This window comes from Drosophila busckii, chromosome 3L (genome assembly GCF_011750605.1).
Source record: "Drosophila busckii strain San Diego stock center, stock number 13000-0081.31 chromosome 3L, ASM1175060v1, whole genome shotgun sequence".
In the NCBI taxonomy this organism is placed as follows: domain Eukaryota; kingdom Metazoa; phylum Arthropoda; class Insecta; order Diptera; family Drosophilidae; genus Drosophila; species Drosophila busckii.
Genome location: NC_046606.1, coordinates 12742130 through 12974402, shown reverse-complemented (window position 1 = coordinate 12974402; position 232273 = coordinate 12742130). Strand labels below are relative to the sequence as shown.

The following is a 232273-nucleotide window of genomic DNA, read 5'->3' as shown; positions in this document are numbered from 1 at the left end:
ACTTGTTGTTGTTGTTGTTGTTGTTGTTGTTGCTACAGACGAAACAATGAAATTGAAAATAAAAATTGCACACAAAACGAGCGAATCGACTGTGGGGGTGGCGCGTGAGGCGGTGGCAACGGATTTCAGGGATTATGGCATTTATTATTATTACGGCACTCGCTTTTGTTGTAGTTGTTGCTGTTGCTGCTGTTGTTAACGGACTTTACATTGTTGTATGTACAGCAATAACAACAATTGCACATACGCAATGCAGCGCTTGCCATTTATAGCTATAACTGCTTGTCTTTGTTGTTGTTGCTGCTGCTGCTGCTGCTGCTGGGATTTTCGGTTTGCAAAGTTCATTTGACTGCTATGCGTGCGTATGTGTGACCATTGCTACATTTATTATTAATAGCACTGTATTCCGGTCAGTTGTGTATACAAATAACGCACTGCATGATGTGTGCATTTATGACCACTCGTTCGAGCTCATCGTGCGTATATAACGAATCACAAGCAGTTATTGTTGCTGCTGGTCTTGGCGCTTGCTGTTGTTGTCGTTGTCATAACATGGCCACATTTTCATTGCTCATGAATTGTTACATAGCCAATGCGCTAGCATCTACAATAGGCATGGGACATAGTTATAACTTGTAAATTCTAGGGCAGCACTAATTTTATGGAATTTTATTTTTTACTTTAAACGCAGAGCATCTCAAAATTTCTGTCGCTTTGTTTCTATTTTCCATGTACTGCATTTTAATTGCCTTATAACCCCCTTTTTGCACCCCACTGTGCACACTGTGTCATTCAAATGCACTCGCTACTGACCGATTTATTTGGACTTGCGGACTCTGTGGCGACGATTCACTGTGAGTGGTAGCAGCTCAATTGTACCAACTGATTTATGAATGCACATGACATATCAGCTTCCTATGCTTCGCACCACCACCACCACCAACAACAAACCGCCCTACCACCCACCCACTCTACTGACAAAGCCTGCTGTGCCGAATCATTTCAGTTGTCGCATCAAGACATTAATATTTAACAGTCTTTTCTCTAGTTATTTTTGTGCGCTCGGCTTAAATATTTATGCACATTGCATTGAATATTTTAAATGCATAAAAAATGCATAATCGAACATATATAATATATGTAGCTTGCCTGACTGCCTGACTGGCTGTAAAGTATTTAAAACTCTGCATTTGCATGTAAACAAGGTTGACGTCGTATCAGTTTTCATTTCACATTTTTTTATAAATTATGCAGCAAAATCGCGCAAATTTAATTTAATTGACAATGCCATGTTTTTTGTTTGTTTGTAAAATATAAAGCTTAAAAATATTTATGGCTAAGCTGCGTAAGTATGCTGTAAACAATTTAAATAATTTAATTGCTTGTATGCAACAATTATTGAAATTTTAATTGCACAACAATTACTTAAATTCAGTGCGGTGCGGTTTCAAGCCATTGCTTTTATTCGAAACTTAAAGTTTGAGAAACAAAATATGCGAATGTTGTTGAATTTATTGTATGATGCCAATCGAGTGAATCGGTTGATGGCCGTTGATGATAACTCACATGTTAATTTCCACCATACTAGTAAAGTTACTAATGAGTTCTTTGTTGTGTTTATATAAGAATTAAAATTACCAGTAAAAGTAAATCAACCGTTTTGTGTTTTAGATTTATTACAACAAAAGTGTTTCAAAATTATAAGAAGTCAACTTTCCAACCCTAATGTCCTGCACTTTGTTTTCTAAGGAACACATGAGCATACAAAATATTTTAATTAAGCACATAATGTGTTTGTTATGTTATTTTTAGTTACATTTAAATATAACTTGCTTAATTAATTACAAACAACTAAAACTCAATTTGAATGACCTCCAAAGAGTTGTCACAAATTTACATATGCCCCACAAAAACAAATCCTGAGTACAGTTGGCCAAGTGGGCGTGTCCACACACACAACCGCAACAGCACATGACATGCTCTTGCGTATGTTGCAGAAAACCGAGTTAGTGAAGGAACGAAAACTGGGCGTTTTTGTGTGTGTGCTGGTAAGTCTAGCTGACATTTATAGGCTGGAGCAGAACAATGTTTTGTGTCCTTGGACAACGCCCTAGGCCCAGAGTTCAGCGTCGAGGCATATTTAGTATAACTATAGCTTATGAAATAACAGGAACATCTTTTTGAGCGTGGCTCTCAATGACGGATTTTTCAAAACGAACTGACAAAATCCTCAGAGCTCTAACACTAATGAACTAAGTGAAAATCTACATATAAAGCATTTTAATATGTTTAGCTAATACCCGCTGCACAACACATTTACTAAATAGCAAAATAGCTGGTGATGGTCGCAACATCAGGGACTATACAGTCTAGGCTTCGGTTTAGTCGGTGTAGTCGAGTTGAATGCGCAAAGACTGTGGTTAGAGTGAGCTCGTGGTGGTGCTAGTTCGTGGGGATATGTGTGGAGTCGGCGTGTGATATGTACATGATCAAAAACCAAATGAACGATGAGGGACGAATCGAGAAATCAACAATGCTCTATAGGGAATAAGTGCATCGAGGTACATATCACCACCAGTAAACTAATTGGCAGGCTACTTCATTTCCTACAAGTAACGCCGTTGGAGGAGCAACCATTGACCACAATATTGGAAATATTACATGACCATGAGGTATGCATTAAATTGCACTCGCGGCGGTCAAGTAACCAAGAATATCATTCGCTCTTTGAGTGGCTGGGCGGCAGAACACAGCGCGCTCACGCCTGAGCACCCTGCGACAACTGACAACTGACCAGCAGAGCGTCTATGTCGTCTCAAACACTCGGACAATCCAGGCCTAGTCTAGCCTATGGGCAATCGATTCCTGGCGAAGTGCATAATATTAGAGGGGTGGGAGTGGCACCCAGCGCAGCACTCTACATAAGGTAGACAGACAGTGCCAATACAACATGAATCGGCAGCAGAAAATGCATTGGGCAGCGCTGCTGCGCTCATAAATTTTTGAATAGCTACAACAATTTTAATTTCTTGCTATTAATTATTATGTGCCGATTTCTGTTGTTAACTGTGTGTTGTTGTCTCTCTCTCTCTCTCTGCCTTGCAGCGCTAATTAGTAGCAACATTTTTGTGCTTTGCCTTTTGTTTGAATGGGCCACATGCGAAACAATACAAGTTTGCCCTTTGGCTGTTTGCTTTTTGGCCAAAATTGTGTAGGTCCTTGTTTTAGGCAATCGCATAATGAGCTTAAGAGCAAAGTTAAAAGCACTGCCTTGTGGTTGAGAGTTGAGAGCGCTTGTTGTAGTTTTTATTACTGTTGCCAATGCTAGACGAAAATAATTTGAAATTTTGCCAGAAAGTCTCTAATAGGCCACAAGCGGCTTTACGCTATAAATAAATGCAGACAGACAGCCAGACAGACGTTCAAGTTAAGTCGTTAAATTTGCGCTTTATTGTCTTACACATGCTTCAAGGCAGACTAGTGGAATTTCAAGAAGTCGCATTGACAACGCAAACTATTGGAATTTACTGCGAATTGTTGCAATAATGCGCGGCTATCAATGACAGCAAATTGCAACTTGATGCCCAGACAGCGAACCTGTCGTGAAGTGCAATAACGAGGCAAATGATAGCAAAGCAGCGCAAGAGATTTGCGTTTGCAAGCAGCTCTGAGCTCGGAGTCTCCGCCGCCGTGGCATGAAGCAGCCAGCATAATTCCTTTACAAGCTCAAGCATATTAAAAACAAGTGCGCCAAAGTGCAGCAGCAGCAGCAGCAGCAACGGTAGAAAATGTTGCATAAACTTAACATAAATAATGGAAGCAATATTTCAAGTTGCAGCCAGCTGAGTTAAGTGCGGAGCAGCAGCAGGCAACGAAATAAGCAGCACACAGCAGTGCAACAAATGAAGTTTGGATAACTTGCAGCAACGTTGGCGCTGCCGCTGCCGCTGCCGCCTCGCTGGCTGCCTGGCTGATTGCCGTGAAATTTATGTGACCGGCAAACGAGAGTAGAAGCTACAACAACAACAACCACGCGCACTTCTTGTTATATATTTAATGAATTTCACAAAAAGCGAGCAACAAGAACATTTTTAATGAATACCCGTCAAAGACGTTGCCACAACACTTTTGGCAGCTTGCGAACTTTTTGTTTTAACCGCACGTTTTTCTATTTATTTTTGGCAACTTTTTTGAAAAAACAATAGTTAAACACATGGAACACACATTTTGTTTTTAGTTAAAAGCACTTTGCTTGGCAATAAACACAACGCGACGTTTGGCGTCCACTTCCGGCGCAGTTTCGAGTCAAACTGATGGCTCAACTGCTTCGCTTCATTGGCAGCAGTCGCTGTTAGCGACCGCCTTCGTTTCCAACAGCCGAGTGCCAAGCTTCGTATTTTCGACACTCGGCCTCGTGCGCCTTTCGTTCAGTTTCGAATTTCATACGCCACGTTGCGCTTGCGTTGCGGCTTTCGAACGAAACACGTGCGTTGGCAGCAGCAACAAAAGCAACACGCACACAACAAAAAGCGACAATATTTTTGTTTGGCTTCGCGCCTTTTTCGAAGCTCTTTACTCAGGCTCTCGTGTCGCCGTTTCAAGTTCGCTTCAGTGACAATGTGGGTGGGCCGAACGACTGTCGCCCCCACAAGCACAAGCAAAGCAAAGCAAAGCACAACAACAACAGCAAATAAAAATACAAAAAAAAAAAAGAAAAGCAGAAGCCAACAACAACAAAATACGCAGCGCATAAATCTCATTGGCCAAGAATGTGTGCACAAATTAATACAAAGAGCGTCGTTGGGTGCTCGTCCTGGCTGGCTGGCTGGATTTCTATATGAGAGTGTTAGGCCTAAGCGTAGAGTCACCCCCTTGAACTTGAATTGGATTTGCTTGGTTTTGTCAGCTTTGATTTATATTTTAGACAAACTAACTTTAAACACAAACATTCAGTCATAACTCATAGCTCAACTGCACTGCTCCACTTAAGTATTCTGCATTCGTAATTATGCCGCTGACAGTTTTTGTGGTCCTCGTTGCATTTTCATATTTTGCGACAGTACAAATTGCATATTTGTACGGAATTTGCAATCATTACGCACAAGTGCACACAACGAACGAAATGAAACCCCCCCAAAATATCTGTTAGGAACTGTTTGTATATATGCAAAGTTTACTTTTGATATTTGCTGCATGTCTAGTTATTGTTTTTGTGCGCTGCTCGGAAATAAAACTTGCTGTTGTTTGGCTTGCCAAGTTTTCTCAAAATAAACAAGCGACGCACTTCCTTTGAGACATTGAGAGCCAAGCGATGTGGGCAGCAGCAACAACAACAACAACCGGAAGTGCGCGCTTATGCTACGAAATTTGTTTTTATTTTGTCTTTGGCGTACACATCATAAGAAACTTGTTTGCTTTGTGGCTGACAGATTGAAAAAATACAAGAGCTAAGCTAAGCTCGACTCCGCTCCAGCTTTAATGTTCAACCTACAGTTGAGTTTTTCATTTATGAGCTGCTGCTCATATCTTTATATCAGTCGACAGTCAGCCAAACAGACAGACAGAACAGTCTTGACAAACACATCATAAAGTCGAACAGGCAGCTCCATTGGATTTATAACTGGAACATATGCTCATCAGCTTCATGGCTCTCAGTCTGTGTCTGTGTCTGTTTGAGTGTGTGAGTTTCCCTTTTTTATATTTATTGCATCATTCGTTGCTGGTAAACTCGCATATTAAGTGGATTGATGTATTAATATTTAAACGGCGATTTGTGGCTGCAGCATAAGTGTATAAGTTGCTCAGGGAATGCCAGGCAAACGACTCGAGGGCCAACCTTTGACCCTTTGCTGTATATTTATGAGTGCTGGACTGACTGCTGATAATGCTTAATCTGCATATAACAAAATCGATTACGCACTCGCACTCCCAATCGCAATCGCACTCGCCCTAGTAATTACCTCTATAAATGTAAGCAGCTTTGTATGTTAGACTCTCGTCCTGCTGGCAGTTCAGGATGTCAGACGCGTTGCCATTAAAAAGCGCAACGCATTGTGAACTTTTCCGTGTAAAGTTTTTGTGGGTGAGCTTGCTTGGCTCATAAATAAAACATAAAGGCGCCGGCGCGTAGAATTTCTTTTTTATGTTGTCGGCAAGCAGTTGCAGCCTCCGACTTCCTCCGCCCTTCCCTTCCCTTCCCTTTCACCCTTAGGTGCGCCTAGTTGATGCGAAGCATATTTTGAAAAATGTTTATAAAATAACACGTAAAACGTACAAGTCATAAATAATGCGTTCGAGCAGTGAGCGGAGTGTCGCAGTAATATAAAATTACCACGCGTTTGACATGCAAATGTGGGGGAAAACAAGTTGAAGCTGCTTCTAACTGGCAATTATAGCTGACTGGGACAACGTGGCGTATGAATTGAAAAGCGTTGCTATAGGTGAGAAATATTTTGATGACGAATTAAACTTTGGGCTTTGGGCCTTCGGGGGTCATTCACTTTGACCAGAGCGCATAAATAAACTGCAAGTGACATTTGCACAATTATTTACAATTAATTACGCATATGACAATCTAACCACCCCCCGCCCACCACATTACAGCCCACTTGAGCATAGATAATGTCTGAAAAGCCAAAGCCACCAGAAAAGGTGTTTGGCAAACTCATCAACCTCATCGTCATCTGCAGTTGATTATGCAACACACACACATGCATATTGTATGTGTGTGTGTGTGTGCACTTGATTGTGGGCGTGTCGATTGCAAAGCCCAAACTACAAACACACAATCGATTAACATTTAATTGCACCTGCGGCTACACAAATTTTGGCCTCTCGAATTTACTAATCGAAATTATTGTTTGGTCCTCTTCGGGCAAAGCTCAACTCCTTGTACTCGAGCAACACCAAATTGGAAATATTTGTTCGGCTGTTCAGCTGTTGGCAGTTGCAACACACTCTGCCACATGTGCCACAACTCAATGTTGTTGCATTCATTATAAGTTGCAACCGAACTGACTCCACCTAGTCACTCTCTCCTTTTCGCTGTGGCAACCGCAATCAAGGAAGCAGCCACTCAACAGCTAAGCAGCCAAAAGGCTTGTTTTAACCCTTTGGCGACCCTCGGGTTAAGTTCTCTTCCGGTTTGGAAACGGCAATAAAAACCAAACAATTTAGCAAAAAGTTTGAAGGCGTTTTCTCACTGCGGTCGCTCAAAGCGTTTCCCAAGCATTCGGTGTCAACAACAACAACAAGAACAATAACAATAGCAACTCAAATACTTCCGCTTTCACACATTTTCCCTCGGTGGCGTCTCGGGGCTACAGAAAAATTCCACAAACGCTGCGCCAAAAATAACATTTGAATACCAAAAAAGGTTTTTGTGCCGCGTCAGACTAACGAGGATGAGGCCGAGGCTGTTGCTATTGCTGCAAACATGGATGTGTCTCTATTTGGAGGCTCACTCTGCAGCTATTTTGGGCATTTTTATGGTGACATGGCAGACAAGTAGAAAGAGAAGCTGGAAACACGAGTTCATCTTCATTTGCAAGTGACTAAATTCGCTTTTTTTCTTTTTCCGTTGTTTTCCTCAGCTTTATAGGCAAATATTCGCGCAGTGCATTGATTTCTCTAAATGGCGCTGTTTACTCTAACAGCATCAGAGCTCCATGGATGGGATGAGCTGGGGGGAAGCACCCTTGGTATCAATTGAATGACTCGCGTCACAGAACATTAATATTTGAGTTTGTTGTTTGTTTTTAATTTACTCGAAAGCAAATTTATTTAGATTTTCTCCCCCACATGAGCCACGACACACGTCAGACAATCTCGTTCCTCCTCCATTTGCATCCTGTGTGCACCACTCATGGCAATCGATACTCAACTACTTGTCATTGACACTGCATTTGACGTGCGACTCAATGGAAACGTCCATAAGTGTAAGCGTTAGCTTCGCTTCTCTTCCCTTCTGGGGAATAATCTTTAAGGTATCAACTGCATTTTTATCAAGTAAATGTAAATTGAATACATGAACGACTCTTAAGCACTAAACAGCACTTAAGCCAGTAGACCTTGTTTGCTCCAACAGACTTATGGACAAAAGCTGGACTGGCCTGATACTCAACAGACGCACACAAGTCCAACTTAAAAAGGATTTGTTGTGACCGCCTTGACCCACATTCGCTACATTCCCAAAATGTATTTGAAAATAGTTAAATTTCTATTTTTCATCATCAGGCTTGGCTTAAGTGCTCACATGAGCTTAAAGCTCAGTGAGTGTGCCAGCTGTTAATATTTTGACAATGATGCATAAGTTCTGTGTGCAGGACAAAGGACATGCGAGCAGATGAACAGCCAGGCCTGCTCCTAATGCCAGCCAGTTCAACAGACAGTTGCCAAGATGAATGTCGACAGTTGGATGAAAATCCAAATTTCATATTCAGGCCGGCCGGCCGGCCACTGTGGCAGCCTCAACACAACACAGAAACACAAATATAAACTGAAACAGTATTTTGTGTATCCCTATTATGACTCATGACCTGATGTTGTTGCTCTCTTATTGTTTTAGCTGAAGCTCTTGTTGTTGTTTTTCTGGCACCTTCATTAGTTATTCAAAAATTGTGGAGGTCCAGATAGCAGTGCGGGCTGAAGAGCTGAAGCTCTCAGGCACAACTGGAATCGTGTCAGAAGTGCTCGGGTTGCCTTAGCTCGAGGCCTCAACACACATGTGAACGCCAAGGGGTGGGGGGCAGCTTGGTTTGAATGATGGCAGTTAAAGTGGCTGCCACATGTAGCTGTGTCCAAGTGCCAAAAGTCCTTTAAGTGAAATATCTATTCGCAGTTGGCATAATTCGTGTCCGATTGCTATCACTAAGGTGTTTAGTATATGCTGACAGTTTAAAAGCTTGTTTAGTATTAATCTAAAGTTCAGTCAACACACAACTCAAGTTGTCCAAGTGCAAATTTAATTGTTATTCAATTGATAATCCCTCTTAAGCGAATCTTTGTTTCTTAGGTCTGGCATTCGGCTGCGATTCAATTAGTTTGACAAGGGTAATCCGCCGAACGGGTTAATGACTGAATAATTGTGAGATACAAGCGCATTACAGCACTTAAAACGCTTCAGCTTCAATTGGAGGGAGAACAGTAATTGTGGCTTGTTCCGCTCTGCGCTTCTGCTGCTGTTGTTGTCATTTGGCCAGAGCGTGTTAATGAGTTGTTAAGTTGCGTCAGAGTTTCGGGGGCGCCAGTCGCATTGTCCAGTGAGCGCCCAACGGCGATAAATGTCAAACGCAGAACTGTCCATAGACTTCGATTCGCTGGCCAGGATCCAAAGTTGAAGACCAGTGCTCATTACTTGCCCCAAAAGCACTTCAAACTGGACATATGCATTTGGGGTGGGTGGGACTGAAGGGGCGTACGAGCTTAATTTCCAGACAAAGCAGCAGTTGGTTCGAGGGTGCGACATGGGTGAATGGGAAATGCAAACAATTGCACGATTATTAGCAGGAAGTGGACACCGCTGTGCTCAGCTCGCTCCATATGGCCATAAATCGGCGCTGGCTAATGCCAAAGTGCGCACTTCAATTCACTGCCACTGCCACTGACAAACTGACTGCCCTGTCTGGGTTCAGATGTCGCCTGTTGTTGGCAGTCATTGGCCAGTTATCAATGAAGTGGCAGTGCAAGTGCTCGTCCAATAAATGCAAATTGCAATTCAATGTAGGCTGATGGCTTTCAATACCGTTTTCAGACGCTCTCTGAATATTTGAAGAGTGTAGACTCCGCTTCAAACGAACCTTTTTTGGCATTAAAGCAAACTGAACGATTATTTGATATGCTCTGATTAAGGACAAAGTTCAAGTTCAATGTGCTGCCGTTCAACGGAAGGTGAGAATTTAATTCAATTTGTTTTGTTTTTTGAGTGCAATGTTAGCTGAGCACTTGAAAAGGATTTTCAACAAAAAAGTTTAAGCATTTCAGCAGCTTAATTGTCTGCGATGAGTTCATTGCCATATCGATTTGCTTTATATATTCAATGTTTCACTTTATATTCATTTCAATTATGGCAATATAGAAATTCATTGCTATTCATCTATTCAATAAAAACCATCACAGGTTTGCTCACTTGAAAAAGTGGCCAGCACAGTGCTGAGCTGCCCCTCTGAGATTTGGAACAGCGTCAAGATGTCAAGCAATTGATTTATTGCATGGCAAAAGCCACAGGTGTCCATCGCTCCATTTCCAGGAGTTGTCAGTTGTCCCCTGTTGACAGAAGTTGCGGTTGCCTACTTCGAGCTCAGGCTCGAGCTCGAGCTCGTGCATTTCGAAATTTTACTTTGCTGTCATTCGAACTTCGCGTGGCCTTTGCGGTCTCTCGCCAAACTTTCGTTAGAAGGCCATGAAAAATGATAGCATCAATAGCGATAAATCTTGAGCGCGCTTAAAATCGAATATTTTGTCTCAGTGTTTAGCATAATCAGTGGGTGGCAAGCTGCTCCCATGCTGTTCATTTGTTGTTGTTTTGGCTGCCTGCTAATTCGACTTTAATGCTCGACATGACAAATATTGCAGGTGTCGTGTGTGGCAGGTGAGGTGAGGAGGCCGAGAGGACGACTGCTGGTTTGTCTGTCCCGCTGACAGTTTAATTGAATCTAAATCCTGCTGTGTCGGACACAAAGAAGGAGAAAAATGTTTTTAATTTCATTGTTTGGCTGCCGCTCGGTGCGTTTAAACTTTGAGATTTATAGTCGCATCAATTCGTAGCTGCAAGATAAAAATGTTGAACAAATGCGAACGAGTGCAAGCTGCAACATTTCTCAAATATAAAAATGCAAACAAACTGTGTGCATATTTTTAACAAACAAACTATGAAGCTGTAGAGTTTGTGGCTTAAGCTTTTTGTTTATTAAATTGTTGGCCAACATGCTTTGCTAAGCTGTGCGGCTTACGGCAACTCAAAAATGCAAATGGATGATTTATGGCACTTTCAACATAAATTGATAAAAACAAATATTTTATGTGTGGCCATATGACAAATATGTTGTATGCATTGTTGCTGCTGCTGCTGTAACAACAATTGCAAGCGAATTAATTCTTAAAATTTATTGACATTAAAAACACATTTGTCTTGCGCCTGTCTGAAACATGTCAGAAAGTTGCTGTGTTGCAACTCAAATAAATCTAAATTGGGCCGAAAGGTTTGACGCATATGCGAAATCAGAGCGTAAAAGATTTATCGGCGGGCAAGTTAAACAAAACAGCTGCACAGCTAAACACAAACTGCGATATCATGTGCAGATTGGCAATAAAAAAAAAACAAAAAGAAAGGCCTATGTTTGAAAATTGCTTAACATGGCGTATGCGTAATATGTAAGTTCATCAATCATCAAGTGCGAGACAATCAATTCAAGATTTGCTTGATTTAAGTGCAGCCAAGTGCAATAATAACCAGTCAGACTACTTGCAGCAAAATGTTGCAACTATCCATGATTTATAATGCATGCAAAATAATGAGCCTTCATTCCGTTGTCAAAACTATCGATTTTCTGACACAAACTTCAGCCCAGCGAGAGAGCTGCCAGAACTCGGTTACAGCAGCAGCAGCCGCCAGAACCAAAATGACAGCAAATTCCAAAACAGTTTATGACACACACACACACACACACACACACACACACACACAAGTCGCTGCCAGTTGCAAAGAGCGGCAGCCACTTAACTTTGACTAGCAGTTGACGCAGCGCAAATCAAACTTTTGCTTATACTGCTAAACTATATTAATAAAAATCGCTGACATTTTATTGTAAACTTAAGAATTTATTAACAGACATAGTTTAATCGCTTGAGCTATAGGCAGCGATTATTAAAAATTTATTGATTGGCCCCGTTAGTGAAGCTTAAGGCAAAAATGCTTTTAATCGAATTGCAAAGGCGGCCATAAAGTTGCCCAGCAGCAACAAAATGCAGCCATTGAATAAAAAATATTTATGCACTTGAATGGCCATAGATAGACCTTAGAGACAGAGAGAAAGAGAGAGTGAAGCAAACTTTTGCAGATAATAAATCAAAACTTTCAATTTTCTCGCTAGTTTGTCGTACAATCTTTTTTGCGCTATTTTTGTTGTAAGCTGACGGCAAAGTTGTGTCCAGACATTGAGTAAATTTCAATGGTTTTTCACATTATCTTTTTTTTTTATTTGCTGCTGCTGCTGCGGCAACTTTCGTTGCAAAAGTCTCGTGTAGAAAGCAGAAAGAACAATCAAATTGATTGACTGACAAGTTGTCGGTTGTATTGAATGTCATTGAAAATGCAAAAGTGCAGCAACAAATGCAATTAATGTTTACACGAAAATAGCTTTGAACTAATTTCAATTAAATGCAAAATGAGTTGACAATGCAACAGAAGTGAAAAATAGAAAGTACGTGAGCTTATAATTTCAAATAATTGCAGTTGGCGTCGCTTATTTGTTGCGTAGGGCGTTGTCTGTTTTGGTGTTGCCTTTTTGCAACGTTGCATGCCACAAGGCCTTGCGGCTCACTTAAACATTGCCTGGCAAACACACACACAGACACACACGCATGCACTGAAGACAATGAATACGCTGCTTGGAATTTATTGTGCGTCTTTGTTTGTTACTGCTTTGCTCGTCTGCTGCTGCTGTTGTTGTTGTTGTGCCTTGAACCTTTGTTGCAAGCAGCAGAGAGAATGTAATCAAGAAAACATTTAAATGAATGGCAAATTCAAAATTGCATGCATATTTCATATGTGTGTATGTGCAACCACAAAATGCTCATGTAATTGTGCACAAGTTGGGAGCATGCTGCATAAATTTATGCTTGCCACACACACACACACACAAACAAAGTCAAACTTTAGCACAAAGCCTCCCACTCCCACTCAGTCTCTCCCTCTCTCTTTCTGTCTGTCTGTGGCACAAAGCTTTTGGGCGTTGCTGTGGCATTAGCATGCCAGGCGAGTGCTGTCAAATTTGCACATTGATTACTTGCCGGAAGTCATAATTAAACAACATCAAAGGACAAAGAGGACACAAACTTTTCCATAAGTCAGAATTAACACATAATTTGTTTACCAAACACGTCGCAGCAGCAGCAGCAGCAGCAGACCAGACACCAAGCCACGCCACAAAACTTGACCAATTCTAACACCTACTAATTGAAAATTCCAAGTGCGAGCTGTTAATGTGCAAAGCCAACTAATTTGGTTAGTTTTTGGGGTACCAAGAGCGCAACAGCTGTTGAGAGCTCTATGCAGGCGACAGACGAGAGCCCAAGGCCAAGCCATTAGCTCGCCCAAAGTCGCTACAGCTCGTTAAAAAGTAAAAATCAATTTATGAGTAAACGTTAAGTGAAAAAGTTTTGCCATTAAATGCCACACACACACACATACACAGCAAGGTGCTGAAAGCGAAAGCCAAAAAGGCTTCAAGCTACAACACACACACACACACACACTGAGATACTTGCAGCAGCAAGCGTCGAGTCAAGAGTCGCCGCTTAACAGCAGCACGCTGGCAATTGAGGTGTTGAAAAGATAAATCAATTTGCTGGCTGTGCACAGTTGGCAACAAAAAGGTTTAATTAACGAACAAATGTCAACTTGAGCAGCAGCAACTTTAGTCTGCAATTAAGGCTTGAATGAATGACAGCTTGAATGGGCTACGCAAGTGACTAACTGAATAAAGTGCAAAAGCACTTGATATATTTTTAAGTATTTAACTAACTTTAAAAAGAGCAAATACTTTAACAACAATAAGCGTATAAATTGTCACTTGCCCTTACAATTGCAAGTGCAAATATTAACATTCAAAACAAGCGCGCACACACACACACACACACACACACACACAGACAAAAAGCTAGTGCTAGTGAGTGCGACACTTGTGAGTGGAAGCTGCTGCAGCAACAATACCCAAGTGACAATGTAAGTGACAGACGACAGTCTATAGGGAAAGAGAGAGAGAGAGAGCGCATGAGAGAGCGCATGAGAGTGAGTGAGAGCGAGCGACAAAGGCATTTTCCTTTTGCTTGACACTCAGAAATCAAAAGTAGCAAACCAGCAGCAAAGGCAAACAATGAAATGTCGTCAGTGCTACCGCAGGATATCAAATAATATTTGAACTAAATTTCGCTTGGGGAATAAACACACTAACATTTACTCAATGATTTGTTTAAAATCTGTTGGCTGCATGCAGATGAGCATTGCCCATTGTCTCGCAATGTGTTGACACAAGGCGTGATGTGTGAGTTGCCCCAATGTTGCAGTGGGCTTAATCAAATTACAAGTTGATAAACAGTTCAATGTAAATAGCAATTGCATGTGAGCAAAGTTCAAATCATTGTCAAATGCTTGGCAACTGACACAGCAAATAGATAAGTGTCTGTGTGTGTGTGTGTGTGTGTGTGTTAAGTAGAGATTTGTTTGCTGCACCCAAAACTATTAGATTTCATTTCATGTTGCTTGCTCTCTTGTATATTAAGTATACGTCAAGCAGTCATTAGGTTGCCACAAAAGTCAGCTTAAGTGCTTGTGGCAACATCATACGTTGCATGTATGTGTGTGTTTGCTTTTAATGAGCAATTTGCCTGCCCCTCTGTTGCAAACATTATGAAAAATTAATGCGTGCTTAAAAGTTGGGCGACAAACCTTTTAACGCACTTAAATTTAGTTTAGCAAATCAGTTTAAGTGCCTGTGCTTAAGCTCAAGCACTAACTATTAATGGCAGTGCATAAAATGCTGTGTTTATTTTTTCGATTTACAGTTCAACATAATTATAATTGCACTCAAAGCCAAACATCAGCAAAATGTGTATAGCTAATTAGGCAAATTGCCACATTTGGTGGCACAGGCTCAGTCTAAGTAAAATGTCTTTTGTGTGAAAATTAATTCCATTAATGAGCGCACATGTCAAACAAAATTTCAATGCAATTTATGCATTTTTATTTGCACAAATTTGCAGCAGAATTTACAAATTCACTGGAATTATTTATTTTAGCAGGTGCCGCTTGCATTCCAATTAACAAAAGCTGCACACATTGGCATAAATTCAAATTGGCATGCATATAAACACACACACACACACACATACACACATATATATATGTATATATATTTATATTTATAGGCCTTGGCTGTAAGCCGCTTAATAACGCGCTGCTAGTGAAATTGAAATTGAAAACGAAACGGAAACCGTTGATAGCTGCATTTTGTATGCGACCTATTAAAATCAATTAAAATAGCAATACAGCTGTAAAATTTAATGCATTAATGCCAAATGTGCTATCAAATGTGCTTAATTGATATTGATAATTCTCGTACCAAAAACTGCGTGTGTAGCTTGTGCTTGAAAGTTACGCCGTAACTTGCAGCTTCAAATTACTTTGCGCCGTGCATCGTAAAATACACAATAATAAAAACGCTGCAAATTTAATTTAATGACAGCAGCAAAACTTTAATTGCCGCATTCTCAATTAATCCACACACACAGCTCGTGGTAAACAAAAATACGCCAAATGGAATACGCCTGATTAAAATTCAATGCACACCAAATACATATTTAATTAAAAACACAAAAAATTGTCCGTTCTCATTGTAAATTGTTGGCAACACATGTAGCGTGGCCAACAAAAAGTGCATCAAGTGCATGCCGTATGGCTTACAAGGGCTCTTGTTGTTGTTGTTGTTGTTATTATTATTGATATGCAGTTGTTTACACGAGTGTGTGACGACACTTTATTGACTTAACAAATAAGAAATAAAAGTTTATTTTAATAAAGGCTGTAAATTAAACAGTAAAAATATCACGCATACGTCTAGTTGTTTGTAAATAAATGCAATATTCAATTACAGCACAACAATAATTTAAGATAAACAAGCGCACAGTCATTTCAGATAGCAGTTTGCAGTGTTAATTTTCCAGTGAAAAGTTTATTTAATAAATGCATTTAGCTAAAATTCGAAAATATATTTTGTTATTATTTTACAACAGAAATTTCTTGGAAATCAAGCTAAATGCATTTCAATATTTTTATAATTGAAACTAATTTTTAATACATGTTTTTGGAATCAATTCATGCTGAAATAATTGTTGAAATAAAAATATTAAGTTGCAGCAATAATTAAATTGTGAATATTCGATGAAGACTAACAAATTTTGTTGTGTTTTGGCTTTATTATTTATTATTTGAGTCGATGGCCTTAGTAGCTAGCACTCATCACTTTTAGTTATTATATTAACTTGTATAATAATTAAATTTGTAAATAAATAAATAAATATTTATTTATTGGACAAGCTTATGGCATGTTAAATTAAATACAATTAAAATTGTATTCAAAGTTCTTATTTTCATATTTCTGCTCTCAACGAACTTCACACTCTGCCTTCCCACTAGCGACTCCCTTTATATTAAGTTGCTGCAGTTTATTCACTAATTTACACCTAACAGAGTAAGCCTAATTATAAGTCTGGCTGTAGAATGTTATCTAATCTGTGTTATTTTGAAATTTAATGGAACGATTTGGCAAACTCAATATGAATTTGAATTAAAATGCAACTACCCCTAAGACTCTCTGCTCTATAACTAGCAAATAAAAGAGTTTATTATATTATTAATTTTCATAAAATGCCCATAAATATAAATCAAAATATGCTAGCCTGCAAATGTTATGCGATCTATTGTTGCTACGGCCCATTTACTTTTTTTTTTTTGGCTGGGGTGCTGGCTGCAAACTGAGCAGCAATAAAAGTTTAAACAGAAGTGCCAACAAACCACAACAGCACTCATCATGCTTGAACGCCCCGCCAGGCGCAGCGACGTTGGCTGTGAAATTTTTGAGTGCTTCCCGAGTTGGGTGTGTGCAAAATGCGAAGGAGCGTAGCTGGCTGGTCATTTTTGGTGGCTGACAAACGCCAATATGTTTTGGGGTGCAACCGCAAATGTGGCAGACACACACACAAAAGTGAGCAAGTGTAATTTGTTAATGCTGCTTGAAATAATTTACTATTAGTTAATAAAAATCAATTTATCAATGTGACAGCAGCAATTGATAAACATTTAATCGTCAGCAGCTTGAAGCGCTTTATTTATTTATTTTTTGCACTTGCCAAGCTTCGCAACTAAAGACTCTACGTAATAATAATCAAATAAAACATTTACAGGCCGCACGAATGGAGAAAAACTGCAAATGACATTCGCGTTTGTGGTCGCGTTGTCGAGTCGAGTCGAGTCGCGTTGAGTTGAATGGAGTCAAGTGGCAAGTGAAGTGCGGAGTGCACTTCATTTCGTTTTTTTCGGAGCGCGCCTGCCCCTCATAAATTCAAACGTAGAGAAGAAAAGGAGTATCAAGTGCACTTTGGCAACAAGCAGCTGCCTATAGCCCAGGCTAAGCTTGCGGCATGGGCTGAACGCAGGTGTGTGTGTGTGTGTGCGTCTGTTAGGAAATTTAGTTGCCTCAACAAAACCGCAAATGCGACAAAAGCAGAATGCAATTCGCACTTGAAACTAGCGGCAGCAGCAGCAGCAGCAACAACAAAACGTTTTGTGGTAAAAACAAAAACTTTAACAGCCAAAAACTCCAAACAGCTTCAGCTGCTTTTTTTTTTTGCAATTTGCTGCAGAAAATGAAAATTTAAATTTTTAACCAACGCAGACGACGCTGACGACGACGAGCAGAATGTCTGCTACGTTGGCTGCCCCGAAAAGTTGTTGCCACTGTTTTTGCTGCAGCTGGAAAATTTCGCACATTTCCCACAGCGCATTTGCCGTGCGCCTTTTTGCCAAATGCTTCATTTGGCTGCAGCGCCGTTTCCTTTTTTTTTTATAGCTGTTTGCTTAACCAACACGACGACAACGCGACTGCCATTCTCGCAATTTTGTCAACGTGGCAACGCAAGAAAACTTTCGGTTTTTGTTGTTGTCACGGGGCGTATGAGTGATGAATGAGCCAGCTGATAGTTAGACTTGAGCTGACAGCAGCTAGCAGCTAGCAGCTCTCGCTTCAATTTAACATAATGAAGGACAGGAGTATGCAAGCTGCACTCGTTTTGTTTTTAGCCTGACCCCCAGACCCAACCACACAGCACGTGCCACGGCGTTGCATGCAACAAATGCCTCAAGTGCATAACGACTGCCAGGCACGGGCAACGACGACGAAGCCTGCAAAGCTGTCAGCCCGGCATAAATCACTGCATTTGCATGTTAGCCCCACCACCCTCCCAACCCAACTACTGTTGCTGCTGCTGCTGCTGTCGCTGCTGCCTGCGTGTGAATATTGCCTTTGTGCCCTGCCTGCTCAGCCATAACCATCCTTTCTCTTTTATTTTTTTTTAGGTTTCGGCTAATCTGCAGCTACACAGCTGGCCTGGCCCACAGCGCTTTTGTTTGCATTGCATGCACTTTGCTTTGCTTTCACTTCGTTTGCCTCTCACACTTGGCTCAATTAAAAAATAGCATTCAAGTTCTTTATGCTTTGGGTAGAGCGGGAACTGTTTCCTTTGCCAATTAATTTGTTCTCGCTCAAAGGCATTTTTTTTTTAATTGCATTTACACACGAAATGCCGCAATTTTCATTGTATGTGTATATGTGTGTGTCTTTGTGTGTTGTTTTTAACACCTGTTCAGACATATGCAAAGTTATTCGCCTTATTTTTAAATGCATATTTTAGGTCAGTCAGACAACAATCAATGCAGACAATGTTGTTAGCTACGCTCGCGGCTTCCGCTACGCCAATATTAATTGCAACTGCAACCGCCTCGTGTGCCACAAAATTTACGTCAAAAGTTAAGCTGCCAACTTTGGCAGCCAAGTTGTTCAAGTCCGCTCCACTAGCAATTGCTGTAAGCGCCCAACAGCAACTGTTCGACTCAATTCGAATTTTGCCAACGCTTCGTATACTTGACATTCGAAGTCTCTCATCGAATTACAGCGCATGCGTCAAATCCACCGAAGAGTTTAGCTTAGAGTTTTAGCAGAGTTTTTATAAGATGCATTTGCTGCATATAAATTATTAAAACCAGCCTGGTGCTAGTTTCAGTTATTTATAAAATGTTTTTTAACATAAAAAACGTTGCCGTGAGACTTTTTCAGTGTAAATTCAAAGTGCTAGCAATGAAAATATTTTCATTGCAATATTGCAAATATGCACAATTTTTTACAGAAAAAAATCTCGTTTTATTAAAACAATCTATGCGCAAATTTAAAAAAAATTAAACAAAGTTGTGCATAGCCGACATAAGAACAGCATTTATATAGACTACATAAATTCAGCAGTTTATGCAACGAACTACGCAGTTTTTATGAAATTTGTTAACAAATTTAGGCTTTATATAAATTCTCAAATTAAGTAAATTTGCTTAACACATACGCGTAGCTATGTAGAAAGTTTGGTATGCCTAGCGCTTTTAGTTGCTGAGATCTTGGCGCTCATACAGACAGACAGACAGACATTACAGACTTAAATATAAATTTCTAAAATTAAAGTAAATTAGCTTAGCGCATAGGCGCAGCTATGTAGCAGTTTTAGTGTGCTTAGCTCTTTTAGTGACTGAGAGATATGTGGCCGCTCATACAGACGGCAAAACAGACATTATGGCTAAGCTAAATCACGTCTGCTCAAAATTATGTAGTTTAAGGGCGTTATCACGCCGTTTGCTGTGTGTACGTTTTGCACTTAATTTCAGTTGACTTAATGTAGAAAGACCTTTTTGTGTTTTTTATATACCGGGTCTAACTAGCAAAGAGCGCATATAAAAATGCATGCTGTACAGTGCTGAAATTCCAAACTGTATATTAATTTGGGCAAATCAAAAGAAGGCAGCCAAATGATTCGATTTTAATTAACAGCAACTGGCAAAAGGCAAACCAAACAGCAGCTAATAAAGCAAAGCATACAATTATATTATACGGCTAGCAATACGGTTTGGTTTTTGGTTGCCTGGCTGTGAGCTTTGATTTTGTAGTTAAATGCATTAAAAATTTGCTATGTTTGCTTGGCTTGGCTTTGGCTATTGTGAGAAAAAAATTGAAGCAAGCTTAAGTCGCAGTCAGGCTGCGTTCACGTATGTGCATAGCTTAGGGATTGAGAATACACGCACGAGCATGAGGTCAATTTCATGCAGCAAACAACAACAACAACAACAATAACAATAACAAACAATACATGCATACATAGCTCAGTTGCATGGGGAACACGTACACGACTAACTTGGGGGCTGTGGGGCTAGTTTTTGATGCGAGCAGAGCTGTAACTAAACGTACGTTACAGCTTTGCCACCTGTACAGTTGTAAGTGTTGTGTGTCTGTACTATCAGCTTTTGCCAGACAGGCAGGCAGCCCAGGCAGCAGCTCTTAGACGGTCACGTCTGCTCGAGCATAATTGATAGTTCAATCTGTTGCAGATCAAACGCTTGACAGCAGCCAACAGATCAAGCTGAAAAATTGCTCTAACCCAAGCTAATACATCAGAGCCACTCAATTAAGGAATATACTTCAAACACTTGTAAGCGCTTTAAGTATTTTAAAATTCTTCCCGGTTTACTGCACATGTTTTGTCGCTTAATTTTAATGCCGCGCCAGCTTAAACTTTTGTTGGCAGTGCACATTTATGTTTATATATTTTTTATTTGTGTAATTTACGCGTCGAGTGCCGCACGCTCATAAATTGTGTTTGTTGAGAGGTCACGTTGTCTCATTAAAGCAACAACAGCAATAAGTGTAATTATATTGTCAACAACGTTAGACGTGCCAAGGGGGCCGAAGTCTTTAAGCTGCAGATATCAGCAAAGATATATGCTCTAGATAGTGCTTTCATTCAAAATATACAATTGACTCAAATGCTATTTTCATTTATCAATTTATCAATTGTTTAGCGTGTGCGCAGCATTTGAAACTTGGTCAAATCAAATTTCTTGGCAACAAGACATTGATAAGAGTTTTTTGCTGCATGCGCCGCACATCTTCATTGATTAGTCAATGTCCAAACTAAGCAGCTATTAGTTATATCTTATCTATTATTATTAAAAATAAGACAGCTCGACGCTTCGATTGTTTTGACGGATCAAAAGCACTTATAACTATTGTTCGCTAGCTCAACTGAGTTTAGTCTGCCGTGGTACGCGAAACAGTAAACACTAAAAATTATAGACAAAATGACAGGTAATCAGATTTGAAAGTTTCTAGCCAATGCTTAGCGCTTAATTATTTGCAGCTTTTTGGCCATTGCTGTTGCTATTGATTGCCGTCCCGTTGACCTTGGCTGCGCGGCAGTCACGTCATGCCGCTTGCAACAATGAAAAGCGCTACGAGAATCAGGCAATGTGCGTTGGCAAACAGTTTGGCACTCATGTGCCGTATCCGGATGATTGTACCAAGTACTTGGTCTGCGACTGTGAATATCCCACGGTGTTCACATGTCCCGCCCCCCAAAACCCCTTTGGGGTAATTTTTTTTGCAAAGCAACAGGCAACTGCAACTGGCCTTGGGCAGTCGACTGCATTCACTATACGTTCACATCGCCGCAGCCAATTGACACCACAACAGCAGCAGCAGCAGCAACAACAACAAGCGCAGCAACAACACAAACAACTCGCAGCATGGATGGCGCGCCAAGCACTTCAAGCTATGATCCACCACCAGCACCACCTGGAATTGATGATAGCTACTGTAGCAAATACGCTGATGGCAGCACGCATCCTTATCCCTACGATTGCAATGCCTACATCAATTGCACCTATAACTGGCCTGTCTTGAACTATTGCGAACCAGATAAGGTGTTCAATCCGTTGCTCTGCATTTGCGATACGCCGGATACGGCGCATTGCGAAGAGCTGCCGCTGCCCAAACCAACAACTGAAGCAACAACAACAACTGAGTCAACCACAACTGAGGCAAGCAGCACAACCGAACTGAGCAGCACTACTGAGAATGATCAGTGTCTTGCTCCGCCTGAGGGCATTCAAGAGGATTACTGCGAGTCCTTGGGCAATGGTCACTACGCTTATCCCTATGACTGTCAGGCGTATCTAACTTGTCGCAATGGCTGCACCGATATGGCCTATTGCATACCCGAGAAATTATTTAATCCAATGCTGCACATTTGCGATACACCCAACTCTGTTAATTGCAAACCTGAACCGTTTCCCACCACTAGCGTTGCAACTACGCCTGGCGACACCACCAGCAGCAGCAGCAGCAGCAGCAGCAGCTCGAGCAGCACCACAACTATGCCCACCACATTGGCTACAACCACCAAAGTTCCCTTGCCTGCAGATATAGATCCCGACTTTTGCAAGGACAAACCCTTCGTAGCTGCTTATCCCTACGCTGGCGATTGCTCGCAGTATATCGAATGCATGCATGGAGAACTGATGCTACGTCAATGCGCCAGCGGACTGTTGTTCAATCCACAGCTGCTTATCTGCGATGAACCCAACATGGTCGACTGCTATACAACAACAGCAGCACCAACAACCACTGAGCTAACAACAACAACAACCACAGTAGCTACTACGCTCAGCCCAGCGGAGCTTTGCGCTGGACAAGATCAGGGCGCATCTTTTCCCTACGTTGATAACTGCGCCAAGTACATTCTATGCTTTGGCAACGATGTTTACTTTATTGTAGACTGCCCCTTCCAGAACTACTTTGAGCCCTTGACAGGCAACTGCGGTCCCGAAGTTTCACCCACAGCCTGCAAGCAGCAACAAATTCCAACAACAACCACAACGCCAGCAACACCAACACCAACAACAACTACAGCAGTTGTGCCTACAACGCCAGCTGAGCCTCAAAAGCCAGATGGCATTTGTGGTGACTTTAGCAAAGGTGAACTCATTGCTTATCCTCAGGTCTGCAGCAAATATATTGTCTGCGTCATGCCCATTCCCGTTGCGTTCTATTGCACTGACGGCTTCTACTTTAGCTACGAGCAGCAGCAATGCGTTAGCTGGGAGCAAAGTGATTGCGGCAAAGCTGCCAGCACCACGCCGGGCTACACGCCAGCGCCGCACCCAGAGCCCAACGTCTGCACCAACAGTGGGCGTGACACTTTGCCCTATCCGGACAATTGTCAGTGGTACATTAGCTGCGTGGATGAGGTGCCCATGATATTGGTCTGCAACTATGGCGACTACTACGATCCCATTAGTCAAGAGTGCGGCGCGCAGGTTCCGCCCGATGCCTGCCACTGGGATTACAATTCCACCACAACTCAAACAACTGCAGCGCCAGTGACGAGTCCAGTGACCAGACCACCACCACAGGAGGGTCCTTGCGATAATGCTGCCGATGGCGAGCTGGTGCCCTATCCCGATGACTGCAACAAGTTTATAAAATGCGATCGTCCGATTCCAGCTGCTTTTGAATGTACGTCCGGCGAAGAATTCAATCCATGGGCCAAACAATGCATGCAGACTGCTCTGGCCAACTGCAGCATAATTTTGACTACCACCACGTCAATTACAACGGAGACAACCACCACGCCCATTACAACAATAGAGACAACTACGCCCATTACATCAACAACAACTGAGGAACCTTGCACCAGTACGCCCACGCCCACTAGCACCACAACTGAATCGCCCATTACAACAACTGCTACACCAACAACGCCCATGTCAACAACAACAACAACAACGGAGGAACCTTGCACAAGTACACCCACTCCCACTAGCACTACAACTGAATTCACTACAACTGAAACGCCATCTGGCGGCATTTGTGAGGGTCAAGCTGATGGCAGTTTAGTGCCCTATCCATACAATTGCAGCAAGTATATTCTATGTGAAGAACCTATTGCCATAGGTTATGATTGTCCCGATGGTTTAGAGTTCAGTCCCAAGGAATTGGAATGCATGTCGCCCGATTTGGCCAATTGCAATGTGGGACCAACAACACCAACAATTACAACAGAATCAACAACACCAACAATTGCAACAGAATCAACAACGGAATCAACAACACCAACAATTACAACAGAATCAACAACACCAACAACTACAACAGAATCAACAACACCAACAACAGAACCAACCATAGAATCAACTACACCAACACCAACAACCACTACAGAATCAACAACTACAACAACAGAGGCTACAACCTTAGATCCGTATACACCAAACATTTGCTGCGGTCAGATGCTAGGCACCATATTGCCCTATCCCGGTGATTGCTACAGATTTGTAGTTTGCGATTATCCCATTCCATATGCTGGAGACTGTCCAACAGGCACTTCTTTTGATGCCAAGTATCAGACCTGTGCAGCTGATGTGCTGCAGTATTGTGAATATATATAATTGAACTTGAAAGTAATAACATTATGCGTGCAGATAATTATTTACAACACTGTTAACTGTGCACTGTAATACTCAAAAGAATAAATGAAAGTGAAACTTTTAAGCAATTGCCTAAATCGTTGAGGCCACACTCACTTTGTAGGTTTCAATGAGCTTTGCTAGCCTTAAGCAAGTGCCACTTAGTTGATATCAATTACAGGTAAACCCTTTTGGAAAGCCGCACACTCACACACACACACACACACAAGACAAGAAGATAATTTGCCACTTAGCAGCCCCAAAAATCCCACTAGGAAACACGCACACACACACACGTCTGGGGGAAAGTCCAGAGACAGAATGTGTGTGTGAGTGGGAAGCCCCACAACAACAGAAAGCGTCAAACTCTGACTGGCAGGACACATTGAGACTAAGCAACAGGCCAATACAACAAATTGTTGCAAGTTGTACTTTGGCAATATCGCTTACAAGTTTCAGCAAATTTATCGTGCTTTGATTTTGCCAATGTGTGTGCGCACACAGCAAATCAGATTTCGGTTACGGCAATGCTCAACTTGCTATAAGAATTATGCTTGGGGGTGTAAGTGAGAAATACACACACACACACACACATATCGTTTGAGTCTACGGGGAGCAGCAGGCATAAAAAGCAACGAGTGTTAGCTTGTGTGTGTGTGTGTTTGGTTGTGGCAAAGTGACAACAACAATGTTGGAAATAAACACATTTGAAGCAAATTGTTTGGCAATAATGTTAACTTAATGCGTTCCATTTGTCGCAAGCAACTTGTTGACTCTCCAGAGAGCACGCAATAGCATTAGCTGCTCTAATAGATTGAAAGCAAATCATTAAACTTACAACATTAATAAACGACAAGTGAAGCTGCCAAATTGAACTGCTGCCAAAAATTGTTTGCCAAAATTCATGCGGACGTATGCTTAATATAGCAACAGGCTAGGCCTAGCTGCTATCCAAATATAATTTGAACAGCTTAAATGTTTAAGCTCGCCGGACAGTCAATCAAGTTGCACACACATAACTAACAATTAGCAAATTCTAATTAAAACATTTCACAAAACTCTCGCTGCTATAAAAGCATTTTCCATATTATGTGTGTAACTCACGCCTGCCACGCCCACTCGCAATGCTGAAAGTTTCACAGCGCTTATTAATGTGCAGCAATTCCATCCATTTATGTAAAATGTAGTTTATGCTTCCCACGAGAATTTTCGCATGTTCGCGCAAACAGATAGACAGAAATGGAGTTGAAAAAAAACTAAAACTTGAATGTAGAAAAGCGTGGAATAAACTGTTACATGCTTGTAAATGAAATCAAATAGCTTTTGGCGAAATAGGAATTTTATATTTGCAAAAAATTAAAGCGCATGGCTTTAATTAAATTTAGTTATGCTCTGAGATTTGAATTCAATTTAATTGAGTTTAAAATTAAACTAAAACGTTGTTTTTCTATGTTGCTTGTTGCTGTTACGAATGAGTTTAGATATCTTCAGTATCAACCTTAGCGATATCAACAGCGCTCTCTTCAACGTAGAAGGGCTCACCAGCAGTGTCGTCGATAGCTTGATAATCGATATCATCAAGTTCGTTCTCCAGATCATCAGCACCGCGCCAGTGACCGCCATGGTTGCCCCAGCCGTTGTTACCCCAGCCATTGCCCCAGCCATTATTCCAGCCGGCAGCGTGGTTACCATGATGATTGTTGTGACCATGATGACCGTTATCAGCATTGCCCCAAACTTTGGTGTCCCAGCCCCAAACAAAGCCTGGCTTGCCATGCTTGTGGTCATGGCCATGTCCATGTTTATGGTCATGATCGTAGGCATTGGAAATGGCACTAGCCATGCCTGAAACAATCTTGGAGTTGTCGCCAACTGTTGTCGTTGAGTTCTTCTGCTTGGCCAGCTCATTAGCCAAGTTAGCCAGCGCCGCTGTCATGATCTGGTAGCCTTCATTTGTCATTGGAGCTGCGTGAGATCCATGATGTCCATGATGTCCATGGGGTGGAGCTGCAGCAGCGTAAGCAAAAAGGCTGCAAACAACCAAAGTGGCTACCGATAAAACTTGCATGGCTAACTGATGCTACAGTGAACTGTAAATTTTATGTCTTGCACTTGGCTTTTTATACATTGCAATCAAGGCTTAACAGTTGTTTAAACAAGTTTTAAAACAGTAACGAAATTCGAACATCTGTTGTAATTATTAAATATTTACGCATGTAAGGCCAAAGCCTACAGCTGTGGTTAAGTAAACGAAAGCAAACATGCTTATGCTAGTTTCTAAATAGAGCAACAAATTTGGGTTACAGCTTTTATTTTTTGTTGTACAATTGGCAAGCACTTAGCTTAGCGCAGCATCAGTAATAACACGATCTGCTCATATATTAAAAATATAAGAAAAGTCACAAATTTTTATGTTGTTGTGCAGACATTTTGGTTTTATGGAACACCCACGCAGCTTTTGCTATATAAAACAACTTTGGCAACAACATTCATATTCATAAAAGCAGCACATCATTATTATATGCGACGGGTGTGGGCGGGAGGCGGGGGGCGTGTGGGGTGGTCATGTCAACAAGTCAACAACAAATTATGAGTCACGCAAAAGAAAATTTTATGTACTACACGTTGATTGAAGATTGTTAAACATGCTGTATGCATGTATGTGTGTGTGTGTGTGTGTGTTTGTCTGTCTGTGTGTGTGCATGTGGGTGTGTTTGCTATTAGAACTCTCTACTCTTTGTGTGTAGCTTAATTAAAAAGCGCATTGCAAATATTGAACTGACATTTTTAATTAAATGAAAAATGCAAATGTGATATAGCTGCGGGTGCTTTTGCACTTCTTTCACTCCTTACCTGCCGTATTTACTTTTCGCACAGCAGCAGCAGCAGCAGCAGTTCCCTTTGTTTTAATTTGCCTTGTAATGTGAATTTAATTAACCACAGAGGCAGACAGATTTCTTTTGAAATTAATCGCTCGAATGAGGCAAAGGAAAATGTTTTGCAAGTTCTGCGCATTGATTTAATTAAACTTTTGGCATTTCATTGATTTCTCGCAGACACAAACACACATGCATTCGTTTTAGAAACTTTTAAAGCTATTAAAAATCAAATGACTTGCACACAATTCGTCTAGGCATAAGCATATAATTGCCAATTACTTATCATTACGCTTGCAATTGAAATCTGACAAATTAAGAATTACCATAACAATTAAATTGTCATCAATTATTTTTAAACAAAAAATAGTGAATATTACTAAAATATTATAATATGAATATAATTGAAAACGAATGCGAAATTAAAAATGAGCATAGTTGAATATAATCCTAAGATTATGTTTTAAATTAGTTAGTAATTTTCAGCTTTGGTAAATTATGCTTTAATATCATAACATACTTAATTTGGAAGCAAATAGTGTGCCAAAGCGCTTAAAATATAAATACATATATAATATATGTAATAAAAATTTATTTGAATTTGACTAGAGCAGCTGACTAAGAAAAAAGTCGGTAGTCAGCGATCTCGTTTATGTGAACAGCTTCAGCACTGATTTTCAACTGAATTCATCCTCGGTGATCTGTCGCCTAGCTAAAGCCGAAGCTATACTGCCTTAGGAATTAAGCTGCTGAGCTAAGCGCTCATTTCTAATCGGCTGGGTCGCAGCCCTAACGCCTTAGTAGAAAGAGAGGGTGGGTGAGATAGAGAGAGAGAGAGAGTATGATTAAAAGAGAGAGAGAGAGTATGATTAAAAGAGAGAGAGAGAAAGAGAGAGAGAGAGAGAGAGAGAGAGAGTAAAAGAGCGAGAGAGAGAGAGAGAGTGAAAGAGCGAGAGAGAGAGAGGGCGAAAGAGTGTATGTGAGAGTGAGAGAGCGAATGAGTGAGTGTTTGAGAGTGAGAAAGCGAAAGATTGTGTGTTTGAGAGAGCGAAAGAGTGTGTGTTTGAGAGTGAGAGAGCGAAAGAGTGTGTGTCTGAGAGAGAGGGAGAGTAAGAGTAAAAGAGAGAGAGTGAGAGTAAAAGTAAAAAAGAGAGAGCGTAAAAGAGAGAGAGAGTGAGAGACAGAGGGAGGGAAAGAGTGTGAGAGAGAGAGAGAGAGAGTGAGAGTCAGAGAGAGAGAGAGAGAAAGACTGAGAGAGAATGTGAGAGAGAGAAAGAGAGAGAAGCCGAGTGAGAAAGAGAAAGCATGCAGGCCATAGGTTAGGCAGATCTTTGATCCATAGGTTAGGCAGATCGCTTTGATTAAATAGCAAAGGTGGAGTGATCGACTGGACTAAGAACTAATCAGCAAGCAATTACAATACTTTGCTTCTTAAATTATTGCACTTTAATTACAAGTCACACATAATAAATTATTATTAATTTATAATTAGAAAATCAATGATAATAATAATTAAAATACATAATTGTAAAATAATGCTGCAATATTTCAAATTATTCAAATAATGTTAAAATAATGCGGCATATTTGAATTAAATCAAATAATTCAAACTAACTGAAGTTATTTAATTAAGTAAGCGGTACAAAATGTCTATTCAATTTTGTATAAAACAATCAATTAAATAATTGAAACTATTTAAAATAGTTAAGTAAGCTGTAAGAGTTGTAAAGTTTGAATTCTAAATCGATGTATGCGAACGAAAATTATTCCATATATTTTGAATCTTCATTAATCTTAATTAAAATGACTTTTCTAATACAAGTTCTTCATCATTGCCTTGCTATTTTGTAGGCAGTTCACTTTGGATGCGGCATACGCAGATTTAAAAACTTTTTAGCGGCATGTCGAAAGTTGCAGCAGACTTGAATGTGTGTGTGTGTTTATTTAATATCTATGCTCGTAAAATAAATTAAACATTCATATTCCGTTTATTTACTTAGGCAAATTGAGTTGCCACACAGTTGACATGCTGAATGAGCAAAAAAACATTTCAACCGGCTCAACCAGCCAACACGACAGAGACTTTGCCTAAGATGACGGCAAAGTTTTCGATTCGTTTTCGTTTCAGTTTTTTTTGGAGTAGTGTGTGGCACGTTGTGAGCAGCAGGAAACGAATGTCTGTTGCATGTAAAGTGACAAATGTCATGAAATATTCAATTGGCCAACAGCAGCAGCAGCAGCAGTGAGTCGACAACTTGAACGCATTTTAGATAAACTTGTGGGCTCAGTCGTAAATATGGAGTGATGCAGCAACTAAATTTAAGGCAATTAAATATGAAACTAAGGCCAGGCTTAAGTCTAAAAGCAGCTGCTTGTTGTGCTCAATTGATTGCCCGCTTAAGGCGAACAATAGCGCAAAGCATTTGGCCCTTAACAGGTCATAATTGGCAATCGTGTATATAAAATATCATGTCATATGCTATATTATAGCTGGGGGTCAATAACAACGCCAAGCATAACGAGCATTCATAAATCAAGCACACTAAGCTCCCAGAAAAGAAAACAATATACACACACCCACACACATACACACGCTAACTCATGCCACAAACTGAGGCAGGTATACATATGCATGTGTGTGTGTGCTTCGTTTTCATTGTGTAAATATTTAAGCATACAATAAAATGGAAACAATGGCAGGCATGGCAGCCAGCGGGGGCTGTAAACAAATACAAAAGCGTAGCAGGTGTCAAATGCTGCGGCCAAAGAAAAGGCAAAGTCAGTTTTCGGTTACTTGCAACCAACCAACAGCAGCGCCCCTTGTGGCATTCTGCAAATTTATTTATGTATGTGAGACACACACACACATTTGTACTTTAGTGTTAGCGTTTGATTTGCACATATGTTTAAACATTTTACTTTGCTTAGAGCTCAAAAATTGCGTTGCGGAACTTTTTTGTATTTTGTGTGTTTTTCGGCGCGCTACGTGACACTCTGGACAGTCACGAAGCTTTACTGTAGTCTCGCTAGCTGCCAGCTGACATTAGTTGTAAGCACATAAAAAACAAATAAATTTTCCTATGCGCCCCATTGGTTTTTATGACTGCAGCAAAAATGATTTACAATTGTCCTCTATGCATCTGTGTGTGTGTGTGTGTGAGTCATCATTTTCTCATTCACATTCAATCAGTTGATCAGTGAATTTTAATTGCAAGTGACTGCAACATCGAAAGTCATTTGAATTTAACGCTTTTTTTTGTTTATTTTTTAATGCTTTGTACTTAAAGTGAGTGTAAATTTCAATTTGAAACAGCGCGTTAAAGTTTACTCAATCTCAGCGCTATCAACTGGAAGATCATTACTGCCTTTGATGAGGCTGGTCTCATAATCCATCTCATCCAAATCTTTGTCCAGATCATCAGCATCGCGCCAGTGGCCGCCATGGTGACCCCAGCCATTGTTACCCCAGCCATTGCCCCAGCCCCAGCCGTTGTTGTTCCAGCCGTTGTTGTTCCAGCCGTTACCCCAGCCATTGCCCCAGCCCCAGTAGTTGTTCAGTGGGTAGTGTGGATGATTGTGGGGACTGTTGATATTGGACACAGCACTAGCAATGCCCGAAATGATCTTGGAGTTATCACCAACTTCAACAGTTGAGTTCTTCTGCTTGGCCAGCTCATTAGCCAAGTTAGCCAGCGCTGCGGTGAAGATTTGGTAACCCTCATCTGTCATTGGTTGCCCTGAAGAGCCTGGAGCCTTGGCATGTACTGGCGGAGCCGCCGCAGTGTAGGCTACAAGGCAGCCTACGAACACTATCGAAAGGATTTGCATGACTCTTGCTAGTTGATGCTACTGTTTGGAGTAAACCTTAACTGTGCTTGCTTGTGCTCAATCTAAGGCTTATATATTTTGTAATCAAGGTTAGAGCAGTCGCTATGCAGCAGTTGTTTAAACAAACTCAAACTTTGTGCTAGATTGATAAACATTATCGTCATTTTCCCATTCATGTTTAATCAGTTGATCAAACGATTTTAATTAGGCATTCGGCTAAAGGTAAAATACCTGCCAACGTCTAAGTTGCGTAAAAAGTTTGCATTTTGTGTAATATTTTTATTTTTTAGTTTGGCGCACAAGTTTATAATCGCATTGCAGCAACGCTCGTTGACTCAATCAGTTTGCTTGGCAGCTTTGGAAGAAATATTTTTTTTCTCTTTTTTGGGGGGGAAACGAATTATTGACAATTGCAATTCAATTTCACACACAATTTGGCCCAAAAATGTTGTCATGCTTACTGTTGCCAACGCCGAGAAATGGCGAGAAAACTTTAGCCAGAGTGCAGCAGCCGGCAAAAAAGGGAAAACTTTTGCACTTCGTGACGTCAAAATGCGTTCCATGGAAAATGTAACTCAATGCCTGTCGAAACTGGCGCACAGTTCAAAGCAAAGCAAAGTAAATAAATATCAGCACAATAACTCTATACAAATACAGTATGTGCGTGTGTGTGTATATTTACACACTAAAATGTGCTGCGCCCGTAACATTTTGAATTGATTGAATGTGCTGCTGATTGAGATGCGGAATTTTAAAAGCTTGAATCAAGTTTGTCATTGCCATTGTGTCAACTGCAGCTCGCTCTCAATAAATTTATTGTTATCTCTCACTATCATAGAGTGCTGTGTAGGATTATTTTTATAGCACTTACAAATATACACACTCGTACATATGTAAAGTTGTTGAAAAACTTTTAAATTTCTATAGTTGGTACAGTGGTTACCACTTTACAGTTATATGCCAAATAAAATAAACAGCTTAAGTATTTTTAGCAAAGGAGTAAACCAAATGAAATATTTAAAGCTTTGCTTGCTTTGTCTAAGTAATTTAAATAAATTAAAATGTTTCAGATTTGTTATATATGCAGTAGAATAAATTTATAAATAGTGGTAAATATCAATTGCTAAAGATAAATATAAAATATTTTAAGCTTTGTTTGTTTGTCAAGCTAAAATTATTTAGATTTGTTTTGTATTGAGTACAATAAATTTATTATGTATTAAAATTGTAAATATATCTTGTTTTACCACTTACCTTATTTAGTGTTCAGTCTCGCCGACTGTTGGGGAATCTGTAATAAACAAATGCTTATTAGATTAAACTTTGCTCGAAACTCATTTAAAAATACATTTTTGGCAAGCTTAGGTCTTGGGGCAGTTAAGTGAACCCGCATCGTTAGCTATGTGAGAAGCTTTTAAAGCCAACACCTTTAGCTGGTTTACACCGCCATCTTGGCCATTTGTTAAGAGAATTTGAGAAATTTTCAGCATGCATAATGGGAGAAGCTAATTGCCAATCGTATTACTCTGATTATGAGTCAAAGCAGTATCTTGCCAGATCATCAATTTGGCTTTCGAAGAGGACATGGCACTGTCGAACAAGTCCACAGATTGGTAAAACATATTTTGCATGCCTTTGACGACCAGGAGTACTCCAATGCAGTTTTTATTGATATGCAACAAGCCTTCGATAAGGTATGGCATGATGGTCTACTATGCAAAATTAAAAACATGCTACCTGCTCCGTTCTATGGACTTTTGAAATCATATTTGGAAGAGCGAGAGTTTAAGGTTAAAGTTAGGAATACACAGTCGAGTAGCTACCTAATGAGAGCAGGAGTCCCGCAGGGCAGCGTACTCGGACCATTGCTATATTCGCTGTATACTGCTGATATACCCAGCCCCAACAATCAACATATGGTAGCTCCCTCCAAAGCTCTAATTGCCACCTATGCAGATGACATTGCAGTTATTTACAACTCTGGCTGTTGCAGAGAAGCAGCTAATGGCCTGCAAGAGTATCTTGCAACTCTCGCAGCTTGGTGCAAACAGTGGAACCTGAAGATCAATCCGTTGAAAACAACGAACACCTGTTTCACACTGAAGAAGTACATACCTAATACGCCTGAAATACAGCTAGAGGGAGTCACTCTGGAGCAGCCTTTGCAAGCAACATACCTTGGCATTACCCTGGATAAGCGCCTTACCTTTGGGCCACATCTCAAAGCCACGGCTAGAAAATGCTACATGAGGATCCAGCAAATGCGTTGGCTTCTAAATAGGAAGAGCACCTTGCCGCTTAGATGCAAAAGGGCGGCATATGCGCATTGCATCCTGCCAATCTGGCTGTACGGAATACAGATTTGGGGGATCGCAGCCAAATCCAATTATAAAAGGATCCAGGTGTTGCAGAACCGGACACTGAGGAGCATAACAGACTGTCCCTGGTATGTGCGCGGGACCACTCTCCATAAAGACCTAAAACTACATACTGTAGAAGAGCAAATTGGTAGGCACACAAGCCGATACAGTGAGAGACTCCTGAGACACCGCAACCTACTTGCTAGAAACTTACTTCCAGCTAGACCTCTGAGACGACTCAAACGGCAAGGCTTTGCCAAAACCATTAGGGGCCAATAAAGATGACATATCCATAATGTAATCCTCATATTGTATTGAGGTTTGGTTCATTTCTCTATTTCTATCCATGTGTTGTTAAGGTACATTTTATGCTGTACGGTTTCCTCACTTAATAAATAATAGAAAAAAAAAAAAAAAAAAAAAAAAAAAAGCACTTACAAATATACACACTCGTACATATGTAAAGTTCCTTAAAAACTTTTTAAAATTTCTATGATACCTTGGTTACCACTTTACAGTTATATGCCAAATAAAATAAACAGCTTAAGTATTTTTAGCAAAGGAGTAAACCAAATGAAATATTTAAAGCTTTGCTTGCTTGTCTAAGTAATTTAAATAAATTAAAATGTTTCAGATTTGTTATATATGCAGTAGAATAAATTTATAAATAGTGGTAAATATCAATTGCTAAAGATAAATATAAAATATTTTAAGCTTTGTTTGTTTGTCAAGCTAAAATTATTTAGATTTGTTTTGTATTGAGTACAATAAATTTATTATGTATTAAAATTGTAAATATATCTTGTTTTACCACTTACCTTATTTAGTGTTCAGTCTCGCCGACTGTTGGGGAATCTGTAATAAACAAATGCTTATTAGATTAAACTTTGCTCGAAACTCATTTAAAATACATTTAAATTGACAAGCTTAGGTCTTGGGGCAGTTAAGTGAACCCGCATCGTTAGCTATGTGAGAAGCTTTTAAAGCCAACACCTTTAGCTGGTTTACACCGCCATCTTGGCCATTTGTTAAGAGAATTTGAGAAATTTTCAGCATGCATAACAAAAGTCAAATATGAAAACTGTCAGCAGTGCTGAAAATTTATGACTCTGTTAACACAACGCACTCACGCCTACCTATGCACAAATGTATGTGTGTGTGTGTGTGTGTGTGGTTGTGTGTGCTAAAAGTATGCTACAAATTTCAAATTAATATGCAGGCAGAGAGGCATAAATAGAAGCAGCAAAAGCAACAGCAGCAAAAAATTGAAATGGGTACAAAAAAAAAGTTTGCCGTACATGTTTCATTTCGCGACGAATTATCGGAACCGGCAGCTTTTTCAAGTTTACGCAAAATTTACTACGTGATTTTCATGGCATTGAGCGCTGAGCTGAGATGGGCTACAATTTTTATACAACTCATATATCAACGTAAAATGACATTTTTATTGTTTGGCAGAAAATAAAAAGCAAGAGAAATTTAATGAATTTATTTCGGCATTAAAATGGGTAGCTCTGAACCTTTATCACAAGCACTAAAGATATATTGAAAGTCTTAACAAATTTATGAGTGTAAACGCTCGTAGCTAAATCCGCTTGCAGCAATTTCAGTTATACTACAAAAGCAGTTGCTGTTTTCATTTGATGGCAGAGAAATTATGCGCACATGTGTGTGATTGATTAAAAGATGAAGAAAATAATACACTCTACCCTGAAGGGGGTGACAGCAGAGAATGCAGCGCTTTGCAACGTGCAACTTGCCACAGCGCTTGCAGTTAATTTTAAGACTTTTCACACAATTTTGGCTGGCGGCGGCATTACGCGTCTTTTTTTTTTATTTCTGCATTGCGTGTTGAGCAATCGCCTTAAGAACTAGCAGTACTTTTAACAAATGTGCAAAACGTGACTTTAGCTTGAATACAACAGTCTAAAGTGCATAGCTGCAAGTAGCTAAAGGGTTTGCATTAGAACCACACACTTGGGAATTGGCAGTGGAGCCAAACTAGCGATATGCAAACAAGCAGTGGGTTGGGCTGGGGCTGGGGCTGGGGCTGAGAGCTGAGAGCTGAGCTGTGTAGTAAGTGTAATCCCTGCTTGCAAATATATTTGCAGCAATTTATAATTTATTAAAAATGTGTAGCGAATGCCACGGGCCAGTAACAGGAGCAGCAGCAGCGTCGAACAAAAGCAGCAAACACACACACACACACACACATGCACACACATCTTATACAAAAGCATGCGCTCTCTGTCTTATACACACGCTGAGCCTCGAGCGTACACACGTACGTATGAGTAATATGTAAGCAGTGCGCTCAAGCAGCGCAAACAACCGCGCTGCGTCCCGCTCTCTCGCTTGCTCTGCCCACTCCCACACACACACACACGTTCGGTTGATACAGTCGGAAGCGTTGCATCTTCATTGCATCTGCTTTTGTTTTCTTTGTGCAAACGAAACGCAAACCACAGAGTAATGCAGCTCTCTAGCATCAGTTGCTCCGTTTGCCTTGTTTGCCATTCTCTTTGCGGCCAACAACGGCCTAACAGGCATCGCCTCTCTGTTCACTCTCTGGCTTGGCGCTCTGCTCCCGCTGGTCAGGTATTAGCTGGTCTGTGCTCCATTCATATTAAGCTCTTCATGACGAGCATGGGGGCCCCAAATGCATTTTGATGCAATAACGAAATTTCGTTTCAGCCCCATTGTTATTGCACTTAAATTGCGTTCTCTTGCTATCTCACTCACTCACTCTGGCTCTGGCAGTGATTTCAAGCAAACTTGAAGAAATTACATGCACTGCAGTAAGTTGTAGCAACGGCGACATGGGCTTGGGGCTGAAGGACGTTGCTTTATTTCTGGCATTGATGAAGCAAACGCTGTGGCAAGTTGATGTTGCCGTTGCAAGTTGCACCCACTACTGCTGTTGCTCATCATGATGAGCAGAATGCTGCTTGCCATGTTTTTTTCTTTTAACCATTCTCAATTTTCTTATTCCTTGTTTGTTGTTATTATTGTTTTTTTTTTTTTTACATTTCGTATTTCGTTGCTAGCCGGCGGCATTTTGTTACTGAAACTTCAAAGCAACTCAATCTTTTTTTGCTCCGTTGCTGCTGCTTCTTCTTCTTCTTCTACATCTGCAGCAGCTACTGCTCCTTGGCATTTTTTGCATTGCATAAAGCAGAATATTAATTTTGATGTCTGTTGTCTGCACTGACTTGGCATAATCGATGCATTTGTGCTTTAACCACCCCATGCCCCCTCACTGCCGTTGCAGCTGCTGTTGTTTAATTTCTTTGAAAATCCACTGCAAACGCCGTTGGGCAAGTTAATAAGTCAAGGGTAAAGCAACAATAACAGCAACTCTCAGTTTGCTTTGATCGCCCTGGCATGCACTTAATATCAAAAGCGGCGCCTTTAATTGCACATCGCATAGATAAGTGCAAAGTAAATACGTTTAAGCACGAAACTAACAAGCTTGGCAAAGAAAAAAAAGCGCGAATTATGGCAGAAAAAAGCGCGAATATTTTACTCACCGAACACTAAGCAATTTCTTTTCGGCTTGGAGATCTACATATTTCTATAGCCTCAGCCAATTGGTAAGCACTCATTAACACTCAAATTTATTTTATACACTACACACAATAATAATCAAAAAATTTAGCAGCACACAATAATGAAGCAGGTTGTATTCTTGTCATGTCATATACTAGTGTGACCAGATATTACAAAGATCGCAGGATCCTTGACCTGACGGGCCGCCACAAGCTGATCCTACAGCAATCATTTGCTGTACGGCCACACTTAAAAGTTGATAGCATTTACAAGTAGTTTCATGAAAGGATAAGTAGTAAGTTTTGACGTGTACATGATCGATGCATTTGTTCCTTTCAAATACTCCTGCCGCCGTGTAACCAAACATCGATATGTACGATGTTCGCAGGTGTTTCTGCAAATTTAAATTAATTGAACCGACATGCCGCCGCCAAAACGATCGCACACAAACTGGTCACTGTTAAGAGATTAGAAAGCTTTTGCGCATACGAAATAAAATAAATGAACAAGTTTAGTGGGAGCGGTATTCATTTTAATATCTATTGTGTGTACTGACTTTGTATAATGGAATGCAGTTCTGCTTGGACCAATTTTGTTTGCATTATTGTCCTGTCAATAGCAGATATCGATATTGGCAAAAGTTCGAAGGTGCTGCTCCCATTTAATTTCGAGATACCGACTTGCCGCCACAATAAGGATCGTACAGCTTTCGCGTGAGCTGGTCACACTTCCAAGTTTCAGCAAACGTTTGCGCACGCGAAATAGAACGAATAATTAAATCGCTAAAGAAAGTGTAAATAAATCAAAATACTGCAATCGTTTGCATGCGCAAAACAAAACTAGTAGCTGAAAATATAAAAGTGTTTCTAAATCAAAATAGTGAAATGTGCTCAAAGGATGGTGCTCTTGATTTTTTTCATTTTTCCTCAAGTGCTATTGTGCAGAGCTTTATTTTTTTTCCGCTTAAAGTGTTGGCTTAATAATAAAATTTGTTTCTATATGAAAATAGTGCCGTGTGCTTTATTTGTTTTTTCTTTTGTATGTGTTTCAATTGTTCATATTTGCGCCACATACGGGCAAGAATGTTTATTTTGGCGCTCAAACTGGTCACACTTAACCAAACGCTAGCGAACTGCCAAAGAAAGTTTTTAAATTTAAAAAAATAGTAGCATAAAATTAAAAAGTGTTACTAAATCCAAATGTGCAATGTGCTCAAAATGTGCTTCTGTGTTTTTTGTTTTGTTTTTTTTTTATGTGCAACTGTGTTACAATTTCGCATATGTGCGCCAAAATGTGCGGTCCATATAAATTGTGTACGTGCGTATTGAGAAGCAATCCGGGTGCAGTCTATGGAAGTCCATTATCATGGCGATAACAAAATGTTTAGTTTTCGGTGAGTAAAAAGTTGTTGCTACTATTTCGGGTGTAAACTTTTGCAAGTGCATATAAATTAAATGTAACTTTGCACTCATCTATGCAAACATGCCGCCTTCAGCACACACACACACACACATGCAAAACAGGCAGACATGTGTGTGTGTGTGTGTGAGTGTGCGTATTGGCAGCCAAATGCAATTTCGAGAATTTTTGTCCTTCGGAAAACTTTGCATATATTTCACTTTAACAGACACACACACTCACACAATTTGAACCTTCCTTAGCAGATTCTGTTGCCGACTCCTTGCTCATCCAGTTTCTTGTCCTTGTCGTCGTCGATACTTTTGATATGCAAAAGATATGAAGGGACAGCTGTTTCCTGCTCCATTTGCTTTTGCCGACAAAACTTTTTACAAGAAATGCATTTTGAAGTTGGCCAAATTGAAGTAACAGCCAGAGTCCTTGTTCACTCTATATACACGACAGTACGCTTTAAATATTTGCAGCAAAAACATTTAAAACTGCATATACTTGGCTACACTTTTTATGCAAGGCCAAAGTTTTGCTAGCCAACGCCCCCCCACAGTCCCCCCACTCAACACTTTTAAATGCATTTGGCACGAGATTTTATGATATTAGCGTTTAGTTGGCTTAACTTTCACTATTTACGACATCTAAAGGTGACCAGGTGCACATTTTAAGTGCACAGCATGAAAATTGAAAACTTCATTGGAATCTTTATGCTGCAATTTCAACTTTTGATATCGTAACAGTGGAATGTTATATACGCTGATCAGCAGCGCATATGGAGGTGTAAACACAAGTAGAGCTCAATAAAAATCCGGCAAGCTGTTACTTAAACTAGCTCGAACTGCTATAAACAAATATGTGTGTACTACTAGTTTGTTTAAATAATGGCGCAAATTGATTGAATAATTAAACGCTGTACGCTTTGACTTTCGCTTAATTAATGAACAGCTGCAGCAGCAGCAGCAGTTCCGTTTTAGCTTTTCGACATATCATTAATATACTAATAAGTGGGAGTCGCTGTCACGCAAAGTAAGGCAGCTTACCAGCCACCCCCCCCCCGGGGCACTTGTTCGTTGTGTGTGGTGTTGTGTGTGTGTGCGTAACACCTTTTTGCGCTTAAATGTAATTTATTTAGTCTACTTCACGCATATAATGCCGCACAGCTTCTCATGCCACTTGCTGCTGCAGCCAGCATAGAGCAGAGACTTATGTATACGTGTGTGCACATCATTCACACACACGTCGGGGCAGTGGGAGTGGGGAAGGCTGCAGTGTTCATGTTACGCGTTTCGTCGGCAAGTCGCACGGAAAAATTATGTTGCACGTGAGATGCCTCAGCAAATGCGCAGCGCGTAGTAAAACGGGGAAGAGCAGCTTTGGTGTCTGGCTTGGCTAGAAGGATGGTTGGATGGATGGATGGATGGATGGATGGACGCTTGGTGTCTCTACGTGTGGCACAACTGAAGATGAGTTCCACTTGGAAATATAAATTGAAATCATCAACGCGGGCTTTGTGAGTTTTATCAACATTTTTACGTGTGTGTGACGCCAGCTTAACATTTACAAACATTACAAACGCTGCAATGCTCACTCTGTGTGTAAGCCACGTTAACGTTAAAGCATGCACACGTTACCATTCGCTTTGTCAGGCTCTGATTTTACGCGAAATCTCTCCAACGCCACCCCCAACCCTCCAGCACACTCTCATGCTCTCTCTCGCTTTTTGTCACGCTGGCATTTCAGGCAAACTGCAAATTAAGTAATTTTGCAGAAGGGACTACCGTTTAATATCTGACTGAGTGCGCGCGGTTTATTAAGATAAACGATGATGAACGTCAAGTTAAGCAAAGATGCCTGTAATTGACTAGCCCAGCTACACTGCAATCAAAGCAAAGAGTTAGCTAATAACCACAAATCGCGCTAAAGTTGCTGCATAAATAATATTTATTTAATAAATAAGTAAGCAGCAGCGCTATTTATTTCATACTTTGAATATTACATTTGTTTATTTAGTTTTTGCCTCACTTTGCTATTGAAAAAACATAAAAAAGACTACATATCAAATTTCAAGATTTCTGATGATGTAGTACTCCTTCAGTTTTGTAGTGAGCTCCCTTGATTATATTTTGATCTGCAGTCAAGACAAAACAACAGCCAAGCCCACCCACTCAATAAAGAAACGAGGCTCTGCTTCAGTCTCAGCAGCGTAGAGCGAAGAGCGATCGACCGCAAGCAAACGAAAGCGAACAGCGCTGCTCTCTTGCTAGCAAGCACGTAAGTAGTATAAGTATGAGTATAAGTATAAGTCTTTGGTATAAGCATTAGCCCAATCATTAGCTGTCACTCACGCTCTCTGAGTGGCTTGCGCTCTCAGTTTCGATTCTTGCACTGAGATGAAAGTGTGAGTGAGCTGCTCTCTCGCTTCCAAGCGCGTAGGCTAATTGGTATAAGTATGAGTATAAGTATAAGTCTTTGGTATAAGCATTAGCATTGGCTGTCGCTCACGCTCTCTGAGTGGCTTACACTCTCAGCTTCGATTCTTTCGCTGAGATCAAAGTGTGGGTGGGTGGCAGGTAAGCCAGCAAGCAAGGCCACCTCTTAGTTCAGTCGTGTTTGAACTGCTGCTGAATCAACAAGCAGTGAACGAGCTGCCAGCATAATAATAATTAATTAATTGTTATATACTTACTTACATTCGATTTATTTAGGCAGCCTACCTAAGTAATGTGACAACAGATTGGCGACAGTGAGCTGGAGAACAATAAACACACTCTCTTAACTCTTTAATTAGCAACTAACATATGTATTTACTAATAATTGCTAAGTTTAACACGTAATTGCTGACAAATGCTTTATGAATTTCAATGAGTTGATAATTGTTTCTAAGATGTTCGCTGCTTTAAACAATAATTAATCAATTTGCATTATGCAGATGTCGAGAGCTTAGTTATAATTTGAAGTCTTAATAGTAAATGCAGTGCCAAATATTATTTAAATGTTTAGATTAATGTGTTACTAAGATTTCAATTATTTCAATTACACAAACTACAGACTATCGCAGTTTTAATTAATTATATTATAAGTATAACATTATTAAGCTTGTTTAATGCTTTATCATGCATTTTCAGATGTACTATACCTAGCGTGTGCCTTCTCGATTCTATTTAGCGCATTTGCTTATGCTGATATCTCATTACAGTGCGCAGGTTCATTTATTTCCACTCAGACTTACATATTGCATGTACATAAAATGTGCGTTTGGGTTGCCACACGGGTATTGCCTGAAAATTGAATACAAAATGCGGGTCAAATTTATGGTTTATTACACGCAGTGCTAAATCATAAATAAATGTGTATTGATTTATAAGCGCGGTGAGTTGCATTTTAGGTCATGCCAACTATTTACTTAATAAGCTTAAATTTAACAAACACACACACACACACACACTAAAGTTTATATACTTAGAGTGATCAATCTGCAAGCTCAATAGTTTTCACCTCCGTAGCCTTTTTACCACTCATTAGTGACAATTTTCTTGTAGTTGACATTGCAGCCGCCCACGCTGCCACGCCCCGGCTAACGGACAAACTGTGGCTGCCAGCCCAGGCATAGGATAAAGTTTTATTTTGTTTTGTGCAGTTGACTTTTTGGTTTATATTAAAATTTGTTTTCGCTTTGGCGGCCATTTAAAGTGTTCAAATTGCTTGTAAATGTGGCGCTGCTGCTGTGGCAGGTGCAAGCGCAGGAGTTTGTTAAATTTTGATGGAAAAGCAATTAATTGGAAAAATTAAAATCAAATATTTGCCAAGCAACTCAAAGCTTTAAACTTCGCCACCTACACACATAGAGCTAAGCAACGTCCTTCATTTATCCTATCGCCATGTGGCAAGAGTAGAACTCAATCAGCACACGTTTGGTGGTGCCACATACACAACACAAACTCACGTGCAAAAACACTTACAGCAGCTACCCCACACACCCCCTAGAGCAGCCACTTCATCCACCTGTGTATCTCCCCCATGGCTGCTTTTTCTTCTGCTGCTGCTTTTTGAAGTGCAATTTAGCGCTGCCACAGATTTTTTGCTCAGCTGTTTTTCAAGTGTGTCTGTGCATGTGCTCGTGTGTTCGTGTGCGTGTCGGTAATTAAAGCAACAAGAGAGAGAAAAATTGAGCATGACACAGCGTGCGGATTTGAGTGTGTTGTAGGGTCGCTCGTCGGTCCAGCTGTGTGTGTTTGAACTAATGCATTTAAACGCAATCAATGCAAGCTTAAATTATGAAAATAAAGCATAGCTTGATTGCTGGCAGGTAAGAGCTTGGGCCAAAGCTAATTGCATGCATGCACTCGACAGACTTTGATTGAGTTTACACACTTGGCCAGTTAAATAAAGTAAAGCTAAGTTCAGTTGCAAGTTAATTATAAAACAAATGTGCTTAGTTTCGAATGCTAGACAATGCAATTATTGTCAGTTAACATAACAAACTGATGCTACATCTTTTATCTTCAACTTCAGCATAAACATATTCCCATTAACCACACTGCCTGATCCCTGAGACACACACACACACACCTTTTGCTTACAGCGATGAGTTCAAGTGCCATTAACAACAGCGCGCGGTTCAACGCGCTCCATAAACTGCACATGCTTCACTGCCCCTTAGAGCCGCCACAAAAAATAAAAACAAACGCATTTTAAAGAAGCGCTCGCATTGGCTGGGTGGTGGGTGGGTGGTTGGGCGCGTCTTTAAGCAAGAAACATAAACAAAAGTAAACAAAAATTACTTTAAGACCGTGCGTCCACAAAATGATATAAACAAACACACAATTTGCGCCACTTAGCAGCAAATGGAGGAGGCTATTAATAATTCCATTTTTTTCACAATCTTTTTTCTGTGTGTGTGTGTGTGGCCAGCCGCAAAAAACGCACCCCCCAACAGCACCCAACCATAGTCAGATAATAAGAAAATATGACTTTGTGCTGAGCTTGAGGCTAGTGCTTGGACGCGACCACAAAATGCCAAGAAACATGAGTAAAACACGCCGAGACGCGCTTGTACTACAAGCCAAGAACAACAACAGCAACAACAACAACAAAAGCAGCAGCCAAGGCAGTACAATAAATTGAGAACGGCACTGGCAGCAGAACTCATAAACAATGTAATAATAAGGCCAACTGTGTGTGTGTGCGTTGGACTTGGACGCTACTTAAGACGCATGCCACTTACACTGCTTGCTGCCACTTGCCACAACAGCAAAGCCAAAGACGCGGCTTTCTTGCTTGCGTGAGTTTGTGCGTGTGCCTGCGGCTATTAATAATGTTTATTAATTGTAATCATTACTAATTTAATTTATGACTTTAAAAGGTGAATTTATTATAAAAGTTCTGCTTTAATTGCAATCTATTAAAAACTGTTAATTGACATTAGTGAGTGCAAGTAAAGCATAAGAAGGAGAATAGAAATAGTATAGAATTCAATCTATACTAGCTCCAATGCTCAATGCTATATATAGTCGATATATATTACTTTAATTAAAATCTATTAAAAACTGTTAATTGACATTGAGTAGTAGTAAAGCACTAGAAGAGAATAGAAAAGATAAATTCAAGTCTAGCTCAATGCTCAATGCTAAGCAATATATCGAAGCAACTGAAATGAAGAACTTGAAAAAGCGGGGTAATGTAATATTACGTACTAGGCTTAAGTTTTAAGCAATGCCTATTAAATAATAATTTATTAATTTAATTATTTCTTTGAAAGGTCATTTCTTTAATGGGTGAACTTATTATTAAAGCTATGCTTTAATTGTAAGTCTATTAAAAACTGTTACATTGACATTAGTGAGAGCAAGTAAAGCAACAAGAAGAGAATAGATAAATGCAATAAAGCTGCAATCTATGTTCAATGCTAAGCAATAGTATATATCGAAAGCAACCTAATTATGTAGAGCTTGAAAAAGCGGTGATGATATTTCTAACTATTCTTGAGGTTTAAAGCAATGCTTAAATATACATATATATAAATACTAAATAATGCTTATTAATTGTAATCATTACTAATTTAGTTTATTTGCTTTAAAAGCTTGAACTTAATTCATAACTTCATTCCACGCTGCTCATTTTCAATTACTTATCATAACGTTAACGCATAATTGATAAATAATGCGGGATTATTTGAGATTATTGTTATAAATAATTGAACATAATGCATATACATATTTTATATATATTAAATAATGTGCAATTAGCCACAATATATACACAAAATATTTTGACAACAGTTTTTGTTGTATCTGTTGCTAAGTGTTATGCCACAAATACTTTAAAATTTTGCCATAAACTTGAAATAGTAAAATGCCTGAGCTTAGCCCTGTTCCCACCCTCAGCTGCGCTGCTTAGGCGATAAATCTGCGATACAACCCACACGATTAGCACTGCTACATGTGTTAACTATTATTCTAGTTAAGCGACAAGCTTAGCGCGCATGAGTTCAGTTGACTAATCAGAGCTGAAGCGCTTCTTATCTTATCAAACGAAATCGCTGACTGACTTTTTACTTAGTCAGCTGCTCTATGCAAATGTTTATCATTTTAAAAATATTTAATTAAATGCTTAAAGTTAAGCATGATTATAAATAGTTATTAACAATTTTTAATTGATATATGTAGGTACTAAAGTAATGCAACTAGCTTTGATATGAATTAAAATATAATTATTGTGTGTGCTTAGTGGTTTAATTAGCTATAATTAAATTTAAGCTTATGCAATAGCTCGATTTTCAATGCGATTGGCCGCTTAGTTGTTCAATAGATAATTTTTATTAACTAGTAATAACTACAACCTTTTGTTTATTATGCTTTGACCAACATGCTGTCTATTTTATGCTGCTCTTCTACGAACTACTTATCAACTACATGCCCCCCGCCCAGCTTCTGTTTGCGCTATAATTCCAATTCGATTTATGAATTGAATTAACTCTGAATTTTAATTGCATTTGCTCGCTTTGTGGACTAGAAAGCGGACCAAAGGGATATAACAGAGCGTTATGCTTATAATTAAATTGAAATTCATATCTTTTGCAATTTTCTTATGTTTATCTTCGCCAGAGAGAGCGAGCGAACGTCAAATGGAAATCGAGGCAAATAATTGTCACGACATTGATGATAATGCGATTTGTGCAATGTGCTGCGACAGCCGAATGGAAATTAATTAATTGTGCCAAGTAGCAGCAAAAGCACATTGAAGTTTAAATTTCATGCAGCACAACATTGAAAACTCTCAAGCGCTGCATGTGGCGCGCTGTATTATAAAAAATTCTATTGCCATAATTGCTAAACGTCTATAAAGTTGCAAGTTACGGCACTCCAGTGTAAACTATAACTGTTGTTGTTGTTGCTGTTGCTGCTGTCAGATGCGGCCTGGTCGACCGCAAAAAAAACAAACGCTGAAAATGTTTGAGAGGCGTGCCACAAAATTCAACTAAAACAGCAGCGTTAAAATATTGCCGCACACACAAGTTCAAAAGCTAAAAGTTGCCCACACACATTAGCCACGCCCCCTTAACACAGCGCCCATGCCTTGGATATGCAACTTTTCAACTGGCACTAATTGGTACAAAAGCCCATTTTATGTTTGGCATAAGTCTACTATAAGCTAGGGCCTTGAAATTTTGGCATGAACTTTATTTAGAATATTTTAGATTTTTGTTTTATTTTTTTTTGTATTACAAATTTTTATAATTTTATAAAATTTTACTAATTTTACAACAATTATTCGGATTAAAAATCACCTGCACATGTGAGTTTTTTTCTTTGAAAAGGAGAAAACGGGGAAAAAAGTCAAATAGGATACTTGTAGAAACAAACTACATTTAGTTTTTCTCAGAAAGCTCAGATTGTTAGTTAAACTCTATCGAAAAGTAGAGAAAATTTAATTTGTTTAAAACAAATCCACATAAGATACCGCAATACACATAAGAAAACAAATTACACATAAAAATATTATATAGTAGATTATTCAGTTAAATCATAAAATATTAAGATTTATTCATTAAAATCATAAAGTAATGTTGTAAACACTGCGCTTATTTAGTAAAATCATAAAAGAATAATGTGTACGTTAAATTAACAACTTTTAGCAACTTTCAAATAAACAACTTAACGACTTTTTGGGCAACTTTAAAACAATCTTCATTTTACATTGTTAAATTATTTAAATTGACGCGAAAATATTTAATTGTAACAAAAATTAAAATCATGTCAAAAAAAAATTTTTTTTTTGTTTTAAACAGCTGATTGATTGCTGAATTTTAATAGGTAACAAAAAAACTTAAAATAATAATAATAATAATTTTTTAAAAATTATATTGTAACTTAACATAATATCATAAATTTTTTAAAAATTATATTGAATGTGTGCCATGTATTTACTTTAAGATTGCAGCAGCAAAAAGTCAAAATTCTTACATTGAAATGTCGACTTTATGCCAAAGAAAATCGGCTTTGGTACCATAGTGCACTGCATGAATGTTGCTTCAGGTTCTCCAGGTTGCTGCTGTTCCTGTTGCTGTTGCTGCTGCTGCTGCTGCTTTTGGTGCAGATGAAGCGTGGCATTACATCAGTGACGTGGACCGGAAATTATGTAAATTTAAGTGTTTCGCCTTGTTGCTGTCCCAATGCTTTTGTTGTTGTTGTGCCCACGCGTTTGTTTTGCTTTTTTCGCCACTCTTAACATGGCAATGAAAACATAAAAGCAAAAACGACAGCAATAACCAATAGAGAGCAGCAAAAAAAAAAATGTGAAAGAAGAAAACAGCAACAAGCTAGAATGCTCGAAAAAGAAAGTTGCGCTTCGAAAATTTTTCACATTTGGTTTGACTTTTCGCTTGCCTTGTTTGTTAGTGTGTGTGTGTGTGTTTTTTTTTATTTTTTGGGGGTGGCACGCTGCCTGCCAACAACAAAGTTTTCGTAATTGTTTTTGCATTTGCGGCACACACACAAACACACACGCGCAGCTTGGTCCCCACTCGGACAAGGCCCAAATGTGTCCTTTGGTGTATTAAAAAGTTTTTAGAGCGCATGCCGCTTGCCAAACCATTTTCCATTACGTGGAGCTCTCTCTCTTTTACTTGCCTGGGCGGCTCGCAGTTCGTGGCGCTGGTCCATTGCCCATTAACATTTTATATGCAATTATGATTATTTTACCATTGTGCATTTGCGGTAATCTTTGGGGAGCAACCGTTTGGAAGTTGAGCCACCAAATTTAATGGCCATGCGGCCAGCCAGTCAGCCAGTCAGCCAAAGCTTCACTTGGCATTGAAAGCAACGCAAGCGTTTTTCAATGTGAGCCTGCTACATGCTGTGGCGCAATCAATAAGAAAGCGACAGCAAATAGTGCCACAAACTGTGTGTGCTGCAGCCACATGTGGAAAAATGAAATTAATAATTTAATTGACGCTTTTAAATTAGTTGAAAGCAGCAAGTGCAGCAGCCTTTAAATTAAGCTGGCAACAGCTTAAACTTGAGACTCTAAACAGAAAAGTCGAAGTGCGTATAAATAAAGTAAATGCAGGATTAAGTTTCAGGCTTAAAATGTTGTACCTTAACTAGTTCGAGTCCTTGCTTGAGCTTTAGTATGTAGTTTTAATTAGCATAAAATATTTCATTTACTTGAATGCAGCATCTATTACTTTTATTTAAATTAATGCATTAATACATTCTATGCATTTATTTTGTTAAGCATGGCTTAACTTTAAAGTTGCTTTGTTAATTGTGCTTAATTTGTATTCATTCATATATATATTCATATTGTGTATGTTAAATCGTAAAATAATAAGTAAAGGGCTGTCCATATATTACGTAATCGCCTAGGGTGGGGAGGGGGTCAAGGAAATGATTATGTTTGATTACATGAGGAGGGAGGGGGTCTTGCACAATGATTACGTAATCATTTTATACAAATATTTTTGTTTGCTTTTTCAAAAATTTTCGCGCCGATTACTCCGCCAATAAGTACCGAATGAAACTCCGTGGAATCTCCGTTTGAAAATATAGATTAAAAGAACAAATTTGCTTATTTTTTTTCTTTCTTGTGATTACGTAATCATTGTGGGAGGGGGGAGGTTTTTCATTGAATGATTAGTTTTGATTACTAGGGGGGGAGGTCAAAAATCGGCGAAAACGTGATTACGTAATATATAGACAGCCCCTAATGAGTATTTAATAATGAAAATATGGGGTGATATTGAATATGTTATATTAAACAACTTTGGTTCAGTCTAAATTAACAACTTAATAACTTTTAGTGCAACTTTAAACAACTTCTCGGCTTCCACTTTCAGTTAAAAGTGATAATGCGCTTTCTTTCTTAGGGGTGGTCAGTTACTTGATTATTGTAGGGCTGTCACCCTTCATTAGTGATCCAGTGTTGCTCTATTACATTTATATTTAGTGCTTATGTTTGTAGCTAAAGATTTGCTTAAGTTTAGCTGCTAAATTGTTTGCTTATTAACAAAACTCTAGCAATAAGTAAACATTTATTTATTTGTTTTAGTTGTTTGTTGCTATGTCCTTCAAGTATCCTTTGCTTGCTATCAAAAGCCTGTCGGCAGTCATTCATTTATGAGTTTTTCAGTGTCATTTCTTTTGTTGATTATGCGTAGCAATCATTCATTTCATTTTATTCTAGCCAAGCCAAGCCAAAGAGCCTTGTCAGCAGCACTAAAGCTGACATTGTCTCTCTCTTTCTATCTCGCTCATGTAGCTGCTGCTGCTGCTGCAACAGTCTGCAGTAGTGTAGGCCTGGCTAAAAACATGCTCAAGAGCTTGGCGTGTTTAGGCATGGCAGCACATTGATTTTGACCCAAGCACACACTCACAACCACACACATACATGCCAATGTGAGTATGAGTGTTGCAGTAGCTTATGGCTTAGCAGCAGCCATTCTGTGGTCATTAGCCTAAACCAAAGCAGACTTGCCATACTGGTTGGCTCAGATTTTCTGCCGAATTGGCAGAAAACAAAAAAAATGAAAAGAGCAGAAAAAAAGAGAATAGAATGTTTAGCAGGTATGGCGACACAAATCTTCTTTATTGCTGTTACGTTTTTGCATGCACAGACAGGTGTAGCACACTCGTGTCTGTGTGTGTGTGGGCTTTGACAAGAGCACATTAGGCGGCCCTAGACAAACAACTAATGGCCTTTTAAGGCATTCTGCTCGCTCGTCCAGCTTTGCTCTCTCTCTCTCGCTCGCTCTCACTCGCTCTGCGTCCATTTAATGGCAGCGGACTTAGTCCGAGCAGGTGCTCTAGCTTCGATTCGCCCCAGCATGTTGTTTTAAATTAAAAATCCACATAGTTACCAACACACACACACACAGAGCAACGTATATGTAGTGAAGTTTGCATGTTTGCAGTTTTTGGTCTTGGGAAAAATTTGATTTATGCCATTTGGACCGTAGGCCAGAGGCTCTCCAGCATTCTTATGTATTTTTATTGGATTTTGTTCAGCTGCCTGCTGTTGCTGCTGCTGCTGCTGCTGCAGGGACATACTGGCTTTCTACACAAATATTGCTCATACGTGCCATTGCACGTGCCTAGTGCATTTGCTAGCACAAATCGAATTTATTCTCGTTTTTTTTCGTCTCTCTCTCTCTAGAAACATCTCAAATATGGCAAATGCAAAAAATGCCAACTTCACTTACCACTTACTTGTGCGCGACCAGTTCGCTGCACATGAGCGGCCAATTACACGCACGTTCCAGCAGCTGAGATCAGAGAGCGGCGGCTGGCGGCGGCATTGAGTCAGTCAGCAAGGCAGTCAGTTCATGACTTGATTATCATCGTTGGCTGCACTTGCACAGCTGCTGGGCTGCTGGTTGCTGCTGCTGCTTGTTTGGCGACTGCATTTGCATCTGACAGCATCTGATGTGGGCATGATGCATATGCGCATGTGGCAACTTGTGCGGAATTTTTAGCGCATGTAATGCTGCGTTGATGTGGCATTAATGAAAGTCTTTGACTCGGCAACTGTTGCATTATAGGATTTTGATTGCTATGCAAATGTCAAGCAGTCACAGACATCAGCAGCCCAGAGCGAATGCAGAGGGCAAAGCATTTACTTAAATTTGAAATTTAGAATATAATAATAATGACTTACAATTCTTCTATTTGCTTGGGCATTAAACTAATGTAGGGTTTGTCTCTACAAATTTGTATTTTTATTTAACGTATATTGATTATGGTTAGCTTATATTATATTATGTTTGCTTGTTCTTGCAAGACCAATAAATGGAGCTCCTCGGCTACGATCAGCTGATCTAGGCCTAATATCATATTTTGGCTTTGCACAGCGGTGAAGAAAACTCACGCGCTATCTACTTTGCCCTTTTGTTTTAGCACTTGCCTTCTGCACAGCTGCACTCTCCTTTTCGTTTGATCTTTGTTTTATCATTTTCGCATTCTCAACTCTTATTAGATTTAATGCCTGTTGCTAAGGGCATTTTATTGTAGTCGTAACAAGTTCGTCGCATAGCAAAAGACTACTCGAGTCTTATTGCACTTAGCTACATTGTCTAATTCGAGACAATAGTTAATAGTCCAAGTCGGGGCTGTTAGTTTAATTATAATTACAATAAATTCGGCCATAAACTAAAAAAGTGAAACCGTTTCAATTCGTAAAATCAAATAGCTACTGAAAAAGCTCAGTGGCTAAACAATGTTTTATTAAAGTAACTTTGGTGCTAGTGTGCGATTTGACGCAGGGTCCTCCACTTCTACACGCGCTTCACTCTATGCTTCAACTCCCTCGACTGACTCCTTTGCACTTCCCTCGTCTCTTTCCCCTCTGCTCACAGCTGTGAGTGTCTAAACATAATGTCAACTCTATCCTACACTAATAATGCATTAAAACGGAAAGATTCGATCAATTAGTTGCTTTAATACAAAAATGTGTGTGGGCTATTTCAACTTTCATTCGTCTACTGCCTTTTCGGGTTCTTCAAAGCAGCAATATGATAATACATAAGATAATATATAAAAAATGCTCTAGTACAGAGATGGGAACGAATTTTGAAATTGGCAGCATTACAAAATAAAATATACAGCAAATACTGAGAGTAGTCGAGAGTAGAGCAAATGCTAGACTTGCAAAAAAGTTGGGGCTTGGCCCACTACTGATCTAGTACAATGCTGACTATATAGAAGCAATTTTGATTAATAAATTATTTAATATGATGCGACACTAAGATAAAAGATAATAAGCAAATTATGTGGGGTCTAGATATTTGCATAGTAATTTACTTGAGTTTGTATGTTTAAGGGATCAAGGAGGTCATGGCAATAGACATGCTGGCCCGTCAAGCCGATTGATGAAGAGCTGATTGCATTTATTGTTGAGTTTGTTCATACAGTTATTTCTATATTAGCTATTTTCTGATTTTCAGATATTTATTTATTTAAAAAAAAGGAAAATTAAATTAAAAAATTATTTAAAATGTTGTGTGTTTTTCAATTTGATAAACTTATAGATTGGTGACACACTTTTCTGAATATTATCTGCCCATAAATTGTAGACTTAGTTCGATTACATATTAACTCTATTTTAAAAGAGTCCCAAGAGCGTTCTAAACTTACTTCTTCCTTTTCTGCTTGCCACACCAACTGCAAACAGCGTTCAACATTAATATCACTTTCTGGCATAATTTGTTGTTTATTTAATTTACTTTAAGAACGCGCCATTTTAGTTGTTGCTATTTGTTAATTGTGTTAGTGTATTCGCTAGCATAAAATAGTTTCTACCTTGCACCCTGCTGCACTTATGATAATTTTCAAAAGCATTTTTATGCCAACGTCGACGCAATTTTTGGCCACTTTGCTTATCGCACACTCACACATACATATATATATATATATACAAAGCGTAGGAAAAGTGGGCGTATGGGCGTGGCGTAGTGAGCTATCAGGTAGCAGGCCAAACAGTGCAGTCAAGTGCAAAAAGTATGCACATTAATTCAAGTAAAAATAAATTATAAAAGCAAAGGGGTCGACTGTGCGGGTGCTTTATTGTTGTGGAGTGAGTGCGTGGAGAGGGGGGAGTCGGAGTCGACTTTTCGCTGCTTGTGCATTTTATGACGTTTAATGTGTTTCTGCTGTCAGCGGCAGCAGGCGTCGACGCCGACGGCGTTGACGGGGCAGCGCTTTTGCAGTTGTTGCAACTTTTTCAGCAGCGTTGAGTGCATTTTGTTGATTTATAATAAAATAATGTAAAAATATTACACAATAATGAATGCGCAGGGGGAGGGGGCGGTGCGCGGAAGAGGTCACAACACTCGGCGCTCGTCGCTCGGCGGCGTCTCTTTTATCTTGCGCTCTCGCTCTATATCTCTGTCTCTTGCGTCTGTCGGCGCTGCCATAAAATATGAAAGAAGCGCCAGGTTCAGCGCACAAAGTTGCGAAAAGAAAATAAAACTACAACAAGAGCACAAGAATATGAAATATGCGGAAAATAAAACTTTTAACTAAAATTATATATGTAATGGTATGTAACAGTGGAGCGTATGTGTAAATATATGCCTCTGTGTGTGTGTGTGTGCTTGTCATGTTGTTTACGTATGCTGCATGGCCATTTTTCTTCAATACGGCGGCTATTAAGCTTGTGGGTAGTTTGGCACTGTTGTTACCCTAGAATTTAATGCGGAGTATAGAGTTTTAATTTTAATTATTTAGCACAGCTTTTTGCTCAAATAAATATTTTTTAAAATTATGTCAAGCTAAACAATCAACACCTAATGTCAGCTTAAGCTTCAGTTCCAACCTAAGCTAGAGCGCACAATTCCAAATGCAGCACACATATGTTCAAAGCCAAGGCTCAAGCTGCTTTGAGTGTTGTAGCTTTGTATCTGTCTGTCTGTGTGTGTGTGTGATGTTGTCACGACATTTGAGTCCTTGCAACTTTTGACCTAATGATCTCATATCCGCTTATATCCTAGGCACTAATATCCTCAATTTATATTCAGTTTATATCTATTATGTTTGTTCATAACTATTCCTTTGTTATTATTATTATTATTCTGATTTGTTTAAGTTGCCCAATTAGGTAACAGTGCACATATCCTTGATATAATTTCTTAAATAAAAAAAAAAAAAAAAAAAAAAAAAAAAAAAAATCATATTTCAAAACAACGCTACAAAATATAAGCAACAAAACTTTAGCGTCAGCAAACTTTTCATTTTTGATACCTGCTTCAAGCACTTTAGCCGCTACTTCAATATTAACACTTTTGTCAGCGACCACAGTGCGTATGAGCAATGCTTTAAAAGAAAAAAGTCAACACATATAAGTGCACTGTAGTTTATTTAAGGTAAAGCATAATACGCTGCGCTCCGATTATAATTTATAATGCAGCCAAAGTCTTACAGCATTATCTTTGGCATAATTTGAAAAATTCTGAGATAAAGTCGCACAATGCACATAATTAATGAAAGGCCAAACGTCGTCTTTAACAGCGTGTGCAGCACCAGCATTCTGTCAAAGAAAGAGATGGAGAGTGAGAGAGTAAAAGAGAGAGAGATGAGAGAGAGAGAAACTGTGAGCAAACAAAGTGTAATTAAAAAGTACTTAGAGCAAGCGCTTCATGCTCTCTCTCTCTCTAACTCTCTCTCTCTCTGTCTTGCTTATGATGCGTTCGCTCTCGCTCGCTCTTGACTCACCTGCGATAAATAGTTTTGCGCTGCTGTAATTTATTATCGTTAGCGTTATCCTTAAAGAAGTAGCGCCTGATGCCGCTCAGATACGAACGAAAATATTCGCTCCAATTAATTGTTGCTATGTTGAACTGCAGCTTGGCGCGCTCGCCCACCGGCAAACGTTCGCTTAATTCGTCAATGTTGCGATGCGCAAACTTCCACTCCTTGAGGCCGAACCAAGCCATCATATCGATTATGCGCGAGATTTTCTGATATGCCTTAACATAGCTGCAGCCAGAGAGAGAGAGAGAGAGAGAGAGAGAGAGAGACAGAGAGACAGACATTGAGTATTAACTTTGCTAATTGCTGCCGGGCGGCTATAAATAATGCGCGCTCTAATTGCAATTTGTTAAACATAACGTATACGCCAGGTGTAGCATTGAAATGTCAAACAGCTGTTATAATTACCGTTATCTAGTGCATACTCTAAAAACAAATGACTTTCGTCTTGCTTTGCATCAATCTTAAATATTATTCTTTAATAGATTGTAATTTGTTAAATATTAAGTATACGCCATGTGGCATCAAGAGTAGTATTGGAACGTAGTTTATGCTAACGACAAATCACAGTTGCTTTGCTTTGAATTTATACTAAATATTAAACTTTTATATTGCAATTTTTTAATTTATAACGTATACGCCGCGTGGCATGAATAGTTGCATTGACCTGAACGAATGTTGGATCTGTTTAAAACTGCCAATCTATAAGCTTATTAAATTTAAAAACAAAAACATAGTTTTAAATACTTTTAAATTAAATTCTAAATATTTTTTGTAATCTTTTTCATTTTTCATAGTTGATATTAAATAAAAAAATAAATAAAAAAAATAAATAAATTGAAATGTCACAGCTAATTGTCTAGTGCAAATGACTGTCAATTTGCCTTGAACTAATCTTAAATATTATTCTTTAATATTGCAATTTGTAAATATTACGTATACGGTACACTGCGTTTTAATATGCTGGAAATACTGCGTACATGGCGTTAGCTAGTGACAGTCGCTTTGCTTTGAATCAATCTTAAATAATCTTCTTTAATATATTGCAATATATTAAATGTTACGTATACGCCATGTAGCTGCATTGAAATGTCATAACTATTTATCTAGTGCATACTCTAGCGACAAATAACTGTCAATTTGCTTTGAACTAATCTTAAATATTATTGCAATTTGTAAATATTACGTATACGCCACACTGTGAATTGAATGCCTGAAATACTGCGTAGCTAGCGTTGCGCTAGTGACAGTCGCTTTGCTTTGCGTCAATCTTAAATATTATTCTTTCGCTCTGCTACAATTTCTGTCTTGTTGGTTTTAATTCTAATTACCACACACTGTTGCCTGTTTGCTTTGTTTTAGATTTAGCTAGCGCACCAACTATTTTCAAAAGTAATTATACAGCTGAACTTCAATTTGGCAGCTCAAAAAGATTCAATTGCGCTGGCTATGTCGCATTTTGAAATCCCCGTTCAATGTACGTGCAACACGTAAAAAAAAAAATTACTCTGCCCCATACACAGTAAACTTCTAGCAGCAGCTCAATGGCTCGCCTATGTGTGTGTGTGAGAAACTGTATCAATGTGTGTGTGTGTGTGTGTGTACTTACATGCGCTTTTGTCCGGTAGCCATGGCAATTAAATCTAAAATATAAGCTGGGATATTGTGCAAGAAAAATGCAATTGCACAATGCAGAGGCTTCGATGGTATTATAACGTACGAGAAGCACCTGTGACAATAATGCGGTCCAATGGGTTTTCGTTGCTCCAATTGTCCGCAAACGCACACACACACACACACACACATATAGACGCGTTATAGCCAATCGATTTGGTTTAGTTTGTGCGTTTTTTTTTTTGTTCGTTTGGTAGGTTTTGAGGTTTTGTTATCCCGTTTTCGTTGCCGACGCGTCGCATGTTTTTGGTTTGGTTTCGTTGCAGTTGTTGTTGTTGTTTTTTTTATTTGGTTTAAACCATATGTTGTGCCATTGTTTTAAGGTATTAGCAGCATGTAGATAAATTTTGCGAAAAACGTTAGAAATACAGCAGTGTTTAAGCATTGGATTAGACATGCATGCAATATGGTTCGTGTGCACAAGAGCGGATGCGGATAAGGTGCCGCAAAATTGAAATGCAGCAATGTTTATTTATGTGCACAATGAAAATACAGTGCCAAGCATTTGAATAGGGACAAGCAGACAGAAACTTTACATTCGTCTTTGAAGAGGCAAACTTAAAAGCTTAATGAAAATAAATAAAATGCATAGCTTAAGCGTATGGAACTCAATTCGAAGACATTAACATATGTTGTCGATAGATTCTGGATTGAAGCAACATTGAATTGTATAGAAGAAAACGCCTTGACTGCTTTATAAAGCGTTTAAATTAATTAAACTTCGTACTTAAAATATAGCTAAATTTAGTTGCTAAATTATTTTAGAGACAATTTGGAAAAGATTTACTTATAAGATTCGACAAGAAGTTGAAGAATAATCCCAGACCCACTATTAAGGTCAAACCAAAACAAATTTAATAATAAGCTTAAGCTTATTTTAGTTTTTTATACACTATTTAATGTTTAAAAAAGGAAAACAATTAAAAGTTATTTTAATTTTGTACACTATTTAATGTTTATAATATTGTTGGTCTATTGAATTTTATTGTGAATTTAAAGTCTCAATATGCTTGTGTCTATTCAAGTGCTTAACTGTGTATATATATGACTGTGTGTGTGTGTGTCTTTAAGCTTACCAAAGCGCCTTGTCGAAAGGCTCATGAAAACCTTGACGTGCTAGTCGCATGTACTGGCCCCAAGTAATATTATTGACATCGGATACATAGTTATAGACAGGCAGCTCAGACTTGCCATCCAGTTGATTCTCATGCTGCTCATATCTGTGTGTGTGTGTAAACTTTGAAACTAAATACTGTTGGCCAATTAACTTGCTTGCTGTACTCACCTTCTGGCTATATCCCAGGCGCTGGCTATCATTGCATTTACTACATAATCGGCGGGCACCATATTCGCCTTACAGTTGGCGGTGCCGTAAATGCAACGTACGAGTCCCCGTGCGGACCAAGTGCATAAACCTGATGGCCCGTACAAATTATCAGTCCAGCCGGGAAATGGATCCTTGTACGTTGACATTACTGCAAATAAATAAGAATTAATGGCTGCTTTGTTGGTCTGTTGGACTCTCTAGTCTACACACACACACATACACACGCGAGAACACAGAGCATTGTTGATTTTAGACAGCGCCAAAGCGATAATAGCAAACAGAGCAAACCACCCACCGAACATCCACACAACTGTTACTTCTAACTGATATGCGCCTGACTCCCAATTGCAAGTTTTGCACTTGAATTTTTTTTTATACACTTTGATATTTATATAAAAGAGGTGAGGGGAGTATAAAGTTGAGTAAAGCTATGTAACAGTCAGCAGCAAGCGTGGCAGACTTCATTATGCATATATATTCTTGAACAGCAAGACCAGCTGAGTCGATATAGTCAGGTACGTCTGTATGAGCTACGAGATCTCAGAGATTATAATAGCTACAGCAAGCAAATTTGGTATGCTAGTTCACCTATTATATTATTATATTTTTGTATAAATTCTGCCTCCCTACTCAACACAAAAACATAAAAACGATTGTTGCCCACATAAAAAATCAGAAAAAATCTAAAACAAATCACAATAAGCTTTGTCCATCTTTTTGATTGATACAAAACTATCGTATAAATAACTTTCGGCATATAAAAGTGTATCTAAATGTTGCTTACGCCCAATTTGAATGCGCCCACTTGTTATTCCTACTCTTTGCTGCCGCTGCTGGTAGCTTTGGTATTTTTTGTGTTAAAATAAATGAAAATTTGTTTGCGCATTGTTACCAAGCTTGATGCCGATGCAGTAACCCACGCTTATGCCCAGACTTGGCTTTGCTTGGGCTGGGCTTGGGCTATTGGTTTGCGTTCTTTTCGACTTTTTGCCTGGGCTTTGTTTTCCACGTTACGTTACGTTGCGTTTAGAGCTTCGTTTTGTGTCGTTTGCTGGGCAAAAAAAACTTTTTCCACATGCATTTATCTGCTAAAAACCAACCTCAGACCGTTGCCGCCCCCATAGCCCTACCGAGTCAGCCAGCAAACGTTGTTGGCTATTTTGCACAAAATTTTAAATATTCCTTTTTCTAACTGCGAGCTAATCCTTTGGGGCGCTGTCTAAGTTCCAGGCAGCTGCCGTTTTTCGAATTTACAGTTTCTCTTTTTTTCTTTCTCATGAGTTTTTGTGCTCTCATGCTCTAGGGCATGCTGGCTAATTATCTGACAATTAGTTTGTGAAGTCAAGTTTAAAACCACAACTGGTTGCCGACTGCGTTGCAAGATAAATTTAGCAGTGCTTATGCTGCTTAGTTACCAATGGGCGGTCGAAAGATGCCGGCGGGCATATGAAAGGCACGATGATTGACTAAATTTTCAGCACATTTCTTGGTCATCGTATAGGTGTTGGGCATCTGACCGATTAGACAATGACGCAGCTTCTCTAGAGTGTCATCATCAAAGGTGCGAGAGATCTGCAAAGTAAATAGGCAACAATCACAACTATAATTTATAACAATTGTTGAGCTAAATCAGCGCAACAGTCATAAATAATAACTATAATATTTATTTAGTTACCTGCATAATTTTTTCGTAACCAATTTCGTTCTCATACACTTGCTCCTTGATGAATTTGCGATTGCAGTTGCAGTACAGCGTTGAAATGTGCACGAACGACTGTCAAAATGGACGCGTGGGCGTTGACGTTGGTGGGCGTGGCAGCATGTCGAATGTTGATTGAATTGTATTGAAATTTAAGTAAAAAATACGCTCAGCATAAGATAAAAAACAAACAACAAGCAGAAATGCAAACGCCTCTGCCATATATTAAAATTCATATACAAATATTTTCACCATACAGACATGGGAATTATGCATTTTGGATAGTTAAATGCGTTATGCAAAAAATTCAACAACAACAAAAATAAGTAACAAAAGCACATTTTACAACCGAATGTGCGTGGTGGGCCGCAAGCTACTTTAAGCTGCGAGTGAATTAAGAGATTGCAAATTTGAGCATTATGCAAGCTTAAATATTTAATTTCAGTTTGCGCTTTTAACTCAATACGCAAACAAGTTTATTTAATGCACATTTGCTGATTGAGCTGTATGTACAGCAAATGGCTGTCGGAAATAAGAGAGAGACTATTAATGAAATAAGTAAAGATGAAAATTTACGCTGCTAAAATTAAAACATCATTTTAATAAAAGCCACTTATCACTAAGGATCCGGTTAGGCCAAAGTTGATAAATGATTTTAGCAACTATAAGTTTTGCTACTTTGTTTCATTATTAAATACATAAGATTACAATTTTTATTATAAATAAGGCCCCAAAAATGAAAATAATACTCTGATTGAAGAATTGTTGTAGTTTTTTATAATAATATTATAATAATAATAATAATATTACAATAATATAATAATTTTCTAGGACCCTTTTTCATTTGTTTATATGACCCTATTTACTTGGGTTTTTATATCCTAACGCCGAAGCAAAGAATATTTATAGAATTTATTATTTAAACTGTAACTTACCTTCAATTGTTGCATTTCCATAGCCAAATCGAGTATCTTTTTGGTGCCCAGGACATTAATGTCAATTGCATCGCTTAGTTTCTCATTGAATTTCACCGAGGCAACAACATTGAAGACAATCTAGAGTAAAAAAAAAAAGGGATGCATTTGTAAATAGAAAATACGAGCTGCGGCAGCAACAATTTAACAACAAAAGGACATGCATATTGCACGAGTGCTGCATGCAAAACAGAAGCGATTTCCAGGATGCATTTGGTGTCGCCTCATGCTGGTTGCGTTGTGATAACCTCAAAGCCAGGACGCGCGGCAGCACATGCTGAACATTGTGCAAGCTAAGGTAACCTCTGCATGCAAGCATGATACACGACAACAAAGCAATTAGTTTTAAAACAGTCAGAGGAAACTAACTGCAAGCCACCCCCAGCCCAAGCGTCAACATGCAACTGATGACATGTATGCAAAAACCAAAAAACTAAAATAAATAAGCACAACAACAACAACATAGCAGCAGGACTAAAAAATAGCATAAAAAACTAAACTCAAAACGGATGCCTGCAGGACCAAGGCTTCGCGCACAACCAAAACTTGAAGCATTGCACAGTTTTCATATTTATATATTTTTTTTATAACCAGCACCAACACAACAGCACAGCACAGCAGAACTACCATGCTTCACAGCTCTACGGTTGGTTACAATTTGTTGAAAAGTAAAAAAAATTTTCTCTTTGTTATTTTGTTGCGCCTTTTTATACGCTTTGCAAATTAAAATTATTGCAATGGGGTAGCATAGAATTAGCACAAAGTATGTGACGAAGTTCTATAAAAATAAACTTGAATACATTTTTATATGCATACAAAAATTTTATAGCTTTAAAGTTAGTAAAGGATATATTTAAATATTTTGAGATAAAATTTGTAAATAATAATCTGTTTATAAACAATATTTTGAGTTAAAAATATAAAAATTATCGTTTAAACTATCTAAATCAAATTGATAATACAAATAAATTCTTATACAAATTTAATGCTGTTTTTTAATTTAATTCCAATTGAATGTCAATTTTTGACTTTCAAGCAGTTAAATCATATGTAAGAATTAACTTTGCATTAAAATAAATCGTTATGATTTAAATTTAAGCAAATTCTAGTTCAAAATGGAAAAATATTAAATTAATTCAAAAATGTAAAGATTTCGAATGCATTAAATTCCAAAATAATTAAATCTTTTATAACTCTGAACTTATCTGTCTGTTAAGTTACTCGGTTTTGAGATCGAGTCTATTTTTTTTTAGTATGTGTCTGCATTTGTGTCAAAGTGTATATTAAGCTCGGTTGCGTTGCTCTTTAGTCACACGCCTTTTTATATTATTTTGTGTGTGTGAGTGGAGAAAAAATCATAAAAAGGAAATAAACTGACTGCATGGTGTTGTCGTAAACACGGCGCCTGCCTTTGGCAGCCAACACGGCGTATACGTAATATGCAAACAAACAGATAGACTGAGAGAGTGCGGCCGGCAAACGGATAGGCAAACACAAAAGTTGCATACAAAAGTCCATTGATTGAATTGCCGACATGCAGACAACAAGCTCAGAGCAAACTGCCAACATTTCAATTGCGATAGAGCGAGAGCGAAAGAGATAGAGAGAGAGAGAGAGAGAGAGAGAAGCGCACGCTTACCTGAACCTCAGACGAGAGCATTGCACGGTCGCCGGCATCAATGTCCAGGTCGATGGCACTGTAATCAGCGCGTATCGGATGCACCTTCTCGAACAACTCTGGGCACTCCACGCGCATTGTATTGAATATCTGGCAGAAAGGCAACAATATCAACAACAACAACAACAACAACAACAACAGCAACAATAGCAACATCAGTTACTCTGCTGCTCATGTCAATGAGTTTGTATTTCTCGCATTGTGCATAAAACTTCCATTGCCAGATTGACAGCAACCTCCGGGGCGCTGAACAGAATTCATTTTCCAGCTGTGTAAACTTCTCTCTCGCTACTACTCACCGACTCATTGAAGAAGCTACGTAGGCGCTCCTGCACGCTCATATTGTCCTTGCTGCGTATCAACATGTAAATTTTACGCAAACCAAAGGCGCGCAACAATTTCTCGGTTAGCACTTTGCCCACAAAGCCCGTGCCGCCCGTAATCAGCACCGTTGCATCTCTATAGAAATCCGTAACGGGCATGCCACTGCCACAATCAAGCCCAACAGCTGCCGTTGCTGCCAGGCTATTTGTTCTAATCCCATTGCTCATTGTGCATGTCTCAAATAGCTCGGCGGCATTACTGACGACGCTGGCGCTGCTGCTGCGACCCGATGAGCTGGTCGATGAGAATGCCTTGCGTGGCGCTGCATTATTGAAAGAGTTTAGACGCAAATCAAATGCAATTCACAATTCACAATCATCACCTGAAGAGTTCTGCATGCTTTAAAAACGAACCGCTGCGTGCAACGTGTGCTGACGAATTGAAAATAATCTTGGACTTGCAAGTAATAATAAAGTCAATCAATAACTAGCAGCCCATATATGACAAAGATTTTCCCACCAAACTGTCAATTATTTAGCATTATAGTCTAACCCAATTATATGTAGTACAAGTGAAGTTATATAAACTGCTGTGTTATTGGTTAACTCTTGGCTGACATTGTGCTTGCAGTTGGCCTGCTGACCTGCAAACGCACACACACACACATACGCATATATAGCGCTGGATAGTTATAAATAGCGACAAGGCAATGACAACGCTTGTTTAGTGCCATTGCACTGTCTCTTGTTCGTACGCGCAACGTGTTCGTTTTAACGTTAACGTAACTCAGAGACACCCGTGCTGGGTTGTTATTGGTAGCATTTTAAACATTGTTAATTATTCAATTATCAACAGCCAATGCAGGCAGGCAGCTCCTCGACACACACAAACACACACACACACAACTGTTCATCATGCGTGTGTGATCGTGTTAGTGAGCTTAACCGCTGCCATGGCCAGCAAGTTCTCATGTTGCTTCATAATGTTGCATGTGCATGTCCAGTCAGTTAGCTCATTGCGTGTTTTGCAGCATGTACACTTGTGTGTGTGTGTGTCTCCGAGTGCAGCATATGTTGTTTGATTGCATGTGGCGCAACAACAACAACAACAACTTCCTATCACACATATGTCGACTATAGCGTGCCACAGTTTTTGTACTTCTTACCCCATGCTACTTGTTCTTGCTGTCATATTTTGTTAGTGTTTGTCATCCCAGCATGTCTAGCGTTGTTTGTATTGCTATTAGGGTAGTTTAACCATTTCACATGCGACCTTTGAAAATTGATGGCCCCTATTAGAAAATATAGTCAAAAATTCAGTAGCAATTAGGCTGAACTTAGCATACAACTAATTATAGTAAAGCAATTCAAACTTTTGCTCAACTTCTCGTTACAATTTCAATATTTTTATATTTAAAATTTAATATTTAGCGCACCCTGTATGCTGCAAGCTTAATGACCACATCAATTTGGCCGCCTCTTAACCATAAAGCTTTCAGCTGCTTCTTAAGCTTTTCCGCTGCTCAGTCTAGAGACGACTTCCGGTTTGCGTATGCACTAAATTATTATACAAAAGCTTGTGACTTTATTTAGCAAGCAAGCTTTAAGTACAAGTTCATTTACTTCTAAAGCTTAAGTAAATTATCTTGCCACAAAAAGATTTAAGTGCTTTTTGCAAGTTATGGCAACTTGCCATAAATTTATGTGTTGAAGCTTTTAATGTCCTTTGAAATAAGTTAACCCTTATGTTTGCTGTATAATTATGTTAGACTATGTTGAGCTAACGACTTGTCGCTAGCTGTAATGTTGCGAATCACGCCCGAATTTATATTATAAAACGAAGAGAATTTCTTTATAATATGTACGTTTATTACTGCCTTCTGCAGTTATGTGTGTTTTAGTTTAGTTGAATTTTTCAAGTTTCGAAGTATATAGACAATTAAATTATATATAGCCAGAAGACTATGTGTGTCTGTTTCAGCATCAAAAGTTAAAGTAAATCAAGTTCTTACTAATGAATAATTAAAGGCACTGCCGTATTAATTATTATTAGTAACTAAAGTGATTAAGACTTGAGAGAGCGAATAAAGTTCAACTTGTCAGTTGCGACGATCGAATGTAAGTCTAGATGAAGAGAATTATAGGCTCGGCTTCATAATTCTTAGCGATAGATAAAGTCATAGAGATAAGTGATAGCGAGCAGAACTTAATGAGAACGCACAAAGAGAGCGCGAACTTTTATTAGGCAGTGCCAAATGCAAGGCACAAAGAAGAAGGGGAGAGGCGCGTAAGGACAAAGCGAAAGAGGAGAGCTCGTGAATACAAGCGCGGATGAAGAGAGCGCTTGAGCTTCTTCAGCGCTGTGTGAACCAAAGTGAGAGCTTATACTAGATCAGCTGTTCGTAGCTGAGGAGTCAAATTGGACTTGCATGACCAAACAGACTATATTAATATATATTTTTATACACTTTGACATTTTTGTAAAAAATGGAAAAAGAGGTATCATGAAGCTGTGCAAATGTATTGTAACAGACGAAGGAGGACGTAGCAGACCCATACAGTATAATATATCTTGTATCAGCTCGACGAGATGAGTCGGATTATAGCCATGTCCGTCTGTCTTGTTATCCGTCCGCCGTCCGTCCGGTCCTGTATGAGTCGTGTCTCAGCAAACTAAATAAAGAGCTGAGAGCAAACCAAAGTTGGTATTGTAAGGTGCTTCTATATCCCAGGAACACTACGCGTTATTTTTATTCCCTCCCCCGCAAATCGAAAAAACGATATATAAGGCAGTACAAAAATCTTTAAATCTGAAATAAATCACAAAATTGTTTTCGACCGATTGTGAAAATTTCAGAACGATCGGATAAATAACTTATGAATTATTTACATTTCAATTTTCAATTTCAACAATGCAGAGCTCTAATTTCTAAGCCAGTGATTTCAACGATTTTCTTAAAATTAGTTTAAAGTGATACACAATACAAGCAATAGAAGTTTAGCCATGGTCAGAAGTAGGAGTTAAAGTCGTCAAAGCTCTCACTATAGCTTCTCAAGCAATGCTGCGATTTCCATTAAATTACTGCTAAAAGTCGCTCAAGACATTAATTGAGATATAGCAGCAATCCTTATAATTTCTCCCTCAGGCATCACATGCAAAGATTAACATTGTACACTTTCTTTTTTTTATAAACAAATGAATGCACTAAATACTTAATTAATATTGCACGCTCTCATTGTTTAATGACTTGAAATGTTTATTCATTCATCTGGTAGTTTAATACAATCATTACATTAATTAGCCTTTTTATGCTGCAAAACATACACATAGAGTTACAAACATATATTCATATATATATATAGGACACAAGTTTTTGTTTCATTGAAACTCTACATACATAGTAGGTACATATAGTATATGAATAATTTATATTTATCGCTGGTTAATTGATGCTGTGTGCTTACTAATTAAACTAAACTGCTTAATGCACATTAAAGAGCGGCGAACGAAAATGTTGTTTAGTATTGTAATTAGTTGAGTGTGTGTGTGTGTGTGTGCATTAAAATCGCTGTAAATATATACGGAATTAAATTGGCATTCTTGGAATACATATCGTATAGAATAATACTGTAAAATGACATAAGCCAAACAACTGACTGACTGACTGACTGAGTCTTAATTAACGTAACAGCAGCATTACCATCAATCATAATCACAATATATTATTACAAAATCACAGATTTGATTGCACGCGCTCTCAGCCTTTACACGGTGGCCACAGCGCCTTCTTCCTGGCGCTTCATCCTGGCTGCTGCACTCGCGAAACTTCGCTGAGGATGCAAGTGCCGTTGCAGTCGGTGCGACTGCCAAACTCCTGACCACAAATGCAGCTTGAGCTTTCGCGCGAATTGCTCTTGAGCAGCGTCAGCTGCACGCCCGCGCCTGCGGTAGCCAAACTCACTGGCAAATCCTCGCTCGTCGATGCCAACTCCATTAGCGCCAAGTCGTCATCCTCACACTCGACCACATCCGGATGCAGTGGCTTGAAGTTGTTGCGTCGCCAAGGCGGCAAACTGCCAGCACCGCCGCTGCCGCTGCCCGCAAATGTTACAACAGTTTGATGGCCATTGTTGTTGCCGCCCACGCCATAGTCATGGCCATTGCCAGTCTGGTAACCATTGCGACTGATGTGAAACCCTTGCTTGCCATTGCCCGCCGCCGCATTGTGGCGTGTGCCAAACAAATTGCTGCGTATGCGCATTGATGAGTTCGCATAGGTTGAGCGTATCGAGCTGGCACGCGTGTGCATCGAGAAGGTTCGCTCGTGCGCCTCCAGACTGGTTTGAAATTTGCAAAAGCAGGCGGCGAAGCGTTTATTGAATTCACGCTTGAACTTCTCCTGTAAATATACGAGCAAACAAAATTGCAAATTGCGTAGAAATTTGAGTGCCTTCGTGTGTGTAAGGATTCGTTCAAAAAGGCGAATACTTATAAATGCAACATTAAAGCTTTTGGAAAATTTACAACAAATAAATATTGGATAAGGTCAAAGCTACACTCAAGATTATTATAATTAAATATGCATGCTGCAAGTTCAGAGCTCAATTTCAGTCAAAGCTAACCCAATATTTAAATATTCAATTATGATTGCAATCTGCACACAATTCAATTTCAGATTGGCAAACAAAAAAATCTAGCATTGAATACCAGTTGATTCATTTATCACTGACTGCTTTCTTAACTACAAATTACACTAGCAAATAAATATTAAATATATTCATACAATAGTCAATAGTTACATATTCAATAAACTGAACGCATTTCAAATTCAGTTTGTTAAAGAAAAAAATCTGTAAATTGATTGCAGAAAAGAATCTCAGTCGATGCATTCAGCATTGTATAAAATATGTTACATCTCTGCTACAAATAAATATAAAAAATTAACAAATAACTTACACTAAATCTCGTATTTTTTTTTTTTTTTCATATTTCATAATATTGCAGCAGATTCTTATAAAAAGTTGTATCTAAACGTTTTAACGTTCGTATCTAATAAATTAAATTCATATTAAAAATATAAAAAATTCTTAAATAACTTACACTAAATCTCGTATTTTCATAAATTATTGCCAGCCAGATTCTTATTTAAACGTTTAACGTTTCGATCTACAATTAAATTCATATTAAAAATATGCAAATTATATGCCAACAATATATGAAAAATATGCAATATTAATGCAAAATTCATTTGTCTAACATAAGAAAATGTTCGCAAATTTCCATAGTTTGCTTATAGAAACATAATTTGCATATTTTTGGCATATAAATAAGCAAAAAATACGCACTTAGTTTTCAACTCTGTTTTGAATGAAACTAACTTTTAGTGTCATCAATGCTACAAAAATATGCAACTCAACACTACACTCAGCATTAATTATAAATTCAAGCTGATACAAGTTGCATGTTCAATTTCACTCACTTTCATTTATTCTCACTCCATCACTTTCTCTTACATCGTTGCTACTCTAACGCAATCAGACATAATATATGCTTGACCTTTCTCCGACTAAATTGTTGGCAAATTTATTTATATAAAAATCTGCTATACTTGAGCCAAAGAGCAAACTTGCTAATGAAAGCTCAACTCTGATTTTTAGTGCTCATTGTGTGTGTGTGTGGCATCTGTTACTTCGGGTCTATCAAGAAATAGAGACGACGCCCCCACTAACACTCCTTTGCTCAATTTTTGGGGCTTCTGTCAAGCTGTGGCAATAAACTGGCGCATTTCTTAGCATGAAAAGTTTTCTATTTTTTTTTTGCTTGTTTTTCTTTGATGCGCGCTGAAAATAACTTTCAGCAAGACGTAGACAACACGCACGTAGCGAATTTTTGGATGTCTGGCTGGAATGAGTTAGGGGCGCTCTTAAAAGCAGAACTACCAAGTTTACGATTGTGGCTTGTCGTACTTTGTATCGATTTTGGCACTTGAGTCCAACCCAAGCCACAATACATAGACAATTTGTGGATTTAAGCATGCAGAGCCTGACAAATTGTCTGCCAGCTGTTGGGAGTAGCAGGTGCTTGTATTGACAAACAGTATGGATGAGTTTTAATTAACTAGAGTGAGCTGCAAAGTTCGCATTTCAAATAATTAATGCTGACAACAAAGCAACATAAACAGCTTAGGCGACTAAGTTTGGCTTTTAATTACTTTGAGCTAATGACGAGCTAATGGTGCCGAACATTCCGAATTAAATGACAGCAATGCCAGATCAGTTGTCTACTTACATTATAGATACCATAGTGGCGGATTTTTTTTTTTTTTTTTTTTTTTTTTTATGCAGCTGTTGCTCATGGCCAGCCAATCGCAGCAGAACCACACAATGCTGATGAAATGATAATCATTGATTTCCGGTATGGTAACATATAAAATGTTGTAGGCCTGCAGCGGCAGCCAGCAGAGTCCAAAGATAACGACAACAATTATCAGCATTTTAATGACCTGCAATATTGATTTGTAATTAAAGCAAGTTGCAAGTTTTTAAGTTATCAGTTGGCGACCTTCTTTTTATTTTTAAGCAGCGTTATGTCGCGCGAGTCCTGCGCGTTGCCGGGCGCGCGTGTGCCCCACAAACGCACGGCCATCTGTATGTAGACAAAGCTAATGACGCAGAACGGCACCAGATACTGCACAAATACCAGGGCATAGCGATAGGCCTTCAACTGCTCATCCGACAGGTTTTTGTTCATACAAAATGGTCGCGTTAAATTGAAGTACTTGTCGTTCTCTGTGGATTATGTGGATTTGTTTAATGTACATTAGCTTAAGCTTACATTACACATACCACGAAAGCGGTCGGTTATCTCCTCGACGCGAAAAGCAATTGGAAATGGCGCGGCAAAGAGGAAAGCCAATAGCCAAATGCCCGCAATTATGAACTTTGATATGAACTTTGTGGGACGTGCTCTGCAATTATAAGCGCACGTTTTTAACAATAGTCGACAGTCAAATCAAGCGCACACAATGTGCAGAGCGAGACTCACCTGAGCGGATTAATTATTGCACGATGTCGATCGATGGCAATTGCGGTAAGCGTGAATACGGAGACATTAACGCTTAAAGCTTGCACAAAAGGACAAAAACCGCACATGAAATACGGTAAATTCCAGCGTTGCAACAATGCAGCCTGAAACTGCAAGCCCCAAAAAGAGAGAGAGAGAGAAGCAGCAGCTTATTAATGAAATGCTATTGAAATCAATGTGCGGAAATTGGTTAAATTAGACTCAGCCTCAGATTGTCACTTGGCTACGCAAATATGTGCAAATGTCGGCTTGTATATATTAATTACATGTGTGTGTGCGTTCGTGTGTGTGTGTGGCTTTGAAGCACGCATTTATTTGCGGTGCTGCTATAAATCAAGTGCTGCGGCCTAAGCAACAATTGCAAACAATTTAACAACAACTTCATTATGCTCTGACAGCCAAGCAAACAGCACAGCATATAATGAACATTTATATGCCTACGCAGACTCAACAACAATATTAGCATTAACCTTAATCTTCACTTAAGCTGCTTATTTGAAAATAAATTTACTAAAGATAGTACAAAATAAATTCAATCAATGCTTTGCTGCTGCCCAACTCAAAGCCGATTCAATTTATCAATTATGCATGCCCAGTACATTGGAAAGTCTCTAATTCTATTTTGTTTTGTTATGTTACCTTGACAATTTGCGCAGGGCTTCGTTTAATGCTCATGCAAATGTAATTTGCTTGCGCCTAAGCAGGCAACATTTTTTTTATGCAGCTTGCCACACATGTGCATAGTTGGTTGGTTGTGAATTTTTATGCTCATGCCATAAACTGCATGCCTGTCAATTTTCTAATCTCCGTTAATATTGTTGCGTGTGTTGTGTTTAAGCGCCGGAAATTAAACTGACGCGCGATTATAGTGTGATCAATGTTTATAGCGCGTGTTTTGGTGGTCAGTTGTGTCATAAAGGGAATTACCTATCAACGTGTATCAAAAATGCCATTAAACTGATTTATGTGCACAAAAGTTTTGGCCCAAAAATCAGCAAAACTCAATTTATTCCAACATGTGCTGCGCCATTGGCCAGTACATTACGCATACGCCATGTTTACAAGCCAAACAACAATTATTGCTGCAAATTGTATAATGAAAATGTTTTTAAAGCCACGCCTAATTAGCGCAAACAGACATTTGCATAAATTGCGCTCACACACGCGAGCTGAAAAATGCTGTGACTGTTTAAATTAAATTGGAGTCGCTTTTGTTTTCATTTGCTGCAACGCCTACACTCACCTGAAATGGTATGCTAAAGAGCCCAATTATAACATCGGCAAATGCCAAATTCGCAATGTACATATTGGTAACAGTGCGCATCTGACGCGTTGTAGCCACAACCCAAATCACCAGCGTGTTGCCAATGACAGCCATGATGCTGATGCTGCCATAGAAAATCGAAAGCAGCGCCACAATCTCCACAGGCGCAGTATAAAGTCGCTCTGCAATTAAATTTTGACATTGTTTTAAGCAAAATAGTTAAAGGTGTAGTTAACTTAAGGCAGCTTAAGTTATTGCTCAATGACGTCTGAAGCCCTCAACTGTAATTAAAATAGAAAAACTAGTTTCATGTGTTTTTCTTTTTGACAACTGTATAAAATATGTGTATTAGGGTGGGTCGATTTGATGTCTTCAAAATAAATACTTCAAATTGTATAGCAAATTCTTAAATGGCTCACGCTTGACTTTTTCCTGCAGTGCACAGTGGGTCAAAATTCAATTGAAATGTGTAAAACTTAAAGTGAGTACGATGAGTACGCTTGCGTATACGCAAACAAAATAAAAGTAGTCAAGATAATCATAAAATTAAACAAAATGCGTTTAATTTAAAGTGTGTCGCCTTCCATTGTCAAATTGCGTATACGTAAGTAAAATAAAAGTAGCCGCTAAATTACGTATATGTAATTAAAAGTAGCTGCCACATTGCGTATACGTAATTAAATAAAATGTAAGTAGTTAGCAGCATGGCGTAAACATCATTGACTTAAATTAGTTGTCCAAATTGCGTATACGTAATTAAAATAGAAGTACTGGCCAAATTTCATATAAGTAATTAAATTAAAAGTAGTTGCCAATTTGCGTATAATTAATTTAATTAAAATTAAAGTATTTGTTAAATTGCGTTTACTTAATCAAAATAAAAGTGGTCAAGTCAATCATTAAATCAAATAAAATGCGTTAAATTTAAAGTGTGTCGCCTTCCATTGTGTATACGTAATTCAAATAAAAGTAGCCAACAAATTGCGTATACGTTATCAAAATAAAAGTACACTCCAATTAGGGTATACGTATATAATTAAATAAAGTAGTTGCGTATACGTTATTCAAATAAAAGTAGTAACCCAATTACGTATACGTAATTGAAGTACAAGTAGTTGCCAATTCATTTCCACTGTGCATTGATGTATCACTTCGTTGTTTTTTCTAGAATATGCTGAAATTTTAATCTAATAAATTGCACTCACCAAACTCAGCTTCCTCCATTGCACCAGGCAGCATTTCCTCATGCAGATGCTGCTCATACAATATATTATCCTCATCCATGATGCTGCTGCTGCGAAACTTAACGAAACTCTGATGACGTTTTGTGTAAATGTTTTGCTTTTATTTCCGGCTTAACAAAGTAACTTGGAATCAACGTAATGCATTTTAATATCCTAGCGCTTGACTGCAATAAAGATAAACGTGATTTCAGAAAGGGAGTCAAATTAAAAACAAGTAATTTATGTTAAATTGTTGACTAGCAAGCAATTTATCCATTAGCAAAGCCTTGAGTTACAGGCAACTGTTTGTAATTAAAGCGTTAGCAACGGACAGCAGTTTGGCCAGAGTTTGCTTTGCATAATTGAAACGAACCACAATTTTACAGTTTCCATGCACTACAGCCATGTGTAGAGCAGAAGAAGAAGAGTTGTTGAAGCTGTGTGATATTGACAAGTGCACACATTGCTTGCTGCCCTAAGGTGTGTTGACATTCACTGCCATACACCATTTGTTATTATTGACATGTGCGTATAACTTAATATTGATTCTCTGTGTATAGTATGATTATAGTTTTCGGAGAAAAGCGTGCAATTTACTTGAGGCAGCTAAAAATAATTTCATTGAGCTTTGCTTTTGTGCATGCTACATTTCACCTTTAGTATCATTAGCCTTGGCACTTCGAATTTACTCGGAATCGAGAGACGTAATTTAGCTGCCAGGACATGTACACACAAGAGAGAACTTAATCCCCCCAAAGAAAGAAAGAATGTGTTGGGCCTTAGATGGAGTAAAAACCTCTTTATTATCGCCCAGCATTGTATTCAATTTCATTTGCGCTCTTGGCAACACCTTAGCTCAGTGCAAATTACTCATACGCACAGCTGTACTGCCTGACAACGGAACTCATTAAATCGGCAGCTTACAGAGTGAGTTAAAGCCGTGACTTTGTGCTACTTGCCGTAGCTGTAATCATAACGCAGTTAAAAAGTCTCGAGTGCAAACTTTTCCGGCTAAATAAAATATTTACATATTGCTAAGCAAACTCATGCGCAAAGTAAAAGTTATCTGCATGCGAGGTAGAGTATTTAAGCCGCAGCACCCACCACCTACAACAATTTCCATGCTACTACTGCACAATAGACATTTAATCCCTTTATGCAACTCGTTAGTGCCCGTTGCCACAGCTTGAAAAGTACAACTCTTTTGTTAATTGCGTAGCAGCCACTCGGCTTTTCCAAGAAATAATAGTAATAATATAAAGCATCTTTTTTTTTTTGTTGCTCGCAATAAAATGCAATTTCAGTATAAGTGCTTCAGGCTGTTTATATTTATTAGCAGAAATTTATTTGATATTTCATATTGATTGCATTTATTGGACATCAAAGAGATTCTAAGCACACCTCACACCTCTAGCGCAAGGCAATTGATATTTTTACATTCATATCCCTCAACAGACACAAACCGAAGAGTCTTCTGCATAATCGCAATACAAAAGAACATTAAAAAGTTGAAAAGCTCTCGAGTCTTTGCCAATATGTATTAAAAAATAACCTTTGTCAAACATTTTTACGCCAAAGCGACAGACAAAAGGCAATAAGGATTGCTTGCCATTTTATGGTACTTAAATGCAAACAAAAGTTTATACGTTTTGTACAAAAAGCTGATGTTATTATTATTTGTGTGAAGGCTACTTTTAAGTTAGTCTGTCGGCTTAATTTAGTTTACGTTTCAGTTGCGCAAAGCAATTAAAGCTTAACTCAACTAACTGCAGCAGTGGGAAAATTTGTTTTGGCATGTACCTGTGACTCTACAGACTGGCAGCTTAAGTGAAAATAATATTGAATTACTTAAATGAAAGCTACGCAACTAATTAGCACATTTTTGTGCTCATAAAACTTGCATAATTTTGACTTACGCATTTTATTGAAGTCTGGCTAGAAATACGAATACTGCCCTCATATAAAATTCTGTGTATGTCAAAGCCAAAAAAAAAACTTTTTTTTGCACGCTTTGCTCTGCTATAGCCGCGAGCAACAACGTTGTACATATTAAATATTTAGCAGATAATTAAGTTTTTCGACTTATGTGTGTGTGTGCTGGGGTCTGTCAACCCTTTTTGGCAAATCCTGTGCTTAGTTTAAATCCACAGCTCTCTGGGCCACACGTGGCCACGTTAACCGCAATCGCATAGAAATAAAAAGCCGAAACACCGTTGTGCTTTGGGTCTAATTACAAAGAAAAAAATGTAACCACAGCCGAAACATGTAACACGAATTCCAAGTCGATTGTGTGTGTGTGTGTGTGCGTGTGTATGGGCGTGAGTTTATGGTATTAAATGTAATTGTAATAAATGCGCGTATTACCCGCAGGTGCTGTAGCGAACGTCTGCTTGACACAGTTAACACCCCGACTTAAGCCAATTGGTTCTTGGAACTAATCAAAGCAAAAAAAACTTTTTACACTGCGTGTCAAAATCTAATTAAAACTAAGTCAATTGCTTATTGACCACTGCGCGTTTTGAATGTGCCGCCACTTTCATTTGAGACTTTTATAGCCTCAAGTTGTTTGCTGCCAGCGTTTCGGAAGCAGCAGTCAACCCAACCGACCGAGCGTACGTTATCAACTGTAGCGTTGGCTTGACTTTTGCTTTTATCAAGCACCTCGCACAGTTCGCTTGCCGACAGGATACGAGCGGCTCGAGGAAAAAAAAGATGTTGACGACTGAACTTGAAGTTGAAGTCATGGCCCCAACATGTTGCAGCGCAACTTGTTGCCAATGCAACATTTTAGTTTCACTTCAAAGTGCTTGGGCGGCTGCTTATCATCAAAGCAGCTCAGCTGAGCAAAGTAAAAAGAGCTTAACTTGCATTTAAATGTTTGTGCTCCAAATTGGTTATCAGATGTCAGTCACCCGAGCAATCAGTAGAGAGTAGACCCCTGCAATCATTTTGGGTGATTTAATGTAAGCCACACTTAGACATTAACCCGCCGAAAATGTTTTCGAGAAAACAATGGCAATTCAGTGAAGTGTGTGCTCTGCACTTGAACTAAGTGTTTTGAGCTTAGGATATTTCGCCTGATATGTCGTTTAGGAGACATTTTCTAAAAGGTACAGTGGCACTTGAAAGTTGTTAACCCCACAAACGTATTGTATACGCCCAACATAAATATTGGCACAAAAACTTAATTATCATAATAATACAAGCGAAGCAATTGACATACTAAGTGTCTGGAGTTGCAGCTTAATTCTTTCCTGGAACATGTACTTATTTTTTTTCATAACAAAGACAAAACGAACACATGGAATTTAATTAAAATTATACGCGCTACATGAGCAGGTGTGTCAAATGTTTAGCTACAGTCTGCACTCGCAAAATTTAATAAGCTTAAACTGAAATTTATATTAAAGCAAATAATTAAAATTCTACACTTGTGTGCCGCGCAGCTTTAAACTTGGCTATCTACTCGCAACATTTTTTACATCAATGGACACTTGTCGAGCCACTGAAGTGCAACAAATTCATATTACGCTGTCAACCGTTAGCAAGCACGCAGACAAAGCATTTAACGTATACACAATAAGCAAATCAAGTTAATCAGCACATTTAAATGCACGTCATGATATTAACACAACATCAGGTTAAGCAGCAGTTGGCATAGAAAAGAGCTAGGCGAGAGCAGTCTAGACTGCTTAAGCAGCTACAAGGTAGGGCCAGACTAAATATGGCATGCATATTATTTATTAAATTTGACGACTTGTATAATTAATTTATATACTGGACACTGTAAGGATAATCTGCGTATAATTTACTGTTACTCCCAGCTAATGTTCAACAATTGCAGCAAACGAACTTTGTCTTAAGTAGCTACCAACTTTGTCACTTCAAAGGAAAACATATTGCAATGAAATTATTGAACAGTAGCAACAAAAATGAAATCTGTGCTACGTGCTTTGAGTGTAGTTGTTATGTTTACCATTTGATAAACAAATATTTGTTATCTTATTTTTGCTTTGATACACAAGTTTTCCTTGGAAATTGTTTTGACATATCTGCTGGCTAGCAGCAGCGTATTTTAATAAATTATGAATCTACGCTTGTTGCCACAGCAATAAAAAAAAAGCAACTGAAGCTGTACTATGTTAAAAGCATAGTTGTAAAAATCCATTGAAGCAAGTTTAAAAATTCAAGCCATAGCTATGCATTGTGTTGTTATTTTTTAGCTTTAGTCAAGCATGTTGAGTGCACTACAAAAATGTTGAAATAATTATCTTACAATTTATGCAGATTTAAAGCAGTCTGCAGTACATTTCTCTGTCTATTTTGAGCTTCAACAGCGCGCTGTCCAAATGTTGTTTTCATTCATAAAATGCCAGCAGTCAGCTTAGTATTTGTCTGTGTATTTTCAATAGCTGTCAGCATGTTTGTAATTCAAGCCATCACACCAGCCTTAAATTTCAGCTGTCTTGGTATTTTAATTAAAAAATTAATAAAATTAGTTTTGCTTTTCAACAACTTTGCTGCATAGCCCTTCAACAGTTGCTATATATAGTTTTTATGACAGGCATTGACTTCAGCTGCAGTACACTAAGCTTAGTGCCATTCAAAAATCAAGTATACGCTACAGCAAATTTTCAAAGCAAAGGCATGCAGTATAAAATAGCTTTGAAAAATAAAACATTGTTGCAAATTTAAACGGAAATGCGTATAAAATTAGCATTGTTAAATTTAGTGAAAACACAGAAGGGCGCGGCGCTTCAAAAGAATTCATTTGTTGCCCCACTAAGTAGACTATGTTATGTACCCGAACGAATTCCATTCGCCATGCAGCTTAAAATAGGCCGAAATAAAAAATATATTAAAAAGAAAAATATTTGGCTAAGTCGTCGACAGCAAAACAAATTTATAAAAATAAGTTGGACTATTTTTAGAGCAAAGAAAGCTGTAAGAGGATAAAAAGCTGCGTTTTCAAAGCAACTAACAAAACGCCAAGAGCACTTATTATTAAGCTTGTGGCTTAACAAGTTCATAATTAATTTACTTGCATATTTTGCGTTTAATTGTTATTCAATTATGCTCAATTAACGAAATCACTCGTTTGTGGTATAATAATTTATGTATTATAACCAACAACTCACACTTAAACGCAAATAAAATTGCTTATTAATCTGCTAAACTGCCGAAAAACCGCATGTAACAATGTCTGTGCCAAAGTTTGTATGTATGTGTGTGCTAAATTTACATAAATGGGCAACCTTGGAATAGTTAAAATTAAAAATCAACAAACTAAGCCTGCCAAACGTTTATTTAAGCTAAATTGCTCTTAGAGTTTAGCTTTAGTTATGCACGCCCCAAGTAACAAAATAATTAGCGAGCCGGCGCCTACAGCTCACTGACTTGTTCTATTGCTGATTAAATATAAAATAAACTTAATGCCCAGACCCAGGCCATGGCAAATGCGCTTTCGGTGAAAACATGTTCAACAGCTTTAACAAGAAAAGCGCATTTAAAATCATGTTGTACCCAACGCTGTTTACAAGCTGCTTTTGTTAGACCTAATTTACGCTTATACTTTTTTTTCAGCACTAAGAAGCAGCGCTGGGCAGACTTTCATTTAAATTTTCATGAATTGCACGAGCTCGTGCATGAATTGAATTGTGAACTTACAGCTAGGGACATTCAATCAGGTCAATTCGCCAGAGGCCGCTGAGTCTGTCCTGTCTACTACTTCAAACGAGCGACTAAAGTTGTTAGCCATACCTGGCAACTGTCTTGCGCACAACAAGGTCTAATTGTTGACGTAAGGCTCACAAGAAGAAAAAAAAAAGGTAAGAATGTTAACTCAATACAATACAAAGTTGCTGGAACCTTTTTTAATATTTTCTTTTTCATGTATTGATTTTAAGCAAACATGACAAGCGCGCATTGAAAACAATTTCCAATTTTTTTATGCACTCACATGCGCCAAACTTTAAACACAACATGTTTATTAAAATAATGCCAAAATATAATAATAAAAATTGTGCTTGCAATTAAGTGCCCAGCATATGGGTTCACTCAAGTATTTGGCTAAGGTAAACATTAAATACTTTGCACTCGAGTTTGTTTGGGGCTTTGCCACCCACATGACAAGCAAATGCTAAAAATTCATTGATTAATTTTTGCTCAGACTTCGACAGACAGACAGATAACCATAAATTGTTGAATTTCCAAACAAATAATCTACTTTATTTGTTGACATGTTTAAATCAATTTGTTGAAATTTTAGTTCCGTTTATTTAATGTTCAAAAAAGTAATTTTGATGAGATTTATTTCAATGCGAATTTTGGTGTTGGTAGTTTTACCTATTTTATGTTCATTTTGAATGCAATTTATGTCACTTGAGCCATATTTTTTACATGCATACTTACATTCTTGAGTTTAATAGTTCGCATTGCACTCTCAGTTACAATTGTAAAATAATTATTAGTATGCCGTTTGTGTTGTGCGCTATGCAAATGAACGAGCACACAAATGGCTTTAATGCTCTTAAATGTAATACAAATTGATTTTATGTGCATGCGAAATTGAAACTCATTCAAATGTCAAAAACGGATATAATGGCGCCCACTTAATGGTTAAAAATGCATTTTCAACTTACGTTAAAATTAATTACGCACAGTCTTCGCAAATATTTAAACGCATTACACACAATTATTAGAATAATAATTAATTATATGCACATGTCCAGTGCAATTAGTTTTTCGGTTTATTTTTGGTTAATATTATTGATTTTGCGGTCGGTCGGTCATTTATTTATTATTGATAATGAGTAACACGCTGTGTTTACTTTTTGTTTTTTCGCTTTTAATTAAACTTTCGCACTATGTTGTTTTCAACGCTGATTTAAACAGAATTGCAATAATAACTCACTTAAACACACAAAAAGGCGTAACATTGAAAATTAATTTCGATTTCACTATATAAATGCTACACAACACACTCGACTCTGTCGATCACAGCCGCTAGCCGAGCAACCGCACAATGAAAGCGCACAGCAGCAACTGATGGCACCGTAGGCAGCGCCAGGCTGTTTTTTCTTTGTGCTTTCATTTTGTTGATTCGCCGCTTGTTGCTGTTTGAAAATGAAAATGTTGTTTTTCGGGGTGGGCGCTTACGTTACGAGCAAAGGCAAAAAAGCAGGCGTGCGTGCAAATAGCAGGCAGTTTTATCTCTCTTAAAAAAAATACGCATACGTCATGTGTGGTACGAGCAGCAAGCAGGTGCAGCAATATCTTAATCAATTTTCGCCACAAGCACCAATAAAAATCACATAATGTGGTAAACAAAGAAACGAGTCAAAAAGCTGGGAAGCTGGGCGTGTCGCTGCTTGTTTATCACACACACACACACAGACAGACACGACAGGCACATAATTGTATAGTGTTGCAGAGTCGTATTTACCCACCCACTTTTATATGATTGTTGTCAATTTGATGACTGATTACGAACTCTGCCAAATGTTTATCATTATCATCATATACTGTCTGCGATTGTGTAGCACTTTATTTTCGATTATGGATTAATTGATGATAAACCCAGCGTAGTAAAAGCTTGATCCATTATGTGTTGTTGTGCATAAAGTTTTTAATTTAATTCGCATGTTTCTCTGTGTGTGGCCAAAGTCAAAGCTCAGTGTTATCTATACAAATATCAGCATGTTTATGTGCGCGTAATTAAATGTGCAAACTACTTATAAGCGTTGATAAAAGTGCTTGATAAAATAAATAATATTTTTATTCATGCGCCCGCCGCACAGCTAAAATAAATTGTTTCAATTGATTGTGAATGATATAGCGACAGTTTCAATGTGAAATTGATATAGCTCACACTTTCAATTGAACTTATAGTTGTGACGAAGCATTATGCTAAATGCTGTAGGCAGCTTGATGAAGCTTAATGGCGCTATGCCCAATTGAATTTTAAGACTCTAAATGCTTGCACAAATATATTCGTGGACTTACATAAACAGCAGTCGACCGTATGTGCAAAATGTTTTTAGTATTTACTTGTGAATTGTATTAAATACAAAACTAATTTGTGTGTGTCTAGTAAACTTTTCAGAGCTAATACCAGTTTAAACGCTAATTAAATTAAAGACAATGTGCATTAGATGCGCGCAAATAAGTATTTTAATTTATTTAAATAAATTACAATCGATTTCAGCTTAACTTAATAATTTGTGCGCAACATTTTTATCTTTTTTATAATTGCCAAAAGTTTCTTTTGTTGCCTTTTCACTAATTTCTTTTTCTCTTTTATGAAATGTCTTTTTAGATTGTGGCTAGCAGCTGTTGGCTTAAAGGTAAGTGTGTAATAAATTCAACTGTTTACAATGTTAACGCATATTCATACTTGATGAGATTGCTTGTAATATTTATGCATAAAATTAAATGCAATTATCCAGAAATTTCGCTTGAGTACAGCTGGCAAATTGTTAACAAGGACTTCATGTATACAAATTCGAGTAATTGTGTGTGACTCTATGTGCCATTTGTGTTGATTTATTATGCTTGTAAATTATATATGCAGGTTGGCAACATAAAATAAATATAGACACCCTTAGAGAGTGAATACAATTTTGTATGGCTTAGTCACGTGCTCACTCATTTTCCTTTAATTGTTATCAAATTTAGCTAGTCCAAAGCTTTTTATTATATGCTGCAGACTGCATAGAGCGATAACTGATTTTATTGTAATAACAGGAAGTTCAAAGTCAATGGCTAAAGTTTTTGCTTTGTTTGCTGCTGTATTAAGTGATGAAATTTGAGGCACGTGGCAACTTGACTGCTCGCTGAAGCTGAATGCATGTGCTAATTAGCTAAGCATGCCATTGGCCTAACTAACTGAAGTTTGAGTGTGTAGGGAAAACATACACGGCCATATGTATACGTAATTAAGCATACGCATTGTTGTCTGCTGCTGACTTAATCATATTTCAAACGTTTTGATAGCAGCGAGAGTACGAGAGCAACTGAAATTCAACACAATTAATTGTTTTTCCAACCTATATATGTATGAATTTTATGCGCCAGAGCTTTAGCTTAACTTATAATTCGATTGAAACGCAGCAGAAAAACTGAGCGAAGCATTAATCTTTGTTATAAACTTAAACCAACCGCAAACAGTTTGAGTCTTGTCACCTACTCAGGTAGCTCTGCTGCTGACATAATGAAATGCCAAGCAAAGTTCTTGGCTGAAAGCCAAAAAGTTTTTGCAAACAAGACAAAGCCATTTTGACTTTCGTCAACTTAGAGCGTTTCCAACATAAACAAATACACATTGTAAGCCACAATTGTGGCATAGTGGGTATTTGTGAGGGCTTTGCCTCAGATTACAAACTGTATAATAATTTTTCAACTTCGTCTTCACTAGGGTTGACAGTCTGAATTGCCGCACTTCACAAGTTTTTAAAGCAAAACTTGAGCGGCAACAAGTGTTGCAATTTTATTGCGAATAAAAACAAAAAAGGGGCCAGGCAAATATTTGCCACAGCTACTAAATAAACGGTATGGCAAATCGTTAAGCTAACAATAAAATTGTTAAATTGTAATTCCGGCATTGCTGTTAATTAAATTGTTGTTAACATTAGATTTGAATGCAAGACGCTGCCTAAAGCTGAACGGCAAATAAATAATTTCATTACTTTATCACTTTATTTATTGTGCGCGTTCTTTTGTGTGCCTTTTTTAATTATTTTTATTTGCCCTGCAAGCGAAGCGAACTTTACCAGCCAAAACCAGCGGTTCGATAAACAAAATTTTTGCAACATAAAGTTGCCCATGAATTCCCCGCAGTACAAGCTAAATAATATTTATGTAAAATTTTAATTGTTGTTTATAAAAAACTTATGCCAATCGCTAGAAATAGAAATAGTTTATTGTTTAGACTACAGCAATGGGAAAAGTTTTGAATTTAAACGCAACTCATAATTTTAGTGCATTTAACGAAAGAAAAAAAAAACAAGAACATGCGATTTAGTGTACAGTTTTTTTATGGCCCACACAATGATGGGTGCGTGTTTGTTTGTGTGTGTGCGTATATGTTTTAAGCAATCTAAGAGATAAATAAATTTTTATATTTGCTTTTGTTGGTTTCGTTGTTTTGAACATGCATACATATCGCTTTTTATGGCCGCCACGGAAGGAAGCAACGCATTCATTCAGTGGAACCATCGAAGCCCAAAGAGCAGAGCGGCGAGCAAGACAAATGAATGTGGTTCAGATGCGCATTGATAGATTAAAGAATTGATAGAATTGTGTGTGTGGAATATTTTATATGCTGCTCTTTTAATTGTTGTCATATGATGGCTAAATTCTTGGCGTTGGCATTGGCCAAATTTTTTGGAGAGTGGAAAATTTCGCATACAAATTTGTATACTGAATGAATTTCAATTGATTGGAAAGTTTTGGGGCTTGAAGCAAAACATCAATGCTAGACAAATAAACAATTGCTTGTTAATATTTAACTCAATGCATTTATTTACTTATGAGCGGCATGAGTTTTTGTAGCTGCTGCTGCTTGAAGAGTTGCCAAGCGGAATTTTTCAATTTTTGGGCAACACGCTTGGCTGCATTTTCTGTTTACTATTTACGATAACGAAACGAAACAATGGCATATAAACATAAACATAAACATAAACATGACTCGACTTGACTTGACGCTAAGCATAAAATGCAAAGACAATGTTGGCCCTCACATGCGTTGACTGTTGACTGTGCTAAGATCTGTGTCGAATGCATGCAAAAAAGAAAAGAATTTAAAGTAGCTACACCAGCTCTGGAAATAAGTGTAATGCGGGCGCTTTGGGTTTGGTGTTGCAATAAAGTGCATTTAATGTACATAAGATATAAGAGCTTTAGTTGTTAACCAAGCTGCTCGAGGTTGTTGTTGTTGTTGCTCCAGCAGCTGCTGCTGCTGCTGTTGTTGTGGGTGCTGAAGCATAACACGAGCGAACTTGGCGATTGTCTCTGTTAGCTTTAGCCGTAAGTTGTGCGCACTGCAAAAAGAACAATAGATATAGAATAATGTTTAAATTTCAAGTAGTTGGCAATGCATGTTTGCGTGTTATTAATTTAAAAATCTCCACACACTGCTTACTGTTTAAGCTGTTGGCAGCAAGACGCTTGTTTGCTTTTTCTTTTAAAAATATGCTACAAAATCATGCGCAACGTTGTACGGCAGCAAAAACTGTTGCTTGCTTTTAGGGCTAGCGCAAGAAGCAACAAAATTTAAATAAACAATTTGTTTGCGAGCTGTTAAATTTAAAGCGCTGCTGTTAAGTTAACCTTAGCAGCACTTAGACAGTTAAATTAAAGCAATTACCGCACTCATTACTCATATGACACTCGTATTAAATTTCAGCGTTCAATTGGGCGTAGCCGTTTAAAGTTCAGTCATATGCATTTAACTTGACAAACTGCAACAGTTGATTAATAAAATGCTTAGTTTAAATTAGTAAGTTTTATTGCCAGAGAACAAGCGCAATAATACTGCTGGGGTTAATTAGCATAAAGCAAGCGTTATATACAAAGCAGAGCAATAACAATAACAATAACTTTATGATAAAGGCTTTTGCCTAGTCATAGCCACGATAGCCACTATAGCTGCCGCGATCGCGATAGTTATCACGATCTCTGGACGCGGGCAGGCCAAAGCGATCGGTTTGCGCAAAGTAGCCATAACCTCGATTGCGTTGGCCGCTATAGTCGGGCTGCCAGTAGCCAGAATATTGACGCAAGCCACCATTACCTCCATAACCGCCATAGCCGCCGTAACCAGAGTTGCCTAGAATATTCGTAGTGGGATAATAACTGCCCGTATTGGGGTAATAGCCGCCTGTGCTGGGATAATAACCGCCGCTGCCAGTGTTGGGGTAATATCCTGTGCTGGGATAATACCCACTGCTTGGATAGTACGGCCTATTGTTGTAGCCTCCATACTGCCCGCCATAGTTGGGATATTGTTGGCCATAGCCGCCGTAGTTGGGATAACCTGAGCTCTGGCCGAATAAGCCGCCCAAGTTCAGCACTTGGATTACCAAAAGAAAAAACCATTAGTTCGTTGCTTTTAAGCTCGAGTGCGTTTCTACTTACGTTTCGCGGAGGTTTCAGCTGGCAATAAATCGCTCGTCTGCGCATCCTGCGTCGTTGGCGCTGCTGCGCTCCATGCCGCACACACGCTCAACTACATTGCATATATTACATATATATATATTTGTTTGGGGGCGTTTTAACTTATTGATGCACACTCTACTCACCGACAACAACAACAAGCACTTGGCATACATTGCGACTAGTGTCTTATGTCTGTTTATTGTTCTTTCGTATAATTAAATAAAATTGCGAATGCGAAATATTTTGTCGAGTGACAGTTTGGACTGACAGACAGACAGAGAGACGGACAGATTTAAGAACTGCGTAGGCACGACTGCTTTTCACGACGTTTGTACGTTAAATAATTCTGTTTCTCAGGCGTTGCGGCCAATTTATATTTTTTATTTTCCGGCTGAGTTGTTGCGCTCAAGTCGACGTCGACGTCAGCGTCGCTGACACAAACAAACCGAAACAAAACAAAGCAAGACGTATGGGTATAGGCCTGGCTCAAATCGCACTTAGACGCTGAAGTTAAAACTGCGGCTACATTGTTTTTATTACTCATACGCCGCGTACAATACTCAAAACATTGAGTTTTTGTTACATGCACAGGGCTGGCATGCTAATTTTCAAATATACTGTCAAGCATACGCAGCGAAGTCAGAAGTCAACATTTTGGGGAAAATTATTTATTGCTTTAAATTTGACAAGCTGAGTTGCTAAAAATAATTTTAAAAATTTAAAATTGTTTGGTTTTTTTTTATCCGTTTAAGCACTTGCAGCCCTGTCTAAATCAATTTAATCATAATTTGAATACTCATTCTTTAGTTACATACTTAAATTGAAGTTAAATGTGAGCGACAACCTTAGTGCTAGCTGATTATGTATGATTATAGCATTAATATTTGTATGGGACAGGTGACAAAATAAATGCCTCAATTTCAAATTGCTGCGTGTGTTTCATTTTTAGATATTTGCACGCACAAAAAAAACAAAAAAAAAAACTTGGCAAACACAAATAACAAACGTTGGCAATCGGTTTGTTTACCTCCTGTTCACAGATCGCTTTCTTTCATCTGTTGCGACGCCACAATGAGAACCTCAGCCCAAACAAAACTACTCAACTTGTTTGCATACTATATCTTTAATTCCAATTATCCACGCACTCGCAAACTCACACACAAAACAATAACAAATCTTCATAGCGGAGGCACAAAACATGCGCCGCTTCTGCAAATATTTACTCGCTTCGAGAGTATCGTGTTATTTCTATATATATATTTGTATTTATTTTTGTGGTCTCGACTAAGGCAAAGGGAAATGCCACCAAACTCAAAGCAAATGCGAAGCTTCGCTCATTTGTCTTTGCACAACGTGGCCCGCAAGATAATCACTAAAAAGCAGACAGAACAACACGCACACACACACACACACAAGCGTTGAAGGCTCTTAAGCCTCACACACACACACTATAAGCATTCATTCATAAAATTTGTAGGTGTGGCAGTTGATTGGGCAATTTGCGTCAGAAGGAAAAACTCAAGCTGAAAGCATTACACTTGCCACTTGTGCGCTCAACAGGCAGCGCAACAAGTTGCAAAGGATTACAGTTCAAGCAACGCAAATTAGCAACGATTAGGCACTGGGTGCAGCTCACAACAAAACTAATTAGAGTTCTTACCAATTGCTTAACTTTTGGCAAGTTACTTAAGCGTACGCGTCATGCATTAAACGTGTGAAAAAAAAACTGTTTTTAAAGAGATGCGGGAATAACAGCCTTTAAATATTGACTTGTCACAGTCGTAAACTAAACAAAACTGGGTTACGTTGCCGTTTCAAGGTGAAACTATAAGAAACATAAGCATATTTACGTAAGCATTGCTAAACTTTTTAAGGTGGTACCTCGTATCAACTTTTGTAATTATTAATTGCAGTTAATTGTGTTGAGTAATTGTGTAAATTTCGTCAAATACAAATTAAACATTTGTTTGTAATTTCTTTGCTTTGAACTTGAACTGATTCTAGAATACGCACACATTACGTCGAGTATTTTGTTGCCAACAATTTCACGCACAGCGAGCCGCATTTTAAACAAGTCGCTGTTGGAGGTCAAAGTGTTTTTTGTACAAAGAACCTTATTACCATAATTTCATTTCAATTTTAATAAAGATTTAATTTGCTGTCGCTTTTTTTCACGTTCAGAGATTCTTGGAAAAAGGTCTGCGTGATTCACTCAACATCACATACTTTTAGGCTGGGCTTGCTCACATTTATTTGCGGCTAAAATGCTGCAAACGGAATTGGAGGAGGCAGCTGTGCGCTTGATTAACATTGAAACGACATGTTCGATTTTTCATGTTTCTTACATTTTATTTATTTTTTACAAGTTCTCTTTAGACATAACAATTCATTTTTCCGTCTCAAGTATTATTAGCGTAGCGATTAAATATAAACTATAAACTAAATGCTAAAGAAATTGAACAAAATAAAAAATAATACATAGAATTACAAAAATGCATAATAAACAACATGTCACAAAACAATTTCTTCCATTGTTTCCTATTTTTTTTCTGCCACAAAATTTAACGTTTGAAGTTAGAAAGCAAAGTTAACAGAGACTAAGTGCAATATTTGAGAATTAAATGAACACATACTTTCAGGCACTTTTAACATTTTTCTTAACATTTTTTCATGTGCCCTTTTGCCTGGTCTAAGAGAAAGTGATAGAGTATTCTTAGCTTAAGCTCTTTAAGCTGGGATTAGTTGCAGGAGCGGCGGACTGTAAGGAATTGTGCTGAGGTTGTTGGTGGTGCAGGGATCGGGAACTGGGATTAGGAAGTTTCGTAGTCAAAGTTCATTCGTCTAGTTCGTGGTCGCAGGAGCAGCTTCAGCGGTCACAGCGGAGAGCACTAAGGGAGCTTCCACTTTAACTTCAGCTGGTGTGGCGGCGTCAGCAACGGGTACTACGTCAACCTTAACTTCAGGAGCTGCTACTTTAACTTCAACTGGAGTAGATGCAGCAGCTTCTGGTACTTCTAATGGAGTTGCTGGTGTATCCACTCCCTCCTCAAAAGAAGATGTGGCTTCAGCTTTGATTTCCTCTGAAGCTGCGACTGGTGCTGCCACCTTAACTTCAACAACGGTATCAGCTTCCGCTACCAGATCTTCCTCTACCTTAACAGGCTTAGCTTCTACAGCATCATCGGGGTTTGTCTCACGTTTGTGCAATTTGTTTTGGGTGCAGGAGCAAGGGCACATGCATTGATCCTTGGGTGCGCCGCCCGTGAAGACTGAGTGCAAACTGAAAGATGGTTGCACACCCTGAAATTTCTCAGCGATATTCTCATTGCAATTGGCATAGAACTCTTCTGGCAATAGGACCACCGGCATAAAGGCGACGATAGCGCCCTTTGGAATCTTGTCTGGTGGATAGAAGGCCGGTTGGCCAGGCCGTTGTGGTATGGCGGGCAGTTGGGTTAGGGACATGGCGCTCATTATGCTGCCGAAATTCGTGTTTCCATTGAAGCCGGTGAATTGTTTGTTAAAGTCGATTGAGGCCGGATTGGGATAGGTATTTGTGGTGGAGGAGGTAAAGGTTGTTTTTGATGAGTGCGCATTGTCGCAAACGCAAGTGTCTCTGGGGGGAGATGTATGGGTTATAACTTTTTTGGGAGTCTCTACAATGGTCGGTGGTCTGTATGTCGTAGTTGGTGGAAGTGGTGGTCTGTATGTCGTAGTGCTAATAATGAGTGGTGGCGGTTGTGTTGTCTTAGGGATATGTATATTACCCGTTGGTACTGGAGTGGTAATGCGACGTACGGTTGGCCTAGTAGTGATAACCGGGACCTTTGTGGTGGGAACAGGAGCGGGAGTGGGGAAAGAAGGAGGAATATAGGTTAGTGGTGGCTTAGTAGTAACTTTCTTCGGCACGTAATTATCATGAGTTTCATAATTTGGCTTGAAAGTTGGTGGCTCGAATTCAATGACTTGAGATGGTGGTGGCTTATTGTTACCCTTCTTGACTGGTGGCAGGTAGCCAGGTGTCTCCTTGTCCGAATGGCGAGGATCAGTTGGGAATGGTCCAGGTGGGCCGGGGGGTCCTTAAATAATTTGTATAGTTAATAATTGTTTTTGGTTTGAAAGATGCTTGCTATTGTTACCGGGACGATCGGGTCCGGGTGGGCCGGGAGGTCCAGGTGGGCCTAATTGGTCGTTTCCGCGGTCAATTTCGGGTCCCTTTGGTCCGGGTGGGCCTGGAGGTCCAGGGCGAGTGGGTCCATCAGGTCCAGGTGGTCCTAAGTTAATTAAATTAACAATATGTGTAAGCATCATTGAGGTTTTTCAGTGGAATTTATTAATTAAAATTTACCGGGTGGGCCAGGTGGTCCGGGTGGGCCGGGGGGTCCGTTTGGTCCTAAGCAAACAAATTGACGCATTTATATTTTGTTTTAAAATTGAAGAGAGTTAAAGAGGACAATTAGTTACCATTGGGTCCATTTGGTCCGCCAGGGCCATTGGGGCCGCCTGGTCCGACACCGCCGCCGTCTCCTTCACCGCCATAGCCGCCCTCAGGACCAACAATATGGACATATGGTGGCGCTGGTGGTCCAGTGGGGCCTTCAATGTGCACATATTTGCCAGAATTATCATGATAGTATTTACCATTGGTAGACTCAGCTGTTGCACGAAATAAACAAAATATATAAGTAACACCGTTGGGCAATGTTTAATAATTAGCAAACTCACCAGTATAACGTCCATTATATTGATTCTTACCGCGGCCTAGAGGAAACAGAAAGTTAAGCATGATGCAAAGCATACGATTATTAAAAATGCAATGACAAACATTTCAGTTGTTTTGCAATCGAATTACAAAAAGTTATCAGTAACTAGCAACTACGCTACAAAATTACAAAGAATACTACTTAGTACTACAGGGAGCTTAACTACGAACAACTTAGAACTAGAGGGCTCAGGGAGTACCAGTAACCGAACATGCTTTTAGTATTAATTTAGTAATTTTGCTAATCAAGTAATTGCCAAAACCAATTTTAGTTTCAAATGTTAGTAAAGATTTAGTAATTTTGCTCAAGCAGTTTGTATGTGGATGTATGTGCAGTGTAAATATTGTACAGATGTATAGTATAAACATGTAAACCAAAACATATCAAAAGTTGTCGTGTGCAGTACAGTGTAGATGTATGTATGAGTGATGCGTGTGCGTGTGTATGTGAATGTGTAGACATCTCGTGCATGAAAGCATGAGTGAGTGAGAGAAGTAACTAATGAAACATCAGTGAACTGTGCATAGTTCTCAGCTTAAGTGCTGTGCTGAGTAACCGTAACAGTGACTTAAAGAAATAGAATTTTGTTTGTTTGGAAACTCGTGCAGATATAGAAAATATAGTAAGGATAGAATAGGGAAGACAGATATATAGATTGTATTGTATTGTGCGCTCATAGCTAAAGTGCTCTATAAATTGTGACTAAATAATACTGAGATGTGCCCTAAAACTGTATCCTACATTGTGCATTGAGATTTTGCATTTGTGCAACAACAAAATTATGTTAATAATTTTGATATTTTTTTGAATATTTTTAGTTTATGTGCTGTTGTTGGTCAGAAAACAAGTTTCTTTGCTGAACAACATTTAAAGAACGGCGAGCCCTTAAAATAAATCATAAATTAATGTACATACATAAGCATAATTTATACATAAAATAGATTATAGAAAAACTTATGGCTAGGCAGACAACGCAGCATACAAAATTTGAATGAACTCACTAAGCGGAGATTCACACTTATATTAATTTTCATTTATGGACAATATCAATCGCTGCCGAGCATCGTTCAAATTTTCATCTGTGCGCCCACCAAATTTACGAATCGCAAGTGATCTAACCTGATTCGTATTTGCTGGCCCCAGGAAAACCGGTATTTGTGTGCGTATAAACTTCTGTATAAGCGCCATTATTACCAGACGGAGCACCGGAGTGATCACCCCCACCGACATGGCCGCCATGTCCCGGAGCATTATTGTTACCATGACCTGAACCGGTAGGGCCATTACCCTTGCCCTTTCCAGGACGATAGGCACCACCATCGTTGGCTCCGGCTCCGGCTCCAGTGCCATATGCATTGGGGCCAGAACCTGAACCAGTGGAATAGGCACCTGGACCGCTACCAGTGCCAGTTTGATAACGACCGCCAGCTCCGGGTGCGCCACCCGTGCCAGTTTGATAACGATCACCAGCTCCGGGTGCGCCACCCGCGCCAGTTTGATAACGATCGCCAGCTCCGGGAGCGCCACCTGTGCCGGTCTGATAACGATTACCGGCTCCAGGGCCGCCACCCGTGCCGGTTTGGTAACGATCACCTCCGCCGGCTCCGCCTCCGGCGCCGGGACGGTATCTACCACCATCAGCAGCACCGCCACCGGCGCCTGTACTATACCGATCGCCATTGCTATAATTGTTGCCAGCACCGTTTCCAGTGCGATCACCATCCCTATATACCGGTTTTCCTGAGGCTCCATGTCCCGCGCCGTCTGGTCCTACAGGTCCTGGGGGTCCAGGAGGTCCCTTAGGTCCAGGAGGCCCGTTAGGACCATTTGGTCCAGCTGGGCCGTTGGGGCCATTTGGTCCCGGTCGGCCGTTAGGGCCATTTGGTCCTGCAGGACCGTTTGGTCCAAATCCTCCGTTTAGTCCAAAACCACCATTTGGACCATTTGGTCCGCCGTTAGGACCAAATCCACCATTTGGACCGTTTGGACCACCATTGGGGCCAAAGCCACCATTAGGACCATTTGGTCCGCCATTGGGGCCGAAATTGCCCTGAGCACCCGTAACATGCTTGTACGGATTCGGATCTGACACGTACTGTCCGTTATCTAGAAAACACAAATATTTCAATCCAGCTCAAGTCTGCTTGCTGCAGATGGTTAGCTCACTGCCGGCGGCTCCGCTTGGTGGTAGGGCGGCCACTGAATGGAAGGATGGCGCCTGAACGCCGGGTCCTTGATCCTTGTGTCCCTCGCCTGTGTTAAACAGACCCTTCTGTGCTATGGGCAAACTCTTCTGGTCCTCACCCTTGAGCACTGTGTTTGTGAAATGAGAGGAGCCCGAAGTGCCTACCCCTTTCTTGTGCTAGAAAAACGATCGTTTATCAGAGACTCTGCTCACTCTCGCAGTGCTTGCAGTGTCGCTTACATCATCCACTATAAAATAGGGAATATCGTGTATGGCGCCACCCTCGAACTTGCCACACCCAATAGGGAAATAGAGTTCGCTCCACTGCAGCAGTATGCCCGGTTTAGATGGGCCGCCATTTGTTTCGGTGTAGAGACCCGGTGGGAAAGTCTCTACTGGCTTCTCGGGCTCAACTGTGCGATAACCATGCACATCGGCGACGTAATGTGTTGCACGGAGCAGATGATAAGGATCGATGAGACCGTAACAGCCATAGGTAACTCCATCAGGACCACGCGTCTCGTGATGGAAGTTGCCAGTCTTACCGACATCGTAGCCATAGCGATAGGCGTCTGAGTTGTGTTTTGTTTTGAAAATTAGTTGGGTTCATTTGGTTGGGGATTTATTGTAGCACAAAGTATTTTGGATTTATCGTTGGAGGGGATTTTTGAAAAATCTTTGATTTTTGAGTAAATCATTTGGTTTGGATTTTAAAATTTTGCTGTAATTTGTGCTGTAAAATTTATAAAAAAAATACCTCGAACCTGCACTAAACTGCCTAAGATTCAATTCAAAGTCTGCTTGTGGGCGCTGCAACTGCAAGAATTCAGAATTTACCTGACGCATGAGGGTTGAGAGTTGTAGTTAAGTTGAAGTTATTGTTGAGATAGAAAATGTTGGTGAAATTTGTTGTTGTGTGTTGTTGTAGGTTGATTGTTTGTTTCTTTTTTTGCTGTGGTAATTTTCCGGACTTTTGCTTTGTTTTAATTTAGTTGGTTCAATTTTGTTGTTTGAGGAAAAGGGGCAAGTAATGGTGAGGAGAGTATATGAGTATGCAAAGCCTTTTATTTTTTTAAATTTTATGTATAACTTTTTTCCACTAAGAACAAAATAGATACATAAAATGTATATATAGGAAAATATAATATATATGTTTATATAAGAAGGTGACAGTGTGAGAGAAAAGAGCGAGTAGAGTAAAGAAGGAAATAGTGGGAAAGAGCGATTGTTGTTGTTGTTGTTGATTTTGAGCGTATATACAATTTGAGTTTAGCTACGACTACGGTTTCTACAGTGAGTTTAGTAAAGCTGAGCTACGGGGGGTCAACAAATAAATGTATAAAAATTAAAAAATATCACTACAAAAAATACAAGGTATTGTTGTTGTGTTTGATTATGTTGTTGTTGTTGTTTTTATGTTGCAAATTGTATTGTCTACGTTGCTTTTGATTAATGTGTAAGTTTGTTCAGACCGCGTTACATTGGGTAAAGGGCTGGCTTGGATTCAACGTATGTAAGATTGTTTACTTATAGCTACAAACAATACTTAAACAAGCTAAATCTACATAAAAAACAAAAACGCATGACAAATACAAATCAAACTACTTAGCCAATAAATTTACAGGGCGAAGGATGTACACAAAATAAACTAATTATAAAAAAATAACTGCGTGTATGGGAGCGCATAGATTAGGATCATTTGATGGGAGTGGAAGGAGTACTAGATCAAATACAATGATGATACAAATTTTCAACTAATATATTACAAATTCAATGCGTGGGAAAGATTTTCATAAATGGATTATTATTAAATTGTTCTATTTTGCATGTTTATATGTATAAAAAGCGTTGGGTTAAACAAATTGCTAAACGTCATTACTTACTTGTGTCAAAGTTTGAGGAATAATATTGTTGGTTCGTTGTCTTTTGATCATTGATATCGACGATCAAGCGACGATTCTCTGCATCATATTTGGCAGAGTAAGCGCATTGCATTAAAATGCAAGCGACGACCTGTAAGAAAACAAATTTAAGAACAATGAAACAGTTTATTCAAATTAAGCAATTGGCCAATAGCCGTACAGTTTCAAATGTCAACATATTGTCACAAATATACAAAAAGACACGCCCACAACTTTTGCTTTTGTTCGAAAAGTATTTTCTCATTTACATAGCCGAGATGAGTCAAAAGCGATGTCTCAGACTCGCGACTCTCAAGGCAGTTAGTACAAGCTCACTGCCTGGCACTCGTTATTGTTGTCTCGCTTCTTTTATTTTTTTATTTATGTATTCAAATCGTCAGAAACCATTTTAGATCCGGTTCGATTCATTTAGTCTTGCAAAAAACAAAAGAAACCAAAAAGGCAAAAAAAAAAAAATTTACGTGCATGGGCAAGTAAAATGTCAAAGGCGTTATACTATATGTATTTATGGTTATTTAAATCGCTAGCGAATTCTTCCGACGCGCGTCAAGCCGTCAATATGTAGATGACAGCATTTGATGTCAAACTGGATTTGAGTGCAAATATTTATGCAGAGCTAGAGATGCAGACACTTGCAACACGCATTGGAATACTAATGCAACAGAATGCATAGAAAACTGTTTCAACACTTGAGAAACAAGCGAAAGCAATTGCTGAATAAATGTTACCCCTTGGCAGACTTGGCAGACATGACAAGTTATATTCAAAAATCCAATAGAAGATGATGCGCTGCTGGAAAACCAGTTAATTTTAGTGTCTCAGCTGACAGGTATGGTCAATTAGCTTAGTTCTTAATGCACTTGGCGACAAACTGAATGACAGGCTTAAATATGCTGTAAATTGAATGAGCGTTGAGTTTTATGCGATTACACAACTTCAACTGGGGCAGCAGATTGCCACTCACTTTTAGCACAATTATCAAACAAATCTAAATTGTATGTTTTAACAATATTTTATGCTTTTATATCTTACGCCATCTATGTTAATTTGACTACAACAAACAAAAATATATTCTCAACAATGCAGACAGACTTCAGCTATTTTTTGTCAATTTGCATAATATGATATCGTACATATATTAGTGGATAATACGGCATAACTCATGTTAAGTTCCGGCAATGCTTAAGCTTCCTTATAATGAAACCAGTTGGCTTATCCTAAGCAAAAGCAAATTAACCTTCACACTTGAGCCAAATAATAAATGAGCTGTAAAATGAAATTGTTTGGTACTTTTAACGCTGCTCATTGTCTATACTATTTATTAAAGACAGGCGTGGCGCCTGTTGCTGGGAGTGTTTGCCTTAAGGTTATAATTTATATTCATTTACAACTGAACTGTTATTGCACTTGCATTAATTAAACAATAAACAATAGCCTGCTAATTGGCAGAAGTTTTATGCCCACAACCAAAAGAAAATCTGCATAAAATGCGAGATAAGGTCAATAATTTTATGATGCTTATGAATATGAGTTTGGCACCTATCGATGCTTGATCAAAACAAACAAAATACATACACTTGAGGCTTGAAGCGGCGGCGGCGAGCTTATAACAAAATGAACTTGATATCACATTGTGTTTGTTTAGTTTTGTTTTCGGTAGCCGCAGCGACTATTAATGCTATGCAGAGAGCCCATGGCGCCTCATCATTAATGCAAATTGCTTTTAATGAGGCTAAAAACCAGCAAATTGCGAAAAATGCTACGTGCAGAAATAAATATAATTTATTATATACGCCGCTTGCAGCTGCAGTCTATATACAATCAATATTAAATTTTTGATGAGCTATATTTATTATCACTGATTGATGCCGCTGACAAAAGTGTGTAGGTTGTCTCTGCAGCGCCAACATGGCCAACATACATATATTTTGAGTGTGTGTTAGGTCTGGCAGAAAGTCCATATATCATTTGATTGTTGCGTGCTGGTTGCACGCATGAATCATTGACAGCATTGACCTTTTTAGTTCGTGTAGCTGTTATTAATGTTTGTTGCTGCAAAAGTTTTGCCAGCTCGCTACAAAAGTTTGCGTGGCTCAATAAAACAATGAAAGCAGCCGAAAAAAAACGAGCAGTCTCAATTGCTTTTGTTTGCTGTCTTCTTGTTGCAACAATTGAATTCTTGTGCTTAATTTAATATTTACAAGTTGATTTATATGTAGTCATTTTAAAGTTTCAATGCAGACCCACATAACACACACCCACATGGCAATATGTCAAAATAAGCAACAAGGTCACAACGCATTGGTTAATTAAAAATGCAAAACAATAACAGTTATGTTGTTCAATAATGGCAAGTGCCAAAATTGTATGTGGACTCAAAATCAAATCAATTATAAAGACAGCAGCAGCATTTTAAAGTTCATACCATTGAGATGCGTGCAACATTGATGCAACTTGATGCTCGTATATCATGCCAAGTTGCAGCTCAGAATTATTTTTGCTTTGACCCAAAACTCTGCAAGCCTTGTCACGGTCTTTAAAAAACATTACAAAGAGCTATGAATCTTGCATAGTTTTGCATAAGTTGTCAGCCAGCCAGACAGACAGACGGACAGCTGGGCGGTCTAGCAGTGGCTAACGTTGTATACTATATGTTTATGCATAGTAACATTAATCGAGTTGTTCGCACGCATAGCCACAGTTTGTTTACATGGCAAGCTACACATCAGCAGCAGCAGCAGCAGCAGCAGCAGCGTCAACCTCAGCATCATAATCAATATATGGCCTGCCACATTATGTGGCTGTTAAACAGGTTTGCGGCTAAAAATTGCTTTACGCACTCTCCGTTGCAGCAGCAGCAGCAGCTGTGGTGCCCTTTGGCGTTACGGCTTCGTTTTATTTTTTTTGGTTTCTTCGAACGAACTTACACTTCAAGGTCAGCTGACAGACATAAAAGGCTTGAAATATGTTTATCATAAAATGCAACTGCTTTGGGCTGTGTCTGACCTTAATCGATGACAAGAGACCAAAAACACGAGCTGCAGTTTATTGAAATTGCAGTCGCTTGTGAAATTTAATAAATGTGCGCGACTTGCGAAATAAGCGCTGCGCCATATTAAGTATACGTTTAATATATAACAGTAAAACGGCTAAATAAAAAGTTAACAAACACGGCAACAAGTTACTAGAGCTTGCCTAACTTCTAACTGTTTGATTATAATATTTAAATATGTTTAGAAACAAGTATTACCAGCTCTGGTCGCTGGCCTTTAGCTTAAACTTTCTGGGACTTTCCAGTTAATCCAGACTTGTTGTTAAATTAGCGCAGAATATTTTTTTGTCTTGGCAGCTGCTAATGAGTTCATTGATTTTTGATGTGGTTTGATCAAACAATCAAGTGCGTCAAATAAAAATTAATAAATAGCTTGCTTTGGCATTAACAACAGCGACTTTAATTAAAACAAAAGACCAAATGCTGACATCACGCTCTGCACATATTAAACTTTTACTTTCATTCAACGACTTTTGGCATTTCAACTCAACCATCATATAGCTTAAAGCCCATATCATGTTGGCACAGCACTTTTCGTTTTTAAATCTATGACAATCATAACAAAAGCTTCTTTTTTTTTGGAGGCAAAAACTAATTTGCATATCTAGTTTTGGCGCTGTAGATATATTTTTAGCTTGCCAATAAAAATATATGCGCAAAAAAAATGAAAAGACCTTTAAAAGTAAAACTGCACGCCTGAATTGAAAGTGAAGAAGAAATTATTTAAGTTTAATAAAAAGTGAATGTTGTGCAGCAAGAACTGAGCACAGCAGCTTTTTTGGCTAATAGCTGAAAGCAATTATGGCATGACTAAGCGAAGTCATAACGGTACCCAACGCTCTTTTAAACTGTTGCAGACCTCAATAAAAACTCATTAAATTGTAACGCGTTCACAGACTATTTTGCATGCTAAGCAGCCCAGCAGTGTGCGCACTTTTTTATGCGTCAGTGTGTGCAGAATTTTTGTGAGCTATCTAAAGCAGCTAATCTCCAAGTGCAGCCAGCAATTTTAAAGCAGTTTGGTGTCGTCTTTAAAGTGCTGCCTTTGCTATAATTTGGGTATGTGACTGTTGCTGGAATTTCATCTTTGATATTTAACACGGGCAATTTCTGTGTTTCCTCTGCGGCAAATTCCATTTGTAGTTGGGCTTAAAGTGATGACAAACCAACCACTGTACGTGTCTGCTGCTGTTGAATTTGCGTCCAGACAGGCGTACAGAGAGCAAATCTAGATAATAAAATAAATAGCGCACATACCAAGGCGCGAATACAACACGTTTAACCCCACTGTATGTGTAACGAGGGTCAAAAACCTGAGCGGGCACGTGCAGATAAACAGAAAAAAAAAGACTAAGCAGACAGCCACTTTACAGGCAAGCCTCGAGTGAAGCCCAGCAGTTGACACTTGTCGCCAGCAGCAGAAGGTGTTTGCCAGATGATATCGCTTTGCTTTTGGGATGTCATTATGACACCTAATTTTTGTTTATTTCTCTGCTGCTAGTGACAAATTAAATTTATTTTCGGTAGCTGCTGCGGCACGTCAGTTTACCAGTCACAAGACTTTGGTTTGCAATTATAACAATTAGCATTGTTTAGCGAAAAAATGTTGCAATGGCTGCTGCTAAATTTAGGCGCAGACGTGTGCTTACCAAATTTAAACTAATTCGGAAATTAAAGACGTCAAGTCGTCTTCAACTTTTGTCAACAACGCAAAATCAAACTTTATAAAAGTCGCAACAATTTGATGCAAATTTGCATGTGATTTTGCTTTGATAAACAAATAAATCAAGTGTAATTTTGTTTTCGCAGCGCTGCGCATTCTTGTCAGCTGACGAAATTGAAGAAGAATAATAATATATATACTAAATATACCTGCTTAAATACATTTGCTTGCAACGCATATAAAAAGCTTCGAGCTTTGCCTAACAAAAAAAGTAAACAACAGTTTAAAGTCAGTGGCGATACGCTAATGAAATTATGAAAAAAACGTTACTTATTAAGTTATTATTACAACATTGTGCAGCTTAATAGATTTGCAAACATATTCTCATACTAATTGCCGGCATTTGTTGTTGTTTTTTGCAATGCCGGCTCATGTTGCACTTTGCTAAGTGCATTTTTATTGCTAAAAGTTTAACCTGCATTTGCCCTGTTGCATGACTTTTGTCTGTTTGCAGATATTATGCCATAACCTCAGCCTTGCTTGCACGCCAGCATTTGCTTTGACTCATATGCTTATTATTATTTTATTTGCATTTGTCATTTGACTATATAGTATAGAGATTTGTTAGCTAAGCGCTAAGTGTTAGCTGGGGCTTTTTTTCTCTTTTGGGCCTGGCAGTAGTTAAACCAAATTTTTGTATATTGATAGTAAATTTTTGAGCACTCACCATGCATAAAGCTGCACGCGTCATTTTGCAACGAACGTTTTTAAATTGACACAAGCAACGCCAGTAAATATTTAAATCTTTTATTATTTGATGCTAGTTCTCCAAATTCCAAAGCTTGAAAGTAAAGAGAAATAGATTTTATTTATTTTTGTGTGCAACACTTTTATTTCACTGTTATTTTATTGTCCTTATAGAGTTCATTTGATTGGAAGCGCAAATCACTTGATTGTAAATTTAGAATAAGGTTTAAGTTTAAGTGGAGCTTAACTAGAGCTCATACCGTGCTGACCGATGTGGACGAACTGAAGATGAACGCAGCGCCACTTTGCCATATAAACAACGCAGCTGCAAAAAAAAAAATAAAAAACAAAATCAGAAAACCAAAAAACCAAACTGAGAGCAACTCTGCCCACCAATACAAATCAGTTTGGGAGCAAATTGCGTTGACAGTTGATTGTCTCTGCATAACTGAGAGTGTCTGTGTGTGTAACTTAGTTAAGCGCGGCTTAAGATGCGTGCGTGTGTGTGTGTGTGTGAGTTTTGCGTAGCTCGAAACAAGTTTTTTTTGTTAATTTATATGGCCAAGAGTGGAGATGAGCTTGAACAAATTGCAGTACCAGTAGTCGTATACTCAATAAATTGTGCTGCGCTCTTGCTTGAGCTTTAGCTAGAGACATCCCCTACTGGTAGCTACGCTCTGCGTGTTTCAAGAATGTGAACTTCACTTTCAGGTTCTTTGTAGTTCATTAAAAATTTAAGATTTATTGTGGTATTTTTTGTTTTTTTTTTTTTATATTTTAGCCTCTCCTTTTTTGCGGGGTTTTAATTGAAAATTCGGGTTTTTCGTGTTTCTAAAATTTTTTGTGACTTAATTTTTGGGCATTAATCGAAAACTGATCTATTAGCAATAGATAGTCGTCTCAGATACATGCATATGCCAGTTCATTATTCGCAACAGCAGCCGGTTAGAAACTTCTATTTAAATAACAAATAAAGAAATATGTTTATAAATGTTTAAAAGTATTGATTTAATTAGTGCTTACATAATAACACTTATAACTATTTTTGTTTTTGCGAATTTTTTTGATTTCCGCATTTATTAATTAGTGCTGCTTGCTGCTTTATTAATTAAACAAATTACGAAAAGCAAAGCTTAGTTGGATCTGCTTATTCTATGAGCTCAAAAAGTTGAGCTCATTGGGCAAACATATAGGAAATTGCAAATGTTCTAGACACAAACTGAGCTGGTGTCGACACGCTTCCGTTTGATGATCCGCTTAAGAATCTGATAACTTGCTGGCATTTAAGCTCAGCTTAAGCAGCGACATTGCGCATACGCAACGTTGACAGCAAGGAAACAAATCTTAACATGCTTACAATTGCTGCTTGCTGCTCTTGAAAACTGCAATTGACACAGTTCGAGAGCTAAGCTTCAATCGTAAACAGGATGAGGTAAATGACAATGCTTAAGTCAAGGCAAAGCAATAAAAACAACCTTAAGCCAATGTAGCGCCTATAGCTCAGTTGCTTTTTGAATTGGGTTGAACAATGCCTTGCGGGCTTGGCTCACAATCATTTCATTCAAATATCAGCCAGAGCGACAGCTTCACTCAGCTACAGCTTAAGACCTTACTGCAGTCTTCCTTTAGTATAGTATATTTCATTGAACTAATTGCCGCTCACGCTGTGCGGCGAAAAATTTTGAAAATAATATTTATTAATGGCATTTAAATGCATTTTTTTTATATTTTGTCGCATATGCAAATGCAATTTTGACAGTGTTTCATTGAAAACTAAAATATGGCTTGCAACAAAAAAAAAAAATGCAAAACAAAAATATGTTAATATACTTAAACTTAAAATGAAATAAATAACACATTAAACAAAACATTAACAAGTTAAGTATGAGCTTTAGCGCCTGTCTGTCTGTAATGAATTTTACATATAAAGTATTTGTTATATACTTAGCTCAACTTAATTACTGCTTAAGAAACTTAATTTATAGTCGACCATATAAATATTTGAATACTTTTGTTGAGTTTATAAATTAATACAAATTTGGAAGTTAATGTAAATCTTATTTATATTTCATGCTGCCCACACAATTTATATTTAACATTTTTTTGTTTGTGCTTGCCTTTTGTCAAAAAAGTTTTAAAATATTTTGGAAACGACCTTTGCTGAGAACAAATACCACAAGAGCTAAGTCGAAAAACAAGTTGAATATCTTTTAATATATGCATAAACAAGCCATTTAAGTTATCTATACAGTCAAGATCGATAGAGAAATCTTTATATGTGTATACACAAAACTAAAGACGCGTTTAAATTCATTTCTTATGCGAATTGCGTGCGTTGATCAAAAAATAAAACTAAACAATTTATCGCTGGCGATCGGAATTGTGCACGAGCCAAATTTAGTTGTGTGTGTGCATTGCAATTCCCTTGATGAGAGCCAGACGAGTCATAAATACCAAAAGTCAATCGCTAACTGAGTGTGAGAGACGCAGATTAAAGCTGAGTCAAGCTGCTGGCTGCTTGCTGCTGGGTAGGGCTAGCAATTAATTTAATATAGCAGTTGCCACAGTTGAACAGACTTTACATTGTGCCTCGTCAGGCAATTAAGTTGCATGAATCACTCGCGTTGCATGTGCGACTTCCTGCTGGCAACATGCACTGACCTTGCAGCTGCATCCTTCGGTTGCATGCTACAGTTGCGTAAGCACATGCAAAAAAAAAAAAAAGAAGAAGTTGAATGACTTTACAGCTGAACTTGCTGGGGTCGTCGCTTGGTGTGACCTTGAGCTTGCAATTTCGGGGCTGTATGTGCGGATATAAATCAGCGAGCAGCTAGCTTAAGGTTCTCGACATGACATGAGCTTGGGCCTGGGCATTTCCCAGGCGTGGCATTTACTTTCACGAAATCGTTTTTAAACGAAATGCGCAACGCGCATGGAAAGCCTTTAATGCAAGCTGAATGGCTGTCTAAAGGAATTTCTTAAAATTTAAATCAACTCAGCACATCAAATGATGTCAGACGCACGTTATTTTATCATTATAAAAGCATTAGTCAAATATTATTAGGCGCGAATTAAACTCCAACTAAGCCTATGACGTATGCGCGCCGCCAACAATGCGTGAGAATTTCCAAGAATCTGTGCGTGGCCAATTAAATTGTAGCTAGACAAATGACAGAGCTGTCAAGCTGACAAACTAAACTGACCGTTGAAGTTTTGATAGCTTATCAGTGAGGTTTCGAGCCCAGAGAACTTGTTTGACACACCAAGCGAACAGCTGGAGGTCTCTTGGCCAATAACATCAATAATAATAAAAACAAATAGTTTGCATATAAATTGTTATTTAAAATCCAACATACATTTATTATGTGTTGCGTTGCGCTGTGTCTGCAGCGTCTCTGATTGCATAAACATTTACAATAATCTAAGCTTAAGCTGTTTATAGCTTTGTATTATTTTTAGTTAGAATTGGCGCCATGAAGGCTGTTTGGGCGTCATAAAACATGAAAATCTGTTGTCTTAGTCAATTTTCACCGAAAATCAGCTGCTGCAATCAATCAATACTCAATAGGCAAAAAGACTCTTCAAGACTTGTATTTAGTTGTTTATCTTTTCAGCTAAAGGTCATGACTAAAAATAATATTATTATTATTTTCTACGCCTGTACTTCCGTCTGAGCAGCTGCTGCTGCTGCTTCTGCTGCTTCTGCTGCTTCTGCTGCAGTTTGCAAAGTTTGCTTTGGACCTTATTAATAAACTTTTCTCGAGAAAATGTGTTAGCTGCTATTAATATTTAGTCAATATGGGCCAAGTGCGCATTAAATTAAGCAAACAACTTGCTGTGGAATGCATTAAGCTGATGTTTGATAAATTGTTGATTGAATATTTGCTTAAATATTCACATTTACGCATATGCGACATTTTATTTAGATTTATGAGCCTAATTAAACGCTACACCTCAAAGCGCGCGCGACTTAGATACACTACTTAAGTTGGGCAGCTTGCATTTCCTACAAACTTCAATAGTTTACCCTTAACTAGTCAATATTTAAATATTAATTATCATATATATATAAAGCTTTAATAAACTATGCATGTTTATTTCTTATTTAATCAATTCAATTATCGCAAATATCTTTAAAATTCAGTTTCGATATTCATAATTTCGATTCATAAATTCAATATGAAGGTTTCTTCGCATTGTTTGTTATCAATTAAATTATTGCTGCTATTTGCGTTTCCATACGGCAGCACATAACTGCTTTAATGAGAAATGAAACTGATATTGCTTGAAGACCAACGTTCTTTATTAATTAAAAAGGATAAGAGCAGCGCCAAATTAAAACACAACATGGAATACACTTCGTAGCTTCAGGTCAAGCAACTAGTTGAGTATTTAACCTGAAAGTCTTCCAGGTGTTTTGTGATTAAAAGTTTTTTATCAACGAAAGGACTGTCAAGCTTTAATCGATTATGAAAGTTCTGGATTCAACCAAATGATCACATCGAAACTGCTACAATTTCTCAATTGAAAATTAGTCACAATTAATAAATGTAGCTGAGTAATCTCTTATCTCATCTTAATCGATTTAGACAAAGGAACATAAAATACTCATAATGAGCTCATGATGAAGTCAATCGATTTGCTTAGTTGGCATCATTAATCCTCTGATATTTTTGAAAGTAAGATTAAGGCTTAATTTAAACTAAACGGATGTAATTAATTAATCAAAAGTCTCTAAATTCTAAAGCATATAGAACTAGTTTAATCAAATTAAATAAAAGCTTTGTGTATTGGCCGGAGTATAAAACAAAAACAAATAGAGTCAAACACAGTGCGACTCAAATAACTTTCAAATTTGAACATTTGGCAAAGGCTTAACTTTTGTACGTCTGTCTCTCTATTTGATTTATATTTATATAATGCGTTAGTTTGTTCACTTTGCTTATTTTTCCTGTTTTTTTTTTTTTATGGGCAGGAAATATATACACAAGACCAAATATCAAAATAAGACCAGTGGCATTGAAGCGTCGCACAAAATAAAACTAAACATTAATTTGAGCTAAAAACCTAAAACTAAATGAAAACTGAAAGCCGAACACAAGTCAAATAACATTTTAGCAGTCGATTGCGACAATAGATTGCGTTAAATCTTTGGCTGTCAAATTCGTTAATAATGCTGAACAGGCGAGTTCTTAATTTTACGATCGGTTTAAAAAAAAAAAGAAAAATTTGCATGCAAATAATTTAACTAAATTGCTTTTAGCTCAATTAATGCTGCAAAAGTTAATAAATATTAATTAAACACAGTTCATAAAGCATGAGCTCCAAATTATGAACCAATGCAGTTTTTTTCAATAACTAACTGGTAGCCATATTTTATTAATTTCAAAAAAACATAAAACATTCTCTAACGCCAACGTGTTTTTTATATGAAGTGTGAACAAATATTAGTACGAACTAACTTTAGTTTGGCTTAGCAGCTGGCTTTTGCCTTTTGTTTAGAGCGCGGCTATAATTTTACATAAAATTATGAGCAGCCTGCTGTTTCTTTAGACAGCTTCTAACACATTTGCGCAGCATTATTTTTATATAGGCTCGTCTAGCCGGATTCTGGGTAAAACATTAAAATGATAATATCGCTCGCCTACCACAGTCAATACACTTTTATGTCTTAAGCTAAATATTCATACTTTTTATGTTTTAAGCTGGGCTTGCTGCTCGCCAACTTTTTAAAGTTCAAGGAACTTGGCTAAGCCAATAGGCTCGTTTAGATTGGAATATAAAGGCCGTCTTAGCAGATAATCTATTTTTGAAATAAAGGGGAAAGCTATTAAATGTTTGCGAATATTTTTTTGTCTTTGGCAAACCTGCCCATACAATAAATTGTAATTAGCATTTAGACAAAAATTATTGGACTCGTTTCCTTCAAGTTTACTTTCGAACAAGCGACATTTTTGGGTTTTTATGTTAAACAACTTCTTGGCAAGTCTTTTTACTTATATAACTATAACTAATTCACAAGCAAATTAGCTTGCCTTTATTTAAAACAGGTATTAAATGTTAAATATCTTGAACTTGACTCCTGTGCTTTAACGTCAGCAGCAGCAGCAGCAGCTCTGATTACATAATATGCAAATAAATTTGTTTAAAATAGATTTTAGATCCTAATCGAGGCGGCAATTCGATACTCGTAAAAGGAGCTGCTCTTAACCGAAAGGCCATAAACCAAACGAGATGTTTATCGGTTATGCAAGAAAGTAGTTCTACTTATATGCATAACAACTAAGCAAGGGCGATTAAAATTTTAATGAAGCGCAGAATGTGGATTGGGAACCTTCACTTTGGCTCACAAACAATATTTGTTAAACTTGGCCGCGCAAACAACAATCCAACTACTTACTTAATGTGTTTATTTTAAGCCATTGGCGTAATCGCACCAACGCACTCTCAGTTTCTTGTATTTTTTGACCAAAGACTTTTGGTTTCTATGCGTTCATTCACATTCAAAAGAGGCAATATGAATCGATAGAAAATTTATCTAAAACGTTGCTTTTGTGGCATGTTTGGCAATTAATCTCTGTTAGGCGCTTAAGAACAGGTCCATAGCCTTTGTTAATGAAGCGTGGCTTGGGCTTTGAAATTAATTTTTGACAGCCTGCTGAAGTTGAACACGTCGCTTAGTTTTGTCTATGCGTCTGTCTTTCTGTCCTTTAGTCGCGAATTCTTGTTGCCAGCAACATTTTATGCAAATGAAAACGAAATTTGTTGTTTAATGAAGAAAAAAACAACGCTCTTAACTTGGCTATGAATTAGCTAAGAATTTATTCGCATGCAAAATCGTGTGTTGGCCATTGCCAGCAGCTTATTAATTTTTTATTTATTTCAAAAATAAATTATATAAATGTCTGAAAGCGAATCTTCCGTGTTAATGAAATATATTTTCTTATTTTTTTTTTTACATATTTTACGCAACTGTAAATCTAAGCCATTTTGTTCTGGTCAATTTAAAATTTTTTCTCGCAAATGTCAGCAAAAATGACGTTAATGCCGTCGCGTCGTCAGCAAGTCAACAAATTGTTTTTCTCACACTTAATTTTTGTTTGAAATTCGTTCCGTTCTTATTTATATACACACTTTAATAACTGCTCACATTTGTGTAATAAGTAAGCGGATTTATTTGCTTAGCTAACGGCATTTGCAAGCTTTTTTGTTGAGGTCATTTTTTTTTAAGATTTCTATTTGGACTGCCGTAAATTTGCATTTAGCACATTTCTGGACGAGTCGTCAAGGTTGTGCCTTCCAATGAGTCAATGTGTCAGCATCCGGTTAGGCAAGTGCTAATCAGATCTGTACCGAATTCATTTTTTATTTTTCAACTCAAGCATTCGGCTTTTAGTTCGTGTCAATTTTGCACGCTTTTTAGACACATCCTTAAAAGTGCTTTCAAAGTAGTTTGAGCGTCCAATTCAGTTCGCTGAGGCGTGGGCATTTAAATATTAAAAAGTTAAAACACCAGGTCTGACTAATTATGACCAAAAATAAAGCAGTCACTCGAATTTACAGTGTGCGCTCGCTAATAGCAGCTTAATCCATTGATGGCTTAATTAACAATAAATAAATTAACATTTTCGACTTTATTTCCTCTCAACTTTGTTTTTAAAAGCTATTTAGACAAGCTTTAATTCTAAATTCCAATGTTAACTGCTACTGAAATTCAATCCACTTTTAAATGTTGCCAACCTATTAAAGTTTTAACTTTAAAGAAAAACTTTGCATATTTATTTACCTCAAAATTAGTTTTGGCAAAGTTTGCTAAATTTCTAGAGCTGCCCAGACTAAAAATCTAGAATTTCATTTTACATAATTTATATGGTTTCCTCTAAATTGCCATGCGAGCGTTTACTGTGCATGATTAATAAATTCGTCTTTAAATTTAAATGCGATTTTATGTGCGCTTTGAACTGTAACAAATAGCATTTGTTATAAGAGAATGTTTGTTAAAGCAACAGCGATTGCTACAATTCAGTTAACAACAAATTACCAAACACACAACAAATAACAAAAGCTATTTTCCCAACACAACACAACTGCATGGGAAATCTTTGCACAAAAAGCTGCTGCCTTGAACTCTCGCACAAAAGATAAGTCGAACACACATGGAAATGCAGTTGGCAAACGCATTATTGTTTACAACAAAAAAATCTTTATTACACTTCGCTTTAGCTAAAGTCGTTTGTACAAAAATTGTTACATATATTTATTGTAAATGGTTTAATACGCTGTGGGTTTACAAAATTGAAAAACTCTAATAGAGAGCTTACCCTTCACTAAAACGGGTAATAGTCGTTATACAAAAAATGGAATGTGTCTTAAGCTATTGGACGTGTACACTTTGATTTTTGGGGAGGGTAGGGTATATTCGAACACTTAACTAAGGCACTTGATGAGTAGAAGTTTATGCAATCCAATCGGTTGACGTCGCAGCGCATATACTCAGGTATTTGAAGATACTATAAACTATAGCAAAGCTGTCGAATTAAGGCACGAGTTACTAGTTCTAAAAATGCCTGCGACGACATAGGTACAGTGGGTGGAGGGTGGGGCGTGAAATATTTGTGTGATAATTGAGCGCAATTAGATATGCAAATATGATATACATATTCAATATTCGTTTGAGCTTCTTCGTTGATGAGTAGTAGTAGTTGTTGCTGCAGTTAATTGGACGTTCAGTTTCCTTACGACTGTAACTGTAGCTTGGATGATTCATAAGTACCAACGGAAAGTCTCTTTGGGTGTGATGTGTTGCCTTTTTGGTGCTTTGACGATTGCATAAACATTCAAACTTGCTGCTCTGGCGTCGTCAACTAAAACTACATTTAATTATATGGTGAGAATTCTTTGTAGAAGTGTCGTGGGGACGGAATGTTTTTTGTTTACGGTTGTTATGATATGTTGTTTGTGCTGCTGCAAGAAAAACAAAACGAAGGTTACGCTTGAGGCTACAAATCGCAATTACCATACTACTTACCCAAAAATATTGTCACTTTGTGTGGAAACTAGCACGACCTTTTGGCTTTTGGCACTAGCCACGCACAAGTTCAAAGCGTGTTTGAGACTCCTTAAACTGTATGCGCTTGCGATGCTGCACATGCGCCTCGGTGAGGAATAACGTGGCTGCCACCAGGGTCAGCACAGTGCCCACACATGCCAGCACAAAGGACCAACCGAACCAGTTGTTTGCATGCTCCGGCATCCAGCCATTGCGATTGCCAAATACTGCAAATACAATCACGGCAATGGCAGCGCTTACACCAGAGCCAAGCTGCACATAGCCTACGCCTCTTATTAGATTGATAAAGTGTCGCTGATCCGGTCCAGCGCAGAGGAAAAACACCAGCACGCCTATGGCACTGACCAGCATGCCAATGAATGTTAGCGTGTAGAAGAACTGTGTGGCAATCATGAAAGCGGGCAGCAGGAATCCGCGTATCTCATCGTAGCCCTTGGTAAATGGGTCAAACACCCAGCGACAGCCCACGAAGAAACGGCGCTGGCTGTCATCGTTTACATCTGGCAAGGAACGGAAGCAGTGCACCCAGAGTCCAAGCCTGTCCAGCTTTGCGCCCGTGATGCGGTAATCACTGACCAGCCAACTGGGTGTAGCAAAAGCAATGACTATGAATGCGAATGCAAAGATGAAGACGCCAACGCCACAGCTGCCTGCCAAGGTGCGACGCTTCATGTTGACGGTGTTGTGGGGACTGGGTAAGTGCTCCTGGGAATCCTCGCGCGCAAAATGTGGCACCTTTTGCATACTTTGTACGGGAAATTGCAATATTTTTCACAGATCTTGCCAATTGTTTGTTGTTTCTTGGCTTTGGGTGTGGACTTAGAGTTGTGAGGTGTCGCACGGAATCAGTTCAGGTGAACGGCTTATGCTCAGAACTTGCTCAAAAGAACATAAACAGATTCGTTGGTTATTTAAAATGCTGCTATTGGCCTAAATATTAATTAGTTGGCTTAAAAATCATATGATATGCTTAAAGCTTAGCATACAACTATTTCTTTTATACATAAAAATGTTTAAATTGCTTATTGGCTCAAAAGTTGGTTCATGTTCAGAGTTGCCATCAGCAAATAATGTTATTTAACAGCAATGTTAGTTTCAATTCTTAACAGTAATATTTGTTGCGCTCTGTTATGTTTTAAATGTAGACAATTTTTTTAAATCTTGTAAATCGTTGCGTATATATTTTGTTTAAAAACTTAAGGCTAAAAGGCCCACAGAAATGACCATATATAACAATTAATTTTAAATGCTAACCACTGTGCGTCTGTTGTTACTAAAATGTAAGACAAATGATATTTTAAAGCGCAGCCACCGCCTTCTGGGCAGCATCATCCAAGTCGCTTGCAGTCTGTATGGGCAGTCCGGAGTTTTTAAGAATTTCACGTGCCTTATCCACATTAGTGCCTTCCAAGCGCACTACTAAGGGCACATTTAGCTGCAGCTTCTTGGAGGCAGCAACAATGCCATTGGCAATCGTTGCACAGTTGACAATGCCACCAAATACATTTACCAATATGCCCTTGACTTTGGGATCAGATGTGAGAATCTCAAATGCCTTGGCCACCTGATCTTCCTTAACACCACCGCCCACATCCAAGAAGTTTGCTGGTTCACCGCCATTCAGTTTGATAATGTCCATGGTAGCCATAGCCAGACCAGCTCCATTAACCAGGCAACCAATGTTGCCGTCCATAGCGACATAGTTGAGATTATATTTGGATGCCTCCACTTCACGTGGATCAGCCTCCTCTTCGGTAACGTCCATGTCGAAAATATTTTTTTGACGGAACTGCGCATTGTCATCAAAGTTCAGCTTGGCATCTACAGAGATAACTTCGCCTTTGTCGGTTTCCGCTAGCGGATTAATCTCAATTTGCACAGCATCAACAGCCTTAAAGAGCGTGTACAGCTTCTGAATCTCTTCAGCACAGCGCTTGATGGTATCACCCTTGAACTCCAAAAATTTAGCAACCTCCAGCAGCTTAGCTTCTGGTATGGGCTTGTCAATGTCCAAGGGCACAGTCATAAGTTTCTCTGGAGTTTCTTCAGCTACCGCTTCAATGTCCATGCCACCAGCAGGCGAAGCAATCAGCACAGGTCCATTGTGTTCGCGATCAAGCAAGATGCATAGATAAGTCTCGCGTGTAATGTTTACACTGCGAGCAACCATTACCTTGTTGACCAATATGCCAGTCGTGGGTGTCTGTTTGGTAATCAAGCGATTGCCTATCATTTGTTTACTCAACGAGAGGACTTCGCTCTTGCTGCAAAGCGAAAGTATGAGATAATTGAAACAATTCACAAATTTTGCTTATCGCAGTTGCCTTATCAATGCAGAGGCGTTGTGGTGGCCACTTACTTTGAGGTTATGTGTACGCCGCCTTTGAAGCCATTATCAAATGTACCCTTGCCGCGTCCGCCCGCCAATATCTGCGCCTTCACCACATACTCTGGGCAATCTGCGTGTTTATTTGCAGCAATTTAGTTATATAATCAAAATAAATTTAGACCGGTTTTCTTACCAAATGTCTTTACCACATCTGTATCGGCCTTGGAGTTGTCTAATACCTTAAACTGTTGTATGGCCACGCCATATTTCTGTAGCAAATCCTTTGACTGAAACTCCAGTAGATTTAGTTGACGCACCTGCTGCTGCAGTACCGGCGCCTTTAAAGATAAACAACAAAACAAAGAAACTGGAGTTCGAGACAAAGGTCAAGTCTGAGTGTGTGTGTATGTGCATTAAAGAAACCTTATGAATGAGCTGCCTTGTTGTACGCGCTGCTTTAATCATGAACGACATTTTGCACTTGAATTCACCTATATACAATTAGAATTTAATTAATGTATGGCACCGCAGCTACTTTTATTGGCTATCAATTGAATGCGGTTCGTGTTTTGTTTAAATAACAACTGAATTAACAGCGCTGTTAGCTTAACAGTGATACGTTAGTCACAGTTGCCACACTTTGAGTTTTAAAATTTTTAAGCGATTGGTTTATTAAACTACAAAAATTAAATGAAATACCTACTATTTAATTTTATTTCTGAGCTATTTTATTGTCATAAGTAATATTCACAATAATAAAGATCAAATTCAATTCATACATGCTCGATTCATAACGTGAGAAAAAATGTTATGTTGCCGTTAAGTTTATCGAAATGTTATGCTGCTGTTAAGAAAGAGAAACCGAACAGCTGTTTTCATTTGTGTTTTTCTTATTCTGACTACCAAAAATGCAAATTTCGTGACTAATAGTGTTTATATATTTATAAATGCAAAACGAGAGTGAAATGGCGCTGCAAATGGAAACACTGCCGCAGATCCCGGTGCTCACATCGGTGAGCTGCAGCTTTGCGCTGGCCGTCATCTATGTGGGAAGTCTCTATGTGTGGAGCACCAAGCACAATCGCGACCATCCGACGACAATAAAACGACGCTTTGCCAGCGTTTCTATTGTTATGCTAATAGCGCCGCTATTTGTTTACTTTTTCTCGTCACCGGAGCTGCTGGAACGTGAGCCATTTCCCAAGCTGCTCGGTTTCCGGTGGCAGGGACTGTGGCAGGCCATAGTGATACCTTATCTGCTCACCGCGCTGCTATATTTGGGCCCTATATTTGTCAATTTGCAGAACGAATCGTTCTCCTCCTACTTTGGTATGTAGCTGCTGAACATGCGAAGGAAAACATTTAATTTTAATTTAATGTGTGCATTATAGCGCTGGATTATTGGCGTGGATCTGTAACAAGTATTATCTGGATACGCAACCACGTGATGGCACCACTAAGCGAAGAATTTGTCTTTCGTGCTTGCATGATGCCATTGATACTACAAAGCTTTTCGCCCATGACCGCTGTGTTCATAACGCCGCTCTTCTTTGGAGTCGCTCATCTGCATCACATATCCGAGAGACTAGCCCTGGGCGTGGAGCTTAGCACTGCCTTGCTCATTGGACTCTTTCAGTTTACATACACAACGCTGTTTGGATTTTATTCAGCGTATTTGTTTGCGCGCACCGGACATTGTATAGCTCCATTGCTGGTGCATGCTTTCTGCAATCATATGGGATTGCCTGATGTGCAGGATTTGTGGCAGCAAGAGCTCTGGCGGCGTGTGCTGGCAATTTGCCTATACTTAGCTGGATTAGCTGGCTGGATTTATTTGCTGCCTATTGCTACAGATCCGGCTTTGTATGATAACAAACTTTTTTGGAACGTTTAGTGGCCGTGCAATTAATATTCTTTAATGTTGCCATATGTCAGCTTTTAAACACTTACATAGCTATATTCATATGTATAATTTGTAGTCATATCATCATAAGTTGACTGTACTATGTAATTTTAAGTCTGCAATAAAACAAACAATTTTTAAGATGCCAAAAAATATTTCAAATTTATGGCCAGTTTTGCTGCAGGCCTGACGATAACAGTGCTGCGTTTCGATAGATGTAGCGATAAAAAGCTAAAATTCAGACAAAGCGCTTTCCAGCTAAACGCGCATCACTTGCAATTAAAAAATACAACAACAAAAAACAAAATGCTTAGAGAATATTAGAGCAATGTGTGATAATAATAAAACGCACAACAAATTTACGCTAAAATTAGCAGCAAACTACACAGACAGCGAGGCTTAAGACAGGTAAGTGTCGAATTCATGAAAAATTAAGGCTCAGTAGACTTGGCCTCGCAGCAAACTGCTGACGTCTCGCTCGCGGCCCAGGACAAACGATTATTGTAATTATAGCTCACAGTTTGTAAACGCTTACAGCAACAACAACCACAACCACAACAACAGCTACAACAGTACCAAAAAGACAACTCACGTACACGTCACGACAAATTGGAGGCATTAAAAATGTATTGCCTGCAGTGCCTGCTGCCGGTGCTGCTCATACCGAAGCCCACGAATCCAGCGCTCATGCAAACGCACGTCATGTTTATAGTGCTGTACCTGATTGGCTTTTTCTTGGAGCGCAAGCCATGCACCATCTGCAGTTTGGTGTTCATAACCGCCGTCTCGCTCATCTGCTACAGCGGCGTTGGGAACTGCATTTTCTGGTCATCCTGCGAGGGACATCATTGCGAGAATGGGTAATCAAACCAAATGTTTGGCTGGTATGGCGTGCGTAAGAGAAAGGAGTGCTAAATTCTCATTGAGTTCAAGTTGCTACCATCTATATAAAATAATGGTTAACCAACATTTCAGTGATAAAAGTGAGTGAGTCAACAGATTCCCCCTTAAGGTGGCGCACATGTGTACACACGTACATAAATAATGTCTTTACCCCACCATGTAAGCCAATAGCCATCTCCAAACCCGACGCGATCGTCTCCCGTTCCCACAGCTGGTTCTACATAATGTATTTTAATTTTTAATTTAGCTAATTGCTCCCAATGCTCGAACGTCGCCCCCCATCCCTGCCATCCCGTCCTGTTTTAATTTGTATTCAACTGTTTTTTAGTCTAAGAACGAGATCATAAATGTATTGTACATTTGTTTGTTGGTAATGTGGTTAGAGGCAACGCACGCCAATGCAACCTACGTATAGTCATAGTATGTTAAAAAGCTTAACTCTTAATTGTAAAGAAAAACAAATGCAAATTTCAAATGCTCTGCGTCGTCCTTGGACGTCGATATCGGTTGTTTCCCCCTGTCTTGTGCACTTGCTAATTGTATATATACATACATTACACATTTATTGGAGATATATATATATTTATGCTATTCAAATGTATAAACAAAACCAATGCGAGAAAGAGTTAATCAATAAATGTTTTAATTTATTACGAATTTGATATTCGTAATATTTACTTTAAGCAACGACAGGTTTTACCTATTTGTTGGACATACGAGATTGATAAAAACCGAAACGCGAACTCTAGAACTCTAACGTAACGAAAACTTAAACGAAAAACATGTTTAGAACTATGTATTATAAAAAATAAAAACAATTTATTGATGCTATCAAGTTGTTTCTATTTGGCAGTCACATATTTATTATAAACATTTTTTAAAATGATCTAGATATTAAAATTGTCAAGTTTTGTTTAATATATTGAATGAACGTTGGATTGGGTTTTTTTCCACAGAATACAATTAAATTTTAGAAACGTTTTTAATGAAGATTTTATACAGTTTTAAAGTTAAATGTCATGCGTGAAAATCAATTATAGCAGCTATAGCCTTTTTAACGACATTTCGCTTGAAACTTGTGCCATAAAAAATAATATTTAAAAATATTAAATTATATAGAAATTTGTTTCCTGATTATTTCTATATAAGCTTGACAATCCAAATTAAATTTCTCTTTCAATTAATACACAGTTCATTTTTGTTTTTCCAAATTTTCCACAAATTTTATTATTTCTCAAATTATTACGATTCAAAACGAAAAAGTTTTACAATTTTACTGGATTTTTCGTTTGATAACTTACTAAAAACAACTATTAAAATGAATTAAAAATAAAATACAATAAGTTATGTACAAATTTATCGGATTTATTTGTGAAATATAAGGCGAAAAGAAAAACAATTTTAAAACTGAAGAATAAATTTCAATACAATACGATATAATAAAATTCATAGAAATACAATTTTATACAAAAATATTTTTCAAAACACACAGAGATTCACAATAAAAAGTGCTTAGCTGAACCGATTCGAAATGTCAACATAAAGATCTATACAAATACATATATATAGTAAAGTACACATAATATATATATAGAGAATAGAGATAGACAGAGATATGTAGAGAGCAATATAGAAAAAAGGGCCAAAATAATTTTCGTTTGAAGTTCTGTTTTTTGTTTTTGGCGTTTTTTGGGGGGAGGCTGCTATACACAAACAAAGTTTTGAGATGTTTTCGGAATCGGGCGACGGTAGACGACACAGTTACGATTTGAAATACGACAAGGAATAGTAATAAAAATAATAACGACGACGACAACGACGAGATTCGATTCGCACAGCAGCAATCACAGGCGTGGTGTTGTTGTTACTTAAACGGAACGAGGTTGGACGACTGCAATCGAAAGAGAAGAGACTGAGAGTGAGCGGATGAATGAGATTAAAAGAGAGTTTGGACTTACAGTGTGGTCGCTGCGACTCGTCGCTGGCGGATGCGTGCTCAGTGGGCTGCATCATGGGCACTGGAATGCGCACGGGCTGAGCGAGACTGCGTCCGAAGATCATGCGTCCCATGTTGAGCGGCTGCTGTGGCTGATCGGGCATGGGTGGGGTCATGGTGTCGCGTGGCTGCTCGGGCAGCGGCTGCAGGATCAAGCGCTGAATGTGCAACTGCGGCGTCTGATCCTCCTGCTGCTCGCTCGAGTCCTGCTCGTTCTGCTGCTGCTGAGTCTGGGTCTGGCTCTGGCTTTGGCTTTGGGTCGACTGAGTCTGTTCGGCGGTGGGGGTTGACTGTTCGGAGGTGGACATGGGTGTCTCGGAGTGCTCTTCCTCCTCGGAGTTGGCGCTGTTGTTCTCACTGGAGTCGGCATCAGCCTCGGCGGTCAGACGACGCAGCTCATCACCGAAACGATCCTCGGCCATGCGCTGAATGTTGCGCAGATCATCGGCGGTGATGCCAACGCGCTGCAGTGCGACGCCCAAGGGCATATGCTGGATCTGGATTTGTGGCATCTCGCGTTGGGGCATCTCACGCTGTGGCTGCTGCTGTTGCTGCTGCTGCTGCTGGGCGGGAATCTGCACGGGCACATCGTCGGCTACATGGATCTGACGGAAGGGCAGCTGATGCATATGAATGCGCACGGTCTGCATTTGTGGCTGCTGCTCCTCCATGCGTGGCGCTTGCATGACCTGTGGTGGCATTGGAGGACGCATGGGCAGCTGCTGGAACGGTGGGGGCAGCGTGCGAATGAACAATGAACCGTGCTGTGGCATCTGCTGTGGCAGCTGCTGCTGCATTGCTGGTGGCATCATGCGCTGGGGCATGTGGGTCAGTGGCATCTGATCGGGAATGCGGCCAAAGGGAATGGGCACACGCTGGAATGGAATGAACATGGGACGCATGGGCTCGGCATCTTCATCAGAGTCTTCCTCCTCCTGCTCACGCTGGCGCTTGGACTCCTTCTCCTCCTTGTCATCGCCGCCATCGCAGAAAATCGAAATGCGTTCGCCAGTGATGCGCGCCTTCTTGGGATCGGTGGTCAGATTGACGCCAAAAGGCAGCGCCACGGTCTTCGAGGGTGAATCGACATACTCCTCAGCATGTTTGCGCTCCACCACGCAGTTCATGCGGGATCTACAAGGATATATTGAGTATGGAGTGGCTGGGAGGTAATTGGGCTTGGACTTACTTCTTGTTATTGCGCAGAATGGCAGCAGCCAGATCGCTCAAGTCCAGCTCGAGCGGCATCTTGCCGGGCAGCTTCTGCATCTCATCGGTTTCCTCGCTATCGGAGTACGAGTTGTCGTGCTCATTGGCATGGGCCGTCTCGTGCTTAGCCTCCAGCTTGGTCATGGTCTCATCGTGGTCAAGATTCTGCAAATCATCGCCGCCTTCCGATTTGCCCAGCAAAGCTTCAGCGCGTGGTAGTTCCTAAAAACAAAAAAAAAAAACAAAAGACCATTAACTTGTAGATTAGCAAAGGTTCAAGATAAAATGCATAAAAAATAAATAGAATTTAAAATTTGCTTATTTTTTATATATAAAAAACTAAATGGCGCGTAACAAAAACTATAAGCAAAAGACAATTAACTTATAGTATGAAAAAGTGCATAAAAATTAAAAATCTGTAAAGTTTAATTAATCATATTATAATTCGAATGCCTTAATATTTTTTATATATAAAAAAAAAACTAAAAGTAAAAGACTATCAACTTTTATATATTAGTAAAACTGAGTGTTAGCTTTAAAAATAAATATTTGTTAAATTTTTAAATATTTATTTTAAACTAAAAACCAAACAAACTGCAGCTATTTGTTGTCTACTTTATTTTTTTTAAGCCAACCAGTTTTTCAACTTTTTCGCTGGCGTCAAAGCAATTCCAATAGTTCCTAATCATAAATGTCTATATGGCTATATACCACGCGTAACTAGGAAATGTTTTAGGTCTTTGTGTAGTAGTTTAAAGCTGCCTAACACGTAGATACAGTGAGTGCAATTGTTATGTGCCGCAAACAATGAGATTTTGTCGTCAGAAGTTGTGACCCCAACCTACATAACAAAAAGCCGACGTCAGAGACGAAACCAAAAGTAAAATAACAACAATGCGCGCATAACATATTACATAAGCGCACACACACACACACACACACACAAAATTTAAATAATTTGTTTAACAACAGCGCACACAAAAAATAGCAAAAAAAAAAAAACAAAAAGCTCATTAATTCAATGCGACGCTTGTGGTTGCGGTTGATGTTGTTGATTGATAAAGCTGAGCTGAGGTAAAGAGGCAGAAGCAGCAGCTTTAAGTGGTCAGCGGCAAGTTTGCTTAAAGTGCTCAAGCACCTGCCCAGGGGCAGAGCACGCCTACGCTAGCAGCAGCAGCCAGCATTATTATTATAATGATCATGTGATTTGACTGCTAGACACGCAGCTTTATATATCTATATAGTATTAACAGTAGCTGACTTGTTGGGCCAGCTTGACATTGTTAACAAGCTTTGGCTTTTGCTGTGGAACTTTCCAGCAACAAAGGCTCAGCTCTGTGCTCTGCAGCTTCTCAGTTAATGCGATAACAGATTCGCAGAAAAAAACCAAAACTCTGACTCATGTGTAAATGTATCAAACTAAATTTCACAAACCAGTTTAACAAGCTCTGCTCTTTGTTAATATTCTCAAATATGTTTCAACCTTTTTGTGTTGTTGTTGTATTCAAGGCCAAGCACTAGCAATTACACTAAGTTTAGCTCAGCATGTTGAGCAATTTAGTGGGGCACACATTAAGATGACAATTAAATGATTATAAATTGAACGCTTTGTGCAAATTACGACAACTGCTTAATTATTTATACATTGTCTGTCTGTCTGTTCGTTTGTGCGTATTTATAGCTTTGACGTCAGTCAGTTCATTTATTTATGTCTATAAATTGTTATGCAGCGCAGCGTCTAAGAATTTCCTTTAAGAAAAAAAAGAGGCAAAGCTATTTACACAACAGACAGGCAGGCAATACGAAATTTTTATTTATTAGCTAGAGCTTGAGTGCTTGTCTGTCTTGCTCGTCGTCGTGCATTGCATAAGCGAGTTGGCCATAAGTTTTTGGCATTGTTTGCGTGCCCAAAACGAAAGACTTAAGCGCGCAACTTGCCTTAAATGGCAAACAGTCAACGCGTCTGCCAACACACACACACACACATACATTGTGTATATGTATGTGTGTGTGGTGCCAGGCGGCGCCAGCAACTGCAAGCTGCTGCAGCTGATGATCTCTGGCATTTGCCGCCGCGCCCGGCGCTGCGCTCAGCCTAGGCCTCAGTTGCAGATATAGAAGTCCGTAGATCTCAACTCGATCTGCAACATGCTGCCAGCTGTACGTCTGTCTGTGGCTGCTGCTTTCACTTCTGCAGCAGCAGCATTTGATTTGCAATTGTTGCTTTTGCCACAGCTGATTATGTCGCAAGCTCTCTGAGCTGCGCCGCAGCTCTTCAGCAGCAGCGCTGCCATTTTGGTGTCCACTTAAGCGTCAAATTATGGGAATTTCGCTTGATTGAATTGCAGCGACTTTTACATAAGCCCCAGCCACCCTACATAGTCGTCGACTAGCGAGTTGAATAACCTGCTCTAACAAAAAAAAAAAAAATAAACTAACAGCAAGCATCATTAAAATTAATTGCTTTGCATTTTATTAATTTATTGCTGTGCGCACTTTCATTGCAGGCCTAATTGAATATTGATGATGCATATGCATATGTAAATTTTAAGTGATTTAGAAACGCCATAAAATATTATTATTATTATTATTATTGTTTGGCTCTTGATTGAGCAATTTGCTTACATTGAGTGAAATTTTCACAAGGAAGCGCACGCAAGCAAATTTAATTTAATTTACACTTTTGTATGCATATGAATTTCAACGCTAGTGATGTAAGCTGCTTACATAAAGAGCTGCAATTGCAAATTTGTCTGTACGTCTGTCTGTATGATATGGTCGTGTCTGTGTTACCTTGCCAAGTTTGTCGCTGTTATGTGTTTATAGTTATATCTTTGCGCTTGTCGTAGGTCAATGCAGCAATAAGAAGCGCGCGTATTTAGCTGCTTTGGCTGGATGGTTGACTGGCTTTTATTATTTGATTTGCTGCTTTATTTCACGTTTCTTGACTGCTAAATATGTAACTTTAAGCGCATGACTAATGCAATTGTATTTGAACAGCCCCCATGATAGCGAATGAGCGTTGAATTTTTGCTTTTCCACGGATTCATTAAATCCACAATTTCTTAAGAAATTATAGAGCTAAATTACATACTGTATTGAATATTTAAGCTATTTTTATTAATGTAGCATAATATTTTATGTATATTTTTGAATTAATAAAAATTGCTAATGACAATTGTACTAATAATCTTTTTGCTATTTTTTTTAATTTGAAATATATTTGCTTTATAGCTTTAATCGATCTAATGACATTTTTTGCAGGCAAATATATTTTTAAGAGTTTTTAATTCTTTAAAAAAAAATGGATCTTTATATTTATTTAAGTTAAAATCGTTATATTTATTACTTTAATAATTATTTCTCATTGCAGGCGATACTGGTCCTTTGGTCTATCCAGCAGCGTTTGTTTATATATACTCCGCCTTATATTATATAACGGTTGCTTTTATGTCAGTTTTTAAATCGTTTAGTATTATCAAAAATTTGATAATTAATATTCTAGTAATATATATGAAATAGAATAGAATAAATTGAAAGCAGATTTGTTAAAAACCTAACTAACGTGCAATATTTATCTGCTTAGAACTAATCTTTACTGAATAGCATAAAAATATATTTTTGAATTATTTGTGCATATGATAGAAAGTTTTTTAAACGAATTCAATCTAATTTGCTGAATCTCTGTAAGCGTTGACAGTGCCTGCTAAATGTTATGCGCCTAACTAATAGCGCATGCAATCAGCAATCAACATGCAATAAAAATTGTTTATTATTATTATTATTAGGCTTCGCTTGTTGCTGTTGTTGTTGTTCAATCAAAGTACAACATTTGATGTTAGGGCAGCAGAAAACGCACGCAGTGCTCACATTTTCCGGTAATTATAATTATCATTAATTTGCCTTAATAATTCGACTCACAGAAATGTTTTTTACGTGTCGTGCGCAACGAACGTTGCAAAAAGCAATAACAAGCCAACAATTATCTAACAAAGTTTTTAGCCGGCACTGACTGTTACCAAAAATAAAGTGGGCGTGTCCACACGCTGCGTGCATTGAAGCTTGAAACTTACCTTGTTCACCTGCTGCAGAGTTTCCAGCATCAGCTCCTTCTCCAGCACTGAGTCTAAGGCTTGCACCTGATCACACGAGGCCTTGGCCTGCAAATACGACGAGCCCAAAATGAAGGCGCCCAATATGAACGAGGAGACAATAATTGTAAATGCGGTGATCTTGGCGATTTTCACCGAATTCGCTTGACGCTTGTAGGCCTGCAAAATAATATAAATATAAAATATTAAGTGTGAATCATAGTAAAAGCTGCAGTACGTGTTGCTTAGCCATTGACCTTTTGGAGCTAGTAAAAGTGCTTAACCTTGCCCAGCAGCAGCAGCAAAGTCTTTGAGCTCTCACGTTTCGCTGACAAAGTGCAAAGTGCAAAATGAAGCTAAAGCCGAAAGTCGCGCCAGCTACTTGAATTGCAAAATTAGTGCAGCGTAATCAAACTAAACTAACTGTTAACTGTTGATGATACAAATATTTGTATAAGATATGGCTGAAAGCCCTATGGGAGGGATGACATAACAGGAAATAATGTGAGGCGGCGCAGTCGTCAAATTGAGGAAATTTCAAATGCCAACTTTACACAAAAAGATGAAGTGAAAATGGCAGCCAACAGCTAAGTGGGTGTGTGTGTATGTGTGTGCAGCGAAATGTGCAATTTTTACACCTTTACATATTGCCATAATGTACGTGCGTTTTGTGCTCATTTTTTTCAACAGTTGCTGTTGTTTTTTTTTTTTATTTTTTTGTTGAAATGCAATTGCGAAAGTGAATTAAAGTTGTAGGCGAAGTTGTATAGTGAGCTCTACATGCATGTAACTACATATGTGTATGTATGTGTGTGTGTGTGTGTTGTACTAATGGCGGGTGTGTGCTTTGGTGAATGTTAGGCTACAACTACAACAATGAACAGCTCAGCGGCTTAAGCTTGTTGCTTGTTACTGTTGATGAGTTTTTTATGTTGTTGCTCATTATTTTGTTGTGTTTTTTTTTCGTTGGGTGCAGTTAAAAGACAAAAGACTTGAACGACAAACCTGCTGATTAAAGTTAAAAAATCCCAGCTGTGGTTTTTGTGGTGTGCCAGGGTAGAGAAATTTATAATTGTTTATTTTTGTTTTATAGGTGTTTGTCAATTGAAGTTTCGATTTGCATTCACAATTTGGTTGGTGTAAAGGAAATGTTGCAAATATAAATGAAACACACACACACATACACATAAACACATAAAATGAGAGAAAAAAGACAAAAGGTTAATGAGTGTCTGCGTCGAAAAGTAACAAGTGAAAGCTTTGAGCGCTTGAGTACTTGAAAAATTGATAAATTATAATGACGCAAGCTGAGATTTGTGGCGGTCAACAAAAAACGCTTGAGGGCCAGCTAAGGTCACTTCAATCACTTGCAATTCAATCTAATCAAGTTGAACGTTAGGTAACTCAGTTGCAGCTGCAGCTTTCACTGTAAGGCCAAGTCAAATGCAATTTTATGCAAATTTGAGCCCCCCCCCCAGACTAGAGCATTCTATACTAGTTAGTACTGGTTTTTCCCATACTAGACTTATTTGTTTGCATTTATCATTATGAAGTTCTCTAGTCGTGACTTTTGCATTAGATTTACAATTTGGTCTTTTAACTGGTTTTCTATTTGCTGCTGCAAATGGGCACAAATCTATTCACACCAGTCTGAGAATTGCGAGCAACTGCGCTGGGCCGCGCTTTTGTCTGTTTGTGAGTTGAAAATGTCAACGGCAATTGTCAAAGCAGCGCACGTTGCATGTGGCTGCGGCGACTACGGCCCATTGCAATAATCACAATAATAATAATTTAAAAAAAACGTACAGATTGCATTAAAATTATGCACACAGGCCCAAATTGCTTATGCATGGCATCGTCAGTGGCGGCTTAGTTTTAATCAAGAAAAACGCTCACGTTTTGCAGCTGCGTGCAGCTTGCTGCAGTGGCCAATTGTAGAAATAAAAAATATTGCGCATACGCCGCATGGGCAACGAACGGATGTGCAGCCAGCGCTGACCCTGAAGACAGCGTAAAACATGCAAAAAGCTAAATCAAGTAACGCTTGAATCGCTACTAGCTGGAGCTGGGGGGCTGGGTTGGGGGCTGCGAAGTTGGCGCAAATAATTGCCGCAGCAAATGGACAAATGACATATGGAAATTGTAATTAACTGCGCCATTCAACGCTGACAAATCGACGCACTAAACGCAATCGACCGTTGGCCCTACAATTTACTTCATACTACGCAATTTTTCTGAGTGTATGTTGCAGGCTTACCGGTGGCGGCTCGCTGGTGGTGCTGTAGACCTCGCTAGCCGCATAGTCGGGCTTCAGTTGTACGGTCGTCATGCTCACTGTATCCTTCTCGGTCATCTATGTATCTATATTAAAAATACATTTTGTTTTAGTTTCATTTTGCAGCTGAATTCACTTGCACTAAATTCCAAGCACTTTCGCAAGTTTTACTTGTTTCCTTAATTTATGCATATTGCAAGATTTTCACTTTTTTCTTTATTATATAGAGTAGCTCGTTTTTTTTTTGCTGTTTTTGTGTCTGTTTTGCATTTTGTTTGCTCCACTTACATTGAAATTTATATTTTGTAGGCAACGCAAAAAAAGTAAAAGGAGTTCAATTTATTGCTTGTATTTCTTGTTTTTTCTGTTATTTGTTGCGTTGCGGTTTTCAATTCTGTTGTGTACGTTTTTGACAAAAAGCTGCCTGAACAACTTTTCAGAGATCCGCCTGGTACTTTGTTTTAAACGAAAGATAATACGTTGTTTGTTGTACGACTGCCACTCGCCGTCTGAGGCCTCAAACGCGTTTCATTTCAGATTTTTCTACCAGATTTAAAACTTTTTTCAGCTGTCGACGGCGGCAGCGACGCCAGCAGTGACGCCGACGTTACACACACACACACAGTGACTTACAAACAAGTACACAACATCGATCGACACGGCGCATACGAATAAAAATAAAAGTAACTCACACATATAACCATAATTGGTGCGCTTGTATTTGTGTGTGTGTTCGTGTGTGTGTGTGTGCAGCAATCGCTCATTTGTGTGGCTTTGTACGCTTTGGCAGCTGAGCTGGCTGTCGAGCTTGAAAGCTTTGATGCGGCTTGTTGAATTTTTAAAGCTGCTACATTTTCAGCATTTTATATAACATATTACTGATTTATATAAATCAATTTATTCAGTTCATATATACATATAGTATGACTAAAGTATAATTTGATCAAAAGTCTCCATAATTAGCTACGTTCGTAACTTTGAATTGCTGCCTCAGGCTCAGTTGGTTAATCTTTTTTTTATATAGCGTATGACAAATATACCCCTATCAATTTATAAATATATATGCAAGTATTTAATTTAATCATTATTATGATTTATTTACAAATAATAGAAAATTTATTGTAAAATCAAATTTTAAGCAATTTAATTTAATTTAGATTTCGTTGAAATTCATACAATGCAGCAAAATGTTGAATGCTATGCAGTATTATTTTGATTAAATATATTATTTATTTATTTAAATATTAGCAAAGCTTAAATTATTCAGTCGTGCAGCTTTGGTCTATTTATTTTTTTAGTCATCATTGCTCAACATTCATCATTCAACGCAATAAAGCGCAGCTGAATGCTAAAAGAGTGAGTGACTAAATAAACTAAGCAACTAAATGAATAACTTTAGCTTACTTAATAATTAGACTTGTTAAATAAATGACTGAAACGCTTTACTAAATGCCTTTTATATTGCTCAAACTAAATTGCTCTAGAAGTTACACTATCTATAAATAAAATTAGTTATATTTATTGTTATTATTTTTGTAGCTTGTTGTTTTACGCTGAATTTGAAAATTAGTTTTAGTTGTTTTGCCTAGCAAAATAGTTTCCCTGCTATTAGTTATGCATATATAAAATTTAAAAAAAAAATAACAAAGCTGCAGCTTTAAGTGTTGCACTTAAGTAAACAAATTTATGCTCATATGCTCAGCAGCTTAAGCGTAGCGCAAGCTACAAGCAAAAGCTCGACTCGACACACATAAATTGTAGTTGTAGTGTTGAGGCAGCGCTGCTGGCGTCGCTGCTGCGGCAACAACAGCCGTTGATCGAGTCGCTTTTGTGGCAGCTGCTTTTGTCTGTGTTGCTGTTGCTTGTTGTTGTTGCACCACTCAAAACTTGTTGCTGCTTACGAAAAGCAAACAACAAATAACGACAGCAGCAGCAGCAAAAAATAAAAAAAAAGTCGTGCGAACAAACATAGTACGGCTTTTTTGATTTTTGTTATTTTTTTCTGTGCCGCTCAAATAATTGTAGTGGCCACAAATCATTGCACTCTGCAATAAGTATACACAATTTATATTATATATGTATACAGTAGTGTAGAAAAATATGCGCACTCCACAAAAGTCAAGGCGCCGTTTTAATTTAAATGCAAATATACAGGCTAAAAAAAAATTGGTAATAAAACGAAAAAAATAAATGGAAACAGTCAGCAGTTTCTAATAAATGCATAATTAGTTGAAATACCAAACATTACTCATACGCCGCATTGCACTTGCAGCTGTGGCTAAAAATTTATAAACATTTTAAAGTGTTTTTAAAATTTAAACTCACATAACATGACCCAAGACGAGCAGTTCGAGCTGCTCTATTATGCAAGCTTGTTAATAATTATATAATTTATTATGATTAATATGTCACAAGCCAATAAAAAGCCAAACGCATACAAATCTTCCAAACAGACTCCACTGCTTTGAGTTATTAGTTATTAAATTTCTTTTTGTTTGTCTGGCACTTATGCAATCGAAACGCCCAATTCCCAGTTCATCTCTGCTTGCCAAACTTTCGTTTGTTTTCAGCTTCATTTTCAATTTCAGTTTTTCCAGCATTTGCTTTTGTTGCTTGAATTTGCATAAGAAAAAATCTGCCAAACTAATTAAGCTACAGATACAAAAAAGATTGCTTAACAAATTGTGTGCTACAATTGCAAATTAGCCGCAGCTTAGAAAGTGTATTGAAGATTTTGATAAAAAATAACAAGCGCATAATTAGCGGCAAGTGTCGTTTTAATTAGTTAAACGAAAACAGGTTTTTAAACTTAAGCTTGACCTGCCTTAAAAGCAAATAAGTTCAAAGGTCTATAAATAGACGAGCATATATAATTTCTATGTAGATGAGGAATTCCCTAGCTTATTATTTTCAACTGTCTACTGCGCAATTTGCTAAACAATATTTGGATATTTGTTTATGTAGCGTTAAATATCCCTGCATAATTTCATTAGCCGCTTTATTTTATTTGTGTGTGTGTGTTTACAACTAAAGAGAAAAAAATTTCCACTAAAAATCGATGCGCCTAACTTGACTTGGGAGCTGAGCTGGTACCAAGCAACGACTTGGCACCGGCTCCGACACAAGTCTGGGAATTAAAAATAATAAAAAAGAGCAACACAAAAAGCTTTTTTTTTATTTTAGTGAAAGATACTGATAGATTATGCACACACTCACACACACACACATGTGGCCATAATAATAATTGAACACAGTCACTGTAAAAACAAAAAAAAATATATACACAGCTATAAAACTTATATATAATAGCCGGTAACAAAAAAAACAAATTGTTAGCAACGCCATTTTAAATTAAAAATTTGCTAATCATTAAAAAAAAGGTAAACAAGCGACGCGCAAAATAAAATATAAACAACATTAGCAATATGCGTTATGAACAGCTATCTATTGATCTATTGAGCAGCTGGGCAACGAACTTTTACTGCTCTGCTTAGCAGTAGTAGCTACCAAAATCATAAACCACACGCTGCATATTAAAAATATTATTTATGGCAGTTCTTGACATATTTTGCAAACTTCTAACTAAATTTAAGTAACGCATACTTTACTAATTGTTAGTGTATAAGGCCTTGTCACGGCAGAATGCATGCTGAGGTGATTATAATAAAGCTATCTGTCGATTGTTTGGGGATTTTTTGCTTTCAGCTTTATGATTTTGCACCCGTATGCTTGAGCGGGTATTCACGTGTTACAATGTGTTTGAAAGTTGAGTCTTTGCCAGATTTATTTGCTTTAGGTTATCTCATATTTGTCTAGAAAAAGTACCAGCTTCAAGTTAAGCATTGAGGCATCTTTTAAAATATATTAAAAGTGTCAAATGCCAAAGACAAAGTTGAAAAGCTCTAAAACATTAGATATTCATTAATATTTATATTTAATGCCTTGTTTAGTATTGTTTGTAATTAGTTTATTATTGAGCAATAGTTTCAAATACCAAAAACAAAGTTGCAAAGCACATCTAAGCATTGAAAATTATATTTAATTCCTTAGTCTTAAAACATTTCACATCAAATTTAAGATTTCAAGCCTTAATGTTTAGTTTTGAGCGCATTTTTTAAATATATCAAAAGCAAAGTTACAAAAATATAAATTTATTTCCTTATTTGCTTTTAAAAATTGCAGAACAAATTTAAAATTCTAAACTCTGATGAACTTAACTTTAAACTATAGGAAAACTATAAAAACTAAATGTATATATATTAAATATATATATATGAGAATGTTGCTCGAACTAGTTTTAAATGGGCAAGCAAATTAAAATGGGCTACATTAGAGCAAGGTTAAGCAAAAGTGTTTTAAAAACAAACTATGCGTTATATATTTTGAAGAGAAATTTTATATTTGCTAATTGCTTTGTTGTTATTAATTTTCTAATTTTATCTAAGTGCATATAGTAGCACCCCCAGCTTTATTTACTTTTAAGCAATTAGATAAAATAATTGATTGAAATTTGCATTCGAATATGTCTGAACCGCCTACTCTAGCTATCAAACAATTTAATAACTCGTCAAAGCAGGAACTTAAGCCCACATGCATGCAGCTCTAACTATATATATGCTATATGTGCTGTTTATTTACTGAAAGCTGGTTTATATTTTGATTTGTGTATTTGACGATGTCAGCTAGAATTGCAAGTGCTATAAATATATATGGAGAGCGACCCTCTTCTCCCTTTTGAGCGTGCAAAGAGCGACGTTTAGCACCTCACACAAATGTAATTACAGTCCGCAGCAGCAGCAGCAGCTCTCAGTGCAACAATAACAAAAATATTCAACCAATTTAGACTGGAACAAAAGCAGTTTTGAGCGCAATGCCAATTTGTACAATTGTTTATTTCCCTAATGGTGGCAGCGGAGAAATTTTTATTCATTCAGCTTATGCATCATTATTATTATTTTCATTTTATGGTAAATGGCAATTGGTTTTAGCTAAACTAAAAAAAACTTTGTATGCCAATTAACACCAAAGCATTCTGGCAAGCCCATCTATCTGTTTTCTAGTTCAAGCTTCGTTGACTGTTCAGCTTCAGCGTTGAATGTCAATGACTTGCCTGCAGCGGAAAACTAAGAGTTGGAGCTTGGAGCTACGACTAGTGCCATTTAGCAGCAGCAACAACAACAACAATGTCGCCCTCAATGTCCATGAAGCGTTGCGCTTTAGAGCGCTTTTTTTTATTAATTGTTAGGCAGATCATAAATACTTGACTAACTAAATATTGTTGCTGCCTAGCTTGAAAATGGCATTTAGTAATGTTAATTAGCTTTAAACAAATTTAAACAGATTCCGCACATTTATTTAACTAACTTTAAATAATATTTTTGTTTCGGCATACAAAATAGCTGCATTGTTTAATATAATATTTTGTATTCCTACTTTAACTTGTTTACCTGCGTCGCTCTCAGGAGTTACGAAAATTTGTAAGAAAAGAAAACAATGCCGCTCAAGGTTTTCGCACCCAGGTGTCAAATTTTGTGGCTTGTGGCAGTTGGCGGTCGCGCTCTGGCAAAAACGTAGAGTCAAAGTACGCTACAGTTTGAACAAGTGTATATATTTGTCCATAGCGCCCATTTATCAGTAGATCAAGTCATGCGCTACAGTCTGAGAGGTTTTATTTTTATTTCGCTGTGCAAAACTCTTTTGTTTTCTTCATTGCACATCCACTTAACAAATGTGATTTTCCAAAAAGATAACAAAGAGTCGCATATAAACTTATATATTTTTGTTTTTGGGAAATACTAGAAGAAAAGCTACGCTTAAATTACGTATAATGATCAAGACAAAGCGCAGAGTAAGGTTATTGTGGGGCGGCACAAATTAATTTGCACCTTTCGCAGCCAGAGCCGGTGAAAGTTGCATGCAAAATATACAAAAGCGAGAAAAACTGTGGCAACCAAAGCAGCAGCAGCAGCAGCGGCAGCAGCAACCGAAAACCTAAATCATGATCATGATTCGATGCACTCTCTTTTGCTTGCAACTGCAACTTTAACTGCAATTGCTGTTGGGCACTGGCCGCTTAGGGGCCCTTCTTTCTTCCCCTTGAGCTCTGCGGTTTCTATGCTTACATATCTATAGCCTATGTCATAACCTGTGTGCTGTGGCTTTTCCTCATTGCGAGCGTTTCGCTTGAGTTAGGTGCTGCTGCCTGGTGGTAATGCTAACGGTTGCCCAGCGGCTCTTGTGCTCGCTATTTGTCATTTATTAAACACTTTGGTTTGCGTTTCGCTAAGAGGAAGCGGAATTACTTACCGTTTATTACAAATTGCATTTTGGTACAATTAGTAGCATTGTGCAATTAAAATTAAAGCAATTTTGAATCATGCGCGTAATGATAATTATATTAATCAGTGACTCTCAAAGTGTGTTATCGATAATTCATGATTAGTGCTGTTTATTTAGCTAGTTTTTAGCTAGTTCTATCTGTCTGAAGTGTTATATATGAATGCAGCTATTAATTGGCTATTTTAAAGCTATACGGCCAACAGCTTTTTTATTTAGCAGCAAACAAGTGCGCAGCACTGAACGTCTCCATTTTTAGTGCGTTTTTATTCGGAATTTACGACTTTTGGTCTTGCGGTCACACTGCTTGCCCACAATCATAAGAAAAAAAGAAAAGAAAATGCAATAAACACAGTTTTACATGAAGTATTCAAACAAAAGCAAACTCAAAACGTGTGCACAGCGTGTGTGCCGTACGAGGTCAACGCAGCAAGTGACGTGCGCTCATAACTCGAGCAACAGCAACAATTAATCAACAATCCAAAATAAGCGCTGCCGTCAATGAGGATGACCCACACCCACACCCGCAACCCGCTAAAGCAAAAGCAAACGCATTGATTACCCACAACTACATACTACATTTACTTCGTGCGAACAACGAACAACGCGGAGCCGCCATTGATGCAAAAAATCACACTATTTCAACCGGAGAAAATTATTGTAAAATTATGCAAACATGTCCCAATTAACATGCAAAAGTGAGGAGGCGGCTGACACGCAAAAGTTGCCAACAGAAGAGACGCAAGATCTGGAGCCCGGCGAGCTGGTCACACCGCCGCATAAGCAGCAGCAACAACAACAACAAGTCAACGGCAGTCCAGCGCTAAAGAAAATATTGGCCAAGGACGTTATGAACAAAGCATTGCGCAAGCTGACCCCGCAAATCGATAACGACAGCTGCAAGGAAGGAGTGCGTGCTAAGCTCGAACTCGAGGTGGACGCCATCAGGCGAAAATCCAATGCAACAGCACGTACAATGGAAAATGGCAAATCAACAGCAGCAGCGAATGAGGCTGATGACAGCGAAGGTTTGTACTCCGACACGGACACGTCCCAGGAAGGCGAAAAGAACCTAGAAGATGTGCAACAGGCGCGCAAGGAAAAGCAAGCCGAAGCAGCCGCCGCTGCTGCAACACCGCCGCCAAACGGTCCCAATCCGTTTATGGGCCTGCGCTTTCATATGCGCCCGCCGTGCTTTGATTATGGACGCATGGCCCATAGAATGCCCAGAATGCCACGAGGTGGCATGCGCGGCATGCGTGCGCATTTCTTTCCCAGAACAACAGTGCCCAATCGCATGCCCGTCAACATGTCGTCCTTGGCACCAGCAGCAACAGCAAACAATGTTGCTCAGAACGCCGCCGGCTCAAAGCCAATGAGCACTTATGGCCCTGTACCACCCCCGCACCCAGGTCAGGCGCAAGGTCACAGCGCCAAACGTTGCCAGTCGGATGTCATGTAAGTAGCTAAATTAAATTAACAAGTTAATTGATTTATGTGGTGTGCTTACAGCTGGACAACATCACAGCCACGCCTGCCGTTTATCTATAATGTTATCTCGGACTGCAGCAATGCGGATCACAAGAGCTGCAAGCCGAAGGAGCCACCAAGAGCCAAAGAAGCGCAAAGCAAAGAGACGCATTTGAAAGAGCGAAATGAAAGGCAACGCGGACGCTCGAAGGATAAGCAGGACAGACATTCAGGCCATGGTGACAAAAGAAGAGAACGATCAAGAGAAAAACATAATGCACGCTCCAAGGAACGAGCTAGGCGAGATTCGAAGGAAAAGCACAGACAACGCTCCAAGGAACGAAAGAGCTCCAGAGACAAAGACAGAGCGCGCTCCAAGGCAAAGTCGCATGAGCGTAAACGGGAGCGCTCCAAAGAAATTAATAGAGACAAGAAAAGAGAACGTTCTAAGGAGAAGACAAAGGCAACTGAAGCTTCCCGCTCTAAGGAGCGCAAAACGGATAGAGAACGCTCCAAAGAAAAACACACTGTGCGCTCAGCTAACCAAGCGCGTGAGCCGTCCAAGGAAAAAGTGAGTGAGAAGCCAAAAGTTAGTTCAAGTCGCTGCACACGCAGTCGCAGCAAAAGTCGCAAGACTGAAGAGGAACAACGTGGAACAACGCCGCCAGCACTGCCACAGCCAATTACAAATACCAAGGACTCGGAACTCTCGCTGACGCCACCAGGCGCAGCAGCAGTGCCTGAGCCTGCTGAAACGCCTAAAGCGTTTGATATATTTGCCGAATCGCCACCAAGACTGAACAAAGCGTCAAGTGTTGAACGACCAGCGACGCCAACAACGCCGCCAATCATCAGCAGCACGACGCCTCCGCCTAAGCGCAGCATGACGCCGCCGCCGCCGACAACCAAAGCTGAGGTAGTGCCTATGCCCATACCTGCTCCCATACCTGTGCCCGCGCCCGCGCCCGCACCCGCACCTGCTGCTGCTTCGCAGAAGGTGAAGAAAATATACAGCGAGATACACAGTCGCATTGGAGCGCTGCTGGAGGATGATGATTTGCATTTGGAGGCGCTGCTGGCCAAGCAGCAATTGCTGCTCAAAAGCAAAAAGGAAGCGCCAAAAGAAGCGTTGAGCATTAAGCAGGAGCCCAGCGATGCCAAGCCTGCCAATCCCTTCAAGCGTGACACAGTATTAGCTGCAGCGCCCAGACTCTCGCCCAGACGCAGTGCCACGCGCAGCATAAAGCAGGAGAGGCATCGCTCCAGCACGCCGCCTTTAATGTCGCCGCGTCACATTAAAAAGGAGCGCAACCTAACACCACCCAGAGCCGCCAAGCGTCAAGCTACGCCAGTTGAGCATAGTCCCGATACGGACGACTATATAGACAGCTGGGAAAATGACGACTCCCAAGTGGGCGGCGATAGTAATACGCCCAAGCAGGCAGCGCAGACAAGCCGCGCCTATGGCGAAGATGATGACTCCAATGTGGAGCTGTGGAATGCCAAGAGCACGCCGCCACCCAGAACTCAGTCGATAGGCAGCCAAGCAACTGCCGACGAGCCAGACAAGTCGCTCATCAATATACACGAGCTATATGACAAGTTTATGAAGAGTATTAAAATGGGTGGTGGCAATGCCACAGCGGAGGCTGCAATGGATACAAGCAAAGCGAGTTCCTTAAGCCAAAACACTGCCGATGAAGACGAAGACGAGGACAGCAGCTCCAGCGATACAGACTCGAGGCACAAGCAGCAGCAGCAGCAGCTCGAGCAGCAGCAGCGATGATGATGAGGCGGACTCCAGCAGCGAGGAGCAGCAGCAACAGCAACAACAGTTGGAAACTCAAGCACAGAGCACGCCAGCGCTGCATAAGAAGAACAATGTTAGCAAGGATTTGCGCAAGCTGAAAAGCCTGGAGGACAATCTAGCGCGCATACAAATGATGCGTGAGAACTATGACTCTGGTGATGACATCTGCGAGGAGCTGCTCAAAATGGAGTCGCTATTCCTAATGCAACGCAATGCCATCATGGATAAGTATCGCAAATCGGAGCTGAAGCCCTTGGTCAGCGAGGAGGAGCAGCCAGCGCGACCAATGACGCCAGTCAATAATATTTTTGATGCGAATCGTGAGGCAATCAAGTTGACCATTTCACCACTAAAACTTACACGCAAGTCTGCAATATTTGACAAGGATGAGCATGAAGCGCCGCCAGTGCTGCCAGCTCCGGCTGCATTTGCCATGGAGGAGAAGTTCAGTCGGCCGCCCAAGGAAATTGCTATTGTTAAGCCGACCATAATGGATACGCGCGCTAAGCTGCCGCCGCATCAAGCAATGCGTCCAAATCATCATCAGCCAGCGCCGTATCATCAACAAGCGTCGCATCATCATGACCAGCAGCACTATCAGCACCACCATCAGCCACTGAAGCGCTCACGCACACGAGAGCGCGAGCCAGAGCGCTCACGCACTCGCGAGCGGGAGCGCGACCACGAACGTTCACACACACGCGAGCGGGAGCGTTCACGGGATCGCTCACGCGCACACGATCAAGAGCGGGAGCGTTCACGTTCACGCTCACGTTCGCCCAACCGCAATCATTTCCGTCGCCCTGTGCGCAGCGCTCGCAGCAAGGAGCGGCTGGCCACACGCTCGCCCAGTCCGCGACGTCGACGCCTGCAGCACTCGCCCAGACGTGGCTCTCGCTTCAGCAAATCGCGTCGCAGCATGAGCCGCAGTCGCACGCGCAGTCGCAGTCCGCGCAGACGACGCCCAATGCAGCCGCAGCCTGGACGTCGACGCAGCTCGCTTTCACCTCTAGCGCCTGGCAAAATGAGCGGTCCACGCTCGCCGGCGCCATCTTCGGGGCGTCGCCGCAGCTACAGTCGCGAGCGCGGCTACTCACGCTCGCCGCTGCCGTTCAAGCCACCGTCGCCGCCCACGCGTCGCAGCTGGTCCCAGTCGCGCTCACCGCTGCGTCGACGCAGCGCCGCCGAGACGCGACCTGCCTGCGCACAACTTCAGCGACTACTTTGCGGAGAACCAGAGCATGGAGGCAGCTGCTTATTATTACAACATGTCCATAATGGAGCCGGATGCCAATGGCGAGCAGTATGATGGCTATAATGCCTACATGGACAGCGCCTACAACATGGAGCAGGCCTATGCGCAGTATCAAGAGTATCCAGCTACGGATTATGACTATGCTGGAGAGCCGCAGCAGCTGGAGCAGCCAGTGGGTGCGGTGCTGCGTGAGCTGCCCAAGACATCGGTGGCAGTGCAAAAGGGCAATGTGCTGGAGATTGTGCCCAGCGAGGAGCCAGTGGTGGAGCAGCCAGTCATAGAGCAGCCGCCAGCGCCAGTGGAGCCGCCAGCGGAGGACGACAGGTAAGTCGAACTTTTGTACATCATAAACATCTTTAACTTTTCTTTTTTTTTTGCTGCAGCAAACCCAAACGCAAGCGCGTCAACTTTGTGGACAATGTGCTGCCGAATTATGAAAGCGACAGCGAGGATCGCAAGATTGTCCAGCAGGCAATCGATCGTGCTCTGCGCACCTTTAAGGAGCGTCAAGCCGCCAAGACTGCTGCGGAGCAGCGCGCACGTGAGCAGCTGCTGGGGCATGCACCGCCGCCACCGCCTGCGTGTCCAAGGCCCGCAGGCTTGGATAAACCTGTGATACTGCCAAAGAAGCCGCGCTTCCGTTATTTTCACTTCGATGAGCTCAAGGGCGCAATTGTCGTGAGTAATGCGCGCATGATGCGCTCAGCGCTGCCGCAGCCGCCGTCGCGCTTCGATCCCAAGTACATGGCCATGCTGGTGAAGACGGGACGACTGCCTATGCCCGCGTTTCTGCGTCAGCGACCACCACCGCTGCCAGCACAGACGGACGCACTGCTGCAGGAATTCTTTAGCAAGCATCCGCCGCCGCCGCTGCAAACCATGCCGCATTATATGCGTGGACCGCCGCCCACTGCGCCGCCGCCGCTGCCGCTGCCGTCAGCTGCGCAGCCCATACCCGTGCTCGGCGCTCAAAGCTACAGCAACTATCCAACTCCAGCTATCCCATCCCGCCCCACAGCTGCCCTTCTGCCCACACCAGACGTGCCACCAATAGTGCCTCCTATAGCGCCGTCGCCGCCTGTCAAGGTGGCTGCTCCCCCACTCATCTCCACGCCGCCGCCCATGCTACCGCAGTACTTGACGCCGCCACCGCTGCCTCCGCTCTCAACAAACTTCAACAACCTGCAGCCCGTGCCCGCAATGCGAGAGATTATACCTGTGGACATTCTGCAAAAGATTGGACCGCTGCCCAAGACGCTGGATCTGGATGGCGGCACTGCCGGCCTAGACGAAGCTCAAGCTGATCTCAAGCAAGTGCCGCCAAGCACCTTGGTGACTTCTTAGCCGGAGAGCTGCTGCCAATCCTTAAGCTGGACACATCATTACAATTTAGTCCTAAGTAGTTAACTTGTAGTCTCTTGACATTGATGTAGAAAATATTATTTTTTTTCTTAACCTAAAATGCGTCGCTGGTTAATTCCCGATTGAATTTTATATTTATAATTATCGATTTATATTTTGTAAGCAGAATGCATTTACTATTGATTTCGATGGCGCATGTTGTACGAAATTAATTAATTGTAAATAAGAATTATATTGAATGCTAGCCCCTGCCCCGCCACCCACCACCATCCCCTTTGAGTCATGTTTATTATAAGTGACATACGTAATTAACAATTACCACACACACACACACACAATTATACAAACAAATAAACAATTCATTGATTGTACACACTTAATACAAATACAAAAGTTGTTAAATATATATGCAATGGTTATGGGGAACTTGGACAGAAGCCAAGCGATGAACACTCGGTGCTAATTAATAAGGCAAGCTACTACTTTAATAAAATATATAAAAGGTTTTTACATAACTCGGTTGGTTGCTGCATCAATTAATTATTTAAACTATTTATCTATCCAGATGAATTTTAAGCTTATAATTAAAAACGCAATTTTATTAAGTTTTTAGCAACGTTTTATTGAATTATTCTACATTAATATTAAAAACATTTTTATTTTATTTAATGTTTCAAATACAAGCACTTTGCTTCAATGCTATGAGAACATTTATGGCTAAATCAGCGGACTGGCTCTCATGCTTAGTTTTTAGTCAAAACAACACCCACCCCACCCACAGCGTAAAATGCATTGAGCGCTCTCTAAGCAACAAAGCAGCGACGCTCTACTTCGGCAGTCGATCGAGCGTATGCGAACGAAAGACACTAGCAGCTCTCACTAGCATGAGAAGAACGAAGAGCAGCAGAGCAGCCCACATGAGTAGGAGGCAGCAAGCAAGGCCAATTGCTGGTCAGTAGTGCATGGACTGTGGGCGAGCCTACGAGCTCTGCAAGAATAATAATTCCAATATATTTACTTACTTAATCTTTTAAGCTAGTTTGAACAATTTAGTCTATAACAGATGCATTTACTGTACTTTCATTGCTTTGATTTCTAATTATATATACTAAGTATAATTCATATACTTATATACTGAATATTGTATAAATGTTAAAAACTATAAACTGTTTCCATTACATATACTCAAAATTTTTAAATACAAATAATTTTTACAATTGTTAAAAGAACCTAAAATTATATTAAACATTGAATTCTGACTATTTTGAGTAGACAAGGCTTATCAAAGCTTAAAAGCAGTTGGTTTAGTTTAAAATTTTAAAATATTTTCAATTAGTTATAAATAACTAGCAATATTTTTTACAAACAAAATAATGGAATTGTATTGTATATTCAAATTGAATTGCCCCGCTAATACTCGCAAGATTGAATTGCTGGTACAGAGTACAGAATTCTTAGAGGTTCCATGGGAAAATTAATTTCTGGACATCTGTTATCTTTTATTAACAACAATGCTAAGTGCTGATAATAATGACTTGATTAAACCAATAAATTGAATGTAAAACAATTTTATTCATAACATTTATTTGTTTATATTTTCTTCCGCGAAAGGACCTATGTTGGCGGCAAACGCCATTAGCGCTGGAATAGTTGTCTGCTCATAGTTGCCCACAAAGAAATGCTCATAGGGCCCAGAGGCAAACACAGCGACGTCCTCAGCGCCATGAGTCTCCGAATTGAGGGGCACTGTGGCAGGGAATTCAAAGTCAGCAGAGCTAAGATTGCGCTTGGACAAATCCGTGCGACCAGCAGCATCGTAGGTATTTTTATAGCCAGGTCCATTGGCATAGGAGAGAATGGTCATGGGCTTCTCATCTGTGGCCAAATTGGGAGCAAGCGAGAAAATGTCTTGGCGACGTTGCTATAAAGATTAAAGATGAATAAGCATTTCAATTGTAGAAAAGGAAGTACTTACGGGATAGCCATTGTAGGACATGGTATGCGAGTGATCTGAGGTAACGACTATGAGTGTGTCCTGCTCGGATGTCAAATTGCGCGCCAGCTCAACAGCACGCGCAAACTCCTGCGTATCCTCGAGTGCCTTGCGTGCTTTGGTATCATGATGAGCCATATCAATGCGTGCTCCCTCAACAAACAGAAAGAATCCCTGTTTATTGCGACTGAGCAGTTTAATGGCCGCTTCAGTCATCTCAGTTAGCGAGGGCGAGGCGAGGCTCAAGCGATCGCGCTTAAGATCGCCATGATACGGACAATGATCGACATTGAATAGTCCCAGCAGATAATCGGTCTTGCTCAGATCCGTATCGAGCAGACCCTTGCGTGACCAAACGTACTGACCGGCAGCTCCAAGTTGCGATTTTTGCTCACGCCACTGCTTGATCAGATCGCGTGAGTCCTTGCGCTTGCCTGCAATGCCCTGCTCATCGCGCAGCTGGCGCGAGCGAAAATTGGCGCGTCCACCGCCCAGCACCACACGCAGCTGCTGACCCACTGGCCACTCCACCAGCTGGCGTGCTATGTCCACGTTCGCCTCAGCGCTGCAGTTGTCCTTGGTGATCTGGCTGTCGTACTCCCAGTTGCGATTCGCTGTATGCGCATAGACGCCAGCGGGTGAAGCGTGTGTTACACGCGCTGTCGTCACCAGTCCCGCCCACTTGCCCGCCTGCTGCGCCCACTGCGCTATGCTCTGCGTATGCGTGTTGGGATTGGTGGCCGCCAGGCAATGTTTGCGCTGCACCTGCGCATTGACGCCAATGGTGCCGTAGTTGCCCTTCACTCCACTCAAGTAAGCCGTCGCTGTAGCCGCCGAGTCCGGCGTGCGCTCATCCACGCTGTACGTCTTGGACAGCCCCACATAGGGGAATCGCTCGAAGTACACCTGTCGACTGCTGTCGCCCATAAACGCACGCGTCGCCGCTATCGTGTGCACGGACATGCCATCGCCCAAGAATAAAATTATGTTCTTCGCCCGCTGCTCGTTCAGCTGCTGCTGCTGGCGCAGCTTATCGGCCAATATGGACTGTGCCTTATCATGCCAGTAGCTGCTGTCCAGCTCCTCTTTTAACTCGACGTAATCGCGTGACTGCCGCAGACGAGGATGTTGAGCTGCATGCGTTCAACACGTTTTCAAGATTAGTACTGAGATCATAAACGAAAACTAAATTTCATGGCCCATAAATTCTTTATGAACGCTAATCACCAACAAATCGGCATTTGCTTTGGCAGTAAAGTTCAATAATTAATTTCACGTGCTTAACGCACAAGCAAAAACATTAACTAAAAGCTTATGCACAATTTTGCTAATGTAACTCTTAGTTAACTTTTCAGTAAAATTTAATTCGCATTTATTCTTGTTGCTTAACAAAAACAATTAGCTTTATATGATTTAAAAGTTAATAATAAATATTTTACGATATTTCAAGTTCAGCTACAGTGAGTTAAACAATTATTGGCACAGCGTTATTGCAAAGTTAATTCGGTAACATATTGAATAATAATTAAAATAAACTGGGAATTCAATTTGGAAACTAATTAGCCTTGAAACTATTACTGTTGCTGTTTGAAACTAATTTTATTTCTAAATCAAATGAAAGTGATAAATAAATGAATTTATTAACTAAATTAGTTAGTATATGCTTTCGTTTTTTTTGGCGTATTTACCCGTTTAATTTTTTGGATAGGCCAAACTTAACTTTGATAACAATAATAAAATTTAAATGCTATCAAATGCAAGTGATTTTTAAAAAATGTTTGGCGTATACTTATTATTTGGATACGCTCAAATTGACTTTGATAACGACTACGATGCTATAAGAAACCAAACTTAATTATTTAACAAATGAAAGTGTTTAATTAATTATTAACTGAACTAATTCATTTTGAAACACTTTTGCTTTGCGTATACTTAAGTTTTAGCTATGCTAACTTAACTTTGATAACAAGTTACGTGCTCTATTTGCTTTGTAGGTCGCAGTGCTTCTAACTTTTCTGACGCACTGTACACTAATCACTAATGTCATTCGATAACAAACTGCCAAAAATTAGCGCAACTAATTTCAAGTGCTTACCATCATCTGCGTCTTCGTTGTCGCGATATAACGCGGCCCACGCTGGGCACAACAACAAAAGCAGCGAGAAGGCCAAAGTTTGAACGATTGCGAATTTACTAACGTTGAGCTGCATTATTCGGGACTTGCTTGCTTGGACAGTTGAGTTGAGACTGTTGGAACACAGTTAAGTAGACTACGTTATATAGCGTAAAGGTTTTGCTTTTTTATTTTGATTTGCGCTAATCTCAAGTGGTTCATTGACTAATCTGAAGTGGCCAAATGACAGCACTCAAGGGTTTTGCTTAAATAGCTGCGTATCAAAGCATTGAACTGTAGTTGAAGTTGAATAATGTGGAAGCTAAGAACGTTGCTGCTGCTTGCACTGACGCTTTGCGTTTGGAGCGCTGCAGTGCCGGCGCAGCTGGCTGAACAGCAGGATGAGATGGACTATATGCATCCGGAGCTGAAGCGTGCGCAGCGTAGCTTCAGGAGCAATATGGCGGAGCAGCGCAATGAGTATTGGCTGCAGGCAAGTCGGCAGCATATTTTGCAGAAGCTGCAGCAAGTGCGCAATACCAATCGCGCCAAGAATATAATACTCTTCTTGGGTGACGGCATGGGCTTGGCTACGCTGGCAGCGGCGCGCAGTTACATGGGCGGCGAGGAGCTGCAGCTGTCGTTCGAGCAGTTTCCCCATACGGGTTTGTCTAAGACCTACTGCGTGGATAAAATGGTGCCAGACTCTGCCTCCACCTCCACTTCATATTTGTGCGGCGTTAAGGCCAACTATGGCACCATTGGCGTCAATGCGCATATACAACGCGGCGACTGCGTGGCCATGGCCAATGCCAGCAATCATGTTTACTCTGTGGGCAAATGGGCGCTGGATGCAGGCAAGGCAGCGGGCTTGGTCACCACCACGCGTGTAACACATGCTTCACCTTCTGGCGTTTATGCGCATACAGCAGATCGCGAGTGGGAGAACGACGCCAGACTTAATGAAGCTTGCGGCGCTGCAGCGCAGCCGCTGAACGACATTGCCTTGCAGTTGATACATGGCGAGGTAGGCAGTCGCTTGAAGGTGATGCTAGGCGGTGGCAAACGCAACTTTTTTGATCCGGAGCACGACTCCAAGGGACAACGCACAGATGGACGCGATTTGCCTGCAGAGTTTGAGCAACTGGCTGCAGGCAATGTTTATGTAAAGAATCGCAATCAGCTGCAGAGCATCAAAGCTAACGAGACGAATCGCTTGCTGGGCTTGTTCAGCAAGAGTCATATGCACTATCATCTGGAGCAGCTGGCGGATGAGAAGAACACTGAGCCCACGTTAGCGGAGATGACGCAGAAGGCGCTGGAGCTGCTGCAGAGCGAGCAGCAGGGCTACTTTCTGTTTGTTGAAGGCGGCAAGATTGATATTTCACATCACGATACAATGGCGCGCATAGCGCTGGATGAAACTGTGGAGCTGTCCAAGGCAGTGGCGCTGGCACGTCAGCTAACCAGCGAGCAGGATACGCTGATTGTTGTGACCTCAGATCACTCGCATACCTTCAGTCTGGGCGGCTATCAAGCGCGTGGCAGCGACGTCTTCAGTCCAGCCAAGAGCAATGCCAGCGATGGCAAATCCTACTTGCCCATCAGCTATGCCAATGGCAAAAGCTTTGAGGAATACTACAATATGACGCTGCATGAGCGTGTGGAGCCTAAAGAGTTCCCTGGCGCCGGCGATGCTTATCAAGTGTTTCCAGCCACAGCGCCGCTGGAGTCCGAAACGCATGGCGGCGAGGATGTCGCTGTCTTTGCTTCCGGTCCCTGGGCTCATCTCTTCTCAGGCGTCTATGAGCAGAATGCCATTCCTCATATGATGGCATTCGCCGCTTGCGTGGGTGCTGGCCAAACAGCTTGTGATCAGTCTGCATCTAATGACGCATTCGCTTGATTAACTTATCATGTGGTCAATACTCAAGAAGCTACAGCTACTGGACTTTCATAAGATCATAATTTGACAGCTTGTACTTTTTTAATGGAAAGTACAGTGATTAGATTAGTAATGTACATAAATAGCTGCATCGACTCTATAAAAATATAAACAAATATTTATTTCATAGTTGCGCTGCTTTTATTTTCTTAAGAATTATTCATAACAAGAAGCTGGATTCTGACAAAAAGGGAGTTCACATGCAGTGAAGTATTCTCAATAATTCAATGCTCAGCTTGAAATTCTATTTCTGTTTACTAATAATTTTTCTGGTTATAAGTTGAGAGCTTTGCTTAGCTGTCTATAGCAAACATTGATGAAGTTAACAATGGGACTGCTCACTAGTAAATTCGCCAAAATCTGCTTTGTTTCTTAATCTTAAGCAATAAACTTGAGTTCAAGTGCTTAAAGCAAATAGAATTGCATTACTTAAGCATTCATACAATTTTGAAATACTTAGCATTGGTGAATTCATTGATGAATTGATGCAAACCGTACTGCAAGAATGTAGAATGAACATGAATGATAGAGGATTTTGTAAAGAAAGCAAATTAATCGTTACATATATACTTACATTAAAATAATGTACTTGCTAATAAAAAATTTATATCCAAAATAATTTCAGCAAATTTGTATTTATAGAACTGGTTAAAAAATGATTAATTCAAACAATTTATTATACCATAATTTGCCAACTTATCGCAAGCATAATTAAAAATTTATACTGCCCTAAAACTAGCTATTACCATTAATGAGCGCTATGAAAATAAAGAAAGTAAAACGTGATTAAAGCGATTATAAACTTAGCTAATCGAATTGAGTAACGTTTTTAAATTACACGTGAATAAAGTGTGCAGAGCTCTTGAATTTTACACTTGTCATGCTTAGTTAAAGCGAACATATGTTCTTGAGACATAATATTATGTATACAGACGGTTTATTGAATGAATTAAGCATTAAACCCAAGCAATAAAAAAGTTGTAGTTGCTTTTAGAATAACAATTATTTCTATTAAAGTCTATTAACTTAGCAGGCAGCTCTCAAGTCTGAAGCAGCGCTGAAAAATTCTAATTCTAAGTTACAATAAATAAATAAATATGCAAATCGTGCTTTTATAAACATAAAAAAAAACCTTAAAGAAAATAAATTAATTAGAATATAAAACTTTATTTTTCAGTGGGTTTGCTGGCCTATTTTGATTGCAGTTTGCTCTGGTGAGTAGTATAATTAAAATTTTGAAACTTGGCCCCTTTATACGATGGTCATAATAATACTTTTTAATCTATTATTGGGAAAACAACTTTCTAAATCTTATCTGTGAGTGCATTTTTATTAGAGAACTGTACTTGCCAACATGGAAAGTTAAGCATTGCCAAAAATCAAATAAAATTTATTAGTGCCATAAATTCGTTTATTATTCACAAACTCCCCTGACCTGCCTACGCAATTTTGAAATAAACTTGGCTAAAGATTAGTTGCAACTTATATGAGTAAACATTGATGTTTGCAAACATTTTAAGCATTATTCATTGACAAATTCAAAATCTATAAATTCTTGTATCGGTGGCGGCCAGCTCAAATGCCATTTAGAAGTAATCAGTACATGTTTGTTATTATCTCTAAGTGTAGTCTTAACTGTAGAGTGGGCATTTCGACTAATGTGTCTAGCCTATGATGTTATATCGCTGATTCTGGTTACGTGCCTGTTGTTGTATTTGTTGTTGCTGCTGTTTTGGTTTGGTGAGCGCTGCATATTTCTGTCTAAGATCAGCCAGTGCACGTTGGAAGCTGTCCATGCTGTCTTCGATCTTGACAGTCGCGCTGGGCTCATTGGCTGCCGACTTGACTGGACTGTTGCGTTCGCCGAGCAGCAAAATGCGACGCCAGTCGGTGCTTCCGGTGTTGCCATTGCCACGTATCTGCTTCTTGCGCTCAGCCTCATCTGCAGCAGCGGCAAACATAGCTTCGTCCAGATCCTCAGGCGGCGTCTCTTCAAGTTGCTCCTGGCTGGGTGGCGTAATTTCATTAATGGTAGCAGCTGTGGGCGGCACAGACGCCTGCAGACTAAACAATTCCTGTAGACTGGGCGGCAATGCCTCGTTGTAAAGATCATTGTTGTTTTCGATTTTAACTATTTGTCCTTCTGGTGTAATGCGGAAGAGCTGAGCGCGTCCATTTGTAGCTGAAGGCACAATAATCAGGTTGCCAATGGCTGTGGAAATGCCCTGAGCAACATTCTGATCACCAGCGCCAAAGGGACCGACGCCACCACCGTTGAAGGGGCAGGGGAAGCAGTAACCAGGTGGTCCAGGAGGTCCTGGTGGTCCTATAGGTCCCATCATGGGTGGTCCCGCCATGGGTCCGCCAAACATTGGAGGCGGTCCAAACTCAGGGCCAGCCATAGGTCCATTCATTGCTGAGCCACCAAATGGTGAAAAAGAAAATTGATCGCTCCAGGTGCTCTTGCCAAAGCCCGAAAAGCCGGGCCTGCCGGGAAAACCGCGTGGTCCTGCTGGCCCCGTAGGTCCTGGCGGTCCTGGCGGGCCACGTTCGCAATTGCAGTTCAATAAAGTGGCGCCCACAGTAGAGCAGACAACTGTAAGGATTATTTATAGACAAATCTGGATGGAATGAGGAAATTCTTTCTGTGTGTCTTACCCAGCAGCACGGCAGTTAGTAGAGCTTGCGAGTGTTCCATGATGTATCCATGCGGTCAAGAGCAGACTACTTTGTGCGCTCGCGCAGCTAAAGCTTTTTATATGCGTTAGCGGTAAAAGAAAAGCTAGAATTTTAATGTTATTCGTAACTAGTCGAAATTGATTTTCCATAACATTTCCATATATACATAATTGAGCTCTGAGCCCGGACCGCTTTTTACCTTTAACTGTTCTCGCATCTGATAATCGTGCTGGAAGCTGCAGCTGCAAAATAGAGGAGAGCATAGCAGGTAACCAGCATCTTGACAGCTATGGTTATTTACGTTTGACAACATGGCCCAGGTATCAAATTATGTCGCCCTGGTTCTTTCACAGTTGCATCAAACAAAAATTTGAGTCAATCAATGGCATTTACATTTGTCTCTCTTCTGTTGATGTTTACTGCGGCACACGCCCCACGCAGTCAACATAAAAAAGTTTCTTTTGTGTCATGCAACACTTCATTCTTATGCATACGCTTATAATTTGGTTACTTGCTTAAATTTGTTGGTAACATAAACGAGTCCATAAAATGCGCAGCAATCAAAATAAATTTAGAATGAGTTGTCTTGTGGGCTGTCTTTCGAATTTAATTAGCTGCGTGTAGCTTAAGTGTTCTCCAATTCCATTTGTGTGGCTTATCTATGCTGCTCAAGCATGCGTCACCAGCTAATCTAACTTGACTGTACTTACAACAGCACATACTGGAAGTGCCCTGCTCCAGAGTGGGAGCAGTTGTCTTTACAGACAACTATCAGGTAGCATAAACAAAGTCTAGCAGCAGTGCCAGTCAAGCTGTATCAAGAGTAAGTCATTGAAGTAAGTGTGTGTGTGCAACTTTTACTTAAACTATTTCATCTAGAACTATAGACGCGTAGCCGAGGTCTGGCTGGATGAATAGAAGAACAAGCTGTATGCCAATGTGCCGCACTTAACCCAAATCAAGTTTGGCTCACTTAAGCAGCAAAAAGCGCTGTGTCAACTTCTGGGCTGCAAGCCCTTCAAATGGTTTCTGGATAACTTGGCCAGCGACTTTCTAGCGCTGTATCCGATAAAGGCGCGCTACAAAGCTTGGCAGCACCTCAGCTCTGCCTGGACAGAGCTGGCAGCAAGTAAGTCTTACTTACCTTAGATTAAGTCACAATTACCTTTCGAGTTGCATTTGAGGCTTGTCGATATCTTTTAAATTATTTTGACTTTATTAATTTAATTTTAGAGACTATTGCTAATCAGCACATTTTCTGCATTGTATATAAACTTAATTGGCGTAAGCAATTTGTAGTCACATTGGCAAATTGCATAGATATTTGTTTTCATTTGTTAATAGTTCACTCACAATGGAGCATTCAAATTAATTTATATATACATACATCCATTTATGTATGTATAGTATATGCAAACAGCTTTTGTTATATACACATGCATATGCGTGTTGCTCTATCTGAGAGATACTTTTTGGGCTGTTTGGTTTCAAAATTTACACCGATATGAGAGATGGTTTCGAGCAAAACGGCATCATGCATATGAACACAAGATGTTTATGCATGTTTTAACTAAAAGTCTACACAATAAATACAGTTGTAAGTGGTTAGCTTTTTGGGGTATGCTACAGCCAAAAAAGAACTTAATCTATTTTTACATTGGAATAGATTTTGCGCACAAACAGATTTGTGCCCACATAGCCGACGGTGCCGCAAATGATGCCCATTGCGCCGCTAAACAGTGCCATGTAACCAAAGTAGAAAGCCGTTTGAAACAGACCAAACATTCTGCAAGCAAGCAAGGAAATATAAATTATTAAACAATTCAGTTAGGTATTTAGTTGAAGCTACGTACTTGGTTTTAAAGAAAAAGTAGTAAAATGAATATGCATACACATAAATAGACGTAGAGCCGGCTGCCATAAAGCTCGTCCATTGCCATCTATAATCCTCAGCATTCAGCAGAAAATAGGTGCACACTATGGTAACACACACGGTTACAATAGTCAGTATAGTAAAGACGAGCAACATAAAGCCATAGACATAGTAGATCTTATATGCCCAGAAAGAGGTGAAAATAAAGTACCTGCAAGATAAGATAAATTTTATAGACGAGTCTAATTAATTGCTCGCTGAACTTACATTTCAATAAAGATAGAGCCAAACGGTAACACGCCGCCCAGCAGCACAATGATTAATGGCTCCATATACCATTTCTTTTCCGGTATGGGCCTGGGCACTGCATTGACGCGGCACGGGAAGTCCGGCTGGCCATCCAAATTGCGTCCAACCACAGTGCCTACCAAGGTCAGCGGCAATATGACGAATAGGCAAATGCAGGTGACGGCCACCATTGTGCCAAAGGGAATGGCACGCGAGGCGTGATAGCCAATGGCAATAAAGTTAATAAAGAAGGCAGTGCCGCAAACTGAAACGGGCACAGTGAATGCTGAGGCGAGCATCTGACGTATCCACAAGCGACCGCCCAGACGTGCATAGAGCGAGCCTCCAAAGTAACCATTAATGGGTGATGTGGCAGCATAAACAAAGATGGCAGTCGACAGCATTGAGCCACGTCTGTAATACAAAAGTTACAATTCAACTCCAATTCAACAATTTGTTCAGCTGCATACGCACTCTGTATACAGTTCGCCAACAATAGCAAACATAATAACACAAAAGACCACAGAGATGAGCTGATAGCCAGCGCCAACGAGTGCTGAGAAGAGCAGCGAGTTGGGTGGAGTGCGGAAAACGTCACCATGCACCTGCTTCCAGCCGTATTCATCGCCCAAATCGCGTTCCATGTCATCTATTTCCTCATCCTTGCTATAACGTGCATAATCCTTGCGTAGCGTGCGCATCAAAATCATCGAAACCAAGCCCACGAGGAAGATGACCATCATGAAGCTATTGAAGATGCTGAACCAATGTATCTGCGTAAAGAATAAATTATTTAAGCAGCTGCTGTTTGTTGCTGCTTGTGGCAAACTAACCCTGTGCTGGAAAAAGTTGGGATCTAGGTACTTGTCAAAGCGATTCTTGAACACAATCTTGCTGGGCTTCCAATTGACTTCATAGGAGAACTTGATTTTGGAATCAGCTTTCAGCTCCTCGCGCATTTCCGTTGTTAGCGTTATGTCCACAATTTGCTGACCATTATAGCCGATATCGAACTTCTTGTGCGTATGTATATAATATTTGCCATCGTTGTCATCTCGCTCACCCACCTTGCCCCAAATGGGCAGGCCATCAATATACATTTGATACCAATACTCATTCATCACTGCATACGTAAAAGCCTTGACGCTCTCCTCGTTGAGATGCACCATGCAGACTACTGTGCGCGGCACATCCGACTTGAACTCCATTTCGTAACCACTGAACTCCAGCTCGACTCCCTGCAGCGCCTCGCTTAGAGTTTCATGATAGTGGCTAATGGATGGCTTGCCACCACTGCAAAACGGCAGCGAAAAGTACGCATACGTTTCCTGCCGATTGTGATACGGACCCACTGTGTTCATCCATAGCACTACCTCTTCCTTATCATTGTACTGCAAGAGGAACGAGGAAGAACCGTTACACAGGTAACTCGACAAAGTGCCACACTGCAAAAGCAGGCATACTAACGCAGTTAGCAAGTATAAATATACTAACCTTATGATTGTGTTCGTCTGCCGACACCGACACGTAGCAGCTACTAACTAGCAGACATAAACAAATCACTGCCGCCTTTGACGTCATCATTGCGGAACTTGCTATTCTTGTCGAGCGCTGCCAGAACCTGCTCCTGTCTGTTGTGTATTGCTTTCCAGCTTATATTTTGTCAAAGAAACCAAAGAATAAAAACTAATATTTTTGATAGCCTTCTCGATTAGTGTGACCGAATGCGAAAAACGAAAGATTCTCCACTCGATTAGCGATAAATTTTGTGAATAGCCTATCGAGCTGTTGCTTATCGGTATCATGTCTGAAACACACCATAACTGAAAATTGCCACTTAATAACAAATCAAAGCTTAATGTGTGTGGAATATTAAAAATATTAAGTATTTACGGCCGAGCCCTAGCAATAATGGAAAATTTGGAACCGGGAATTGAAATGCTACCTTCGGAAGGAAGCGAAAATACAGAGCATGAAGCAGCAGACAGCAAACCTATAACTAGAAGAGACAGCAACGATGCGGAACCCACTGAGGAAGAGCTCTTATCGTTAGAAACACTGAGAGACTCACCGTTACAGTGGCCAGAGCGTTTGCCCGGCATGGAGCGGTTTCTCACTTCAAGCGACACACCAATACACACACCCAGTACTCATGCTGGGCAAAGCGAAGCGGACATCGCAAAAATTAACCGTAGGTGGCAGCTGCACTTGCTCTGAATACTAATAACAAACACATTAAAACTTGCAGAACTAGCAGCCTTGACGCCATCACAATTGATAGACAAGATTAAGTCTATGCATGATGAAATCTATCAGCTGGGACTCCGGGAGTCGAAGGAGATGACGCGAGGCAAGCTGCTGGGCATATTCGATTGCATAGCCAAGGCAAATCCCTAAACAGACCAACATACAGTATAAGAATTCAGTTGCCAGTGTAGTTATTTAGAATTTATGCATTTTTCTTTTCTTGTACATACATACGAAATAGTATTCCATGTACGTTCTTACATTCTCTACTGCATTACTTTAATATAGACATTTATAATCAAACCGCGTGCTTGAGCGCAATAAGTATTAAATTGATTGAAGACTGTTATGTTAAGCTGCAATCAGCTTAGCGTCGACGGCATCACCTATGCCTAATTTTCTTATTGATATGCCCGCTTTTCTTGGCTGTCGCACTAGAGTTGGAAGTCAATTTGCTCTTGGTAGTGGAAGTGGGTGTGCTTAGCAATTCCTTATTGCTGCTGGCTGGAACGCTGCTGCTGTCGTTTCGATGTGGTGAATCTGCAAAAGATAATAAAGCTATTAGTTGTAATTTGCGTAAACAAATTGTATCACAGTACCCTTTTCGTCTTGGGATTTGATTGTGGTAGCGCCATCGTGTGCCGTTGTCGTATTTTGGTTAATTGACATCTGATTATCGCTGGAATCTTCATTGGTTATGGAATCCGATTCACTGGCGCGCTCAGCTGCAAGTGTTTAGATTAGATTATGTACAGTTATAATCTTTGCTACACTTACGATTACAAATAGCCATAGAAGTGATGCTGGACTTTGAAAACAAACGTTCTGCATCTTTGAACTTGCGATTGCGTTTGTCTGCCTTCGAGTTTGTTGCTTTGTTGGAGGTAAGATAGCGTTCCCAGCCGCGTATGATATTGCCGCAGAGCTGTGTGTCCTCCAAATAGGAGCCCTCGAAAGCGTAAATCTGTCGCTCTAGATTAGCCAATTGCTCCTATGTAATACAAATGATTTAAAAATGTTTTGTTTACAAGTTGGCTAGCTTGTTGTTTACCGAAGTCTCTGCCTTCTTCTTGATTAATTCCGCCAATTCTGAACGGGTGTCAACAGTGCCGCCCTTCGCTGTAGAATTGGTTTTGCCTGCTTTCTTAGGTTTATTGCCATTGTTATTAGTCTCGCTGGAGTTTTTATTTATCGGCGAACTCATATTTTGTGTTTATTTAGTAAAAATTAGTTATTTGTTTACTAACTTCTCGTGCTGTATACAGACAGGGTTGCCAAAAACACGCTTACCAAACGATAGCCAGGACTTATCGCCACGCCACCACATGTACAATGTATATTCATCTTAAGGAATGAACGCTAGATGGCGCTGGCAACTAAAGAGTCAGTTATTTTGAAAATGATAAGTACTGAAAATTTAAAATAATTAACAAAACAGAATACATTAACAAAACAGAATTAGTAAGCTATTGTTTCGGCGCTGTCAGAAATAAATGTAAGCATGTTGGAAGACCACGTCTTCTGCTTAGACTCTGCTACGCAATTACATTACAATGGCCACTCTTAGCATGCAAAGCCATTTCGAGTGCGTCTGCCATTGACCTCTGCTGTCGGTCATTTGAAATGCGTGAATATCAAACAAAAGCCAAAGTAACAAGCGCCATCATCCTCTTCATCATCATCATTATCATCATCTGTGGCAGCAGCAGATCAGCACCGTGGCTAGCATAGTTTATTGACCCAAGTTCTTTCTAAGTGGTTGCCCAAAAAGTTTGTTGAACTGTCGAAAAACAAAAAGTGAAGCGCTGTGGGAGCTGCTGGTGTCTGGGAGCGTAAGCTTGCGCTCCCTTTCGCTGCGTGAGACTCTCTTTTACTTTTACACGCACTCTGTATGGGTCGCTTTGTCTATTTCACTTTTAACAACGCGCGCGTCGCTCGTCATAAGCGGCGTATGCGTGATATTATTTAGTGGCGCTTTATGCGCTTTTCTTACTTTTCATATGCCCATCTTTGGCCCAGACAAAAACTTAATCCAGAGCAGGTAGAAAACAATATCGAACGCAATGGCGACAAAGCATTAGAAAATGAAATCACAGCGATCAACGAAACGGCCAACGACCGTTGCAAAAGCAAAGCAAAGTCTACTGCCACGTCTGACTGATTAGGCTGATGGACTGACTGACTGACTGACTGACTCGCTGGCTGACTGACTAACTGACTGACTGACTGTCTGCAATGTGTGTCAAAGATTGGCGCGCAAAAAACTTTCATTTTATTTAAACAAACACACAAGGCGCGGCCTGGGCGACTTGGGAAAACTTATTTTCATTTAGTTTTTTATTTTTAAGTAAACATCTGCCCAACTCCCCCTCGCAGCATATGCATGTGTAGCTGTTGCTGCTTCTCTTGCTTATAAGCTTGGCCAATTGACTGCAGTTTACAATAATTTTTATGATGAATTGCATGGCCGCGTGTGAAATCTGCTGCGGTGACTGAGGAAAAGTGGAAAACTGCCAGAAAAGTGGAACACAGCTAAAGAAGCGACTACTGCGTAGCAGCAGCATCAGCAGCAGCAGCGGTGTTAACAATAACAACAACTACACAAACACTCTCGACTAATTAGCTGCGTTTTAGAAATTCAGCGGCAATGAAAACAAAATCGAGTTCAATGCTTGCTGCCACGACTTGCTGCTTGCAACTTGTTGTTGCTGCCACTGCTGTTGCGTTTTCGATGTTTTCCAAGAATCGCGCACACACATAGATCGTACTACATATGCATGTTTGTAGTTTGTTGCCATCGACGACAAAAAGATGCGCGCTTTCCAACACGAGTGAAAATGAATTGCAAATGGCAAACGTCGCGAGCTTTTCAAAACAAACAAATTGCAAATTTGCAAACAAAAGTTCAAATGCAAAAGCTTCAGCTGCGCTACGCCCACAAAAGCTTCAAATGTGGGTGGGTGAGTGACATCATAACAGACTGACTGACTGACTGACAGACATACAAAATGCACTTGCCATGAAAATAAAACACACACATGCAAACACGCTCAAAAAGGCTTTACAAAAGCTGCAGCAATGCAAACAAAAAAGCTCTGGCTCTTGTTGTTGTTGCAAAAATGCCGGAAGAAACTTGATCTTGATTATTTTCTATGCATTCGACGCCGCCAATGAGCGCAAGAGAGCGCGAGAGCCAGAGAGCCAAAGCACAGTGCGCAAAAAGTTCAAGTTGAATGTCGTTCGTTTGTTGTCGCGGCCATTGCCGCTCAGCATGGGGGCTGGCTGCCTCTCTCTCACATACACATACACACATACAAACAAATACTCACGCTCTTACGTTCGTTCACTCACAGTGGGGCGTCACAGTTTGCTTTGCGTTTTGTTTTTGCTTTAGCTTGGCGCTTGCTATGGGGCTCGCTTGCATTTTTTTTGTTCAGTTCTAAGCACTTTGAGCTTTTGCTGAATTTTTGTAGTTTGTTGCATTAGACATGCAATTCGCTTTGAAAACTTTGCGTGGGCATTAAAAATTTTGATTGAATTCGTAAATTGTATAATGAGCAATGCTAATGTATGAAAATTGTTATTAATAATACACAAATGTGATAATGCAGCGTATTATTTTATTAATAAAATAAAAATTGAATATGTAAACAGGGTGTGGGCATGATCTTTTGTTGAAATAAATGCATGAGTTCGGCTAAATTCATAGGCTACAATGTTTGGCATAAGCAATGCCATTTTTTTTAAACTAAATATGAAATAATTTTAATGAAAATTAGGTCAAATTTAAAATAGAACAACATTTTATACAAAAGCAAGATAAAAACTAAATATTTCAAAGGCAAATTTAATGTAATTTTGTTTGAATTTGTTTTATTTTGCATTGCTATTCATTTATTTTATTTATTTCATTGTTTGCATTAATTGTATCTAACCTAAGTGCTGCTAACAAAAATATTGTTAAGCAACAAAGAATGCTAGAACGCTGTCTTTAAGAATTCTAAAGCTTTCAAGCCTTGTTTACACTTCTCACCTTTTCTAATTGCATTTGGCCATGTCAAAGCCTAGGTCAGCGAACCCATCATAACCAATTAAGCAACAGCAACCAAGCGTTTATTTTGTGAGCCAAAGAGCCAACAACAAAAATGCAATCAAAGTTAGGTAAGAGAACTGACCTTTAACAATGCTGCACAGATCGGCGCACAGATCTTCAGATGCGCCACAGCAACAACAACAACAGTTAAAGCAAGACAAACATTCACACAAAAACGTCGCAAGCAGCAGCAACAACAACAACAATATCAAACATTCCTTTTCAAGCGACATAACCCAAAGTTTTCGAGCTGTTTGATGAGCCAAAGAAAAGCAAACGAAAGCCCAGCTTTAAGCAGAAGCAGCAGCAGCAAAAAAAGAGAAAAGCAATCAAAAGCCAAAAAGAAAAGGCCTAAGAGCCAACTGAGAGCGCCAGTGCCGGGCCAAGAGCACAGCGCTCAGTCAGCGCAAGAGAAAAGAGCGAAAGACTCTGTGGTGCGAATGGAGTGCATGAGGCGAATGAACTTTTGAGGCGAAGCGTTGTCGCTGGCTGTGTTGGCATGAAAGTTATGCAACGCAATACACACACACACACACACACACATAGACAGCTACGCTGAGCGCAGCTTGGCTTTCGGCTCAAGCAGCGCGCCAAACAAGTTAACTGTTATTTCTTCGGCCTCGCTTTTGAGCTGCGGCTCTTGCATTCAGACAACGACTTTGACTAGTTGACTGCGCGTAGCTGTGTGCGAGAGTGTCTGTATGTGTGTGTGTGTGTGTGCTGAGTCGTTGACTTTGCATAAGTGTGCCAATTTATGTTTGATACGCTGCGGCCTTCAATCTATCAACGCTAACTGATAAGAGCAACTGATAAGCGTTGATTAAATCTAAAGCAAACAACAAGCATTTGCTGCATATTTGTTTAATATTTTTATGCGATAGTTAGCTGCCCTTTCGACTGCACTTCTTTTTGCTTAAGTGCTGCTTGCCCCGCCAGCGTTTGTTGCCTCACGAATTTGCCACGTTTTTTGCTTGCCAATTGCCAACAGCAATAGCAACAACATTAGAGCTGCAAACTCAGCGTTGCATTCAGCATGCAGCAAACATTACTGTACATTCACCCACTTTTCAAAGTTCAAATACACACACACACACATAGACAAAGAGAAGCGCTCAGCGAACGTTTCGCTAGAGAAACAGAAATTGCATTCTAGACGCCGCAAAAAAAAAAAGCAAAAAAACAAAAACAACGTTGCGCATGCGCAGCAAATGTTTCTATGTTTGTGTGTGTGTGTGTGTGTGTGTGCGTGTGTATTGCAGTTGCTGCTGCAATAGTAGTAAAAAAAAAACTGCTTTCTCTTGAGACCAAAAAAATAAATTCAACAAGTCTATTCGCAATATGGTGGCAACATCTAATGAATAGACCAATATTAAGAGTTGCCTAGAACCAGCAAGAACTTGTCAAAATCAATTATATCAAGTTTCCATTCAATGATTTCAATATTTTTATGAGCCCCCACAACCAAGTCGATGGAAAATGTTGGCTAGCAAGCGAGGCTAAAATTATTCAAATGGGCTTTAATGAAATTTATTAAGCTTTGCCTATCATTTGCATATAAACAAATTCTTGACTGTTAACAAACTTATAAATTAAAGCTTAAATTTCATTAATTGTAAAAACAAAAAGTTGTGTAAAATTCACTGCGCAGAAAGTCGCGAAATACCTTTCGACCACCTGTAAAGAGATAAAGCCAAATTTTAGTTTTAAATTGAAAATATTTAAATTCACTTACTTGAGTTCTTCATAAGTTTGTCAAAACTCTTGCCCCAGCTGCGTATTTCTTCTAATTTTATTTTTTTATATTTTTTCATTAAGAAAATATTATTATAAAATAATTTGCCTTAAACATATAATTATAAACAATTTCCCCAACATTTGCCATCATACACACAATTATTTATATGCAAAATATGCGTGTAGAGTTTCAACAAATGGAGAGTTTATATCTTCTAGCTTTATATAAAGATCCTTCAACTTAATTAAAGCAAATTAAAGTTCTTCAACTTGCTTGCAGCACTATATTCGGTTTATTGTATACTTTATTTATGCCTATCGTTTAATCTATAAAAACATGCACTGAGGCCAACAATAATTTCAAATCAGCGCAAATCAATTTGCAATTTGTTGCCACCTGGCGCAGAGATTGAATTTGGTTGTATATCAATGCAAACAGAATTCAAACCAAATAGAAAAAAAAACGAAAAGTAGTATACATAGACGAATTTAATGCTGCATGTGTGTGTGTGTGTAAAAAGTACGGTTATAATGCATTTGAGCATTTCACTTAGAGTCGCGTTGGTTTTGCAGCTTTGTTAGTTGTCTATGGCTGTTGTTGTTGTTGTTGTTGTTGCTGTTGCACACTCTCTGGCCATGCAGAAAGCACCGTTAGACGAGTGTTTATTACGCTCCTGTTACAGCATACAAAAGCGGCCAAGCCGTGCAACAAGCCATCGAGTGGGTTGCACGAACACAGCGACGCAGGGGGGCAGGGGCAGAGGCGCAGCGGAAAAGTTCTGCGATACATTTCGCTTTATAGCTTGGGAAGTTCGATCATATGTAATTTTCATATCTGGCCCGCAAGGAAATTGCTTTTAGTTTTTTGGCCAAAAGGAAAAGCAAAACACAACACAACACACAGTCGAGTCGAGTCGAGTCGAGTCGGTCAATCGCCCAATGACCGCTGGGCGAACGTTTCAATTGCTCTCCAGCTCTCCTGCCCGCTAAGCTGAGCTAGCGATCGAACCCAAACGATCACTGCACTCTGCAATTTCTTTTAAACGTGGCCTTTTCTTCTTAGACTGCAAGCAGCAGAAACATAATTTCAGTTATTTGCCAGCTCAGTTCCTCGACTGCGACGGCGACTGCGACGCGCTGCGCTGCGCATGCGCATAGAACTTCCGGGACAGCCATAGAGAAAAACAAGAATAGCTAAAATCAAAAAAACAAAATCAAAGCAAAGAGCAAATACGCTGACGAATAAAAGAAGCTTCACTGCACTTCTTTGCTTAGATATATTTTCTTATATACTGCATATATAACTATAGCTTCTATTATTTTATTACGACTTTATTGTAATAGTTTTATTCCCAATTTTTCATTATTTATGACATTAAAACTTCTCATGCCGCGGCTCCAGCTTAATGTCAACAATATTTAATGAAACTATTTGTATGCAAAACTTGTCTGTAGCCCATGTCGTTATACCCTCGACTCGTTAGCGTATAAAAAGGCCAACTAACTCTAACAACAGCTACAATGGCGATGACAGCAACAGCAACAGCGCAAATCAAATAACTGCCGATTGCTGACAACTTCAGTTGCAAGAATTAGGTCACGGATTCTTATTCTCTGATTGTTTTCTTTTGTATTTTTTGCCATTTGTGCAATGCTGGTCTGTAGCTGTTGTTGTTGTGTGTGGACCTTGGCATTTTGTGGTTAAACTTTACTGTTTTTATTAATATGATGCAGAGTTTGCAGCGTGCAACACAATCCAGCTGTGTGCTTGAAAAATTTGACGGTAAATTTTCTCAATAGTTGCTACCACGAGCAATTTAAATTTCGCCTTGTCTCACGAGAGCGAGAGAGCGAGAGGTCACAAGCAGTCGCACATAAATAACATTTGCGAATGCGTTGGTCAATGTGTGCCAATGTGAATTTGTGTGGCCCAAAAAATCTGTGCGATAGACAAGCAAGTTGACGCGTTGAGTTGGTCTTTATCTGAATTAAGCATGGCAGTAGACAGTAAAAACGGGATTTGTACGCCAACTTATTAGACCAAGACTAAATATCAGATAGATGCTGAAAGTAAAACAACAGCAAAGCAATATCAATTGAAAATGGCTTCAATAGCAGCAGAAAAATATAACAAATAGTACTAACGATTTTTATTTAATATAAATAAGATAGAAAATATATTAAACAACGATCAAGAAATATTTCTCAAGCTATAGTTTATATTATTTTAGAATTTCTTTAAAGTAAAATATATATTACAATAATAATTGTATATTTTTATGAATTTCTAAATTTTAAATAATGCAAGCACATTTATTTTGTTGTTTGTTTGAAATTAAAAGTAATTTTGCATTATAAAATTATTCATTACTTTCACGTGCTTAAGATTCTGACTTAGATATGTAGATAATCTACCGCAGCATTTATAATTATGTAAAAGTTGCTTTGGGTGCTTAATAGAAGTGGTGAAGGCGCAATCAGAACCTTAACCCACGTATTGCAATTGCAATAGCAACAATAATAAACAAAACTGATTTTTTTTGTATTTAGCTATGGCCAATGCGCCTTTCCCTCAATAATTTTCTTGAATATGTCTACCGGGTTCAAACTTTGGCAGCATAACATTGCAGAATTGTTGCTCAGTGTGTTGGCTATAGAACCGCGACGCGACGCAATGCAGCGCTGCTGAGCTGCAGCTATCGCTGAGGTACTGTTATATTCTGCAAAATGCAGCGGCAAGTTTTGCAAGCGAGCATCCACTCGTGAGAGTATCTTAAGCTGTCTCTCTCTCTCTTCCTCTCTTTCTTTTACTCTACAGCTGCATTGTCTGTCTCTGTGTGTGTGTGTGTGCCAGCTCCTTTCGCTGTGTTTTTGCACACATTTTTCAAATGTAAGTTACTTGCGGTCATTGGCTTTAACTGCTTCTTGTGGCTCTCAGCGTCTTTGCTTTGTTGTTGCTGCTGCTGCTGCTGTTGTGCTCTTAATTGAGCTAAGGATTTGCATAATATAATTGCCAGTGAGCGGCATAAATTGAATAAGCTGGCATAGGCAATTAGATCAAATGTGATTATTGCCCATATGTCTTGATAGCACTGGTCTCTAATATTGACACTATAACACGGCATCGGCAACGCCCCAAAAAAAAAACAAAAGAACTTAGCAACGAACTGCCAGAACTAACAGTGACAATTTTTAGACATTAAACTTTCGCATGACGAAATACGTTGCCGAGCTCTGCGCAGCACGAACGAAGCCCGCAACCAAGCGGCCAACGCAGATCCGAGAGTACGAAGTCCCGAATGACCAGAGTCGTTCAACGAACCTGCGCTTGAATCTAGGCTAAACATTCTCGCGCTGACGTGCAATGAAAACGAAAAGTACCGTAAGCTAACCGCTACAAAGCGGAGGCTTCTGGAAGACGAACGCGCAGCCAGAACGTGCGCCACAGTCAGCTAAGCGGGGCAGCGGGCGGTGCGTCGCACATTTGATTAGCGAGGGCCTGGCCACCAAATAGAGGAAGCTTAGGCTTAGACTTAGCCAAGAGCTGTATGTGTGCGTGTGTGTGTGTGTGTGTGGACGGGGAACGTGACGTTCTAAATAAATAAATGCATATGTATATAAAAATTTATAATCGAATGCGCAACTTTTCCGGCAGTTGGTCTAAAGCGGAAGTTGCGCGCGTCTTTATTAGTTTTTAATGGGAAAGTTATTAACGAAAATTTATTTGTCTAAGCTCTAAGTTCTAAGCCCACACAGGGACAGACAGACAGACAGACACACGCACTGATTTGCGCATTGTTGACTGATCGCATTGACGCTTTTGGCGCATTGACAGCCAAAGAGAGAGAGAGAGACAGAGAGAGAATCAGCGAGAACTGCGAAAGCAAAACAAATTGGTGAAAGTTGTTGCTCGGCTTCAAAAAGCGTCTTCTTGGCCAAGACGCACACGAACATTCGATGTGGCTGTGGCTTTTGCCGTTTGCGTTCTTATTCGCTAAAGGTTCTGTTACTGTTCGCTCAACTGCGCTGCGCGCTGCTCCGAGCTCTGCTCACGCCATGTTACAAAAACGGTCGTTGAACCTGCGTCGCGTCTTTTGGGCCTCCACGCATTTCGTTTTTCATCTGTAATAATTTGGCGTGTAAACAGCGCAGCAAGCAGCAGAGTCAAGAGTTCTGTAATACCCAGCCGAGCTCACCACCCAGCCGCCCCCCTTGCCTGCGTCCATCCATCAACCTCTGCTGCTGCTGCGATAAGCAAGAACTGACAGCTATTTTAACATGATGGCCCAATCTGAGTCATGTGTTCCGCAAAATCTATCAGTTTCAGTTTAATTTTGGCAAGAGTTCTTTCATTGAAACGGCAACGAGCCATTGTATAGATAAGGCTACAGCCCTGCACGAAAGTGTAATCGAGCACACACACAACACATACACACACATCATACAGTTAAAGCATTTACAACTGTCCAGCGTTATGAAATTTTACCAGAACTACCGCAATGCATAAAAAGCCATTCTGTTCCATCCGCGCTGTGAGTCAGCGACCGCATATCTGTTCTGTCTGATTAAGGGCCAAATGTGGACTGGGAACTGAAGACCTCCAACGCCGAAGATTGAAACAATTAGCGGTGACTTTTCCATTTCTTCTCTGCTTGTTGTTTGTTTGTTTATCTCGGCGATTTTCGTTAGTCTGCGACACTTTTGGCAGCAAAACTAACAAAATATGGAGCAGCGAACTTGCACAACAATGAGCTCGAAAAAAGATCTCACAACTATTCGAGATCATTTCTTAGAATCAGAGCAGAATTTTAGAATGACAAAGCTAACACTTTCTTTATGATATGAAAACAAAAGAATATAAAACTGAAAGCATCACAATTAATATTATTTATTTTAGTTGTGTTTTTATTTATTTTATGGGGTGCCAACAGTCAAGGGAAGGGAAACATTTTAAAATAATTAATTAAATAAAATACAAGAATGAAAAAACCTTTATGTGCTGCTATCATTTCAAAATTATAATTTTAGTAATCGTAGCTAGTAATTTTTAGCAGCAAAGAACAGACTCAGAGCCATTTATAGTGCATTACTTCTGAGTCTTAAGCATATTCCAGAATTGGGCATACAAAAGATGCATAAAAGTATTTTTGGTTTTAAACAAACATATAATAAAATTTTACCTTATTCAAAAATAAAATAAATATTAGCTTCAATTCATGTTATGTATATGTTTTTTCATGTATCTATTCTCAAATCCATAAATGCCGCCCACGCGCTGCTTAACGTTCTTTATGGCTAGAACCAAAAAATTATGAAATATTCACACCCATCATGTTTGAATCTAATGATGCGCTATAAATTGCGCTATCCACTTATCGGCTGCAGTTGATCAAGAAATTCTTTTGCATTATGAAGAGACCTATATAGGAGAACATGTGTGCACATTAGAATTCCCAGCATGTAAGGGCCTGAGGAACAAAATAGAACAAGCAGTAGAAACAATTGCGCCTCTGCTGATGCCCTCAGGTGATCCCCAGGCAGATAGAATCGTAATAGCGTTTTGATGATCATACTTATCGCTTAGCCGAAATCTGTAACAAATGTAATGAACAGCATAGAAGACAGACAAACCTGCTGCACGGGCTCCAAGCACACACACACACACACACACACACACACACACACACAGATGCAGACACAGGTTGAGCAATGTGCGTGTGTGGAGTTTCGAATGTGACGGCAGCTTTTTTGTCGAGCTATGCGTGGGGGAAGACGAAGCGGAGTTTAGGAAAAACTCGGCTTAGGCTTGGAGCTTCGTAATTATTTTCATTTCTTTCGATATGTCTTCGGCTTTGGCCTCGTCTGCGTCTTGTCTTCGTCAAACGTTGCTACTCCACTTTGTTCATGTATATGTGTGCCTTTCCATTGGCAAGTTCAACGCACTCGCTTGAACTGCAGAAAAGACTGAGCCACAGCCAGAGCCACAGCCAGAGCCAGAGATGTAGATAAACATTTCCGCAACGGCGCCGAGAGGCAGTGTACAACAACAAAAAAAAAAAAAAAATCTATGCAGAAGCATTCTTTGCCAAGAGAGTGTTGGCCAAAGTTGCGAGATACTTTCATTGGCCGCTGCGCGAATCTTTCTCTTGCCAGTTAAGTCAGCTAACCAGTTTCTTGTGCTTTGGCCGAGCAAAAAGAAAGGCTTTCTTTCTTGCCATTCTGCTGCAACTCTCAACAAACTGCAACTGCAATTTGAAAGTATGACCGAGTGCCCCCCTCAAGCTGCTGCCCCCGCCCCCTCGAGCTGCTGAGCCGCTCTTTTTTGTCCAACAATTGAGTAATTTTATTTTGGCAAGCAAACTTCTTTCAAGTTCTAAACATGCTGCAAGTTAAAGTTCACCTAGAAGTTGCTGTTGCTTGTTGCTCTGTGGTCAATGAACTGCCCGAAAAAAAGAAGCCCAAAAGTTCAAGCTCGTTACATGCTTTGCCCGCTTCTTACATAAAAATATAAAATATTCCCAAAAACAAAAAAAAGAGAACTTGACGCACTTCGCTGCGTGCTGAGCTTCATTTTTGTTTTTTTTTTTTTTTTTGGTTGTTTTATGGGGAGTTGGGGCTAGTTAGGGGGCATTGTTGGGGGCTTTCAAAACTCAGCAGCGTATTAATTTTTCTAATTTGTCTAACGCGAGGCGAATGAACTTTTGTCTGTTGCTTTTTTTTCTATATAATTTGTTTTGTTTTTGTTGTTTATTTTTTTTGGTTAGTTTGCTTTTATGTCATGTTGCTATTTCGTTTTCTTTGGCAGCTTAGCTTTTTGAAAACTATAAAGACATAATAGACATAGTCGCAGCTACGACGGAGTTCAAAGAACTCATTCCCGCTCTATGCTGGGAATTCGTGCATAAATTTAGAATTTGCTGTGCTGCCCGCTCAGATTTTTACTTTATGGAAATGCGAGAGCTGCCATCTTAAATTTAGTAAAAATCATTAATCAAAAAACTGACTGGCCAAATCGGTTGATAGTAATTTCAAGTTATATCTAAACTTGCGCTGAATTTGATTAGCATGCAAAATTCATTAAAGATTTTTTTCATTTTATGTTCGCCAAGGCGCGTGTGGCGCTTGTGGCATATGATTAAGCTTCAACAAATTGTGCTAGTTTTGCCAGCTTGAATATATTCTAAAGATCAGGTTTAATTGCCTGCATGAATCAATTGATAAAATCTGCACCAGAACATTTGCAATTTAAATGATCAAAATTTTATGTACCAACGTCAAAGTATTGAACTACATTTTATATTTTAAATTAACTTGACGCATAATTAAAAATCCAGTTTCGCTTTGTGGGCAACATTCATTATGTAAAGTGTATAAAAATATAATAGGGATTCCACTGTGATACGGTCATGATATAATTATTGAAGTATCAAATTAACACGATTATTTAGCTATAGAACTTTGCACGACTTCTAACCACGATTGAATTCATTATAGAATTGTGTAGAATTAAATAATGTTTTATTTTTAATACATCAATTAAAATTTCATTTATTAGCTTCATATATTTATAGTAACAAATACTAAAACACTTTTGTTAAGCTGAAGAATTTAAAGTAACAAAAATAAAATACTTTTGTTAAGCTGAAGAATTTAAGAAATGCATAACTTATAAAATGAAATCCCTTCTAATATTAAATAAAATTTTAAATAAAAATAAAAAAAATTGATTATTTTGTAGCTTTATATTTATAGTGTCAAATACTGATACTTAAATAAGATTATTTAGTTGAAGAATTTTTTGGATGCTCGACCCAGATTTGTATAAATAAAATTAAATGCTCTATAATATTATATTGAATTTTAGTTAAATTAAATATAAAATATTTTTTTATTATTAGCTTTATATTTATAGTACAAATGTATGCCAAATTTGAATTTACATTTACTGTTACTATTATCTACAGTTGTATGCAAATGTTCTCCAACTAATCTTTAAGGAAATCGCTTTTCTTTTATTAGTCAGCTGCTGTCTTGGGTACGCCTTGCTCAAGCAACTGCTGCTCATCTATTGAAATGTGTTAAAAAAGACAAACTAACGGTGCTGCAATCCTTTAACACCAGCTGCTAAACAGCAGCCAACAAAATAGTACCATTCATAATTGATTTCCGCTTAACGCACTTCTAACAAACTCAAACTCACGCTCACTTCGAGCGAGAGCTCTGCTGCTTTGCATTAACAGTTATGCAATACAATACAATGCATCCTCAATCCTTTGACATAATAGCCAGAGATCGAGGCAAAACAAGTTTCCTGTCGCCAGTCAAGAAATAAAAATTTAAATAAGCAAATAAATGAGAGAAAAAAAATCAACAGCAAAGCAAAAGAAAACAAGTAAGAAAAACCGCTATGTTGCTGATGCTGCTGCCTGCTGCTGATGTTGCTGCTGCTGTTGTTGCTCCTTTCCATTTCTCGCAATTCTCAGTGGCTGGGCAAACAAATGAAGCAATCGCCAAGACGACGATGCAGAACCGCCCTCGTCGCCGCCAACGTCTACAACAACGACAAGCAGACATGAAAAACAACAACAACAACAACTGAACAATAGACAAACAATAAACATGCGAACAATAGACATAGACAGCAACATGCAGGATTTTTACCGTAATCCTTTCGCTGTGATCCGCTTGAGAAGTATATTTTCATTCTGACGAAAATGAGATTTTTGCCGTCAGTCTTGATGATTTCGTGAAGCGATTAACACATACGCTCTGCTCTCAGCTAAATACAAACAGCAGCAACAACAAATGGAGTAGCAACAGCATTAGCTGAGCTCAGTGGCAGGTAAGCGAGTCAGGTGTGGGCAAGGGTAAGTTGTCTGATTGAGGGGAACACGACAACGTGAGATTTTTACAGCATATTGGAGGCGCTGCCTTTTAATTGCGTGAAATGCGCGCCATGCGGTAGAAAATTGATATTTTCCAACAAAAACAACAACTAATATTTATACAAGTGCCACATATGTTGCAGGAAATGCTCTCAGCTAAAGGATTTGCCCACAGCGGAAATGGCAGACCGTTCAGCTCTAGACAATAGTTTAATTAAAGCAAGGTCAGGCCAGTCATAAAGCCATAAATTATAACATGCGCCGTCAAAGGGTTGTGAGTCCTTTAAGCAACGCGCGCCCTGTGCGCAATTAGTGCAGCCTTGTATTTCAGCTGAAAGGACATACAATTGTGTCTGTTGTCCTTGCACGGTAGGCAAATGCGTTTCGCTTGAAATTGTAGCACAGCCAAGTATGTTGCTTAAGTCTTTCGTTATGCACAATGTAAAAGCAACAAAAGTAAATATATAAAAGTGTTGCTCAATGCGCAGCTCGCGCTCAAATTGGAGTTCAACGAACGCACAAAATTCAACAAAATATATAATGAACAACAACAACAAAAAGAAACAACAACGTTGTTACCAACAAGCGCCAACTCACAGCAGCTTTTACAGCCGCGAGAGCTCCCCGCCCTTCAGCGCAAGCAAACACAGTCAGTCAGTTGGCCGCGGCCCTGGCCCTCATGCCAAGCTCCCCCCACCCCGCCCCTTGTACCCGCACGCAGTTGGCCGAAAAGCACAACGACAACGTGGCTGAAGATGAGTTTGTTGACCTGCCAGCCAAAAACAATTTTATTTTTTATTTTTTTTGGCCAAGAGACGAAAATGAAATGGAAAAGAGCGCGAACAAAAGTTCTTTACATTTCATATCTCTACACACGCAGCTGAAACACTCTCGCCTCACACTAACACACAGCCAACGCTCTTGACTTGCTTTTTTGTCTGTATGTGTTTATATTTTTTAAGTTGAAAAGTGAAGTGAATCACTTTGATTCACGCACAGTAGCCGCTTGCCACTGCCACTGAGCCGGACTCTTGTACGTCAGCAGGCAATGAGGCTACAAATTACTCACATATATATTTTTTTTCGCATAAGCGAATGAGTTAAGCAAACAAACGTCAAGGAGCCAACAACAAACGGCAACAATAAACAATTTTTTGGGAGCTGCTGCTGCTGCTGCTGGAGTCGAAGGTGTGTCCGCAGTAGCGAATACTTAAATATATGCAAGCAAATATATAAATATATTTCAAGTGTCATTCTTTTGGAATACTGTGGTTATTGTTACAATTTGATGAGCAGCTAATTATCATAATTTTCATAAGCAATGACTAATTGTGGAGTAAGCCGTGGCGGAAGGGATTAAATTGAAGTCTTCAAAAAGAATGAAATAAACTAAGCATGACAGCTTGAGTATTTTTATCAACTGTCTTTTGGTAAATTATCATGCAACTGTTAACAATACTAACCAATTATAAAAAAGGTTATTATTATACATTAAAGAGTTTCAAAAACAGCGATCAGCCCGATCAGCTTGATTTAATTCTATGCTACAATTAGCAATAAATAAACAAACGCATTTATTCCTAAAAGAAATTAAGTCAAATATCTAATATAATAATAATATGAATATTTTATTTATTTAATGTTGACAATGGCCAGTCGAGATTAAGAGAAAATTTTTGCAAATATTTAAATTGAATTAAGAGCAGCAATTTTAAATGAAAAGGTTTTATCTTAATAAAAATTTAAGTATCGGCTACGAAAGTTGTTAATGTTAATATTAAAAATAGTAATTATAAGGCTTATATACATTTTGCTTTGCTACATATTGCTTTAATTCAAAAGATAATGCTTGTTGTTCTATCCTATAATACAAAATATAATTTACACAAACATTTTGTCTGCAATTGCTTTGTATATTTTAATATTATTTCCTTTTACTGACGACTGTTCATAGTCAACTTAAAATAAATAAATAAAAATACGCAAATTCCCGCTTAAGCTGACACATAACATTTTCACAGTCAATTTGCCGTGGCTATTCAATTATGGCTAAGACCGAAAAAAAACACTCTTGGCCTTTTTTTTGGCAACTCAATTGGCAGCTACCTGCACGGCATGACCGCAGTGTTCTGCCTAAAAAAAAAACAGCACAATCATAACAATAAAACGGTGAAAGTTATGAGTCCTTGAACTGTTGTTTATATTCCTGGGACCGTGTGCGGCAAAACGCGCGTGTCGGCAACGTTGTTGCAACATGCAAAACAATAGGCCACTAGGGCCAATGTCAATGCCAATGTTACAGCTCGCTGATCCTCACTGACCTGGGCACTGCATTTTTATTTTGTTTTTAGCAAACGTGACGAAAAGTTGCGTCACTTTATACCTGGAACTAAAAATTTGTGGCTTGTAAATCAAAAAAAGGACAAGCATAAAAAATTTGACAAAAATATTTGCCCAAATGATTGACAGCGTTAAGATGTGAGTTTCTAGGTCACTAGTTCCGCTATAGAATAAGGTCACACATCCTTTAGTTAAATTAGAACGCTGCGCATTTCCTTTAGCAAATTGGAGCACTCGGTCACTCGCACGCCACGCAGCACTGACACTTCCTTTATCCTGCAGCTCTAACGCTCTATCTATGGCCTGAATTACATAATTACAGGCTATGCAGCAGCCTGAGCACACACACACAAACAATAAAAAACGCATAAAAAACTTGAGAATTTTCGCGCGCAACCCCAATAAAAAATTGAAGAAAAACTAAAGGAAAAACTCATGAAAAGGCAGCGCCGACAGATGCGCTGAATGATTCAAACTGATTATTATCAAGGGTAAGGTAAGGTAAGGTAAGAGAGCCTCATGTTGCGTTTATAACTGTGCTTGCTTTTGATTTCGTCAGGTGTGCCAGCTAGAGAGCGAAATGCTGCGGCGGCTGCTGTTGCTGCTGCTGCTGCTGTTGCTGCCGCTTTCGGTGGTAGGAAATCGAAATCCTTTTGTTGCGCGTTTACAGTTAGCGCGACACGCATTTCGTAATTACCCAATGCGTGATCGCGATGTAGCCGTGGGAGCGTCCTCTTACAGGATATGCGTGCCGCTAACGGTTCATAATTATGCAAGTGCTCCAAATGCGCAACTCCCACACACATTAAGCACATGCAAAACATATGTCTAGCTCCGATTTCAGATTTGTCAGCTTGTCAACAACATTTGCAGTTACTTTTATTTATATAGATTTGTCGTTGTTGTTGTTGCTGTTGTTGCTTTGTCGGCGCTCCCTCAAAACGCAATTCATCAATCAGCATTAGTCTAGTTGTTTGCGAATACCTGAAACGCGGCAGAAACAAGAGCGTCAACAGCTTAAGAGTTCATTGTTACAATTATTAAGCCCGCTCTGCCCGCCGGCTGGCAAGCAAACAAACAGCCCCAAAAACAACCTGCAGCCAAAGCAGCAGATGAGCATACACTACTTTAAGATAAATATAGAGTATTGCAATAGAAATTGTAACTAAAAATATAATAACTTAAAATTTAATTTAAGTCTTTGCAGTTATGGCAAGCTGGAAGATGAAAACCATGGATTGCAAATATGTAAAAGCTATGAGCTCAACATTAAGTTCGAAAATGTGAGTATTGAATACTGAATACTATTGTTTTTATATAAAAAAATTATTTACTAGTAATTAAACTTGTTATATTTATATAAAAAGAAGCAAACAAAATACATATTTTTAATTATTTTTAAATGTTTGCTTTACAAATAAAGTGTAAATATATTTTTTTAATTTTTATTATAATAAATATAAGTAAAAATTACTTTTCAATAGTTAATTCTCGAAATTAAAAATAATAAAAATTATCATTAAAATTATAATTAAATATCATTTGATATTCTGGAAGATTCAGAATCTGCAGAGCAATATTATGAAGCATTAATTGTTTTTGTTTATGAGGCTAGAATATCATTCATAAGCCTTTTAATTTAAACTTATATATGTGAATATTTGTTATTATCTTATTCTAAAGCCTCACTTTAATATAAACATATCCAAGTCAGCTGCAATGCATCTACAGTTTTGTTTTAATTATCCGCACACATTGTTAACAGATGCGGATTTAACTGCAACTGTCTGCATATGATAAGTATTTTCAACTTTAGCATCGCATTAGTTGCCGTTAGAATCTTGCATTTTAATTGCACACTCTAAGCGCAGAATGTAGAGCATTTGCCGGCGTCGTCGTAATCAAAGCATACCGAAAGTACTTATATGCTTGGGGGTCAGCTGTTGGGGTGGGCGTTAACATAGCGAAGCTAGCGTGGGTCTGTGGCAGATTGACAAAAGACTGAAAGACATGGCAGGAACTGGGAACGGGAACGGGAGAAGAAAGCCAACGATGACAGCGACAAAGACAGCAACAGCTTTGAATTCGAGACTTGGACTTAAACCGGCAATGGCATTCTGTAGTGCTCTCGCTCGCTCTCTCACGTTCGCACTCTTTTCACTCGCCGCTGACTTTGCAACTCTCTTGTAACGTTTCGCGAATACTCAATTCTCAATTCTTTTGCTTTGTATGTGTTGGCTGAAAGAAACAGTTAGCTTTGCTTTTGTATGCGTTGGCCGCGTCGTCGTTGCTTGAGTTGCTGCTGCTGCTGTTGTTGTGACTGTTGCTGCTGTCGGTCATTGGCTTAGCACACATTTTTCATTTCGTTGCGGAAAAGAGTGAATTCCAATGTCTCCTGCTTTTGCCATTGCCAACATCAGCGCGTTAACTGCTGTTCTGTGTGTGGCATGCAGCGCTTGCAACGATTTTTGGGATTGATTGCTGCAAAACTTTCAGAATCGCAGCACAGAGTTCCAGCCAGCCACAGTCAGCAAATTGAACTACACAGGTGTCTATTACTAAGGCAAACAATAAACTCACACACACATACACATACAAACACACACACATTGCAAATGGCAACAAAACATTCACTTTGTCTGCAGCCTCTGACGAATGGCAAGTTCATTGCTCCTAACCCAATTTTTCAAACATAATCATGAAGTAAATCAGGTTTGGCACATAGATAACAACAACAACAGCCAAGGCCATTACGAGCGCTTTCAATTGCTGATTACCAAACAAAATTTATAACCCGCACATTCAAGTGTCATTAGCTTTCGTTGACCAACCAACTGACCAGCTCACCAGTCAATGGCGTTGTTTAGCACCTTTCGCGCCCCCAAACTGACAGCGGCAGCAGCAACAACAATAAGCAGACACAGCTGCATAATCAACTGCAACAGCAACTGCAACTGTGCACAGCTCGCTGAACTACTTAGCCAAAGTCTAAATGTGTTGCCCAAGCTCTCAAGTTGGCACTGCAACAAAGTAATTGATAGCAACAACAACAGCGGCAGCAATCACAGCAGCAGCAGCAACAGTTGCAAGTGGCAAGTGGCAAACACTGTTGCTGACATTTGAGTTTGATGGCTGACCACGCGAGCGAGCGAAAAAACAAACATTGGCAACCAAATTTGGCAGCAGTCAAGTTCAACAGCAGCAACTTTATTTATTTTTTTTTTTGTTAGTATTGAGGTTAAGTTTAAGGCTTACTTTAGTTGTAAAGTTCTGCGTGTGCGCGGCCCTTAGATATGCCAATCAAATGACTGTGGCAACGAACTTTATTCAAGCGCACTTTAACATAATTGAAACTAAATTTTATTTATAACTTTCTGTCTTTGTCATGCAAAATAATTTACGAACAAAAGTTATTGCCTAATTCGTATAATCAATCACACCACACATGGACAATCTGACACAAAAGACTCTGCCAACGAACTTGCCAAAACTTTGACTCGAATTTCTTGTATGAAATGTAATAAATAAAAGCCAAATTTATGAGCATTTCAGCACCTCGAGCTGCGTATTTTAATAATTTTTGACTTTTTTTTTCTTTGTTGCTGTAAATTTCTACCATCATTTGTGTAAAATTGAAGTGTGGCTGCTGCTTGGCCCAATGCCAATGAACTCCAGCAATGAAAACGAACGTATAAAAAACGAAAACAACAAGAACGGCGAAGAAGAACCAAAAGAAATGCGCAGCGCCTCGCACAAAACAGAAACCGAAACGACAAATACCAAAAACAACAACAACAACAACAGTAACAACAACAGCAACAAATTTGGTTTCAAGAAGTCATTGAACTTGTTACCAAAAAATACAAAAATGTTCTCCTCCGAGTGCGTGAGCTTGAAATAAACTTGGCTCGAACTGAAATGAAATGAAAAGAAAAGAAATGATTGTTGGAGCTAACCAAAGCCGCTGCCCCTCCCCCCCAACTACCTGTAAGAATAAATAAAATGAATAAAAGAAACAAAAACCCAACGAAAGGCAAAACGAAAGAGCCATCAAAATGAAAGAGCCATAAAAGCGGGCGACGTTAACATTTGCTTTTAACTTGCTCAGCTGGATGTAGGCATGTGTGTGTGTGTGTGTGTGCGTATAAGTGTTAAATAACATATATGCGTATAGGCCTAAAACGCACTTGCGTCCGCTCACATTTTGGTCAATAGGCATATCATATTTATTCTTTACTTTCAATTTTGGCTGACCAAAAAATAAATAAATAAAGTGCTAACTAATATCGAACAGCAGAATACTCTAGCTTAAGGCAATATATAAAGCTCACAACAGCTGCATTAATAATATAAAAAATAGTAAAATTAATTTTAGTTAATAGCCAAATAGAATGCGGGCTTACATTGCCTTTGCTCTAAGTAGTGTATCGAAGAACTTAGAACACGAACTTGTTTGCTTAATTTTGGGAATTTCACAATTTTTATTTTGTAATCCCTGCGTCGCAATAGTTTTATGCAAATAACTAAAAATCACTTTTATTTATAAAAAGTTGTCGTGGCCAATTGCGAGCAACTCAAAATAATGATGATTTATATGCTTAATATTTTAATTGTGCGCGTTTCGGGGCGTCGCTTCAATGTATTTGTTTAAGAATTTGTTGACCCCAACAGCGGCTGAAGCGTTTTTGCTTTCTATGTAGACAGACAACTGGCAAAAGGTTCTAATGACCACAATTCCCAAGTTGCTTGAGCGTGTCTTTGGCGTCTGTCTATGCTTTTGTACATTGTCCACTGTACGTTAGAGCAGCGCCCAGTCAGATGTGTTGCCAAGTCTGCTGTCGGCTTTTGTAAGCATTAAGTTCTATGCCTTAATTGTTATTTATAGAAAATGATAGTAAGTGTTGCAAAGCTAATGACTTGAGCTCTCAGTTCCTTAGGCTTTTATTATTTGGCCAGCCCGCTGATTTATTGTGCGTGTCTTTTGATTCGTTTCATAATCCTCACGGTTCAAGGTTAGCTAATGCTAAAAATATTGATTACTATAGACAGCTGGCTGTTAAGCTGTTACGTTTGGCAGTAAAAATGGTTAATTACATTTTAGTTATGTAAATGGGCAATTTCAATTAGTTAAGTTTAAGTCGCTGTAAATAATCTAAGCGGAAGTCTGCTATATGAACTGTTAGTTTGGCTAGTTCGAAGCTTTAATTTAATTTAATTCGCATTAAATTCGTTGCTATTATTTTTGACTGCATTATTTATTTATAATTATTAACTAATTCATTGCATTAATTTTAGCATATGCAAAGTCTTTAGATGGTTATTAATGCGCATCATAAATCAGCAGCAATAATCAGCTATACTTAACTATGCAACTTTGTATCTCAATTATAATTTAATAGCATTGCGAGTCAAGCTAAAACCACAGACATATACAAAGTTTATCAGTGTGTTAGTGTGTGTGTTAGTACCATTTTGGGCAAGCTACTTCAAGGCTTAGGTCCATTACAATATGCAATTATAGCATCATGAAATTTAATATGCCAAAACAAACAAACAACAGCAACAATAACAATAACAACGTTGACCAATTAATGCAAATTGTGGTACACGAGGACCAAACTGAGGTGTGCTGTGCGCCAGAGAGTGGGCGAGAGAGCGAGCGAGCGAGCGTACGACTCGCTATGTAAGTGAGTGAAACGGGTTAAGAGAATGAGAACAAGTGGCGGTTGCGCTTGGCCAAGCGCTGGTTCTAAACTTGTTAGAAGATCAATGTTGGGGCCCACGACCACAAGCCTTGAACAGCCAACAACAGCAACAGCAACAGTTCGTGTTGTAATTTTACGCTCGCATGCTCAATTTGCGCTCAGCGAGCGTTTGTTAGAACTGTTGCGAATAAAAAAACGTCAAAGAGCGGCGCAGGCAGCGCTCAATGCCAAAGAGATGTGCGCGCTCACCTTGAATGAAAGTTCTGGCCTGTTGCGCTCACCAAAACACACGCACAAAGGTAGAAGCAAAGAGATACAACACGTCGCTGTTGCGCTCAATGTAAAAAGCGAGCAGCGATCGCAGCGGCAGCGACGTCGACCGCGCTGTGTATTAAGAACCTGAGACACCTGAGCTGCTGCCGCTTGTGTTTGCGTGTGTGTGTGTTTGAAGAGAAAGAAGAGTCGATTATAGAAAGCAGCGACTGTCTGTGTCAGTGTATGCGTGTGTAATGCCTATCTGTGTGGACTGTGTGTGAGCTGCTGCTGCTGCTTTCAGAAGCCTCTAACGACGTCGCTGCCGCTGCCTGGCTGTTCGACATTGAAGTCGCAACGCGACTCATCCGTATTTCAGTTTCCCGTAAGCAACAAAACGATCGAGACATGGTTTCGTAAGCAAAGACGCGTTACGTTTTTATTGCTTTTAGTAGAAGAAGAAGAAGTTGTTGAATAAGAAGAAGAAGCAGCAGCAGGCAAATTCGCCAAGTTTGATTCTAAAAACGTTCTAAAACTCAAATAAATGCTGTGCAAACAAACAAATAACAAACAAACAAGAATTTGTAACAAAATTTGAAACAAAAGTTTTGATAAGACTGCCGCCTAATTTTAACATAGCCCAATGCAAAATTAATAATTAAGTTCCAAGCTTAAATTAGGCAAATTAGCTCAAGCATTATATATATAATATATCAAGTCAAGTGCGCAACACAGTGCTAAGGATGTGCAACAAGTGTTAACAAACAAATAATATAACAACAAACAAAAAAAAAAAACAAAAACAACGTTTGGATTTATTACGTAATGGATTTAAATATAGCAACAACAACATTAGCCAAGCAGTAACTGCAACACGGATATGCATTTAAACAATGAACATGGTGAGAACACTATAACAATTAATTAATAATTAATTTTAAGTTAATAGTTAGCTTAACACATGAGCGCACTAAGCTAAGCAATAATCTAAAACAATTCTGGCAGCTAAGCAACCATTTGAAACATGCTCGAAGTTTCGGCTAAGAGAGAAAGCTTTCTAAAAAAAAGTTGTAAGCGCCAGAACATAGCAGAAAATTTCAGTTAAGAAAAACTGCGCTCAGCTTTTATACGACTGAAATTGTAGACTTAGAACTTTGATGTTAAATATTTTGTACATATGTGTAGGCGAGCTAAGCATAAATATTATAATTAATTTTTAAAAAAGCTAAAAATAATTCCACATTTTTTGCCTTAACATGTAAACAAAATTCACTTTTAATACATTTTTTGTAGCTTTGCCAAATTGTTCTGTCATTAGACTTGGACTAACCACAAAGAACTCTCAACTGGAAGTACTCAGCTTTAGTCTTAACTTGATTAATGATAATTTTGTTTACATATGAGTCAGTCTTTTGGCCAAATGAGCAGTTTACAAAAGAACAGACAAAAGCGCTGAACTGTTGCGTAATTCCAAACGCAGACTTAAATTAATGGCTTAAGTACTTAACTTGAGAAGCCGCTTTGATAAACAAATTGTATAAGCGTTTTATTGATTTACAAATGGCTAATTGTTATTAATATTGAAAGATTACCAGCATGTTAATTCTCAACACTTCTTAATGTTAATTGAAGACTTCTTTCTTCTGGCTGTCTAATAGAAATTCTTGCGGGTAACAAAATTAATGGCGCAATTTGTGTTGGACAAAAGTGCGTTTAATTTTAACCATGATGGCTCGATGATGCCAACTGCAAATAAAGACTTTCTACTTAGTGTGAGTTATGCTAATGCCTACTGCCTGCCTGCCTGTTATATAATCAAGCCGTGGGCTGTGGCAAACACGTTTTGTGCCTTCTGCTCAAAGGCAGCAATAATAAGTCAAACTGCTGATTAATTACTGTCAGTTTGGGTAAAATGGCATGGCAGACAGCTTTATGGAAATATCTATAAGAATAAAAAAGTATTTGGCTACTTTCTGTGTAGAATTTCATTAGAAAAATTATATATTGTGTTTATAATCGCTGCAAAAACAACAAAAATAAATAAATAATTAGATAAAACCTGTTCTAAGCAAATAAAGCGGCAGCAACAACAACAACACAGCGCTAAATATACATAGACTTAATAACTTTTGTGTACCAGTGTAAGCGAGAGCAAGAGCGAGATAGTCGCGCATATATATAATTGGCGACGTAAGGCAGAAAAACCTTGACTTTGACTTTAAGTGACTCTAGCGCGCAACAATTTAGAGTTAAGCTATATTAGCTAAACGAAATGAAATCGAAACGAGGCAAATAAAATGCATTGCAAACTGAATTTCAATATCAAGGTCATTAGCTGCAGCTGGCCTGGCCAAAGACGCAGTAGCCACCTGTTGAGAGATTGCAAAAGCAACAATTGCAATTGTTGTGAATTGATTTCAAATGGCATACAAATTGCTCCGAGGGCGATAAAGTGAGGGTAAAGCTGTTTATAGAAACAGCAGCAGCAACAACAATTTGCAATTTAAATTCAATTCACTCGCTTATACATTTATATAGACAATTGTAGCTGCAGCAAATGTTGCTTTTATTTTGGCTGTTGCGTTATGTCAACACACACACACACACACATAGAGAGAGAGAGAGAGAGAGAGAGAGGCAGCGACAGCGCCACGCTCAAGTTCATTGACAGCGCAAGCAAACAAAAGACTTAGGCAACGAACTCTGCGGCTTTTGCCTGTTTGCCAACGGTTTTCATTTTCATTTGTCTGCGCAGTCGCAGCTACAATCCTGCCTGGCAGCCTCTGCCTGCTGCTGCTGCTGCTGCATTAGAACGATGTTGGCAAGGGCGCGACCAAACAAAAAGTGAATCTGCCGCTTCAGCGTGCCAAACCAGTTCAACGCGCTCCTTGCTCCAGCTCCAGCTCTAGCAAAGCCCACAGGGCTAGGGGAGGCTGACTTGGCATGGCATGGATGGCATGGCTGGCTGGCTGCCTGGCTGTGCTATGTTGGGGCAGGTTGTGTGTGTGGCGGTACAGGCAACAGTTGCAGCAGCAGCATCGACATCGAATCATTTGCCGTGAAAAGGGCGTTCAACTGGCAAATGCTCATGGGCACATGGCGTGTGGTTTGCGAGGTTCTTGCACTTGGGCCTGCCAACAAGTTCTTGCAGCACTTGGGGCATGCAGCCACAGAAGCTCTCTGTGCAGCAAATGCAACTCGGGCCTGGCTTCTAAGGCTTGAGCTGCTGCTGGGGCTGGGCTCGTCACACGTCATGAAAAGGGAATCAAATCACTCTTACTCTTCAGCGCTTCAGCTGCATAAGGTTATTGACTTGCCGCTGGCGTTGCCTTTTGCTTTCTGTCTTTATTGTTGTTGTTGTTGTTGCAATTAGAATTGTTGCCTGCTTGATTGCCCAGGCAGGCAGCACAGCTTCGAGAGCTTCAATGCTGACATGCACTTGCCACGCATTGCTGCAAGTTGCAAGACATGCAAGTCATGCCGCGAGTCCGAGACGCAGCTTCAAATTTAAGAGAGCGGCTGGTCAAGAGCGTTGCAGTTGACTAAAGAGCGTGCGCAGCAGGAAGAAAGTGTGCAATGCACAAAGAATTAAAAGACATGGACACACACACACACACAGACAGACACACACACAGACACACACTGAGCGCGCGCAGAGGCTTGAAAAGAAAACAAGTTCGCCAGTTCAATGACCGACCTACTCAAGCGCGTTATAACCAAAGCAACAAACACACACACACATGCATACGAAAGCAAATGAGAGCGCCAGTTAAAGAGAGCAAGAGAGAGAGAGAGAGAGAGAGAGCGCATGCGCCGAGTCGCAGCTGCGGCTTTTTGTTGAACTTTTGCAGCGACAGGTTCTGTGTCATTTCGTTATTGTTGTTGCTGCTTTTGTTGTTGCTGTTGTTGTTGTTGGCTCGACACCATCGCGTGTGGCGTTTGCTGTTAGCTGTAAATGCAGCGCCTTGTTGCTTTTGTTGCTGCTTTTGTGCATTGACTGTGACATTGACGACGTAGCTGATAAAAAAACGCAGCTTGGCTCTTTTATTTAAATTCAATTTTAGTTGTTTTTTTATTTCGGCTTATCTGCCTTTTGTTGTTGCCATTTATGCGCCTTGCATACGTAATTTAACTATGACAAAATGCAAGTAACGGTATTTTATGACGCATATTTAATTATGCTAAACTGCTATAAAAACGTGCGCAGCTTCGCATATTAGGCCAATTGATTTCGAAGCTTTTAGTTCAGCTTTAAACTAAAACTTTGCCACTTCAAGTTTGCATAATATAACTAAAACTTCCGGTCTACTATGCGCAGTTGTAGTTCATTGTCAACATAGTTAGTGAGCGTGTAAAGCTGGCAAATGCCAACAACCCCAACTGGCAGCTGCTGCAAGCTTTAGCTGCAATAAGAGAGCGACTGAGCTTTCAACTGCAACTGCACTGAAAAATATTTTTGACTATTTGTTACATTTAATAAATCAAATTGCAATCTGTCTGCTTTTAAATAAATTAATACGCTTGTTAATTTTTATTAATATTTTTAATAAATTTTTTAGCAGCTTTGTTTTGCTTTTCATTGAAATCTTTGCACTTCCGCATTGCTTTATTCGCTTTGTCTGCTTTGCTCTAGACCTAGCCCAATAACCTACCCCTTGGCCATGCCCACGCTTGGGTCTGCAAAGCTGTCGCAGTCGCTGTCGCTGCTGTACCCCTAACGACGACTGCACTGCAGCCTCTTGCAGACGCGGCTTGACTTCGACTCTCGCCTCTCGACGCTCGACTGTCGACTGTGGACGAGTGCGACGATTGGACGCCGCCCTTGTGGTGTTTGTTGCTGTTGTTCGCGAGTTCAGCTTGTGCCAAGTGCAAGTGGCAGCCACCCCAAGAGTCCCAGCCCCATTCTATTGTCTGCTGCAGCGACCGCAGCAGCAGCGGCGGCGGCAGCGACTGCGACAGCAACAGCGACTGCAGTCTGGCCAAATGGCAAGTGCTGAATTGGCAGTGGCTTCAGTCCTGACTCGGGATGTTAGCGCGTTGGGCAGGTCATGTCTGGCAGGCGTAGCAGCCTTGCCGCGTGTACCAACAAAAAATAATAAAAATAGTTACCAATAAAACAAATGCAAGCAAAGAATTCAAATATATAAATTGCAAACAAAATCAAATCAAATCACCACGCAATGTGTTCAGCAACGTTTTAGTTAAGCTTAGTGTCTTTTATATATACATATATATATAGTATATATATGCAACAATTATAGATTTCGAGTTTTGTGTGTGCAGTGAGGAAGAGCAAACAATGTGTGCGGAGCAGAGCAGAACTCTGTGTTTCTATCGTATCTATTTTCGCGATATTTTTGCGATAATCAGTTTCTTCAAATCGCGTTTAAAATGCCATTGGGCCAATACTTGAGAGAGACTGTGACTGAGCCAATTGTGCAATAGAACAATAACAACAACAACAACAATAAAAAGAAAAACCAAAAGGTAATTTAACATTTAATTGTTGTTTGTACTTTTGCTTTTCGCACCAATCCTCACCCCGCCAGCCCCCCCCCCCCCCACAAACTAAGCTGAGCATGTCCTGGCCCAGCGCAAAGCGTTTGGCGTTGCCTGTGAAAGTTTCGCTGGTCGCTGCTCGTTGCTGCTGCTGCTGGCTGCCAGTTCAATAACCTACCGAAAAACCGTTGCCAGTAATAGCAGCAGCAGCAGCCAGACACAAACAACAACAAAAGCTGCTGGTGCTGCTGCTGCTGCTGGCACGGCATGGCTGCTATTGTTGTCTCGCTTGCACGCATCGAAATCGAATCGCAAGTGCTTGCGTCGCTCGACGTTTGCAAAAAATTAAAAGTGAAATTTAGCAGCAAAGGCGCCTGCGCCGCAACCGAGGTCCTTGCCCGCAGTCGCTGCGCTGCAGCAGACGCCACTGCCAACTGCAAACTGCACACTGTCAAGACCACAACCCAAAGCACAACCCAACGCTGCTACAGCAGGCGACGCCAGGACCTCTTGCCATGTCTGTGCAGCGCGCGTCGCTGTCGTTGTCCTGTGTGTGTTTCGCTTTCCGTATTGGGTGTGTATAACAGTGGATACAACCGGCAAAAGCCGACGACCGTGCGAACGTACGTGCCACAGAGTTCATTGAACGCGCCGCCTGGCGATTTATGTATGAAAAGCGAAAAGGATAATGAGCAGCGCAGCGACAGCGCCAGCGCTAGCAGCAGCAGCAGCAGCTATGCTGCTCATCGGGCCCTGCCCCAACATATTATGAGAAACTTTTGTGCTGCAAGCAGAGCTAGCAACATTGTCTGGCGTCTAGCGTCTGCTGAAAAGGGTCGTTCGCCTTTTCTGTTGTCTGACAAATTTTACTTTGACTTTTTTCCGGCCAAAAACCCGCCCCCACACACACACACACACACGTACAGCAACTCCACAGACATAGACTGGAGCTGCTGCTGGTGTCTGACGCCGTCTCGAATTTATGCGCATTTTCAATCGCTTTGTCGTAGGTCGTGTTTGTTGTTGTTGTGTCGTCAAGGTAATGTCGCCCACAGGACTCACTCACTCTGCCATGTTTAATCCGCTTCAGTGCGCTCTACCTGCGCGTTAAGCCTTTTTTAATCTCTGTCTCTTTACTGCTCTTTGTGCATTTTGCTTTTTCGGACAACAGTCGAGCCGACTTATAGCTGTAGCTGTATATATATTTAATTGCTTTATTTTTTGTGCGCTTTTATTTATTTATTTGTGCAGTTTATTGATTGCACTTTTGGCAGTGCCGAGTGCTATGACATCATGGCAATTGTTTGTTGACCTTTGAGTTCACTGAACTGCAGGAAAAGTGCATAGGTCACAGATGAGGCTCAAAGCTGAGATAGCAGGCATTACTTATTTAAATATAACATCATAGCTGTTAAGCTCAATCAATTATTTAAATATTGTCAATTACTTATTATCATTAGAAATAATCGTAAGAATTTGAGCTCATTCAAAATAATTGCAAACAATTAAAAACAAACTTTTATAGTTTATACTCAGCTTTAAAATTAACTTAATGATTGCAATTACTAATCTAAGTAATTAGTAAAGCAATAAAGCAAAAATAAAAAATAAATTTCTTCAATTGAAAAATTCTAATGTTCAACTATTTTAAAGTATTTAAAATTCTCTTGAGCTATTTCAAACATAAAAATAATCTTGCTTATAATTATTGCAAGTAATTTATTGACTCTAAATAATTCCATAGCATATTAACAGGCGTTAAAAACAGCAAATTGATAATATAAGCAATTGAAAAGGTGAAGCAACAAAGTTAATTATTTCTAATTAAGCAGAACACAAAAAAAATGTATAGCTAAGCGGAACGCAAAAACTTTCACTGCGCAATAAGCTGGCAAATACATTTTTAACAAGCTGATAGCAAAGTGCATAGCGAATTTCGAAATGCAATAAGTAGTTGGACTATATATATAAGTATTTGAAGCGTCAAGGTCTTAGCACAAAAGTAAATTAACTGATAAGTTAAGGCGCTGGGGTGTAAATGGCAGCTAATTTACGATTAAACAGCAATATGACCTACGTCAAAGCTGAAAAGTCAATAAAAAATGCAATGTATGCAGGTACATAAGTATACATAATGCTTATTTACGAGTTAGTTATATATATATATAGAAATGCCTGATTTATTGGGCTTTGACGCAAATACAAAAATGTATATACAAATTGCCAGCTGCATACATTAAATATATTTTGTTTGTACTTTCGCTTTTAATTATTGCAAAAAATTCAACAAAATATAAATAAAAATATATATAATTTTTTTTGAACATTAAAAGTTGACTGAGTAACTGAGTTAGTTGTTGTTTTGTTGTTGTCTGGGAGTACAGTGAAGCATGCTAATTGATATGCAGGGCTTTGACATAGAGCAACAGCCTATTGATAAGCTGAGCGAGCGAGTGAGAGAGCGGTCAATGCATTTCTATGGCACATGCGCTCTAAAAAATTGTGTATACGCCACCACGGCAAGCGCACAAATTTCAAGGTTAAAGTGCAACGAAACCGCAAACAATGCTCAACCCTTAAACTTAAGCTAGCTTCAGTCAAAGCTGCAACAATGAAAAAACAAAAACATAAACAAAACAAAAAACTTGTAAGCAATTAAATTGAATTACATTTTGTCCTTGAAAGCGAAATATTAATTTCAAGTTGCCAACTGTTAGTTTTATTAGATAATGAATACACACACACACACACAGGCACGCACACATAGACAGTTGTGTGTTTTTTTGTATTGCATTTTTGCATTCAATTCACATGCACATTCTCCACTTTGTGACTCAAGGTTATGCTGATGATGATGCTAACTGACTGAACTGCCGCTGACTGCAACAACAAGCTAAGCGAAACGTATACCCACCCCACACACACAAACACACATGCACGAAAAGCTCTCGCAAATTATTGCACACACACAAATATTTTATCAGCTGTACTGCAAACGTCGCTCTCTTTCCCCTTAGACTTGTAATTTACTCGTCTCGTTTTCGTTTAATTTTTTTTTTGCATGTACATAAAATTAAATGCAAGTGCTCAGCTTTTACAGCAAGTCTGTTAGTTATTTGTCGCGTCTATAGTTTTTTTTTTTTTGTATAATTTTTTATTAGTTCTCTATTTTGTTAGCAAAAACATTTCCGGGTTGGGCTGCTGGGGGCAGGCGACAAAAATATGAAAATTACATTTTCTGTGTTTTATGTCCCAAGCATAATAATTTATATGGCTGCTAGTTGAAAGTGTAGCTAATTGTAAATTGTATTTTAATCAGCACTTTGCCGTGCAGTTAACGAAATTACATTGTTTGTTTAGTACTCTAGTAGTTCCAACTAGTTTCAACCAAATCGCTGCCACAAATATTGGTTTGGGCCAGCTGAAGTGCTAACAGTTGGGCACTTGACTGATGCCAGGCTACAAGCGCTACAAACTGTCGATTGCCCTTGGGCATTCTCCAGCTACAGTTCCGCATTTGATAGGCGCAGCCCCCCGCGGCTCAAAAGCTCTGCTACGCCTTTTCGGCTATCTCGCTATATAAATGCATATGTATGCATGTGTGTGTGTGTGCATTGGCAAATATTTACTTTACACTTATAAATACTACGTAAATTCTTGTTTATTCATTAAAACTACTCAACAGATACGCGTAGATTTCCTAGATAGTTTCATTTTATTTCTATTTTGTTTTCGCAAGGCCACCCAGGGCGCTGCCCTTGCCACGCTGCAAGTGCAAGCGAGACAGCCATAGGTTGTGACAATTTAATGGCCTTTGCTAAACAAATTGCCACAGTTATCAGTAAATATATATAAGCATATATTTGTATACAGATATTCTGCGGTTAGTACAGTTGCCGTTGCCTATCGCGTACTTGTCCTTGAATTCGTATAAGTATTGCCATTTGGTTTTGTTATTTTTATTGTTGTTGTTGTTGTTGCCTTTGCATTTTGTTACGCTTCCCCATTGCAATTTGATAAAGATCGATGCGGCAGCAACGACATTTGCGGAAGTTTTTTTTTTCTTATAGTCTAGAATAACAAAATTATTATGAGCATTGCATGAATACTTTGAAATATTTACATACGAGTGCGCGCACACACAAAGGCACGCACACCAGGGCGTATGCGCAATGTGCAAAGCTTATCAAATGCACTCAGCGACGAGCAGCGGCTCTCTAGCGCTAATGTTGCTCATGATGATAATGACGATGATGATGACAAACGACAGCAACAGAAACTGCGACAACGTGCGAGACGACGTCAGCGGGTTCGTCTGCGTTCAAGTTGAATGTTAAAAACGTTGCGTTGAGGCGCGACGCGTCGCGTCGAGTTGACAATGCGCTAGTTGCACTAATTTATTTTATTTATTTTTATGCATGCGGTGCATCAAATTCAAGCCAAAGGCTGTTTAATTACCTTAAATATATAAATGTAAATACTAATTACTGAGTTGTAATATTTTAAATACAAAAACAATTCTTAAAAAAGTAACAAGTAGCAAGCAATAATCAATTTTTTTGTTAATTTGTTAAACTAAAAAGTATTTTAAAGTAAATGTAATTTGTAATTGAAAAGCTGTTTTGCAATTATTCTTTCTAATAAATCTGACTAAAATTACAAAGTAAATTTCTAAATACTAAAAATGTAATTGTTTGTAATTATTGCAAACATAATGCAGAAATTAGCTGCACAGTATTTAAATTATTAAGCTTTTAGAGCAATGTAATTATTTTGTTAGTTTATAATTACCAAAAAAAAAAAGTAATTGTATTTAAAAGTTACTATTCTTAATGTATAAAACCTCTTACTCTAAATGCATATTAATTATTCTGTCAGCCTTACAATTATCAACAAAGTAATTGTTTTAATTATAGAGCATTCAATAGTTCTGAGGCAATTTGAATTCCCATGTCGCTAGCACGAAATGCGTTCGTGCTTGTGTGCGAATAGCCTATGCATGTCTGTGTCTGTGTGTGTGTGCTGCTCTTATTTATTTTTAATTTGCTTGCCATTAGTTACACCGCCCGCCTGCACGACAGCATTGCCCTACGTTGTCTACGTTCTCGCTTCTGTGTCCTTCAAATGCAATTGTGCGATGATTAGAAACGCCAGCGCTTGAGCTTTTTACTTTTTGTTTCTAATGCGAGGCAGCTCTTTGTAAATATGCATAGCGTATACGCCATGTATGTCTGTGTGTGTGTGTGTGCAGCTGTTTATTTTCATTTTCGCACAGCGATAGCGCAAAAGCTTTTTGGCGCGCTTTATCTACAATTTTTATGTTGCATTTAATGTGTTAATTTTGACTTCCTAGCTGGCGCACTAATAAAAAAATTGTGCAAAATTGTACAAAATTTAAAAATTTTGCTTTGTAGCTGAAAACTGAAAGTATTAACTAAAAATCAAAATTTGTAAAATGGCTATATAATTATTTTGTAGCTGGCGCCAATTGCCAAAACAAAACACACACACACACACAGACAGACAGACAGACAGACTCATGCTAGCCAAAAAAAAAAAAAAATGTGTTCGCATTAATTTCCGCACATATCACAAATAGAATCAGATTCGTAAATGCAAGTGCAAGTGCACACATATGCATACGTGTGTGTGTGTGTGTGTGTTGCATCCGTATTGTTGCTCAGATTGCTGCTTAGCTAAACGTCTGCAACAGTCGCCACAGTTTGCATTCTACGTGCGTGCAACACACAGATTTTGTTAACGGCGCCTTTTCACTACAAATAAGCAATAGTTATAAACAAATTACAACTTGGCGGTAAGTGCGCTTGTATAAACTATTAATAGCAGTTATTAACAAAAGATAAGATAGGCATAAATAATTGATATGGCAAGCAAGGTCGCTCGAGCAGAACATAGCAAAGTCAAATTAAAGTTTAATTGGCGCGCCCAAAAGCTTGCAACATAATTGAACTCGAGAGTCCTGTCAGCATCCATCACACTTGTGGCGCTGCCAGCGACAGCTGCATGCAAATTGAATTGCCCACACTCAAGTCGCGACTCTCGACTCTCGCCTCGCGACCCTTTTGGCCACAGCCTAGCACAATAAATTTATGATTGCGTTGTGGCAGCCAAAAGCAACAAAGTAAATGCTAAATGCCAGGGTTGGGGGTTGCAGCAGCAAATTTTTAGTGAAATATTGTCAAGCTTGGTGCACAAAGCTTTTCGCATAGAGAGCTTGAGCGTTCTGCAGACAGAACTGAACTCAGTTGAGTTGAGTTGCATTCTGCCGGCGGCGGCGGCGGCGCTCGCTCAGTTGAGTTTGGGGTGAAAGCTGAGTGCAGTGCTGAGCTTTGATTATGGCGCCTGTGCCGGTCTGGGCACGCATACAGCTGCAGCTGCTGCTGACTGTGTGACTATGTGGGTCAGTAGTGGGAATAGCAGCAGCGACATTAGTTAAATATACGATATATACTATAGTAAAGCGCTCTCTTTTATTTTTCGCTTGCGCTCTGCCGTTTGCATTTCCGCATAGCTGCAGCAACGGCGAGTGAGCGCGCGAGTCCAACGGGAAGAAAACACACAAAAATATTTGTAATGTTGTACTACTGAGTTGAGTTCAGTTCAGTTGTCAGTGCATTTCAGAATGCGTTGCGTGCGGTTGTGCTCGTTCTCTAGTCGCCGGTGTCAGCAATAAAAATTAAATATGCAACAAAATTGCTTGTAAAAATTTCAAAGCTAAGCAAAACAAAACAAACGCTGGAGATTTCGGCTACAACAAAGGCGAGCAGCAGAAATTCAAAATTCTATATATTCGTTTCAGCAATGCAAACATGCGACTGGGCAATGCGGCGTATGCGTAATGAAGCAAACACGAAACCCGCAACGAAACAGAAAGTGATGCGTAATTTGCAGGCAACGCAAAATTAACAACAAAATAAATAAGTAAAAAAGCAATAATTAATTACAAATTAAACAACAACAAAATCAATTAGCGCGCAGGCATGGCTTGTAAAAATTAATTAAAAAAAAACACAACAAATAAAATAAAAAACGAAAGTACAAACAGCAGTTGGCCAAATACAAATTTAATATAGCAACGGAAAATAAATGAGAAAAAACGAAACTGACACAAGTGAGTGTCAATTTCAAATGTATTTTAGTCTTAAATCGAATGCATGTGTGTGTGTGTGTGTCTGTGTGTGTGTGCATTGCCCCTGAACGTGAACGCATAACCTACACTGGGGCCATAATCTTGAACTATGCAAACCGTAGCGACCAAAAACACTCAAAGCTCAAAGCTTGCCGATAACAACAACCGACGACGCCATTGAAATACGAATGCATGCATATGCACTAGTATGTGTGTGTGTAGGTGTTTGCGTATTTATTATTAGCACTAACGCGTATCTAGCGAAAAGTGAAAAGCAACAAATTTTAGCCAAATTTTAAATTAATGCAATGTTTTTATTTTATTTGCAGATCAAGTGAAACTTCTAAGCTAAGCATTATACACACACACACACACACACACAGACACAAACACTTAAGCACACAAGCAGCAACTCAAAATGCATGGACAGCAGCAGCAACCACAACAACAACAACAGCAGCAGCAGCAGCAGTTGCAACAACAACAACAACAACACACTGCCAATATGAAGACGGCAGCTCAAGCCATACAACAACAACAACAACAACATCACACACAACACACACAGCCTGGCGCTGGTCATGGCCATGGTCATCATCATGCCAAGCTGCTGCGACGCTCGCGCAGTCGCAGTCGCAGTCCCACGCCTGACGGCACACAGGACTACGATGTGACGCGTATGCGCGAGGAGGACTTTGAGCGTCTGGCGGTCTATCTGGTGCCCGATGTGCAGGCGGAGCGTGGACTGCCCAATCGTGCGGACAAAACGCTGCCGCGCAGTCTGACGCTCAAGTCCTCCATGGTCTACTCAACGCCAAATGTTAAGGTAAGCAGCTCAAGCAACTTAACAAGCTTAGCAGCAATTAATTTCACACACACACTTCACTCTAGACTGAAGGAGTTTGGAGCAGCGGCGTCATACCGCGTGGCACTCGCTTTGGCCCCTTTGAAGGCATTCCAACCTCAAATTATCCCAATGATAAGAATAAGGCGCGCTACTTCTGGCGGGTAAGCATCTCATCTTACTTTAATTGCAATAACTTTGGGCTGTTTCTTTATTTTGTTGTTTAACATTTTGATTTGGCTGCAACAAAAATATATTTATAAATATATATGCGACTAACCCACTGGTTTCTCTTAATTTTTAATTTCATGTGCATCTCTCAAAAAAAAAAACAAACAAAAATCCAAAAACTCCCTAAAAATTTTATCATACCAAAATTTTGACCTTGTTTGCGAATTTGTTAACTCTGAAAATGAAAATTCAGGTGCAGGGAACACGCCACATAACCTACGGGATTATTAAGGTACTACCGAGTCTTATTTTTCCAAATGCTTTTTGTTTCTTACTTTCCACTCACGACTGTTGTTGTTGTTTGTTATTAACGCACACACACACACATCCACACACATACACACATACATACACACACATACATTTATACTAACTGCAACTTGTTCGCTCTGTCGCTTTCTAACGCTCTCTCTGTCTCTCTATGTATTTCACTCACTGTAGCTTTGTTGTTGTTTACTCAACTTCATACGCAGACTTTAGCTAAACACATTTCTTCTCTTGCTCTCTCTTTCTTTTGTGCTATTCAGATCTTCAAGGACGACGACTATTATTATCTGGACGGCTCAGATCGCTCGCAGTCGAACTGGATGCGCTATGTGGCCTCAGCTTACAGCTTGTCCGTCATGAATCTGGTTGCCTGTCAGCATCAGGAGAACATTTACTTCTACACCACCCGCGACATTCTGCCCAACGAGGAGCTGATGGTCTGGTACTGCAAGGACTTTGCCAGCCGCCTGGGCTATGACGTGGACCCGGAGCGCACCATCTTCGGCGCCTGCAAGCAGGACGTGGATGTCGAGGAGGACGAGGAGGAGGATGAGCTGCCGCACAAGAAGCCACACTATGCCATGCCCGCACCCGAAATACCCGCCGAGGTCGCCGTCAGTCACATAACTTATGTGATGGGTCTGCATTTGCCTGGCGCTGCGCCAGCTGCGCCACCACCCGCCAACGCCAATGCCGCCGCCACGCCCTGCTGCCGTCGCGCCAGTCCGCCAGCGCATGTTAGCACCACCACCAGCAGCAGCAGCAGCAGCACGAACAGCAGCAATGCGCTGCATCCGCATATTCAGCACAGTCGACACGCTTCGGTCATCATAGGCCAGGATCGCTCGCCGCTGAACAGCAGCTGTGAAAAGGATGTGGCGGGTTCGCCGCTGCACGGCAAGGATGCGCACTATGAGCATCAGCTGACGCCGCAGGACGGCAGCGTGCGCTCTGTGCGCTCCGATGAGGGCTACCATAGCAACGAGTGCCAGGAGGACGGCCTAACGCCGCCCGAAGACTCCAGCGACAGCGAGAGCGAGCACAACTATGTGCTGGACTGCTCCAAGAAGGCCATAGCGCCCAAGGAGACAGTCATAGCGCAGTCGCAGAAGCCCAGCAGCGTCACTCCACCACCGCCCATTGCAGTTACGCCCAGTTGCGAGTCGGACAAGAACGAGTATCGCAAGTTTAAGGTAAAGATGCCGCTCAAATACGAATTCAAGCACAAGAGCTGCGTCAAGTCGGAGCCGCTGAAGGATGTGGATGAGCAGCAGCATTTGCTGCTGCCGCCGCCAGTGGACGAGGAGGAGCTGCATGCTGAAGAGCCCATGTGTCCACCCAGCACTACCAGCAATTTGGGTGAGGAGCAGCAGCAGCAACTGCAGCAACAGCAGCAGCAACAACAGCAGCCACATCTGGAGCATACAAATGCGCAGCCCGCCAGCTCCACGGTCATAGTGCTGGAGCAATCGCGCACTATAGTGCCGCTGAGCAAGCCTTACTATGAGCCCGATCCACCGGGTGAGCGCTATGTGCGCTTTAGCCAGCCCAGCTCGAGCATACTGGAGACCATACTGACCAGCCAGCATCGCTTGGAGGCCGCTGCAGCGGCAGCAAATGCCTGCAGACAAGCCAACGCTGCTACGCCGCCGCCCAGCTCGCCCACCGAGATGGCCTACAGCTACAAGAAGTCGCAGCGCTATGGCAATGCGGTAAGTCCCGACTCCAGCTCTAATCTGGGACAGCCGCAGGAGCTGCCGCCGCTTGTTAGCGAACCGGAGCGTGCGCTTATCAAAGGCGAATGCTCGCCACCGCCGCCCGCTGCTACGCATCATCATCACAATGTCATCTACTCGCCCACGCAGCGCGCGCATCATGGCGCGTATGAGAGCAGCGGCGCACACTCGCCCAGCTATGCGCCTGGCTATGGCAGCCATCATTACGCCAGCGCGCAGTCGCTGCATGCAGCCACCTCCACCTTCCACTCGCCGCCGCACAGCGCGCATTCGCCCTTCGATCGCCAGTCGAACGCTTCGAGCGGCGCCGGCTCCGCCTCCAATCTGCATCTGCTGCAGAGCAGCACGCAAATGCTGAATCATCCGCTTATGCAGCCGCTGACGCCGCTGCAGCGTTTGTCGCCGTTGCGCATCTCGCCGCCCAGCAGCCTCAGCCCCGACGGCAACTCCTGCCCACGCAGCGGCAGCCCACTGAGTCCCAATTCGTTGGCCTCGCGCGGCTACCGCTCGCTGCCGTATCCGCTGAAGAAGAAGGACGGCAAGATGCACTACGAGTGCAACGTCTGCTGCAAAACCTTCGGCCAGCTGAGCAATCTCAAGGTGCATCTGCGCACGCATTCGGGCGAGCGTCCATTCAAGTGCAATGTCTGCACCAAGAGCTTCACCCAGCTGGCGCATCTGCAGAAGCATCATCTGGTGCACACGGGCGAGAAGCCGCATCAGTGCGACATCTGCAAGAAGCGCTTCTCCAGCACCTCCAATCTGAAGACGCATCTGCGCCTGCACAGTGGGCAGAAGCCCTACGCCTGCGATCTCTGTCCACAGAAGTTTACGCAGTTTGTGCATTTGAAGCTGCACAAGCGACTGCATACCAATGATCGTCCCTATGTCTGCCAGGGCTGCGACAAGAAGTACATTAGTGCATCAGGGCTGCGCACGCATTGGAAAACCACAAGCTGCAAGCCCAACAACCTGGAAGAGGAGCTAGCCATGGCAGCAGCTGCAACAAGCGAATGTTTGGGTAAGTTCAACAACAAAAATTGCGATCGTCTTTTATTTATATTTTTTGCTTGCCTCACACAGACAAGGATCTGCCTGAGCCGGACTCACGCGAGGCTTATGAGCAACTGCAGCAGCATATGCACAGCAGCGTGCATCCGAGCTTAAGGCATTTGACTGGCGCGCAATCGCCACCGCGACTCATACCGCTGGGCAGCAATGGGCAGCCAACGCATCTGCAGCTGCAGCAGTTGCAACATCAGAGCCACATGTCGCATGCAGCGCCGCCCATGCTGCTTACCACAGCTCAGCAGCTGCCAGCGCCTGCGCCAGCCAGCATGCCACATCAGCAGCAACACCACCAGCACCACCAGCAGCAGCAGCAGCAACACGCACATCAGCAGCAGCAGCATCAACAGCAGCAGCAGCCACAAGTTGCGCCGCATCATTTGGCGCAGCATTCGCCCAAGTCGCTCAAACCGCTGCCAGACAGCGGCTATCTGCATGGACCGCTAGTGCAGACGCAGGAGAATCGCCCCTCGGTAATTGAGTCCTCCAACCAGCCCATGATCATTGAGTGCACGTAGATCCACAAACTACAACAACAGAAATTTCAAGTGCAATACACAACAACAGCAACCACAGCAACAACAACAATTAGATTTTAAGCTAAGTAAGAACTGCAGCACAAAGCACATAAAATAACATACAATACATACATAACGGTATTATTATACACATAGTTTAAATTGTACATAAGGCAGGCGGGCCAAGCAACAACAACAAAAAGAAATTCAACTCAAAATTTGTAAACAAAAATCATTTTGCGCTAAGATAACAAGATCTCAACAATTGGCAAGACCTTAACTCTCTCCCACTCCTGCAAAATACAAATTGCATATTATTTTTGATAAATATTTTTGATAAAAGCAAACGAGCATGATCAATTTATTTCTTGTTCTTTGTAAACTAAATTCAAAAAACATTTTGCAAGCGCAAGTTTAGTGAAAATAAATAATTTCAAGTAAATTGCATTTAGAATTGATTTCATTTTAGTTTTGAGGCGCGCTTAGTTGTTAAAATTCTAGCACACACACACACACACATACATATATACATATAAACATATTATACATATAAAGAAAATCATTAGATTCAAGTTGCCTTATTTGAATTTCGTTAGCACTGAGAAGCAAACCAATTGAAAATGGAAAACTTAAATGCAAATACGTATTTTATATATAAATATATACATAGCACAACCCATTTATATATTTCGTATGTATTTTCGGAAATCAAACTGTACATAACCTACACTAAATTTAATTAAATGTATCTACATTGATTTGAAACTGAGTTTGAAATGCTAAGCCCCATACTTATATATTATATTATATATATAGTATCTAGCTAACACTTTAATTATGTAGCCAAGTAGTGTTTATATGATTAACATTATTATGATTATTATGATTAGTATCAAAAAAGAAGAAAAAAACACACAAAAAACGAGAAAAGAACAACAACAACAACAACTTAGCTGAAAATCGGTGCTTTTGACTGTTTCCATTTGTCCACATTTACATTTACTATTTGTATTTGTATTTTTGAAACACACAATAGTTGTAAGCATTTAAGCCTATATATGCATAGTATACATATTATTAATACTATATATATATATATAATAACTACACACATATAGCCAACACAGCTCCAACTCTGAAAAAAAAACAAATATATGTCTTCAACTTGAAAATTAATTTTGCGCCTTGAACAAGCAACAAGAAGTTTCCAATTTTATGCTTTATGTAGCAACCTTACCAAAATTAACTTAACTTAACTAAACTAAATAAAAACGAAACGCTCTCAATTAGTCTTCTTTAAAGCCTAGGTCTAAGTTTAAGTATACAAATTGCTTAGTTAATTGTCTGACTAAATATAAACGATAAACATAAGCTTATAATATTAATGAGGCTGACTAGCGGTTAAGTCGTAATCGTAACAAACCATTGTATAGTGTAGCTAAAAAAACTAAAACTGTAAGCAAACAACACCAATTCGTAACATTTAAGTATTTTTGTGCTAGCACGCGCACACGCTGCGTATGCGCAATATTGTGTAAATTAGTTAAGGCCTAGGGCTAGCGCGTGCTTAGCCCCCCGCTAATTGAGACTAAGACTATGCAGCAAACAAACAAACAAACAAACAAAAATGTGGAGTAAAAAGAAAACATTAACAATTTTGTATTTTTGTATGCGATACAAAGTTAAAAATTGTATTGAGTAGTTCTATTTTAGTTGCTAAGATTTACAAACCTAATGCAATATTTATATATGAATATATAAATTATTATATAGACGCAGCAGCGTACGCGTATGCAAAACCACAAACCACAAACCCTACATACATGGAAAATATAAAAAGAAGATAATCAAAATTATAAATACACAAAATTGTTTATTTTTATTTTCGACATTTTTTGGTTGAACCTTTTTTCTTTTTTTCTCACTACCTTTCAGCACAAACTTTTATTTGACATTGAATAGTATAAAACCGTAGCTAGTAACGAGAGCAAGCGACATGAAAAATAATACTTTCCTATTTGTGAGACTGAGACTGAATGAATTACTATATACACATACAATACTCTTAACTGGTAAACAGGCAAATGAATAAGAACAAAACAAAAAATTAAATAAATAGAAACACGTACATACATGAAAGCAAAGCTAATTTTTTCGAATATTTTTTGTCGATATTTTACAAAACGAAACTTTTGCTACGCAACATATAGTACTATATGAGTTTTGATTCCATTTACTTTTCAAGCATTGTAATATACATATTTAATATGAACATTATATATAGAGTATATGATTAACCATTATAATATATATACATACATATTTATATATTTATAAAAGCACACGTTTGTAGTCGTAGCTGAGATGATGATGTGGATCATGATGATGATGAAGGCGAAGCTATAGCAAACGCAACTTGTACAGTAATTGAAATCTGTTTTCAGGCTTCAAGGTGGCGACAAACGCGTAAATTTAAAATGGAGAATAAATGACTGCTTCTTAGTATTATAAGTGAGACTCTGATTTAGGTCAAAAACCCAAACACACAAATACACACACACTCACACATACACATGGAAACGAAATTTCATAATCAATTATAGAAATCAAATCCAAATATATTTCATTATATATTCGATAAGTACGTAATATTTGTATATTCTATTTGCAAAAGCCGATAATTCAACATATATGTATTTGTATAACTGTATAACTAAGTATTTATATAGTGCATGTAGAGCCTTTGTTATTCATATATAAATATATTTATCTATCTATTGGTAATTGTAATTGCAAATTGTTTTCTATATCCACAAATGTACAAAATTGGTTCTCCATACACAAAAACAAAAGAAAAAACGCAGCGAATTTCATTTGCAATCAAATATCGATGTATGCAAATTGCAATCAAAGCCCCTCAAATTATTTATTGTTTTCTGTTGAAACGTTCATATACTATTGCATTTGTTTGTTCACAACCATCCTAGCGATTTAACTACCTAACATACATACGATATATAATGTGCCCCCATGTCTCTGTCATACAGCATTTAAACATAACAGCAACATCTCTACCATAACTTAAAAGCGAAAGGAATCCATAATTGACTTTATCAACATAACAAGCATATGCCTACAAATCTAATAAAATTATACAAATTATTTGAATGCAACTTAAATTCCTATTAATTATATAAAATATCTCTAAATATCTCTAAAATGAAAAAACACACATTTAATAATATAACATGAAAAGAATAAGAAAAATAATAAACAAAAACAAAAGTAAATATTTCATACTAAAAAATTGCAAATTTGTTTGTTTTTTATCAAAGTTGTGCAGAGGCAACAATGTGGGGATGTAAACGAGAACAGAAGGCATAGGCTCCATCAAGTGATCAGCAAGACAAGCTGCAATGACAAACTTTAGCTTTAGAACATTATTTTGCCAACAAAAGTGTTCATTAATCGAAGGAAACACTAAGTGTTTATTTAGACTCTCATGTATCTAAATATACGTAAAGTTTTTTAATGGGAAATTATTTCGACAAGCTACAGCATCTCAATGCTTGAAATTAAAAACAAAAGTAAGTTGGCTGCATCGTTTTTTTTTTATATAGCTTTCTTAAAAAGCATTAGATTCTTAAATGTATTACAACGTTATGTTATATGTTACAAAGTTTCATTATTACAGTTTGGATTTAACAACTTTTATATTTTATTTAATTTAGATGCATCTGATGAGTATAACAAGGCATTGACGTCATATCGATGAGCTAAAGCTTATCGCAGCTTCATATTTCGCAGAAAGTTTTCTGTTTGTTAAGTATTTTATTCATACCTTTGCCAAATAATTTATATATCGTACATTTTTATACTCATTTAAATTGCACTTCAACATAAACAAGTATAAATCATCTGGATCGTCGTATATTTAGTTGAGCTAAAGCTTGAAATTAAACAAAGCACAAGTCTGCAGCATTTGTTTTTCATACATTTCGTTCTCAAAAATCATTTGATTATTGCCAAAATATCGAAAAGTTTGAATGCAGTTTAATGCCAGCACTTTGCATCTGACGAGTATAAAATGCATGACATTCTTTCGCTGAATTAGAGCTTATCAAAGCTTTACATTTCGTTTCTTGTTTGTTTACTTTTTGGTTTATTTTGTGGTTTGCCAAATCATTTTTTAAAGCGTACATGTTTATACTTATTTATATTATGTTTGCCACGTTCACATAATATGGTATATTAGGAATATTTTTTCCTGACTTACAGACTTTCAAAGTTATATGTTTCGCAAAATCGGTCTTCATTATTGACTCTTTTGTTCATAGCTTGGCTATTAATAATGTTAATAATGTTGTATATAATTTTAATAAGATTTTTGACGTCAGCATAACGTTGTATGAAACAGCAACATCCAATTTTATTTCGTTGACTTAAATCCTTTGCTAGTTAACTTCTTTATCACAATTTATTTCGCAGAGTTACAGCTTATCAAAGTTTAAAACTCATAGCTATATTTATATAATGTGGCTACTATTCATAATGCAATGAAGTGAAAGTGCTTTCCGCTTCTTGCCACACTACATAGTTGTCCGTTAGCCAACTCAACATGGCCCGCTTAGTTGCTTCCTTTGGCATAGCTGTCATTGTTAAATGTGAACATCAATCACATGTCAATCAAGAGTAAAAGTGGAATATACTTCAATGCTTATTGTGTATTGCAATAATTATAATCAGGCCTCCTGCTGTGCAACATGCAAATGTGTGGCATAAAAAAAGGAAGGACACCAGCTACAAACAAGAGAAATGGGAAAGCAGCTTGTGATTATCGCACATGCACAAGCAACAACTGGAGGTGCCACTTGGGTCAAATGTGTGTGTGTGCAACATGCCCGCAGAAACCCGCCCCGTTGCAAGCACTTTGCATGCAACATAGCTTAGATTGTTTATGATTTTTGCATAGATTTGCTGGCTGCAATTTTCCTCATTTTCCTATGCATACGGCTCAATAATTGTTTGGCAACGTTTTCATATATTTAAAGCGGATTATTTTCAGCGCATTGTGCGCGCGTGCCTCAGATACAATGGTACAGTATGCGCCTGTCCGGAAATGCCTGTCGGACCCAAAACTGGACAATGCAGCTCCGACCATTGTGCCCAACCCCCATGCCAATTGCATTCACCATGTGCATGCTGCTGTCTTGTTAATCCTGTTCCAATTATGCGCATGTGAGTGGCTGCCATCCCTAATGGGCACTTTCGATTTCTACCATTGTCCAGCCTGGAATGCACACAAGCCAAAGAGCGCGTCTCTCGGCTAAATATTGATTACAGGCTCCTGCCGCCGGCCGCCGGCTTCTCGAACTGCTTTCTGTTGTTTGTGTGCCGTTGCTATTATTCTGGATAAAAATCAAACTGACCCCAGGCTGACCTCTCAGTCGCCAGTTGATAAACGCATGTTTTTTAATACATTGCTCTGATTCGATAAGCAAACTGCATCAACAATATTTGGGCATCAACAAAAATTAATATCCGCTTCATCATGTTGCACAGCTTTATAGCAGTAGCAACCTATAACAATCTGATTTTATCAACTATTCCTTTCCATGCGAATCTGACCGACTTATTCACAATTTAGGTGAGTTAGTTCTTTCTTTACTTACCTCTTAATTCTTTTTACTTGTTTGGTTTTAATTTAAATATTTCATAGACAAGCTTCTGTTTAATAAAAAAGCGCTCAAAAGACATTTTTAAAAATTTGTTACTTTGTCATATTAAATGGAATTGACTGTATTGAATATTTTTTTTTAACTTAATATAACGCGTATATAATAATATTGTTGCTAATTACATTGATAATATTTTAATCAAATTTGTTTCAAGCTTTTTAAACGTTCTAGAACTATATATTTAACTTTTTATATTAATCATGTAAAAGTAGAAGAATATCTCTTTATGAATTTCCTAATGGTTAATATAGGACTAGCTCATAATGCTTAAGCAAATTATTAATATATCTAATAAATTTAAGTAATAGTAAGTTTAAGTTGGTTTCTTTTTTAATGAAGTCAAAGAATTATTGTATTATTTCTAGCTTGGCTAACTACATGTTGGTGGTGCATTCAATTTGGCCTAGTCACAGTCATTTAAATAAATGGCAATTATAAGTACAGCTGCTCAGTCCGCATGTTGGAGAAATGTTTGCAGAAAAATTAAAATAAAATATGTTATTATTCAAAAGGAATTATGCCAAAGATTGTGTAAATTCAAGTTTAAATTGGTTTATACTTTTAACTTACATTACCATGAGCAAATATGCTTTAGCATTTTATATAGTAATTGTGCTAATCTAGCGCTCTAGATACATTTGTATCTGATACAAATGCAGCTTGCTCGAGCGTTTCAGCAGCTGCACCCTTACTAGGCAACACCCTCCGCCCTTTGGCATTGCTGTCATCAAACATTTTGCGGCATTGGCCAGCGATTTGGCATGCCACATAGACGCGTGGCACGTGTCATGATAAATTGCAGGCAAAGCAACATTTGCGAAATGTTGCCACGCATTGTAAGCTGGGGGATGTTGCTGCTGCTGCTGCTGCAACTGGCACGTGGCAAGCATAAACTGCAACAAATTCAGGGGTGGCAAAGCGTCCAATGTGCGCTTTGTACTGTGCAGTTTTTTATTGCAATTTTTTAAGTCACCAATCAGCAAACAGCGAGCAGTTTTTTAGATTCGATCAAGCTGCCTATCAGCGAAAAGACTGCGCGCTAGCATAACAGCAACAGCTACAGCAGCTTAACAGCGCGCTGTAATGGCGCTGTTAAGTTTAGCTGAATGTAATTTGAGCTAATTTACATTTTGTAGGCGTACAGTGTCGCCTATTTATCTGAAGTTGTAGATAAATTTAGCAAGTAACCCGCACTAATTGAATTGCCTAGCGCTCTCAAATGTCGCAGTCGCTCGCTCTCTCTCACGCGCGATACGCGTCGATCGCTCTATGTAAAGTATCTGACAGATACATTTACGCTTGTAACGTACAAATGCTCAGAAATATTTGGTAAATTTTGTCTCACTCACACACGCACACAAACACACACACGCAAACAGTCTTGTGCGTCGCGAACGTGTTTGAATTTTGTTTTGAAAGATACAGCTACATTTTCGAGCTGCCTATTGTATCTGTGTGTGCGTGTTTGTGCATGTGTGCGTGTGTATTTCAGGGGCCCTGTGGCCTTCCTAGAAATAGTAAAACGCAACTCCGAGTTCAGTGTGACGTAGTGCGTCGTGCGCAGCGGCAACGTTTTTCCCCCCTTCGCCAGCAGAAGTTTGCGTTTTTGTTTTCATTTCGATATTCGTGTATATAACAAGCGCGTGTTACAGTATATAAATATATATATATTTTTATATATGTGTGTGTAACTACAACAAATTGCTGTGTGCGATAGCAAAGTAACAACAAAATATGCAAGCCAAGTGATTTACAATCAAGAGAAGAAAAAAAAAACAACAAAACAAGAAACGTGTAAAATTAACAAACATAAATTCGACACGCAGGCATGGAAAATATTAATTACAACGAGATGTCTTCAGGCAGCTCTCCCACAAATATTACAACAGGTATAACAAATGTATATACATAAGCTCATTAATTAAAGTAAAAATAAGTTTATAAACATGAGCAACATGAAAACAAAGTCTTATCAAACTGAATGCTGATTGGCCATGCGATCGTTGAGCTCATTTACCGCTGCTGTTGTTGTTTCCATTATATACTGCGCAGTTCTTTATACATATGTATATTATATATTCGTTTTTTTATATGCGATTTTTTCGCAAGCGACTTTTTTATTGGACAACTGGCATATAGACCAACCCTCAAGGCTTGCAAATTTGCCAACTGCATCACTCCCTAATGCAGAAACCGCCCTCTCGTGCTCGTCCTCCCTGTGTCCTGTGCAGTTTGCCAAAAATTCAGCACATAGCCAGGCTTAGGCTTTAACGCTTCAGTGCACTGCTTTGTTGTAAATACTTTTCGTTTAGCCTAATTTACATGTGTAACTAGTTTGCTTAAACTTCAACGTGAATTTCTTATTTTGGCGCCTTTTCTTAAGGAAATTTTTACTTGAACGATTTGCTTTGCAACATGGAAGTGTTAATAAAGCCATAGATAGAGTCTGCTGCTGCTGCTCGTTGTTGTAACAAAAGTTACTCAAGCATGTGGTGGTAGTTTTATGATCATCCAAATATGTATGTTGCGCCCATGTGTGGTGTGTCTAAAACTAATTGGATGTGGAAATGTTTGTACGGATAGTTCTACCCTAAAGCATAGTAAATTTGCTTAGCTTATTACAAGTATTTTATATATCTGCTTCACTTAACACACACACACACATATCTCAAGATTCTATCAATGAAGCAACAAACATTTCAATAAGACAACAAAAGCCTGATAAGTCAACCCTCCAAAAACAGAACAGAAGTAAAGCAAAGCAAAGAAAAGAAAAGAAAAGCAAGCACTCGACCAAGAGCATAGTTTTCAGATAAGAACTATCAAAATGCACGAGTGCATTGCCATTGCCTGTCTTTGTATCTGTGTGTATCTGTGTGCAGCCGAAAATGGAACGCAATAAAGAAGTGTGTGTGTGTGTGTTATGAATGAACCGAGCGCGATTGAATGGTAGAAACATGTGCGTAGATCAAATGGAAAGCAAAAAGAGAACTCAGCTAGCTGCATTTCTTAAATAACTTTGCATATTTATTAGACAATTTTCGAGAGTAAACTACATTAACTTAAACCTCAAAGCCATACAATCGCCTTATTCCGCTTCAACGTCTCAGCTCGCGGCAAAAGAATTTCTTATAATAATATGGAAACCTGTTTTCAGCTGCTGCTCTTCTTGTTGTTGTCAACATAATAGAGTTTTTGTTTTTTTTTTTGGCATTGGGCCCGCGGCAATTTGGGACAAGGACACAAGGATAAAAGTGCTTCAGCTGCTGCTCGCACTTTTTATTAAACGAAACTGATAGCCAAACGTTCTCTAATATTTATTTTTTATGCGTTTATACAGTGGCTGCTGGCGAGGAATGCGGCTGCGTGCGTGTGGGCAAATGCAAATGGTTCAATGTTGCCAAGGGCTGGGGCTTTCTAACGCCCAACGATGGCGGCCAGGAGGTGTTTGTGCATCAGAGTGTCATACAAATGTCGGGCTTTCGCTCCCTGGGCGAGCAGGAGGAGGTGGAGTTCGAGTGTCAGCGCACAGCGCGCGGCCTGGAGGCAACACGCGTTTCCGGCAAACAAGGTGAAAATTGTCACGGCAGCACCTATCGACCACGCATGTAAGCATTTCACTTAACATTTGCTGTTACTGTTAATGCCAATTCGAATGTTAAACGTTACAGCAATCGCAAGAGTCGCCGCATGCGCTGCTACAACTGCGGCGAATTCGCCAATCATATTGCCTCGGAGTGCGCGCTGGGGCCGCAGCCCAAGCGCTGCCATCGCTGCCGCGGCGAGGACCATTTACATGCCGATTGTCCGAATCGCAATGCGGTAAGCAATATTATTTTATATGTTCAAAAGTCAAGCAGCCTTAGCCTAGCTTTATTCACAGACACAAACCAGCAGCAGCCGCAGCAAAAGTCTCGCCAGCGACGGCGGCAACACAGGCGACGGGGCTTCAACAGCAGCACCCTAGGCATTTCAACTGAAGTTCAAAACTTGTAAAAAAAAAACAAAAACAACCCAACGGGCACCCACGTACAAAACGCATCAAAATCAAAGAGCAGCCATAGTGCAGTCAATTTCGTATGCGAAACTAGACATTAGCTAACTAACAAACTATAGATAAGCAGTCAGGGTTATAGCAGTCTTAAGCCATAACTCTAAGTTTAGCTTTAAGTTTAAGCAAACGCAAATGCAAATTAAATTTAAGCTAAATGCCATTTTATGAACACTAAGTACAAATAAAATGTAAACAAATTTATTATTGCCAAGATTTAAATAAATGAATATTTTGTTAGGCGCAAATTTTAAATTGACTTCTTATTCAAGCGCAGAGATAAACTTTAATAAAGCCTTTGCAAAATAGAATAAAACATAATTATGGGAATTCAAATTATAGACATGAATTCAAAATGCAATTTCCCGTTTACTTTCAATTTGTAGGATAAGTACTTAAAGCTTAAATATCAAACACATTGTTCTGCTGATAAGAAAGCTCTCTCGAGTCACGTGTTCCATGCTGAGCAATAACAACATTGAAGCTTTGGGGCCTGGCTGCAATCACCATGAGAACGCAGAATCATTGTAACACATACCAAACCACAAGGCACACACACATACATGCGATACACCCCTTGCCAGGACTTGTCCTTGCAACGCTGAAAGTGAAATAGAGACAGCAGCCGCAAGGTGGTGGCGGCGGCAGCAGCAACAACAACAATATAAATATTGTGCGAGGCCACACACAGACACATGTGAGAGGTGAAAGTTGCGCTTTTGCCCAAAAAATTGCTGCTCTCTCTCTCTGTCGTGCTCTGTGTGTGTCTCTCTGGGGCGAGGGCGAATATCCCTTCGGCTGTTTTTGTTGTCGCGCTTGAATTGGAATTCTTTTTTAAATGCTCAACATTGTTGTTAGTATTTTGTAACATTGTGAGCTAAGGATGTGCGCTGCTTGGCACAGAATCCAGACAACAAAATTACAAAAAAAAAAGAAAAAGGATGCAACTTGCCTTGGCGCGTGGACACGCGAGCCTTAAGACTGCGATTCGTCGTTGGCAGTAACAGTAAGCGTAACGTTAGTAGCCAGGCTCAGTTTACTCAGTCCTCGGTCTCAGTCTCAGTCTTAGTTTATCTCTGCCAGAGAATTGTTGTGTGCAGTGCGGCGGATTAAACACTCAGCAATAATAATAATAATAAAAATACACAAACTACAATAAAAATCAAATAATTTACAATAACAACAAACTAACAACAACAAAAGAATTTTAACCAAAGTTAACATAGCGTTTCAGCAACAATTTAAATTAAATAATATATAAACATTTGTAACATTTTAAACAAGAGTTTTTCAAATAAAATTTGTAAAAAAATCAACAGAAAATAGTTCAAGGTTGCAAATATGTAAATTTGTATGTTATTTTTTTTGTATAAGTCATATTAACAATAAACTAAATGTGTAAGTGAATTGTGATTAAATGTAAGTGTGTGTGAGTGTGTGGGTGTGCGTATTCGTGTGTGGGTGTGTGAGTATTTTTGGTAAACAACACACATGACTTTGCATCAGTTCAAGTTAACCAAACACACAAATGCAATTGAAACACACATACACACAAACACATATCAATAGAGGCATAGAAATTCCACAACAACAGTTACATACATGTCGCTCGCTGTTAAGGCAGCGCCTGTTATGTAATATCCTGTTTCTGAAGCTGTCGCCTGTCATGTTACAAATCTAGCTTGTGTGTATGTGTGTGTATCTCTCTCACTCACTATGTGTGTGTGTGTGTGTGTGTGAGCTTGTGCGAGGTCATGTGCGGGGGCGTGGCATGCAACTAAGCTTTAGCTACTCGCCTGCTGCTAAAATGATTTAAACACTTTCGAACGCTCCACGGGCACGGCATTGAGACATTAACACGCATACTGCCCATCCTTAAAATGTCCTGTCCGCATTTGCATGTGTGTGCGTATGTGTGTATGTGTGGTTTGAATTCTAGCATTTTTGGCATGTTGAACATGCAAATATGCGACACTAATTCGATGAGCAATCACTTATATTACGCATACGCCGCATTGAGCGAAGGTCGTTCACACACACACATACAGATACGGATACAGATACTCCAGCGAGAGATTTTTGCGGGGCCACCGCCTAATTAATGAAATGTGTGTCATAATGCGACAGACAGTTAGTAGGTCAACTGGATGCCATGTTCAGGGCTTTTGTGTGCCAAGCCAAAATCAAAACCAAAACGAAACCAACAAAAAAGAAACCAATTCATTCGCAAAGCTGTGTGCCAAAATAAATAAATACGATGGGCAAAGGGCAAATATCGTAAATAAATAGACTGGGCGTTTCAGTCAAAGTGGTAATAAGTTGACTTCCAAATGGGTGCAGCCATCGACTCTGAATTAGGTGCAGCGAATATAATAAATTTGCTATATTTATGGTTTGCCAGGAAATTGCATTGGCAAAATTGAATTGAATTGAATTTTAGTTAATTCCACTTCGAGGGCCAGTCAAATGTAGCGCAATTGAGTACAGCATTTTTAAATTATATGTAAAACAAGCAATTCTTAGACTCACTAATTTCTGTGTTCACTGTTAACTCTTTATGTGATTTATAGCTAACTAAGCTCCTCTATCTTTTAACATCTATATCAAGCACCTCACTTTTCACATTTCACATCTAAACAAACAATTTATAATTTTTCTTATGCACAGGAGTTTTTTCCAAAAATTCAACTCTGGCATGTTTCGTCTGACCGTGCAATTTTTTCAAATCTAAACACAAAACGGTTAATGTTCCAATAAACTAAAACAATAAAAACAAAAACAAAAATACAAATTAATGTTCTAAATAAACAAGGCTACCAAAAAAAAACGAAAATTAAATAATTGTAGTGTCAAACAAAATCTAAACTAAACCTACAGTTAATCTCTCTAACTATATTTGTTTACACCTGCAGGTAAGTGTTCAAAGCACAACGATTTCCTTTTGCTCCTAAGTGTTTCATTTATCTTAATGTCATTAGTTATATTTTTTTCATTAATGCCAGTCTGTGTGTTGTATTTGGTATTCACATTTTTGCAATTCAAGTTTAATATTCAATACTTAAGATAAATTTAATTGGAATATGTTATTTTTACTTCAGCAAAATCTTAACAAAACTTTATTTAATTTCTGCTAATTATGTTGCTATGCACAATTTAAAATAAATCAAATTAGACATACTTATTGTTATTTATTAAAAACTAATTTGATTTGCTGCTAAATTCCGTTGGTAACTTTTCAATGGCTAGATTCCAAGCGGGTAGACCACGGCACACGTAAATGCAATAGTTATAAATCTTGGGCTCCACCTTTCCTAGATGCACATGTGATAAAATTGCCGAGAGACTGCCCACTTGATAGTCTAGAGCCTGTGACATAGTCGACTTCGAACCTGCCTGAGCTGTAATCAAATTTAAAAATTAGTTACATTTACTTGTTAATTAATGTGCACAAAGCAAACCTTTTATAGTGCCCTGGGTAATCCAGGCAGCACGATCGATGCATGTCCAAGGTACAACCTTGCGATTGGCGGGCGCAATCCAGCGACTGAGTATATGGGCCGAGACATTATCCATGTTGCCATCGAGCGCTGGCATCAGAGTGCCCACCACAGTGGGACAGAGTGCACCGTGATAATAATCCTGTGCGCCATACAGGGAGCTGTGCAGGCCGGTGGGCAGGGGTCGCACTGAGTCGCAGCCAAATAGAAAGGCGACACTTTTGATGAGATTGCGGTAAATGGCCGAACTCGAAATATACTGCAGTGTTGAGCCGTGACCCGCATAGCTATAAAATATATACACATTGAATTAGTTTCGCTGAGCTTGCGTTGCATTAAGTGCTAAGGCTTGACATACACAAAGCAATCCGCTTTGAAGGCCTGCTCAGTCATGAATTTCTCGGTTGGCACTTTCTCGAATGTGTGCTGCCAGTGACTCAGCCAGTACTCCATAAAACTACGCAGTCGACGCCCCGAATTCTTTAGATCCCCATCGGGATTAATGACGCTAACGCCACGCTCAACGTGAACCGCGTAGTAGCCGCTTTTGATATTTGGCTTGTGGTAATTATAAAGACGAAAAAGACTATGTAATGATCTGAATCGCGTGAAATCCTGTTCGGGTGCCAGCTGCTCCCAGTGCATGTGATCCAGGCGCTAAAATGAACAGCGTTAAAAAGTAAATTCAACTTTTAATTTAGAACTTACCTCATCTACTACTAAAATGACGGGATAGCGCTTCTTAGCCAACGGCTGAGAGTCCTCGAAGCGCTGCCACGACTTGGCACATTTTCGTAGCAGCTCTTGCACCAGCTGCAGCTCAGTCTCATTTAAATTCGAATTGCTTTGGTTGATTTTAGTGAGTTCATAGCTCATTTCCACAAGCTCGCTGTCCGACATGCGATTGGCATGCAGGCAAGCCTGCGAAAGCAGCACACGCTGATGACTGCTCCATTTGAGCTTCTTACAGTATTTGTCCACGCGTTGGAAAACTAATTTTGTGGACTTCTCCCCATCTAGCGAGCTGTAGCGCTTGCCCAGAAACATGCAGGCATACGGTCGTATTACCTTGCCCAGATTCTCAATGAGTTTCGTTAAAAAGTCATTAAATTCACAGATGTTCTTCCAATATTTGGCCTTTACTTTTTGATCCTTTACTGTCGCGTGATCCACCGTGACAATGCTTCTATAACGATCCACCAGTGTGCTGTATTGCTTGAAGATCGTAGGTAACAGCGCGTTGTCAAATCGCAGGCATATGGGTCCCAGTTCTGAGCTGCGACAGTGGCGCAGCAAAGTCATATAAATGTATCCGCTGGACGCAGCTATATCGTTCACTCTGGAGTATGTGTTGGCTGGATTAAAGCTCTTGCAGAGCTGCAGCACACACCACTCATCGGGCAGTTGCTGGCAGACCTGCTTTATTTTTTCCAAGCCCTCTTTGGGCTCGCAAATACCCATAAAGAAGTCCACATGATTATTTGTTGGCTTCTTTGCATTCTTGGGCGGCCAGATTTTTTCTTGATAGCTTTTGATGTTCTTGAAGAAGGTTGAACTAAAACATAAACATTGTTTAGTAAGCGCGCCATGTAGCTGAGCTCCACTTACTTATTGTAATCAAAATTTTCCGTATCCGAGATCTTGGTTATATTCCGTGACAAGTCTGTCGGCTTTTCCGGTTCGTGCACAAAACGCATGTCCACACCATGAAACATCGACTTAACTTGATAGTATATTGAATGCTCCTCATTGTTGCTCTCATACTCTTCCTCGGCACGCAGCAAATTATATTCTGCAAAATAAGTGTTGGAGAGGGAGAGAGAAATAGAGTTGTTTACAAATTGCAGGATACAGTTACTTGTTTTTACCTTTTGCATCCGGTCCGATTTGCACGCTTGGCACCTTTTCCAATACCTCATCAATTGCCGCCTCAGCGCACATAGCCATTTTGTGTTGTTTGTTAATTTAAATCGCACTCCACAAGTTGTTTTGCTTTGGCGCGGCTTTATTACTTTGTTCAATTTTACACGCCAATGTCTGTTATGGCACTGTTAACTGAACAGTGACTCTCTTAACATAATCGTTCCGCCAAGCAGAGGCTCATATGAACAGTTCACCAAGCTGAACTAGTATTAATTGTAGCTATAATGTTTACAGAATTTGATTTTTTTTAATTAAACGATTAACTAAGCGAAAGACTAATAGTGCCCAGTGCCACAAAATTAAGTGAAAACTGCCTTACTCGCTATGGCTCTGTTAAGTAACAGTGGCTGCTCGATAGCAATTTCGATTACGATAAGTCTTGGCTCAGTTCAATTTACAGTTAGTTTAAATTTAGTGCAATTTACTGTGTCAATAAAGTGAATCAAATTATATCCACTTATATATCTAATCAGTTATAATCAGTGCATTTAATATGCGACAGCAACTGCAGCCAAAGCAAGATAAAGAGTAAGCTAAATATACATAGGTATATCGCAATGACAATATCAAAATTCGGCATTAAGTTGTATTGTGTTTGTTGGTCCACTCAACGGTTTTGTTAAATGCATTTTAGATTATCATTTAAGTGGTATTGCTGAACATCATTTCAACAGGCACGTGGTTACAATTACAGACAATCACAAGCAGCCGCGCACAGAGCCAAAAAAGCTCGTCCCTATTGTATTGTTGTTGTTGCCGCATGTTCATTCATAAAAACGCAACGACAGGAAAGTTCACGTAGATTCTGCTTTGCGCAGCGGCGCAGATGCTCCAAAATATCCAGTAAACTGTGTCAATCCCATCTAACACACACATAGACATATACACGCATGGATGTACATATGTATGTATGTATGTACATATATAATGTCGTACATTGTACATTATATTGGCTACCCGGTGAACCACACCCTCAGCTGGCCTAAAAATCCTTACGCAACAACAAAACGGAATACACATTGGCAATAATTGCAGCGAATAGAACAACAACAAAAGCAAGCAGAGGCAGGAACTTTGACATTTTACTTGATGAGAAAGTGCCTGGTTAGAAATTTGGCTGTTGTTGCATTTTCAGTGCGCACGGCGCGCCTTTTTGCAGCCCGCTGCAATTTGTAATGACGTTTCCTTAAAGAGATAACAGCAGCAGCGCAGAGGCAGAGGCAGTAGCAGCAGCATCGGTTTTTGCGTTGGCGTCGTGTGCGTTGCGTGGCTGCTGAGGACTGACGTCAGCGTGTCGGGCGCATCCCGTTTTTATTGCATGTTTTGGCCGCTCCCCAACTGCAGCTGCAGCTACAAGATTTCTAATTTGCATGCGGCGAAAGCTTATCCTCTCAGCCTATTCGCTGCTTATAATTACACACTTGCATGCAATATCTATGTGTATACGTATGTGTTGGATGATGGTGTGTGTGTTCTTAACTTTATGCAATTTAATACAGTGTATTAGCAATATTGTTGTTGATGCAGCATTCGCCAGCTCAAATGTAAGTAAATTGTAAGCAACTTGACGAAGCTTTCGTTAAATATTGAAAGCACGCCGACGCAGCAGCACCTGCTAACACACACACACTCTCTCGCGCTGTCGTTCACTCTCTCTCTCTCTCTTTTTTTCGCTAAGGCAACTAACTCTCGCTCTGTCTGTCCTGCACTTTGCTTTTGCTACTTTGTGTTTGCTGCTGCTGCTGCTGGCGTCGCAGTCGCAGTCGGCTGCTGGCACTCAGCATCCTTTCTACTTATTCATTTTGATGATGCTTTTCACTTTTACTTTGTGTATGTTAAACTCTGCTCGCTCGCTCGCTGTGTGTGTAAAAACGTACAAACATGTGTATGTATTTTCGTGTGGAATAACTGAGCGGGTTGAGAGCTGCTGCTGCTGCTGTGCCGCCTAGCAAATTATAACATTAATATTAAATTAACGCACACAAACGTGCATGCCAGCGCACACACAAGCACACGCTAACATGCATCGGGGCCAGGACAGGAGGTCTGAGTCCCAATCAATTTGGTTTTCGCCAGGCGAAAGTCTACATTGGATGCCCTTAGCATAGAAGGTGGGTCAAAAACAAAGCTGCCTCCGCTTTAAGGAGAGCTACTACCTGCACCAGTCGATCGTAGCTTTAAACAGAATAATGCTCAGTGGACGTTAGAGTCTTCTTTGGAGCGCCAGTGATCGTTGACATGATGCTGCTCCTGCTGAGGATATGCCAATGCATGTGAGCAAAGCTTCTTACTATGCCAAGTGACAGTCTTTGCGGAATAATTCGCATGTGCTGTGCTCTGAGGTAGCATAAAGCGCTTGTCTACTGGGATGCAGTCAGCCAGTTAGCTGCTGACGTCATGCCAGGACACACCTAGCGCTGACTTTTGGGCGATGCATTGTTTTGGGAGCAAACACACACCTGTTTCTATATTAATCCACTAGGTCCACAATGCGTAAATTGTAATTGTAGCCTGACTCCTAATAAACTGAATATAAAACAAAAAAAAAACACGCTTCGGGGAGACATTAAAGCCAAGCAGTATGGCAAAACTTTCATTTGACGTCCTACAACAACAACAAGAGAGTAAAATAAATGTAGCAAAATGCTTGCAAGCAACACCAAAAAACAACAACAACAAAAGCACGTCAAAATCAGCAGCAGCAGTCACCCCAAAAACAAAAACCAAACAACAAAAAAACACACACACACACAGAGAGACACAAGAAGAGAAATGTGGCACACATTCCAACAGTTGCAGCGATGCTAACGTCGGCAGCGACGCCGCTGCTCACAGGGATATGCTGCTCAGCTGCTGTTGCGGCTGCTGAGCTGCTGATTTTGCTCGCAAAGGCAAACGATTTTCGAAGTCGACGGTTGTGTGGCTCGCGCTGTTTGCTACGGTGCTGCTTTTTAAATAGCAAACAGAATTCAAATCGTTTTAAATACTAAAAGAAAAATAGAAAAACAACACAGACATACACACACAAGCACACACACAAGCACACACACAAACACACACCACACACAGTTATATACACATAAACAGAACTAAGCGAAAGTATATGTGACATGTAAGCAGTGTATAAAAGTGTTGCATGCTTTTAGGCTGTAAATGAAAATTCGTTTACACACCACGCCGCGAATTGAATTCAATAACTTGATCAGTTGGGACTTTCGCAACATTAAAGTGTGTGGCTGGCAAAACGACATTTAAGTATATTAAGGTGTGGTGATTTATGCAACTTTGTAGCCCACACACACACACGCATACGCAGGGCGGTGACAGACATATATACATATATATAGTATATAGAGTGACTTGCGGGGTGCGGAGCTGAATGCTGCACATAGCCCTAAGCTAAGCATATACATATGTATATACATAAATATACGGTCACACACAAACACACACACGCACACAGCAGCGCGCACAGAGAGAGTAAGCATACAAAATAAAGGATAACGACGAATGAGCGACGCAAAAGCAAGAAAGAAATCGAAATTAAAATATATGTTGTACAAGAACAACAACTTTCAACATCCCAGCAGTCAGGCTGGCAGGCAGGCAGGCAGGCAGGCAATTTTCGGCTGTCGCTGTATGTAATTCGAAGCTCATCTGTGCTGCCATCGATGCTGCCTGCTTACCACTGCTGCTCTCTGCTCTCTCTTAGTTTCACCTATGTGTGTGTGTGACTGTGATTGTATGTGTGCCAGTTTCGTGAAGTGAAAACATTTCGTTTCGTTTCGTTTCGTTAAGTTTTGTAGGTATTTTGGCTGGCCAGCCAGCAGGAGTCTGTGAGACGCAAATATACAGAGCGACGACATGTCCTCATCATCTCCTGCTGCGGCTGCTGAACAAGAAAATTAATAATAAAATATCAACAAAATATTAATAATAAAAACCGCAATTAAATCAACAGTAATAATAATTCAAGGACTTCAACTGAACATCAGTAACAGCGAAGCGAGCACAAGGATTTGAGCCCCATTGAGTAGCAGCAGAAAAAGAAAATTATCTACCATATAAGCAAAGCAAAAAAAAAAAATCATTTTTTTCGTGTGTGCGTGTTATTGCAAAAAGAAAAAAAAAGGGCAAAAGGCGTTGCCAAATCAAAAGCATAAGTAAACAACAGTGCAGCCCGTAAACACAATAAGCAAGCAAACAATAAATAATAATGAATAAAATAATGTATACCCCGTCGCAGAATAACAAGCAAACACAACTACGAGCATAGAGTTAAGTAATTAAAGCAAGCGCAAGCATAAATTAATCATACGCACCGTTGAACAGCAAGCAAATAAACATTTTTAAAGGCACGCACATTGTGAAAAAGCGCAGACCACACACATACCAAAAAGGCTGCATTAATAATACACACAACAATCATATAGCATATAGCAGTAGGATAAAAGCATTATAAAGAACTCGGCACATCAGGCGCACACTGGCTCTTCTATTATTTAACTAGTACCTTCAACAACGAATCAACGTTCAACCTAACGAAAGCTGATTGAAAGCCGCCGTTCAACCACACAGCAGCATCCGTTGAGCGAGAGTCGCAGCAGCGCGTCGAAGCGAGCCAGCAACAGTGCGAGAGGCGAGAGAGAGAGAGCGAGAGCGATTGAGAGTGTGACGACGTCAATCCGCTCAATATTTATATTGCACGCGACCAAAATCCATGCTCATACTCTATAGCTAAAGCTCAGACGCAGACGCCACCAGGGTCCTGGGTCTCCTGTCTTACACACACGCACACACACACAGAGAGATACTCAACAGCAGCAACATCAAAATAAATAACATCTGACAGCTGCTGCTGTTGCCACTGTGTCGCAGCAGCTCGAGTCTCGCACATGAACAGAGGAGGACTAAACTAAGCAATATCACAATATAAATACAAATACTAAATACTCTAAACGTTAACTACAATCAAGCGCAGCCACTAACTAGCAATAAGGCTGCGGCTATAACCAACAGATAAATAACACAAGCCTAACAACAAACTCTATCAAAACACGCGATGGGTGCCAAGGAAAGTGTCGAGGCAGCCGTTAAAATGAATGCCGATGGCTGGGGCCACGTGGAGGTGTGTATAACACTAAGTAAAATAAAAGAACAAGCATTAGTTGCTGCCCAGTTAGTTACTGATAAGCAAAAGTGCTAAAGTCAGTCGCTACTTATTTAATTTCAAAGCCAATACAACACACAGTTTTTATATTTCGAATGACTTAACTTTAAATTAAATTAAGTTGTTATTCATTCCCTTTATATATTTTAAATGCTCTGAATTTCTTATTTAATTTATCGTTTGTGAGCTTACAAAAACAGATGTTGCCATAATTCTTTTGTTTTCAACAATTTAATTTGATGCGTTGGACGCACCTCAAGCCGAATTGCAGCTCTAGCCAAAGCTGTCAATTGCAACGGCAGCCAATTCAATTTGTCATTCACAGTCTGCGCTTGTGACCCAAAAAAGAAATCGCCAACGCTGTCGCCACCTTCTTTCCTTATTGCATTTTGATGAGCACGGAGAGAAATTTCAGCTGAGCTGAGCGCTTTTTGATTGAGTTTAAAAATAAATTTTCAAACGCATTCAAATTCAAACACGTGCAAGTCACCGGCGCCGTGGCATTTCCCTCATTGTCGCACACACTTGATGAGTGTTTGAAATTCTTGGGCGCATTAACGCCACAGAGAGATCGCTCTCAAGCCAATGGTGAGAGCGCGTGTGTGGGCGAGCGAGCGAGCAACGGTAGCTGTCAGCTCTTGAGATCAGCTCTCCGATCGGCTGCCTAAGATTTTCCGCTGGCTGCTCTCGCTGTGACGCCGACGACGACGCCGCGTCTCAAGAGCGAGAGAGCGTGGCATGAATGAATGAAAATGCGCTTTGATTTTTCGTCCAATATTATTATTATGGTTTTTGTTTTTTGTCTGTTCGGAGTGTTTAGTTGTTTGTTTGACTTTGTGGCGTGCAGCGAGATGCTCACTTGGCATTTGTGAAAATATTAAGCGCAAATTAACCGAAAAAACAAGCAGGTGTCTGTCTGTCTGTACGTTAAATGATGTAAACAAAAATAACTATATGTAGTTATAAAAATTATATATATAGAATGGCAAACAAATGAAAACAAATGTGTCCAACATATGGGCCAGCAACAGGCTGTCGACGCGCAAATCTAAAAAGAATAAAAGAACGAATTTAATATATACATTGGCTAAGGTGTACTCGAGAGAACGAGAATTTGAAATTAAGTTTATATAAAAATAAAAGCAGCAGCCAGCTCTATAAATGTGCAATGTTCATGTGTGTGTGTGAGTGTGTCGGAAAGAATATAAAGCTTGCCGATTAGATCAAATCAGTTCAGAGAGCTGTCATAGCAAACTTCAAAGCACAATTCCCGCTGAGTTCAAATTGCAGTTGATTTTTATGAATTTTATTTTTAAGTTTCTATTTTGTTGTTGTTGCTTTTGCTGTTGCTGCTTTTTCTGTTGTTGACACCTACACGCCAGCAACGAACGCTAGTTGCAAACGCGATTTGTTGCCAAGCGAGTGAGCGGGGGAACGAACTGCATTTTGGCCAGCATAGTCGCTTAGTTCGCACCTCTTGTGCCGTTGATAATAGCTACGTCGACACTAACGTGGGCTGTTCCATGGGTTAATCATAAAGCTGCACACACATCTGCTGTTTTTGTAGGCATTGCTCAATATGTTATGTTGGCTGTTTCAAGTTCAAATCCGCATTTGATTTATGTTCAAGATCTTGGGCATACCAATGCTGCAAACATTTGTTATTCAGATTATAGAGATTTATGTTGCTTTCCTATAATCTCTTTGCCTCAGTATAATGTTACTTGAATTTATTATTTTTAAAGTTATTTTTATACATTTATTTGCTTGTAAATTAACAAATTTTATTTTAGTTTATTTGCTTTACAGTCTTTTCAATTTACTATTGGTTTTCAATTATTTGTAGCAACTAAATTCCATTTGATTAAGCCACTAATTATATAATCTGCTCTTTGTTAACCTGCAGCGCGGTAGTCGCTACCACGGCCATCGGCATAATCAACGTTCGCAGTCGCTGAATCGCGGCCAGGCCCTTTCCCAGGCGGACGTAAGCGGCATGTGGTGACATCGGGGTGCCTCTGGTAAAGGTGAGTATCTAATGCGCTTATGCACTTCCTCACACACACGCACGCACTAACACTTATGCACGAACTGTGTGTATCCTTTTGATAGGAGCTGCGTCGGGCTGTGCTAATTGCGCCATGGGCAATAAACTAAGCTGTTCGTGTGCCCCGCTGATGCGCAAGGCCTATCGCTATGAGGATTCGCCTTGGCAGAGCTCGCGTCGACGCGATGGTCATCTCTTAAGGTGAGTGGGTCAACTTAAAGTGAAGTTGTCTAGCTATTTGGCACCCTTTCTATATTTCTCTACTGTTTGACGTGATTTATGTTCTTTGACTTGGTGGTGACCAACAACAGCAACATAGAACAAAAAACTATCCACAATTGAATTCGCTCTTTCGATAAACTTTTGTAATTTAACTAATTGTGTTCTTCTTCTGGTTTTTCTTTCTTTCTCAAAAAAACAAAACAAAAAAACAACAACAAAAACTATAATATGAAAATAACAAAACGAAAACTTTCGACTTTGCCTTCACATCCAAATAATCCAACAAATCACAACCACACAATGCACAATGCCTTTTCGAATTTGACTTGGCGGCAACCAACAAAAAAACACAATAAACAACAACAACAACAACAATTATGCTACAACTTTTCCTATGACCAACAACTGCAACAACTACCAAACAACTTTAACTGTAAAATGCGTTTGCTTTGTTTGATTTCTCTCCTTCAATTCAACTTAAACCCCCGAAAACCCTCAACTATAAATTTGCACAAATTTCAAATTGAATTGGAACCCCAACGAACCAACCTCAACCTCAATCTCAATCAAAAACCTAACCAAATCGAAAACAACAATCAACAACTTTTGTAAAAAATCGTTTCTTGTCAACAACGTTTTTATTAACCAACGCTAGTTCGTTCAGGTTGTGGGCTGAGGTCTTTCATGTATCCGCCAGCGGCGCCGGCACCGTCAAGTGGCAACAAGTGTCTGAAGATTTGGTTCCTGTCAACATCACATGCATTCAGGACTCGCCCGAGTGCATCTTTCACATCACTGCGTACAACAGCCAAGTGGACAAGATACTCGATGTGCGACTTGTGCAGCCAGGTGAGCTAAACTGTTCCCCAGCCCAGCCCCAAAGCTCTGTTTGCATTTGCTAATTGAATTTATCTCACACCGAGTCTCCCTCTCTCACTCTCACTCTCACTCTTCGTTTTTGCAGGTACACGCATTGGGCAGGCATCTGAATGCTTTGTTTACTGGAAGGATCCAATGACTAACGATACATGGGGACTTAACTTCACATCGCCCATTGATGCCAAACAGTTTCGAGAATGCTGTGTAAGTATTCTCTTACAGTTTGGTACACTTTTGCATAAGCGACGATGACAAGCAACCACCTCAACTGAAAAAACCTCAACCAAATGTAACCACCTCAGCCACCCACAACACTAAATACACAAACTACGAACAACAACAGCAGCAACAACAACAACAACAATAACAACAACAACGCTGGTCAGCTCTGGTCAGAACCTAACACAAATGATGATGCTGATAATGATGATGATGCTGTGATGTTGACCGAACGTGATGAATGTTTGTTCATCTTGACTTTTCATATTACAAAAACGAATTGGAAATAATTTTTGAAAGGCATCATTAATGCTTAAAGCCCATTACATCAGCCACACATTCAGTCACAGTCAATATCGCAGTCATTGTCTCATGCTCACAGACCAAACAGACAACAGACAACAAAACACAAGTAGCTCTCTAAAGTGTCACAGCGCAAACGCTGTTAATAAACTTCTAACATATGTATATACATGAAATATTCTCGCTCATTAGTTGACTACTCCGAAATACATAAGTATATAATTGAATTTGATAGTAAATTCCAAGCAAATTGGCATTGCAATTATGTTTAAGTTTTAGTAAATGAGATGTGTTAATTTAATTTCAAATTCGTATTAAAACAATTTGGCTAATATTAAGTATACGTATGGTAGTGCTATATGATTTATGCGCTTTAGTAAATTGCTTCAAAACAAAATGAGAGCATTACACACACATACATAGTAAACTGTTTCCCTCACACACACACACACATAGTTCATTAGTCAACATAGAACTGTTTAAATTATAGTATCTAATAATTGTTTTGTTTCTTTTCTTACTTTGCGCCTCATTTGTTGCAGGTATCTTACATTGTAAAAAAATACGTTAGTATCGCTTCATATTGTTTATTTATTCACAACACACACACTGTTCACACTTCAATTACTTACAAAGAACTACTGCTACTGCAACTACCTACTATGTACCACTCTAAATGTTTAACAAATCTTTTTTTAGTATCACTGCAGCGAGAGTTCCCATTCAAATGCTAAACCTCGTTAACAGTCCAAGACAAAAGTAACTTAAGTAGCGCTCCCTTTGCTGGGCATGTGTAAGAATTTACAAACACATTTACACTGAACACACACATATATAACATGCTCACTTAACCGTGTCCCTAAATGTCGTAACTCTTTTGATATATTTAATCACTTGATGTGTCCTCTTATGTCGCCTCTGTGTACTTTTCCTATCAAAACCAATCACAACAATTCACAAGCATTGCCCACAGCTGAAACTCTTAACGTTAACTTAGCTCAATTGCTAGACAAGCTAAATTCATTTGTAAATGTTTCGCATAACTGTAAATGTAAATCGACACCTGCATTCATTCTCAATGTATGACGTGTGTGTAAAATAAAACAAGCAAAGGTTCCAGCAACTACCCACATATATATATATATTTAACTCTTTACACACCTACTGACGACACCAACACACACACACAAACACACACGAACACACACACACACACACACTAAAATTTGTTAAATGTATTTATATTATATATTCTTTCATTTCTTTTTCTCTCTTCTAATCATTTTCGAATTCATTCTCGTAACAAAACACGAATCAATCGTTTTCAAAAATCAATATCAAAATTCGTTATCATTTTTAATGCATTTCATTTTGATATATACTTATATATATAACAACAATAAATTTCGTACTAAAATTCGAAATACTTCTGATAAATCTGATATATATATAACAACGACCAAAAAAAAATCAAAAAACCACGTAACACACGTAACTACAAAACAAAAACGATACAAACTACAAAAACCAAATTACAATCTCTATCTATTTTCTAAATGTACAACACCAACAACCCAACAACAACTATCTAACTATCTGTCTAACTATGATACACCCTGTCCCAACCGAAATGCTTTTATTAACTAACATCACTTTTATTTAACTCTACTCTACTATATATTTATATAAAAATACTTTTTAAAACGATTCGTTTGCATTTGACACGTGTCACGTTTAAATTCAAATATCAAATTATTGAATTTGACAAACGCAATGATGAAATGACTAAAAACAATGTCGATTGAATTATATGATTAAAATGATTAATTGCCAACGTACAATGAAAATGCAAAAGAAAAACGCCAAACGCTTTAAAACAATCGCACGTATCCTCTACTACAATACCGTTACCTATCCACTGCAAACCCTTTCCGATGAGAACTAACTGATCCCGCTCCCACCCCCAGCCTCTTCCTGAGCCAAGTGGGCGGTTTAAAATACGCAAACTAAATCGAAACAACTTTCAAAAACAATACAACTAAATTTAGCATAGCAGCAGCCAAGAGAAGCGCCTAGCAAGGCGATAAGCAAACAATTAACATATTTTGTAGATTCAAGCAAAAGTCTATATATTCTTGAGATAACATTTTTGAGGTTTCCAAAACCGAAAGCGAATCAAAAACTATAAACAAAAGCAAACGCACATGCGCAACAATAAAGTAAATCGCATATTTTTGCAGCAAGTTCAATCAAAATTAAGCTTAAAGTTCAAAGCTTTGCACTAGGCTATAAATTGAGAGTTAAATTGTTGATTGTTGCATAACTATTACTACTACTACTATTAAAACAGTTACTAAACGCGTTTAACGTCTATAGAGATTAGCTCTTGGAACTTTAACTAAGGCTTCTAACTAACTAAACTTCACTTAACTCTAACTCTAACTATAAAATGCTTGTGTACTACTATTTACTATATTTCAACTACTATCTATACCAACTCTAAATGTACATGCAAATTATTTAAACTAAAAGCTCAAGCACACGTTAAGATTTAATGCACTTAACCACAAATAGTTCTTTAAGCTCTCTCGCTATATATATAACACACAATTTAAACTTTCGCCAAGCACCAGCTTGAGCACCAGTACACAATTGCAACTGAGCAATCGAAAGAGAAACGCAAAGCGACAGTCAGAAAGAGAGAGAGAGAGAGAATTGCAAAGCAGAGCAGCAGAAACCGCACACACAGTACCTTGTTATCCCAATCAACTAACCTAATGATAGTGCGACGTTTTACAGTCGCCTTCTTTCAAATTTTCACGAAAGGCCTCGTCGAGCTACTCGCTGAAATTGGATCCGCCGGGCAAGGGCAAGGTGAAGGCCAAGCGAAAGCCGCTCAGCACTCCCGCGTCGCCGTCGCGCGTGCGCCAAGAGCCCCAATGCACCTGCATGTCCGCCGAGCAGTATGCGCGCCTGAGAACCGATCCACGTGTTAGAGGTGAGAGAACAAAACCAAACTAAAACTAAAACTAAAACTAAAAACTAAAAATACTCAAAACTAAAAGCAAAAACGGTTAGCGTAACAGTTGACGTTAGTCTCTGCTAGAAATGGAATTATGTATCCCTGAAACGCCAGAACAGCCACTAGTACTACTACTCTTAGAGATTAGGCACCCGAAACTCCACCGCATCCATCCCATCAAATCTCATCGCCATCGCTCATTGCAGGTTCATCCACTTTGCCGCGTAACGTCGGCTCACACCGAATCACCGATGTCGATGGCCAGCAGCAGGGCAAGGTTGTGAGCGCCGTTAGCAGCACTTCACTGTACGACAATGTGGCCAGCGGTGGTCCAGGAGGTGGTAAGGCTAAGCAGCAAATGAAAAACAAATTTTCTAACTCTTGAATCTTCAACAGATACACTACAACGACAGCTAAAGGGACAAGATGGAGGCGCTGGCGTCAATACCAATACTCCGGGTGTTATTGTAACCGGCGTGGGCAACAACGGCGGCGATATGTGCGGACAGAATCATGTGGGATCGCAGGTGGGGCCAGACGACTCTGGCGTCTGCCAAATGGATATGGATCTGTCGAAGAACGAGGGCACTCAGGTGGGCGGCGGCCACGTTGGCACCGCCAGCAAATCAACCGGCACACGCACCAAGGATTTTAACGATGACATGGTAGGCACGCCAGCCAACAAACTGTTGAACTAACCAAACTAACCCTCTCGAATGTCTCAATTGTCTCTAACCACTCTCAATCTGAATCTCTCACTCTCACTCTCTGATTTCGCGCGCAGACACGCGAGGCGCACTCGCACGACATGCACCACCAGCACAACGTAATCAACAACAACACACGACGCAAGACCAAAAGCACCGAGGACATGAACGTCGATACGAGCACACTGAAGCGCATGCTAAAGCCGATGCCCAGCACCGAGAGCCCGGTAACGTCGCCAGAGATGGGACGCCGCCGCTACAACTATTACAATGCAAATGCGGCACAGACTTTGGGCCCACAGCACATGCATCAGCATGGCATGAACATGGGCATGGGCATGGGCATGAGCGTGGGCGTCGCTGGCGGCGGCGGGGCCGGCCATCACCGTCGGATGAATAACAATACAATGGGTCGCGCCAGTCAGTCGTCGCGCTTCTCTGGCTCGAGGTAAGCTCATGCGCTTGCTTTAATGGCATTTACTAAGTTAAGCTATTGCCTTGCAGATCTTCACATGAAATCGGACGCGGTTATCCGCCGCGTAATCTCTACTTGGAATTGGAACGCGAGCGTGGAGCGCAGATGGAATTGAAGCTCGCCACTCGGATAACGTATGTTTGTAATCAAATGCTATGCCACAACGCCCGCAGCAGCAATGGCAACTCTGATCAGGATCAATCGTATGGCCAGCAGCAGCAGCAGCAACAACAACAGCAACAGCAGCAACAGTCGCATGGCCCGCATCCACATCCGCGTGGCTCGCGCCATCAGCATCATCAGCATCAGCAGGCGCCCAATGTTACGCCCACTCCAGGCAGCCCCACCTCGCGGCTGCTCATGGAGTACGAGATGCACTTGCGCAATACACTCGCCAAGGGCATGGACGCCGAGTCCTACAGTCTGCACACCTTCGAGGCGCTGCTGTCGCAGAGCATGGAAAATCTGGGTAAGCCCATGAGCAACGCTTGCCGTGCCCACTGTGCTTTGGTTTCATTATAGTTTAGCTAGCGATTTAGTTGCTTTTCTTGTTTGTTTTCATTCGTTGTCTACTACATTCTCGTTCTCGTTGTTGTCAACTACTATTGCTACTTTCCAACAAATTCTTTGCTTTCTAATCGAATCAAGTTGGCCAAGACTGCATTAGTATTGGTTGGAATCGATGGCAGCGCTTACATTAGCTGTGATAATCTGATTAATGCATTGCAGGCCAATGCGGCGTAAAAAGCAATGCAGGCTTAGCTGCTAAAAGAATTCGCAATTCTCTATAGAAAAGCGTCAGCAAATTAGCTGAACAATTTTCCAACTGTTAGGAGTTTACTTGAAATATAATTCATTTATTTTTATCATTAACTATTTACTACTCTATCTACTATTTAATGAACTATCTCTTTGTTATGCCCAAAGTATAAATGTTAATTTTATTTAAGATTAATTGAAACTTATGCTATTCATATATCATATATATCTCAAATTAAAATCAATTCATGCACTACACACTGTCACTACAACAATTTAATAATAACAACAACAACAAATACAATAACAACCATCATCAGAATTCGCTGAAAGCCTGCCAGGATCAACCCAGCGCAGCCCATATCCACTACGTAGGCGTAAGTAGTTTCCATTCAATGCACGTCTCTTACATAAACATGTGTTCTCTATCTCTAACTCTATATCAATCTCAAATCTCTATCTGGTTAGCAGACCAAATGTCAATTCAATGGCTTCAAAAATTTACTTAGAGACTGAAATGCAAATAGTTGGCATGCACTTAGATTTAAGCTCAAACTCATACTGGAACGTTTGCTAACTTCATTTTGTTCTATTTATTTCAAGCAGCCAATGCCAAATCTTCGACATTGCCATTGCCACCACATCGCCCCTTATCCACTATACGCGATAAGGAACGCGATAGAGATCGCGATGGTTACTACAGCGATCGCAATGAATTGATACGCGAACGTGAGCGTGAGCGAGATCGTGGCTATCTATCGGATCACAATGCTAGGTAGAGTATTAAATATATATATTTGATATTTAAAACTTGCTAAATTTGTATTTGCTTTCACAGCTTCTCCAATTCGCGTTGTGCCAGCTGCATTGGTGAATCGGCACGTGCTCAGTGGTTTCGTCACTCGGATGGCTGGCGCTCTGGCAGCTCCACAATTGGCTCTGGCTCTGGCCACGGCATAATGACTCAGCAAATGCAAGGTGGCGGTCATAAGCGTTCACCCTGGGACTCGTTGCCATCGCTGCGTCAGGACAGCAGCCTCAATGATTCGGGCTACAAGAGCGCACGCGCTGATTCACTTGAGCAGCGGTAATTAAACTGAAATTAAAGCAACTGAGTGCATTTGTTTAAACTTTATTTTGTTTTGCAGTGCGGAGTTTATACGTCAGGACAGTTTGCGTTCGGAGTACTTAAGCGATCGCGAGTCACGCTATGGAATTGTTCAGCAGGCATCTATCGAAAGCACCGATTCGCGCATGTGCTATCTCACATCGTCTGAGGTGAGTTGAAGCACCAGTCACAAGTCAAAGAAACGACCATTTAATTAACTTAAAGGCTTAAATAGTCAATGGACAAGCTCTAAAATTTGCAAGCACACTAAGCATATGAGAAATATATTTATGTATTTGTTAGTAAAGAAATATTGAATAGGCTTAGCGCAGGCCCAATGTATAATTATAATTAAAAATGAAGCGTGTGCAGAATATTTTATAATAGTAATAGCCAATTTTCAATATATTCGAATGTGTATAGTATTAATATTAATAAGCAGACATTTAATAGTTTGTTAGTCTTATTAGTTTGATTGAAAGTTAAAGGCTTTCAATTATAATTTTAACAAGTATGCCTAGAATATTCTATTTAAGGCAATACCTGCATTTATTGTCAATATGTGAAGCAAGTGTGCATAAGCATCTTCTTTCTATTTATTTATTTATTTTAATTGTAGCGTAGATTTAAATTCTTTGGTACAATTGATTCAGCTAACAGAGCAACAGAGGCCTTCAGGCAGCATCTCCTTTCTAATAGACATTCAGTACTTTGTTCTGGTTAGTTTGATTAAAAGATAAAGGCTTTCAATTATAGTTTATGCCTAGATATATTCTATTTAAAGCTATACCTGCAATTATTGCCAATTTTTTATATACTTGAATGTGTGTAATGCAATTCATAAGCATCTCCTTTCTAATAGACATTCCATAGTTTGTATCTGGTTAGTTTGATTATAGTATGCCTAGAATATTCTAGTTAAAGCTAGAGCTGTAATAATTGCCAATATGCTGTAAACTGCACTTTCTACCATTCGATTCACATGAATCTCTTATCTAATACACATTCATTAGCTTGTATTTGCTTAGTTTTAATTGCAAGTTAAAAGCTTTCAACTAAAATAAGCCACTATTCAAATATGAATAACTTTCAAAGTAGTCAAGTTGATTGCTTATGGCTAAGCAATTTAATTGCCACACAAGCAATTGTAATCTATAAAATTAATGACCACTAATATTAATGTGCCAACTTGCTCTAGTCGTCAAATAGTAATAGCCAAAATAACGTTGCTCTAAAGTGAAGTCTTCTCAGTGTTGCTCTCGTTTACACACTTCACACCTAGAGCGTCCAAGTTGAGAGTGCACTCGAAAGTAGCAACTATATAGTATATATATTATATATATGCGATGAGATGAGAGATGCTCTATATATAGCCAGGCAGGAGCCAGGCAACTGGGTCAACTGTTAGAGAACTTTTACCTGTCGCTGTTAGCAGACGCTGCTGCGCAACTTAACAGACGCACGCTCTGTCGCTGTTAAGCTTAACAGAATGCATTGCTGTTAGCAATTATCACAGCTTGCTGCAAGTTGTGAATGCGACTTGACAAATATACAAAGTGTGCATATATTTGATTTATATATATAAACTGAATATATATATATATATATATATATCTGTAGCTAGGCATAAAGTATAAAAGGAGGGAAAGTCAACTGGCGCATTTGGCTGGGCAACGTAAATGATATTTTTAGTTGCAGCTCAAACTGACCCAGTTTTGCGTTGATTAAAAACAAACTGCCAGGCAGCTCACACAGCACAACACATATGCGCGCACATATATAGGCTGGCACACTCCTAAGCAAACACAGTTGCAAATAGAAAAAGTAAAACAAAAAACTTTCTCTTTTGGCAACTCCCTCGGCCGGTGCGCAGCCTTGTCAACGTCAAAACTGTTTGCCTGCTGTTAGCTGCTGCTGCTGCTGCTGCTGATGATGATGACGTTGCAATGTTAGTCATCATCGTAATGTTGATTGCAGTCGCTTTTTGTCAGCAATTTAATTGCTGTGCAGCCGCTGTGTAAATTTCTAGGCCCGGCTAGTTCAGCCGGCTAATAAGTAAGCTTTAGCTGTTTGTCTGTTTGTGGGCGTGGCAGCTTGCTGCAATATGCATGAGGCAAACTTGTTGGCTCGTTGCGTTGCCAATTTTCAAGTCCTTGCCTTGACACTAATGAGGCGCAGGCCAAAAAGCTGTCGCGTCCACTTCAATGCAGTCACGCATCATTGGCCAGCAGCCAAGACACACACACACACACACACACGTACAGCGAGCTGAGCGCTGTTAATTGCAATAAATTTCCATTGTTACACTGACACATAATCCACACACACACACACATACAGTTGTGAAGTTGGGGGCGCCCTTTGTGGCCCTTTTTTCCAGCCTCACTGCTGCGGCGCATGCGCTCTAAGCCCGACGCGCTCTTTATTCGCGCTCTTGCTCCACAGCTTTTGTGCTTGTGGTGCTGAGCATTCCAATCCAATTCAAGACGCTCAGTGCTATGTTGCGGCGCTGCTTGCGTTGCTCTGCCGCTGCTTCTGTTAGGACTTCCAGCTGCGAAAGCTTTGATTGCGCTTCGCTTCGCTCCGCTTGCCGCTGTCATTGCTGCTGCTATTTTGCTAGTGTTGCGCTAACTTCAGCTCTGTCGTTTTATAATCGACTCAAAATTTCTACACATGCGTGTGCGTAACTCCGCGTGCGTGCGTGCGTGTGTGTGTGTGTGTGTGTGTACTGCAATTTATTTATCAGCAATATAAACAAATTGAAAACTCTGCGCTAAGCAGCAAAAGAAAATGTTAGCAAGTGTGCGCTGCTGAAGTGAAAAAGTCCAAAGCACGCGCAACAAACAAAGCAAACAAAATGAAAAATTGTGTATAAAAAATTGTTTTAAAATTCACAAGCAGAAGCTGCGGCAGTAACTGCAATTTGTGTGCGTCTATGTGTGTGTGTGTGTGTGCGCTCAAAACTATGCAACGTGTGAAAAAATTCAACTAATTGCAATTTCTGCTGGCAGCAGCACAACAAACCAACAAAATAGCAGCAAAACACATTTAGCAACGACAATAAATCTCAACAATACGACAATAACAAAAAGGAAGAAGCAGCAGGAGAGTAAAAGGCGCATGCTAAGCAAGTAAATGTCAATAAAAAGATAAAGAATTTTGAGTGCCAAAAACAAAAAGCAAAACGGCAATGTCAGGCATAATAAATAAAGCAAAAATAACAAGACAAGCTAAATCTAAGCTTCAATGTGTGTGTGTGTGTGTGTGTTTGTGTGTATGCTGCGTCATTTTATGCCAAGCTAAGATTAAATGCTTTGTTAATCTCTCAAAAGACTCGAGTGCGCCCAAAATAAAAGCAACTTAAGCAACTCGCATAAGCTGCTGCTCTGTGTGTGTGTGTGTGTGTGCCAACAATAACCATAAAAATGACAATCAAATTTGCCAAACAGATTGTCACACGCTGCGTATGCGTAATATTGCGTATGCTCTTAGCATTACAATTAGATTTGTGCGCGTTAAATGCCGCACATATTCAATTGCGCCAAATAACAATAAGCAAAGCAGTTCCAATAACTATTAGCGCTTTGCTTTGCTCACACTAGCGAAAAATAATATTAAAAGGCAACCTACAAATGTCGCCCACCAAATGCGATTAGCAGCGTCTGCGTTGGGGCACGTGGGCTGCAGCTATAAGTGTGTGCGTGTGTGTGTGATGTTTTGATAAGCCTCGCCAAAGTTTCTATAAGCAATGAGGCCGGTCTTGCTATGGCTGCTCAAGCAACAAATTAAATGCAACTAGGCTTTAAAATTAGGTTAATATAATTAATGAGCGTTGGACACATTGACATGACAAATTAGTTAATTAAAAAAATGTATAAAATTAAATTATTAAAGTCTTTAAATTTATTTAAAATGAATTAAGTCACTTGCTAACTGATTGCACTTGCTGCTTTTGCTTTGCCTTGCCAGCGTAGCCACGTTTCACTGTAGCTAACGCGGCGAAGAGCAAACAAAGCTGCGAGTGCTGTTTAAATAATGTAAACGCTTTAACGCCTTAACATAGCGTTAAAAGCTTTTAGCCCGAAAGCTTTCATGCATTGCTGCATTGCTCTGTAAAGCGAGCACTTGAAATTGAGCGCCAATTGCCCCAGCCCGGTTGCCTGCTCTGGTCTGGGGATTTAAAAGCTTTAGCTTGTCCGCAGGATGTGGCCAAAATGTGATTGCGGGGCAGGTGCTGAAATTTGCTGTTGGCCCAGAAGCTTCATGACTAACTGTCTGTCTGTCTGTCGAGCATGATTGCCAGTTGTTTAAATTTTAATTGAATTGTGCATTTTAAATACAATTTGTTACTCTGTATGTGTGTGTGTGTGTGACACAGATTTGTGTTAATTGCCAAGCTACTGCGCTAGCCACTTGCAAAGTTGAAAGTTTCATTACTTTAATGCCGCCAGTCCATATCCCCATTTATCATCATAATGATAGCGTTTAAAATATTTATGCTCAAAAATTGTTGGCGCGTCACAGTTTCCAATGCGCCAATGATCCATCAAATTGATTAATTACCAAAAAGCCATTTTAGATATGAGCAAGCGCATTAATTTATGCGCGACTTTCATTAGATAAGCGCGCCCTAAAAATAAAAGGCAGCTCAACATGCAGCATACAAAACCCAAAGCCACTTAACGTGATCCTTTTTGGTTTTTTGCGCTAAGCATCTCAACAGCTGTAACTTTGTCATTTTGGCCATGCTCATTAGGTCTGACAAGCGGCAACCTTTTGGCTGTAGCTTTTTTATTTTGTTTAAATTCCATTTGCCATTTGCCGTTTGGCATTTTCTTTTTGCCTTAGCACCTGCTAAGCAAACCCGCTGATATCATTAGGCCAAATTGACAGACGCAGCTGAGGTTGCCCTCGAGCAAAAAACAAAAGCACACACACACACTCGAACACACACACGCACACGCATACAAATGTAATGAATGAGAGCAACGCTAAATCATTTGGCATTTCAAGCAAATTGACGACATACAACAAAAGATCTCAACTCAACTCTGTGTGCAGACGTGGAAATTACAATTTGGCTAGTGAGTTGTCTTAAAGCCCCAACGGCGGCGGCGGCGGCGACGGCGACGGCGGCGTCTGCCTGCCTGACATGCCCATTGACATTTCAATAAGTGAAGAAACTAATTTTTGTTGCTGCAGACGCGCGCGCGTGAAAACTTTCTTAGCAGTTTCTCATCTTAACTTGGGCCAAACTATCTTGCCATCATTTTTGTTGTTTTTCTTGGCTTGCTTTCGTATTTGCTGCTGCGTTTGTCGTTCGCTCTACCCTTTAGCAAGGGCAACAGCATTGCAATATTAATTTGCAGCGAGTGCATTAAGGCGTAAGTGGGCGTTGCCTGCTCTGCTCTGCGCTGGCAGCTGTCGGCGAAAGTTCGACGTGTACGTGGGACAGTTGTCCAACTATTTGACACAAACATAACAGTTTCTCTTATTAGTTTCTGCTCCTTTTTGTTTGCATGCATGTCCCTATTGCTAATATCCAAGCACAAAAAAATTGTGGGGCAATGAATTTTGTTGGAAAAGCGACAGAAAAAAAAGTTAGCAGCAGCGCTTGCCAAAGCCATTGCCTTGAATTCACTTTTCGATAATTCCTTTTCGACACACACATACATACATATGTATGCCACATGGGCGTGGCACTGCGGTCAGGCGTTGAGCTGAGCTGAGCATGTGGCACAGATTTTTGGGCCGCAGCTTATGAAACTTAAGCGCAGCGCAATGCATTTCATTTCATTTTGTGGCCGCTTAAAGTTCCCAGCTACAGTTTATATGGCACATATAAGTTGGCTTACGTGTGTGTGTGTGTGTGTGATAATAAATTTGGCATGTATGTATATGATAGTATATAGTAAAAGAGCCTGGGCGTGCAAATATGCTTTCGCTCACTTTGTCCATGTGCAAAGCTGTTCACTCGCTGCTGCTGCTGCTGCTGCTGCCTTTGGCCTGTGTCTGTATTAATAGCATTTCAATTACTTGGCAAATAGCTTTAACTCAGCCTGGCAAATCTTCTCGATGTGTTCAAGATTTAAAATGCTTACACAACTTTTCACTCGCTTGAGGGGAAGTCTTGAAGTTGAAGTGCAAACACGAAACGAAACGAAACTTTTATGCCTCAAAAAAAAAATGAAGCAGAGCCACAAACTTTATTTAAGCTCAACTTGAAGTTGCGGGCTCTGGCTTTAATGTGTGGCTTCCACTTGGCTGTGTCCTTAAACAAATTATACAAACATAATGAAGCCTTTACAAAAGCCGTGCGCAAATGAATGAAATGTGTACCCGAGACCAGAATAGCAGCCAGCCGCCTGTCCACCAGGGTTTGTGCGCTTGACAGCAAGACGTGGCATGTGGCAACAGTCTGGCGTTCATTTCATTTCAATTGCCAAGCGGCAGCGGCAGCGACAGCAGCAGAGTCTGTTAAAGTCAGCAAAGCAAATAAAGTTCACATTTAAATGTTACAAAAGCCAAAACATCAATGACAAACATTTTAACAATTGAACAAGCAGCCCGAGCACTGTGGGCAAACACACACGCCCACTTTTTTCATTGCTGCTGTGCGTCATATCAGGCCACGCACATGCGAGCGCCAAATCAAGTTATCAACAGCAACAAAAAGGAGAAAAAAAAACTGACAACAAATAAAAGCAAGCAAGGCTACATTTTGACAAAATGGCAAAATGCCTGCCTGCCTGCCTGGCTTGATTTCTTCCTTCCGCCAGAGCAGCCACGAAACGGCGTGTAAGTCTTAACCTGCCCGCCCTTTAAATGGCCTCAGTGCTCCCGACCCCACCACGTCGATTGTCCTTTGAGTGCAAAAAGCCTTTTTTAACTTTGTTCATTCGTTACGCTGCGCACTCACTGCATGTGTGAGAGAGGCTTATTATTTGTACGCCATTTAAGCTGTGGGGTCTGTGGGCCTGGGGTCAAAGGTCGGCTGCTAATTAATGGCATTAATACGCTTGATAAATCTTTTTTGATAATGCTGCTGTTAACAAATATAAATTGTTTGCTAAATTAGCATAAATTTTAACTATGTTTTATGATTTATAGAGCGTAACTTAACCGAAAATCATAAAAAATAATAAAGCAGCAACACGCACAACAAATGGCAACGAGTTAAAGTCAGTGGCTTGCGCTGAATTGGAATCTGAATCTGAATCCTTGCTGCTCACATGAGCGCACGCAACCCCACGCCCCAACTCACCTCACGCATTCGTGCCACACTTGGAGGCGCATAACACTGTTGTAAGGGCGCGCATTGAGATCCTTTAGCATTTGTATGTAAATGTAAATGTCGTTTGGCATTCGCGCATTTAAAGCTTTTGCCTGGCAACCGTGCGAAGGAATTGCGGCAACCTTCTCGAGCTCGAGCTCTCATCGTCGCTCGAAAGGCCTCATTTTGGCACCTCGGCACTTTCGGCGCGCACGGTAATTGGCATGTGTTCAGCATTTTTGTACAATTCGCACTGTTTGCAAGAAATACAAGTTGGCTTTGCCTTTGGCCACGCCCCTCTACTATCCGCTTTGTAAGTTGTCGGATTACGTGGCACGTTTGGCAGCCATAAGATATGAATATAATTAAATGTAACAACTACATTTTTGCCTTTTGTACAAGGCAATGTTTAAATTGAGCCCCGACCCTAGTCTGAGCCCCATTCAAAGGTGTCCAAAACTGCGGCATAAAGCCATCAACTAAATTGCCAGCTGCTGCTTAAACGCGGCACACTCAACGCTTGTTGTTGCTGCTTGTTGTAGTTGCTGCTGCTGCTGTTGTTGGTCAACAATTAAGGCAATGACAAGAAAAGATTAGTCCAAAGTTGGCAATGAAGTTGAATTGAAATCTTGCGCATTCTCTTGTTGTGCTCGCTTGTGATTATGTTTTTAAAGTTTATGTGAATGAGTTTTTTAATTGCTTTCAACTTGAGCGCAACTGTATTAGCAATAAATTCTGCAGCTAAAGAGTTTGCTCTAAATTAAGCAATAAGCTTGAAATTCAGTTTAAACTTTATGCATAAATTTAGCATAAATCATTTTCTAACCATAACTAATCAAATAATATTTTCTCTCTATTTCTTATTCTTTGCTTGCAGGTAAGTTTCGAATGCAATTTGCTTTTATTTACTTGAGCGCAATCAGATATAAGCAAAGGTAAGTATTTGTTATAGTTTTGCTATTTTATGTCTGCAACTCAAAATGTTGCTAATTTATGGGACTTAATCTTGGCCAGCATAGCTCAATGCAGCGCCAATAATAACAATGTTGGAGCTTCGCTCTCTCTCTCTCTTTTATTCTTTGTGTCGCTTCGTTTGCGGATATCCGCATGCAAGCCCATAACTCAATAAACCATTGTACTGAACCTAAGCAAAGCGCATAAAACAAAGGCAAAAGCAAAGGACAAACGACTAAAGCTAACCCAGCAGACGACGACGACGACGCCAGCAGCAGCAGCAGCAGTCAAAGATACAATCGAAATGCAGTAACAACTTGCGATACAGCAGCAGAAAGGCAAGCGGACAGATTAGGAGAATAAACAAAGCCCAGGGCTTGACTAGGCAGCAGCCACTGTCGCTGGCTGAGAGTTGGGACGGTCGGTCGGTCGGTCACTGGCTCCTGCTGCTGTCATTGGGGCCAAGAAATAAACATTAACTGTAATTTAGTGGGGCATTGTGCTTAAGCGGCAGCAGCAGCTCTCGCATTCGCTCAAATTATGGTCCATTGTAAGTGGCTCACCCCGCACTCCTCCCCCAGTTAGTTTCAAATTGCACGAGGCGCTGCGTGCTGGTCAAAACGCTGCGGGAAATCTCGAAGTGAAGGCAATTGTTATTTGTCGCTGCTGCTGCTTCATGGACAACTGCTCAGTTTTCACAGCGTCCGACAATTAGATGACGCTCACGATGGCAATGGCCCAAGCTGGCACACAGACAAGGCCACAAACTAACACAAATGTGTGCAAAAGGCAAAGCCAAACAATAATCGACAACAATGAAAGAGATGAGCACATGACTGGGTCACTTGGGCTTATGAATATTGCAATGCTTTTAAATCTTATTAAAAATTAGAAAAGGCTACTTTAGCCTTTTTGCCTTTTTGGCCTGCATGTCATGTGCGCATTTGTGCGCAATCATTGCAGCAAATGTTTCAGCAATTAGCTGAAAGACTTTCCCCCAACTTGGCCATAAGCAGAGCAAGTGGTAGCAGCAGCAGCTGTTGGCCAAGGCAACAACAAGTGTATGGCCTAAAACGCTCTTAAATACAAAAAAGCAACACGCCCACCACCAATGCGCAAACGTTACTCACCACGCACACACACACACACACACACATATACACACAGATAAGAGCAGCGACTCGAGTTTGCCTTTGGACATAACATGGCTTCATTTAGCTTATAAATTGTTAGACGCTCATGAACTTTGCTCATAATTCAACACCTAAAAGCAACACCTACAACAAAAGCAAAAGCAACAGTAAAAATTAATAAAAAATAATAATAATAAAATACAGCAACAACAATGAAATAAAAATACAGAAAGCAAAGTAGAACCTTTTTCAAATTAAACTTTGCACTCTGACCACTTGATGATGTGCCCAACCCAAACACACACACACACACACACAGAGTAACACCCACACATATAGACAGCAATTGCCGCGAGCTGCAAAATGAGAACAGGAACAGAAGCTGCTGCTGCTGCTGCTGATATCCACTCAACATAGCAGCTGCTGTTTGCTGCCGCTGCCACTGCCACTGCCGCTGCCTCTGTTGTTATCCCAGTCGCAGTCGCGTGTCGTCTCCCCTTAGCGCGGTCTTTGAGGCCCGCTTCGTTTAGCCTGGCCCTTTATTGCAGCTAAACAATTTTCATAGGCTATCAGCGGCGACCAACGAACGGCAGCAACAGCAACAGCGTCAAGTTGGCAACTTTTTCGAGTGCAGCAACAAATTAAATTTGCGCTCGTAATTGGATTTCAAAACACTTCTACGACGGCTGTGTTTAATGCCGCCAACAGCCGCAGAAGCTTTTCACCCACAACACACACACACACACACGCACATACACAGAGAGACACACTCGGAGATTTTCCACGAGTTGGACAGACGTCGCGGCTGCCAGCCACTGTTGAGCTGTCAAAGGCTCTGGTGCCCAGCACTTTGCTTGCGGCCTGCCCACTCGCCAGCGCCCTCTATAAACTACAACCCATCAACACACACACAGACACACACACACACACAGACAGATACTGGCAGGCTCACTAGTGATGTTTCTCAGTTTGACAGAGCTTTGGCCTAGAAAATGCAAAACCATGTCGGACTCAACTCGCAACTCGTTATTCGCCATTCGCTGTGCCCCAAGGCTGCAGGCGCCAAGCGGCAAGCGGCATTTGCAGTCCTTACATTTCGTTTCGCTTGCGAGCAAATTTTCGTCGAGCAACGCAGAAAGTAAACATAATGAACTGACACACAAAAGACCAAAATAAAAGCCCAAAAATATTGTTGCGCCTCCCCCGCCTCACGCCGCCGCCCATTTATAATTATGAACTCCCTCACATGCTAAAAATAAAACGTACGACGGAAATGGAAATGCGTGCTGGATATCCGGAAGTCATAAAAGGCATTGTTAAATGCAGATTTGTTAATATTTTAAGGCATTTGATTGATTTTGCGTGCTGCAAAATGCTGTAGCATACTTTTTTGGGTGCCCCACAGCAATTTTATTAATATTTATCATATATATGCAGCATATACATATATGCATATATATTTTAAAAATGATTATACTCTCGTCAGCAGCTCTGCGTTTAAGCCATAAATTTGTTTTTATTGCATTGCTGCAAATATTCCGTGACTTTTAATCATGTCTGACTTAACACAACGAATTAAAATATTTATTACAATATTTTTCGCCTGCATTTTTATGCTGCCAGCCAGCAGCGTGAAAAAAATTATTATATATTCTTGACTGCTGCTGTTTTTTGTTTTTGGATGGATGGCAAACAATTTCACACAGACGCAGTCAAACAGCGTTAACACTTCAATATCATTTAATACATCAACGTGCCGAGCTATTCGAGCATGTGCCGCAATAATAATAATAATTTTGGTTTTACATCCAGCACACACACACACACACACACACACACACATAGAACTGTGTGCTTTAATTACATTTACAATATTTACAAAGGAGAGAACCTTTTGCTACGCACACAGGAAATTCAATGCCAAATCCACGAGTGCCACACACACACACACATACATAGAAAAAAACCCACATTACAAAAAAATAAGAATGGCAGCCGTAAAATCCATTAAATAAGCCACGTAAATAAACCAAAATCGAAACGAAATGAAACGAAAGAAATAGAAGCAGGCATAAAGGAATGAGCAAATAAATACAAAAAAAAAAAAAAACGAAAACGAAAACAAGACAAACAATTTTTGTATGAAACACACACACACATACATATGTAGTACATACATAAATATGTATGTATATACATAAATACGGTCACCTAACTACAAAAAAGCGTAGAGCAGAAAAATTCATTTTTCAAATTCCAATCACAGTTATTAAATCTTTGCTATATGGTTATGGTTATTGTTGTGATTTGATTTTATGGTTATAGATGGCAGAGAGAGAGAGAGAGACCAAGAGAGCCAAATATAATTATAGAGAGTGAGAGTGAGTGAGAGAGAGAGCGAGCCAAAGAGCTGCAAAGCTTTGCAATTTTTCTCTTGCGCCACTTGAGCTGAGCGTGCGCTCTCTCGCTCTCGCTCTCGCTCGCGCTCTTTTTGTTATTATTGTTGGTTGTTGTTGTTGGCAGCATTTGCGCGCGCTTCCACAGCGGCCCAATGCTGGCAACATTTTGTGTCAGTCTGCAACAGCAACAACATCAACAACAACAACAGCAACAAAAAGTGGGCCTAAAACGCTCCACTGACGTCATAAAAATGTCTTTTCTTATCTGGCCGAGTATCTATCTACAAGCGAAAGATGCGATGGATGCTGCCGTTACCTCTCTGCACACACTTACACTCCATGTGTGTGTGTGTAGCCCAAATTTAAATGTCGCACACATACGCATACGCATACCAATGCAGATTTATGCATGTATATTCCTGTCACTGACGCATAAATAAAAATAATTATATTTAAAGGCAATTTGGTGGCAGCCGCAGCCTTCTGCAGTGTCCTTGACCGACTTATGTAGATTTTCTGCAGCTTACTGCCTGCTTTACACTTTGTGCCTCACACACACACACACACACAACAACATTTTTGCAGCTGGGGCTAACGCAATGCACCGCACCCCACCCAACTGTGAATGTGTATGAATAATATTTGCAACCACCCAACCACCCACCCACATTCGCTCGCTCCACGCTCATTATTAACATATTTTGAGCTATTTTCCTATCGCTAGCATATTATTTATGTGCTGGCAGTCAGCAATGTTTCTCTTGTATTTACGCTACGTGCGTGTGTGTGTGTGTGTGGGCGTGGCAAGACATGTGACTTACCTACACACATTATGTGTGGCAGGTGTTGGGTTTATGAACCATTTTGTGGGCGTTATAATAAGCAAGTAATTAAGTCATGCGACTGTCTAAGCTGAGGCCGAGAATGTCAATGAAATGCAAGCAAACTGTTGCCTACATTTATGGGCAGCAATATGCAAACAGCCTGAGAGACACACACACACACACACAACAGTTGGCAGCTTAAAATAAATGCGCACATAAAAACAGTTGCCTAGCAGATTTATCTACACAAACGTCTTAATTTTCAAGCAGGTAATCTAAGGCGCACACCGGGCGTATGTGTAATGTGTGTAATGTGGCTATAAAGCACTCGTTTTGCCATTAACTTAGCACACTCATAATCAGACTGCCACTGCTTGCCTGCTGCTCTGCTCTGCTTACTATTTAAGCCCAAAAAGGAAACTCTTATGTGGCTCACAACTTCAGCTCAAGCCTTAGTAGTCGAGTAGGCTGCTATAGAATTCTATTATGTGCGCCCACGACACAAAACTTGTAACAGAGACTAACAAAATAAATTATGCTTGCGATTTGTAAAAGCTTTAATACGCCCCAGAGCCAAATCCTAAGTGCACACATCAGCAGCAACAGCAGCAGCAATAACAACAAAATCACAGGCAAGTCTGCTTTGGCTTTAGCTGCTGCTGCTGCTTTAGCTCGAAAAGACAACAATGAATAAATTTAATTTTAGCTGTGGCCGACCTACCGCACCGTAACCTCAGCTTGCTGCCATTGTTGCTGTTGCTGTTGCTGCTGCTGTGTTGTGGTTGCTGCTCATGTTGACTAAACACCTTTGAGATTTTGAGATATGCCTCGCCCTCTGGCAGCTGTCAAGCGTGCTTTCGTCTACAATACCCTAACCCCCAACGCCCTCAAGCCCCAGTGCCCATATAGAATATACGCTCAGCTCAGCGCTCGATGCTCGACGCTCAGCTCAACGCTCGACGCTCAAAGCTGCCTGAGTGCATTATAACTGCATTTTGGTTTTTGATGACGTAGTCATCGTGACGGTTGTCGCTGTCGTTGTCTGATTTGTAAATTATGCTTGGGCCAACACACACACACATACATAGATATAGATGGATGGTTGGTTGGTTGTATGCGCGCAGACCCAGAGACAAACAGAGAGATTTATAATGTGGCTAAACGGGCTGTTAACTAAAGTAGTGCGCGCTCTTAACAGCAGCCAGGCTCCGGCTCTGGCTCTGGCTCTGGCTCTGACGTTGGTTGTGGCTCAGGCGAGAGCGTCAAGCTTTTCACCGCGCTCATGTGACTTGTGGCTTGAAGAGAGTTTCGTCCTGTGTGTGTGTGTAGGAAGCTGCGAAAGCTTTTTGATTCTGCTGATTACGTAAATAAAGGCGAAGCAGCAGCAGCAGCCGCCTCGCAACTGTTATAAGCAATTTGAGCAGCAAGCGAATGAGCGAACGAACGAGCGAGCGAGCGACCCGCTTTCTTCGTCAAGCGCTTGCTGCTGTGTACATGCGAATTGTGCCGACAGCTAACGAGGCTGCACTCTCTCGCTCTCTCTAGTGTTGGATTTTGCGCTCTTTAGTCGCTTTTGTGTCGTTCAGGCTGCTAGCTGCTGCTGCTGCTGCTGTGTGGTGAAATTCAGTCTGAACGGGAACGTCGTCGCGAGCAGTTTGCGCGCTTCATGCAAATTGCGTTTTTTGTAGCGAGAGGCGAAACGGCCAAGCCAGCAAGCAAATCAAAGCAAATGCAAACCAAATTCAAATTCAAATCCAAAGTCTAGTGTTCAACAAAAAGAAAACCAAAGCGAAACCAAACGACAAATATCAAAAAATAAGAAAGTGCAAGCTTAACCCGCAGCATGTAATAACATTAAAGCGTAGTTAAGAGTTTTGCTCCGAGTTGTTGTCAACAACAACAAAATTTCGAAGCTTCTTATGCGTGAGTTTGTCACAAGTGAGAAAAGTGCGTCAGCAGTTACAGCAGCCTCAGCGGGAGGCGGGCGGCAAAGAAATCAAATTACAAAACAGCAACACACACACACGAGCATACGCGCGCACACACATACACACACACACAGAGCTAGAGAGACAGACACACGCAGCGCTGAAATCGACGCAGGCTATATAATTTAGCACACAAGTTAAACGCAAATACAAACACAAAAAAAAAAGAAAGTAAAGCAAAAAAACAAACGAAAGATGAGCAACAAAAATGGAACAAAAACGCAGCCGCCCAAATAAAGAAAATATACACGCGTGTGTCTATGTGTGTGTTTTGTCTGTCTGTGT

The 232273-nt window shown here is 39.7% G+C and overlaps 23 protein-coding genes across 45 annotated transcripts; 11 read left to right on the top strand and 12 right to left on the bottom strand.

Annotated features, from left to right (window-relative positions):
* The first annotated feature begins 21122 nt into the window (after positions 1-21122).
* Positions 21123-24418, top strand: LOC108601030 (mucin-2). The gene is given in 3 exon segments (XM_017989081.2): positions 21123-21173; positions 21226-21443; positions 21446-24418. Coding segments are annotated over 3 exon segments (3093 nt in total). The 5' UTR covers positions 21123-21166; the 3' UTR covers positions 24314-24418.
* Positions 24419-31587: 7169 nt separating this feature from the next.
* Positions 31588-81694, top strand: LOC108597955. The gene is made up of 4 exons (XM_033293530.1): positions 31588-31653; positions 40489-40625; positions 79658-79685; positions 81527-81694. Exons 1-4 carry the CDS (start codon positions 31588-31590, stop codon positions 81629-81631), a joined length of 336 nt encoding a protein of 111 aa, XP_033149421.1. The 3' UTR covers positions 81632-81694.
* Positions 53699-62202, bottom strand: LOC108601091 (fatty acyl-CoA reductase wat). Of its 2 annotated transcripts, XM_017988999.2 has the most exons (11): positions 62153-62202; positions 61746-62092; positions 61408-61536; positions 59730-59849; positions 58771-58869; positions 58511-58667; positions 57054-57243; positions 56845-56988; positions 55704-55823; positions 54059-54322; positions 53699-53873 (listed from the first exon to the last, which is right to left on the bottom strand). In XM_017988999.2, the coding sequence occupies exons 1-11, from the start codon at positions 62166-62168 to the stop codon at positions 53762-53764; spliced, it is 1698 nt and encodes a 565-aa protein (XP_017844488.1). In that variant the 5' UTR covers positions 62169-62202; the 3' UTR covers positions 53699-53761. The 2 variants fall into 2 exon arrangements, with proteins under 2 accessions (XP_017844488.1, XP_017844489.1); XM_017989000.2 differs by lacking the exon at positions 55704-55823.
* LOC108601092 (RYamide receptor) lies at positions 65138-71514 on the bottom strand. Its single transcript, XM_017989002.2, is given in 8 exon segments — positions 65138-66169; positions 68059-68077; positions 68079-68272; positions 68332-68558; positions 68616-68737; positions 68815-68963; positions 70097-70299; positions 71323-71514. Coding segments are annotated over 8 exon segments (1593 nt in total). The 5' UTR covers positions 71402-71514; the 3' UTR covers positions 65138-65569.
* A 260-nt stretch (positions 81695-81954) lies between the features above and the next one.
* LOC108599086 (prisilkin-39) lies at positions 81955-83820 on the bottom strand. Of its 2 annotated transcripts, XM_017985875.2 has the most exons (4): positions 83640-83820; positions 83476-83566; positions 83132-83410; positions 81955-82379 (listed from the first exon to the last, which is right to left on the bottom strand). In XM_017985875.2, exons 1-4 carry the CDS (start codon positions 83667-83669, stop codon positions 82360-82362), a joined length of 420 nt encoding a protein of 139 aa, XP_017841364.1. In that variant the 5' UTR covers positions 83670-83820; the 3' UTR covers positions 81955-82359. The 2 variants fall into 2 exon arrangements, with proteins under 2 accessions (XP_017841364.1, XP_017841363.1); XM_017985874.2 differs by lacking the exon at positions 81955-82379 and having other exon boundaries at positions 82825-83410.
* A 2157-nt stretch (positions 83821-85977) lies between these two features.
* On the bottom strand, positions 85978-98152 carry LOC108600702 (collagen alpha-1(I) chain). 8 transcript variants are annotated; one of them, XM_017988426.2, is made up of 13 exons: positions 98089-98152; positions 97809-97922; positions 92328-92457; positions 90685-91016; positions 90426-90621; positions 89379-90365; positions 88222-88257; positions 87961-88152; positions 87845-87889; positions 87636-87770; positions 87489-87575; positions 87264-87321; positions 87081-87112 (listed from the first exon to the last, which is right to left on the bottom strand). In XM_017988426.2, exons 2-12 carry the CDS (start codon positions 97830-97832, stop codon positions 87302-87304), a joined length of 2184 nt encoding a protein of 727 aa, XP_017843915.1. In that variant the 5' UTR covers positions 97833-97922; positions 98089-98152; the 3' UTR covers positions 87081-87112; positions 87264-87301. The 8 variants fall into 8 exon arrangements, with proteins under 8 accessions (XP_017843912.1, XP_017843913.1, XP_017843916.1 ...); XM_017988425.2 differs by having other exon boundaries at positions 86884-87112; positions 87264-87575; positions 98089-98107; XM_017988423.2 differs by lacking the exon at positions 98089-98152 and having other exon boundaries at positions 85978-87575; positions 97809-97917.
* Positions 98153-106034: 7882 nt separating this feature from the next.
* On the bottom strand, positions 106035-107737 carry LOC108598819. 2 transcript variants are annotated; one of them, XM_017985568.2, is made up of 2 exons: positions 106857-107737; positions 106035-106792 (listed from the first exon to the last, which is right to left on the bottom strand). In XM_017985568.2, exon 1 carries the CDS (start codon positions 107640-107642, stop codon positions 106911-106913), a length of 732 nt encoding a protein of 243 aa, XP_017841057.1. In that variant the 5' UTR covers positions 107643-107737; the 3' UTR covers positions 106035-106792; positions 106857-106910. The 2 variants fall into 2 exon arrangements, with proteins under 2 accessions (XP_017841057.1, XP_017841058.1); XM_017985569.2 differs by having other exon boundaries at positions 106035-106789.
* Positions 107738-108063: 326 nt separating this feature from the next.
* Positions 108064-109797, bottom strand: LOC108598899 (succinate--CoA ligase [GDP-forming] subunit beta, mitochondrial). The gene is made up of 4 exons (XM_017985656.2): positions 109651-109797; positions 109421-109565; positions 109258-109357; positions 108064-109162 (listed from the first exon to the last, which is right to left on the bottom strand). Exons 1-4 carry the CDS (start codon positions 109699-109701, stop codon positions 108196-108198), a joined length of 1263 nt encoding a protein of 420 aa, XP_017841145.2. The 5' UTR covers positions 109702-109797; the 3' UTR covers positions 108064-108195.
* Positions 109798-110113: 316 nt separating this feature from the next.
* On the top strand, positions 110114-111264 carry LOC108598548 (CAAX prenyl protease 2). Its single transcript, XM_017985188.2, has 2 exons — positions 110114-110556; positions 110619-111264. The coding sequence occupies exons 1-2, from the start codon at positions 110175-110177 to the stop codon at positions 111119-111121; spliced, it is 885 nt and encodes a 294-aa protein (XP_017840677.1). The 5' UTR covers positions 110114-110174; the 3' UTR covers positions 111122-111264.
* A 136-nt stretch (positions 111265-111400) lies between these two features.
* LOC108598513 (bladder cancer-associated protein) lies at positions 111401-112837 on the top strand. Its single transcript, XM_017985189.2, has 2 exons — positions 111401-111538; positions 111668-112837. The coding sequence occupies exon 2, from the start codon at positions 111755-111757 to the stop codon at positions 111992-111994; it is 240 nt and encodes a 79-aa protein (XP_017840678.1). The 5' UTR covers positions 111401-111538; positions 111668-111754; the 3' UTR covers positions 111995-112837.
* An 863-nt stretch (positions 112838-113700) lies between these two features.
* LOC108600544 (altered inheritance of mitochondria protein 3) lies at positions 113701-122124 on the bottom strand. 2 transcript variants are annotated; one of them, XM_017988200.2, is made up of 7 exons: positions 121893-122124; positions 121587-121690; positions 120335-120361; positions 119312-119509; positions 115219-115460; positions 113992-115163; positions 113701-113924 (listed from the first exon to the last, which is right to left on the bottom strand). In XM_017988200.2, exons 2-7 carry the CDS (start codon positions 121680-121682, stop codon positions 113902-113904), a joined length of 1758 nt encoding a protein of 585 aa, XP_017843689.1. In that variant the 5' UTR covers positions 121683-121690; positions 121893-122124; the 3' UTR covers positions 113701-113901. The 2 variants fall into 2 exon arrangements, with proteins under 2 accessions (XP_017843689.1, XP_017843690.1); XM_017988201.2 differs by lacking the exon at positions 120335-120361 and having other exon boundaries at positions 113833-113924.
* Positions 122125-128246: 6122 nt separating this feature from the next.
* LOC108600357 (serine/arginine repetitive matrix protein 2) lies at positions 128247-134308 on the top strand. The gene is given in 5 exon segments (XM_017987883.2): positions 128247-129398; positions 129453-131154; positions 131156-132399; positions 132401-132799; positions 132859-134308. Coding segments are annotated over 5 exon segments (5088 nt in total). The 5' UTR covers positions 128247-128616; the 3' UTR covers positions 133820-134308.
* Positions 134309-135419: 1111 nt separating this feature from the next.
* LOC108600356 (alkaline phosphatase) lies at positions 135420-138142 on the bottom strand. The gene is made up of 3 exons (XM_017987882.2): positions 137926-138142; positions 135813-136963; positions 135420-135758 (listed from the first exon to the last, which is right to left on the bottom strand). The coding sequence occupies exons 1-3, from the start codon at positions 138038-138040 to the stop codon at positions 135420-135422; spliced, it is 1605 nt and encodes a 534-aa protein (XP_017843371.2). The 5' UTR covers positions 138041-138142.
* Positions 138143-138259: 117 nt separating this feature from the next.
* Positions 138260-139946, top strand: LOC108598960 (membrane-bound alkaline phosphatase). Its single transcript, XM_017985730.2, has one exon. It carries the CDS (start codon positions 138350-138352, stop codon positions 139847-139849), a length of 1500 nt encoding a protein of 499 aa, XP_017841219.2. The 5' UTR covers positions 138260-138349; the 3' UTR covers positions 139850-139946.
* Positions 139947-141552: 1606 nt separating this feature from the next.
* LOC108597958 (putative cuticle collagen 145) lies at positions 141553-142586 on the bottom strand. The gene is made up of 2 exons (XM_017984573.2): positions 142547-142586; positions 141553-142484 (listed from the first exon to the last, which is right to left on the bottom strand). Exons 1-2 carry the CDS (start codon positions 142584-142586, stop codon positions 141553-141555), a joined length of 972 nt encoding a protein of 323 aa, XP_017840062.2.
* A 1193-nt stretch (positions 142587-143779) lies between these two features.
* Positions 143780-146443, bottom strand: LOC108600917 (transmembrane 9 superfamily member 3). The gene is made up of 6 exons (XM_017988750.2): positions 146223-146443; positions 145562-146119; positions 145203-145501; positions 144708-145142; positions 144421-144651; positions 143780-144353 (listed from the first exon to the last, which is right to left on the bottom strand). The coding sequence occupies exons 1-6, from the start codon at positions 146310-146312 to the stop codon at positions 144209-144211; spliced, it is 1758 nt and encodes a 585-aa protein (XP_017844239.1). The 5' UTR covers positions 146313-146443; the 3' UTR covers positions 143780-144208.
* Positions 146444-146525: 82 nt separating this feature from the next.
* Positions 146526-147145, top strand: LOC108600919 (protein lin-52 homolog). The gene is made up of 2 exons (XM_017988752.2): positions 146526-146919; positions 146977-147145. Exons 1-2 carry the CDS (start codon positions 146640-146642, stop codon positions 147123-147125), a joined length of 429 nt encoding a protein of 142 aa, XP_017844241.2. The 5' UTR covers positions 146526-146639; the 3' UTR covers positions 147126-147145.
* Positions 147146-147344: 199 nt separating this feature from the next.
* LOC108600918 (chromatin modification-related protein MEAF6) lies at positions 147345-148357 on the bottom strand. Its single transcript, XM_017988795.2, has 4 exons — positions 148027-148357; positions 147753-147966; positions 147575-147700; positions 147345-147515 (listed from the first exon to the last, which is right to left on the bottom strand). Exons 1-4 carry the CDS (start codon positions 148177-148179, stop codon positions 147358-147360), a joined length of 651 nt encoding a protein of 216 aa, XP_017844284.1. The 5' UTR covers positions 148180-148357; the 3' UTR covers positions 147345-147357.
* Positions 148358-170779: 22422 nt separating this feature from the next.
* On the top strand, positions 170780-187664 carry LOC108600262 (sex determination protein fruitless). 4 transcript variants are annotated; one of them, XM_017987706.1, is made up of 6 exons: positions 170780-170886; positions 182963-183459; positions 183525-183641; positions 183902-183940; positions 184236-186732; positions 186795-187664. In XM_017987706.1, the coding sequence occupies exons 2-6, from the start codon at positions 183052-183054 to the stop codon at positions 187295-187297; spliced, it is 3564 nt and encodes a 1187-aa protein (XP_017843195.1). In that variant the 5' UTR covers positions 170780-170886; positions 182963-183051; the 3' UTR covers positions 187298-187664. The 4 variants fall into 4 exon arrangements, with proteins under 4 accessions (XP_017843195.1, XP_017843196.1, XP_017843194.1 ...); XM_017987707.1 differs by lacking the exon at positions 170780-170886 and adding an exon at positions 181281-181298; XM_017987705.2 differs by lacking the exon at positions 170780-170886 and adding an exon at positions 182576-182615.
* A 4726-nt stretch (positions 187665-192390) lies between these two features.
* Positions 192391-197002, top strand: LOC108597961 (protein lin-28 homolog). Its single transcript, XM_017984575.1, has 5 exons — positions 192391-192535; positions 194862-194924; positions 196376-196643; positions 196707-196857; positions 196919-197002. The coding sequence occupies exons 1-5, from the start codon at positions 192391-192393 to the stop codon at positions 197000-197002; spliced, it is 711 nt and encodes a 236-aa protein (XP_017840064.1).
* Positions 197003-198003: 1001 nt separating this feature from the next.
* LOC117134760 lies at positions 198004-214208 on the top strand. 9 transcript variants are annotated; one of them, XM_033293393.1, is made up of 5 exons: positions 205409-205618; positions 206305-206308; positions 206483-207634; positions 209583-209703; positions 209789-209880. In XM_033293393.1, the coding sequence occupies exons 3-4, from the start codon at positions 207569-207571 to the stop codon at positions 209679-209681; spliced, it is 165 nt and encodes a 54-aa protein (XP_033149284.1). In that variant the 5' UTR covers positions 205409-205618; positions 206305-206308; positions 206483-207568; the 3' UTR covers positions 209682-209703; positions 209789-209880. The 9 variants fall into 9 exon arrangements, with proteins under 9 accessions (XP_033149285.1, XP_033149287.1, XP_033149279.1 ...); XM_033293391.1 differs by having other exon boundaries at positions 206305-206312; positions 206468-207634; XM_033293387.1 differs by lacking the exons at positions 205409-205618; positions 206305-206308; positions 206483-207634 and adding exons at positions 210601-210794; positions 210910-211028; positions 213202-214208 and having other exon boundaries at positions 209596-209703; positions 209789-209924.
* LOC108599517 (separin) lies at positions 200239-202569 on the bottom strand. The gene is made up of 6 exons (XM_017986389.1): positions 202452-202569; positions 202192-202375; positions 201292-202138; positions 200942-201240; positions 200545-200870; positions 200239-200484 (listed from the first exon to the last, which is right to left on the bottom strand). Exons 1-6 carry the CDS (start codon positions 202528-202530, stop codon positions 200285-200287), a joined length of 1935 nt encoding a protein of 644 aa, XP_017841878.1. The 5' UTR covers positions 202531-202569; the 3' UTR covers positions 200239-200284.
* LOC108599516 lies at positions 213551-225625 on the top strand. The gene is made up of 11 exons (XM_033293529.1): positions 213551-213565; positions 214146-214344; positions 214575-214709; positions 214765-215033; positions 215153-215307; positions 215580-216019; positions 216630-216686; positions 216916-217084; positions 217148-217396; positions 217458-217587; positions 225568-225625. The coding sequence occupies exons 1-11, from the start codon at positions 213551-213553 to the stop codon at positions 225601-225603; spliced, it is 1854 nt and encodes a 617-aa protein (XP_033149420.1). The 3' UTR covers positions 225604-225625.
* The last annotated feature ends 6648 nt before the right edge of the window (positions 225626-232273 follow it).

What these genes read in the sequence shown, in the direction of transcription:
- LOC108597955 (XM_033293530.1), top strand. Translation starts at nt 31,588, where the DNA reads ATGCGTTCCATGGAAAATGTAACTCAATGCCTGTCGAAACTGGCGCAC. An exon ending in GCTCTCTTGCTAGCAAGCAC is followed by an intron (nt 40,626 to 79,657) that starts GTAAGTAGTATA and finishes ATGTCTTTTTAG; the next exon opens with ATTGTGGCTAGCAGCTGTTG. An exon ending in TAGCAGCTGTTGGCTTAAAG is followed by an intron (nt 79,686 to 81,526) that starts GTAAGTGTGTAA and finishes CCGCCACGGAAG; the next exon opens with GAAGCAACGCATTCATTCAG.
- LOC108601091 (XM_017988999.2), bottom strand. An exon ending in GTAGCTTCTTCAATGAGTCG is followed by an intron (nt 61,537 to 61,745) that starts GTGAGTAGTAGC and finishes CCTTTCTGCCAG; the next exon opens with ATATTCAATACAATGCGCGT. An exon ending in TGCTCTCGTCTGAGGTTCAG is followed by an intron (nt 59,850 to 61,407) that starts GTAAGCGTGCGC and finishes TTTTTACTCTAG; the next exon opens with ATTGTCTTCAATGTTGTTGC.
- LOC108599086 (XM_017985874.2), bottom strand. Translation starts at nt 83,669, where the DNA reads ATGTATGCCAAGTGCTTGTTGTTGTTGTCG. An exon ending in AGTGCTTGTTGTTGTTGTCG is followed by an intron (nt 83,567 to 83,639) that starts GTGAGTAGAGTG and finishes TATGCAATGTAG; the next exon opens with TTGAGCGTGTGTGCGGCATG. An exon ending in AGCTGAAACCTCCGCGAAAC is followed by an intron (nt 83,411 to 83,475) that starts GTAAGTAGAAAC and finishes TGGTAATCCAAG; the next exon opens with TGCTGAACTTGGGCGGCTTA.
- LOC108600702 (XM_017988423.2), bottom strand. Translation starts at nt 97,832, where the DNA reads ATGACGCGTGCAGCTTTATGCATG. An exon ending in ACCAAGCGGAGCCGCCGGCA is followed by an intron (nt 90,366 to 90,425) that starts GTGAGCTAACCA and finishes TGTGTTTTCTAG; the next exon opens with ATAACGGACAGTACGTGTCA. An exon ending in GGCCAGCAAATACGAATCAG is followed by an intron (nt 88,258 to 89,378) that starts GTTAGATCACTT and finishes TGTTTCCTCTAG; the next exon opens with GCCGCGGTAAGAATCAATAT.
- LOC108598819 (XM_017985568.2), bottom strand. Translation starts at nt 107,642, where the DNA reads ATGCAAAAGGTGCCACATTTTGCGCGCGAGGATTCCCAGGAGCACTTA.
- LOC108598899 (XM_017985656.2), bottom strand. Translation starts at nt 109,701, where the DNA reads ATGTCGTTCATGATTAAAGCAGCGCGTACAACAAGGCAGCTCATTCAT. An exon ending in CAAGGCAGCTCATTCATAAG is followed by an intron (nt 109,566 to 109,650) that starts GTTTCTTTAATG and finishes TTATCTTTAAAG; the next exon opens with GCGCCGGTACTGCAGCAGCA. An exon ending in AGATGTGGTAAAGACATTTG is followed by an intron (nt 109,358 to 109,420) that starts GTAAGAAAACCG and finishes ATAAACACGCAG; the next exon opens with ATTGCCCAGAGTATGTGGTG.
- LOC108598548 (XM_017985188.2), top strand. Translation starts at nt 110,175, where the DNA reads ATGCAAAACGAGAGTGAAATGGCGCTGCAAATGGAAACACTGCCGCAG. An exon ending in ATCGTTCTCCTCCTACTTTG is followed by an intron (nt 110,557 to 110,618) that starts GTATGTAGCTGC and finishes TGTGCATTATAG; the next exon opens with CGCTGGATTATTGGCGTGGA.
- LOC108598513 (XM_017985189.2), top strand. Translation starts at nt 111,755, where the DNA reads ATGTATTGCCTGCAGTGCCTGCTGCCGGTGCTGCTCATACCGAAGCCC.
- LOC108600544 (XM_017988200.2), bottom strand. Translation starts at nt 121,682, where the DNA reads ATGACCGAGAAGGATACAGTGAGCATGACGACCGTACAACTGAAGCCC. An exon ending in TTTTTAACTTTAATCAGCAG is followed by an intron (nt 119,510 to 120,334) that starts GTTTGTCGTTCA and finishes ATTATTTTGCAG; the next exon opens with GCCTACAAGCGTCAAGCGAA. An exon ending in CTCTGCAGCAGGTGAACAAG is followed by an intron (nt 115,461 to 119,311) that starts GTAAGTTTCAAG and finishes TTTTGTTTTTAG; the next exon opens with GAACTACCACGCGCTGAAGC.
- LOC108600356 (XM_017987882.2), bottom strand. Translation starts at nt 138,040, where the DNA reads ATGCAGCTCAACGTTAGTAAATTCGCAATCGTTCAAACTTTGGCCTTC. An exon ending in CAACGAAGACGCAGATGATG is followed by an intron (nt 136,964 to 137,925) that starts GTAAGCACTTGA and finishes GAACGCATGCAG; the next exon opens with CTCAACATCCTCGTCTGCGG. An exon ending in TGTCCTACAATGGCTATCCC is followed by an intron (nt 135,759 to 135,812) that starts GTAAGTACTTCC and finishes TAATCTTTATAG; the next exon opens with CAACGTCGCCAAGACATTTT.
- LOC108598960 (XM_017985730.2), top strand. Translation starts at nt 138,350, where the DNA reads ATGGACTATATGCATCCGGAGCTGAAGCGTGCGCAGCGTAGCTTCAGG.
- LOC108597958 (XM_017984573.2), bottom strand. Translation starts at nt 142,586, where the DNA reads ATGGAACACTCGCAAGCTCTACTAACTGCCGTGCTGCTGG. An exon ending in ACTAACTGCCGTGCTGCTGG is followed by an intron (nt 142,485 to 142,546) that starts GTAAGACACACA and finishes TAATCCTTACAG; the next exon opens with TTGTCTGCTCTACTGTGGGC.
- LOC108600917 (XM_017988750.2), bottom strand. Translation starts at nt 146,312, where the DNA reads ATGATGACGTCAAAGGCGGCAGTGATTTGTTTATGTCTGCTAGTTAGT. An exon ending in CCAACTTTTTCCAGCACAGG is followed by an intron (nt 145,502 to 145,561) that starts GTTAGTTTGCCA and finishes TTCTTTACGCAG; the next exon opens with ATACATTGGTTCAGCATCTT. An exon ending in GTTGGCGAACTGTATACAGA is followed by an intron (nt 145,143 to 145,202) that starts GTGCGTATGCAG and finishes TTTGTATTACAG; the next exon opens with ACGTGGCTCAATGCTGTCGA.
- LOC108600919 (XM_017988752.2), top strand. Translation starts at nt 146,640, where the DNA reads ATGGAAAATTTGGAACCGGGAATTGAAATGCTACCTTCGGAAGGAAGC. An exon ending in GGACATCGCAAAAATTAACC is followed by an intron (nt 146,920 to 146,976) that starts GTAGGTGGCAGC and finishes TAAAACTTGCAG; the next exon opens with AACTAGCAGCCTTGACGCCA.
- LOC108600918 (XM_017988795.2), bottom strand. Translation starts at nt 148,179, where the DNA reads ATGAGTTCGCCGATAAATAAAAACTCCAGCGAGACTAATAACAATGGC. An exon ending in AGAAGAAGGCAGAGACTTCG is followed by an intron (nt 147,967 to 148,026) that starts GTAAACAACAAG and finishes TGTATTACATAG; the next exon opens with GAGCAATTGGCTAATCTAGA. An exon ending in TTCTATGGCTATTTGTAATC is followed by an intron (nt 147,701 to 147,752) that starts GTAAGTGTAGCA and finishes AAACACTTGCAG; the next exon opens with CTGAGCGCGCCAGTGAATCG.
- LOC108600262 (XM_017987706.1), top strand. Translation starts at nt 183,052, where the DNA reads ATGCATGGACAGCAGCAGCAACCACAACAACAACAACAGCAGCAGCAG. An exon ending in ACTCAACGCCAAATGTTAAG is followed by an intron (nt 183,460 to 183,524) that starts GTAAGCAGCTCA and finishes ACTTCACTCTAG; the next exon opens with ACTGAAGGAGTTTGGAGCAG. An exon ending in TAACCTACGGGATTATTAAG is followed by an intron (nt 183,941 to 184,235) that starts GTACTACCGAGT and finishes TGTGCTATTCAG; the next exon opens with ATCTTCAAGGACGACGACTA.
- LOC108597961 (XM_017984575.1), top strand. Translation starts at nt 192,391, where the DNA reads ATGGTACAGTATGCGCCTGTCCGGAAATGCCTGTCGGACCCAAAACTG. An exon ending in CCTGTTCCAATTATGCGCAT is followed by an intron (nt 192,536 to 194,861) that starts GTGAGTGGCTGC and finishes TTCGACACGCAG; the next exon opens with GCATGGAAAATATTAATTAC. An exon ending in TCCCACAAATATTACAACAG is followed by an intron (nt 194,925 to 196,375) that starts GTATAACAAATG and finishes GCGTTTATACAG; the next exon opens with TGGCTGCTGGCGAGGAATGC.
- LOC108599517 (XM_017986389.1), bottom strand. Translation starts at nt 202,530, where the DNA reads ATGGCTATGTGCGCTGAGGCGGCAATTGATGAGGTATTGGAAAAGGTG. An exon ending in AATCGGACCGGATGCAAAAG is followed by an intron (nt 202,376 to 202,451) that starts GTAAAAACAAGT and finishes CTTATTTTGCAG; the next exon opens with AATATAATTTGCTGCGTGCC. An exon ending in TACCCAGGGCACTATAAAAG is followed by an intron (nt 200,485 to 200,544) that starts GTTTGCTTTGTG and finishes ATTTGATTACAG; the next exon opens with CTCAGGCAGGTTCGAAGTCG.
- LOC117134760 (XM_033293387.1), top strand. Translation starts at nt 209,818, where the DNA reads ATGGGCAATAAACTAAGCTGTTCGTGTGCCCCGCTGATGCGCAAGGCC. An exon ending in CGCGATGGTCATCTCTTAAG is followed by an intron (nt 209,925 to 210,600) that starts GTGAGTGGGTCA and finishes AACCAACGCTAG; the next exon opens with TTCGTTCAGGTTGTGGGCTG. An exon ending in AACAGTTTCGAGAATGCTGT is followed by an intron (nt 211,029 to 213,201) that starts GTAAGTATTCTC and finishes AAAATGCAAAAG; the next exon opens with AAAAACGCCAAACGCTTTAA.
- LOC108599516 (XM_033293529.1), top strand. An exon ending in AGGATTTTAACGATGACATG is followed by an intron (nt 215,034 to 215,152) that starts GTAGGCACGCCA and finishes TTTCGCGCGCAG; the next exon opens with ACACGCGAGGCGCACTCGCA. An exon ending in GCTATCTCACATCGTCTGAG is followed by an intron (nt 217,588 to 225,567) that starts GTGAGTTGAAGC and finishes CTTTGCTTGCAG; the next exon opens with GTAAGTTTCGAATGCAATTT.